General features: G+C 40.0%; 11 protein-coding genes, 2 long non-coding RNA genes and 2 other non-coding genes across 19 annotated transcripts; 9 read left to right on the top strand and 6 right to left on the bottom strand.

Moving 5' to 3' along the window:
* Window positions 1-15,543: 15,543 nt before the first annotated feature.
* On the bottom strand, window positions 15,544-16,265 carry LOC134216698 (uncharacterized). Its single transcript, XR_009980775.1, has 3 exons — window positions 15,962-16,265; window positions 15,808-15,900; window positions 15,544-15,681 (listed from the first exon to the last, which is right to left on the bottom strand). It is a non-coding gene; the product is annotated as an uncharacterized LOC134216698 (long non-coding RNA).
* A 6,897-nt stretch (window positions 16,266-23,162) lies between these two features.
* LOC134212552 (pH-sensitive chloride channel 2) lies at window positions 23,163-73,904 on the bottom strand. The gene is made up of 7 exons (XM_062690530.1): window positions 72,594-73,904; window positions 43,150-43,259; window positions 25,100-25,185; window positions 24,719-25,034; window positions 24,504-24,662; window positions 23,800-24,299; window positions 23,163-23,745 (listed from the first exon to the last, which is right to left on the bottom strand). The coding sequence occupies exons 1-7, from the start codon at window positions 73,004-73,006 to the stop codon at window positions 23,461-23,463; spliced, it is 1,869 nt and encodes a 622-aa protein (XP_062546514.1). The 5' UTR covers window positions 73,007-73,904; the 3' UTR covers window positions 23,163-23,460.
* On the top strand, window positions 33,958-35,782 carry LOC134212553 (RB-associated KRAB zinc finger protein-like). The gene is made up of 3 exons (XM_062690531.1): window positions 33,958-34,071; window positions 34,646-34,772; window positions 34,838-35,782. The coding sequence occupies exons 1-3, from the start codon at window positions 34,055-34,057 to the stop codon at window positions 35,762-35,764; spliced, it is 1,071 nt and encodes a 356-aa protein (XP_062546515.1). The 5' UTR covers window positions 33,958-34,054; the 3' UTR covers window positions 35,765-35,782.
* Window positions 73,905-106,548: 32,644 nt separating the features above from the next.
* Window positions 106,549-109,588, bottom strand: LOC134212551 (transducin beta-like protein 3). Its single transcript, XM_062690529.1, has 2 exons — window positions 109,417-109,588; window positions 106,549-108,963 (listed from the first exon to the last, which is right to left on the bottom strand). Exons 1-2 carry the CDS (start codon window positions 109,443-109,445, stop codon window positions 106,584-106,586), a joined length of 2,409 nt encoding a protein of 802 aa, XP_062546513.1. The 5' UTR covers window positions 109,446-109,588; the 3' UTR covers window positions 106,549-106,583.
* A 48-nt stretch (window positions 109,589-109,636) lies between these two features.
* On the top strand, window positions 109,637-110,904 carry LOC134212557 (transmembrane protein 186). 2 transcript variants are annotated; one of them, XM_062690535.1, is made up of 3 exons: window positions 109,637-110,116; window positions 110,181-110,490; window positions 110,805-110,904. In XM_062690535.1, the coding sequence occupies exons 1-2, from the start codon at window positions 109,771-109,773 to the stop codon at window positions 110,480-110,482; spliced, it is 648 nt and encodes a 215-aa protein (XP_062546519.1). In that variant the 5' UTR covers window positions 109,637-109,770; the 3' UTR covers window positions 110,483-110,490; window positions 110,805-110,904. The 2 variants fall into 2 exon arrangements, with proteins under 2 accessions (XP_062546519.1, XP_062546518.1); XM_062690534.1 differs by lacking the exon at window positions 110,805-110,904 and having other exon boundaries at window positions 110,181-110,741.
* Window positions 110,905-112,935: 2,031 nt separating this feature from the next.
* LOC134212556 (small ribosomal subunit protein uS7m) lies at window positions 112,936-113,855 on the top strand. Its single transcript, XM_062690533.1, has 2 exons — window positions 112,936-113,095; window positions 113,149-113,855. Exons 1-2 carry the CDS (start codon window positions 113,061-113,063, stop codon window positions 113,792-113,794), a joined length of 681 nt encoding a protein of 226 aa, XP_062546517.1. The 5' UTR covers window positions 112,936-113,060; the 3' UTR covers window positions 113,795-113,855.
* On the bottom strand, window positions 113,834-115,163 carry LOC134212554 (glyoxylate reductase/hydroxypyruvate reductase-like). Its single transcript, XM_062690532.1, has 3 exons — window positions 114,914-115,163; window positions 114,072-114,838; window positions 113,834-114,007 (listed from the first exon to the last, which is right to left on the bottom strand). Exons 1-3 carry the CDS (start codon window positions 115,063-115,065, stop codon window positions 113,889-113,891), a joined length of 1,038 nt encoding a protein of 345 aa, XP_062546516.1. The 5' UTR covers window positions 115,066-115,163; the 3' UTR covers window positions 113,834-113,888.
* A 5,685-nt stretch (window positions 115,164-120,848) lies between these two features.
* On the bottom strand, window positions 120,849-134,793 carry LOC134216696 (glyoxylate reductase/hydroxypyruvate reductase-like). 4 transcript variants are annotated; one of them, XM_062695535.1, is made up of 5 exons: window positions 134,666-134,793; window positions 133,346-133,435; window positions 122,024-122,119; window positions 121,183-121,955; window positions 120,849-121,126 (listed from the first exon to the last, which is right to left on the bottom strand). In XM_062695535.1, exons 1-5 carry the CDS (start codon window positions 134,725-134,727, stop codon window positions 121,005-121,007), a joined length of 1,143 nt encoding a protein of 380 aa, XP_062551519.1. In that variant the 5' UTR covers window positions 134,728-134,793; the 3' UTR covers window positions 120,849-121,004. The 4 variants fall into 4 exon arrangements, with proteins under 4 accessions (XP_062551519.1, XP_062551520.1, XP_062551522.1 ...); XM_062695536.1 differs by lacking the exon at window positions 133,346-133,435 and having other exon boundaries at window positions 134,666-134,742; XM_062695538.1 differs by lacking the exons at window positions 133,346-133,435; window positions 134,666-134,793 and adding an exon at window positions 122,240-122,366.
* Window positions 134,794-143,297: 8,504 nt separating this feature from the next.
* Window positions 143,298-236,793, top strand: LOC134212558 (uncharacterized). Its single transcript, XM_062690536.1, has 3 exons — window positions 143,298-143,861; window positions 222,797-223,000; window positions 235,914-236,793. Exons 1-3 carry the CDS (start codon window positions 143,798-143,800, stop codon window positions 236,123-236,125), a joined length of 480 nt encoding a protein of 159 aa, XP_062546520.1. The 5' UTR covers window positions 143,298-143,797; the 3' UTR covers window positions 236,126-236,793.
* On the bottom strand, window positions 228,996-229,840 carry LOC134212559 (uncharacterized). Its single transcript, XR_009979297.1, has 3 exons — window positions 229,730-229,840; window positions 229,469-229,580; window positions 228,996-229,396 (listed from the first exon to the last, which is right to left on the bottom strand). It is a non-coding gene; the product is annotated as an uncharacterized LOC134212559 (long non-coding RNA).
* On the top strand, window positions 235,239-235,362 carry LOC134218664 (U5 spliceosomal RNA). The gene has a single exon (XR_009981429.1). It is a non-coding gene; the product is annotated as a U5 spliceosomal RNA (small nuclear RNA).
* A 152-nt stretch (window positions 236,794-236,945) lies between the features above and the next one.
* On the top strand, window positions 236,946-237,070 carry LOC134218658 (U5 spliceosomal RNA). The gene has a single exon (XR_009981423.1). It is a non-coding gene; the product is annotated as a U5 spliceosomal RNA (small nuclear RNA).
* Window positions 237,071-251,543: 14,473 nt separating this feature from the next.
* On the top strand, window positions 251,544-252,859 carry LOC134212550 (uncharacterized). Its single transcript, XM_062690528.1, has 3 exons — window positions 251,544-251,778; window positions 252,044-252,205; window positions 252,275-252,859. Exons 1-3 carry the CDS (start codon window positions 251,712-251,714, stop codon window positions 252,499-252,501), a joined length of 456 nt encoding a protein of 151 aa, XP_062546512.1. The 5' UTR covers window positions 251,544-251,711; the 3' UTR covers window positions 252,502-252,859.
* Window positions 252,860-252,996: 137 nt separating this feature from the next.
* LOC134212548 (uncharacterized) lies at window positions 252,997-271,072 on the top strand. Its single transcript, XM_062690526.1, has 3 exons — window positions 252,997-253,235; window positions 269,209-269,367; window positions 270,336-271,072. The coding sequence occupies exons 1-3, from the start codon at window positions 253,175-253,177 to the stop codon at window positions 270,572-270,574; spliced, it is 459 nt and encodes a 152-aa protein (XP_062546510.1). The 5' UTR covers window positions 252,997-253,174; the 3' UTR covers window positions 270,575-271,072.
* Window positions 271,073-271,243: 171 nt separating this feature from the next.
* On the top strand, window positions 271,244-283,460 carry LOC134212549 (uncharacterized). The gene is made up of 3 exons (XM_062690527.1): window positions 271,244-271,384; window positions 271,657-271,839; window positions 283,026-283,460. The coding sequence occupies exons 1-3, from the start codon at window positions 271,336-271,338 to the stop codon at window positions 283,247-283,249; spliced, it is 456 nt and encodes a 151-aa protein (XP_062546511.1). The 5' UTR covers window positions 271,244-271,335; the 3' UTR covers window positions 283,250-283,460.
* The last annotated feature ends 275 nt before the right edge of the window (window positions 283,461-283,735 follow it).

The following is a 283,735-nucleotide window of genomic DNA, read 5'->3' as shown; positions in this document are numbered from 1 at the left end:
GTTCGAAGCCAGACGGGCTCGACGCAAACGGTGCAGAATCGCGAGATGTAAGGCGGATCCTCTTGCTCTGGTGAGACTCAGATCGGACTCTGTCTCACTGATCCTCCCTTTGATGTCAAGCTCCTGTCGGACTCAGATTTCTTAGAGGGTCGATTGGCTGCTATTTTTTGACGGTTCGATTGGCGGCACATACCTATCCGCGTTTCTCTTATTCAGGCCTCTAGAACTGGCCTTAACCCCTAGCTGCTGGTCTAGCCACGGCAGCTGTCTGGGCTGGCGCAGAAGACTTCTTTTGTTCCGGGTCTCAGGGTCACTGGTGTGGGGAAGCTTTCGGGAGCGTGAAGGACCTAACCATGGAATTGAATAATCTACATAGAGGTTTTTATTACCAAAAAACACTCATAGGTGCGATGATCGGGTGGTCAAGCGAGGAAGGTGCCAACAAGAAGGAAAATTCAGCCAGAGGAAATCAGGGCAATGACGCGGCCGACGTTATATTGAACGATGATTCGGCTAGCGGGCTGCAAGCCGTAATGGAACGTACACACGGTCAAGCAGTTTGACTAACATTAACTCCACCTCTCGTTTATTCAAACATCCATCCAGTTTTACCAACAGCGACACGAACAATCAATTTATTCGACCAACAATATCACACACGAACGACCGAGGCACCAACTCGAGCACCAACCATCAAAAAATATATGGGGGTTTGTGCAACTTCACTACAAATGCTCATACATGTTCGGCGAACCTTGACTCCACCCCCGACAACTCAAACCAAAATCAAACCGTTTTAATTTTTTCCAACCGAGCCGCCAACTGTCAAATGGTTGTTCGAACAACTTCACACACGTTCAAACAAAGCAGCAACCGAAGCGTTTTCGTGGGGGCGGAGTCAATGTTCGTCGAACTGCTTGACTGGTGTGTACGTAGCATAATGGCTTTCGGTGTCGAAAAACGAGTGGTCGGCCGTTGAAGCAGCCGACGGGTGGTTGTAGAACGATCTCGTGGTTGGCCAGATAGATAACAATGCGGGTGATGGTGGTACAGTAAATGTGCCGGAGGATGGACGATTACACGGCTACGGCCGAAAGAAAAAACGGACGATATGCGGCCGCGCGATTATACAGCCAAAGGGCTCCGAGCGACAAGGTAGTCGGCCGGAGGTGAGCTGATTACGCGGCTTACAAACGGTCGAACGGCCTACGATGCGGCGGTGGTGGGTTTGACGGACAACAGTTGCTTTAACAAGAAGGTGGTCGGGTGACGTCGTAGGTATCGACTATATGTCGGACGATAGTATGAACGGCAAATTTTGAAGCCACTGACGGGTGGCCGAATCCGGATGCGGCGTACAGAATTAACTCAAGGCGGTGGCTGACCAATTATTCGGCGGGAAACGCACTTGGGCGTCCTTATACCGGTGTCTCACCAACTCGTGTCGTGACCGGCAACGAGGCCACGGATTAAAATTTTTACAATTTATTTTTCGCGAAATCGTACTCCTCTATACATCAGAGTAAGAAACCCCATTACTTCTGACCAATTGCTTTGGCTCCATTCGTCCAGCCTTCTGGTTGGACACTAATTGAACCACGGAAAGCATGCGTTCATAATAGTGTTGTCAATGAGCAGCTCGAAGTTGTTCCCATCCCTCTCATGTCCATTTGTTGACGAAAAGAAAGAGCAGTACGGGAACAGCTTCGAGTTGCTCATTGACAGCACTAATATTTCCGTTTCTCTATCCCTTTACTAAATATGCCGACGGAAATACTGTGTGTTGATTGTCCAGGATCCGACGATCCTGTGTAGCGGGACCCGTCTAACACCATGAGACCCTAGGTGCTTCTTTCGTGTCATGATGCTCATACCAGGCATGATGGCCGTGTTATGGCATAGGGTGATCGGGGCAATATGGGCCACCTAAGGAAATCGTTCTGAAAAGCGCTGAAAAGCTCAAAAAAGCATCGTTCAAATGTAGTTGACTTATACTAGAGAATGTTACTTTTCATATTTCGTCGATGAATGACGAAAAATGCGTTTGGAAATTGTTGGAATGCACTTTTGAAAATGTATTGATTTCAATGTGTGTTCCCGACTATACGGGGCAATATGAGCCACCATTTGGGGCAGTATGGGCCACCCTTCCAAAACCTTTATTTAGACGAAAAAAGTATCGTAATATAGAAGAATATGATATTCCTACAACAGTTGTGAGTATTCCATATCAAATAAAATGAAAAAATTGCACAACAGCGGACTGAACTGATTTGCCACTCTTCACCGTTTGAACAGCCACATTTCAATTGGTCAATGGTCATTTTTTCTGTTTCTATCGCAGTAATGCGCTGTTGTAATTTTTTCGTAATGAATCTTACATATATGATAATATTCTTGTATTTGAATACTGAAATTTGAACTTATTCGCATTTTAAGGCCAGATATCTTGTTCTATGCAGGTATGCCCATATTGCCCCATAGAGACTGGTTTTGGGAAAAAAAGTTTTATGATAAATTCAGATTTGTATCAATATAAACATATGTGCACAATATTCAATTATAATATATCTTTTGATTGTGGTGTATTTTTGATCTATATTTTAATCAGTTTTGTGTCAAAACCTTATTTATAAACTTGAAATCTTATAATAATTTTGCCTATGCAGTAAAAATTTACATTTTCAAGTATATTTTCATGTTTGAATTGAATTTTAATGCGGTTTTCACGTTGATGCATATGTGGAGCATCCTCTTAAAGATCATATAACTTTTACATGATAAAACTTGTCAATAAGCTCAAAATGAGGGTGGCTCATATTGCCCCGTATGTTCATATTGCCCCTACTGCCCCTACCGTAGTTTTGTTTATGGACGACTGATACTTCCGTACGAATCCGATTTGTTCGATTCTTTTCACAATTAATTTTACTGCGACAAACTGCGCGTCAACAGCTGTGGCCCGGCCTGTATTTCGAACTGAACTAAGCCGCAATCTGTAAGGTAGAGACTGCCACATTTGAAAGAAACTTTACAAACACTCAATCACGCATCCTGAAGAACAAAATCAATCGTCAAGTTCAGTAACACGAAAATACTGTAATCATTTTCAATTCAGACGTATAAATTACATTTATACTTCATAAGGCGCACAAAGGATAGGAGTACTGATCAAATGTTGAAAGAGGATTTGGGTTGAAAAGTGCCCGAGCGTGGGATGCTAAATAATATTTTTCAGTAATATTATACAATAGTTTCCTTTAGTAATATTACGGCAATTGTAAAATAATTACAGCTAATGCCTCAACAATTGTGGAATAAGATATACTTGGAATAACTACACATCCTGAATAAATGTTCTAACCACGTGCTCCAAGATCAAAAGAAAAAACCCAGATTAATCCACCTAGCGGCGATGATGCCTTTCTCGTGCATCGTAAAATGTACTTAAAAAATCACATGGGAAAGGTCAAAAAAGCACTTTAGGGGGATAGATCGCATATTTTCTATCATTTGGCATGTTTTTGCATTAATTACTATGCATTCCCACCATTCTTGAAAAAAATATTTTTTTCAATTTTGAAAATTTTTTTCCAAGGGGGGACCCTTGGGAAAAAACAATGATTTTTCAATAATTCCGAAATGCAATGTCCGATCAGGCCAATTTTCAATAGCAAACAATGGGACCGCATTCCCCGTCGAATGCAACTTGTTGCGAGTAAATCGGGTAATGCTAAGTTCCAAAAAGTGTGTCTACAAAATTTGTACACATACACACATACACACACACACACATACATACATACACACAAACAGACATCACCTCAATTCGTCGAGCTGAGTCGATTGGTATATAACACTATGGGTCTCCGAGCCTTCTATCAAAAGTTTGGTTTTGGAGTGAAATTATAGCCTTTACGTATACTTAGTATACGAGAAAGGCAAAAATATTATTATAAGTATGAATTGAGAGTGTCATTGATGAGAGTGATTAATTGCTGAGTTCAGGTCTGAACAGAAACCTGGAAACTGCTTTATCGTTCTGGGGGGAAAATGGGAGAGACGAGACCAGAACCAGTTCAATTCTCGCCTAACTTTTCAAAAGGACCTATGTAGCATTTTTTCATGAATTAATTTGAATAGCGCAATCAACAGAGCAACAGAGCTTTTGATTGCAGTACTCAAATTAATTCATGAAAAAATGTTACTTAGGTCCTTTTGAAAAGTTAAGCGAGAATTCAGCAATTATACGTTTCAAATCCGCCGGTGGTATGTAATCCATTATTTATCTGTCAACGTTATTGTAAATGGACTGTCTCAATACAAAGAAAACATCTCTTGCATTGAATTCCATCGGAAATCCAATCTTCGTCAAACCGAGCCGCGAATCCGGCATATCGTCTAGTAAACCCTTCAAGACTGTTATTTGGCGGCACCTTTGATCGTCGCCTAAGAAGTGAAACGAGTAGCAAGTCCAAAGGTCTTCAAACGAGGCGCTATTCGCCGGCAACATCTATCGTCATCAAATGCGGCGCATAAAGCATCGAAATCATGTCACCAACCGGCTAGAAGCGATTCTCCAAAAATGTCCACATTTATCCTACAATTCCTACAAGGAAACCCCCAAAAACCCTCTAGAAAACTCTGAGAATTCCTCTAGAATTGGAATTTCTCCAGAAGGTCCCCTGAAAAGGAAATTTCTCGTGAAGTTTTATTAATACTGGGGTATCCTCTTCATTCCGTAGCTTGACTCTTATCTCCGTTCCTGAAAGGAGCTAGCAAGCATATCCAATCTTGAATATAGTACCGAAATATACCCTAAAAACAAGAATATTATAAAGATTATAAAGTTTTAGAAAACATTTTTTAATCATTGCAATTTGTCATATTACTGAAACATCCCCCGCGAAATAATAAACAATAAACAACTTCGAAAATCCCCATGACGACTTTCAGAATCAAATTCAAATTCAAACCAAAAGGTTGCTCAGTTTTACTGGGTACCGCTGGGTACTGGAAAGCTTAGTACATTGGAACCATAAAATGAGTACTAATTTAAGGCCGGAGCACAATGGATACGTTGCGTTTGCGTTTGAGTTTGCGTTTTGTAATCCGTTTGATACGTTTTGTACTAAAATACAAAACGCACGCAAAACGGATAAGCAACCCACAATGCATACGGTTTTTGACAGTTGAGCAGTTAACATTTTTTTGTCGCTGTTGGGTTCCAAATAAGTTATTACGGAATGGACATATGTATCTCTGGCGCTCGAGATTTTGAGCTTATATTTATTTAGTCAAGTTATTAAAGTATTCAGGAAATTTGGAGGAGAATTAAAACTGCATTTTGCATTGGACATTGGAGGATGGAGGTTAATTAAAAATCGTGATTAATTCATGTGTTTCCTAGGCAAGTTTCCCCACAAGTCATTCCAGGAATTTCTTGAGAAATTCCTCCGCAAGCTCCTCCAGGAATTCCTTCATGAAATCCTCCTAGACTTCCTCCGAAAGTACCTCAAGATATTCGTCTGACGCTTTCTCCAGAAATCCCTTCGGCAGTTTCTCCAGGAGATTCTCCACAAAATCCTCCAGAAATTCCTCCGAGAATTTATCCACAAGTTTCTCCGTTAATTCTTCTAGAAGTTCCTCTAAAAATTACTTTGGAAGTGCCTCCAGGAATTCCTCTAGAAATGCCTACAAAATTTCCTCCGAAAGTTTCTACAGGATATCCTTCAGAAATTTCCACATGAATTATAAAAAGTTTATTTAAAAAATTCTTCGGAATTTTTTTCAAGAATACCTCGGGAAGTTTCTCCAAGAATTTCTTTGGAAGTTTCTTCAGAAATTTTTCCAAAAAATACTCAAAAAAATTCCTTAATAAGTTTCTATAGGGAGTCCTCTAGAAATGTCTACAGGAATTCCTTCGGAAGTTTTTACCAAAAAATCATTCGGAAAATCCTCCAAAAAATGCACTAGGAATTCCTCAGGAATTGTTCCGGAAGTTCCTCTAGGAATTGCTTTAAAAGCTCCTCCAGGAATTCTACCGGAAGTTCCTATAGGAATTGCTCCCGAAGCTCCCCCAGGCATTCCTCCGGAAGTTTCTCCAGCAGTTCCCCCCGAAGTTTCTTCAGTATATCCCCTGCAAGTACCTCCAGGAATTCCCCCAGAAATTCCTCAAACATTAACTTCGAAAGTTTTTATAAAGAATTCTTCAGAAATTTTCGGAAGTTCCTCCGGAAATTCCTCCGAAAATTCCTCCAGAAGTTCCTCCGTAAGTTATTCCAGGAATTCCTCCAGAGATTCATAAAAAATACAAAAAATCATCAGGAAAATCTTCCGAAAATTCCTCTAAAAAATCTTCCGGGAGACCCTCCAGGAATTCCCTTGGAACTGCCTCCAAGAATTCCCCCAGAAATTCTTCAAACATTTCCTTCGGAAGTTTCTCCAGCAGTCACAAACCCCCCCCACCCCCATCTAACCCAACAAAGTTTCTCCAGGAATTCCCCCAGAAATTCCACAAACAATAACTTCGGAAGTTTTTATAAAGAATCCTACAGAAATTTTCGGAAGTTCCTCCAGGAATTCCTCCGTAAATTCCCCCAGAAGTTCTTCCACGCATTTCTCTAGAAATTCCTCATAAATTTATACCGAAATTTCTACAGGGAATCGTCCAAAAAAATTTACAGAAATTCTTTCGGAAATTTCTACAAAAAATCATTCGGCAAATGCTCTGAAAATTCCTCTGATAAATCATCCGGAAGTTCCTCCAGGAATTGCTGGAAGTTCCTTCACGAATTCCTCCGGAAATTCCCTCAGTTCCCTCCGGAAGTTCCTTCAGGAATTCCTCCGGAAGTTCCTTCAGGAATTCCTCCGGAAGTTCCTTCAGGAATTCCTCCGGAAGTTCCTTCGGGAATTCCTCTGAACGTTCCTCCAGAAATTCCTCCGGAAGTTCCTCAAGGAATTCCTCCGGAAGTTCCTCCAGGAATTCCTCCGGAAGTTCCTCCAGGAATTCCTCCGGAAGTTCCTCCAGGAATTCCTCCGGAAGTTCCTCCAGGAATTCCTCCGGAAGTTCCTACAGGAATTCCTCCGGAAGTTCCTACAGGAATTCCTCCTTAAGTTCCTACAGGAATTCCTCCGGAAGTTCCTACAGGAATTCCTCCGGTAGTTCCTACAGGAATTCCTCCGGAAGTTCCTCCAGCAATTCCTCCGGAAGTTCCTCCAGCAATTCCTCCGGAAGTTCCTCCAGCAATTCCTCCGGAAGTTCCTCCAGCAATTCCTCCGCGAATTCCTCCAGAAATTTCTCCGGAAGTTCCTTCATGAATTTCTCCGGAAGTTCCTCCAGGAGTTCCTTCGGATGTTTCTCCAGAAATTCCTCCGCGAATTCCTCAAGAAATTTCTCCGGAAGTTCCTTCATGAATTTCTCCGGAAGTTCCTCCAGGAGTTCCTTCGGATGTTTCTCCAGAAATTCCCCGGGAAGTTCATTCAGGAATTTTTCGGGTAGTTCCTTCAAGAATTCCTCCGAAAGTTTCTTCAGTACATCCTCCGGAAGTTCCTTCAGAAAATCCTGCGCAAGTTCCTTCAGAAATTCCTCCGGAAGTTCTTTCAATAATTCTTCCGGAAGTTGCTTCGGATATTCCTTGAGGAATTTCTGGAGAAACTTGCGGAGAAATTCCTGGAGGAATTTCCAGAGGAAGTTCCCTCGAGGATTCCCTATAGAAACTTCCGGAGATATTCCTGAAAGAACTTCCGGAGGAATTCTCGAAGGGACTTCCGGAGGAATTCCTGTAAAAACTTCGGAAAGAATTCCTGGAGGAACTTCCAAAAGAATTTTTGGGGTAACTTTCCTCAGGAATTCCTGGAGGAATTTCCGAAAGAATTCCTGGAAGAACTTCTGAAGGAATTCCTGGAAGAAATTCTGAAAGAGTTCCTGAAGGAACTTCCGGAGGAATTCCTGGAGGAACTTCCGGAAGAATTCCTGGAGGAACTTCCGGAAGAATTCCTGGAAGAACTTCCGGAGGAAATCCTGGAGGAACTTCCGGAGGAACTTACGGAGGAATTCCTGAAGGATTTTCCAGAGAAATTCCTGAAGGAACTTCCGGAGAAATTCCTGAAGGAACTTCCGGAGGAATTCCTGGAGGAATTGCTGGAGGAACTTCCGGAGGAATTGCTGGAGAAACTTTCGGAGGAATTGCTGGAGGAACTTCCGGAGGAATGGCTGGAGCAGCTTCCGGAGGAATCGCTGGAGGAAATTTCGGAGGAATTGCTGGAGGAACTTTCGGAGGAATTCCTCATGGCACTTCCGGAGGAATCGCTGGAAGAACTTCCGAAGGAATTGCTGGAGGAACTTCCGGAGGAATTCCTGGAGGAACTCCCGGAGGAATTGCTGGAGGAACTTCCGGAGGAATTCCTGGAGGAACTCCCGGAGGAATTGCTGGAGGAACTTCCGAAGGAATTCCAGGAGGAATTGCTGGAGGAACTTCCGGAGGAATTGCTGGAGAACCTCCGGAGGAATTGCTGGAGGTACTTTCGGAGAAATTCCTGGAGGAACTGCAGGAGGAATTTTTGAAAGATTTTACAATGGATTTTTTGTAGAAACTTTCGAAAGAATTCCTGTAGAATTTTTTGGAGGATCCCCTATAAAAACACCCTAAGGAAATTTTTAAGGAATTTTTGGAGGAATTCCTGGAGGAGCTTCCGGGGGAATCCCTGGTGGAATTTCTGGGGAAATTCCTGGACGAACTTCCAAGGAATTACCTGGAGAATCTTCGGGCGGAACTCCTGGAGGAACTCGAGGAGGAATTATTGGAGGAATTTCCAGAATAATTTTGGAGGACCTTCTGGAAGAATGTTCGAAGGAACTTCCGGAGAAATTCTTGGAAGCACTTCCGGAGGAATTCCTGGAGGCACTTTAAATTCCTAACGATTCACCTTTTGAATTTCTTGCTATTTCCAATGGAAATTTAAAAAAATGTCTTGTGAAACTTCCTTGGAATTTCCGTTGAAATATCTTTCAATCTTCAATGAACATTCGTTAAAATTTCCAATTGAAATTTTCTTTCGTTTTTTTATGGAAATTCCCAAGAAAATTCCTCACGATTTCCCATGCCAACCTCTTAATTTTTCCCATGAGAAACGCTAACAGTTTTCATAATAACTCCTTGCCAGTCCTTTTGGTAATTTGTTGCAATTTCCCATTGATGTTCTTAACAATTTTCCATGAAATTTCCTAACAGTTTCTAATTGAATTTTCTTACAATTACGATCACAATTTGCCATGGAAATTTCTTTGAATTGCCCTATGAAACTTTAAACAATTTACTGTTGATATTCCCAACAGTTTCTCATGGATATTCCTTACAAATTCTCATAATAATTCTTTAGATTTCCCCATTGAAATTCGTCACAAATTTACTAGCAGTTTGCCAATTGAAATCCCTCAAGTGTTCTTATAGAAATTCCTCTAGAAATTTCAATCGAAATTTCATACAATTCTCCATGGTTTCTCATGGAAGTTCCTCTCTGTTCATGGTTTTCCATGGACATTTCTTAAATTTTTTCATGAAAAATCCCATAAGAAAACGTTATGGAAATTCCTAACAACTTCACATAAAAATCCCATATAATTTTCCTTAGAAATTCCTTTCTATTTTCAATAGAGATCCCTTGTAATTTGCCATTGGTATTATTTAAATAATTTCTATGGAAATTTCATACAATTTCCTATGGAAATTCCTAACAATTTTCGATGGAAATCCCTATTAGATGCTAATGGAAATTTCTCTCAAATGCCCGAAGAAATTCCTTCCATTTCCTGTTTAAATTCCTCGCAATTTCGTATGGAAGTTCCTTACAATTTCCCCTGAAAAATACTTACAATATTTTCACGAACAATTCATACAATTTCCCAGGAAATTTCCTTAAAGTTTTCCGAGGAAACTCTTTATAATTTCCATAGAAACATACTTACTTTTCCCATAGAAATTCAACATATTTATTTAAGTTTTATCTCCTTGAAATTTTCAATGGAAATTCCTTGCAATTTCCAGTGGAAGTAAAAATGAATCATCATTTTCTCGTGATTTGTTTATTTTTTGACGCAAACCTGTCCGCAAAGTTTGAGATTGTTCAAATGGTGCGGACAGGTTTGCGGTTTACTTTGCGTTTAGTACAATCCGCAAACTCATTCCGGATGCATTGTGCGTTGCTACGTTTGAATGCATGTATTCAAACTAGCTGTCAAATTTCCGGATTGCCTTCCGGATCCATTGTGCGCCGGCCTTTACTCTGACCCCAACATCTTGATAATTATATCTATGGTTTTATATTAAATTCCACTTCAATAAAGAAGAAAAATACTATGTTTGAATATTATGTATGAAGAAATATATTCGTGTTCGTTCGTGTTTCTACAATGGTTATAAAGCGTTGGTGGAAGGAAGAGGCATTTCACTGTTCAGTGACCCAAAGGGCAGAAGACATTGCGGCATGTGTGGAACAAGCAACTTTGCACATAAATAGACGAAAAAAGTGAAGTTTACCAAATTTAAACAAAACTGCTGTCTTAGGTAAACATAAGTTAATGCCTACAAATCTATGTACAAAGAAGTTCTCGAAATCTTTTTATTCTATATACAAGTTTAAAACTGTAAAAAATGTAGATATCTTGTTTTTTTTTCTTTGAATAATTTGTTTTTATTTCATTTGATTCATTCGGAATGCGATTTCTATTATACGGTTGAAAACCAATAACAAGTTGAATATTTTATTATTTTTTTATATACTTATATAAATATTTCAAAATTGAACTTCTTGCTCTGGGAAAACTGGCTGACCTGCTGTGGCTCCTCGTTGGTGTTGAATCTAATCGGAGCATACTAACTTGGTGCATTTTCTTATTTATTGCATGTTCTCTTCCCACTGCTGCGGCATTTGTTTTTCATAAAAACAACGACGGATCCTCAGTTTCGGTCCCTCAGAATATCCTTTACGACGTACGTACTTCATGGCGGCTTCCTATTATTGGTAGGCATCAGCACCGAACCGATTACGTTTTCCGGCAGCAATCCTTTGAATTTCCTGGCGATCTGTGTAGATGATGAGAATCTTATTTATTGGTTGCAGATTTCGGAAGATGAAAGAACTTTCCTGTCCTAGAACAAACTCTTCGGCCTCAGTTCGTTAATGCTGGTTGGTGTGGTTCAGCATTTCTAAAAATAATGAATACAATCACCTACATTTTAATCAAACTTGTTCGAATTTTATTCTATCTGTTCGGAATGCGATTTCCGTCATAGTTTCGAAAACCAACGAGAGACGGTTTTTCTAATAAAGTATAGTTGAAGTTATGAAAACTGTTTTTCGAAATGGATTTCGATCCGCTGACGGAAATCGGATTCCGGACGGATAGGCAATCATCATTATCATTTAAATATGAAAGAAAACACGAAATTCACTTGTTATAACAAACGAAATTCAACACGAATACCTTTCGATATCACATATCAAACAAGTGACTCTGACAAGTCACAGAATTCTATTTGTTTTACACGTTATTACCGTGTGGTTTGTTTATAAACAAATGCAGAGTTTCGAATGAGTGATGCCATATGTTTTACACGTGATATTGATTTGCTTTGACAACATGCGCAAATTCATGTGTAGAACACACGGTCTTCTCGTGTATTTTTTTTATAGTGTACCCATTATGCTTTTGTTTTATTTTGATATGGCAACATACACCACCAGTGGATTGTGAATATTTTAATTTGTTTGTTTTTGAATTAAATTTTGTTCACATTGTTTTGTATAGGGTTTTGTTTTGTTGAATTTAAAATATAGTGCTTGTTTAAATAGGTTTTTAAATAAAGTTAGCGCCAGAGCTCCTCCCGTAGGCCTAAAAGCGGCGCTCATACATAAGCAGCATAACAGCCGAGCACGGTGGCAGGAGCGATGGCGATTATTTGTTTTGGTCTGGTCGATGACGTGAAAAGGAGGAGAGTTACGAACCGCGAAGAAGATCGCACGCGTTTTTACAACCCGCTAGTTTCGACTCGGAGTTTTGGTACCGGATATCCATCCGTGGTGCGCGTTTAGCTGGCAAACAAAGTCCCAGCATCGTCGGGAGTGGAAAAGTGGTTCCCCCGAGAAGTGCCGGTTCGGGAACGAAGAAAAGTGCTGTGTTAGTGCAGTGCATTAGGGTGTAGGATCGCCGCCATACTGGGAAGCTCATCGTAAAGGAGTGTTTCGCTTCCCAGCGGTAAAGTCAAAGATCCCCAAAACACCCGCCGTTCTCACTGTGGGGGCTCAGTCAATAGAGTTCCTCGCCCTCACAGTTAACAGCCAAAGAGAGCGAAGACAGGTGCGTACAAAGGGGCGTACCACCTGTAGTAGTGAACTGCGGTCACTACTTGGACCGTCTACGGCGAGTAGGCAGGTTCGGTGATTTTACACCAGCGTCGCTAGGGGGGATCCGACAAAGGAGCTTGCTCTTCCCCCTAGCTAAAAGTAAAGGACGGCTGCCGTGGCAGTCTGTAAAGCCCGAGAGTGAGAGAGTGAAAGGAGAAGAAGAAGAAGAAGAAGGAGAGGAGAAGAAGAAGTAGAAAGCGGAAAGGAAAGAGAAAAAGAGCGAAGCGAAGACCAGTTTGCCTGCTGCTGCTGTATTGCTGTCGACGAAGGGGCCCCCAACGAGAGCAGTGAGTCAACCAGTGCCGTAGTGAGGGGGAGCAAGAGGTCAGAATAGAATATAAGGTTTTTAAATTTTGAAATATTTCTTCTAAGTGCTCATTTTGTCCATCCGAAATCCGAAGGGAAGTGGGAGTACCCTGCTCTAGGCCACCATGCCGGGGTGAATTGTATGAGGGGAAGCTCAGGTCTTTCAGCGGTTAATGGGTAACGATATCAACTATAGATAGTAGAATCTATATAGATGAGCGAAAGCATGGCTGAGTCGTTTTATTGCCCGTGCACACGCGCATATGACGTCACAGCCCTTAACGTTTCCATTGAAATCGTGACATCATGCTCGTTTGGAGACACGTTTGACAGTTCGTTTGGGGACAGAGGATTTATCTTCGCTCATCTATATATTCCACTATCTATAATATCAACTATTATATCCATGTTATATTTCAATACCAAAATTTCAAAACGACTTAGGGTCTGTTCAAATATTACGTAACCTGATAAAAAAATCCAAAAGAATAAAATATAAATTATTGTAAAAGTACGATGAAATTAATTGTAATTACGGTAAAGCCCCAAACGCAATACAACGGAACGGCAACGGAAACGGAAAATTTGACAGTTGGCCCATATATATTCTGTCAAATTTGCTGTTTCCGTCGCCGTTCCATTGTATTGCGTTTGGGGCTTAAATCCTATTGTGACTCACAATAGAATGATATTAAAAAATATTGTTTTGCATCATAAATCCTATTGTAAATGGCAGTTTTACAATAGAAAATACGGGTTGTTATGTACACACTTAAAATAAATCACCGAATTCGGTAAAATTTTACCGAAATCTCAACAGCAGAACTGTTCGATAAATAATTTTACTGATTTTCGTTGATTTTGACAGTTGAACAAAGAAAAAAAATTTCAAAAAATCTGTAAAATAATTACCGAACAGACCAGCTGTTGAGATTTCGGTAAAATTTACCGAATACTGTGAAATGAGTTAAGTGTGTATCTTTACAATAAAAAAAAATCGACTTTTTCTCGAACAAATTTTTGCCATTACAATAAGGGACCGACTGTTTACTTCGATGACATTTACTTCCAGGGTGCAGCAGCCGTAAAAAGTGTAGACAACAACCTTCCGTGCACCATGTTTACGGTACTCGTCACTGAGTGGCGATACCGGCGTTTCTATCTCTGTTGTTAAGCCTGCTACTCTATGTTCTGAGATTTTCACATTTTCCACCATGAGCTCATGGAAGAATGGTAGTTGGAAATCGATAAAATGTATGGGAAATTCAAGTATTTTGCAAATTTATGGAAAATGGTGGTGTTTTTGAAGAAAGTAGTGATAAGGAATGAAGTATGAGGTGAAAAGATTGTCTCCTGCACTTAGTTTGCACTGATTAGTAGTCTAATAGTGATGAAATTTCGATTTTACTACCATTGAAAAAACGCCATCTCTTGCATTAATCGTTTTGACTGGTACCTTATTGAATTTATTGTATTTCTATTACCAACATTTTATTCGGAGACGAGCCAGCCTCGGGCTGAAAGTCTCTTTAATAAAGATACAAAAAAAAAAAAGAAAAAAACATTTTATTCGCAATAGACGAATCCGTATCATATTTCCGTATCATACATCAATCAGATTTTAATTACATTTTGTCTAGAATTTATTATAAGCATTTTAAAATGATCTCCCTATGCTGAGCTGTAGGATCTGTCAAAGTTAACACCGTCGTGTGTCTTCTTCGTATTTTTACTTGGATTCGTCTATAGAATTTATTGTACGTCTATTGGAACAACAATATGGCACTTTAATTGGTATGATACGAAAACAATAGAATTTAGTGTTCATCAATAGAATTTATCGTATTTTAAAAAAGATATTTTAGTTACTAGATAAAGATTGTCGCTTCGGTTCCCTTTGTTCTGCTGTACGAAACATGTGTACTAAACTGTCAAATCGTATGTATTTTTCCTTCATTGACATTTTGATCCCCTATCCTCGCCAGCAAAAGATGTTCCGGACAGCGACAATCTTTATCTAGTAACTAAAATATCTCTTTACTTTTTTATCCGGGCAACGCAGTAGGGGGTGGGGGGTTGATTGATTTTGTTACACAAAATATAGGGGGTGGGCACAGACAAACAGAGATAACACATTCAACATTCACTCATTAAATTCATCGTTGTACACACACTAACGTCATCTGTTGTTTTCACTAAGTTGGGCAAATCACGAACCAGATGGCGGTAGTGAGCAAACGTCAAACTCGAGCAAATCCGATGCGCGCGCCGCGAGTGATCGATTGGCCAACTAATGATTATTTAAATTGACCAGTAAAACAGTAAACGATGAAAATTTCACAAGTGTTATGTCTGTTTGTCTGTGGGATGGGGGTCTTTTGAAATATTGTTACTCGTAACAAATTAATTGCATGGAGGAAAAATTATTTTTAAATTTTTTTACTATTTTTGAAATTGCGTAAAATACACAATGAATAATAGTTTATCGCATCGTGCATCAAAGTACAGTGATTTTTTTTAATCGTATTTGTTACACGCAGAAAAATTTATTGTAGAAACAACAATATTCTGGATCAAATTCAACAATAAATATTGTTAGCTGAGGGCTAATAATATTTATCGTTTGAATCAATCCATAATATTGTTGTTTTTACAATCATTCAACCAGTCGCGTTATTGTAAAAACAACAATATTATTGTTGAAATAATTGTTATAATATTGTTGATTCAATGTATGAATACGATTGATTCAACGATATGATATTGTTGAAATAATTATGTATATGTTTGTACCTTATTTCTTCATTTCGATAGTAAACAAAAACAAGTTAATGCACATAAAATATTTTATTTTTATCATTTGATTACAATATTCATATTATTTTGTTGGCCAATCTTCTATTGTTGATTATAATGTGAAGCGAAGCTGGGCACGGAAGTAGAGGATACTGATGTCTCTGCAGAAAAGCCCTGAAAATGAAATACTTTTTTACTTTTTGAAGCCGTTTGAAACTCATCTTTTGAAACTATAGGTTTATTTTTATAATGAAATAATTTGATTAACTGCGAAATAATGATTAAAATAAATCTTCATACCTGGCCTTTTCATCATCCGTTCAGCCGGGAGTGAATGAAGACGACTTATCTACGTGTATCTCTTTCCTTTTCTGGTTCCGGATCCTCATTATCCTGAAAATGAGACAAAAACGTGTAACTAAATAATAATAATGTTTGAGTTTAACTTACGTACAATCATGTTTGCACCAAACATTTTTTTTCACTTCTCGTGGAAACAGTTTGTTTCCTACCACGAAGGAATCGTTTAATTTGTTTAAAACCTTTTAAAACAAAGAACAAATATAAAAGGTAAACATACACGGCTATTTTTATGGACGCAACTCGGCTCAACAATAAAAATTGTTGAAATAAAAATAATATTGTTGTTTAAACATAAAATATTGTTGAATCAACAATCAAATCTTTTTGATTCAATAATCAATCGATTGTTAGAATCAACAATATACTTTTTTAGTTTAATCGTACGAAATTTAGCTGCGTGTACGTTATGCGCTATACGGATCTGTTACGAGGAGGTGGAGGCAGTGGAGGGTTCTTGTAACCAACGTTTTTTTTGCGTAACGTAATATTTGAACAGACCCTTATCTGCTTTTGTAAACAAAGGTTCAAACGTCGATTTGATGACTCTGATAGCACTCCCGCATGCAAACCAACACCACAGATAAACATACGTAATATGGGGCACACACTTGTGGTATTCGTACCATGGCACAAGGCGACAAAAAATAATTTCAAGGCTATCTTTAATGAAGACAATAATAGATATGACACTCATTTCAAGATTTTTGTACCATGGTATGAATACCACAAGTGTGTCCCCCATATAACACTAGAGAAAATATTCAAGCATTTGCCCAAAAGTACACGCGGCGCTCCCCAAAGGAAACGATGCACCGCGCTTTTTGTTGAGTATACGATTCTTATGGGGAGATAACATGGCGGCGTTTCCTAGGGTGCGGTTGTTCCTTTCAAATGGGAAACGCCGCGTGGAATCTTGTGCAAATGCGCTTTTGGAAGCATAACAACAGCCGCGCGGTGTATCGCATAGACAGCACCTTACAATATCATCGAGCATGACTTTAACGACCAATTTGAATTTGATTGATTGCGCGTTTCACAACTAGAGGCGCTAGGGTCGTAATCCTTCGAGTTTGACATTTCACTCTGGTGGTGATAACGTCATACGAAACATTGTTTCGTGTAACATGCTCGTAAGATGATGGTAGAAGAATGGTCATAGTACCCACTTACCCCGTATTTTCACTTGCCCCGGAATACCTTACAATGAATAGAACCGTATAACGTGGTATAAAGTCTGATATTGTAATTTGTTTTGGTTGTTATATAGGCAACAATGCGCCTCCACGCGTTGTTATGGATGCACCCAAGGAGTATGGAAGCAACGATGCACCTCCGCATGTCATTGGAAAGGCAACGATTCGCTTCCACGCGTTGCTGTGATTGAGTAGTTCGACCGCCATCCGTTGAAGCGCTTCAGTCGCATTCGCTTGATTTTAGCAAGAGTTGGCTATATTGTTAATATACACACTTAAAATAAATCACCGAATTCGGTAAAATTTCGGTACTGTTCGGTAAATAATTTTACTGATTTTCGGTGATTTTGACAGTTGAACAATGAAAAAAATTACAAAAAAATCTGTAAAATATTTACCGAATACTGTGAAATGAGTTAAGTGTGTATAATATTTTCTAAAAGTCAGCAGAAAAACCACGTGATAATTTTCTTTTACGTTTCTGCAGTGTACTATTCGTAGCTGAAAACAGGCAGTAGGGGCAATATGAACATACGGGGCAATATGAGCCACCCTTAATTTGAGCTTAATTTGAGTTTTATCATGTAAAAGTTATATGATCTTTAAGAGAATGCCGAGGAGAATGCTTCACATATGTCTCAACATGAAAACCGCATTAAAATTTAATTCAAACATACACTTGAAAATGTAAATTTTCGCTGCATAGGCAGAATTATTATAAGATTTGAAGTTTATAAATAAGGTTTTGACTTAAAATTGATTAAAATACAGGTCAAAAATGCATCTCAATCAAAAGATCTATTATAATTGAATATTGTGCACACATGTTTGCACTGATACAAATCTGAATTTATCATAAAACTTGTGTTTTCAAAAACCACTCATTATGGGGCAATATGGGCATACCTGCACAGAGCAAGATATTAAGCCCTAATATGCTAACAAGTTCAAATTTCAGTTGCCAAATACAAGAATATTATCATCTATGTTAGATAATTTACGGATAAATTACAACACCGCATTACTGCGATCGGAACAGAAAAAATGACTATCAACCCATTGGAATGTGTCTGTGCAAACGGTGAAGAGTGGCAAATCGATTCGGTCCGCTGTTGTGCGGTTTATTAATCTCATTTTGTATAGAATACTCTAAATTGTTGAAGGAATATCATATTCATCCATATTAAAACACTTTTCTGTCCCAGAAAAACATTTTGGATGGGTGGCCCATACTGCCCCTAATGGTGACTCATTTTGCCCCGTATAGGGTAAAGTGCCCAATAGTGGACCCTCCAGCCATTTTTGCATTATTACAGCACAATGTTAACATTTTGCTATGAAATTCCATCGGGAGAACCTACCTTACAGTCCTATGATTTGATTACATGCATTGGAAATGCTATGGAAAGTAAAATTAAATGATTTTTTACAATTCCATAAAAAATAAACACGAGAGTGTCCATTATAGGAATATTTTGGGGGGTCCATAATAGGGAAGAAGAACGTCCCGAAACAGAACATAAAAATCAAATGAAGTGTCGGCTATAGGGAAGCAAATTCCTATTATGGACCCCCAGGGGGTCTACTATGGGGCGAATTCAGTCAGACTTTAAAATGTTAATATGTATGTATCGTGAAGAGGAGATGCAGGACTTGGTATTAGATGTTAAGCAGAATTAATATGTTGAAAATTTCTACTCTTTATGACAAAAAGAGCAAAATTTCGCTACTAGGGGGTCCACTATTGGGTATTTTACCCTAGTCGCGAGCACACATTAAAATCAATACATTTTCAAAAGTGCATTCCAACAATTTCCAAACGTATTTTTCACCATTCATCGACGTAATATGAAAGGTAACAGTCTCTAGTATAAGTCAACTACATTAGAATGATGATTTTTTGAGCTTTTCAGCGCTTTTAGGAACGATTTCCTTAGGTGGCCCATATTGCCCCGATCACCCCTATTACACTAAAGCATATGCAACCCACTTGATCGAAAGAAGTTGTGTAAAATTACACAGCTTGAATGTTCTACATACAAAATATTTTTCGCAATGTAGCAAGGACAATTTTTGTTTCTGCGAGCTGTACATTTTGACAGCATATCCAGCTTTCCACGCTAGCCATAATGGCGGATGCTATAAAAAAATTGACATTAACTGCTTCCCGACACTGAACTGGAATTTAGGTCTTAGTAAGCATTGATGTTATTCGTTGCTAATAACAGCCAATATGTTGTTTGTTTTTCTTCAATGAGAAGAACTTGTGCAAATAGGAATTCAAATTGAATGATAAGCCATTTCTTCAATAATTCAAATTTTATTTTATTTCAGATGTCGAGTAATTCTTTTAGATGTCTAAAAGTTTACGATGGATGCTCAAATCTTCGCAATGCCTTAAAACATTTTTCGTACTGGACGCATGATCTGTTAGCGTAGCAGTCCTCAACTGACTATCATAAATGGGCTGACACAGAAAATAAAAGTTCTACATTTAGAAATTATGCTTCATATGTTATATCTAAGGATAGGATAAAGCTCGGGATAAAGAATGTTATAATCGATCGATGAATTGGGGCTTGGTACAGGCGTATGATTCATACGCCAACCAGTTTGTCGTTCGGGTGTTCCGAAATAATGAAGATTGACCGTTGAGTCATGACTGATCCTCGAACTTCAACTAAAATGCTGCATATTTGAATTTTATTCAAATTTAAACCGATTCACAAGGGCGGTCTTCTAATTCAGTATAATGGGATAATCGCCGGGATCCGTATGTAAAGCACTAACTATTTCTTTACATAAACATTATAGCTTTGCTAAGTTACTCACCCACCCTGGGGGCCCTCCTTGGCCGTGCGATTCGTTCGAATCGTTTTCCCATTTTATTATGGTGGTGTAAATGAGAATGTGCATTAACTATTGTGCGGGAGAGTATTCTAGCATGAACAAGAATACGATCGATCATGAAACGTTAGAACTCGTTAGTGTTTAATTCATGGGATCCTATCAATATTCTAACTAAGTGAAATATAAATTCTGTCAGAATACACCTCTGCGCTCACCTGTAGATGAGCCTTAATGATGTTGGTATACCTCTCTTCTTCACCCCTTGTACAGATTCTTTTGTTCTTAAATTTTACCTTTGGTTAAGGTGACCAGACGTCCCGCGTTTCGCGGGACAGTCCCGCATTTTCGCCATTTGTCCCGCGCTGAAAAGAGTCCTGCGAAATGTCCCGCGTTTCACTTATTTCAAGATAATGTCCCGCGAAATAGAGAAATATTTAAAAAAAAATAGCAGTAATTTAGTAAACGTTCTTCAAGAACTTAAAATAAAGTATCCCCCCGCTTATCCGGACCTCACTAATCCGACGACTCGTTAGTCCGGATCTCGCTAATTCGAAATTTTTCGGATTAAAAAGTATCAACACCCATTTAAACACATTATGCTGTCAGTTTTCAAATTTTTGCTGTGATTTTGTGTTTGTCCAATTGTATGGATTTGACAGTCAGATTAAAGAGAGAAACCCCGATAGTCCGGCCATACTTTTGTCGGATCAGCGAGGGTTTACTGTATTTTGAAAATTGATTATATTGATTATTGGTTTTCGATTTTCGTCACATACAAAGTATCGCTTCGGAGGCTTGATGAGTGGTCTTTCACCCAACGCCACGGCCACACTCGCATGTGGTTTAAACCTCTTTTCTGCGTCCAATTTAAATATATTTCTTACATCTTAAATAAAATTATCATCAGTAACAAACAAAGTAAGGAAGAGCTAAACAAATTTGATGATAATTTTATTTAAGATGTAAGAAATATAATTTGGACGCAGAAAAGGGGTTTCTCCAAGGGTTTCTTATAGTGTCATCAACGTCATTTGTATCTTTCCGTCTCCCACAAAATTATAACTGTGGTAGTGCAACGCCGAGCGGCAGCACAAGCACTCACTTAGAACACGTGTTTGTTGATTTCCAATTTTATATCGTCCCAAACTCTAGCGAGTTTGAGGAATTTTGTCAAGCCTGTTTTGGTGTATTCTAGGGATCCTAGTCAAATCCTTATGTACACAAGAACGACGATGTTCAATTGGATACCTACTAAAAGAGCTATTATAAGTGAAATGGAAGGTTTGAACGTTCTATTGAGGAATATTTCACTCAATCTGCAACAATAACAATGCTTTTAAAAGTGAAGAACTGAAATTATTTCAAAATTCATTCCAAATTTTCGAGATTTTTCGGCTATACAGTCTGATTTATTAGAACAAATTTTTAAATTTTGTCCAACGTTTCGGCATCGGGTTCGATGTCTTCTTCATGGAAAAAAATGTTTGCTCTTTGTAACGGAACGCCTATCATACTTAACCAAAAGCGATCAATTTTTTTCTCCTGGAAGAAGACATCGAACCCGATAACGAAAAGCTGGACAACATTTAAAAATATGTTCTAATAAATCACACTGCATAGCCGAAAAATCTCGAAAATCAACACTATAGTAGAAGCTGAGTAGAAGTCAACAACTAGAAATAATAATAAAAAATAACAATGCTCCTTTAACTCAGATTCTGACAGTTCTCAAAGCTCGATTGGCTGAAGATCTCTGAATGTAGGATCCCTAGCTCAACAATTTCAACTCACATCGTGTTCGTATGTTGTAATATTATTTCAGTAAAACCTTCACGTGAAATCTGAGCTAGTTCGACGAATCTTAAGTAGCTCGGATCTTTTTTTGTTTCATTTATGATAAATCGTCTGTCAGTTTGCGGGGAATAATAAAAAAACATGAGTAAGATGTAGGCATTTTAAGCAAATTTGAGCGCTCTGCCTAATTGCATAAAACGAATGATACTATCACTTTGAATGTTAGCTAAATGAATCATGTAACCAATACAAATAAGTTTAACCATCAGGAACTCGCACCGTTGTAAAAAGTTGAACAGATTCATTCACAACAGAGGTGGGTTGTGTGATTGATCCAGGGGCAAGCGAGTCCCAGAGGGGTTTATCAAATTTTAAAGTTTTGACTCAAGCACATTTTTGAATAAAAACAAGGATTTAAAAAATTGTCCCGCGCTGGCACAAAATATATCTGGTCACATTACCTTTGGTCCTGCAGAATACAACTAAAATCCCAGCTAAAATCATTTTTCTTGCAGATTCTCGTACAACAAAGTTGTACCGAAAGGTCATCATTTCACTCCGAAAACGAACTTTTTGTATAAGCCTTGGAGATTCATAGTGTTTTATACCAATCGACTCAACTCGTCGAGCTGAACAAATGTCTTATCATATACTTATCCCTCACCGATTTTCTCGCAACAAGTTTCATTCGACAGCTAGGGGAAACCCTAGTTGATCACTATTGAATTTGATAACGATCGACCGTTGCGTTTAAAAGTTATGAACAAAATTGTACATCGAACCATATTAGCACCATATAAGGTTGGTGTCTTCACTGAATTCGAGAAAGGCAGTATCTCCGCTCGGTGAATTTAATTGGGTTTTATTATATTATCTCGGTAATCCTATACGTGGGAATACAGATACTTTCATGAAAACAAACGTTTGCTTGCAAGCTGCTACTTCTTTACATGAATTCACTTTCAGCGTGGTAGTAAGGTTTTTCGTAGAATGAGTAATTCTCCTCTCTTCTCTATTCCGTTTCAAAGAACAAATTTCGGAAATTAGTTTTAATATGTGTTTGCGTTCTTTCATTCCGATGTTTGTGTAGAGCTCGAGTTTTCAATATTATAAATTCAGTAGAAAATCGAATTATAGCCGCTATTGAAATTGGATTTTTCTCACAATCCATACGTTAAACCTAATTTCGGAAGTAGTGCGCTGTATAGCACATCACCAAATGAAAGCAGCGCACCACTTCCGAAGTTAGGTTTAACGTACGAATTGTGAGAAAAATCCAACTTTGTTAGCGGCTATAATTCGGATTTGCACCGAATTGATAATATCAGTTTGAGAATTAGATAATAAATTTGTAATTACGACAATGCCAAACATGGTGAACATATTAAAATGAGAACAGCCAAGGAGCATGCATGCATATATAATGGAAAACAAAAAGAACAATAAAATTAAAGATTTAACGTTTATATTATAACATTCACATTTACTTCAACTAGCATAAATAGTTAGACTAATACATTTGCACATTAATTCCTTAATTTCTAGTATCGGACACTGTTGTACGGAATTCTAGATTTCTAAAGTCACATTATTTACAATAATAATAAGGATATTTAATCAGTATTCATAGTTATTCACATACAGTTCATTAACGTTCTGAACATATTATTTTGAAGAAAACAATATTTCAACGGACATCACATTATTCTTTTTTATAATTTAGGATTGCAATCTTAAATGATAGACTGATCGACTATAAGTAGTAAACGAAAGACCAATAGAATATATTGAAAATGAAAAAGCACACTGGGAACACAAATCTTGATCTTTTGTCGATCCAGATGGAAATTTCTTGCGGCGTCATTGTTGTCCATCCATTACCATTAACATTGGACTGCTCATTTGTTTTGCTCAAGTCATTCGTAGAGCCGGATGTATCCTCAATTTTGATCGCTATGTTTCCATTGCGAGTATCAGTGGAGTCCGCATTCGAGGTCGTTATTATTGGAAGCAGTGAATTTGATTTCGACGGGAATGACTAAAATGATAGAAAAATTAATATCCTACATGAATATAGTTACTTGATACTTACATGAACGGTAAGGTAATTGTTGTATGAATTGTTTGAAGCAGTTATTGTCGATTGAGCATCCAAGCTTGTACATGAGTGAGATTTCTGTAGATTTCCATTGTTTTTTCTCGACGGTACTGGCGTAAATGTTGATTTTAAAATGTATTTGCTGTTCTTCTTCTTCAGCTCAACGTTTTTCTGTCTACGCCATATCGTGTTAACAAATGCAAATTCTACCAAGCTTCCAAAGATAAAGCCAGTGCAGGCAAGGAACCATATTTCCGAGGCTTTGATGTAGCTAACTTTGGGGAGAGTTTTACCTTGCGCCGAAGCCAATGTGATGAACGTTAACATAGTACTGGTTCCAAGAGTTATCCGAGGAGCAGATTGGTCGGCCTGGAGCCAAAAAGTAACCCACGAAATGGCCACCAACATAATCGAAGGGATAAAGTAGTCCATCAGGTAGAAACCCACTTCTCGCGATAGATGAACGGTGAAGCTTAGAGAACTGTAGTTGCCAGCTGGGTAGGAAAAAAGAATGGATTATTATGGTATATCTGATTTATATTTTCGTTAAAACGGAATTTCACGAAAAATGCTCAAACCTATTATTGTCATTATGCGATTATTTGAGTATACACATTTCTAATCACACACTTCAATCGAAACCGTGAGCTATGAACAAGAATGCCTTATTTTATAATATGTACTTTGAAATAACATACCAAATGCTCCATGACGAAGATCGTTCAAATCAGCATTTATCACCGATTCGTTCGTAAACATTTCAAGAAGCACGTACTCCGTTAGGTGAAGTTCAGGCGCTAAGGTAACTGGGGATTTCTTCTCCCATTGTAAGTTGAGATCAGCCTCGTTGTACATCCCTGTAAAAATGAAACGTCATAAAACTAAATCAAATGCTTTCTTTCGAATAACTTACAGCTCTCAAGAATGGTAGAGCAATGCTGCTCGTCGAAAGGGAACTTTTGCAGGTTCATCCAGCAGTACAGCGTGGCACTTATGCGTGTAGAAATTATCACAGTACCATCTGGCGATACAGATGTAAGAATATCCTTCTCCGCAGTGCCCAGGATATCCGAGCTACGCTCGTTGGCAAGAAATACATGAGGCACCCACAGCACATCTCTCAGGGACTGCTCTCCCATGATGGGCTCCGTTCGGTTTGGTGCAACTTTCTTGAAGACCAATCGCGAATCAACGTATCGAAGCTGCAGTAGAGCGTGAATTTTGAACTGCTGCAAAGATTTAGAATAATCTAGTTTAATATATATGTAACATGTAGATGAAAATCCCTACTAACCAGGTCATGAGCTTCCAAGTTCTGTAGAAAATAAATGTATGCTCGAGCATACACCTGTACCGGAAGTTTAGTTCCATTTTCAGAATCTGTAAATAAATTAATAGAAAAACGTTATAATAACAGGTTCCACTAATAAATATTTTATTGTCGTTGAAAATTTTCATTGGTGGAATAATTTAAGTCGTAAGTTTTCAATGATTCAATACGCGTTTTCTCTGGCTTGCCTGTTATAGATCAGTTAAATTTATACGCAGTCAGTCTTCAAGGTGCAACATGTGTGAGATGCTCACGTAAGTTTTTGCACCCAATCAAACGTTGCTTGTTATGTTCGAACTTGCACATAGCAATCTGAACTCGAGCCTGAACTCCGATACACCCAGGCGCAATGTACAATGTTCAACATCGGGTTTAAACTTGGGATCAAACATGAACGCTTGCACACGAGAATGCAACGCTTGGGTAAATGAACGGGTTGCTAGGGAAACTATTGTTGATTCTTCATGTTTCCCAGCCTTGTTATTCATATCTTGAATAAGAGAATTTAACCAAACTTCAATGAAGGTACTATTGAAAAATTAAAACATTTTGTGCACATTTTTTGCACATGCATAACGAAGCGTTTATAGAGGTGATGTCTTGATTCAGGCCTTTCATTCACGACGTCTTAGGTTCAAATCTGCTCTAAGCGGAGCTTTTTATTCCATTTTCGAGGTTCTGAAAGCATTTCTTCTTAGGATTTCGGGACTCTGCAACCACCAAAAAACTGATTAGTTCATATTTCTAAAAGTTTGGGATAATATTTTTTTTGACACGTTTATAAGGTGATAATTTATTCTACTTACTTCGCGGTGGTACTTGATAAACATTCCGAGAATCTGAAGCGAAGTTCTGGATTGCATAGAGATTTCTGTTTTCCAGGGGGAGGGGGATTCAACCTTTTTGAAGAACCTTATGATCATTTATTATTATTTAATCAGACTAAGGCCGAAGTGGCCTGTGCGGTATATAAGAGTCTTCTCCATTCGGCTCGGTCCAAGTCCTCGGCTACACGTCGCCAACCACGCAGTCTACGGAGGGTCCGCAAGTCATCTTCCACCTGATCGATCCACCTTGCACGCTGCGCACCTCGCCTTCTTGTGCCCGTCGGATCGTTGTCGAGAACCATTTTCACCGGGTTACTGTCCGACATTCGTGCCCGGCCCATCGCAGTCGTCCGATTTTCGCGGTGTGAGCGATGGATGGTTCTCCCAACAGCTGATGCAATTCGTGGTTCATTCGCCTCCTCCACGTACCGTCCGCCATCTGCACCCCACCATAGATGGTACGCAGCACTTTCCTTTCGAAAACTCCAAGTGCGCGTTGGTCCTCCACGAGCATCGTCCAGGTCTCGTGTCCGTAGAGGACTACCGGTCTAAATAGCGTTTTGTAGATTGTCAGTTTGGTACGGCGGCGAACTCTATTCGATCGGAGCGTCTTGCGGAGTCCAAAGTACGTACGATTTCCAGCCACTATGCGTCTCCGAATTTCTCTGCTGGTGTCATTTTCGGCAGTCACCAGTGAGCCCAAGTACACAAATTCTTCTACCACCTCGATTTCGTCACCACCGATGCAAACTCGCGGTGGGTGGCTCACATTGTCTTCTCTTGAACCTCTTCCTATCATGTACTTCGTCTTCGACGTGTTGATGACTAGTCCGATCCGCTTAGCTTCCCTCTTCAGTCTGATGTAGGCTTCCTCCATCTTCTCAAAGTTACGTGCCATAATATCTATGTCATCGGCGAAACCAAATAGCTGGACGGACTTATTGAAAATTGTACCACTCGTGTTAATCCCGTGTTAATCCCCACAACTCTTCGTATTACCCCTTCCAAAGCGATGTTGAATAGCAAACACGAAAGACCATCACCTTGCCGTAACCCTCTGCGGGTTTCGAAGGGACTCGAGAATGCCCCTGAAACTCGAACTACGCACATCACCCGATCCATCGTCGCTTTGATCAACCGTGTCAGTTTATCCGGAAAACCGTGTTCGTGCATTAGCTGCCATAGCTGGTCCCGATCGATTGTATCATATGCGGATTTGAAGTCGATGAATAGATGATGTGTGGGCACGTTGTATTCGCGGCATTTCTGCAGTACTTGGCGAATGGCGAACACCTGGTCCGTGGTGGAGCGTTCGCCCATAAAACCCGCCTGGTACTGCCCCACGAACTCCCTTGCAGTTGGTGCTAGTCGACGGCATAAAATTTGGGAGAGTACCTTGTAGGCGGCGTTCAGCAATGTGATTGCGCGGTAGTTGCTACAATCCAGCTTATCGCCCTTTTGTAGATGGGACACACGACACCTTCCATCCACTCCTGCGGCAAAACTTCCTCCTCCCAAATCTTGGTAATGACCCAGTGCAGCGCTCTAGCCAGTGCCTCACCACCGTGTTTAAATAGCTCTCCTGGTAGTTGGTCAACCCCAGGGGCTTTTTTGTTCTTCAGCCGGCCAATCTCCTCCTGGATTCCCTGGAGATCCGGAGCCGGTAGAATTATGTCCTGCGCGCGTTCTCCCAGGTCCATCACCATACCGCCATCTTCGTCTGCCACATCGCCATTCAGGTGTTCTTCGTAGTGCTGCCGCCACCTTTGGATCACCTCACGCTCGTTCGTAAGAAGGTTCCCGTTTATGTCCTTACACATATCAGGCTGTGGCACGTGGCCCTTACGTGAACGGTTTAACTTCTCATAGAACTTTCGTGTGTTATTAGCACGGTACAGTTGCTCCGTTTCTTCACGGTCTCGATCTTCCTGCTGGCGCCTTTTCCTCCGGAAAATCGAGTTTTGTCTGTTCCGCGCCTGTTTATATCGTGCCTCGTTCGCCCTCATGCGGTGTTGCAGCAATCTCGCCCATGCTGCATTCTTCTCTTCCACTAACTGCTCACATTCGCCGTCATACCAGTCGTTTCTCTGATCCGGGGGCACCGTTCCAAGTGCAGCGGTTGCGGTGCTACCAATGGCGGATCGAATATCTCTCCAGCCACCTTCAAGAGACGCTGCGCCTAGCTGCTCTTCCGTTGGAAGTGCCACTTCCAGCTGCTGCGCGTATTCTTGGGCTAGTCTACCATCTTGTAGCCGCCCAATGTTAGGCCGCGGCGTCCGACTTCGACGCGTGTTGTACACCGTCGAGAGTTTTGAGCGCAGGCATACTGCAACGAGGTAGTGGTCGGATTCAATATTCGCACTGCGGTAAGTGCGGACGTTCGTGATGTCGGAGAAGAATTTACCGTCGATTAGAACGTGGTCGATTTGGTTTTCCGTTTCTTGGTTAGGTGATCTCCATGTGGCCTTGTGGATATTTTTGCGGGGAAAGAAGGTGCTTCGGACTACCATTCCGCGGGAGGCTGCGAAGTTTATGCATCGTTGGCCGTTGTCATTCGATACGGTGTGCAGACTATCCGGTCCGATGACCGGTCTATACATTTCCTCCCTTCCTACCTGTGCGTTCATGTCACCGATGACGATTTTAACGTCCCGCAGTGGGCATCCATCGTATGTCTGCTCCAGCTGTGCGTAGAACGCTTCTTTCTCGTCGTCGGGTCTCCCTTCGTGTGGGCAGTGCACGTTGATGATGCTATAGTTGAAGAAACGGCCTTTAATCCTCAGCTTGCACATCCTTGCGTTGATTGGCTGCCACCCAATCACGCGTTGGCGCATCTTACCCAGCACTATGAAGCCGGTTCCCAGCTCGTTGGTGGTGCCACAGCTTTGGTAGAAGGTAGCCGCTCGATGCCCGCTTTTCCACACTTTCTGTCCTGTCCAGCAAATCTTCTGCAGCGCCACGACGTCGAAGTTGCGGGGATGTAATTCATCGTAGATCATCCTGTCGCAACCTGCGAAACCTAGCGACTTGCAATTCCATGTTCCAAGCTTCCAATCGTGATCCTGTATTCGTCGCCTGGGTCTTTGCCGATTATATCGAGTCGCATTATCTCTTATATTGTTCGTAATGATTGGTTTTCTAGGCGGCTTATTGGGCCAGCGCAAACCTCCTGTCTCGTCGGAGGGCCGTCGTGTCAGGGCTGTTTAGCGTCCCACCTAACACCAGGACTTGGGCTTGTGCGCTTTGAGCGGCACACGGTCGCTTTGGTGGGGCCTACTTGCGGATACATGCAGCTTTTTATAGAGGTTTAACAGGGCCCACTGTCAAACCCCACCACATCCTAGGCAAGCCCCACAACTCGCAGATGGCCTGGGGAGGGATCGTCAAGCCCTTGGACATAGTCCCTGCTGCCCTAGGACATAGTCCCTGCTGCCCTATACCTTATGATCAACGGGGCTTTAATTCCAGTTTCGCATTTTTTTTAGATTGTAATAATTGAAAATTTTACCTTTTATGAAAGCCATGTACACTGACAAAAAACTCCGCATTATATTCATGAGTTCACACATGCATTTTTGCAATGAGGGTAGCGAAATGGATTCCATATTCTCGACACATATATTCCATGCGCCCGCATGCATTACATGAGTGTTCACACATACTAGGGTAACTGTTCTATTTTGGATCCCTAGAGGAAGTGCTTCCCAATATATGCTTATATCTATTGAAATACATGTTCGATACAGGCGGAAATGGTACAATTTCAAAGATGAAGGTTTTATTTATGAAAAATAAATTCGAAATGGGCTTCAGTTATTGATAAACCGGTGAAATTTGCCATTTTCTGAAATGAAAATATTCTTCGTTTTGGACAGTGCAACATATTTTGGACCCCCGAATGTACACATTTTGGACACCCCCAATTGATATTGAGATATTGAGATATCGGTCCAAGCACAAACTGTTGGTAAGCGGTTAAGTATCTTATTTAGCTATTCCACCACCCAAGGGCTGAAAAGTGCTATTTATAAAACTGATACCATTCGTGTGCCATTTCTAAAAAAAATCCAAAGAAAAGGATTCAAACACTAGTGCCTTGAGTGGACGTCAAACGAGTTACCACTAGGCCATCACCTCCACTGAAGAAGAGAAACCATTTGACCAACATGAACAGATGAACAGCATACTATGTATAAACTGATGTTTAAGCTTCCATGTCCAAACCCGTGTGTTTCAACTTGGGCGCACACTCGTGTTCAAACTGGGTGCGATTTTGGTTCGGTTTATGATAAACTCGGTTTGGATCTAGTATGCATGTTTGAGTAAGAACTTGCACACGGGAAAACTGCACTTGTTTAAACGCGGTTCATATTTTCGTGAAGATTGTCCAGCGTACGAATATTGCCTGATTTTCTGAAAATTGCACGCAGCGAACCCTTCATGAAAGGTACCGCCCTGCTTTCAGCACCTCGTCTACTTGATTCTTATGGGTGAATAGCATTGTGGTGTATCGTTTGGCGCGGCCGTACTTTCGACAGTCATTCGCCGCGTGAAGTTTTGTGCAAGTACCCATTTGGGAACATTACAAACGCCGCGCACGTGCCTAGAGATGTCGTAAAATCTCGATTAATTGATTAGTAACTAATCGATTATTGAATAGATTAATCGTTGGGTAGTATTCGATTCAAAATTGAAATAAGCGATAAATTTGCGTTTATCTCTACACATGCCATCAAAACATTCACCGCCAGAATCCACCACGTGGCGGTCATATTTTCAAAAATATCAAAGTAGCTATTTTTCTGCAGGTACGTTTCTCTTAGGCGATTACAGATATACCTCGATTATATATAGACCCTCTATTATATGAACTTCGATTATATGGACATTGTTTTTCGCTCAATTTTTTTTCGTGTCAAGAGGTTTTAAATATAATTGAATATTGTACGTCATATTTTACATTAATTCTATATTTATTAAGTTACATTGGGACTAAAAAAGCCATGAAGGCGTGTTTTAAAAGCACCGCACACTGAATCATATGATCGGCTGACTAGATTGATTTACCAATTTTACGTTGCAAATTCCATTGCATTTGTGTACACCCGATTTTACACACGGATTTTACACGTCCGTGTAAAAAAAATCCCACATAAAATTTTTGCAAAGTTTCTGCATTTTGCATGATTCGTCGAGAAATCATAAAACTTTTTTTACACGGATTTTCTAATTTTGAGCTGGAAACTATTTTTACACGGAACGCATCCTTCGTGTGAAAAAAGAATCGGGTGTATTTTATTAATCAACAACTACCACGGCCACGTCCTTACAAATAGGTGTGGAACGATAACGAGTATTTTAGGTGATCTCTGTTATATGGAAACTTGATGTGAATTGTCAGTCTAAGAAGCGAGTGATGCGATGTCCGTATTAAGGGTTCTTTCACAAATTACGTAACGTCAAATTTGATGATTTAGGACCCCCACCCTCCCCAGATAACACTTTTTGTATGGAAGGTTTAATTTTCAGTATGGATCGTAACGCACGGCCAGACCCCCTCCCTCCTCCTACAGCGTTACGTAATTTGTGAAAGGCCCCTAAGCTGTTAGATCATCGCTAACAAACCATTTTCTGCCCTAAGTGTAGGGAATGGAATTGAACAATGGCGGATTAACAGATGGCGCATTAACATCCAGCAAATTTGACCAAGCATGTATTTTTCGCAGTTTTTCCAGGAAACTTGAAAGGCTTATTTCAATGGCTACTACGTAAAGTATGGAACCTGGCATAATTTTTTCTAGACGAAATGGATTATGAACTGTAAGAAACTGAAAAATCAACAAGAAGTCTTTACATTCAAACATGTTATTAAATATCCCGGTATTTATGTATATTTGTTCGACTCAAGGTTTGCGGATTATACTGATGCTGTACAGCAGGAAGATAATTTGAGTATCTGGAATGTAAGTTAGCAGTTCTCAAATGATTTAAATATTAGAGAGTATATCGTCAATTTCACCTCTTGGGAAAAATGTTGCAAAAGGGCAGTTGAAGCATCCACCGGATATAGTTATGTCTTCGCTATTGGATGATGTAGTTTTGAAACAAAAATACTTCCCCCATCCAGCTGACCACTGCTTTGCTCCTCGGTGGGTGGTTTTATTACTGGGGGTGGTACGAGTACGTGGCTGTCTTTCTCGTCAATGACTGGATGACGGTAATTTGAACCTTATTGAAGTCATTTTTATTCGACTGTGAAGAAAGTTGAAAATATTACCAACAATCACCTCGCATAGAAAAATATCAAACATACATTTTTCCACTAATCGTTTTTCGATTATACATTTTATGATTGGATTGTTTATGGTATCGTAGTAAATTATACAGTATACCCCCGCTGATCCGACAAATGTATGGCCAGACTATCGGGATTTCTCTCGTTAATCTCATTGTCAAATCCATACAAATGAACCAAAACAAAATCACAGCACAAATTTGAAAACTGACAGCATTATGTGTTTAAATGGGTTGATACTTTTTAATCCGGAAAATTAGCGAATTAGCGAGATCCGAACCAACGACTCGTCTAACTAGTGAGTTCCGGATAAGCGGGGGGATACTGTACACCAATTATTGTATCATGAATAATTTTGACGATTGCCTCTAAAATTTTTGGAATTTGGATGATATACTGAACGGGTCGTTAAGTATCGTTACCATTCAAAAATGATCTTTTTTGCAGGCAAAACAAATTGCAGTATCATTGAGGTAACAATCACTTTATGATGCATTTAATGATTCTATGAATAATAATCGTTTGGCGTATGATCGAAATTTAATTATATGAATAGTTTTTCATCCGTATCATAAAGTCATAAAAGCGCTATTAGCAATTAAAAGTGAGTTAATTAATTAATCCGCTAGATTGGCTTTTCTCGGTGATAAACGCGCGGTGATTAGCACAAACAATTAAAAGTGAGGTTAAATTTCAAAAAATTTCAAAACTGGAATCAAAATTTACGCTTTCTTAGCACTTTAATTGTAAGAATCAAAGCAGGGTGTTTAAAATCAAACATTTTCTTCCATTTCAAACACAAGAAACAGTGCATAGAAAGCGTCTATCATTAATTTATCGAACAATGATCCTTCGTTTTTAACCTCACTTTTATTTGCCAATAGACCTGCAGGAGTTCATCAAATTCACTCACCCGATGGATTTTGACATTTGATCGGGTCGTCCTCTCGAACAAAGATTCATTTGGCGTTCATTATGCGACCCGCTCAAACGTCATAATGGATTAATGAAAAAGCAAAATTTGCCGCTATGAAACGAGTAGATAGCGCCACCGTAGACCAGTTCCTTCAAAACCTCTCACATGTTAACCTACATATACAGTAGCGACTTTGTTTTGATGCGGTGAGTGCAAAATGAGTTACCTAAAATAATCCATTTCTTGGGGGAGTTCATTTTGCGTTAGTCTATTACGTGAAGAATTATTGTCCGATTTTCTGGATATGATACACTGCGCGGCGTTTGTAATTTTCCCAAATGGGTACTTGCACAGAACTTCACGCGGCGAATGACTGTCGAAAGTACGGCCGCGCCAAACGATACGCCGCAATGCTATTCGCGCTATTCACTCATAAGAATCAAGTAAACGGGGTGCAGAAAGCGCGGTGGTACCTTTCATAAAGGGTTCGCCACGTGCAATTTTGAGAAAATCAGGCAATATCATTCCATGAATAGAAACTGAATAATATTGTCGGCGTAGTACCAACTTAGAATTCGGAAGTCGGGACTTCCGAACCGAACTTTCTTCCGAAGTTGCCTATATCCGGAGAAAAATCCAACTTCGGTAAATATAAAAAGCGTTATAAATTTATTCCGGATAGACAATATTACCGATTCGATTAATGGTTCATTTCTATTCAGGACCTGGCATATCCGACCCACAGTGTCATTGGTCTAAAACAAATTTGGTCTAAAATTGAATGCATCAACGAACGTCAAGTCCGTCAAGTGTCACTCAGTCACAGTGTTTTTTGTTTTTTATGCATCTGCATCTGCAATTCTGTGCAAAATGACTAAAAAATGCTAAATAAGTTAAAGTATTGCGAGAAAAGAGAAAAATTCTAATTTTGCGGAGCAAAGAAGAAGAAGCAGACTGAGTGTCGGAAACTTCAAAATGGCATGCACTGTACGAAAAGTGTTGATATTTCTTGATATCAAGAATATTCGAGAAATCTAAAATGTTTCTAAATCACATAAATATATGACAAAATGCCTTCAAAGTATCATAAAACTTATTTAAAAAATATGGCGGCATGTAACATTATTTTAAAGTTGCATATTCCCGTTGATTTTAATAATCAACATTCACACCGAAAAAATAAACCAAAATTTTTTACCGTGCAACAAGTGATTTGACGTTTGCGGAATAGCTTTCCGACAGTCGACCGTCGGACCCCGGTTCGAATTTTTCAATCTTCTCGCAATACCTATATTTATTAGTTAGTTAAATACCAGTTACAGGACTTTTACTTAGGTCAAGAAATATGAATCTCTAAGTATCAGAAGTTTGTTTATCAACTTAAGTGAAGCTAGAAAATTTCATTTAATGCTTTATATAAAATAAAACAAAATCTTAAAATTAATTTCTTTCAAAATGTATATCGATGGCAGTGAAAAATCAGAAAACAGATCAGTGGAATTGACTTGCCGATTATGCTTGACAGAGAGGAAACACTCTCAGCCTCTGTTCGTAGAACAACTCCTGGTTGAATGGATTCGTGGCTTAACTTCGCTGAAGGTATGTTTTAAAAATTGAACTAAATTTTGAAAAACGATTTAAAAGTAGTCCTTTCTGATTTGTAGATTGAACACATACAGAATGCACCTGCATCACTGTGCTTGGAATGTAAAACATCTCTTGAAAGTTTTGAGTCTTTCAGAGCAATGTGCTTGTCCAACGACAACATATTTCATGACACGTACGTTCAAACGACTATTCAGAATGAAATGGTTGAAATTTTGCATATTGAAGAAGAGCCAGATGAAGCATCTCAAGATCATGAAGCCTTGAATATGAAAATTGTCGAGGTCCAAGATGAAATTCTTAACAACTCACATGACATGGTCGTTGAAATAGAGGAAAATGAAGCGATAATTGATGAGCCAGATGCGTATGAAGTATTGTATTTAGATACAGCTAGTGGGTCTCCGCTCCGCCGAAGTCACGGCGCATTAGAAGAAAATTTATCATCTCAAGCAGAACAAAAACCGGGAGAAACAAATGGAAAAAAGTTTTGCGAAATATGCAACAAATACGTGAATAGACTAACCCAGCATCAGCTCATTCACAAGGAGGTCCGCCCGTTCCAGTGCACCTACTGCTCCAAGGGTTTCAATCAGCTGTGCAATCTCAAGAAGCACGTCAGAATCCACACGAAGGAGAAGCCCTATCTCTGCAGTGAGTGCGATAAGGGATTTACAAATTCGACCGAGCTGAAAATTCACATGCGAATCCATACGCAGGAGAGACCATTTGAGTGCACTGAGTGTGGCAAGTCATTCGTCACATCGGGCCACCTGGTGCGGCACGCCCGATCTCACAGCGGGTCGAAACCGTACGAGTGTAATGTTTGTAAGGCGAAATTCTCAACATCGAGCCACTTGGTACGACACAAACGGATTCACTCGATGGAAAAACGCTACGAGTGCGTTTCGTGCGCTGAACGGTTTATGAGAAAGGAAAACTTGAGGGCTCATAAGTGTAGAATGGTAGATAATAAGAAAAAATAAATAAATAACACATCGTAATTTCCGTTTTTGCTCAAATTGACAATTTTATCACATACAGAAATAACACATTTCAAATATTCGCTAAATCGGTATTGGAACGTACTCGTACGTATTTAACGGCCCTGTCGTATGAAACATTAGAAATCGGGACGTGGCATAAGAACAACAATTGGAAATTAATGTGAATCGAAAGTTTAATCAGGGGTCTTCCTTAGCCATGCAATAATATGCGTGGCTTCAAAACTAGGTCATGCTGAAGCTGGGTTCAATACCCGGTCCGGTTTAGGACTACGTTGCGATGCGGCAATGTCCCAGCGGGGGAAGTAATGTCAATAAGAAGAAGAACGAAAACGAAATTGATTTGAGGTATGCGTAAATCAATTACAATTATACTTTTTAGCATATTGTTAGAAGAGTATTATTAACATTAAAACATAAGCTAATTAAATTAACATAAACATGCATATAAGTGGTCTATTAGTGTCTCAAAACATGCTCACATTTGCTATCTAGCTTCCACTGAATAGATTTTCGAAATCCCTTTTAATTTTACGTTTTTGCTTTTCTGGGAAATTTTTTAATACATGCTTCTATCTGTTCCTCAATTAAGATCAATTGAAACAAATCAGAATAATAAGCACATTTTCATATCAAATCATTTGTTTTAATTATATTTTCAATACTAAAGTGAATTTGTTTCAAATCTTCTTCTTCTTCATTGCCATTACATCCCCCACTGGGACATTGCCGCCTCGCAGCTTAGTGAAGGAAGGGTCAAACATAACAAAAATAAAGTAAAAAAAAAATAAAGAAAGCCTCGCTTGAAAAACAAATAGACATTGTGTGACATACGTATGTCGTATACAATTAAACGATTAACGGTAACGAGAGATAAACTGATCAAGACATTTAAAATAAGTTAAGGCATGAATATCATGATCGAAATTAATGGGCACGAGTCTGACGCGGACGCGCCAAAACAGAGCACAAGTCTCTCATTGAGTAAACCTGTTTTATCGATGCACGTGATTTTTCTCAGTTTGCATGTCGTCATTATGACTGGTCCAAATCGCGTTACAGTTGCATAGCATAACAGTTCGTGCGTGAGAGAACCGCTCTGAAGAACTCAAGGTCATAAAGTTTGCTTCAATCAAATTACACATCACTGTAGTGTATAGTAAACATCATGAAGACCGTGGATCAAATTATTTTTTGCGTACGGCGTGAGAGAATTACAGACCCCTCTCCCGTAGGGGCCTAGGGCCTTACCAAATAAGTTCGGTGGCCAGGGGGGGAGAGTGGGGGGATTTTCTGGGCAAATCCAGAATTTAAATCTATATGAATAAACATTAGTTTCGATTCCCTTCCTGAACGATTTAACTCACGAAGGGGTTGACCGGGATGACCGATTTGCAAATGTTTCTCCCTAATCGATTCGTCTTGCGATCTGTAAGGTTTATTTGTATGTACAAAAAGTTGGGTAATTTAACGAGGAAAGGTAGAAAATCAGTAGAATACAACTTTGGGTCAGTGGTTGAGGGAAACACAACAATAGCACGAAAATTGATCTAGAGTGCGGTGCTGCAAATAGTTCAGAATATGACATTTGCATAACAAACATCCAGGCAAAGCTGGGTACTTTTCGCTAATAATAGATTAGGGGTAGATATCCAATTGCCGGATACATAAGCCATTAACCGAAAAACTCTCTGTTTATCCGGATTATGTTTACTTGTACACAAAGTATGATCATTGATGATTCATACACATACTATATTTGATCATTTGAACGCGTTTTTCGACGACGTATTTTGATGATGAATTTTGGTGAAAATTTTCACGATTCAGAAAAGTGTAAAGTACCGGAAAATATTGCATCTTGTTCAAATATGACAAAGTTCCTGTTACATGAGTAAAGACATCATTCATAAATAAGGCTGTGGCGATTTCCCCCTGAATCCATCAAATAACTTTAACCCTTTATAAGGCAGACGAATCTAAACAATAAATTAACAAAAACAACAATAGGACACAATGTTAACATGGTATTAAACTCAAATGTATGTTTGTTATACATTAAACAGTTCAGAAACATTGAAAAATTGGTGGCAATATAGTTGTCACTGCCCGGCAAGCAGGAAAACAGGCAACAACAAAAATATAAAAAGATTTTTAAAAATTTGGTTTTACGTGAAACCAGTCAAACCAAGGTACGTTACATTTTTTGGTGAAGAGTCCTAGTCAGAAAACGCATTATAAGTGAAAAAAATTTTGTTCGCTTTTTTTCTGGGAAATGGGAAAAATACACAATTTCGTCAAAAATCTAAAAACCAAATATACAGAAAGGCAAAGCTTTTTTCACGCTAATCACGTAATAATCTAACACAGGAGATTCAAAATAATCGTTACCAACGGGAAAAAATATATCTTTGTCGTTTTTTTTTTAACGAATTATATCTGAAAATCCTTCTTCTACTCAAAACTTACGATCTGTTCATAAAAAAAACTGTTCTCATATTGACATTTCAACTTTTTTATGGCTCAAATTCATCTGGGGTGTTACTAGGAAGCAAATAAAGCCACTACATGTGAAATAGACTGGCCCAGATTACTATGGGAAGAAAAACATGTTGACGAATTCCACGGGGCACCCCCCAGAATTGTGTCTTTGGGTGAGAAAATCAATCTCTGAAAATTTCAGCTCAATCGCTTGTTGCATAAGCTGGCGCATTTGATTTGAAGTTTGTATGGGGATTTCAGCCAAAATGTATAGGAAAATACACCTGCGTCACTCATTCGATCTGGAAATTGGTTCTGATTGCTCGATTGACCTCAGAATTGCAAAAACGGCAGTTGGTATGCTACAAAACAATTTCACAGAACATTGCATGATGATTAAATGAATTTTTATATAATTTTCGGCTGAATTGTTAGGAGCTGATTTGTGTACATTTGGGTTTTTTGATCGAATCGCATCAGCCGAAACCCATATAAAAGTTTATTTAATCATCATACAATGTTCTGTGAAATTGTTTTGTAGCATACCAACTGCCGTTTTTGCAATTCTGAGGTCAATCGAGCAATCAGAACCAATTTCCAAATCGAATGAGTGACGGAGGTGTATTTTCCTATACATTTTGGCTGAAATCCCCATACAAACTTCAAATCAAATGCGCCAGCTTATGCAACAAGCGATTGAGCTGAAATTTTCAGAGATTGATTTTCTCACCAAAAGACACAATTCTGGGGGGTGCCCCGTGGAATAAGACAACTTTTTGTTTCCTGGGCCAGTCTAATGTGAAATAATAAGTAGAGCTCTTGTTAATAAATAGAAAAAACATATAATTTGTTGGTGGCAATATAGTTGCCACTGTCTTATAAAGGGTTAAAAGCAAGTTTATGGGGTCGGGGAAAGTTCTTACGATGGTTTGAGACCCATCCGGTCTCTGAAAAGGAGGGGTTGGTGCTCCTTAACAAATGCAACAGAAATGTCGGCATAACGTAAGAACTACTGAAGCAAATAGATCATTATTTGGCATGTGGAGGTTGTTGATGCAGAGAAATATTTGTATGGAGAAGAAGCCGTCCCATACAAATGAAACATACATTTCTGCATAATGGCACGGCAAATGCTGGGTAAAGCGTACCATTGGTACTTCGCGTACCTGAAGGAATAAAATAGACCCCATCTCGCGGTCCTTAGCCTCTTACCCAGCAACTCCTATCCCTACCTCCCCGCGGTGCTGGCCGGGATACGAGCAACCTTAGGGAAAATCGGGTAACCAACCCCGGTGGGAACTATGGTCGTATGCTGACAGGGAAGGGGGGGTTTGCTCTTCTCCGGAGGTGCAAATCTTATTGAGCGTCTGTTCTCCATGTCAGGATCGGCTCACAACAGCGTCTGTTCTCCATGTTAGGGGCGGCTGATCATCGTCCGAGTGCCAGCGAGGGACTCTAAGTGAAACTGTGCACCATGGTCCACCGGAAATTTAGGGGGTTTGGTGTCAGTCCCTGCAAGCCAGCCTTTAAAAATCATAAGCAACGAACAATCAACAAGAGAGTACGGACCGGAACCATCGGCGAAGACCACTGCGACGAAAAAGGACTAGCGATTGGAAACTCGGTTCGTGGAACTGCAGATCTTTCAACTTCATCGGGAGCACACGCATATTCGCCGATGTGCCCAAGTACCGTGGATTCGACATCGTATCGCTGACGGAGGTTTATTGGAAGGGATCAATGGTGCGAACGATCAGAGGTAATTATACCATCTACCAGAGCTGCGGCAACACACACACGAGCTGGGAACAGCTTTCATAGTGATGGGCGATATGCAAAGGCGCGTGATCGGGTGGTGGCCGAACAAATAAAAGAATGTGCAGGTTGAGGATCAAAGGCCGGTTCTTCAACTTCAGCATAATCAACGTCCATAGCCCACACTCCGGAAGCACTGATGATGATAAGGACGCATTCTACGCGCAGCTGGAACGTGAGTACGACAGCTGCCCAAGCCACGACGTCAAAATCATCATAGGAGATTTGAACGCTCAGGTTGGCCAAGAGGAGGAGTTTAGACCGACTATTGGAAAGTTCAGCGCTCACCGGCTGACGAACGAAAACGGCCTACGACTAATTGATTTCGCCGCCTCCAAGAATATGGCCATTCGCAGCACCTACTTCCAACACAGCCGCCCGTATCGGTACACCTGGAGATCACCACTGCAGACAGAATCACAAATCGACCACGTTCTGATTGATGGACGGCACTTCTCCGACGTCAGGACATATCGACGTCAGGACATATCGTGGCGCTAACATCGACTCTGACCACTATCTGGTGATGGTTAAACTGCGCCAAAAACTATCCGTCATCAACAATGTTCGGTACCGACGACCGCCGCGGTACGACCTAGAGCGACTGAAGCAACCTGATGTCGCCACTGCATACGCGCAGCATCTCGAGACAGCGTTGCCGGAAGAGGGTGAGCTCGATGGGGCCCCTCTTGAGGACTGCTTGAATACAGTCAAAGCAGCCATTAACGACGCAGCGGAGAACAACGTCGGGTATATGGGTCGAAGTCGACGGAACGATTGGTTCGACGAAGAGTGCAGACAGATTCTGGAGGAAAAGGACGCAGCGCGGGCGGTCGCGCTGCAGCAAGGTACCCGGCAGAACGTGGAACGTTATAGACGGAAGCGGAGACAGCAGACCCGCCTTTTCCAGGAGAAGAAACGCCGCCTGGAAGAAGCGGAGTGCGAGGAGATGGAACAGCTGTGCCGTTCTCAAGATACACGCAAATTCTATCAGAAGCTCAACGCATCCCGCAAAGGCTTCGTGCCGCGAGCCGAAATATGCCGGGATAAGGATGGGAGCATCTTGACGGACGAACGTGTGGTGATCGAAAGGTGGAAGCAGCACTACGAGGAACATCTGAATGGCGCTGAGAGTACAGGCAGTGAAAGTCAAGGCAGCGGAGGAGATGACTACGTCAGTTCAGCGGACGATGGAAGCCAACCAGCCCAAACCTTGAGGGAAGTTAAGGATGCCATTCAACAGCTAAAGACCAACAAAGCCGCTGGTAAGGATGGTATCGGAGCTGAGCTCATCAAGATGGGCCCGGAAAAGCTGGCCACTTGCCTGCACAAACTGATAGTCAGAATCTGGGAAACCGAACAGCTACCGGAGGAGTGGAAGAAAGGGGTTATATGCCCCATCTACAAGAAAGGCGACAAACTGGAGTGTGAGAACTTTCGAGCGATCACCATCCTTAATGCCGCCTACAAAGTGATATCCCAGATCATCTTCCGTCGTCTGTCACCATTAGTGAACGAGTTCGTGGGAAGTTATCGAGCCGGCTTCGTTGACGCCCGCTCGACAACGGACCAGATCTTTACTGTACGGCAAATCCTTCAAAAATGCCGTGAATACCAGGTCCCAACGCACCATCTGTTCGTTGATTTCAAGGCGGCATACGACAGTATAGACCGCGTAGAGCTATGGAAAATTATGGACGAGAACAGCTTCCCTGCGAAGCTTACCAGACTGATCAAAGCAACGGTGGATGGTGTGCAAAACTGTGTGAAGATTTCGGGCGAACACTCCAGTTCGTTCGAATCGCGCCGGGGTAAAGACAAGGTGATGGACTTTCGTGCCTGTTGTTCAACATTGCGCTAGAAGGTGTCATGCGGAGAGCCGGGTGTAACAGCCGGGGTACGATTTTCAACAGATCCAGTCAATTTATTTGCTTCGCGGATGACATGGACATTGTCGGCCGAACATTTGCAAAGGTGGCAGAACTGTACACCCGCCTGAAACGTGAAGCAACAAAAGTTGGACTGGTGGTGAATGCGTCAAAGACAAAGTACATGCTTGTGGGCGGAACCGAGCGCGACAGGGCCCGCCTGGGAAGCAGTCTTACGATAGACGGGGATACCTTCGAGGTGGTCGAGGAATTCGTCTACCTCGGATCCTTGCTAACGGCTGACAACAACGTTAGTCGTGAAATACGAAGGCGCATCATCTGTGGAAGTCGGGCCTACTACGGGCTCCAGAAGAAACTGCGGTCGAAAAGATTCGCCACCGCACCAAATGTGTCATGTACAAGACGTTAATAAGACCGGTAGTTCTCTACGGACATGAAACATGGACAATGCTCGAGGAGGACTTGCAAGCACTCGGAGTATTCGAGAGACAGGTGCTTAGGACCATCTTTGGCGGTGTGCAAGAAGACGGTGTGTGGCGGCGAAGAATGAACCATGAGCTCGCCCAACTCTACGGCGAACCCAGTATCCAGAAGGTAGCTAAAGCCGGAAGGGTACGATGGGCAGGACATGTTGCAAGAATGCCGGACAGCAACCCTGCAAAGATGGTGTTCGCTTCCGATCCGGCAGGTACGAGACGGCGTGGAGCGCAGCGAGCGAGATGGGCAGACCAGGTGCAGAACGACTTGGCGAGCGTGGGGCGTATCCGAGGATGGAGAGATGCGGCATCGAACCGTGCATTGTGGCGTCAAATTGTTGATTCAGTGTTATCTGTTTAGATGTTAACTAAATAAATGAAATGAAATGAAACTATCCTATTTAATTCCATCACTTGATTGCAACTTTAATGATACATATTTTGACTTTAACACCAAGGCCGTCTTCAGGTATGAGTAAAATGCAGATTGGACTGACTTGTGATTCAAGTCAGTAAAGCCTATCGAATGTGTACCATTGAACGCACAAACATCTTGAAAAATCCATACAAAAAAGTTACGAAGGTCTAAATGTAGCATTGAAGAATTCATAAATAGACACCTCTATCCCGACCACAGTTTAAAAAGTAATACCTAATAAAGTATTTTCAAATATTGTTTGAACACGAGTACAATAATATAACTTACATGAAGTTGGTCGCTCCAATCGATCGTATCGGCAGCCGTGTGTTAACCGCTGGAGCAGCTGTGTCTGGGAGAGTTTGTTCGCTTCCTCTAGCGAAGGGCAGTCTGATTCTCTGAAAAGAAAAGTGAAAACATTATTTTAAGCAGTATTGATGGATCTACAAGTCAAACGATTTTTAGTATCTTGCTATGAAACGACTTAAGCATTGGTGGAGCCCTCCTAAGACTAGGGCTCATATAAGCAACTACAAAGCATGACTACGCGGAGAATAACTGTGTTTGAACCCCGATTCGGTTCAGGAAATTTTCGAGTTGAAAATTGTCTCGACTTCCCTGGTTCATAGATTAGGTATTATCGTATTCGCCTGGCAGTTCATAACTAGGGTAGATGTACCAGTCGTGGCTATAACACCATTTGTCGCACCAATGCATTATGTGCAGAACTTCAAATCAAACCGCTTCAGAACATGTTCAGCACAGTAGATCACATTTATTTGATACTGTATCACCTTTAATCTCCTCCGAATGATGGCCAATTTCAAAGGAAATCAATGGGATTCGCCATAATAGGAATCTTTTTTTTGTTAAATATCTTGGCTGTGCATATGCACAGCATATGTTTCGAAATGGACGAATTGATATGAAATTTGCGAAAAAGCAACCACGTGTCTTGGAGGGACTCGAACCCTCAACCTCCTACTCTCTAGATAGGCGTGATAACCCCTACACAACAAGACCACTTAAAGGTCACGTTTTGCGGAAAAGCCATCAGAATCCGAGTACCAACCTCCACCGCGGTTAGCTCTCTTTTTTGCAAATTGAATATCTTTCGGATGCTTGATTTGTCCAATCTCCACATGCGCTTTACTATTGTATATCCACAGCCAAGCGAGTGCACATTGTTTATTAAACGAGAGGATCGCACTCCATGCCCCATAGTAACTGTCTGGGCGGGACGGTATAGAATGCGAATTCAATCGCACTCTGCTGTGCCAAAGGCTTGCTTGGCTAAAGCATTTGATGAGTTTGATTGCCTTTAACGTAAGCGCTCGCGTGTACTCAGACGACTAATGACGGTGAAAGACCGACACTTGATTACAATTGATTGCATATTATTCGGCAACTCGGCCGTACGAAAACCATTTTTTTGTTAAATATCTTGGCTGTGCATATGCACAGCATATGTTTCGAAATGGACAAATTGATATGAAATTTGCGAAAAAGCAACCACGTGTCTTGGAGGGACTCGAACCCTCAACCTCCTACTCTCTAGATAGGCGTGATAACCCCTACACAACAAGACCACTTAAAGGTCACGTTTTGCGGAAAAGCCATCAGAATCCGAGTACCAACCTCCACCGCGGTTAGCTCTCTTTTTTGCAAATTGAATATCTTTCGGATGCTTGATTTGTCTAATCTCCACATGCGCTTTACTATTGTATATCCACAGCCAATAGGAACCACAATTTTAGAATAGCGTCATAAGTAATTAGTGCATGTGTTCCTATTGTGGATAAAGCGATTTTGTGTATAAATATGAAATGTAATGCGGTTTTCTTATTTTTTTCAAGTAGCGGGAAGGAAAGCTTTTCTTTTAACATATTAATGCTAAATAAAAAATCAAGCCATATAAATTTCCCACAGATCTAATTCGCAACCAAGTCACGCTTACAAACTAGACTGCTTTATTTGCTGCGCCTTTCACTGACCAGCTGTTATCCCAATCAACTGCGATATTCCAGCGTTGATAGCCAACGACATCGGTGCGATACGATCATGAAACGTAAATTATGCTAATAAAATGATCTATTAATGTGCATCGTGATCCATTTGTAAACGAGCACCCAGTCGAACCGGCGGCGACGAGCGACGGATTGTGTCCGATGGGGGCGCTAAACGGCATTTGCGTACCCACCCAACGACAATCGCATTATAAAAGAATCACAATCAAGAGGTGTGAATTAATAGACAAATAGTCAAGAAGGGTGCCGGGAGGGAATCCGGTGCGGTGTGATCGATTATCATAAACAGCTCGTAAATACTCTTCGCAAGCCGGAACTCGCAGCAGCTTCCCGAATTTGTCCACGCGTACTTTGTGCCGGTGCGTTGCTGTTTTGGCCTTGTGGCCGCTGCAAGGTGCATTAAAGATTCTCCGTTGTGTTTATGGAAACTGAATTTTAAGTAGATTGTGGTGCAGTCAGCTAAAATGATAAAATTGTTGAGCACTGATATAGGAAATTTGTTTATCACGTATTTTTCAGTTGCAAAATTTATGTTTTGAAATAAATTAGTAATATTCAAATTGGATATGCTAAATCGCGTATGACAAACTTAGTTTATTACCTAATTAATCTAATTGTATAACTTTTAAAACATACATTTGCAGTATATGTGAAAGAGTAAAGATGGATTTGTAATCCTCTAACTTGATAACCCCGGTCCAATGATAATTTCAAAATCAAACTAAAGATTCAACAGTATCTGTGCATATATTCAGGAACGCGAGTTGTAGCAACTATCAACAATCAAGGAAGCACCGAAGGACTAACCTTGTGAATGTACGTGGCTCCTCCTGATCACTGGCCCTAAATTTCCAATAGGTACAACTATCACGAAATTCCGATGTGTGGACACGCGCCAGTTTGAAGGATTGTTTAGTTAAACAGTTACTCTACGAAGCACATGGCGCCTCGTGGATTCCGTTCAGTGATGAATTATGCAAATTGAAATTGCTTGTGGAGACACGGGCGCGATCGGATGCGGCCGGTAGCAGAGGTCATTGTTCGGGGGAGTTTTGTTTATCGTTTAACCGAGACCGAGCAAATGATATGCAAACATGGGATGATTACTCTGGATATTACTCAATGCTCGATAAGCAATATACAGATAAAGAATTTGATTTACCTCAGAGTTAGCCTTAAGGCTTTAATTTGAACAGTTGTACAATTAGAAATAATATATCGCTATGCATCATGAACAGCTCACTTTGTAAAACAGGAATGTTCTAACGAGCTTTCTCGGGCGTCTCCCTTGAACTGTGAAACATGCAGGTTGAAAGATAGAGCATCTGGAAGTGACTGTTTCCCCGTCGAATGCAACTTGTTGCTAGGAAATCGGTTTATGACAAGTGCTAAAGATGAGTGAGTGCGCAGACCCGTAACGCTGGGTAGACACCTTTACGTGGTGTGTTACGGTGTGTTACGGGGTAAGATCTACCACGGTTACATTGCCAACTACAGGCAAATCCTGACCCAACGAATACCTATCCAACTCCGTGGTATTTATGAGGGTGTCGCTAAGTCGGTAGCCTCTCGTTAAGTAAGTACCACATCAGCATTTCCTTCCTCTCCCTAGTTACGGTGAAGATGGGCGTGGCCAGGAGTAGTAATCCTCATACTTTTGTTATTTTTGTATTTCTTCCTGTTTTCTGATAGCATTCTAGATAAGGATCTCAAAAGTAAAACATGAGTATCACTAGTGTCCAATCTATGACTTACACCTTAACAATGCTAATGCTAATGCTAAAGATGAGTGAGTGCGCACATGCATATACACACACATACACATACTCGTTACGCTATTAAAATATCAAACTCAGTGTCGAGTATTTGTTAGAATTTTTGCCGCATAGATGGCGCTGTGCTTCAAACTTCTTTTAATTTTACACCATAGAACTTTGGTATATTGGCTCCTATCGTGGCGCTAACATCGACTCTGACCACTATCTGGTGATGATTAAACTGCGACCAAAACTATCCGTCATCAACAATGTTCGGTACCGATGACCTCCGCGGTACGACCTAGAGCGACTGAAGCAAGCTGATGTCGCCACTGCGTACGCGCAGCATCTCGAGGCTGCGTTGCCCGAAGAGGGTGAGCTCGATGGAACCCCTCTTGAGGACTGCTGGAATACAGTCAAAGCAGCGGAGAACAACGTCGGGCATGTTTGACGAAGAGTGCAGACATCTTCTAAAGTTGAAGGACGCAGCGCGGGCGGTCACGCTGCAGCAATGTGCCCGGCAGAACGTGGCACGTTATAGACAGAAGCAGAGACAACAGACACCGCCTGGGAAAAGCGGAGTGCGAGGAGATGGAACAATTGCGCCGTTCTCAAGAACCACGCAAGTTCTATCAGAAGCCCAACGCATCCCGTAAGCTTTGTGCCGAGATGTGAAGGGATAAAGATGGGAGCATCTTGACGGACGAACTTGTGGTGATCGAAAGGTTGAAGCAGCACTTAAAAGGCACTGAGAATACAGGCAGTGAAAACCATGGCCCCATGTACACCCAATTCGGTTCAATAAGCATATACGCTTCATATAAACCCCATTTTTTCTTGAGTGCGAGATGCTTAAGGTACTCCCAAACCTTCTGAATTCAGCCAATGGTATCTACCAGACCAATCAGCTTTTGCCAATTTACCCAATCCGGTGTAATATGCATATGATCCTAATTGGAGAAGCGCCTATTGTAGCTTGTGAAAATAATGAATGAAATCGTATCGGTTCAATTAACCTGCTTAATGTTTAGCGCTAAACGGATACATCGTGAAGGACTTAAGGTTGATTGGGTACATGGAACGTTCTGAGCCCCAGGCCGGGTTGAAGAACCATAAAGTTCTGTAGTAGCTTGTAAAAGTGTTGAGTGAAATCCTATCAGCTTAACGGACCTGCTGGGATGTTTAGCGATGAACGTATACATTTTTCTGGACTTGGTTGATGTAGTAGATCGCATCTTTTGAACTCCCGGGCGTTTTGGAAAACCGAAAAGGTCTGTAGTAGCTAGTAACCATAATGAGTGAAATTCTATCGGCACAATGGTCCTGCTGTGATGTTTAGCAATGCCCGGATACATTGTTCAGGCCTTGGTTGATCTGGTAGATTGAATGTTTTAAACTCCAGGACGTTTTGGAGAAGCAAAAATGCCTGTTGTAGTTTGTAAAAGTTATGAGTGAAATCCTATCAGCTCAATGGACCTGCTGGGATGTTTAGCGCTGCACTAATACTTCGTCCAGGGCTTAGTTGATCGGATTGATCGAATGTTTTGAGAGACATGGATTAATGTCTTACATGGATTAAAATACTCAAATATAACTGCTCACTAGCGCCGCCTTTTGGAAGAAGTAATCATTACATTGAGCACCGCTTTGTAGTGCAGGGCATCCTGAGCAACTTTGCCGAATACAACTTAAGTGTAGGTACGAAGGATCTCAAGCTAGAGCCATATTTCACATATATAAGAATATTGCAAGCACACTAGAGGCACCTATTTTAAAAATCCTAATTAGTTCTCCCACCACAGGGCAGTTCATTCTCACCAAAAGATTTTTGGTATAGACTTCATCTTAACAAATTTCAAATTTGTTCGATAAAAAGATTTACAATTTACAATATTCCATATATCGGAGTATCCGGAAATGCCCAAACAACCAAAAAGTTACAATTTCAATTTGGGGTGAATATGACCCCAGAGCACAGACAACGAAAGTTTTTTTTTTGATAAAATTAGACGTTTATTTTCTAGCAAATTTGCACCTAGCAGAAAGATCTCGTCAAGTTCCACCAAACTACCAAAAATTACGAGAATCGGTTGAAGGCAGCTTTTCAAAGTAGCCTGGGGACATATTGACCTCAGAGCACATACAAAGGGTTAATGCCACCTACAAAGTGATATCCCAGATCATGGGAAGTTAGCAAGCCGGCTTCGTTGACGGCCGCTCGATAACGAACCAGACCTTAACTGTACAGCAAATCCGCCAAAATGCCGTGAATACCAGGTACCAACGCATCCTTAATTTATCGATTTCAAGGCGGCATACAACAGTATTGACCCCGTAGAGCTATGGGAAATTATGGACGAGAACAGCTTCCCTGGGAAGCTCACCAGACTGATCAAAGCAACGGTGGATGGTGTGCAAAACTGCGTGAAGATTTCGGGCGAACACTCCAGTTCGTTCGAATCGCGCCGGGGACTAAGACAAGGTGATGGTCTTTCGTGCCTGTTGTTCAACATTGCGCTTCAAGATGTCATGCGGAGAGCCGGGTTAACAGATCCAATCAATTTATATGTTTCGCAGATGACATGATGACTTCACATTTGCAAAGGAGGCAGAACTGTACACCCGCCTGAAACGTGAAGCAACAAAAGTTTGACTGGTGGTGAATGCATCGAAGACAATGTACATGCAATGAGCGGAACCGAGCGAGACAGGGCCCGCCTGGGAAGCAGTGTTACGATAGACGGGGATACTTTTAAGGTGGTCGATGAATTTGTCTACCCTGGACCGCGTGATAATAATGCTAGTCGTGGAATACGAAGGCGCATCATCTGTGGAAGTTTGGCCTACTACGGGTTCCAGGATAAACTGCGGTAAAAAAAAAAAGATTCTCTAGCGCACCAAATGTGTCATGTACAAAATGTTTATAAGACCAGTGTAGTCCTCTACGGACATGAAACTTACCATGCTCGAGGATGACTTGCAAGCACTCGGAGTATTCTAGAAACGGGTGCTTAGGACCATCTTTGCCGATGTACAAGAAGACGGTGTGTGTCAAATTCAAATCAAATTTGTCAAATTACAATTCAATTTTTTGTTGATGAAAGCAAAAGACTGTACGATTGTTTATTCGCAAAATTTGAAACTAAAAGCAACGAGTTTTGCTTAAAAAAAAGATGTCTACGGGTGAAACCATTCCCAATCATCTTGAGTTTGCAATTCAAACGGAAGTTTTAACAGACTTTCAAGAAAGATTTACACAAAAACGACAAATATCGTGGGCAGAAATCGACAAAATCATGATTTAGTGCCAAAATTTCGTTTAAACTGGAAAGATTGTAATGAATCAGAGAGATGGGAAACCAAGTTTCACCACCTCAAAAGAGGTGAAGAATATTAAGTGCATCAAAAATTATTCTTCCAAGTAATTGTGTAGCATATAAAAGGAAATTCAAATTTTTGTTTCGAATTGAACAATTAGAGGTCGAGCTTTTGCATTTGGGATACATTTTCGGTGTCTGGCAAACTGGCTACTGATATCGTTGAGAACCAAAAGAAAACGTTTTTTTTTATCTATCGTTTATATGGGAGGCTCATTTACCGTGAAGCGTAACAATAATATTGGTTTGGGGGACCGAAAGATCACGGTTTGGTCGAGGTTAGGGAATTTAATACAAGGTGTCTACTACCTGGAAAAACCTGGAATTATCAGGGAATTCCTGACATAATCAGGGAAATTTCAATACCCGGTGATCATGAGTGAAATTCTCTCAAAAGATGAAAAAAATCCTTAAAAATATTTGAATAAATATACCAATCAAATCTATTGAAAATGTAGTGAACGTTAATGGATCGTTGTTCCGCAAAAAACGTTTTGCCATTTTCTAAAGAATTCCTGGAGAATTTCCGAAGCTATTCTTGGTGAAATCTAGGAATTTATTCGGGAAATCAATTAGGGATTGCTTTGTAAATTCTTTTGAGTATTCCCTCGGAAATTCTTTAGGAATATATTAAAAAATACTAAATTAGTTAGGATTTTTCAAAGCAATTCCTGGAGGAACTTCCGAAGGAATTCTGGGATCAGTTTTCCAAGGAATTATTCAAAAAAATCACTAAAAGAGTGTCCATAAGAATAATTAGCAATTTTATAAATTATTTCTGGAGGAATTTCGAAGATAAAAATCGAAAAGAATTCCCGGAGGAATTTCAAAACGAATTTCCGGACGTTTTTCGTATGGATTCTTTAAGAAATTCCCGAAATGGAACCTAAAGAGATTAAAAAAAAGTGTAGAGTGATTTGTGAAGGATTTTTTCTAAAGGAATTCTTGAAAGAATGTCCGAAGGATTCCCGAATGGATTTTTCAAAGGAGTTTCTAAAGGTATTTTCTAAGTATTTCCAAAGAATTCTTAAAAGCAAAATATCCGGAAAAACTCAAGGTGTTCTCTAAAGTTTTCCTTAAGATACTTCTGAACGAGTTCCTAAAAAATCCCAATGAATTTCAAAAAAACAGATTAATCAACCTAGCGTTGGTGGTGCCTTTCTCGCATTTAGTAAAGACACCAACCTTATATGGTTCGGGCTTATATGGTTCGATGTACCATTTTCTTCATAACTTTTAAACGCAATGACCGATCGTTATCATTCAATAGTGATCAACAAGGCTTTGTCCCCTGTCGAATAAAACTTGTTGCGAAAAAATCGATAAAGAATTACTATACAAAAAGTTGTCTAATGTTTTTTTTAGCTTTTGTGCACACACACATACACACATACATACACACGGACAGACAGACATGTGTTTAGTTCATCGAGCTGAGTCGATTGGTATATAACACTGTGGGACTTAGAGGCTTATATAAAAAGTTCGTTTTCGGAGTGAAATGATAGCCTTTCGGTACAACTTCGTTGTACGAGAAAGGCAAAAATATCCAAAGCATTTTTCGAAGGTTTTTACAGTAAAGCAGTAATAGAACGCTAGTGGCGCTGTAACCATTGAAATTATTCTGCCAAAATATGCTTCAATAAGCTTAATAGCCTATTCAGATTACGATCAGATTATTTACCGTAATAAATATCGTGGGCGGGATAAAGGATGTTAGGCATGATGATGATGATGATGATATTACCATCTATTGTAGCAAGGCACCTGCCGATAGCACTGGCCATATCTGACAAACGATTTGATCATGATTATACTATTGTATGTATTTCATCAAACTCCTGTATGAAGGGCCAAAAATGGGTGGGGTGGTTCCATAAGCAAAGACACTTATGCGAATCCACGGGATGTCTCTATTCATCCAGAAGAAAGTTCGTACACACAAAATTATAATCTAGCCCTCGTTTCCCTTCTTCTTCTTCTTCTTCTTCATTGGCATTACATCCCCCACTGGGACATTACCGCCTCGCAGCTTAGTGTTCATTAAGCACTTCCACAGTTATTAACTGCGAGGTTTCTAGGCCAAGTTACCACTTTAGCATTCGTATATCATGAGGCTAACACGATGATACTTTTATGCCCAGGGAAGTCGAGACAATTTCCAAACCGAAAATTGCCTAGACCGGCACCGGGAATCGAACCCAGCCACCCTCAGCATGGTCTTGCTTTATAGCCGCGCGTCTTACCGCACAGCTAAGGAGGGCCCCTAGCCCTCGTTTCCCAGATTGACCCAATAGATGGGGAGAAGAGCCCGCCCTTTATCCACGAGATGTTAACAATAGGAAGTTGGCGATTCCACTCTTCCTATCCAAATCGCTTCAATCGGGTGCCCTGATGGTTATTTTTTATGGTATTTAATCATATAGTTTCAATATAATTTGGTAAATATATGTATATAATGGAATTCTCTCACCAAGTTTCAATTCAAAAGGATGTTAGGCATGAAATGCCCCACAAATAGCCCACGACATAAAGAAGGTATTATGCCTAACGTCCTTATGCCTAAAGTCATGGACCCAGCAATCTCATATTTTTGCATAAACACATTTCCTGAAGGAATTTTCGTAAGAAGTTCTGAAGGATTTCCTGAAGAATTTCCCAAACATATTTCCGAAACATTTCCTTAAGAAGTTTTCTTATGTTTCTTAAAAAAAAAAGCTGAAATGAAATTCAAAGAGATTTCCGATAGAATTCTTAACTTAGTTTCCAAAGAAATTCCTAAAAAAATTTCAGAAGAATATCTGAAGGAATCTGCAAAGTATTTTATGAAGGTATTTCCGAGGGATTTTCACAAGCCTTTTTCAAACAAACACCTAAAGGAATTTAAAAAAAATCGTAAAGGAATCGCCAAGTACATCTCTAAAGGAATTTACGAAACAATTCCTTGATATGTTTTCTAAAGTTTTAGCAAAGAAATTTTCAAATTAAATCCTGGAGGAAGTTCTGAAGCAATTCTTAAAATCCGGAGGATTTTCCGATGGAATCTATGGAGAAATTTTCAAAGGAATACCTGGAGGAATTTCCTATGTGATTCCTGAAGGAATTTTGATTGAATGGCTGAAGCAATTTCTGGGTGAACTTGCGAAGGAATTTCTTAAGTAATTTACAACATTGTTTTGTGAAGCCACCAAAATATTCTTTAAAATAATATTTTTCGCAATATGTATTTACTTTTTTGAATTGATCATTTTGCTGCTAGAATATATATGGGAACTGTTCCGATTTCCATCTCACTGTACATATATTCATCTCATCGCAAAACAGAGGAATACAGCACCAATCTTGTCGCTTCTTTTTGCTAACATGCGTGCTCACTGCTGAAAAAAATCACAAAAATAAATAACAAATCAAATACCTTTTCATTGCTTTGTTTTTGATGGGATGGAAATGGGAGCTATGAGATGAAGTGCCGAGCCGTTCCCCTACATGGCACGTTTGTGTTTGCCTGGAAATTAATGTAAAACGCCTAGAAAAAACCTACAGGGAATTTTGTTTTTTCAGATGAGTAGACACTCGGTAATAATACAGTAGGAAAGGAAGGGAATTCAGAAAAGGAAATTCAGCTTGCTAAATTTCATATTTGTTGAAGAATTCAGAAATTGTAAAATTGTTATAAGATGATCAGAAGTTCAACATCATTGATAGTCACGGAATATCACGTGTCCAGAGACGGATTGGAAAATGGTTATTATTATTCCTTTTCGTTTTTGCCACTGCGACTAGTTATTAGATTTATTGTAGCATTAAGCAACCGTATCCTTAGTGTATAAGTGCAGGTCGAATTAATCCTGAAGCAATGCAGCATCGGTTTAGATAGTTTTTGTTATATTTTTATTTTTATCATAAGCTTCGGTAGGAATACAATATTATGAGCACTGGTGGAGACAGAGCTGGGGCACTACACGATGCAATCACACCATTGTTCTCATAGGCTATTGTTCTTGCACTTAGTGGTGCTCCACCAAATAACAATAGCTGGCGCCGCCAGTGATTATGAGATGGGTTCTCTAGTAGGCTTGCGAGCAAAGGCGTATGATTGCCAATCCGGAGATAGCGAGTTTTGATTATCGGTTCGGTCTAGGATCGTTTCGGGTTGCAAACATTCTCGACACCCTGGGCATTGGGCATAGTGTATCCATTGTGTATCTCGTGCATTGGTGGGACCAAAATTCAGCTTCCGAAATTAGCTACATATATGCAAATAGTGTTGCTCATACTAAATGATTATTTGATGTCCTATTGTATCATCAACATACATCTATATTTTTTCTGCCTTCTAAGACAATATAAGCATCATTCAATATACTTTTAGGTTAAAAGATTTCTTTCCTCAAATCATCAAACGAGTATCGTTAATCGGGCGACTAAGTCTAAAGAACTTATTCAGTCATAATACTCATGAATACAAGATTCTATTTTAAAAACAACAATCAGGCTCATTTCCTCAGAAGCCACACATCGGTGGGTCTCGATGTAAAAGATAATATCATATGCGGATGAATCATTTTTATTCAAACAAAACAATTCGTAGTTCTCCATTTAGTGCTGTTGCCCTCATAAAACATTCAAACAAATTAATTTCAAAACGAAGACGTAACAACCTCGATAAGATACCTTTCTTGGGGGGTTAGAGGCCGTTGCCGCTTAGCCCATTAGCGGAAGCATCCAATGTCGAGAAACGGTCGCCCCTTCGTCGGGCTAATGCACTTTGATTGTACGACCACCTCCGATAGCGATCCGGCTACATCGAATGAAGAATATCAATTAATTTAGGAGCAGCGCAACAACATCCAAAACACACCAATCGGGACACATCTTTCCTTGCCCGTCGTCGTTGTCATCTGGGAAGGAATCGTGACTCTCGAAACCGCCGTGCCGGTAATGAAGTGCGAGAAGTGCTCGTGATTCAGTGGACGGGACGTCATCGTCGCTGCCGGTGCAACAATACAACAGACATTGATTGGGGGAGAAGTGGATTGCGCGACATTCTTGTTTCCAACAACGACGACCAAGCCTGTTAACTATGAACGCATATATCGCGTGATCAAACCATAATGAATTAAGGGTAAACGCAGGCTTAGATTACTTCCGATTCAATACCTCCGTCGTAGAACCGGTTTCACGCCGGCGTCTGATGAATTCTATAGCCGTTCACAACTTAATTTCATTCATAATATTCACACGATACGTTTATAAGTGGCTCAGCACATCGGTCATTCGGCTGCGGAATCGACCTGATACAGTGACCTACGCGATGTTGGAAAGTGAAACTGAAACTGCGAAGGCTTGAGAACAAACCCTTCCACTCACTAGGACTAGGGTAACACGCATTGATTGGTGTCTAGTTAGCAATAAAATCATGAATGTACATATTCTGAGCATTTTTGTAGAACTTATAGTTAACCTGGCTTTTATAGAGACTCCATTATAAATTACTCAAATCTTTTTTATGAATCAATGTTTATTTAGAATGATTCATTTCAGCTCGCTGATCAAATTAACGGTGTTTACGGTTTACTGCCCGGACATTGAGTTCCTTGGGTCACCCTAACTTCCATTCCATTCGATCGACATTGGGCGGACCCTAGCTGATGCTGTAAGCTCGCGGAGATGAATAATTACCGGGTATCTACCCTAGGAGCAAAGCAAATGCAAAGCAGATACCTAATGATGAGGTTTGGGACGTGATTGATATATTTGCCGAAGCGTCACCAAGTTGGAACTGCTGTCAATCGTGCATTTATGCTTGAATTAAGCGACGCGATTCCTCGGAAACGTGCTCGTGTGGAAAAACAACTTCTATAGGACAACGTCCACCACGTGTTTCTTCGAGTTCGGGAGGTAAATTCACCAGTCGGATACAAATCTCTCGAGTCGTTTATGCATAACGAAACTTTCCACTCGGATGGATAATACAAAAGTTGCTGGAGACTAACAGCTCTAAAAACTTCAGATGGAATCCCATTAATCATATGATTCATTACTTCTCCAGGTACTCTGCAGCCTCCTAATTAGAATTATACAGGTGTTTGCGCAGTATAGGAACGGGTTGTTTCTTATCACAACAAAGTTGAAGCCGACGACGCAATGCAAATAAAGTATGCAAGCAGAGTGCCTACCGGATGATAATCTTGTGCAAACCGCGCCGGTTGGATAGCAATCACACTTGCGGTTCGAATCGAATAGGAAGAGAGATAAATTATTTTGAATGGAAAAAAATAATTTGTAGAGTTGTTGGAGTTTAAATCTTTGGGAATTATTTGTTTACAACATTTTATTTATTTCCAACTTGTTCGATAGACTTTGATTCAAATCTTATTAAATTGTTGAATTTTGTCTATTTCAGAATTAAATTCCCAACGTCATCTTATAAATTAATTGTAAACAGTAATTAAGCCTAATACAGAAGTAGACGCAACAGCATGCATGTAATCCTTATTTTATTGAATGACCAAAAGTATGCCATAATTATTTGGCTTTCCGATACACTCAACTCAACCCAACACCGCCGTTATGCGGAGAATTCCAGAACATTCTGCTTTACATGCCATGTTATCGCTCTCTCCATATTTTCGCTTCAATATATGTACACTGTACAACATCTGATAGGTTTTAAATCTTGAGCATTTTTAAACACTTCCGTAAGCAACAACAAGGTCAATAATTCATGCCCGTTAATGATTTCGGGGAACTGGTTTGAGAGTTCTTTATGAAACAAAAAAGAAGGGTAATCCCTTCATGTTGACCAAAATGAAAAAGAAAACAACTTGATTATATTACGTCGAAATGATGAATGATTAGTTTTTAACAATTTCATCCTAGAATGTCCAAAACAATAGCTTTATAAATTTGTATCTGATGTGGGGTACTTGGCAAACTACCCGAATCATATTTTACATCTTCTGCGAACTCACTATTTCCGAATAAAAAATTCAAGCTCTTTCTTGTGAATTCCTGGTAGACCACCGACTGGGAAATGTTGCCATCAAGCATGGGTCCATGAGTGGCTCAGCCGGGTGGGAGAATCTGGTCTCAAGATGTTATAATGTCCTTCATCAAAATCTTGCTGCAAAATAATGCCGTTTTGATTTCTTCGCGTATTTATTCTATTTTTGATACTTTTCATTGAGGTCGTCTCCGCGATAATGTATGTATTGCGTATCGCGTCTACCACTGAGTCACTCCGATGTTGGCTTATTTTGGACAGTAGGCTGTGCTGACGGTGACCAGACCGACGGCAGATTCGATGGGCCTTGGCCACGATTTATTGAAGCTGAAAGCTCGATAACAGACGGAAGTTGATGTTTCGTCATGGGGCAACTGCCACGTTCCCTCCCCCAGAGCTGGTTCAGTCAAGTCTACGGAACGAAAATCTGGAAGGAAGACACTTACTTTTGGATTAAGGACTGTTCATTAAAGTAAGTGGGCACCTTTTTATGAATGGTTTAAGGTTAAAACTTAACGAAAAATTCGTAATTTTCGCTCTGTTTGTAAAGAAATTGTTTACTTTTACAGCACACCTGAAAAATTTGGAAAAACCTTAGAAATTCCGAACGATAGGTCGGATCAGTTTATTAACTCGCAGATTAATTCTGCACAAATGGTGTAGTGCATTTTAATGGACGACGAGATATACGTCAAATTGGACACCTGTACACTTCCAGGGCCACATTGTTTCAACGCTGAACAGAGAACAAATGTGCTGATGACGTGCGATATATCAGAACCGAAAAAAATGGGGAAAATGTTTTGGTATGGCAAGCAATTTGCTCCTGTGACTCCATATTTCACAAACAACAATGAAAATTGTAGAAAATAATGTATCAAAAAACGACTTCTAACCATCTACCGAAAGCATATGGATCCTCTATTGTTTTGGCCGGATCTGGCATCGGCTCACTACGTTTCTGCTACGTTGGAGATGCTGAAGAAGGAAAAAGTCGATTTTGTCGAAAAATGCCTAAACCCACCAAACTGCCCTGAACTGCGTCCTATCGAAAAATACTGGGCAATAATTACGCGGTTTCTTAAGGTAGATGGGAGAGAAGCAAGCTCTGTTGACTGCTTCAAGAAAATTTGGTCTGCGGCACAATGAAAAGTTACGGAAGAAGTTGTGCAGAATCTAATGGGAGCTGTCAAGAGAAAAGTCCGAGCATTCTTCAGAAAAGAGAAGTAAATATTCAAAATCACGTGAATTCGTTCATATGTATGTTGATTGTCATTTATATAAAGCAACCTTATGAATTTGTTTCATAATAAACATCTTTTTCTTCTTCTTATTGGCATTACATCCCCACACTGGGACAGAGCCGCCTCGCAGCTTAGTGTCCACAGTTATTAACTGCGAGGTTTCTAAGCCAAGTTACCATTTTGCATTTGTATATAATGAAATTAACACGATGATACTTCTATGCCCAGGGAAGTCGAGACAATTTCTAATCCGAAAATTGCCTAGACGGCAACGGGAATCGAACCCAACCACCCTCAGCATGGTCTTGCTTTGTAGCCGCGCGTCTTACCGTACGGCTAAGGAGGGCCCCTATTCCTTTAAAAAACAGGTGTCCACTTTCTTCAATGAACAGTCCTTAAGATGCGTCTCCGTGATTATGGCGTTGTCGATGTTGAGGTCGTTGAGAAAAGAAGTTAACTCATATGTAGGTTTCTTCTTGATAGAACAAGCGTTCCTATTCGGGATGCTGATGGAGTCTTCAAGACCCATTTTTAGCAAGAAACCCCATTACCGCTGAAGTACCAAGCCTGAAGTTGTTGTTCCTTGGAACGGCAGGATCGTAGCTATCCGTACAAGTGAGTTAGGTGAGCTCGGTGATCTCTGAGGAGTAGAGGGAACCAGCAGACGGTGGATTGGCGATGGCACTAGATCTAATATTGTCTCACACATGGGGATCTCTCGAGAGGCATTGGAAATCGGAGGTACTGCAACGGCTGCCCAAAGCGTTCTTGGACCGATGGAGCAGGCAGACGTAACGCTTGACGATGTGGCTGAAGTGGTGCCAGGTTTTTTAAACCGGAAGGATAAATAATGTTCGTCTGTCTTCGTTGGTGGTATTCGTCGGTTTGGTACAAGATTGGTTTTCGTTGAAGCCTTCTTTCGGATCTTTTCATGTAAGGTATACTGGGGGAAGTTGAAAAGGAAAAAGCGATAGTGCATGTTTGAATTAGTGTAAAACCAGTTTAAATAATCTAAATGCGTTCTATCAAAATGGGCTATCAAAAACAGTCAATTTTGCACCAACTGTACGGTAATTCATACCATTTTGATCGCTTGAAATTTATGGAAATAGATGTTAAAATTAGGAGTTGTTTTTCCACTTACTCTAGTGGGATGGGGTAAGTGTAAAACCCATGTTACCTTGACCTTTAATTGTGATGAGTAGTTACATATAACTAAAATCAAAACGGTAATTGCTCTGAGTATCTTTTGTTGAATAATTTCAGTGGCTTAACGGAATAGGTCCCCGAGGAATTCTCGTAATAACTAGTGGAGGGCTGGTTTTGCCTTCTCGAACATTAAGTATACGTAAAATCTATGATTCACCCCAAAGATGAACTTTTTATAGGAAAAATGGGGCTTACAGGGTTATAAACTAATCAACTTAGTTTAACGGATTGAGGTGATGTCTGTAGGTGCGTATTTGTATGTATGTGTGTGCGCAAAGCACATACAAAATTACTAGCTATTCTTAAGCTCTTGTCCTTAACCAATTTGTTCGCAAAAAAATTGCATTCAACGGCGAAACTTGTTATGAATAAAAAGTAATGTGAATTATACAATATATTTACCGATCAATGCTATTTTTAACTTTCTTATACATTTTTTTCATGTGTAAAATAAGTCAAAGGCATCAATACCGATAGGTGGATTAATCAGACATTTTCTCATTTATATTAGTCCAATCATTACTGGAATCACAATGATAACAAAGAAGGAACATATTAAGATTCGCAGCTATCAAAATAAACCCTGGAGGGAAGAAAAAAATTGCGTAATTAGAACATTATCCACTTCCCCCGCAGTGTTTGATATCTGGGGTAAGAATTATTTGCTTTCTTGGTACAAACCACTACCAATTGAATGGGATTAGTTTAATTGTATTGTAACGGTCACCTGTGATATAAATTCACTTGAAAAAAGGACAATTGATGCAAATAAGAGTTGATTATATGAATGCAAAAATCAACTTTTCGCGAAACCTAAAATTACAGTTCAAGCGTTAACCGTGTTAGTGTATGTATTATACAAATTTCAACATAGTATTAGTGTGAGCATCAAAGTATATTCTTGCATAATGTTATATAAAGATATAAAGTATGTACAATTTCAATTTTTCGAGTCGCTTCTTACACTTACCCCCTTTTTCCTGGGGGAAGTGTACCTTATCTAATATCCATGTCCCCCTTCCTCTTCCGGTGAGAAAAAAAAACCCACCGCAAGATAAACTGTCATAGTAGGGCAAAATACTTTTGTACCTGCGTTTCACAGTTTAAACAGAGGGTAAATATGTTTATTCCGTTCACGTAAGGGCCACGTGCCACAGCCTAATATGTGTAAGGACATAAACGGGAACCTTCTTACGAACGAGCGTGAGGTGATCCAAAGGTGGCGGCAGCACTACGAAGGGCACCTGAATGGCGATGTGGCAGACGAAGATGGCGGTATGGTGATGGACCTTGGGGAACGCGCGCAGGACATAATTCTACCGGCTCAGGAAATCCAGGAGGAGATTGGCCGGCTGAAGAACGCCGCCTACAAGGTACTCTCCCAAATTTTATGCCGTCGACTAGCACCAACTGCAAGGGAGTTCGTGGGGCAGTACCAGGCGGGTTTTATGGGCGAACGCTCCACCACGGACCAGGTGTTCGCCATTCGCCAAGTACTGCAGAAATGCCGCGAATACAACGTGCCCACACATCATGATGGTGACGAAATCGAGGTGGTAGAAGAATTTGTGTACTTGGGCTCACTGGTGACTGCCGAAAATGACACCAGCAGAGAAATTCGGAGACGCATAGTGGCTGGAAATCGTACGTACTTTGGACTCCGCAAGACGCTCTGATCAAAGACTAATTAAGACGTAACTGTCAGCGAGCTCATCAGAAGGGACCACTTCTAGTACTGCTTTCGGTCACTCCGTACCCACGTTTGACAGTTATGATGCAACCCCACTTCTTAACTACCTTTAGGCGTAGTTTAAAGTAGTAACCTATAGTAACCAAACGAACTTGTGTTCGTATTGTAAATTCTATGTTTGTTTTTGTGCATCATTATTTGTTTCCAGGATTTATTCCTTAATTCTTTCAGTGAATTTGAAATATTATTAACTAATAAAGGAAAGAGTGGCTAAATATTTGTAAGGAGATTGTACACATTGTACAATTTTTGTACTTCAGACCAATTTTGCTCCCTTAACCACTTGCATGATTTTTTCACAAGACTGCATTTTTGAATAAGAACCTTTCCTTTTCACAATGATACACAATGCTTGGTCATCATAAGGATTTTTATTAGTGATTTGTGATAAGAACTATTATTATGTATTCGAACCAGGACCAGAGTGATCTCTGCAATACATAAAGATGTCTCCAGTCCGCTTGGTCCGTAACCGCCACCCACGTACTTTACAGAGTCCTACTCGTTGCGCATCTCGCCTTGTACCATTTGGAGCACTATTGAGGATTACTAGTAAATTAAACATTATTGTCTTCACTGTAATCAGACGAGTTTAGTACAATTCTATTTAATTCCACCACGTCGTATTAGTTTTACATATACTGTATGGCCGTCTTCAGTGTCTCGTACTTGACTCGACTTTAGAAGACGAGTCAAGTATGAGACACTGAAGACGGCCTTACATTTGAGGTCGAAATACGTATATGTAAAACTAATACGACGTGGTGGAATTAAATGGAATTTACTTACCTCGTCTGATGACAGTGAAAACATTCCACTAAAAAGAGCTAACTAATTTTCTTGATTATTGTCTTGTTTGTCATGAGGATCCAAGTTTTAAAATATAGTTCATTAACATACCCTCGCCCTACAACATCGCTCTTGGTCGTTATCTAAGCGGAAAATACAAACATACATCTACAAATTTTCAGTACTTTCGGACCTACTTCACAATTCGCGCTTCACGTTCAATATTGCGAGTGCAACTTGAAGGCATGGATTTTTGTGTGATTTCTAAAGATGTTCAAATGCTCAAGAAATCACTATAATATATATCAAAAAAATAAAATTTGTGAAGAAAATTATGAAATTATGTTTCATATTGAAATGAGCTTGTGCCATCTGAATATTTTCCTTTGTGTGGGACCATACAATTTAAAATGAACGCATCCGATACTGTTTTCAGATAGTAAGTTGAAAACTCATCTGAAATAAAAGAAAGTTTAAATAGATGTAAGGATGCAAATACAACAAAATAAATTACGACGGCAAACATATTTATTTAGCACAATTTAAAGCTTCTTCCGGCCTCCCCATCACCGTTTGAAGGATTTGGCACAACTAGCCCTAGAGTTGCTCGTAGTAATATTGGACAGCGTATCATGTTGCTGTGTTTCATTGATCGCTCTAAGGTTCAAGCCGTCGAAGCTCTGCGTACGACTTTAGTCGTAAAGAGTTCCTGAACCTGCAGGTAGAAGTCGTCTGGTTCCAGTTGGATGCAATGTCCAGTTCAAGATTGTTTACAGGACCGCTGGCCAGCATCAGTGTGCCCGATTCGGCATGAGAGAGGTAGACTCTTTCACAATGCTTGCACGTATGTTCCAAGTTTGATTATAGCGAACATTTTTTTTCCGATGTTTTGATTTACATAACATTTGGGAAGTTGCCCTAGCAACGCATGGATAAGTACCAGTTACTTGGCGCTGTACTTGCATCAAGGTGATATCATAATGCGGTTGTCCAATTTTCTACTCTAGTACTTCGTGAGCACTAAAAAAGTGTGCTCTAGTATGGGACATGAACGTCTTAGTTAGTCTTTGCTCTGATCGAATAGAGTTCGCCGCCGTACCAAACTAACAATCTATAAAACGCTAATTAGACCGGTAGTCCTCTACGGACACGAGACCTGGACGATGCTCGTGGAGGACCAACGCGCACTCGGAGTTTTCGAAAGGATAGTGCTGCGTACCATCTATGGTGGGGTGCAGATGGCGGACGGTACGTGGAGGAGGCGAATGAACCACGAGTTGCATCAGCTGTTGGGAGAACCATCCATCGTTCACACCGCGAAAATCGGACGACTGCGGTGGGCCGGGCACGTAGCCAGAATGTCGGACAATAACCCGGTAAAAATGGTTCTCGACAACGATCCGACGGGCGAGGTGCGCAGCGGGCAAGGTGGATCGATCAGGTGGAAGATGACTTGCGGACCCTCCGGACCCTGGCGACGTGTAGCCATGGACCGAGCCGAATGGAGAAGACTCTTATATACCGCAGAGGCCACTTCGGCCTTAGTCTGAATAAATAATAATAATAATAATAATAATAATAATAATAATAATATTGTGGGGCCCTCCTTAGCCGTGCGGTAAGACGCGCGGCTATAAAGCAAGACCATGCTGAGGGTGGCTGGGTTCGATTCCCGGTGCCGGTCTAGGCAATTTTTGGATTGGAAATTGTCTCGACTTTCCGGGCATAAAAGTATCATCGTGTTAGCCTCATGATATACGAATGCAAAAATGGTAACTTGGCTTAGAAACCTCGCAGGTAATAACTGTGGAAGTGCTTAATGAACACTAAGCTGCGAGGCGGCTCTGTCCCAGTGTGGGGATGTAATGCCAATAAGAAAAAATAATAATATGTTTGTTGTCACCGGTCGGTTGACAAGTAATATATAACGAGCTTTTTTCCATTAGTCATACTTACTTTCTTACACAGAAAGAAAAATAATTAAGGGAAACCGCCAAATGTTGAACGGCTAAAACTCTTGCCTATTGTTGAACGCCCATAAGAAATGCACGTGCGTTCAAAAATAGGCGAAGAAATTAGCCGTTCAACATTTGGCGAATTACCCTAATCCAATTTAAAAAATCGTTGATTAAAATAAAAACTTCGTTGGTTCTTTTTCGTAGAGAGTTGTGCATGTTCAAAAAAAGTACACGAGCTTTCAAAACGCCAACGGTTAAAAACTTTCAAGCTGATCTGAAAATAAAAGTTCATAAGGTTCAGAGGTGAGCCAGCCTAGGGCTGCAAGCCTCTCTAATAAAGAAATAAAAAAAAAAGTTCATGAGGCGCCGTCAGACGTTGCAAGCAAACTATACTCACGGTGCCCCGGTAGACCGTTATTATAAAATAAAAATGTCCATCAAAACCAAGTACAGGGCTCGATTCCTGTGGTAATTCTGCACCTCTGGACCAATTTTTAAAAAAATCCCTAGTAGGAATCTCGAGAAATCTTGATTTGTAGTTTTTAATTAAGAAATTTCAAAAGAATCTATATTTTAATTCAATAATATCCCCAAAATACTTTCAAAGCCGTCAAAAAATTGGTCCAAGTTGTTTTCAACCAGTTTGCATTTGTTGCCTTATTACAATTATGAATTTTAACAATTGATTAAGCTCACCAAACTGACTTAGGTATTTTTTTATATGGCTTGAAGCCGTCTATCTTCAAGTATGCTACCTCTCGTTCAGAACCATTCATGAATTCACGTGCAGGCTGCAGATTCTTTGTTGAATGCCTTTCAGATTAAAGTTTGTATTTTTTTATTGTATTCACAAATGTATTCGAGCATCAGAAGTAAAGATTGTAGTACGGAACAAATTGATGAAAAAAAAACAACAGCTTAAAGATTTGTTTAAAGTAGTGTAGCTGTTAAACATTATATAACAGGTTAGATCTTCGTCAGATGCTGTAACAATTGAATTGACGGAGCTTTGTCATATTCTGAGATTTCCCCGCAAAGGATCATCGGACTGGTAATGACTTCAAAGATGGCGGTAAGGAAAAGCTACGATTTTCAAGAGTGAGCTCGGCATATAGAATGAGATCACGAGAACCAAGGAAAACATCAGGAAAAATACACAAAAGAAAGAAAAAAAAATACAAGCTTTGTGCATATTCTTTTGGGTTTTCGGTTACGACGAAGATAAAATATTCAATTTTTGAACTTTTAAAAACACTTTAATAAAGAAACAAAATAAACCTTTGCTTATCTCCGTCACTACACATCTAGTTCGGAATTGTTAATACGATTTTAAAGTTGCTAAAGAAGCGCCATGTTGAGTAAATTTATGGGTGAACCAAGTACAGATGAGGCATCAAAAAATTGCATAGAGTTCACTAGAATCCCGATCTTTCGGATTACGTCACGGTAAGTTACTCTACTGAAACATTAACAATTTTCTAATTAATATTTCAATCAGCAGGTTCTGAATGATTTCAAAAAAGTGTACGCAAGATACGGCTCTTTTAAACTCGAGCATGGTTTTGAGGCAGCAATTGATGGTTTTGCTAGCAGCTGGAAAAAGCCGCAGCTTCCATTCACGTCAAAGTACCATATCTTGAAAAATCATTTCTCAGAGTTCTGTAGAGGTATCGGAATAGGTTTTGGCGTACATATTGATTAGAACTTTGACGAGATTTGGCATCAAAGATCGGTTAATATGTGCTGTGATCGAGTATAACAGCTTTTAACTGCTATTATTCTACACGAACTCTGGTTTTACTTCTCTCCATTATGAATATAAACACTAAACTCAAATTAATTTTTACCTTTCATTCTATTAAACGTGGAAAGCAACACTTATACTAAACTCGAGCAAGTTAGCCATACAAAAACAGACTTAAGTCAGTTTGGTAAGATAAGTCAATTGTAAATATTTATAGTTCTAATAACGGCAACGCGTGCTTAGAACCATCTTTGGCGTTGTCCAAAAGAATAGTGTGTGGCGGCGAAGGATGAAACAAGAGCTCGTCCATCTCTACGGTGAACCCAGTACCCAGAAAGTAGCTAAAGCCGGAAGGGTACGATGGGCAGGGCATATTTCAAGAATGCCGGACAGCAACCCTGCAAAGCTGGTGGTTACTTCCGACCGGCAGGTACAAGAAGAATTGAAGGACATCTACTAGGTGGATTAATCAGGGTTTTTGGTGATATTATATGGATTCTTTTGAAATTTCTTAACTAAAAACTTCAAATCAAGATTTCTCGGGATTCTTCCTAGGGATTTTTTTAAAAATTGGTCCAGAGGTGCAGAATTACCACAGGAATCAAGCCCTGTACTTGGTTTTGATGGACATTTTTATTTTATAATAACGGTCTACCGGGGCACCGTGATACTCGAAGCGAGCATTTTGTTCGCAGAAAGTGACATACATGTATGTTAAAAATTTGCGTGTGTGAGACACTGAAAGTGATTGCATGCAAACAGATGACAACTCACAAGCAAACGCTCGCATGCATTGTGTGACTGCAAAGCATTCAAAATTTGCAACTCGCCGAAACTAAATTGCACTTGCTAGTGCAGCACTAGCAAATGATTCGCTCGCAAAAGTGAACATGTTTTTAGGTTGCACTGCAAAAATAGCAATGAAATTAGATTTTTTGCCCAGAAAAAGTGTTTTTCATTTTTGTTTATATTTGCATGAGAGTAAATCTGACATTTGCTAAAAGTGAAAAGCTGCTACGTGTGACTAAGGGTGTGAACCATTCCACCGATTCGTTTAACTTTTAGTTGAAGTCTGACACTTCGACGGTTATTTCTCCGTGGTTAAAAATAACCCTGCTCCGGAGCATGGTTAGATTTGACAGTTCGATAGTTAAACTTTGCTCGCGAGAAAATTGGCGCCAAATCCATTTTGCTCCAAATAACTATCAATCTGTCAAAACTCAAATGGGTCGGCTTCGGGGTAAAATTTTAACCACTGGGATATTACTGTATCCCAAAAAAAATCCTCTTCCCTTTACCCTTCATTCTTGTTTTCCCCCTTTAGTTTCAATAATTTCAATAAACAGTTTCAGTTTTTCTATGTCATGTTTAATTAAACCAATTAGTTAGATCTTATTTGTTTGGAAAAGATGTTTAATTTTGATATACATATTGTGTATCCGGAATAAATTTATACCGCTTTTTATACCGAAGTTGGATTTTTCTCCAGATACAGGCAACTTTCCCAACTCGAGAAGTAGTGCGCTGGATTCGCCTAAAGATGCGCTAAACAACGCATCAATTAGTTTGACAAATAAAACTTTGGAAGAAAGTTCGGTTCGGAAGTCCCGACTCCCGAATTCTAACTTGGTGCTACGCCGACAATAGTTAAGTTTGCCATTTTAGGGTGTTTTTATGAGATATTGCGAAAAAAGATTCGGCTGCCGGTGGGACTTGAACCAATTATACAACAGCTGCGCTTGCGAGAATTTGTTCCATAACCAGCTAATAACGATGGGATATCAGTCAATTCCCCTTATCTATCGAATCTGCTTTGGCAACATTTCACACCCTGTTCTCTCTACCCAACTATGTGTATCAGAATTGGGTTGTTTAGCTCAGAAAAATATCGAGTTTTTTGCAGTTTAATATAAAGAGCATGCTTTTCTGATCTCCGACATATTTTTATTTTGTTTGTAAACCTTTTATTTACATTTTTATACAGCAAACAATAAGCCATTTTAATCGATAGAATGACACTAACATTCATAGAATGACATTTGGCCCATGCAGCATAAGAACAAATTTTTAGTCCCATATAAATTTAAAATGGAAATTAAAAATAGTTCCGGGGCTCCAAAAATTCTGAAAAATTGGGGTTAAGCTTAGTTTTTTATGCAGATTCAGAATATGTAAAAACATATATACCCCTAAACAACCCAATTGAACAACAGTCGGTTGCGTTTGAATCACAAACATGTGCTTCTATTTGTCGTATTGAGGCGGGTTTGCTTCTGCAACAACAATAGAGGTTCGCTTGCCACCGAGCGTCCGACCAGCTGCGGTGTGTGATACTGCAGGGTATCATCGTTTCTCTTTTTCTTGATTGTAATAAGACTGCAAGGAGCAACTACACTTGGGGGTTTCTTGGGGAGTATAAAAATACGTGTAGTTCGTTCGAGGTGTAAAACAGAAGAGAGCTCCTGGCTCTGATTAATTTATTAAGTAAATAACAGCAGTGTTGCGCGCTGCGCTTGCTGAACTGCTGAATACACGGAAAGATGTTTGTAATTAAATTTACAGTATACATCAGCTCTTCCCCCTTCAGAAGGAAAAGAGACTCAGACTGAACAAAAATTCAAGAATCCAATGACAACGATATTCACTTTTAAATCTAACTTTTCTAATTCTTATTGAACGCCTAGGTAGACCAGAAAGCTCTACTGGCTCTGACGGAAATTTTCTGCGTTGGTTCGAGGCGCTTCCATTGCTATGACCTGGTAATTGCCAGATATCGCTCTCGTTCAGTACGGGTTTCATCATGCGTTCTGCTGCAGTCCACAACGGTCGACCATTCTCGGGAATCTTTACAGTCGATAGCGGACGACCAGTCTCGACCACTCGCATTATCCGCTTCGACAGACCCGTAACTTCATGTCCATCCTCAAGGACTCTGATCTGATTGGGATGGGACGTTGTTGTCGCCTCGTTTCCAACCATGATCTGTAATACATTTTGAGAAAAACGTTTCAGAAAAGATGCTTTGATCCATTTTCCACGTATATGCGGTTTGTTATGCTTTTTCGTTTTAATCAAACAGATTAACATCTTAGATGTATGGGTATAGTATTTTTCAGGAGGAAAATTTCCAACCATTGTCGTATCATTGAAGCTTAAACGTAAACTAATCTGGTTTTCCAAGTACAACTTACAACTTTTATGTAAGAAACCATTGTCATACATTGTGACGTTGTCCAATAAAAAACTCGCAAAATGCATAACCAATTTAGCTATAACTACCAAATAGTTGGCAATTTTAATCATTCGCTTTACCTCCACCCTTCTAGAGAAATCATTTCCTACCGATGGTTTCTTAGTAGGTACACTGTTTGAAAATTTTGTATTAATATTATGTTTTGGAATGATTGCCATATTGGAACAGACGCCACAAACAGCAACAAAATTCGTGTCAAAACAAAACAAGTGAACCGCTTGTTCTACAGATTTTATCATATCAATGATGCCATCATGAATGACACGTTCAAGTTTAATCATTTCTCCTTGAAATTTCTGCGTAATGTTCACTTTGTCCTGGAATAATAAACACACGTCAAGATCATAGAAATCTGGTTTAGTTCTAAGCATTTTAAAACCATGTTTGTCAGTTTTCTTAGGCCACAAATAGCGTGTAAAATAAATTCTGTTTATTTGAAATATATCATTCATAGTCTCTATGGAAATTACCAAAGAATCATCAGTTATAATATTACTTTTCACAAATTTATCACATTGTATTGGAACTGACACATTCAAAACCAACTGCGAAATAAAACTCGCAAATAAAGATTTTGACGAAAATATATTAGGAGTTTTGAAATTGAATACAAAAAATTTAAAATTATTCTGCCTCATATCATAAGGAAAGTCATTATCTTGTTTTGAAATTGGTGAATTACTTTTTAAAACCACATCTGCTTCACAATTAGCTATAGAATTACATGAATTTCTGACAAATACATCAGCACATTTAATCTTAATATTTGCAGTAAGTGCTTTATGTTGTTTTTGGCGAATATTATTTCCTGGCAAAGAAACGCCAAAAAAAATTCTCCAGTTGGGAAAGGATTCATCCAACCACGTTTTTTCTTGTAATGGAATAAAGTAATAATAGCAATCAAGCACTAGCAGAATCAATATTGCTTTTGTCCTAGTCAATTTAACCGTAACTTCATTTTGACCAGAAATTGTCACCCTGGAACTATTTGTATCAAATAATTTATTAAACCTCTTACTTAATGTTTGATTGAAATTTGGAGCAGCTGTCCTAAATCCACTGTCAATCTCCATTTTTGTCAAATTATTCTCAATAGAGACATTCAACAAATAAAAACTACTGAAATTATCGATGGAAGAAACATCCATACACTCCAATACGGAATCACTTGGCTCATTGTTATCCAATTCACAACTAATTTCTTTTAAATTATCCAGACGCTCGGACAAGTTATCCGGAGCCACAGAAGATTCTTCATCGCTCCTTTTAGGATTTAGTTCACGGCACCTTTTTCGCAAGTGCCCTTGTTGTCCGCAGTAGTTACAGGTACGCTGGTCTACCGTCCATTGGTTGCTATCCATTTTCAATTGTCGATGCGATGAACAAGCAGATGCGTCGTGGTACCTAAATTGTTGAGAAAGAAAGCAACTTTGCGTATTATGTGGATAATCATTATTTGCCGAATCAAAAAATGGATATTTGGTTTTTATTGAAGCCACAAAGTCAACATTGTTTTTATAAAGCCTTTCCTTGAGTTTTTGAACTAATATTTCATAAGACACATCCAACAATTTATCTGCAGGGAAAATCTCACTTGCAATATCGAAACATCTGGTATTTTCTCTCATTATCGTTGACTTTGTTCACTCGGAAATGGCAAGACAATCGCTTAATCCAAGAAGTAAATGATTGTCGCTTACTGTATGGTTCAATATTGGGAGCTATAATGTAGGACATATTAGTCAAAATCTAATTTAAACAAAAATAAATTACTCTTACAATTGATTTCGAAACAGATTCACAACAACAATTGTAAAAGGCTATTGAAATTGGTAAACATTCTCTAACAATAATTAACGAGTGGAAAAACCTATTGTTTCATTGTTTTGTGTCAATAACAATTCCAAAAGCTACCAAAAATATCAGCTTTTGTTCAATAGAAATACAAAACATGCAATAAATCACGTTACTTGCGCAAAATCACTTTTGTATAGTATTTAAAAAAAAATGCGCGGCTTTTCCTGACACACTATAGAGAAAAGTAAAATCACCAATAATCAAAATTAATTCTGGCTTCAGTTTAACCAATTTATCACACTGCGCAAAACCAATTATCACTTTTTATTACTTATGTAAATTGCGCGAACACTCAAAAAAATAAACGTAAAACGCCAATTAAACCAGATTTCGTTACTCACCCGATGAATCCTTTACTCTCACCACGATTCTCAGGTAAAGGAACCAGAAAACCTTCCAGCGGAGCGAAAAGGAAAAGATCAAAATTAAACCACTACCGCCGCACAGACGGTCCACTGTGCAGATGCCCCTATGTCTCAAATAAAAGAAAAATCACTTTTATTATAATGTATAATAGATTTGTCACTCAAAACAATTGAATTGAAATACTAGGTTTTCTTTAAAAACACTTTTTGTTTTGCTTGAAACCGACGCCGTATAAGCAAATGGCGTTTCGGTGGGCAAGTGCACTTTGCCACCTCCGAAATATATGCCACCAAATGTGTGCTATTGTGATTAATTATCACTATCACGGTATCACTTTACCTACCGGCAATCGAAACAACAGCCGCCGTCTCCTGTTGGTTTTCCGTCGGCAAAGGCTGATACGATCCAGTAGCTGCGGTGATCCGTCGGTTCGTTTTTTCCTCGTCGCCACTAATAAGACTGCAGGGAGCAACTACAACTGGGGGTTTCTTGGGGAGTATAAAAATACGTGTTGTTCGTTCGAGGTGTAAAACAGAAGAGAGCTCCTGGCTCTGATTTATTTATTAAGTAAATAACAGCAGTGTTGCGCGCTGCGCTTGCTGAACTGCTGAATACACGGAAAGATGTTTGTAATTAAATTTACAGTATACATCAGATTGATGACTTGTGAGGGATCCACTGCTTAGTGTCAGCATGCAGCATTGTCAGCACTTCCACGGTTATTAACCGCGAGGTTTCTAACCCAAGTTACCATTTTTGCATTCGTATATCATGAGGCTAGTACGATGTTACTTTATGTCAAGGGAAGTCGAAACAATTTCCAAACCGAAAATTAGTCAGACCGACAACGAGAATCGAACCCAGCCACAAATTCAACACTTCATATAAGTAGCCGTATTTTTCCGTTTGTGTAAAACAATACAGTTACTTCGGAGAAAAGTTAGCTAAGGTCTGTAGCTTTCCATTGGTGTTCATATTACTGCGTAATGTTGACTTGAAAAAAAGTTATGAGCGAAACACGCAACTAGGCCCATAACCGGCGACACTCCTTCACATAATTTTACTGGATCAATAAAATATAGTTATTTCTTTACTATGTATTTGGTATATTTATTATTTATTTATAACTATTCATAAATTCAGCATTTTAGGCGCATTAATTTGATGCCTATAAACTTGTTCATTATGAGTGAATGTGAAATTTATAATAAACCATATCAACGCTTACGCATAACGTATTCGCCATCAAGGATAATGACACCTACGCAACGGTGTCGACGATGCAAGGATATTAGCGTGCAAATATGTACGATCAGACGCTAGTACCGCTTCGACAAGCACTCAGCTGCAATCCATACCGGTAGAGCGGTCGGTGCAGCAATTTAAATGACTTACTTGATAATCTTCTCATGCACCTCGTCCGACGCATTCAGGTGCAATATACTGGCCTCGACCTTGGCAGGCGGCAACAGCAGCCGCTGGATCTCCTCCGGGGTCATCGTTTTGTTCTCTGCCGTCGAGCTGGATTCGGTGGTGTTGGCACTGACGGTGCTGGTACTAGTGCTTCCGCCAGGCTGGTCCGTCGTTGTGCTGCTATTCGTAGTATCATTGTATCCCGTCATGGGGTTCGTACTATGATATTCCTTGATGAGCTGTGTCGTGTCTACTAACTCTGTTTCGTCGGCAAGATTTGCTCGGGTGCTTGCATTTGAAGCTTCCGTCGTTATATCATTCGGCGGTTCCGCAAAAACTTCAGTACCAATGAATAACACACTCACGATGGCACTGATATGAATCATGAAACGCATGTTTATAGCAAGCACTTTTACTTTTGAGGTTTGAATTATTGATGAAAAACTTGTAGCACTTCACTTAACTTTAGGTGTATCGAAATTAACAACACCTTGTACTATCACTTGAACTAGAACACTGGTATATGCAATTCCATGTATCACCAGGGGCAGTAAACTAATTTATATCCAAAGCAGCTATTATTTCATATGACAGCTGTAATTGCTTATTTGAAATGCAAAATTCACGTTTGGAAGCACCTCTCTAAGGAGGGCGACTAGTAGAAAAGTACACTCTCGCTTGTCGCAATATTTATCAAACGGCGGATGGAACGAAATGGATGAATGTATCCAATTGATAGGTCACCTGCGTCGTCACTTCGACAATCACTTCAATGTTCGCAATTCAGCTGTGAAATCCACTCGAAACTAACCGGGAAGTAGGAAGGAACTGCACACGGCAAGCTCTTAGAAATCGAGCACACGTTTCGAAACGCAGCAACCGCCACCGACCGACCCGATTAGGTAAAGGAAGGATCAATCCTGCGCACGCGACTAGCACGTCGAAAGCGAATAAACCGCCGTGGTATCTACTACTTATGAACTCGTTAAGGAATGAACCGATCCTATCCGAGGAGCACTGATTTTATTCTATGAGGGCGATCGCCTGTTGGCTCATGCTTATTACAAATGCTGCGCAGGTAAGCTGCACGAGACGCAAACCACCGAGCAGCGACCTGTGTGGTACGACGACCGACCGCGGGAGAGAGTCGAGAACGACTCCTCTACTCTTATCGAACTGCGCGAGTAACCTCCGGATGGACTGTTAGGCTCCTCCGGCTACATACCCATTGAAGAACGATCGTGAGTTGGGCTCGCTGTATGACGTGGGCGGCGGTGGTGGACTGCCCATAGGAAAGGTATGCTGCTGTAGACGTTGCGCTCGATGCAGCTGAACTCGACTATCAACAGCGAGAGCCCACGCTGCGCTGGCTGTGACGATGATGGAGATGTCGATGGAAAGGTATCACTCTGAGAGTAAACTAGCGGTGTTGTGTGATCTTATTGCTGTTTATCGCGATACGGTGAAAATGGGGAACACGGGGCTTCATGGGCACAGTTATTGCATGCGTGTAGATGAATTATGGATACACCCCTTTTTCTAATTTATAATAATATTGTTTCATTACTATCCATTATAAAACCCAAAATCATGCAATTATTACACAAATATACATACTCATACACACACGCACACACGTGCTTTTTCGTTGGGATATTCACTGCATAGTCAATTGATTATAAAACGATGACAATAATCAACATCAAATAATCGTTAGTTTTGCTTAGTAGAGTCTGATGTCTATCAACAAAACATTTCTGAAGTGGCTGACGCCTTTTATATACAGCTACCATACATTAATATCAACGAGACCAGATAACATTTTCATTTACAGAAAATTGAGATAAACAATGAATACGCGTTAATAGACCATTCTTCAGAAGATAATTAAACGTTAGATAGGTTTCAATATAACTTGTTTTATTAATTCTTATATAGGTTTCAATATAACTTTGAATTTATTTTTAATAAATTTTGATCGACAAAACGGGGAGGATTCGTATTAGTAAACATCAAAAAGTTGTTGTTATTAAACATTGATTGTGCATTTATAGGATTGCAAAGAACTTAATCAACAAATTAGATGGACAAGGATGGTATGATTGCGAACCTTCGAAAAGTTTTCTTGTTTTAATAAACAGTTAAGAGCATTAAAATTATGGGATCTTTGAGCAAGTCATTAAAATTTTTGCATGGGAAGATTCAATTAAACATTTCTAGAACAATTAAATAACTCTAGCGAATGACGTCAAACGGACCAACCATAATAAATGTCTGCTTAAACAAGCCACATAATGTCCTGCAAAGCTTCTTAGATTTCAAAACCCGCTAATCTTTATGTTTACTTTGTTCGGATTCATTAACAACTGAACTCTGATGAAACGAGTCCATTGTTTGCTACAAGCAAAAGGATGAAATAATCATGACTACAATAAAAGCTTAGTCAAGTGCCTAGAGCTAGTCACCATCAGCTAGCGAGAGCAATTAAAACTTTTTCTCGTATCTGAAGATAAAAAGGGCTCTTGGTGTCGCTCCTAACGCCTGATAGAAAGCGAAACACGATCGGTAGGATTCACTGATAATTTGATAATCAGCTATCTAACATTCGAAATTGACATATATGACAGATATGACGTATCCGTCCTTTCACTGGGTTTTTAACTTATTCCGCTTATTCACAAGACTCGGTGATAGATATGTATGCACAGTCACGCGGCCATTCATAGTTCAAAGATAAAAATCAATTAAGCACCGAAGACGGACAAAAACGTGTAATTTAAATCACAAAGGGATACTCAGTAACTGCAATACATCACCGTTCCAGATAATGGACGAGAGATAGCATTCTGGAAGATGTGTTTCGTGATTGGCACTTACGCTTATCATTTGGAGATCTAGAATCATCGCCGGAGGAGTAAAAGAGTACACATTACGGGGACGTTCTTACATCTAATCAAATTGGATGGAAAACCGGCACTCTAATAAACATGGGTTTTCCATATGCCTTATGTTTACAAGCTGCAATACAAGATACCGCATCACATACTTTATCAAATAGACCATCTTCTAAACAACGAAATGAATCAACCTGGAAGGGTTTCAAGTTAAAGGCTTGAGTAAGGAACAATAGGGCAAACTTTTAACAAGGTTGATTAAAGTCACGATTTATTAATAAGAATTTAATTTTCGGTGATGAGCAGTTCGGTTTTCGCTATGGGCATTCAACCACTCATCAGAAATTAAGAAGAAGGAAAGGTAAGTCGAGTCAAGTACGAGACACTGAAGACGACCTTACGGTTGAGGTCGAAATACGTATTTGTGAAAGTAATACGATGTGGTGGAAGCAAAAGGAATTGTACTAAACTCGTCTTATGACAGAGAAATTAAGAGTTGCAAAATTTCATTCGACTTTACAAATCGTATATGTTTGTATTCAATTGAGGTTGGCCTTCTTGGTATAAAGACAAAATGGCATGTGACATGACAGTAAAATTTATGAATACACTGCAGTTGTTTTTTACGCGGGGGATACGTTCCACGTAAATCAAAACCGCGTAAAAAACGATTTTTCGCGGTTTTCACTTGTTTTTCGACATTTTGAAAAACCGCGTAAAAAAACTTTTACAATGTTATGGAAATGCTAACATCAGAAACGCGGAAGAATATAAAGAGAAAAAAAATCTAAAGGATATTGTGAAGGATTTCTACTAAAGAAATTTTCGATGGAATATCGAATAGATTTTCCAAGGAATTCCCAGAAGAATTTTCAAAAAAATTCTAAAGGTATTCTCGAACTAATTTTCAAAAAAAAATAAAAAAATTCCTCAGAAGGATTCCTAAATGAATTTTAAGAGCATTTCCGAATGTTCAAAGGAATTTGTAGAAAAGAAACTCTCTAGAAATGACCGAAAAAATTTCCGGAGAAGTTACTCGAGGAATTCTTCAAAACTAATACCGAAAATAATCTCCTCTAGGAATTCTAGAAATAATTTCCAAAGAAATTCTTCATGTTGTATCATGTTGTAGTGTGTATCTATCATGTTGTAGTGTATGATTGGTTGCATCAACAACATCGACACATCTGCCACTTATACTACCGGTTTTTTTGGCTGCTATGTTTGAGCACAATACTGCCCCCACTCGCATAACAGTCCCATTTGACTTTTCGTCACTTTTGAGTTAACCCAATGAATAGGGTTCATTTCTTATGTACTTCCATAAATCATAATAAAAACTGCGATTTTGTATGCCCATGAGTGAAAAAAATACCAAGTCATAGTCCCATATTGAAAGTACCCGCATAACAGACCCACTAAGAATTTACATGAACTAATTGCTCAAAACTAAACAATGTTTCGATCAAACTAAATCGCTCTACGGTAATCCAGCGAATGATGAACAACTTAGCAAAATTTCAGAAAGATACGATGATGTTTCAATTTAATAGATTTTTTTTAAAGTTTCATATGAAAGATGCGATTTGGAACTTCAATAGCTCAATCAAAGATAATTGCCTATTTCCGGAGTTTAAACCACCCGACTTGGACGTTGATTTACAATGTTATGAAAACTCATATATGAATATGTACGTTATGTGGAAGATATTGATTTGGAAAATGTATTGGAGGTAACCACTTTCCCTTCGATGGGACTCGAACCCATGACCCTACAGTACGCTAGACTGGTGCTTTAACCAACTAAGCTACGAAAGACATCCGTCGGCCTTCGCAACCTAGCGGCTACTGAACGAGCTCGAGATTCCCAAATTGGACGCATAGTCAAATCACTCGCAATCCATTTCTCAAGCCAATACTTCCACATGTGTACAGTACACGTCAAACATCAAAATTTTTCCGGAGTTTCTTCGAAAGTTCCTCAACGAGTTCATTGGGAGAGTTATCAAAAAAAAAATCCTCTGGACATTCCTTCAGGAATTCCCTTAGAAATCCTTCCGGAAATTTCTCCGGAAGTTCCACCAGGAATTAGTTGGGAAGTTCCTTCAGGAATTTTTCGGAAAGTTCCTCTAGGAGTTCTTCTATCCTGGATTTCATGTAAAAGTTCCACCAAATTTCTCCAGGAATTCCTAAGAAAGCTTCTTCAAGAATTTCTTCGCAAGTTCCTCCAGGAATTCAATTACAAGGTCCTCCAGGAATTAATCCAGAAGTTCCTTTCAAAATACCTCCAGAAGCTTCTCCAGAAATTCCTCCAAAAATTTCTCAAAGAATTCCTCTTGAAGTTCCTCCAAGACTTCCTCCATGATTTTCTTTAGAAGTTGCTTCATCAGTTCCTCCGGATTCATTCATTTATTTAGTTAACATCGAAACAGATAACACTGAATCAACAATTTGACGCCACAATACACGGTTCGAGGCCGCATCTCTCCATCCTCGGATACGCCCCACGCTCGCCAAGTCGTTCTGCACCTGGTCTGCCCATCTCGCTCGCTGCGCTCCACGCCGTCTCGTACCTGCCGGATCGGAAGCGAACACCATCTTTGCAGGGTTGCTGTCCGGCATTCTTGCAACATGTCCTGCCCATCGTACCCTTCCGGCTTTAGCTACCTTCTGGATACTGGGTTCGCCGTAGAGTTGGGCGAGCTCATGGTTCATTCTTCGCCGCCACACACCGTCTTCTTGCACACCGCCAAAGATGGTCCTAAGCACCCGTCTCTCGAATACTCTGAGTGCTTGCAAGTCCTCCTCGAGCATTGTCCATGTTTCATGTCCGTAGAGGACTACCGGTCTTATTAACGTCTTGTACATGACACATTTGGTGCGGTGGCGAATCTTTTTCGACCGCAGTTACTTCTGGAGCCCGTAGTAGGCCCGACTTCCACAGATGATGCGCCTTCGTATTTCACGACTAACGTTGTTGTCAGCCGTTAGCAAGGATCCGAGGTAGACGAATTCCTCGACCACCTCGAAGGTATCCCCGTCTATCGTAACACTGCTTCCCAGGCGGGCCCTGTCGCGCTCGGTTCTGCCCACAAGCATGTACTTTGTCTTTGACGCATTCACCACCAGTCCAACTTTTGTTGCTTCACGTTTCAGGCGGGTGTACAGTTCTGGCCCTCCTTAGCCGTGCGGTAAGACGCGCGGCTACAAAGCAAGACCATGCTGAGGGTGGCTGGGTTCGATTCCCGGTGCCGGTCTAGGCAATTTTCGGATTGGAAATTATCTCGACTTCCCTGGGCATAAAAGTATCATCGTGTTAGCCTCATGATATACGAATGCAAAAATGGTAACCTGGCTTAGAAACCTCGCAGTTAATAACTGTGGAAGTGCTCAATGAACACTAAGCTGCGAGGCGGCTCTGTCCCAGTGTGGGGATGTAATGCCAATAAGAAGAAGAAGAACAGTTCTGCCACCTTTGCAAATGTTCGGCCGACAATGTCCATGTCATCCGCGAAGCAAATAAATTGACTGGATCTGTTGAAAATCGTACCCCGGCTGTTACACCCGGCTCTCCGCATGACACCTTCTAGCGCAATGTTGAACAACAGGCACGAAAGTCCGTCACCTTGTCTTAGTCCCCGGCGCGATTCGAACGAACTGGAGTGTTCGCCCGAAATCTTCACACAGTTTTGCACACCATCCACCGTTGCTTTGATCAGTCTGGTAAGCTTCCCAGGGAAGCTGTTCTCGTCCATAATTTTCCATAGCTCTACGCGGTCTATACTGTCGTATGCCGCCTTGAAATCAACGAACAGATGGTGCGTTGGGACCTGGTATTCACGGCATTTTTGAAGGATTTGCCGTACAGTAAAGATCTGGTCCGTTGTCGAGCGGCCGTCAACGAAGCCGGCTTGATAACTTCCCACGAACTCGTTCACTAATGGTGACAGACGACGGAAGATGATCTGGGATATCACTTTGTAGGCGGCATTAAGGATGGTGATCGCTCGAAAGTTCTCACACTCCAGTTTGTCGCTTTTCTTGTAGATGGGGCATATAACCCCTTCCTTCCACTCCTCCGGTAGCTGTTCGGTTTCCCAGATTCTGACTATCAGTTTGTGCAGGCAAGTGGCCAGCTTTTCCGGGCCCATCTTGATGAGCTCAGCTCCGATACCATCCTTACCAGCTGCTTTATTGGTCTTTAGCTGTTGAATGGCATCCTTAACTTCCCTCAAGGTGGGGCTGGTTGGCTTCCATCGTCCGCTGAACTGACGTAGTCATCTCCTCCGCTGCCTTGACTTTCACTGCCTGTACTCTCAGCGCCATTCAGATGTTCCTCGTAGTGCTGCTTCCACCTTTCGATCACCACACGTTCGTCCGTCAAGATGCTCCCATCCTTATCCCGGCACATTTCGGCTCGCGGCACGAAGCCTTTGCGGGATGCGTTGAGCTTCTGATAGAACTTGCGTGTATCTTGAGAACGGCACAGCTGTTCCATCTCCTCGCACTCCGCTTCTTCCAGGCGGCGTTTCTTCTCCTGAAAAAGGCGGGTCTGCTGTCTCCGCTTCCGTCTATAACGTTCCACGTTCTGCCGGGTACCTTGCTGCAGCGCGACCGCCCGCGCTGCGTCCTTCTCCTCCGGATGTTTTTTCCAGAAATTCTTCCGAAGGTTTCACCTGAAATTAGTTGGGAAGTTCCTCCAGGAATTCTTTCTAAAAATTTCAACAGAACTCCTTTCAAATCTCAGTCTGAACCAAAACCAACCAGCCCCAGGAATTCTTCCGGCAAAATCTCCAGGAGCTTTACTAGGAATACTAATGGAAATTTAGTTGCGAATTCATCCATAAAATTCTTATAATTAACCCAGAAGTCCCTCCAGGTATTCAATAAAACATTCCTCCCAAAAGCTTCATATAAAATTGTTTTGGAATTCTACAGTAATTCTTAAAACTCCTAGGAAATTATATATATTTGAAATTCCTACAGAAACTTTTACCGAAATTCTCTATTTTTTCCCAGGTACTTCCACCTAAATTTCATTCCTGGAAATTCTTACACTAATGCTTCTGCCTTATCTTGTACGAGTTATTCCCGGAGTTTCTGCGGCAATTAATTTTACTTTTCTTATGGATCCTGTACACCTCCGGTGGTGCAAAGGGCCGACTTGAAAGATCTTCATCCTGAGCTTTGCCCGGCTATCGCTTTAACCTGTTGTCAGGTTAGATTTCGGTCGACTTCTTTTATTTCTTTATTGACTTTATTGACATTCTCCACTGGTTACCCGGCTACTGTGAAACTGAAAGGAGTCACCGTGTTTACATCCAACGATTTGGTTTTGTTGACGTTGATGACTAAACCTGTCGAAGAAGAGCGCTCGGCACGGTCGTTGAGCTTACTCTGCATATCAGAGCGCCGTTACGCGAGGAATGCAACGTCATCAACCAATTCGAAGTCGTTTAGATGCTCCATGGTTATAGGCTGCCATAACAGCCCGTGGTTTGGCTCACGGTCAATCGCATCTACCAGAATCTCGTCGATTACGATGAGGAACAGTAACGGTGATAGAATACATCCTTGCCTCCCACCGGCTACGACAGACCCCAGACAGGACCCCATTGTGCAGCACTCTACACGAAAAGGCCTTCGATGAGGCCGATGATTTTCTCAGGAACCCCCTTGCGTCTCAGGGCGCCACACATATTCTCGTGATTGAGACGGTCGAAAGCTTTTTCGTAGTCAATGAATACCAAGTAAAGGGACTCTTGGAATTTGTTGACCTGCTCCAGAACGATGCGGAGCGTGACAATATGGTCCACACAGGATCTTCCGGCACGGAATCCGGCCTGCTGCCACCTGAGAGTCGCATCGATCTTCTCCTGAATCCGGGCTAAGATAATTTTGCATAGAACTTTGAGAACGGTACACAGCAACATGCCTCGCCAGTTATCGCATACAGTCAGGTCACCCTTTTTGGGCACCTTCACTAAGATACCTTGCATCCAGTCGACCGGGAAAGTTGCGGTGTCCCAGATATTACGAAATAAACGATGCAGTAGTTGAGCGGATGTCATGGGGTCAACTTTGAGCATCTCGGCTGATATGCGATCGACCCCTGGGGCTTTATTCGATTTCATGCTTTGGATGGCTGTTTGGATCTCCACGACAATTGTATCTACAAAACCCTCAATAGATTTCCAAAGAAATTTCTCAGAAAATTGCTTCGTATTTTGAAACTGAAAGATTTCTTAAAGAAGTTCCAGAAGAAATTCTCGAAGGAATTTATGGTTGAAATTCTTATAGAAACTATAGGATGAATTCATGTGGGAATTTTCAATGGTTTGAATGTGTAGCCGCATAAGCTACGAGACCCCCAAGACGGTCTATTTTATATCGTGTAGAATAAATCCACCATCCATTCAATAATTGAAACATTAAACAAATATAATGTGTTTCTATTCAAACGTATTTCTCACTTTCCATACACTAGTATGAAATAAAAACATTACCATTTTGACTTCAAGCATTCAATTTTAGAAAAGTCTAAAACGTATTTTTAAGATTGCGTAAATATAATTCCGCGATTTTTGCGACAACATTTATAGGAACCGCGGTTTATTCAACTGAACGAGCAAATCCTCAGTAGTTGTCGACCATCGTGAATTCCAAAATGACGTCAAATATCGATTTTCGAATTCAATTCATCGATCTCGATTGACAGATTTGCTAATTTTATTGCTAAGATCTCCACAAAATAGCCATTATATTTAATTTTGGTCGGCCATCTTGAATTTCAAAATTGCGTCAAAAGTTGATTTTCGAACTGTATTCATCGATCTCAAATGCTAAACATCCATATTGCATGATTTTATTGTTAACATCCCTACGAAATTGCTAAAAACTTGAATTTTGGTCGGCCATCTCGGATTCTGCAATGGCGTCGAATAATAATTTTCGAAATATATTTGGCGATTTCGAGTAATTGATAGACACCCGTATTTACTTATGGATCCTGTACACCTCCGGTAGTGCAAGGGGCCGACTTGAAAGATCTCCATTCTGAGCGTTGTCCAGCTTTCGCTTTAACCTGTTGCCAGGTTAGATTTCGGTCGACTTCTTTTATTTCTTTATTGAGGCTTCGCCGCCATGAGCCTCTGGGTCTGTCTCTGCTGCGATGTCCCGCTGGGTTCCAGTCTAATGCCTGTATACAGATTTCGGTTCTTCCCCTACGTAGAGTGTGGCCGACCCAGCCCCACTTCTGATCCTGAATTTCTGTTGCTATCGGCCTCTAATTAGGGCCCTCCTTAGCCGTGCGGTAAGACGCGCGGCTACAAAGCAAGACCATGCTGAGGGTGGCTGGGTTCGATTCCCGGTGCCGGTCTAGGCAATTTTCGGATTGGAAATTGTCTCGACTTCCGTGGGCATAAAAGTATCATTGTGCTAGCCTCATGATATACGAATGCAAAAATGGTAACTTGGCTTAGAAACCTCGCAGTTAATAACTGTGGAAGTGCTTAATGAACACTAAGCTGCGAGGCGGCTCTGTCCCAGTGTGGGGATGTAAAGCCAATAAGAAGAAAAATCGGCCTCTAATGACAACGACGATGGAGCTCGTTGTTTGAGATCCAGTTGCAAGGTCACCAGGCTCGAATTATATACCGTAGGCATCTGTTGATGAACACCTGCAGCCGTTGAGACACCCATATTACATGATTATATTTCTGAGATCCCCAAGAAATAGCCATTATCCTTATTTTTTTCTAAAATGGCGTCAAAAATCGAATTCGAATGATATTTATCACTCACATCACACCAAAATTGCATGACTTATCATTTTTGAGATCATTACAAAACTGCCTAAAACTTGAATTTGAATTTGAACTCGATTGATAGACATCCATATTGCCTCGAGATATACAAATGATCTTTGAAACTATTATTTTTTCAAAAAGTAGTGTTTTTCACTGAAAAGACTTGGCAAAACCGCGAATTTGTTTTTTAAATCAACCAAAAAATCATTTTTTCACGATTTTTACGTGTTTTCTGACCTTTTTAAAATACCAAGTAAATAAAAAAAACTTGTTGAAAAATCCGCGTAAATCCCGAAGTCCGCGTAAAAAGCGACCCCAGTCTATTAGTTTTCCTCTGTACCTTAGTTATACTAATTTATAAACTGGTCCAAAATTATTTAACAGATCGCTCCCTGCAGAGGAAGAACTGATTATTTGCATATGGTTTGAACAATCAAACCGTAACGTGGTGGAATTAAATGAAATAGTACTAAACTCGTTTTATTACAGGTACTAAAATTTAATAATTCCTTGAGAAATTCCTTTGAAAATACTTTCAGAAAAATTCCTTCTAAAATTATTTCAAAGAAATTTTTGAAGGAAATTCTAAATATATTTCCGAAGTAATTTAAGTCGTAGGAATTTTGGAATGAAATTTCAAAAAAATCCTGTTAAAGGAATTTTGGAAGTATTTTCTAATATATCCAAAGAAATTCATGAAATAATTTTCCAGGAATTCCTGAAGGAATTTTTCAAAGAAAATTCTAAAAGAACATTTAGATGATTCCAAATGAATTTCTGAGAAAATTCCCGGTAGATTTCATAAATGGATCGCTAGAGAAATTTTCTCAGTATCTTTTAGATGAATTTTCTGGATGAATTTCCGAAAAAGAATACTAGAAGTATTCTAAAAAGAATTTCTGGAGACATGCTTAAAACTTTTCCGGGGGAATTTTTTGAGACTTTTTAAATCAGATTTTCAAAAGAATTTCTAAAGGATTACCGGAATAATTTGAATACAACATTTTCACTTAGTCTCTTGCTGATTTTTCTGATTGAGGTAGTGGACACTCTGCTGATTCACGTTCTGTTGCCATCACACCACTATAGTGGATGTTGTATTTGATTTTGAATGTTGTTTTTCAGTTGTTATTCTTTATTCGTGGCCCGGTCAGAGTTTATCAGGTAAAGTAGTAAAACACTTATAACTTTACCTGATAAACTCTAATGCTCTCGAGGAGTTCAGTTCTGTATTTAAATGCCATGAATATCATAGTTCTTCATTGTAAATCGCGGGCCTCGTGGCGACGTCAATCGTCTAGACGCATGTGCTACGAAGTGTGGGTTCGATTCCCGCCCCGGTAAGGAGGAAACTTTTCGTAATCGAAAAAATCTCCACTGGTCCACTGGGTGTTACGTGTCCTGTCCATTGTCTCATGCTAGGTGTTAAGTGTTCAGTCTGTATGACCTCTGATCGAAGACGGTGTTCCTGTCTTTTGAAAAATGTAGCAATCTAGCTTCAAATTACTGTTTTTCGATGTTTCTCCATACATTTGTTTATAAACTTCCAATGAGTTGAGCACCGCCCAAACGTTAACCGATGGGCTGACATGTTGTCCAGAGCTTCACGGCCGCCAAATAGAAGGAATTAAAAAGGTGACCTATCAAACATTTTGAGAGAGTGTTTTTTGAGCCACCTTACTACACACATTCATAAATATTACCTTGGAATCATATTATAGGATCAAAATAAAACAAACGCAGTCGAACAAGATTTGAATTAAATTATTAAATTATTATCAATGTCATCATAGAACATTACAGCAAAACAATCTACCCGTAGAAACATTAACAATTGCCAATAAAATTTCAAAAAATTAGGCGCATGAATGAACATAAACAATAATAAAAAGTCATTCTTATATTTAGTTTTTATGCGATTTTTCTGATTTGATTTTATTATGTAACACTAGCAGACCCGACGAACTTCGTTTCGCCTAGAATTGATTTATTCTCTGATTAGATCTTAAGTTATGAAGAAATTGGTGTTTCATTTGTATGGGAGCCCCCCTTTCCAAAGCGGGGAGGGGTCTCACACCATCTTAAGAACCTTCCCCGGCCCCAAAAACCTCTTCATATAAATTTTCACGCCGATCAGTTCAGTAGTTTCCGAGTCTATAAGGTTCAGACAGACAGAAATTCATTTTTATGTATATAGAAGAGAAGATATAAGATATATTAAGCATTATTCATTGAAACTAAAAATTGGTATTTTCTAATCGGATTATGACAATCCTTAATCCAGTCTATAGTACGTTTGAAATTTAGCAAGGATTCACAATTTCCCATTTTCATGTTAAATTTATTCGGAAAGTTTTGATTTCCCAGGCGCACATTTATTTCAACCATACGATAACGTAGGAGACGATTCCGCATATTTGCTCATAATGTGCGCAAATGTGGGAGCTTAATTAGGAACATTTGAAACCAAGTTGTTGCCATTGAGATATCGGTTGCATATTTGTCCGTTGTAAATATTTAATTCAGTTAATTAATGCTTCATTCGTGATCAGACGACGCCAGTGTAACAGTGCAACTTTTTTCACCTTACCTTGCACTGGAGATTAGATACGCTCAGCTGTTTGTAATCTGCTAAACAAACAATTGCAATGTTTGAATAATAATAGTCGGAGTTTATTTGGTTCTGCAAACTGACTCACATATTTAAAATGATAGTTTCCGATATATTGTTCCGTTAGTCGATTAGGAAAGCATAGATGAAATTTTTAATCTTACTTTTAATTATGAGCCTTCAAACTCTAGCAATAATGTGTCCCAGCAATAATGACAGGTTTCCAAGGATTTTCTATTTATCTCTTCATCTATTCATCATCTCGATATATCTACGAGTCAATGTTGGAGGGACCCAATATCAACTCATGAAAGTTTGACCACATTAGAGCCTGACTTGTTATCCTGATTGCATTTGGAGGAATTGATTATCAGAAAATTTTCTTTTTGTATTGTTTTCTAAACTTTTTTCATGAACTTTTTTTTTAAATAGTCGTAATTGTATGTGACCCTGAAATTAGGCGGGATTTACGGGAGTTCAGCACGGAAAATTAACCCGAGGTGTGAGACTACATTTATTTACATGTGAATTGACTTGACACTTTTCCCAACTGGATGAATAAAAAATTATTTTGCATGTTTTCATTAAATACCATAGACAAAAAGGACTACACTACTCATCAATAAAATATTCCACCGGAAAAACGTCTTCCCAAAATACAGCACTAACAAATTAACCAACCATTAAACCCAGGTTGCTAGTCCCGAAGGCTACAATCAATAAACCAAGCTGATGTCTGCGTTCGCATACCAATGAATGCGGCAACGCATATTATAATTCATAAACTTAGCAAAGTTAACACCACTGCCCAAAGCTTCAACTTCGGTTTGGGATCGCGATTTATGGCTTTATTTTGCAGATAGAAATAAAACAAGCAGTTCTTCATACGTGCTGGGTTAGCAAAGCGATTAAGGGTTACTTCCGTAACCTCCAAAATTGAAGTAATATTTTTCCTTATTTCTCTATTTGCGCTTGTCGAGATTCGTGCAAATTCTGCAATTTTGCACAGCTTGGATAATTTACATATGTCTCATGCAATGTGAATTATAAGCTAATTTTGATTTGCATTCATTTCATACATAGCTTAAGGCTCTATAAATCGTAATCAATCCGATAATGATGATGATTTTATTCGAATCTGCACTAATATTAATGCAGTTTTTAATTTATTTTAATATTTTGGGAATATTTACCGACCTAACTCAATCATTGCATATTCATGGCTTTTTATATTAATTTTTCATCCATCTAAACTACAAATACTGAGGAATAGCTGGAAAAACGCTGAAAGCTGTTTTTTTTCCTAGGCCGACATTAGTATGTTCATCGGAGTCATACTAACTCCGAACGTTCGGATAAAACGCTTACACAGCTACTTGATTTTTTCTCACTATTCACTAACTGAGTTCCACATTTGCTTCACCAACATTCACTTCACGCCCAAAAGCTATCGAAAACTGCTTTCAAACTGCATTTGCGACCGTTTTGTGAATGTAATAAAAATCGGAAGACCCCAATTCACTAGCGCCATAAGCGAACTGGTGAGTTCAAAATCTACGCGATGCAACTTCATTCAATTCTATTAGTACAACGTATGCGACATGGCCAGCCAACACGCAGCTAAGCTGTGCACACACAAGAAAATTCTATCTTAGCGTAATTAAACAATCAAAGTCATTCCTGAAAGTTTGGCATTACTGTTATTGGCGCGCTCTGACCTCTGAAAAATTCGACGAAAACAAATGGACAGCCAGACATCTTGCACGCGTACGAAAAAGGATGAGATTATGAGCAAAGATTGCTACGCGCACATAAATTTTAGCGTACGCGAGTCTCACGAAGCTTGTGTACTTCACATTACCATTGGTGATGGTGAGTCTCATTGGAGACATCTCAATGCGATCAACTCATGCGCTGTTTGCCATGGCACACGTTTGCAGACATCAGCGAAGATCCGTAAAACAGCATGGCCGGGAAATTTTCATTCAATAATATCGTCGCCTAAGTAACGCCAACTATGAAATTCTTGCGCATGAGATGAGTCTCATGAGACGTACATTGAGACACGCTCAATCAGTTATTTTTTGCGCGCTAGCTTCTCTCGTCGCACCGAATCGATGCTACGTGAGCTTGTGTAGCTCATGGCACTTTCTCATCCATATATACACGAGAATTAGGAGACTCTGCGGACAACTTTTACCTGACATCTTGTGCGGATGTACCAATCGTCACCACAGTTAAGAAAAACATTTTTTTTAAATATAAATAAAAGGCATATGGGTGAAGTTGATATGTCAAGTGGAAGGTTGGTTAATTTTGGTTCTTATCATGGCAAAGGACGACAAAAATTAAGCAAAATCATTGTTTACAATTATGGTCCGTCCTTCGTAGCTTAGTTGGTTGAAGCACCAGTCTAGCGTACTGAGGGTCGTGGGTTCGAGTCCCATCAAATCAATATCTTCAACATAATAAGTTTTCAGAACATTGTAAATTAATGTCCATGTCGGGTGGTTTAATTCCCGGAATATAGGTATAGAATATAGGAATGATTGAACTAGTATGAGTTGATTTATACGTGTACTCTCTCGGCTATGCTCAAAATGCTTAAAACCCCTATCGATGCAATGGATACTTTTTGACAATCGTTTCGACTCTATCCGCAGCATCCCAGATCCAGATATTGCGATTAGACATGTGCGCCGCTTGAAACTTTACCGGTGGCGGCGTGATAGATCATTTTCAGCCAGCGGCTGCGTCACATCGTTGGTGATCTGCGGCGGCAGCGTGGATCGGTGTAAACTAGTTTTTAGCGTCAACATTTCTCCTTTAAGTTCCATAACGAATTCATCAGGAAGTTCTTCCTTAAATTCGTTGGGAAGTTATTCAAGAAGGTCCTCTGGATATTCCTCCGGAAATGCCTCTCGGTTCAGTTCATCCGGAAGTCTCTCTGGGAAGTTCCACCGGCAGTACCTCTGGGAAGTTCCTCCGGAAGTTTCTCCGGGAATTCCTACAGAAGTTCTTCCAGGAATTGCTCCGGAAGTTTATCCAGAAATTCCTCCAGGATTTTCTCCAAAAGTTTTTTAAGGAAATCCTCCAGAAGTTTCTCAAGGAATTCATCCGCAAGTCCAGAAATTCCTCCGGAAGTTCCTCTATGAATTAGTTTGGAAGTTCCTCTAGGAATTCTTCGTGTATGTTCCCCAAGCATTCCTTGGAAAGTTTCCCCATGAATTCTTCCCGGACTTCCCAACAAATTCCATCCAAATTCCTTCGGCAATTCCTCAGGATAATATTCCATATTTTTCTTTCCGCGATTCCTCCAGGAATTCCTCCGGAAAATCCTCCATGATTTCCTTTAGAATTTCTTGCAAAAATTACTTCGGAAGTTGTTCCAGTAATGCTTCCGAAGGTTCCACCAGAGATTTGATGGTTTTCATACATTTCCATCATGTTTGCGGACCGGAATCTCGATTCGTGGCGACTTGGCCCTTATTTTACAAGGTACTTGCCTTATTTTACAAGGTACTTGTTTTTAACTCGAGCTTTCGATCTTTGAGTAAATATACACTTCAAGTAATCTAAACGTTGTTTCCACCTGAATTTTCAGATACATTTTACGTGCACAGAGCATGAAATAATCACCTTCACGAAGCAACTTCGGACCGAATATTGACAAACGCCGCATGACTATTCAAAACATAGAATGACTTACTCAGTTTTCTTCTTCACATATTCATTCATTTGATTGGTACTGAAAATGGTCACTGCGTTTAAAGGCCTTGATTATGTTGACTTTTGGCACTAAAATTGTCCCTCAGCTTAACATCGGGGTCAGATTTATGTGATTAATTGTTGAAATCATCATTTGAGTGTTTAGTTCTACAGAAATTAATTAATTTAAGAAATCTAAATAAATACTCACTGACTGATATTTGATCGGAAATTGTCAATGTTCAGTCGAATATGAATATGTACGAAGTGAGGGTGACAAAGAAGGCCGATGGGCTTCACCAAAAATATTCGATTATTTAAAGCTCTGTACATATCTATTGATTTTGTCCTCCGAATCCTTTTGATATGGGGCTCCATTAGGGTGGCTCAAATTAGTATGGGAAAAACTTTTTTCAATTTTTTTGATGGGCCGCCCTCTTATTCGGTTCTATTTGATGCCCTGATGCTCTGGACAAAATTTCAGCCAAATCGGTCAACGTTTGGGCGGTGCTAAACTCGTTGGAAGTTTATATGGAAAAATGTATGCAGAAACATCCAAAAACAGTAATTTGCTGCTGGACTACACAACTTACGATGAAGAACTATGATACTCATCCAGATCTTGGAGAATTTAATACAGAATGTTATGCAGAAAACCGCGAGAAGATTCGAGTTTGCCCGGCTGAGTTATTAGCATTTCTCTGCAGTGGGGTTTGAGCAAATTTCGTTTCTTTTACCTTTGAAAAGAAATAAATTCACCCCTACAACACTCCAGTCAAATGCTAATATCTTTGTGTAATAAACTCTAATAAACTCGCGGTTTTCAGCATAACATTCTGTACTTTATTTTACAATAACTGAATGAGTATCATGGTTCTTGATCGTAAATTGTGCCGTCCAACTGCAAATCACTATTTTTGGATGTTTCTGCATACATTTTTCCATATAAACTTCCAACGAGTTTAGCACTACCCAAACGTTGACCGATTTGGCTGAAATTTTGTCCAGAGCATCAGGGCGTCAAATAGAACCGAATAAGAGGGCGGCCCATCAAAAAATTTGAAAAAGTGTTTTTTGAGCCACCCTAGGCTCCATACAACAGACCTGCATTTTTAATTATTTCCAACAGAAGCGCGTATAAGCAGAAAATACATAAGAAAATTATTTTGAGCTTTTTAGTGGAATGTTTTCACCTGTCATAAGACGAGTTTATACAATCCCATTGAATTCCACCACTTAATTGTATCTTGACAGATACGTATTTCGACCTCAACAGTAAGGCCGTCTTCAGTGTCTCGTACTTGAAGTCGAGTCAAGTACGAGACACTGAAGACGGCCTTACTGTTGAGGTCGAAATACGTATCTGTCAAGATACAATTAAGTGGTGGAATTCAATGGGATTGTATAAACTCGTCTTATGACAGGCAGAAAATACAGTTAAACCTCCATGAGACGATGGAGATTTGACTATATGCATAAATATAACATTCATTGAATAAAACGTCTCTGTAGGCCTGTTGGCAATAAATTCGCCCAATTGAATCATTAACAATCAAGATATCGACATGCCAACACAGCTATTTTGTATATAAACCTAGCTTGTATGCTTATTTTCACCAGTGTACTAAAAAATATCCTCCAAGAACTGTCGAATTATTGTTTATTATTCAAAGGAGTTCTTGAAGGATTTCTCGAAACAAGTCCTGAAGGATTTCTTTAAGGTGACTCGGGGAAGCACTACACACCGTGTTATTTTTCCTATCTTTTGTCCCTTTCTGGCATTATCACCTCGTAACTTTGAAGCGGCGTATTTCAGTTTACAGTTGTTTAATGTAACTGTAAATGTATATCAGCATGTAGATTGCGAGTAAGCACGCGCCGGTGATACTTTTTTATAATCATATTTGTTGTAGAAAAAAATTAAGCATTCAATGATGAAATTGATGACGATTTGATGATTGTTCGTGCTTCCCGTGTCACCTTAAAAATTTCTTGAAGAAATTCGGAGAAAAAAATCTGTTCATCTTCTATCTTCTTCTTCTTCTTCTATATACATAAAAATGAATTTCTGTCTGTCTGTGCCTTATAGACTCGGAAACTACTGAACCGATCGACGTGAAAATTTGTATGTAGAGGTTTTTGGGGCCGGGGAAGGTTTTTAAGATGGTTCGAGACCCCTCCCCGCTTTGGAAAGACTTCCAGAAGAAACACTTGAAAGTGTTTTTGAAGGCATTTCAGTTGAAATTTAAAAAGGAATTTGTTTTTCCCCATAACGCTGGGTAGACACGTTTGCGTGGTGTGTTACGGTGTAAGATCTGCCATGGTCACATTGTCAGCTACAGGCAAATCCTGACCCAACGAATAACTTCCTCAATATCCAACTCGGTGGTATTTATGAGGGTGTCACTGAGTCGGGGGCCTCTCATTAAGTAAGTACTACATCAACACTTCCTCCCCCTTCCGAGTTACGGTGAAGATGGGCGCTTTTGTTTGAAACATTGTATAGAAATTTTTAGATGAATTCTTGTAATAATTTATATAGTAATGGATTTCCCGATGGGCTTCCAGAAGACATACGCAACGGAATTACTAAAATAGTCGCATGAAGTCGGATGAACAAATAAAATAAATCTTTTATGCGATCTACCTGATCGAAACAAAATGTTGAATAATATGTTAAAGATATGCTTCTAAACTAAAATCTAGGGTCTAAAGGTTCGGAAGCCTCCGTTTGTAAGGCATGACAGATTTTTTTTTTCGAATTGCTTGGTTGCCATGTTGTAAGGAAGCACCCTAGGTTTCTTGAAAGTCTTCTTTAAGTAGCTCGGAAGCATTGACAGATAAGAATATGTTGAGGTTTTAAATGTATTTTCATGCACATATTTGGAGCATACAAATAAGCGTAACAATGAACTGATCTTACTGTTCTTTTATATCGAAATAAATTTAAGCTGTTCTTGCTTGTAAAATTCTGCTGCAATTTTACAAGTCGTAGAATTTTCAAAACTAATTGCTGTGTTCTTCCAAGCAGCTCGGAAGCCTCCTTTCAAGAGGCCCGGAAGCCTCCTTTCAAGAGGCCCGGAAGCCTCCTTTCAAGAGGCCCGGAAGCCTCCTTTCAAGAGGCCCGGAAGCCTCCTTTCAAGAGGCCCGGAGGCCTCCTTTCAAGAGGCCCGGAGGCCTCCTTTCAAGAGGCCCGGAGGCCTCCTTTCAAGAGGCCCGGAGGCCTCCTTTCAAGAGGCCCGGAGGCCTCCTTTCAAGAGGCCCGGAGGCCTCCTTTCAAGAGGCCCGGAGGCCTCCTTTCAAGAGGCCCGGAGGCCTCCTTTCAAGAGGCCCGGAGGCCTCCTTTCAAGAGGCCCGGAGGCCTCCTTTCAAGAGGCCCGGAGGCCTCCTTTCAAGAGGCCCGAAGGCCTCCTTTCAAGAGGCCCGGAAGCCTCCTTTCAAGAGGCCCGGAAGCCTCCTTTCAAGAGGCCCGGAAGCCTCCTTTCAAGAGGCCCGGAAGCCTCCTTTCAAGAGGCCCGGAAGCCTCCTTTCAAGAGGCCCGGAAGCCTCCTTTCAAGAGGCCCGGAAGCCTCCTTTCAAGAGGCCCGAAGCCTCCTTTCAAGAGGCCCGGAGGCCTCCTTTCAAGAGGCCCGGAAGCCTCCTTTCAAGAGGCCCGGAAGCCTCCTTTCAAGAGGCCCGGAAGCCTTCTTTCAAGAGGCCCGGAAGCCTCCTTTCAAGAGGCCCGGAAGCCTCCTTTCAAGAGGCCCGGAAGCCTCCTTTCAAGAGGCCCGGAAGCCTCCTTTCAAGTGGCCCGGAAGCCTCCTTTCAAGAGGCCTTAAAGAACCTCGGAATTCTTCTTTCAAGAGGCTTGGAATCGTACTTTCAAGAGGCTCAGAAGCCTAGTAATCCTCCTTTTAAAAAGCTCAAAAGCCGCCATTGAAGTGGCTCAAAAGCAGCCATTAAAGAGGCTAGGAAGTCTAACTTCAAGAAGCTCGGAGGACTCTTACCAAGAGGCGCGGAAGCCAACTTTCATGAGATTCAGAAGCTTTGAAAGGAGGCTCGGAAACCTCCCTTCAAAGGGCTCGGAATTATTCTTTCAAGAGGCTTATAAGAGGCAACTTTCTTCAAGTAGCTACAAAGCCGCTGATAAAAAGGGGCTCGGAATCCTCCTTTTAAGATGCTCAGAAACCTCCAATAGTCATAAAAGTCTTTAGGTATAAGCTTAATTTGATTTGGAAAGTTTCACGGAATAATGAAAATTTCATCCAACTTTATGGAGAGCCATACTGCCGTGAATCGCATATCTGTCTCATCTTTGCTGGGTTTCCTATTCATATTGGACAAATATGCGATTCAAGGTAGCATATATCCCGTTAGTTTTCTGGTCCATTCTTCATAGATCTTATGAATTACGCTTATTTGCATTTACACCAAAAAATCAGGGGTACCTCAATTAATGCAAAAGTTCGAAGGGGTACCTCTCAAGAAAAAGGTTGAGAACCGCTGGCCTAAGGCAAAACGAAAACATTTAAATTCAACTTTTCAACGTGGATCTATGAAAAATAGCTCATAATCTGTAAGCCAGGATTATGAAATAACAAAAACTCCACTTTTATAATCCACATTCTTCTTCTTCTTCTTATTGGCATTACATCCCCACACTGGGACAGAGCCGCCTCGCACCTTAGTGTTCATTAAGCACTTCCACAGTTATTAACTGCGAGGTTTCTAAGCCAGGTTACCATTTTTGCATTCGTACATCGTGAGGCTAACACGATGATACTTTTATGCCCAGGGAAGTCGAAGCAATTTCCAATCCGAAAATTGCCTAGACCGGCACCGGGAATCGAACCCAGACACCCTCAGCATGGTCTTGCTTTGTAGTCGTGCGTCTTATCGCACGGCTAAGGAGGGCCCCTGATCCACATTCATTTCATTTAATTCATTAAGGTTGAAGTCTATTTTTCTGTCAATCAAAAAATGACGGAGTAAGATGGGTAAAACAGCCTTTAAATTCTGCAATTAATATTGTTTTTATTCTCAATATTGAATTATACAGAGATAGATAGTCAATACTTGCCAATAATGTTATTGAATAGAAAAGGATTTTTAAGCTTTGGATGAAAAAATGGCTTTATATTTAAAAATGTCTGCAAATTCTTATGAAAACAAGCCGTCTGTGTATTGCTTTCTTAAAGACAAAAAATACACATTTTTAATAAACAAATTGACAATATATTATGTTTGGAATACGAAATATGCCCTTCAGTATGTGCTTATCCATATTTCCCCATTTGCAAGTTAATGTTAGAATGTCTCATTTTCAATCAAATTTATTTATTTCAACGCAGTTAGTACATCACCTACATTACTTACGATACTTTTACTATATCACTAAAAATGTTTAAATCTTACATTGCTCAACGATATTACAAGTTTTATAGAAAGTGTGTTTCGCATAAGAAACAATGCTGACAAATATTTTACCTTGCAATACTCCACCAAAATTGGGGCCCTCCTCAGCCGTGCGGTAAGACGCACGGCTACCAAGCAAGACCATGCTGAGGTCTAGGCAATTTTCGGATTGGAAATTGTCTCGACTTTCCTGGGCATAAAAGTATCATCATGTTAGCCTCATGATATACGAATGCAAAAATGGTAACCTGGCTTAGAAACCTCGCAGTTAATAACTGTGGAAGTGCTTAATGAACACTAAGCAGCGAGGCGGCTCTGTCCCAGTGTGGGGATGTAATGCCAATTAGAAGAAGAAGAAGAACTGTATCATCAAATCGAGTGACAATAAACTAAATAGAACCAAATTATTTCTCCTACAAAGTCATAATCTGCACACTAAAATGTATACGATGATCAAAAACGGCCCAGACCCATCTTACCCAGTGACGCATCTTGTCCTGCCTTACCCTACAAGTGCGAAAGGATAGGCAGCCTCCACAGAGAAGTGATGATTCTCGCTTTGTTCTCGCCTATTTTGTGTTGGGGACCGCACAGCTGTGTAGAACAAGTTGTAATGTATCATCAGAACCAGTGATCCCCGCCCCGCGTTTGGAGCTTTTAAAAAGAAATTTATCATTAGGTATATAGCCTCGAATCAGTTCTTTATAATGACTGCTTGCGAAAAAAGTCTCTCAGGCATGCTATATCATCAGGGGCGTCTCGTGGACTTTTGCTACACTTGTTCTACCATCCTGCTTAAAGAAATATTGATGTATATTGAGTGGTTTCGAATGAGAGTTAATCTAACAGTACAACCTTTTCTTGTACAACTTAACCAAATATTAGAAAGAAAAAAAAATAATTTAGATAGAAATTATTTACAAAACAATAAACAGCCTATTAATCTCTTTTGCTTCAAACATGTTTTAAATTAAGATACACATTTTAAACTCCCGTAAATCGTCCGAAATCTAACTTGGTAACATTTGTGTGATAACTGGATATTTTTTAGAATAGAAATCTTTCAAATCGACTCTTTCCACCACTGGAGCGCACAGGACCCATCGCCTCTAACATTTAAACTCTCACATATTTTTTTGTTATGAAAGAAATGTTGTTAACCATTATTAAATAGAATCATCATATCATTCATGGACGTTAAAAGAGGCGAACCGGAGAGCTTTCGGGGTTTTCGAGCGAAAAGTGCTACGTACAATACTCGGAGTAAGGTGGCTCAAAAAACACTTTTTCAAATTTTTTATGGGCGGTTTTCAGCATAACATTCTGTATTAAATTCTTCAAAACCGGAGCGAGTATCACAGTTCTTCATCGTAAATTGTGTCTTCTAACTTCAAATCACTGTTTTTGGATGTTTCTGCATACATTTTTGCTTCTAATTTTCTAACGAGTTTAGCACCGCCCAAACGTTGACCGATTTGGCTGAAATTTTATCCAGAGCATCAGGACATCAAATAGATCCGAATAAGAGGGCGGCCCATCAAAAAAAATTGACAAAAGTTTTTTCCATACTAATTTGAGCCACCCTAACTCGGAGGGAAACTAGAAAATGGTGTGTGGCGCAGACGCATGAATCATGAGTTGTATCAAGCATACACAGGGCTGGTAGCGATAAATGCCGTTGTTCAAAATAGTGACTTAGTGACCAACGATGACGAAAAAGTGACCAAATAGTGACTTTCAGATGCAGAAAAAGTGACCAAATAGTGACTATTGTATGAAGTATTGAACAGGTAGTGAGCTGAGTTGCATTAGCATTATCACTGTGTAACTCGTAGTAGATTGGAAACTAATGTTTAGTTTCCAATCTACTACGAGTTACACAGTGACAATGCAAATGTAAAATGCAACTCAGCTCACTAGTGATATGTATCATATTTTTTTCAAATCCGTATCTAGAATGATATCAGAAATCAAGGAAAGACAAGAATTAGAAAAGCATGAGGACTACTACTGCTGGCCGTGCCCATCTTCACCGTAACTAGGGAGATTGATTTTTAATAATTATAATAATAACATTTTTAATAATAACAAATTTAAATCCCTAGAAGTTTGATCAGCAATGAGTGACAGTAATCTTCTTAGCAATGTCACTCCCAACGTCACCTTTTCATTTCGGTTGGTACGGATGTACCCGTTTCTTCCTTTCGTGAATTCAAAACTTTTTGTTGATCATTATTGATCATCATGTTATTCATTACTGAATAATCTGATTGCCGGGGAGTTATGAATTATCTCCCAATTTCAAGCGTTCATGGTGGGCCTGGCCGTTTTAATATTTGTGTCATATTTATGATAGGGTAAATGATATATTTTGGACATGTACATATTTTGGACAAGCCTGAGCTTCTTCGATCAATTTCGAAAGTATGATCATTGCATACTTTTACCTCAACTCTAGCGGCTCCTGATGAGAATTCACAAATCAACTATTATTTATCGTTAGAATTATCTAAAAACTAAAGCTTTCTACCAAAGTGCCTGCTGGACGCCAGTATGCAGGAGAACATGCATTATAGGACTCTTCGTAACATGCACATGAAACACGTTTAAATTGGTTCAAACGGCAATCTTGAGGTCCTGCGGCCAAAGTTTGATTGTAATTGAGATACTAACATATTCTAATCGCTTAGCATGAACTTGAGACGGATGAAAAAGGAGTGACCAAAATGAAGTTATGTTTTTATGCATCAGACATTTATTGGTCACCCCATGTACAGTACATGGATGAACCATTAATTGCCAACTTTCAGGCTGTTTTCAATGATATCGATAATATTGCGAAACAATGTTAATTTCTGGTTTAATCTATGTCAGTTAAGCAAATAAATGCATCTAAATGAATGTGGATACGTGTAGGTAAGTCATACCATTGAGATCTGTATTTGGCCATTTTTAAATAAGGAGAAAATGACTCTGTCCAAAATATATTCATTTTCCATGTCGAAAGTATATATTTAATGTCCAAAAAGAAAATATTTCAGTTCACAGTATATCACAGTTTACACCTAGTAAACGTAATTTACTCAAAAATTGGGCAATGGAGACACAAGACTAATCATAGGTTATGTATTTGGATGAACTTAGTGGTTTTCAATTGGTTTATACTATTCAATCTTGATATATTTTCTAATAAATGTCCTGCGCTTGTCCAAGATACATCATTTACCCTACGCTGCAAACATTAATGCTGATAAAAAAGTGCTCGGAAACAAAACCGACATTTCCAGGATGCTTTTCAATACTGACTGTGCATATGCTAAGACAAGACAAGACAAGATAACAAATTTAAATACATACAGTGCCCATTTACCATTCGAGCCCCTGATTTCGGTTACCCGTGAACCGATGGTACTAAAAAAATTACCAGGACTCAGATATAACATGAATTTTACCATACCTAAGTTTCGACCGGTGCCAAATCTGCGCCAACTGAAATCCAATTCGCGCCAACTACGCGAAAAATATCAATTTTTGTTATCACATATAACTGAACTTTTTCTCTACCAGTGCGCTTCATATAATAAAACTGATTTTTTACATTTTTTTTAAATCTTTATTAACGAGACTTTCAATACTAGGCTGGCTTGTCTCCAATTTTTTATATGATTTTACCACATTGAAAAAGAGCAAAGAAAATATCAATAAGTATCACATCCCTTCTAGATGGTCTTGAAGCAGTCAAAATTATGTCTATAATCAACATTTCTCGCTTAACTTTTCAAAAGGACCTAAGTAACATTTTTTTCATGAATTAATTTGAATAGCGCAATCAACAGAACAACATAAAACCTTTTGATTGCAGTACTCAAAATAATTCATGAAAAAAATGTTACTTAGCTCCTTTTGAAAAGTTAAGCGAGATTTTATAGAGAAAATTATGGTTGCAGCTTTGTTGTAATTGTTGATAATTAGCCAAACTTACGTAAAAATTAGGTAATAAAATAATCTAAATTCGTTTTTCGAAAAAAAAGTTCTGTATACAAATTATTTGAATTCATATAAAAATATGATAATTATTTGGATTTATATCCAGAGAGAAATGATTCAGAACCTAACAAAGTTGCCCAAGTTTCGTAAAATGTGATCCAAAATCTTGAATATGATGCAGAAATAGCTTTGGAAAACTCTGAAGATTTTTTTCAGAAATTTCAACAGAAGTTAATTTTTTGTGGAAAGCCTTGTGGAAATCTCAAGGATTTTTTTTCCAGAAATTGTGCGGAAACATTTCAATTCTTATGAAATCATTCTCCAGCAGTTCAAACGGAAATTTTAACAGAAATCCGATGGCGAATGTCAGAACAAAAGCTTCCGGAAATTCTTTCTTGTCATAAATTCAAGGCGGAATATTTTACAAAAATTCCTGTTGTCTTTCAGAAATTTCCGCGGGAATTGCAACGTTAATTCTTTCAAATTTAATGAAAACCAGGGTAAATCAATACTTAGGCCTACGGACCCGATTCCCGGCTCACTGCACAGAAAACAAAGGATTTATACTGTTTGGAAGCCGTAGGTTTATGATCGATAATTTAAAAAAAGTCTCCCATGTATTTCACACAATACTCAATATTATAGAAAATAAAAATGTAGATTCCGAACATTCGCTCTCCGTCGGTACACCGCTGAGCCGGAGTGAATCTTTCTACTTTACAAAACGGTATTATCATATTAACACCTACCTGCAAATCGTCACAATTCTCGATACAATCATTGCTTGTAACTGTTAATCACCACACAATAATTTCAAACTCACGCACTTCAATCCTTTTCCTTTATTTATTCGTTTCACTAGAACTTATATAAAAATATGTGAATACATTAAAAAATGCATCCTTAAACTGAACAAAAATTCACCCCGGCATAAGAACTTCTAGCCACACCGTGCTGCTAAAAGGCCAGGAGTCTTTTTTTAATATGAAAATAATCCTTTATCGTCAATAGGAAACGAAATGGTGAGTTGAAATCCGGGAAGGAGCACCTAACATAGCTCTGGTCCTCACAAGTTCCAATACTCACGCTTCCACGGGTCTTCCCATGACAATTGACCGCCAGCTAAGGGTTGCGTACTTAGCTAGTAGTGTAGCCTGGGCACTGTTGTCCTTCTGACATCACCCAACTAACATTTAATGTCAATGTAAATGTTATTTCAACTCGTCTATACGGCTTCAAGCTGAATATGTGTGCTATACATATGATCAAGAACTTCTATTCAATGCTTTTACCAGCAAATCTGGCGAATCTATTCAGCTGTTTTTGACGTGCCTGCACAACTACTTTACAGCATGTTACACAATTTTTTCTCAATCTTTACTAAACCATTCGCTTCAATGGCGTTTATTCAGATTTTTTTGAATCTGTTAAATAAGTTTTATACAGCCACTGAATTCAATTTGATTAAATATTATTTGAGAGGATAGTAAATTTCGGAGTTTATTTAATGTTTTTTTTTGTGAAAACTCAAATATCAATTTTGTTGCTACCTAGATTCGAACTCCTGATCTCCTGATTCAATGGCCGTTGCTCTGTCATCACCGTCACTGTAAATATGTAAATAACAAAGAAAATTATGGATGTGCTTCTTCGCATACCGTATAGGTTGTTTTACTAACGCTATTTTCAGATTCATGCTGTATAAACGTTAGAAAGAGACCTATGTACACGCTGCTTTCAGCACATAAGCTTAAAAATTATGCTTTTAGCATTATTTCAACCATTATTCAAACATCTATCAGCATGTTCTTTTGGCTAACTTTTATGCATCATTAATCGCTGAAATTGTTTTTAGGCAACATTTTCTCGATCTGTATATATGCTACTCTGCTGCTAATCGTTTAACAGTAGCCGTCAACAGAAATATCGCTTCTAAATGGCTTGTTTTCTTACACTATCTGCTAGCATTAATGACAGCGCTTTGTCAGTTGCTATAAGAGCAGGCGAATACCTTTGTAGCTGCATTACAGAAATCAATAGCTCATACACAGCTCCGGCAACAAAAATCAAATGTAAACAATGTGGTTTTGACGTCCCATACTGATAAGCTAGTAAAAGAAGCAGTATAAGGTTTACTTAAACCACAAACGTTGTGTAACTGGGTGCTGCGGATAGAGCCGCTTTTCTGCTCTCAAGCGAGTAGCGGGATATTTTGAAATCAATCCCATAAGCAAAATTATTTTGCAGTTACTCGGTTGTCAAACATTTCCCGCCCTTCGAATTTCTCTTTCCATGCTGCATGAAGGCGCACAAATGCGCGAGACTCTACAAGACTTTACGATGGTATACATATATCCCTGCTCAAATCAGCTGCTGAATCTCGAGAAATTTCGTAACGAGTGCTTTTTAGTTGCATTCCTACTAATTATCCACTCGAAATATAATGTGAATACATTTATTACAAAAAATGCAAAACTCAAACTAAGTTTATTTTTATTTTTTCCCCAAATAATAACAATACTTCTCGATATAAGATCTAAAACGAACATAATCACAATCTTCAATGTTTGGCTCCGGCACAATAGAAAATTTTGGCTTCAGTTTGACAACCAAATCGATTCTATCCGCACCACCCAGTTGTGTAATCTTCAAAGATACAGAAGTTGCCTAAAAGCTTCGTTAGTTCATTTATAGCGCCATTACGCTATATTGTTAGTGCTATAACAACAGCGAAAACGTTTTCATTGTGAATGCAAGCAACAAGCAACTCAGTCACATACATGAGCTCTTAACCGATAAGCTTTGTTGCTAATTCAGACAGAGCTGTTTTATGACTATATGAAAGCTACATAAACGATAAAAGATTAAATTTATTCGTCACAAACTGACTATCTGATAGATATTTGGGTAATAGTCGAGTTGAAGTTCAAGGGATTATTTGCGGAGGCTTTTCTTTTATTCAGCATTGGCTGCTTTTATTCAAATAGTATACAGCCAAAGGCTAGAAGTTGAAGCTTTTAGCACCAAAATTGTTAGTTGGGCAGATAAAGTGAGAGGGTACGTCCTGTGGTACGCCTAGGACAGTGGTTCTCAACCTGGGGTACATGTACCCCTGGGGGTACCTTCGCTGGCCCTAGGGGGTACCTCGAACATAAATTCGTAATGGCGGACGAATTGCAATTCCAATCAAAATTTATTGATAAAGTTTTGATAATTGTGTATTTTGTTTTATTTCAAAACTTTGTTTTGTACATGCCCTCCACAACCAGAACAGATTTCTTCCAAGCAGCTCGATGGCTTCCTTACAAAAGGCTCGAACGGAGGACTCCTTTCAAGTTGTTCAGAAGCCTTTTTTCAAAAGGTTCGGAAGCTTGGAAGCATTCTTTCAAGAGGCCAGGAAGCCTCCTTTCAAGAGGCCTGAAAGCCTCCTTTCAAGAGGCCTGAAAGCCTCCTTTCAAGAGGCCTGGAAGCCTCCTTTCAAGAGGCCTGGAAGCCTCCTTTCAAGAGGCCTGGAAGCCTCCTTTCAAGAGGCCTGGAAGCCTCCTTTCAAGAGGCCTGGAAGCCTCCTTTCAAGAGGCCTGGAAGCCTCCTTTCAAGAGGCCTGGAAGCCTCCTTTCAAGAGGCCTGGAAGCCTCATTTCAAGAGGCCTGGAAGCCTCCTTTCAAGAGGCCTGGAAGCCTCCTTTCAAGAGGCCTGGAAGCCTCCTTTCAAGAGGCCTGGAAGCCTACTTTTAAGAGGCTCGGAAGCCTCCTTTTGAAAGGTCTCTTTTCAAGCGTCTCGAAATGTTCCTTTCAAAAGGCTCGGTCAGCTCTTTTCAAGAGGATCGGAATTCTACCTTCAAGAGGCTCGGAAGCGTACTTTCAAGAGGCTTTGAAGTGTCCTTTCAATATGCAAAGCCTCTCAACAAGATACGTGGAAGCATACTTTCAAGAGGGGGTACCTCAATTAATGCAAAAGTTCGAAGGGGTACCTCTGAAGAAAAAGGTTGAGAACCGCTGGCCTAGGATGTGGTGGGGTTCGACAGTGGGCTCTGTTGAACTTCTATAAAAAGCTGCATGTGTCCCCAAGCAGGCCCTATCAAAGCGACCGTGTGCCGCTCAAAGCGCACTAGCCTAGTTCTGGTGTTGGGTGGGACTTTAAACAAATTTGACCCGACTGATCGAGCTTCTGTTCATCAAGGAGCTGCGGCTCCAACAGCGTCTGTTCTGGCATCCAGCGGCTGAGTATGAAATGTTATTCTCCGGAAGCTATACCTAAGATGGCAGCCCTATCCCGGTGGATAGGGAACCTTGGGCCAACAACCTACTGTTCCCGAAAATTTTACGGCGACGACTCTTAGCGCGAAACAACGGACACGAATAGGAACATGGAACGTTTAAACCCAGCAGGGTAAATTGGCACAACTTGCCAATGAGGCACGCCGCATGAAGCTTGAGATCCTGGGACTGAGTGAAGTCCGTTGGCCAAACTTAGGAGAACACAGAACGCCATCGGGACAAGTTCTGCTATACTCTGGTTTACGATGTGAACACGCTCCCCGGCATCGCGGAGTTGGCTTCATACTAAGCGCTCAGGCACACTCTGCGCTTATGAAGTGGGAACCTATAAGTGAAAGGATAATCGTTGCCAGATTCAGAACACGGGTCCGAAACATTACTATAATCCAATGTTATGCGCCAACCGATGCTGCCGATCTGCAAGACAAAGAGAACTTCTACAGTCAACTCAATGCCGTCGTAGATAGAATTCCGAAGGGTGATATCAAGATCTGTTTAGGTGACTTCAATGCGAAGATCGGATCCGACAACTCGAACCATGAGCGCATTATGGGACGCCATGGTCTCGGAGAAATGAGCGAAAACGGAAAGCTGTTCGCAGAATTTCGTGGTAATAACGACATGGTGATCGGGGGATCGCTCTTCCCTCATCGACCGGTTCACAAGGTCACGTGGGTCTCCCGTGACGGCTTTACAGAAAATCAAATCGATCACATCCGCATCAGCCGAAAATGGAAACGGAGCCTTCATGATGTACGGAATAAACGTAGTGCCGATATCGCGTCTGATCATCACCTCATCATCGGCGAAATACGTCTACGCATCGCGCGGATTCGTCGGCAGGAGGAAAGAGTTGGACGACGATTCAACACACGCCGACTGGAAGATGCCACGGTGAAACGGTCCTTCGTTGAAGAACTGGAGACGCGTGCTGCAGATATTCCTGAAGGTGGCAGCGTGGAAGACCAATGGACCGCCATCAAGAATGCCTTCATCGCCACCAGCGAGAACAATCTGGGCGAACTGCGCACCCAGAGAAAACAATGGATCACCGATGAGACCTGGAAGAAGATAGAGGAGCGAAGAGAAGCCGCGATAGAGCGATCAAAAACCAGAGGAGCCAAAGTCTTAACCCGTCAATAATACACGGCTCTTGAGAAGGAAGTAAAACGCTCATGTCGACGGGACAAGCGAGCGAGGGCAGACTCTCTGGCCGACGAAGGAGAGAGAACCGTCGCAACCGAGGACATTCGCCTCCTCTACAAAATCTCACGACGCTTAAGCGGCGTGAAGATGAATGCAACGATGCCTGTGAAAGACGCGAATGATCAGTTATTGACCGACCCAACTGACCAGCTGAAACGTTGGTTCGAGCACTTCGAACAACTTTTTCAAGTGCCAGCCAGGCCATCACCACCTCGGCATGATCTGCCTAGGATCCGACGTATAACACGCGTCAATATCGAAGCTCCATCATTGCTAGAGATTATAACAGGGGTCGATCGCATATCAGCCGAGATGCTCAAAGCTGACCCCATGACATCCGCTCAACTACTGCATGCTACGCAACATTTTGTTTCGTTAGATGTTACACCTTCATTGGAAATATTACGTGAAACTTTGTTTAAACAATTTCACTGAGTAATTATTTGCCCTAATAATTAATCGCTAAGAAATTATTTGTGAGTACATTAAGTTTCCTACTTCTGAACTAAAAATGATTACCTGTTCCATGAACCGGTAGAACGTATAGACGAGGCGCCTCTGCATATCATATGTTTACACTATAATACATATATGATAAGTTGGGATCCGTACAAAAGGCCGAATCACAAAAGGCCGAACCATAGAAGGCCGAATCACAAAAGGCCGAAAATGTTCTAGCATACCACAAAAGGCCGAAAACCCATAAGGCCGAACCACGAAAGGCCGAATCTCAAAAGGCCGAATCATTACAAAAGTTTCAATCTTCCAACCAAGAGAACTTGGAATACTCAAAAATCAACGTTTACTTTTATTATGCTGCCCCATAAAGAAAAACTTGTCCACGTGTTTTGCAACTACTAGCGGCGATTTAATCAATCTTATTCAGTTGAGGTATTAACGTCAGTTGAACGTCGAAGTTCAATCTTTCAATTGAAAGAAGTTGTGTGACGGTGTTTACAGAGTCAATTTTAATCCTTATATATTGCATAATAAATCAATCTTCATTGCAGAAAATGAAAGGATTAACATAACTGAACACTGTATACATATAAATATTAGCACTTTAAAGTGCTGATGCAGTAAACTAATCATTATCAGTAGTATTGAGAAAAGTCAAATTCCCAAATCTAATGCAAGGGCCCGAGTTAAAATCTAACGGATCATAGCTTACAGAATCGAATCTCCGATTCGCATAAATGAAGGAGTTGTGCGCTTCATGACGCATGGTTGTGCCAATAATGCGCACTACTCACGATCTAATTGCGACATCAGAAGCTAAACAAAATCAACTTTTCCAATTATTACGTTTTTAACTAAAAGCTGTATAACTCACTGTAACGCGGTGTTCTCAATTGTATTTAATTTTCTCCTAATTTAAGAGAAACTGACTTTTGGTAAGAAATCAGAAAATAATCCGAATAATCTAAATTATATTAAGTATTTGAATAAAAAAAAGTCCGAATGAACTCGGCAGACCAACAAAGTGGACCGGAGCGAGCGCGCGCTTGCTCCGGTCCACTTTGTTGGTCTGCCGAGTTCATTCGGCCTTATGTGGTTTCGGCCTTTTGTGATTCGGCCTTTTGTGCTTTCGGCCTTTTGTGGTTTCGGCCTTTTGTGCATTCGGCCTTTTTTGCTTTCGGCCTTTTGTAATTCGGCCATTCGTGATTCGGCCTTTTGTGATTCGGCCTTTCGTAGTAGACCCGATAAGTTAGATACTTTTTAATTCTCTTTTGGATTGAATTCCAGTTAGTAGGAATTTAAAGTTAATTATTATCGCATAATCGAAAAACAACAAACAACCTTTGTTGTACCGCCCATAGAGCACACATCCAAGGCCTCGTTATAAATAACTTCCAATTTTGAGATAAGCTTCTGTACATCCCTTGCAGCATTTCATTATGCCAGCCTGAGAATGCCAACGGGGAAGAACAGAACGGTGAATACGTAAACTTGACTTCAAAGTAACTACTAATCCCTGATCACACACAGCATCCGTGAAAGGAATTTGATTCAGCGGCCTTCGGATTAAATAACGAGAATAAACAATGATACTTACGGAAGGGTGCTATTGGTCCGGGGAAACCACATTAGACATTGTCCGTTTTATTGGCTTCTCGTACCGCGGCGTGCGGTTGCATACAGTGCAGCGTATACTCGATAAACTTGAGGTCCTTGGCATACTCGGTCATCCGTTTGAAGTGCCGTTCGGTGTAGGGCAGGGCTGCCTCAAGGTGTTTGTTCAGCTCGGAAACCTGGAATTCTCCGGAAAGCATCTGCTGGAGCAGGATGTTCAGTACCAGCTGGGCGGGACGACAGTTTCTGCTGTTTGTGTTCCACTCGATGGCGTGCTTCAATAGTGTTTCCTTGTGGTCATTTCGGAGCTTGTAGACGGTGTCTGGGAGGCCTTGTTCTTGACTTTTAACTACCGACGTGATGATTTTCAATGTCATTAGAGGCCGATCAAGATTTAGCGCCAGTCGAAGCGCCTTGAGAAGTTTTTTGTCCTGCAGAAGGTTGTTCAGTTCTTGTTCTTGAAGAAGCACTTCTTTGCGTTCATTTGTTTCTCGTTCGCGTTTCTCTTCGGTAACATCCTTCCATTTAATCAACTGTGAATCGGAACCACCGCTGTAGAAAACGGATTCATCTTGAGTAACGCACAACGCCCAGATTCGGCTCTCGTGTTTGTCCAATGTTTGAAGGCATTCGGAGGTTTTGATAGACCATAGTTTCAAAAGTCCATCTGCTCCGGCGGAAAGCAGTTGCATTCCATGGGATAAAAACTCAACTCTTAGTACGGAACTTTCATGGCCTTCCAATGATTTCAGACACGTCATATCGGTGAGGGACCAAAGTTTTATGGAACAATCAGCAGCGTTAGTCAGCAAGATTTGATCTACTGGGGAGAATCGAACGGCCCAAATCCCTCTGCGGTGACCTCGAAAGACTCCAACTAAACTAAGATTACTTACGTCCCACAGTTTGGCGGTCTTATCTTGTGATCCGGTCGCAATCAATCGATCATTCGGCGATATGCTTACGCAGTTAATGTCCTTCTCGTGTGCTAATTCCGTCAGAGTGCAGTTCAATCTGGTAAGTTCTTTTTCAACAGTCGTTTCATTAAACTCTTTGGGAATCTTCCAAATCTTCAAACATTTGTCTTGGCTGACACTGGCACAGAATTTTCCAGATATTTTACTTAAGGCGATGCTTCCCACGGCGTTTGTATGTTTGAGGCCGATGGCAATGCACTGGACAGTGAATTCAACCGCGTCGTAGCGCCACAATCGAATGGAGTTGTCCTTGGAAGACGACAGGATGTAGTTTTGGTTTGCTGACAGTGACAAAACAATGTCGGTATGTCCTTTGACCAGTTGGCACTTCATGTTCGTGGTGTCATATATTTTGAAATCGCTACTATTCGTGGCCATACCTAGGAATTGATCTTTCTTGCCGAATAAAATAAGATCCAAAATCTCATCACTGAAGCCAGACAACTGCTTCGAGCATTCGAAGGTTTCAAGATCGTGAATGATGATGTTATGATCTGCGCTGATAATCGCTAATTTTGATGTTTGTTTGTTGAACAGTAAATTCGTGATGGCCAAGCCTCCCTCTTCAGAGGATTTTGTGACTAAACTATTCTTCTGCTTGAAAACTATCTTTGTCTCGGTCATCTCCCATACCTTGATCAGCCCTTCTTCTCCAGCACAAGCAGCATAAACTTTGCCTGTTTTAATCTTCAAACCTGGCAGCTGAACGCCTTTGGGAAGAACAATTACACTTTCTAAACTCTCATAAACTGGAACGGTTTTCACTGCTTGTTGAGTTTCGTAGTCCCACAGAATCAAAATCTTGTCACGACCAGATGAAACCAAAAATTTGTAGTCGCTTGTAAAAGAAATATCCGTAACCTTTGAAAAGTGACCAGCGAATGTTTTCACAAGCTCTCGTGTTTCATAGTCCCAAGCATTGATTTTCACATCATCTCCGGCAGCAAGCAGTATTTTACTTTCCACATCCGGGTGGAAGACCAACAGATTTATTACTCCCAGACATCCCCTCAGCGTCCCGCGGCAGACTTGCTGAATGGGATCCCACACTCGAACCGTCGTATCAGTACCTCCACTCGCGATCAACGCGTCATTTTCGCTAAACACCAGCTTTGTGATGGGTCCCTGGTGGAGCCCGCGCCAAATCTTGCTCACCTGCCGAGAAGATTTGTCCCACAATTTTAGCAAACCAGATCGGTGCGCAGAAACCACATGCTGGCTGTCGTTACTCAGCGCAAACGTGTACACCACATCCGATTCATCTGCGTCGCCGAAAATCACCGGTTCCACTGCATCGTCCGTTACCGATACTAAGTTGATTGCTCCGGCGTTTTGGCACAGCATTTCGTTTCCGTCCGACGACCATTGCACGGTACCGCCCGTGTAGAATGCTTTGTACTGGTTTTGGACCTCATAGCTGGAATTAAGTTAAATTAGGTAATTATTTTCTGCCGTTAAGTCCTAATGATGGATTATGAAAAATAAAAAAAAAAATGTAAGCAAAGACTTTACCAACTTTTTGTTTTTCAAACTACACTATCGCAATCGAAAATCAAATCCCGTACTAAATATAAACTTCTTTAGATCCATTAATATTATTTTTTTTAACTTTCAGCGGGAGCTAAATCCGCACGAAGTTTCAAAATAGTCATGTAAATTCGCGGAATTTGTAAAATCTACATGGCAGTGAAAACCCTACATTTAAGAGGTTATCTAAAATCGAGATAGCACTGTACCAAAACAAACTAATGCCTTTCCTCCGCTTCCTCCACTAACTACCTCTTCTTCCATGGTCGATTGTAATCGAATGGCTAATTAAAAAAATGTACTGTCGTTATAAGCTTTCTGTTTTTAAGTCATGAATACTTACACTTCTTTAATCTTTATTTTCACACTCATGTTGAGATATTTTAAATAATTTCACGAATAATCACAAGGTTTTTCAATACTTTGCTTTATTTGGCTCAACCACAAACGCACGTGTATCATTCGACTGTCAGACAAATGCGCCGCGCTCACCGCTCCGATCGATCCGCCTTCCATCACCACCATCACGCACGCCGTCGGGCATTTGACAGCGATTTGTTGTGTATTCTAGTACGTTTTTTGTTGACTTGCTCGTTGCATCACGTTTTGTGAATTCGGTTATTTTATAAATTGTTATTCAGTTAATAACCATAATTTGTTACATATTGTGTTATCATTGCATTGAAAAATACTCATAATGCTGAGATTCGTTCGCGTTTGCCCGAAATCGGCACTATCTATCACATGTAGATCATATCTTTTCCATCGGATTCCAAACATAAGCACAATTGGGTCGGTGCACTATTGTTCCACAAAATCGTCATCGGAACGAGCAGCTCAGCCCGCAGTTCAGCCTCTGGCAGGAACATCCAATGGCAACTGGAATCCCATCTATCACTTTCCGGGAATTGTACTCACAGCTTCAATAAAAAGGCTTAAACTGTATCCTGCTGGATTGACTGGTGTCACTGTTCCGATAAGTTTGGGTTTGGCTTACGCAGATATTCTCAGCCTCTCGGCTGCTCAGATTTGTGGATCAATCGGTTAGTTTTGCGTTTCATCAGAATTCTGAAACCATCAAATTTTATATTTGCTTCATTTTTGCAGGATTTTCCACCACCCTTACGCTGCTTTTGTTCAGTTATCTGACCAACAATTTGGTCGGTTACGTCTACACTGATGACGACTTCAAAAGGGTAAAGATTTCCTACGTTGATTTCAACGGGAAGCGGCAGAATAGTATTTATTCGATTGATGACATCATACCAAGATCAGAATTAGGGCGAACTTTGTTGCGGTTCTATTTCCCTATCAAAAACCACGACAATGGACACGTATATAGACTAGTACACAAGTATGGCGAAGTGTACAATGAGAAAGCTTTCCAAAAGGTGTTCGGACGGGATTAGCAGTAATTGTAAGTAATTTTTATTGATACTCCAATTTTCCGGGTAATCATTTCATCCGAAAATCCAAGTCTGGGAAGAACATTTTTCTTTTGGATCGGTGAATCGCATATCTGTCCCATTTTTGCTGGGTTTCCTATTCATATCGAACAAATATGCGATTTACGGCAGACTATAGTTGTCCATTGAATAACTGAAATTGTCATTCATCGTATTCGGGTGGTTATGTACATCAAGAACCATCTATTTTACAGTACTTTATCTCAATTTCTGTCTTTATGAATAAAACTAAATAAATACTCTTTTCTCAAATCTTTGTGAATAGAGATTTGCACCAGTACGCAGGGAGATATGAGTGTCGTATTTCAACGTGGCTGTACCAGCCGAATAAGGTAGCAGTCGAAACGTTTAATGCAAGAGATGGCGTTTATTCAGTGGTAGTAAAACCGAAAGCTCATCACTATAAAACTACTAATCAGTGCAAACTAAGAGCAGGAGATAATCTTTACACCTCATACTTCATTTCTTATCACTTCTTCTTCTATGGCTCTACATTCCAACTGGAACTTGGTCTGCTTTTAAACTTAGTGTTCTATTTGCATTTCGACAGTTATTAATTAAAAGCTTTCTATGCCCGCCATTGCATGAGTATGTATCTCGTGTGGCAAGTACAATGGATACACTATGCTCAGGGAGTCAAGAATGTTTCCCACCCGAAAACATCCTGGACCGGACCGAGAATCGCACTCGCCATCTCCGGATTGGCAATCCTACGCCTTTGGCCGTAGAGACCCTTATCACTACTTTCTTCTAAAACACCCCCATTTTCCATAAATTCGCGAAATACCTACCTGATTTCCGATAAATTTTATCGATTTCCAACTAGGTACCATTCTTCCACAGATAAACAGACGTAACTCTTGATGAAAATTGGTTAAGAAATTTTCGTCTTCGTAAAATATTTAAATAATAGCGCCATCTGTTGCACAATCTACTCGAATCGATGGCAGCCATGATGAATTTCTTCTAGAAGCAACGCAATTCGCTTCTAGAAGCAACGCTTCGATCAACTACTTCTACGTGAAAACCCTGCGCTGCTATGGAGATACTTTGTTGATGTTTGTTGAAAAAGGTTTGTGATAGCCATCAAAAGATTGCTATCAACGAAAATTCTGGGAGTATAAAATAATCTCAGTGATATACTCAAATACTCAAATAAAATTATGATGCCATAATATTATTCATAAATAAGCTAAAATCCGACAGTACTAGCGTCTACGTATTTCAAAGTGTTCAGTATATCACTGCTAAAACGTTTTAAAAACATTTTAAAATATACTTCCTATCTCCACCATGTCGATAAAAACAGTGATTACACGCACACGTCCATCTCCACTAGATTGACAGCAGCGCAGCTCTGTCAAGGCGAATTGCTTTCGTCAAAACCGGTCCTACTTGAATTAACCCTTAAATGCGCAATGTTGTTTTAAAACAACAAACCGAAAATACGTTTAATGTTAATGATTTCAATAGTTTTACGTTAAAAATATTTCCGACGATTTCTAAAAAAATTGCCTTGCGCCTTTAAAGGTTAAATTCATTTATTTTTTATTTTTGTTTGTTACATTATTTTTGACATTACAAAAGTGTTTGTCCACTTGGCCCTTTATCTTTTATTCGGTTGAATTGCAATGGTTAGGATTTAAAAACAATTTATAAAGTTTATCTAATGTATCAGAATAGCCTTAAAGGAGGCATTGATTAATGCAACAAAATCAAAACCGGTCCGAAAATCGTTCTGCATCATATATTTATCGTCTTTGATGGTTTTTGCCTGGGTGGTGCGGATAGAATCGATTTGGTTGTCAAACTGAAGCCAAAATTTTCTATTGTGCCGGAGCCAAACATTGAAGATTGTGGTTATGTTCGTTTCTGATCTAATATTGAGAAGTATTGTTATTTTTTTTTGGGAAAAAATAAAAATAAACTTTGTTTGAGTTTTGTATTCTTTGTAACAAATATTCTCACTTCATATTTCGAGTGGAAAATTAGTGGGATTGCCACTAAAAAGCACTCGTTACGAAATTTCACGAGATTTAGCAGCAGATTGGAGCATGAATGTATGTAAACAATCGTAAAGTCATGTAGAGTCTAGCGCATTTGGGCGCTCTCATGCAGCGTGGAAAAAGAAATTCGAAGAGCGGGAAATGTTTGACAGCCAAGTAACTGCAAAATAATTTTGTTTATGGGAGTGATTTCAAAATATCCCTCTGCTCGCTTGAGCGCAGAAAAGCGGCTCTATCCGCAGTACCCAGGTTTTTGCCTGTTTTTGCTAATTACAATTTCCATAATCCTTCACATTAAATCTCCTCCCTCAAAGGCGTTTGGGGCGTTTGAAATCTGAAGCCTCTACTGTATCGCTTCTGGTACCAACTTCAATCTAGTACTGCAGTTAAAACTTCTGTCGAAAAGGCGATCGCCTCGAGTTTTTTTTGTGTGATGCAGCGCAGCGAATCAAAATATGTTGATTGTAAAAATTAATTTAATTTAAGTGCTTTATCTTGCAGTAATTATTCCAAATATGCTTCGTAACGTAGTCAGCTGTGTGTTGCTGCGGTAAGCAAATTCATTTGTCTCCAAAACAGTTAAATCATCGTTTAAATTTACAGCCCCAGGGCGACATGCCACCTTACTGCGGCCTCCATGTCTCAGTACGGGCCGCAATTCGTGGAACCGGTGTTCAAGAAACACAAGCTAGCAGCCTTGGAAGAAAGCGGAGAGATTTCCAAAATTGCCCATGTTCCCATCAAGGCAGCAAGGAACAACGATTCCTGCTCGGTGTTGCACGACGACTTGGTCAGCAAGTTTACGAATTATGTAATGAAGAAGGGCGAGAAGGTGCTCGCGCGGGAACTGGTTGAGAAAGGTTTCGAAAACATCAAGCGTCTGCAGTTGGAGCGGTATCACCTGGCAGAAACCGAGGAGGAGAAAGCCAAGATAGAGCTCAATCCTCGGGTGCTGCTGCGGAAGGCAGTGGAAAACTCCAGGCCGCTGTTGCATTTGACTCCGATCAAGCGTGGTGGGGTGCGGTATCAGGTGCCCGTTCCAATAACCGAAAAACGTTCCTACTTTATGGCTATGAAGTGGCTTCTGGAAGCGATTAGGGAGAAGGAACGAACTATTCATTTCCCGGAAAAAATGGCATGGGAGGTGCTGGATGCTGCTGCTAACCAGGGTAAGGTAATCAAACGGAAGCAAGAACTGCATCGCCAGTGTGAAGCGAATAGGGCTTATGCTCATTACAGATGGAGCTAAGAACAATAAATGTCGGAGAAATGTTCGAAAAGAAATAAATACAGTGCTTGAAGACTTATAATGTTTTATGCGTTATCATTTTGAAAAGAAATGATTAGATATAGGGATTAGCAGGGTGACCCCCTGCAAGAACGGAAAGTACATTTCTTGACGCAATGCAGAACATATCTTCCAGACTTCTTCGTGTTGCAGTTCCTAGGTGTGGTACGGCAACTGAAAATTGAAACAATTGGTTATCATTCAAAAACTTAACTTAATACCCAATGTGTGTACTAACTGCAATTGGGAAGATGCATGATTGGGTCAGTTGGTGGAATTGGTTCTGGTGTCATGACATCCAATCCTGCAGCGAATATCGTGCCAGATTCCAAAGCCTCTACCAATGCTGGTTGGTCGATAATTCCTCCACGTGCGACGTTTATCAGAACGCTGGTTGGTTTCATCTTTTTGAAAGCGGCAGCATTGAACAAATTGCGCGTTTGATTATTCAGAGGACATACGATGAATATGAAATCACTTTCTTCCAACAGGCAATCAAAAGTGACATACTCGGCCGAAAAACGATCAGCTTCGGGCTTTTTATTTCGACCTGTGTACAGCAAACTTCCGATGTCGAATCCTTGCAATCGTTTGGCTATTGTTTGACCAATGCCACCGAAACCAACGATTCCTACGGTAGATCCTACCACGTCTTGTCCCAGCATCCACTGTGGCGTTGCTTCCCAATGGGAGTTCAGAATTTTTATCCGCCCTTCGTGAAACCGTCTCGCAGCAGCAATCATCAATCCGATGGCTATATCTGCTACAGGATTATTAACTACATTCGGCGTATGACCCAACGGAATTTGATGCCTTCTAAATGCCTCGGAATCGACGTAATCCATGCCGGACGTTAACGTAGACACAACTTTCAGTTGTGGTCCTGACTTGCTGAGGACTTCTTCGTCGAGCCTATCGGCAGTCAGCCAAAGAATACCTTCGGCACCCGGAGTGGCTTCCAGTATTTCATCCCGACTGGTTCCGGCGCAAACTGTCACATCGCATCTGGAACGGCACGAATGGTTCAATCAATCATCTGTTGATTATGCTTAAAAGGTCAACAAACCAAGGTCAACTAACTTGCGACGAAGTGTTTCGATGTAGCTTACCGGGACGTCTGAGCAGGTCACTAGAAGTTTGGGTCGATAATTAGCGGGAAACTGGATTTCCTGGACAAGGGATTCAAGCATTTTGGGTAACTGATGGAGGAATCGGATCGAGCTGAAGCGCATATCGCTATGTCACGATGCGTTGAAGTAACAATTGATAAGTTGAGTATATTCCTATTTATGTAGGTAGGTATGTTTTTTGGTTCCACAGTTATTGCTGTGCCGGCGATTGTTGCTTTCATAGTAGTGGTGGAAGCAAGCAGGGAATTAACAAGATTAAATGTTAATGATCATGTAACATAATTTCATGTCGAAACATGATTTGCTCATCAGAGAAGGTTTTGAAGGTTTTCAGTAGCCTATACGCGAAACTAAAAGTTGGATTAATTGTACGGATTTGAATTGGATTTGGAATGGATTTGAATTAGATTTAAATTGGATCTGGATTGAATTTGGATTAGATTTGGATTGGGGATTGGATTTGGATTGAATTTGGATTAGATTTGGATTGGATTTGGATTGAATTTGGGATCTGAGATTTTGGGACAGTACATAGGGGAACGGTTCGCCACTTCATCTCATAGCTCCTATTTCCATCCCATCAAAAACAAAGCAATGGAAAGGAATTTGGTTTGATTATTATTTTTGTGATTTTTTTCAGCAGTGAGCACGCATGTTGACAAAAAGAAGCGACGAATTTGGTGCCGTATTTCTTTGTTTAGCGATGAGATGGATATAATATATCTAGACTAACATTTGAAAAGGGCGTAACAGCCAAAAATTATTCATTCTGATTCTTCGTCTACATATATAGCTATATATGTAGGCGAGGAATTAGAAGAAATAAATTTTGGCTGTTACGCCCTTTTCAAATCTTGGTCTAGATATAATATATATTATGTACAGTGAGATAGAGATCGGAACATTTCCCCTATACTACCTATGATCGCATATTTGTAACACTCGCATTTTTTGATCATTTTGTAGTTAAAGCCTATGAATCGTTCAGAAAGCTCAATTTACTGCATCTAATCCCACCACAGTAAAATAGGCTTTACCATCTTGCTTATCTGTGGTAAGTTGGAAATTATTGAGTTTGTGGGGAAGATTGACCAGATTGACAAACGATTTACAAAATAATCCAAAATGCAAATGTTACAAATATGCGATCATGGGCAGTACCAGAGGCGCATCCACGTACCGAGTCGTGGGTAGGACAAATGGAAAATACTGATTTGGGCTACAGTCTGGTATTAGCGGTAGCGTATAAATTCGCAGGTGTTACAAACCTACTCCAGTAGCATTTTGATTTTATGCTTGTTTTTGTGAAGGTCATGGAAAGTAAATTATGGTTTTGGAGTTCGTTATTAAATTAAAAATGTTACTTGGGTACCGTCCGCCATCTGCACCCCACCATAGATGGTACGCAGCACTTTCCTTTCGAAAACTCCAAGTGCGCGTTGGTCCTCCACGAGCATCGTCCAGGTCTCTTGTCCGTAGAGGACTACCGGTCTAATGAGCGTTTTGTAGATTGTCAGTTTGGTACGGCGGCGAACTCTATTCGATCGGAGCGTCTTGCGGAGTCCAAAGTACGTACGATTTCCAGCCACTATGCGTCTCTGAATTTCTCTGCTGGTGTCATTTTCGACAGTCACCAGTGAGCCCAAGTACACAAATTCTTCTACCACCTCGATTTCGCCACCACCGATGCAAACTCGCGGTGGGTGGCTCATATTGTCGTCTCTTGAACCTTTTCCTATCATGTACTTTGTCTTTGACGTGTTGATGACTAGTCCGATCCGCTTAGCTTCCCTCTTCAGTCTGATGTAGGCTTCCTCCATCTTCTCAAAGTTACGTGCCATAATATCTATGTCGTCGGCGAAGCCAAATAGCTGGACGGACTTATTGAAAATTGTACCACTCGTGTTAATCCCTGCTCTCCGTATTACCCCTTCCAAAGCGATGTTGAATAGCATACACGAAAGTCCATCACCTTGCCGTAACTCTCTGCGGGTTTCGAAGGAACTCAAGAATGCCCCTGAAACTCGAACTACGCACATAACCCGATCCATCGTCGCTTTGATCAACCGTGTCAGTTTATCCGGAAAACCGTGTTCGTGCATTAGCTGCCATAGCTGGTCCCGATCGATTGTATCATATGCGGCTTTGAAGTCGATGAACAGATGAAGTGTGGGCACGTTGTATTCGCGGCATTTCTGCAGTACTTGGCGAATGGCGAACACCTGGTCCGTTGTAGAGCGTTCGCCCATAAAACCCGCCTGGCGTTCAGCAATGTGATTGCGCGGTAGTTGCTACAATCTAGCTTATCGCCCTTTTTGTAGATAGGACACACGACACCTTCCATCCACTCCTGCGGCAAAACTTCCTCCTCCCAAATCTTGGTAATGACCCAGTGCAGCGCTCTAGCCAGTGCCTCACCACCGTGTTTAACAAGCTCTCCTGGTAGTTGGTCAACCCCAGGGGCTTTGTTGTTTTTCAGCCGGCCAATCTCCTCCTGGATTTCCTGGAGATCCGGAGCCGGTAAAATTATGTCCTGCGCGCGTTCTCCCAGGTCCATCACCATACCGCCATCTTCGTCTGCTACATCGCCATTCAGGTGTTCTTCGTAGTGCTGCCGCCACCTTTGGATCACCTCACGCTCGTTCGTAAGAAGGTTCCCGTTTTTGTCCTTGTACATATCAGGCTGTGGCACATGGCTCTTACGTGAACGGTTTAACTTCTCATAGACCTTTGGTGTGTTATTAGCGCGGTACAGTTGCTCCGTCTCTTCACGGTCTCGATCTTCCTGCTGGCGGTTTTTCCTCCGAAAAATCGAGTTTTGTCTGTTCCGCGCCTGTTTATATCGTGCCTCGTTCGCCCTCGTGCGGTGTTGCAGCAATTTCGCCCATGCTGCATTCTTCTCTTCCACTAACTGCTCAATTCGCCGTCATACCAGTCGTTTCTCTGATCCGGGGGCACCGTGCCAAGTGCAGCGGTTGCGGTGCTACCAATGGCGGATCGAATATCTCACCAGCCATCTTCAAGAGACGCTGCGCCTAGCTGCTCTTCCGTTGGAAGTGCCACTTCCAGCTGCTGCGCGTATTCTTGGGCTAGTCTACCGTCTTGTAGGCGCCCAATGTTAAGCCGCGGCGTCCGACTTCGACGCGTGTTGTACACCGTCGAGAGTTTTGAGCGTAGGCATACTGCAACGAGGTAGTGGTCGGATTCAATATTCGCACTGCGGTAAGTGCGGACGTTCGTGATGTCGGAGAAGAATTTACCGTCGATTAGAACGTGGTCGATTTGGTTTTCCATTTCTTGGTTAGGTGATCTCCATGTGGCCTTGTGGATATTTTTGCGGAGAAAGAAGGTGCTTCGGACTACCATTCCGCGGGAAGCTGCAAAGTTTAAGCATCGTTGGCCGTTCTCGTTCGATACGGTATGCAGACTATCCGGTCCGATGACCGGTCTATACATTTCCTCCCTTCCTACCTGTGCGATCATGTCACCGATGACGATTTTGACGTCCCGCAGTGGGCATCCATCGTACGTCTGCTCCAGCTGTGCATAGAACGCTTCTTTCTCGTCGTCGGGTCTCCCTTCGTGTGGGCAGTGCACGTTGATGATGCTATAGTTGAAGAAACGGCCTTTAATCCTCAGCTTGCACATCGAATATCTCCTTACAACACCCAAAAAACAAATCTGACAATTATTGTTTAAAATCTGGGCATATACAATTCTGTAAGCTTTTTATACAAATATTGTATTAAAATAATACAAATCTGTATTATTTCAATACAATAATTGTATTTAAATCTTCCGAAATTGTATATGCCCAATTATTATACAGTTTCTGTAAGGTTCTTATGCAGAACTGTATAAAAATCTGCTATTCGCTGGTTGGATGAAGCTTCAAAAAGAAGTCAGGGGTCACAGAAATTTGAAAAAATACTCAATGGTCCTCAATGGTTCTATAACAGGAAATGCTAGCAGTAAGTAATAATGTATTGCTTACTGCTAGCATTTCCTTTTATAGAAAATCTGGATGGATCTAGCGATACAAATCAAACCACCAAAAATCGCATGATTGCCAAAGAATCTGTTTTGGGAGCTCAGAATCCCTTACGGATCAGATTTAGAGCGGACTTCGGTATGTTTCTGGCTTCTCAAATTTCAATAGATCTATTAACGTTTGAAGAAAAGTTTTTCCGTGGGCTTCTAATAATCGTGCTTTATTATAACTTCTAAATAAATATTTATATATTCTAAGAAGTAAAGTTTAGACATCTTTGAGCGCTTTATGGATTATAAAGTGCCTGAAGTCCTAAAGAACAGTCTTTTTCTTTCATAGGACATGTCCTTCTTATCCCACCCACTCCCGGGGCCACTGGGCAGTATACTAGGTATACAAAAAACGTGTTAGAGACGTGTTGGGGTCTAGAAATCTCAAAAAGTAGTGGCCATCATATTTGAAACGCCCCTTACCTAATTCTCCAAACGAACCATATTTCAGCATTTGAAGATGTTTTTTGCCATTTTTGCCTTTCACGCATATACTAAGTATACGTAAAGGTTATAGGATCACTTCAAAACCGAACTTTTGATAGAAGGCTCGGATACCCATATTGTTGAGAGGCGTCTTGTAATTTTGCGAACCACAAATCATTTTCCTACGGTCTTCGAGACGCGCTTTGTAATTTGGAAAACTAAAATATATCACTCTTCACTGTTCAACCACTTGAATTCAACTCGCCTCACGAAATCAGTGACAGGATCCAAAAAGTAGACTGGCATGGTCGCCAAAATGTGTGGCCCTAAATGGCCGGAACGAAATTATGACAGCGACTCTCCGTGGATGCGTGTGCACGCTGCGGAGATCTGATCAGAAAAAGGCAGAGTCATGGCTTGCTGCTTGCCGATTGACACGTTGAGGTGTGAATCTATAAACACACGAGAGAGAATCAAAATTTCATAAACTTTTTTGGCAAAGTTATAAAATTCCTAGAAGAATATTCAATAAAATATCGTATTCTTTAAGTTGAATTATAATTGGTCTTGATTATGTTGACTTTTGACACTAAAATTTTCCCTCAGCCTAACGTCGGGGTCAGATTTATGTGAGTAAGTGTTGAAATCATCATTTAGGTTTTTAGTTTTACAGTAATTTATTAGTTTACGGAATCCAAAGAAATACTCACTGACTGATATTTGATCGGAAATTGTCAATGTTCAGTCGAATATGAATATGTACGAAGTGAGGGTGACAAAGAAGGCCGATGGGCTTTACCAAAAATATTCGATTACTTAAAGCTCTGATTGAGGGTAACGAACACTATACCCAAGTAACCATGAAGCTATGATATATGCTTGCGATTATTATTTTTTATGGGCATTACATCCCCCACTAGGACATTGCCGCTTCACTGCTAAGTGTTCATTTAGCACATCCACAGTTATTAACTGCGAGGTTTCTAAGCCATGTTACTATTTTTGCATTCGTATATCATGAGGCTAACGATCATACTTGTATGCCCAGGGAAGTCGAGACAATATCCAAACCGAACATTGTCTAGACCGGCACCGAGAATCGAACCCAGCCACCCAGCATGGTTTTGCTTTATAGCTGCGCATCTTACCGCTAGGCTAAGGAGGTTAGGTATTATGAACCATAATTATAATTAAAAAACAAAAATAGCATAAATACAATAGTTAGCTGTTAGCAGGGCAGGATTTATGGGGGGCCCGGGCTAGCCGTGGCCCCGGACCCCCACAAATCTTATGTACCAAAACCAACCTGTTTTGTACATTTTGGGGCCCCCACAAGCTTTCGGTCCCGGGGCCCCCTTTTGGCTAAATCAGAATAAACAAGTTTACTAGTAACAAATGAACAAACGATAAAAATGTATTTAATAATTATCATAACTTGGTTTTTTCTTTTTTTTACTACCGATGTACATATATTTGACAATTAAGTAAATATTGTAAATGTGCCAAAAAATTTGAAATCCATTAAGAAAGGCATCAGGTTGCGGTTTAAAAAAACGTGTAGTCAGGTATGAACATCAATACGGATATGGTGATAACATCGGAGTGCCAGCAATTCCAGCCAGAACGTTATGTGCTGCAATAACAGACATGTCCTCTCGGGTGCGTTGCGTAGCAGATCCCAAATGAGGGACGACAACTGAAAAGAATAATTCAATAATAAAAAAAATACTATTCACTATCTAAATACCATACCGGCATTGGGGAGCTTCAACAGTTCGCTATCAGCGGGTAGTGGCTCAGGAGTTGTTACGTCAAGTCCAGCGGCAAAAATGGTGCCATTTTTTAACGCTGCTACAAGGGCGTCTTGATCGATAATCTCGCCACGAGCAATATTAACCAACACCGCCGTAGGCTTCATAAGTTTCAATGTGGTTCCATTAATCATATGGCGGGTTCCGTTGTTCAAAGGCACACAAACAAACACATAGTCACTCTCCTTCAGCAGCTCTGTTTGGGAGACAAATTTGGCACCGATCGAATCTGCTTCTGGCTTAGGCTTCCTTCCGCTGTAGATTATATCACCCACTTCGAAACCCTTCAATCGCTTTGCAATGGTGAGACCAATTTCGCCGAGCCCAAGGATACCGACGGTGCTTCCCTTGATGTCACGTCCCAGCATCCACTGTGGTCCACCTTGCCATTGAGAGTTGTCGATTTTCAAACGTCCTTCGTGGAAACGTCTCCCGGCAGCGATCATCAATCCGATTGCTTCATCCGCGACGGCATCATTCAATACCGTGGGAGTATATCCCAGCGGAAAATTGCGTCGTTTGAATTCTTCCAAGTCCACGTAATCCATGCCAGCTGACATTGTCGATATGGCTTTTAACGTTGGAGCGCCGATATCTAGGACCTCGCCATTCAGAGCATAGTGGCCGACCCACATGATACCGTCCACTCCGGGGATCAGCTTCAGAATTTCATCCCTAGTCGCTGGTACATTCTCTGGAAAAATCACGTCGCATCTAGCAAACAAAGAACACATAAATCACTTTTGTCGTTTAGTCAGAGATATGAAGATGTTTTCACCCACTTGTATCGCAGGATGGTCAGGCCCTTTTCTGGAGTCTCCTTGTTAGTCACCAAAACCTTAGGGCGCCAGGTTTGTTGCGTGGCCGACATGGTGTAGCTGCAATTGGTTTTGATGTGATAGGAATTACGATCTTCAAGTTTGCAACCTAAGTAAATCTAGTTGACATAAAACAAACTTCTAATTTGATATGTAACGAAAAATAATAAATTTCTATACGTTGCGTTAGCCGCCCTGTAGCTGTGTTATCACATTTGAGCGATAAAACCTGCAGGTATGCTATGCACTTCTAGACAATATTGCGGTAAGCTTGTTTGCTTATCATTTCAATAGGCACTGATACTATGCATATTGTGACGGTCTATAGGCAGGTTCATAATTGATGCGTAAAAAAATGATAATCATATGTTCTGTTCGCTGTGATTAAATTACTGTTTGAATTATAGAAGAAGCACTAAATCATGGTTATATTAGGTATTATATAACGCCACCACATGAACTGATTGAAAGCAAGGAGAAAAACTGTTGTATTGATCCTTCTACTTATCGTGGCGTATCTTCAGATTCAATCAGTTTGGAGAGGCAAAGTAAGCATCATTCGATTTTCGCGAAACATGGGAAGAAGGATAACAATTTTTGGCCCATATCTTGTGCCGGAGTTTATCACACTGAAATTTATTTATCCGGATAAAATATAGAGAGAAAAATAAAGAGATCTGTTGTCGCATGAGTGAGATATCCGAACCTTGTTTATATCTGCGACGGCATGCTATATACATAGTTTTTGCTAAGTAAGGAAAGGGTCTGTTCACAAATTACGTAACGCTTTTGGGGGGGAGGGGGAGGTCCAACTTGTGTTATACTTTGTTACACTAAAAGGTGGGGGAGGGGGTGGGTACTACCAAATGTTACGCATAACGCGAATAAAAATTTATTTGAATGTTTTTTTAAATCACTGATTGGAGACAGTCAGTTTTGTTCAAAAAATGGTTGCTAAATTTCGAGGCTGTTTTGTCTCACGTATGATTAGATCTGACAAACCAAGCTAAAGTTAATAGAGGCAAGAGGGTTTTCATTATAAGCAATTGCATTTTAGCTCAGCCAGTTTAATTTAAAAATTGTATCGTTATTGTATATTAGTCATTATCGAAATCAAGCACATAGCGGGACTGGTATGCGTTAAAATACCAAGCGAATATTATATTTCACTACAAAACAGTTACGCTAAACTATTTTAATGGCCATGGTCGTAAATTCTATTTTCGTTTCTACTAGCTGCTTTCTTTATATCTTTGGGTTTCCATCATGTGCCGTCCCATATTCTAACAGTGTTAAAAAAAATACCATAACCCACATGTTTCAAATGCTCCAGAGAAGAAAAAAATCTGCCTTCAAAATTTTCACAGTTACGCGTTACATGGGGGAGGAAGGGGGTACTAAAAATGTTACTTTTTGTTACGAGAGGGAGGGAGGGGGTCAATAACTCGGATTTTTGTGTTACGTAATTTGTGAACAGACCCAAACACGTGGGCATCTAACGGATAGAAATCAAGCATGTTCGTATGTTTTTGCATATTTCCAAATCCAGGTAGGGTAAACTGGGGTAATATGCACCCCCGGGGCAAAACGACCTTTTGGTATTTTTAGCGGTGTTCCAGAGATATTTCTAAAAATGTTTACTACTAGACTGGTAGGTCGAGATCCGAACTACATGCGCTGTAGTAAATACTCTCGAAAAACTGCCGAAAATGTACTCAAAAATGCCAAAGGGTCGTTTTGCCCCGGGGGTGCATATTACCCCAGTTTCCCATAACCTTAGCTTGCCCCACTTCCTCTCTATGCACAGTACAGAATGTCCGCAAATTATCCGTACAGAGTTTGACAGTTTGCTTCTACAGAGCAAAAACAGACAATAATGGACTGAATCAGTAGCTCTATGGGCATAACAACTCAGTAGGCTGTAACAGATGTTATTTATTTTCTCAGGATAAGGCCGTGTTGTTTATTTTCTAAGATAAGTAGCCTGTGCAGTACACAAGAGTCTGATGCAACTCGTGGTTCATTCGCCTTCACCACGTACCGTCCACCATCTACACCCCACCATATAAATGGTACTTTCCTTCCGAAAACTGCAAGAGCGCGTTGGTCCTCCACGAGCATCGTCCAGGTGTCGTGTCCGTAGAGGACTACCGGTCTAATGAGCGTTTTGTAGATAGTCAGTTTGGTACGGCGGCGAACTCTATTCGGACTCCGAATTTCGGAGTGTGGTCCCTCTTTAGCCGGCTACAAAGCATGACCATGCTAAGGGTGGCTGGGTTCGATTCCCGGTGCCGGTCTAGGCAATTTTCGGTTTGGAAATTGTCTCGACTTCCCTGGGCATAAAGTATCATCGTGTTGGCCTCATGATATACGAATGCAAAAATGGTAACTTGGCTTAGAAACCTCGCAGTGAATAACTGTGGAAGTGCTTAATGAACATCAAGCTGCGAGGCGGCAATGTCCCAGTGGGGGATGTAATGCCAATGAAGAGAAGAGAGTTTCCAGCCAAGATGCGTCCCCGAATTTCTCTGCTTATATATTTTCGGCAGTCACCAGTGAGCCCAAGTACACGAATTCATCGACCACCTGGATTTCGTCACCATCGACACAAACTCGTAGTGGGTATGGCTCACGTTGTTTTCTCTTGAACCTCTTCCTATCATGTACTTCGTCTTCGACGTGTTGATGACTAGTCCAAACCGGTTAGCTTCGCTTTTCAGTCTTATGTAGGCTTCCTCCATCTTCTCAAAGTTACGTGCCATAATATCCATGTCGTCGGCAAAACCATTTTGATGGACTTAGTGAATATCGTACCACTATTGTCGATCCCTGACCTTCGTATTACCTCCTCCAAAGCGATGTTAAATAGCTGACACGAAAGACCATCACCTTGCAGTAACCCTCTGTGCGTTTCAAAGATACTCAAGAATGCCCCTGAAACTCGAACTACGCACAACACCCGATCCATCGTCGTGCATTAGTTGCCATACTTGTCCCGATCGATTGTATCATATGCGGCATTGAAGTCGATGAATAGATGATGTGTGTGCAAGTTATATTCACGGCATTTCTGCAATGCGTGCACACACGTATGGCAAAAACCTGGTCCGTTATAGAGCGTTCGCCCATAAATCCCGCCTGGTACTGCCCCACGAACTCTTTTGCCATTGATGTTAGTTCTACAGCATACAATTTGGAGGAGTACCTTGTAGGCGACGTTTAGCAGTGTGATTGCGCGGTAGTTGATGTAACCCAGCTTATCATCTTCTTGTAGATGGGGCACACGACACCTTCCATCCACTGATGCGGCAGAATCTTATCCTCTAAAACCTTTGTAATTACCCAATGCAGCGCTTTAGCCAGTGCCTCACCATCGTGTTTAAACAGCTCTCCTGGTAGTTAATCAACTCCAGGGGCTTTGTTGTTTCTCAGCCAGCCGATCTACTGGATTTCCTGGAGATTTGGAGCCGGAAGTCGTATGTTCTGCGCGCGTTCGCCATTCAGGTGATCTTCATAGTGCTGCCGCCACCTTTGGAACACCTCACGCTCGTTCGTAAGACGGTTCCCGTTTATGTCCTTACATATATCGGGCTATAGCACGTGCCCCTTACGTGAACAGTTATCTTTTCATCAAACTTTCGTGCGTTATTAGCATGGTACAGTTGCTCCGTCTCTTCACGGTCTCGATCTTCCAGCTGGCGCTTTTTCCTCCGAAAAAATCGAATTTTGTCGGTTCCGCGCCCGTTTGTATCGCGCCTCGTTAGCCCTCGTGCGGTGTTGCAGCAATCTTGCCTATGCTGCATTCTTTTTCTCTACTAACTGCTCATATTCGCCGTCATACCAGTCGTTTCTCTGATCCGGAGGCACCGTGCCTATTGCAGCGGTTGCGGTGCTTCCAATGGCGGATCGAATATCTCTCCAGCAGGGAATCAATATTCGAGCAACGCCCAACAATATACCCTTTGTCATCAACAGACTTTGTTACTGACAAACGCACTTCGCAACAAGCCTTTATCAGAACCCGAACACAATATGACAAAAATTATTTCCATTGCATGCTCTTATTTCTCCGAAAATACGATGCTATTTTCGTAATCAGAGCAAGATTCTCGAATATTTGCATAAAAGCAGAAACTACAATAGCATAAAACTGAAATTTGCTGTAGAGATAATGCAAAATAACGGGATGAAAAGTTAGCAACAAAATTGTCTTCTTTTTTGTTCTGACAAACATTTTCGGGTCTTTGTCATTATTATCTCCTACAAAAACAAAGCTTTGTCGTTGATTCTCTTTTGTCGCTTGTTTCGCAAGTGCATCCAAGAAAAATTGATTCCCTGCTCTCCAGCCATCTTCAAGAGACGCTGCGCCTAGCTGCTCTTCCGTTGGGAATGCCACTTTCAGTTGATGCGCGTAGTCTTGGGCTAGTCTAACGTCTTGTAGCCGGCCCAATGTTTAGCCGCGGAGAACGACTCCGACGCGTGTTGTACTGCCCACAATCGCATAAATGTCCCATATGAATATGAAATCCAGCAAAGATGGGACTGATATGCGATTATAGGCAGTGTACACCGTCAAAAGTTTTGTGCGCAGACATACTTCAACGAGCCGGAGAAGAATTTACTGCCGATTAGAACGTGGTCGATTTGGTTTTCCGTTTCTTGTAAGGTGATTTCCATGTGACCTTGTGGATGTTCTTGCGGGGGAAGAAAGTGCTTCGGACTACCATTCCGTGGGAGGCTACAAAGTTTATGCATCGTTGGCCGTTGTCGTTTGATACTGTATGCAGACTATCCGGTCCGATGACCGGTCTATTCATTTCCTCCCTTCCGACCAGAGCGTTCATGTTGCCGAGCTGTGCATAGAACGCTTCTTTCTCGTCGTCGGGTCTCCCTTTGTATGGGCAGTGCACGTTGATGATGCTATAGTTGAATAAACGGCCTTTTATCATCAGCTTGCATATCCTTGTGTTGATTGGCTGCCACCCAATCACGCGTTGGCGCATCTTGCCCAACACTATGAAGCCGGTTCCCAACTCGTTGGTGGTGCCAGCCGCTAGAAGCCCGCTTTTCCACACTATCTGTCCTGTCAAGCAGATTTCCTGCAGCGTTATGACGTCGAAGTTGCGAGGATGTATTTCATCGTAGATTATCTTGTCGCAACCTGCGAAGCCCAGTGACTTGCAATTCCATGTTCCAAGATTCCAATCGTGATCATTTATTCGTCGCCTAGGTCGTTGCCGAATATATCGAGTTTTCAAAGGCAGCTAATTGGCCCTACGAAAACCTCCTGTCTCGTCGGAGGGCCGCAGTGTCAGGTCTGTTTTGCGTCCCACCTAACACCAGGACTTGGGCTTGTGCGCTACTTTATGGTCGCTTTGGCGGAGCTTACTTACGGATACATGCAGCTTTTTATTTGAGTTTAACAGCTTTAGGATAGCCTGGGCACACGTACGTTACGCGGGGTAAAAATATAACTGAAGCTACGTGCGCAACGTGCTTCATATTTATATAGTAATGAGTCTGCTCTAAAAGCAGATGAAACCACGCAACACTGACTGTGTTGAATTGATCCTGTTGCTGACATTATCCAATATCGCTCGAACGATGCAACAAGCTGTTGTGTCCTTCATTGCAAGTTATACAGTCTCTAGAATTACATTTTCCAATTTCATGCTTAGCAGAGAAGCTGAAACACAACTTCAGCTTCCTTACCATCATAACGGATGATAATGTCTGCTTCCACATACTTTGCAATTCACTGAAACCGTTGACATAAAAGACATGTGTGGTTTAGAATGCCTAAGCATATGATGTTCAGCTTTAGTTGTCATCAGTACTTCCAAAGTGTGGCACCTTTGGGTGATGCATTTAACGATCTCCTGGTATGTTGGGTCTGGTTTTTCCCAACCCGTATTGATGGTCCGTTAAGCTTGCTGAAGATCGGGTATACCAAAATTGTACTCCATTTATCAGTGGCCTTGCCAAGCCGCTTCAGGACATTATCGTTCCGCTGGCACTCAGTATGCAGTATGTAGTATGCTTCCTAATCAAGCGCAGGTTACAAGAAAACCTACATAGCTAAAAGGAATACTCAAGAGCGTTCACTCAGCGAAAACCGCATCCTAAATAATCGTTCCAATAATTAGTAATCGAATTTAATCTATACCGTGGTCTGCAAGAAAAATTTGGAACCCTGGAAAATCCAAAGCGCCTCCAATGATTTTTTTTTTTTTTTATTGTCTTTATTAACGAGGTTTTCGGCCCAATTTCGCCTCCAATGAGTATTTTTCAGGCTAGTGATCAAAGCAGCCAATGCTAGATTTGCGATGTTTTGTTTATATTTATAATTATGACATTCCTAGAAAATATGCTCTGCAGAACAGAAAACACATAATTCAATGAAATGTTGAAAAGCTTTTAGGGGCCGTCCAGAAACCACGTGGTCATATATGGGGGGAGGGGGGGTTTGGAAAATGACCACGATAAGCCACATGGGGGGAGGGGGGTGTTGCTCTCGAACCACGTGGTTTTTTTTTACACGAAAAACTTTTGGTGAATAACAATAGCGGTGTAAAAAATACAAATCATCAAAATTTAATGATTTAATTATTAAACGCAAAGCGCATCTTAGGGCCGATGCCCACGTAGCGTCTTTTCAACTCAGTGTTAAAAAGAATTTAGCAAACCCAGTAACGCAGCGTCGGTCGCAACGCCGATGCATATCTGAGTTATTTGACCAACTTAGCCTTAGATCCTATTTCTATAAAAAAAATAAACGAAAATCAGGTTGCGTTTCAGTCTCAATTTCCACAAAAAAAATTTGGGAAAGAAAAATGAAAAAAATATTTTTTTAAAATTCCGCCGCAGATGGTTTTTGGCATCACGCCGCCGACACTTTTGCATCAGCGGAACAATTTTGAACAATTCTCTCTGGAAAAATTTTGCTTGTAAATTTTGCTACAAATTGGTCATGAAAAAAAAAACAAAACATCTCCAGTGTAAATGCCGAAAAAAAATCCATGTGAATTCTGTCTGAAAATTCAAAACAGTCTCGTGGGAAATACATATAATTTTCGGTGAAATTTTTTTTTCATATTTTCATATTTTTTTTGATAAGAAAATTATTTTGAGCTTTTTAGTGGAATGTCTTCACTTGTCATAAGACGAGTTTATACAATCCCATTGAATTCCACCACTTAATTAATTCAATGGGATTGTATAAACTCGTCGTATGACAAGTGATATTTTTTTTACATTCTCTTACATTTTACATTTTTCTTACATTGGGGAGTGCACTTCAAAATGTTCAGTCTCCAGTTAGCCTTACGAGCTAAGGCATAGGATTGCCAATCCGGAGATGAAGAGTTCGATTCTCGTTCCTGCCCAGGATGTTTTCGGGTGTCAAACATTGTCGACACCCTAGGTATAATGTATCCATCGTACTTGCTACACAAGATATATAATCGCACAATGGCTGGCATTTAAAACTTTCAATTTATAACTGAGGAAATGCTAATAGAATAAACTAAGTTGAAAAGCAGACCAACTTCCAGTTGGAATATGGAGCCATAGAAGAAGAAGAAGACTTCTAAATTTTTCAAGAAAAAATCTTCTGAATTTTCATGAGAAATTAAATAGCCAATGCCACATGAAACACTTGGATTTGTTTTTGGATTTTTGTTTTCAAATTTGGAATTTCGAAATGAAAATTTTTACGCTCTTTGTGAATTCTATCACATTTTTTAAATTTTCCAATTATTTTTTTTTTCGAGGCATTATTTAGAATTTCCACGGAAGAGTCTATGGATTATCTTCAAAAAATACTTTGGATTTTCAAAGAATAAATCTTTAGAATTCTCAAGGTTCGTGTTTTTTTTTAATTTGCACCATAAATTCTTCCAAAATTTCATGGGAAATTCATTCTTCTTCGGAAAGTCATTTTGATTTCTTTGTAGGTTCAGCTAAACATCGCTTTAAATCTTTACCATGCAAAGAAGCACAAGAAATGATTTAAAAATTTTAAGGAATTTGCACATCAGAAAATCTGTAAAATTTTGATTTAATTTTCTAAGGAATTTCTTATTGGAATTGCTTCTAAAGTACAACCTTCGCAAGTACTACAAAAGTACAATTTTTTCGTTATTTCCACTTGTAAAAACATCGGAATTATTGGTGTTTTAGATGAACTTTTTTCGATTTTCTACTGGAAAATCTTAGGAATTTCCATCGGAAATATTTTGGCATATTCCGAATAATTTCTTTTGGAAATTAAAAAAACTGCTGAAAATTTCTAAGATTTTTTTGAAAAACGAAAAAAATTTCTATTGGAAATTTAGAAGAATTTCCTTTGAAGATTCATTAAAGTTGCCCAGGATTTAGAAAAATTTTTTTAGAGATTCTGTAAAAAAAGTAAGCTGGATTTTTTTTTTCTAATTTATACTGGAAATCCATCGGTATAAAATGGAAACGCCATGCAAATGATTGGATTGCATGACAGTTGATTTGTTTTAATAATTTGAGCTCAATTCAAAGCACACTATGCTTGATTTATTCTATGCGGGGATTGCCCTCTGCGCGTTATTTCCGCGGAGGAATCCATTTTTCTTCGTAATAACTCCTCAACAGGCAACATTGCTGCTCATGGCGCCAAAGATAGCAAACACAAATTCAGGCTACTATGTTGCACTGCACATTTCAGTGATGCCCTCAAAGAAGTTTAAAGATCATGACTAAAGATTCGCAACCTGTATTAAAATCGATTACTAATTATTGGAGCGATTAATTAACATGCAGTTTTTGCTATGTGAAAGCTGATGAGTTTAACTTCTAGCTATGTAGGGTTTCCTTCAACCTGCGCCTAATGGCGAAGCACCATCAACAGTATAGTGAAAACAATAATTTCCCCGTACTAATTTGCATGCAAACTTGAAACGGCTTCAATTTCAGTTTGCATGCAAATTAGTTGGAAAATCAGGGGTGGCATTGTGCATCTCGATTCGAACGTAATTCTATCGAGTCGAACATGTTTGGCATTACGGCTTTCGATTCGATCTCGAAAACGACTCATCGTTCGAGTATGCTAGAGGAGGTACAAGAATAACGAGATGTTTTGGCATTATGGAGACTCGATAGCACACTGAAAAACGACTCAAGTCGAATGAAAATCACTCGTCACCTTTATAGCTTTCGAATGTTGTTCGAGAGTCATTTCTTGCTGAAAGTTTTTCATTATATTTGTTATTATTTCTCTACGGGAAGAGTATAAATGTTTCATTATTGTATCTTGAAGGAAAGAATGTCATTAGTATACCTACTTTTATAGTTTCCACACAATATGCAATCTCTAATTATCCCGAAATCCTCGTAAAAACGACTTCAACTCAAATCGTTTTTTGCCTTTCTCGTACAACTAAGTTGTACCGAAAGGCTATCATTTCACTCCAAATTCGAACTTTTGATAGAAGTCTCGGAGACCCATAGTATTATATACCATTCGACTCAGCTCGATGAGCTGAACAAATGTCTGTCTGTCCGTGTGTATGTGTGTGTGTGTGTGCACAAAATGCCATAAAAAACATTAGCCAAATTTTCACATAGAAACTCTTAACCGATTTTCTTGCAACAAGTTGCATCCGACAGAGACTAAAACGCTGTTGATCACTATTGAATTTCATAATAATTGCGAATTGCAAAAAATAGATAATATTAAAATAGTGATGAGACATAATCACATAGAACAATAATGTGTTATGAAAAATGCCTTGCATCTATGAATATTTTTGAAGTTTATCCGTGGCTTGCTCCCATTACGAGTTTCATCGTGCTATAAAGATGCTCGTGTTGCGCGCATTTAGGCGTAAGTATGCTCTTCGTTCAGTTTCATAGTACTATGAAATTGTCCGAAAGTCAAAATTCGAACATAGGGAATTCGAGAAACTTTTGGCAGCGCCATCTGTCGTCTACTAGTGTAAATTTTCTATCATAACATTAGACGGTGTAACTGTTTTGCCTTTCTTGTACATCATCGAGGTGTAATCGTAAAGGCTACATTTATTACCTTTTAGCGCGAGAAAGGCACCATCGCCGCTAGGTGGATTAATCTGGGTTTTTTTTTGCAGTTTTCACGTATTTCTTGACAATTTCGATAAACCGCGTGAAAAATCTATGGGGAAAATCTGCGTAAAAACATATATATTCCAAAATCTACGTAAAATAGTTAAGAGTTAAATAAAAAAAAACACGCAAGAGATGATCCAAGTGCATCTAACTAAAACACGTGGAAACATCAAAGTAATTTATTATCGAATCCGTTTTTAGCTTTAAATTATTTAGCTCTAAATTGGATATGTGGCATAAACTCGAATAAATATTATAAATGCTAAAGCATTTAATGAGTTTGATTGCTCTACGCATGCGGTCGCGTGTACTCAGACGACTAATGACGGTGGAAGACCGACATTTGATTTCAATTAGAGCAATCAAACTAAACAAATGTTTTAGAAAAGCCATGCACAGCCAAGACATTTAACAAAAACAAAATGGTTTTCGTACGGCTGAGTTGTTTATAATTTATTATAAATTATATTTTGTGTCGTAACTATATCTCAATTTATAAAACATGTTGTATCGGCATAATGTTTTAATTTCAACTGCTCAATAAATAATATTGCTTTTATAGTCATTGAGCACGATTTGCTTGTTTATAAATTAACTGCCAATTCATGCCATGAAGGATGCCTTTCCAACAGGCAACATGCTACACGCAGATGAAATTACTCTTATTCTCTTTGTTTACTCACATTCGCAATGCGCTGAAGGTTGTCTCTCCAGCCGCATGATAAACACGGAGACAGCTATCTCTAATGGGCCAAACACAATTGATACGTTTGCGTGCGTTTTGACGCACGCAAACGTATCAATTGTGTTTGGCCCATTATTCTCTCTGTTTACATTTCGTTTGACAGAACATACTCGATTGAGCTAGTACAGCACCATTCGAAATCTTGTACTGCGACTGAATGAAGTCGAATACATAATGCCGCATTTTTTTCGAAACGAATGCAAAAACGTACGAATCGAGTGATTCGATTCGAGATGCGCAATGTCACCCCAGTTTAAATCCAAATGAGCTCTAATTTTCAGAGGACACTAAGAACATAATAAAGAATCAGATGAGCGCTGTGGAGCAAAATCGATTTTTTGAACCACCCTACTATCTATTCTAATATTTACAGGTGTATCTCAAGTTAAAATGTGTTTTAAATTATAAACATACTTAAGGCTTACCTGTATTGTATTGTTAGTAAAATTGGAATCAACTTCCTGATTGGCCTGTTGCTAAACATATTGTTTTTCAATTTCGCTAGAACTATAGACCTGTAAAGTTATACAAAAAAGAAATACCATAAAAAATGATAGATGTATCATTTAGAGATAGATATAAGCATAAATGTATATTTGATGAGGGTCAATACTGCAGAGTAATTATGAATTCAGCGGACGATGTAAATCGACCCCACATCCAGGGATGTTGAGGATGCCATTCAACAGCTCATGCAGTTGGTAGGGATGTTATCAAAGATTGGCTCGAAAAATCTGGCTAATTTGTTTGCACAGACTGACAGTCAGAATCTGGAAAACTGAAACGCAACTGAAAGACTCGAAGAAAGGTCAGGGTATCATATGCCCTTTATATATAAGAAAGTTAGAGTGGAGAGCATTCGAAATATAATTCATTCTTAATTCCACATACAAAGTGATATTCCAGATGATCTTCTGTAACACATAGTGAACGAGTTCGTGAGAAGTACTCGATCCGACTTAGTCAACGACCGCTCGACAATCAAATGGACCAGATACGGTATTTCTTCAAAAATGCCAAACATATCAGGTCCCGAAGCACCGTATGTTCATCGATTTCAAGACGATGGTCGATGGTCCTATCCTTAAGTCCTATCCGAGATAATAGATGGTCAAATGCTCCAAGTGCTTCCAAGTCCTCTTCGAGCATGGTCCAAGTTTCATGTCCATATAGGACTACCGATAATATGAGCGTTTTGTACCGAATACTATTGTAGGGGAACCCTGGAACTCTACTTCCACAGATGATGCGCCTTCGTATTTCACGACTAACATTATTATCAGCCGTTAGCGAGGATCCAAGGCTCACCCTATATGTGGGGTCAATTTCTTCATCTCAGGTTAGAGTTTGAATCAGATTTAACAACTTCTTGTCATTTGAACTTGGGACAAGTAAAACATTTACACTTCGTTGGAATATCCCTACTCGAGATAGGAACTGGAAAACAAAACAAGTAAAAACAGAAGCACCGTCTAAAAAAAATGAGCTCGGGTATGCCACTTGTTTGCTCTCAAGCATACACTATTCATGAGTTTGAGTTACCACCAACAATGGTTACATTGAAAGCACTGCCTAAGTGCCTTAACAATGTGTCATAAACCTGGTGAAGTGTAACAGCGTTTATTTACGGCTTCGCCATAAACACCCTCACTATCAATCTCCTTCAACTTTCAAATTAAGGCGATTGTTGATGTACCTATTAGTAGAATCCCTTAATTATTAAATAAGCAGTAATTGATCCTAACCACTTTTGGTTCCTATTGATAGTCAACTGGTTTGAAGTCACATTCACTTTTAGATTGAGCATTTAAGGGTAAAAAATGTTGGAAATGCTAAGCATTCTTGATTTGCTGTTGCTCACTGAAACTTCATTGGGAAACTAAACATGTAATGGAAAAGACGACCAGATAATTTCCCAGGTAGCTGAACATTAAACTGGATTATCAACTTTCAAAGGCTTATTTCTGTCTGGATTCCTACTGGGTTGCTGCGTTTTTTTATATTTTGCTTATATTAATGTCGCCATTCTTTAGTGATTACATGTGCCAGGGTGCTTGAAACGAAGAATAAGGAAAAATTAAGTGCAATGTATAAGTAGATGTAAATTTTCTGGGTGTGTAGAATGATAAACGTATAAATGATACTTCAGTATAAAATTTGATATTTTAATGGACTATATATGGGTATTTATTATAAAAGATTCTTCTACAGATCTGGAATTGAAATACGGTAACTACATGCCTGTATATGCCCACGAGGAGGTTGTTTGAAATTGTAAACATGAAAATATTCGATCGATCAAGTCTGTTGACCCACAAAAATCTAAGCTTCCTCAATCATTTGGATCATAATAATTTATTTTCTTACGCATTCAAAGCTGGCACGTCAATGGTGTAGTTACGCTTAGTTTGGTTCCTTCAAGCCTCACTGGCGTAGCATAGGTAATCATGTTGGTTTGGTAGGTGCCTCTGCCGAAGGTAAAGAAGGTTTAAAGCATATTCGATAGAATCATGCGTCAGACGGTCAGAATGGTGAACCTGCTGTTATGCGGAAACATCGCCGATTATCCGCTAGACGCATAACGTGGCACGTTCAGTTCGTTCTTTTTAAAGTTCATAATAGGTAAGAAAAGGGTAAAAAAAGTGTATCAAGTTCACCTCAACGGCATAGCAACGATCGCGTTCGTTTATCCTAGTGTACCACAACACAATTATTACGCTATCATTTGGTGATAACAGAATAGATTTCTTAGTAATTCTATAGTTTGAAATAATAGTAGTTTGTGCAACTAGTTGCAAAAAGATGATTTTTTCTGCACGAGTTGTACGTTTATCCAACGAGGTTTGCCGAGTTGGATAAATACTACGAGTGCTGAAAAAATCGAGTTTTGCAACGAGTTGCACACGCTATTTTTTGCAATGACGAAAAATTACCTTCAGTATGGTAAAAATGTACCAAATTCTACAGTCTAATTTATTCCACATGATCATTCTTGCGAATAAATCATGTTTCTGCAGAGAACTATCAGATTCTATGTTATCGTACCACATTGCATAGCTCTTCAAACCATGAAGCGATAGATGAACTTGCATTTGGAAAATTATGATGTCATGTCCATCAAAATGTTTAATTTATGACGCGACGCAGAGAATACACTATTTGAACACTTACCCAAGCAAATTCAGCAAAATGTAGTCATGTAACTACTGTACTCATGTTGGTTTTTCATTATAGCACCCAAATGAGTGCTATAATGGATGTTATGCAACCCATTTGAGTTGCATAATGGTCATTAAAGCACCCATTTGGTTGGTATGGAAAAGTAGACCATTTTAGCATTCAAAGACGAACTGAAAACAAGGTATTAGGATCAGGAATTGCAAAATAGTGGTTTGTGCAACAAGTTGCAAAAAGATGATTTTTTCAGCACGAGTTGTACGTTTATCCAACGAGGCTTGCCGAGTTGGATAAATACAACGAGTGCTGAAAAAATCGAGTTTTGCAACGAGTTGCACACGCTATTTTTTGCAATGACGAAAAATGGACTTTAATTTGATAAATTTGTTCCAAAATTGTAGTCTAATTTTCTCCACATGATCATTCTTGCCAATAAATTATGTTGCTGCGGAGAAGAATCAGTTCCATATTACCGTGCCACATTGCAAAGTTCAATGAGCCGTGAAGCGATAGATGTACTTGCCTTTGGAAATTTTGGATTTCATGACCGCCAAACTATTTAATTTATTACGGGGCGCATAGAATACACTATTTGAGCACTTACCCAAGCTAATTTACAAAAATTTAGTCACGTAACGACTGTTCTGGTGTTGGTTTTTCATTATAGCACCCAAATGAGTGTTATAATGAATATTATGCAACCCATTTGAGTTGCATAATGTTCATTAAAGCATTCATTTCGTTGGTATGGAAAAGTAGGCCGTTTTATCACTCAAAGACGAACTGTAAACCAGATATTATGATCAGGAATTGCAAAAAAGATATTTTAGTTACTAGATAAAGATTGTCGCTTCGGTTCCCTTTGTTCTGCTGTCCGGAACATGTTGGGTACCCAGCTGTCAAATCGTATGGATTTTCCTTCTTTGACATTTAGCTCTCCTATCCTCGCCAGCAAAAGATGTTCCGGACAGCGACGACAGCGACAATCTTTATCTAGTAACGAAAATATCTTTTTTTTTGAAATTATTAACCAGGCAAACTCTATGAAAATAGAAACCGATTTTAGGAACACAACCAATGCCAGGCAATTGAAACGCTTTACCACTCCAAATGTTTCCATGACTCGCAACATTTTATCTAAAAGGAACCTAAGGCTCATTATAGGTCATTGTCCGAGTCGATATCATTTTAAGCTCATAGAAAAACTTCAAAATGACCTATGTCGCTTAGCATGTTCGGCAATTTTTCGAACAATACGAAAGTTTTTCACCAAGGAGCTTATAGAACCACTTGAGGTTGGTAAAACAAATCCCAATTCGGTGGTGCATTTCATTCGAAAAGCCGTGTTTGGGAGAAGTTGTTAGTCAAACAATGGCCCTCACTTCCAATAGCGATACGCCATAATGACATAGCTAGAATAAAGGGAATATATTACAATCCAGGTATGTTCCGTTTTTATCAACACGGTCCGTGAGTTTCAGTTGATAAAATCGGAACACTGACAAAATCGGAATAATTTTCTCAGACGATTTTTTAAGCTAAAATTTTAGTTAAAATGATTTATTGCTGGTAAAATGTGAGATTTTCAGGTTCTAACATTTTTAAATGCTAAAGGACTGTCCATAAACCACATGAACATGCTAGCGGGTGGCAAGGGTTAGTGAAAAGACATAGGAAATGTATATATTTATCATCAATGGTGACTGGTTGAGGTTCCTGACAAGTAAGGAGTGCATCAAGGGAACGTCCATAAATGATGTTACGAAATATTAACCATTGTCAATTCCTCCTCCATTCATTGTCCCACTTTTTGCATGAAATTTCATATAAATTGATATGAGTAGTCACACTTTTAGAAACCCTCTCCCTCCCTCTCCTCCGCGTGACGTAATTTATGAACGTTCCCTAAGATAAGGTGGCACAGTTGGTAATATAATAATAAATTTGAAAATATTTGACCTCCTTAACCCTTTCGGGACGGATGGGTCATATATGTCCAGCGTTTGAGATTGGCTGTGGAAAACTACCGAAGAGAGCTAGATCCCCAGTTTCTTCAGCAAAAATGTTCATCAGGATGTCGGCTACCCAGGAAAAATATTGAAGGTCAAGTTTGACTATACCCTGAAGACCTAGATATCCAAAACCTTGGGGAGATTTTGCTTCTGACAGCTTGCAGATGAATCTGAAATATTTGGATTCTATACCAGATTGTTTAATAAATCTGAACACTCAATCAAGTTTAGTCACCTTGATCGTTGAGACAGTGATCAGTTTTCTGGAATACGAGATGCTCAAGGTTCTCTAAAACGTTTTAGAATTCAGCCCACGGTATCTACCAAATCAACCAAAGCTTATGCAAAGTCATCATCATCGTCATATACCCAATCCATGCGCATCATTTAAATCCAGTTTTCTCAATGATGGTAGCGATCCCTTTGTACTTGGCTCACAAGATACATACTAGAGTGGGGCGCAGTTGTATGGAAAAACGCAAACTTCGTCCGATTAAGTGAGATCAAGGTTTTTCTGAATCGTTATTTGCTATTAGCGGCTTCAATTTATCATTAATCACGTGACTCAATACGTTAGCATATAGTTTGGAAGATGCTGAAAGACTTAGTCGAAGAAGGTACGTAGCTGGAAGGTCTACAAAAAATGTTATTACGTTTCGAAAATTGATTGTTCAAACCATATGCAGGAAATCAATGTTTCTGCCAGCACTACCGGACGACCTAGGGTTATCGAAGGGCAAAACCCATCTTCCTTCTTGTCGGATTTTTTTCTGTGTGAAATGATTCCGAATAGCTCCCATTAGCTCCAAAGTCCTATAAGATCAATTATTTTGAAATAACACTCAGTTTGGATTAAAAATATTTTTTGTACAAACAAAAAAATATATTGTAAATTCAACAATTTTTATTTTGAGTGCTGTTTTGGAACATTGTAGAAACAACAATATTTTTCGTCTAATCAAATCTGATTTTTTGTTGAATTCAACAAATAAAATTATAAGCCGGGGAACAATAATAATTTTTGTTGTTTTTATACATAATATTATTGAGTTTAAAAAACATTTCTCTGCGTGTAAATTATTGGTCTACGTAGTTTGGCAGTGCTGGCAGAATAAAAGATTTTTTGCATATGGTTGGAACACTCAATCTTCGAAGCGTTATAACTTTTTTCGTGGACGTTCCAGCAACGTGTCTTCTTCAGCAAAGTTTTTCGGCATCTTTTGGGTTATACTTTGTGCCACTTGGTTTACGATGAACTGAATCCTCTAGTAGTAGAAATGCAAAAATATACGTTCTCCCATACTAATTTCCATACAAACTTCAAACGCGATGCGGAAAGCGAGGAAGCAACCAATCGGCCCTACATTCTGTACAGTTGTTCAGTTGATTTGAAAAAAAGACCATGACGCCATACTCTAATATGCATACATATATCAAATTGAACAATTGGGGGAAGGGTCATTTGGCCGAATGCCACTAGGCCGAACAGACTATTAAGCCGAAACCCATCTGGCCGAAAGGGTTGTTTGTCCGAAAGGGTCATTTGGCCGAAAGGGTCATTTGGCCGAAAGGGTCATTAGGCCGAAAGGTCATTTGGTCTAAAGGGTCATTTGGCCGAAAGGGTCGTTTGGCCGAAAGGGTTGTTTAGCCGAAAGGTTCGTTTGGCCGAAAGGGTCGTTTGGCCGAAAGGGTCCTTTGGTCGAAAGGGTCGTTTGGCCGAAAGAGTCAATTGGCGGTCATTCAGCCAAATACAGTTTTGGCCCGATTTTGTCACTCCTCGATTTTGTCTTCCCCTTGATTTTGTCTACCCCCGATTTTATCACGTTTTCGACCCGATTTTGTCACCCCAAAAAATTTTCGAAATTTTATTCACTCTTTTTATTTGCGTAAATAATACCTCAAACAACATTGATTTTCATGTAATAACTTTCACCGCCTGTAGTTTATTATAAATAACTTTAGAGTACCTGCGAAGGATTCTGTAAGCATTTTAGACAAGAAATAACGTGTGCCTTTCCAAGGCATAAAATGATTCATATTTGTGAAATGAATAAAAAAATTGGAAATATTTTTTTCCAATTTTGTCACATACCCTGTTTTATCACCCCAAAATTACCCAGGGGGTGATAAAATCGGGAAAATACTGTAGTTTATTTGAAAGTGGGAAATTGGGAATGAGAAAAGAGACGTCTCACTTCTCACTCTTCATTTTTCTCTTCTCACTACTCACTTCGCGCTCCTCTTTTTTACAGTGAGAAGTGAAAAATGAGGATTGAGAAGTGAAACGTTTCATTTCTCACTCCTCATTTTTCACTTCTCACTGTGAAAATTTAAAAGTGCGAAATGAGTAGTGAAGCGTCTCACTACCCACTTCGCACCAGTCACTTTTCACAGTGAGAAGTGAGAAATGAGGAGTGGGAAGTGAGACGTCGTGAGACGGTGAAAAATTCCTAATTTCTCACTTTTCAAATGACCTATTCGGCCAAATGATCCTTTCGGCCGAACGGGAAAGGGTCATTTGGCCGAAACCCATTCGGTGGAAAGCCATTTGGCCGAAACCCATCTGTCGTTTGGCCGAAAGGGTTGTTTGTCCGAAAGGGTCATTTGGCCGAAAGGGTCGTTTGACCGAATGGATCATTTGGCCGAAAGGGTCATTTGGCCGAAAGGGTCATTTGGCTGAAAGGGTCGTTCGGCCGAAAGGGTCGTTTGGCCGGAAGGGTCGAATGGTTATTAGTTAGGTTATTGAAACGACTCAGTTTTTACTCTTATGAATAATGAATAATATTCCCGGCAGGATTCCATTCTCGCTATAGGCTCGAAAACCAGCGATAGAGACATTGTTTTGTCAAACTCCTCCATAATAGAGAATTCACTATGCAGCTAATTGAAATTGAACCTAAATATGCAATTGCGACTTTAGAGGGGGTGTGTCGAAGCGCAATATCCTTCCTAAAATACCTGCCGGTACCATATGTACGTACAATCTTTCCCAAATCTCTGATTAAAATCGATTTGATCACCTCGTGACTTTATTGAAATTTATTATTTGGGTTTTTTCGGTGAAAATTATACTACTTAATGCGTTGTTATTCTGCCCCACGTCACTATCCAAGCCATTCCTGGGTGGACGTTAGGCAGAATAACAACGATTTCAACAATGTTTGTTCTTACAATTGGCCCTCTGTTAAATTTAAGGTCACTCCTGACGGAATCCAAGTTTAAAAGTGCTCGCGTTTTCAGGGGCACACCACTCGATACGGAAACAACGCACAACTGTCATTTTTATTATTTCACGCATGCTGCGACGCAGCAAAGCTAAATCAACAAAAATGACAGTTGTGCGCCGCCTCTGAATCGAGTGGTGTGCCCCCGAAAACGCGAGCACTTTGGAACTTGGATTCCGTCAGGAGTGACCTTAAGTTTCTATTCATTTCACACTTGCCGCTTGCTTGAGGTATCAATCGTATCTGTATCTTTCTTACTTTCATTGGGTCTGCTTTGAGTAGTATAATATCTACCGAAAAAAAACCAATAAATTAATTTCGATTTTCCAAAGTTCGTCTACGAGGTACACGGATAGATGTAGGTCTCACATGGTAAAGTGTATATCATGCGTCTCCACAATTATGTACTCATTTGACACAGATGTAGTACATCAATATTGTGTATTTTTTCAGCATGCAGCCTTACATCTTATGAAAATACAAATTAGTTCATGAATATATTAAGTTTATACATTGATTTTTAAACAAAAGTTGAGTATTTTCTGGGTGTCGAATATACATACAAGAAATACTAGTAATGTAAAGCCAATCCATTAAAATACAAAATACAGAAGAAATAATTATTCTTTCCTTTGATGGTGATACCCCATTGATTCGCTTGTCCAATCCTTCCATTCGGACGAATTCTTCAGCAGAAAAGTATCGAGTGATCACATTCCACATCGGCAGCGGATACCACCACCACAGTATCAGTTAAACCAGCACACAACTATTGCCCGCAGCTGCTGGATTGGATGCACAATGCTGACCGACCGCTGACCAGGGGACAATTATATCGACACAGTACGCCTCAACGCGCTTGGCAATCGTCTTTGGGTGCTTGATGCGTAGTTACGGGAATTAATTACGGTGGATGGCTTCGAATGTATTGAGTTTATAGGAATAATAGTATACAGTGCCAACCCGTGTTTTGGCATGAAACTGCAAATTTTAATGACGTATACTTTATTTTGTCAACTATTGCTAAATTAACATTGAAAAAAAAGGAACCCTCCAAGACATCGTTATAGTTGACTCTGCATCCCATTTACACTTTTATTGAATGGTCGCATTGATATAGATTCATTTCCGTAACTTTGGGTATACTCCACAATTTTAATTAGGGTAAAGATGTGCGTTGCGATCCCCATACAGTTGTTATTTTTGTCTAAAGAAGGTCTCTTTGATTTCTCATAGCATTATTGAATCCAGAACTATTTGAGCATATCCGACCTTTATTGCCAAAATTGGGATGACACTGTTAAACACTTTTTATTTATGAGATAAGTTCATGGTATCATGATGGTTGTTGTTGGATCGAGAAATTATTCGGTTTGATTAGAAAAAATCATTGCTTGGCTGCGAGATGTAGTTATGTACATGAAAATATCTGAGTCATGTTATGTTATTACCTCATTTGAATCAACAGTCATGTTTTTGCCTTTCTCGCAAAACAATGTTTTTAGCCATAGAATTAAGATAAATGGAAGACTGAACTATTTTCAATTCGGTTTCCTCTTCTGCCAATTCTTGCAACTTTTAATTTCATTATTACCATTCATTACGGGTTAAGAGAAGTAATGACTAATTGATCTGTTTTCAAATCATTTTCCGAAAAACCTATTTTTCAATCACTAATATTAAGTCGAGTTGCTTGAGATATTCACTCGATGAACTGCAACCCATACATAGAAAAACAACTTTGCCCCAATGACTTACATATTACTACCGTTCACCTCATTCAAATTTGTTTACAGTTTTCCATTCACGCGCGCGTGGCCATTGCAGGTTCATCGGATGCGTATGGAGCGTATGAACTTGTTCAACAACGTGTGGATGTTGGCGGACCAGCCAGCAGCGTGTAGTCGTTGATCGTTGGCTGGTTGTTCTCTGCTTAGTGCTTGGTACGCGAACCCACCAAACTGGTCGTTTCAGTCGCGTTTCAGACGTCAGCTAGGTTGAACGTAGTTTTCTTTGTTCGTACTCCCACACCCACCCAGGTTGCAAATCGCGCGCAATTTTCCGTTTGTTCTCTGTTCGTGGGAAAATTCATCAAACGTTACGAGAGTGCAGATTTGAATATCTTGTTTGGTAGTGATTTTAAGTGCGTGTTATACACAGCGTGTGAAAAATCACCTTGTGATTTGCTCGTGAAACTTTGGATACAGTCACAGAAATTGTCACACTTACGTTACGCTACTGTGGTGTGAATGTTTTGATTTGCAGTTCAAAAATATACAAAAATAACCAGTTACCGTCTGCGAGTGCAATCGTTGCTGATCGTTTGATTTCTGTCTGCTTGCTCGACCAGCCTCAGTTGGAGACAGAAGAGAAGTACAAGGATACGGATTCCAGTGACACCGTTCGAAGATTTTGTGAGATACAGCTTCCCGTTGGTGAGACGCAAATTAAGCAAGCGATTATTATGGCCAAGTACGGAGCGCTGCTTTTCTTGTCTGCATTCCTGATGGTTGCGGCGTTTCAGCAAGGTAGGAATTCAAAACAAATTTAATAAATGACACCAGCACTAGGCGGACTGAATGTATGGAGCGAATTGATCATTTGTCAGTAACAATTTTGGAGGCCATGGTCGTTTAATTCAACTTTGGATATGGATATGAGGCGTGGTAACGACTATGTTTGGTTTTAACAGATTTGAAGTGAATAACGATTAAGATGAATGCGACAATGTTAGTATTAATTTTTGTTATATTGTTCAATCGAACATGGCGGACTTGTTGATTCACTTTTCAGGACGATAACACTTGTTATAGAATTGACAAGTCTTTATAATTACAAGACATAACCCTTTTTACAAATATTAGCTGGAGATTATTTTTACCTTCGTGTTTTGCATTCCGACAATAATGCATCATTTGTTGTACATTGTACAACACATGTACAACAATAGGTGAGGACTCAACCATAGATAACTTCAGTTCTGACTGGTCATTTTGGAGGGAGTGTTAAATTATTTTTCTGACATTTCAATCCTCGAATGCGCAACGGTACGTTCAAAACAATATACCGAAATTATGTCTAATGTAAACTGTAACCGTCAATAATTTCTGGAAAAATCGTCTTACACTTGGGTGATTATTGTTCCATTACACGCAAAAAAATGCGTTCCCGAATTCGTGAACCAGCAAAAATACACCGTGATTTAATTCAATTCATAAACGTTCCAGAAAACGTGACTGTGTTCCCGAATCCGTGGCTGTTGTTCACGAAAAAATACACCGAGTTCACGAATTCATGAACGCTTTTTTTGCGTATAGGCGTCTGTTCTCCATGTTAGAAGCGATTCACATTAACAACAACGTTTTTCCGTAACACGGTAGATCACTTTGGCGTAGTGTGTTACGGTGTAAGATGTACCAAAAAGAGCCCTAGCTGAATCCATTTTTCTAGCTAGGGCAATAAGTTGTGGTAAATAAGGATTCACCGTATTTTGTCCTCGATACCAACAGCAGTCTCAGAAATAAAACATAATTAATGTAACCCTGTAGATAGTTGAAAGACTTGAATTTCTACGTTTGAGGCTGAACTGTATGCAGCGGAAGCAATTAAGTTAAAAAAAACCTCGGTGTCCATTGCCCTAGGCTGATCTAATTGCTGGAATATCGAGTTAGGAGTTTAAATACATACTAACTCTTCAACTGGTGAACAATGGTAGTGAGAGGAACACACGGAAATTCTTATTATAGAACAAATTATGTAGCTTGAAATAGTCTTGTAGGAAGAGCTAAATCCCGGGTTTCCAGCGTTTTACTGGTGATATTCTAGAAGCGAGACAAGGATGTGGCTAGGGCTCCGATGCATAGCCGAATAACTGTATTACCGTTCTGTTTTCTAAGGGATTGTTCCTTCAATGGGATTGCTCTCTGTGAAGTGTCTAAATAGCGGGACCTTGTCATGGTGCTCTTGAGAAAGCAAAACAACAACTGTATCGAAACTGATACTGCATTGCCTCTCAATGATAAAGGAGCAATTCGCCACGCACTTACACACTAAGGATACGAGTAACGCTACAATAGATCTAATAACTGGTCGCAGTGGCTCACCCGAACAGGAAAAAAACAACAGCGTCTGTTTTCCATGTTAGGAGCGGCTGATCACCAACAAAACCTGAGTACCAACAAAATTGTGCACCATGGTCCACCGGAAATTTTTGGGATTGATGTTAGGCCCTGCATTCCAGCTTTAAAAAAAACAAGCAACGAATAATTAACAAGAGATGTACAGGCAGTAAAAGGCAAGGCTACCATGGAGATGACTACGTCAGTCCAGCGGACGACCTTCCCCAACCTTGAGCTGCTATCCAACAGCTAAAGACCAATAAAGCAGCTGGTAAGGATGGTATCGAAGCTAAGCGCATCAAGATGGACCCGGAAAAGCTGGCCACTTGTCTGCCGCCTACAGAGTGATATCCTATACAGTACGGAGATTTTCATTTTCATTGAGAGAAGTCACGCGATATTAAACGATATTTAGTTTTGAACAAAAAGTGCAACTTTGGCCCAAATTTTAGCTTGCTTTCCAATAAGAAAGTGTTCGGTCAAAAATCTCAAGTTTAAGATCTACTCATATACTTTCGAATGAGCCGTGAAAAAATATGTGTAAAAATGTTGCCACGTTTTTTTATAGGGTGAAACCTTGGGTGAAACCAAACTTATGGCCGAAACGGCGTAGGGAAAGAGGGGGCAAAGAAAGCTTTAGTCTTTTTATTGTAACTCGTGTCATTGGTATTTCTTCCTCATACAACAGCATACAAACAGCTTAACTAACAGATGCCAATATCAATCATATTGATAATTGGAGATCTTAGAATATCTGCTTTCAACGCCTAACGATTTTTTCGTTAAACTAATTTGAACTGCATATAATACGCAAGGGCACGCGTTCATTTTGCCAGGGCTCTTGGGAATACCAGGTTTGATACCAGGGATGGTTGACCTGATAGACCAATTGATCTGAACTCCAGAACAATTTGGAGAGCTTAGATCATCTGCATCAAACTAATTTGAACTGCATATTAGAGTGGCCCAGCCTTGTATGGTTGTCGAATTCTACGGGCCACCCCCAGGATTGTGCCTTTGGGTAAGAAAATAAATCTCTGAAAATTTCAGATCAATCGTTTGCTGCATAAGCTGGCGCATTTGATATATGGTGGTTTTAGCCAAAATGCATAGGAAAACACACCTCGTCACTCTTTCGTCCAGGAAATTGGTTCGGTATGCCCGATTGAGCTCAGAATTGCAACAAAGGTAGTTCATATGTTAAAGATCAATTCCACAGAACATTATGCGATGATTAGATGACTTTTTATGAAGTTTCGGATGATGTATTAGGAGTTGGGCTGTGCACTTTGGATATCATTGATTGTCATGAAAAACGTGCGCATGTTATCAAAGGTTGCTTAGATATGTGGTGTGGCGCGCGTTCCTGTGTATATGTTTGAGCGCAAGCGAAACCACACATCGCAGGCATCTTTGATGGCATGCATATGTTTTTCATGGCAAGCAATGAATTCCAAATTGCACAATGCACAACCTAACACCTAATCCAGGTTGTTAACGTTAATTAATGATTAACGCCGTTTCGTTAATCCGTTAATGTTAATTTCAACGTCTAACGAGTTTTTCGTTAATCTTCATAAAACGTTAATCAACGGTACACTGAAATAATTGATGTAGTATTTTTTACTATGGAACCATTTTTAAAATAACTATTTTACAATGTTTTTATATTGAATCCAATTGCGTTCAAATTGACCACTTCTTTGTGTTAAAAATACTATGCCGTCAATGGTCCATGGTATTATTAACAAACAATAATGGTACTGCTGTCAGAAGAAAAATTAGTAAAAGACGCTATTCTCGTATACTTCACTGGTGCTGGTTTTGTGAAGAAAAACATTTATTTAACATAGAATAAAAATATAAAATAAGATCATACCAATTTTAAATCCATAGTAATTTTTACAACATATTTCGTTCAAATTCAATGCACTATGTAGTCTGCACAAATCAAGTGGCGTTGTGCATTTAATTTAAACCATCAATATGGTAATTTTGACTGCACCGCTGTTTTCAGTGTAACGTTAATGCTCTCCGTTAATTCAACGATAACGGCTGCGTTATTTTTCACGTTAATGAATTATCGAAATCCATGTCTTTAACCTGCATCTTTTGTGTTGTTCTTTTATTGGCAAGAGCTTTTGTTTGTCAATATATGTAAAATTTTGACGTTAAGCGCTTTGATATGCAAAAGAATTTCACAAATAGATTTAAGATCATAAAAATAAAATTTGATTTCCAATAATATAACAATTTGCCACTGCCATCATTACTCAGCTATTTTCATTAGTCAGATGACGGTAATATGACACAAGATAACAATGTTTTTCTTAAGGGACTTCATCAAATTAGATTAAAAACATAATATTAATAACTCATAAAACCGGATTTTGTATTTAATGAAAGATGTAGCCGCTGTTTTTGAAGAGCACATATTAAATGGCCATCTGAAGACGTACAAGTCGTCATCTCATTATCTCCAATCGCAAATTGTTTCTTCATGACAAAACTTGATCTGGCCTGAATGGAAATATTAATATGACTGTCATTGTTTTTTTTGGTGCACTCAGAATAATCTGCACGTAAAATATATGTGTACACTAATAGATTGTGATCAGCTAACTTTGCACTTGTGAAACTAACCATGCACTAAAAAACAGGTAACTCGGTTATAATGCGATCGAATAATGAATGTTGTGGACGGGAATAGGGGGTACTGCCCAAATGGTCCTCTACCCTATGTTGTTTATCACAATAAAAACAAACTACCGCATTAATAGGACGCAGTTGCCTATCGTTGCGATATTTTTTGAAGGTCAGTCCTATTGTTGCGGTATTGCATGTAATTCTTATGGAGACTTAGCACTACTGCAATAATAGGCTCAAAGGATTCAAATTTTTAACAAAAAATGTTGATTTTTCATCGTTTTGAACGGAATTTTGTAAAACAAAAGCTGTTCTAGTCGTTAATCCGAAGAGTTTTAGCGCACAATTGTTTGCAATGGTATTATATCCAGAATGGACTTCTTTAACACTACCGCAACATTAGGGCATACCACAACGATAGGACGTTTTACCCTAGGTATAGTCATTTTCTCTGTCGTTTTCCATGCCCATGAAGTGCTTCTTAAGGTCACTCCTGACATAATCCAAGTTTCAAAGTGCTCGCGTTTTCGGGGGCACACCACTCGTTACGGAGGCGGCGGACAACTGTCATTTTTGTTGATTCAGCTTTGCTGCGTCGCAGCATGCGTGAACAAATAAAATTGACAGTTATGCGTTGCTTCCGTATCGAGTGGTGTGCCCTCGAAAACGCGAGCACTTTGAAACTTGGATTCTGTCAGGAGTGACCTTAAAATACTACAGATTAGAAATCGGTCTTTCGAATGACAGGCTGTGGAAAAAACGGACAATGTACCTTTTCCGTCAAAAATTTGTATTTGCTCAACCCATTCTTTATTTTATTTGAGGCCCACTTTCCCAAAGAACCCATATTTGTTGATACCTCTTAGTATTTTTTAAATTTAAAACAAAATATCGAAAAAGCGCTGTTTGTCAAGATTGGCCCAAAATCGACCACGTTCTAATCGACGGTAAATTCTTTTCCGACATCCGTACTTACCGCCGTGCGAATATTGAATCCTCGATTTCCGGAGCAAAAAGTACCAGCAAGAAGATCGAGACCGTGAAGAAGAGACTCTTCTTCTTCTTCTTCTTCAATGGCTCTACATTCTAATTGGAACTTGGCCTGCTTTTCAACATAGTATTCTATTAGCATTTCCTCAGTTATTAATTGAAAGCTTTTCTATGCCCGCCATTGCATGAGTATGTATCTTGTGTGGCAAGTACAATGGATACACTGTGCCCAGGGAGTCAAGAATGATTCCAACCTGAAAACATCCTAGACCGGACCGAGAACCGAACTCGCCATCTCCGGATTGGCAATCCTACGCCTTTGCTCGCAAGGCTACTGGAGAGCCGGAGAGACGGAGCTGTAAATCTTGGATTCGTTTTTCAAGCAGACTTGGAATGGGATACTTTGATCGGCCAGCAATGTGGAAAAATCTAAGCCACTTTGCGTACACTTTACACTGCGACTTCTACAGCCCCCGTAAATGTTTAAATGTTCAAAGCTCTAGTTTTGGCGCATTTCGTGTTCGGCGAGTTTCTGCATGTGAATCCTAGCGCGTACTCCATGGACCGATTAAGAGTTGCACTGAAAAGTTGCGTATGAAGTGAAGCCGTCGTCCTCTGGTTCTACCTTAACTCTAATTTTATTATCTACTTACATACTATATATATACATGATCAGGTAACTATCGAGAGGTAAATATTTATAATTATTTACCTATCGATGAGCTGGCTGGTTTTCATTGTCCTGATCTACCTTGACGGGTAGATGCTTTGAGACAATGTAGTGGTAGATCACCACACGTACGTTTTGGGCACGGGCTTGACCATTATGCCAGATTGAGTCATCTTCAATCAAACCTGATAGGATGTCCAGGTCCACTACACAATTTATATGCCTACCGTTCATGTGTCTTTTTGTGGAAGCTAGCAAAGACGAAATTTCCGCTAGCGCTTTTTCATAAGTTAATTCCATTTCAATACCGTCGTTCACGTAACTTCATCATTCCTCTAAACTACATGGCCGGATACAGTGCTATGTTCGTCAGAGGTGTGGTGTACTGGAATTTATTACCGCCATCGAGGGTGACAATGGGTCTGGGGGGTGAGAATGGGTCTTCGCTCTCACCGGAAGCCTGGAGGTCGTAGAGCAAAGCCGTTCAAGAAGGTCTCTTATATTTTGTCTTCTTGCCCTCAGATACATTCAATCCATTCCACAAGCATTCTAAGTAAATAGTACTAAGTAAATACAGTGACCCATTCTCACCCCCATTTGACCCATTGTCGCCCCGACGACGGTACCTTCCGAGATCAATCGCTCGTCGTCAGAAGCAAGTTTTAAGATGGGCCACCTCGAGTTTTGGAAATGTAACCACAAGTTCATCTGTCAATCTAAGTGTATTTTACAGTGTACAAATCCCTTATTTTAGTTCAATTATTATGTTATTGTAGTAGTATCTTTTACTCAAGCTTTGAGTTGTTCCATTTTTAATGAAAGTGGGTCCAATTTAACTCAATTTTGAGTAGTTCATGTTATGCGTGCATTTGATCTAACTTAACTAGTATGCAATGTAGCCAAGGTCATGAGCAATAAGAATAAATTACAGTTAAATTTAACAATTCACGTTAAAAAACGTTTTGCTGCTATCTCCTACAGTGCAAAACCAATTATCTCGTAGTTAAAACACATAGTGGGTTAAAGCAAAGAACTACACGACAAAGGAAGGTAGCTGGATAAATTAAAATTGTTAGTTCTGAGGTTGAGTTAAACTGTCAATACAGACAGACTTATTCACCGACAGCACCATTTGTAAAAAAAAAGGATCGGTTTTTGACCACTGGACGGTTTGGGAAACATCTCCCCTTCAGAAAAAATAAATCCAGTAATTGCCCATGTGAAATTACTATAGTAATAGATTTCAATAAGCGTAAAAATAGTTGTATATCTATTCCTACTTCACCAAACGGCAACTTCCGTTGATAAATTTATCGCAATACCTATTTGTAGAAAACCGTCATCATTTGCAAATGTCGCAGTAGTTGTTCTGTACTATATTAGTTAGCACTACATAGTTAATTGGCCCATCCATATGCTCAATTGTAGGCGCTATAAACTTATAATCATCATTTTTGTGACCTGCTGAGACTGGTACGTGTTTTGTTATTGTTGAAAGTGAACTTGCATGTACTGCACTCCCGCATTATTCCGCCCTGCTCTATTACATGGGAAATAGCCTGGATCGAATGATTATAGTTCAGTCAGTGCACTTCGCTGGTCCTATATGTGGCACAAGAGGCGCATAATTTATTGATTGTAACAAATTAGCACTCTATTCATAGGGGTCTTCCATGAGTAACGTGTCAATTTCAGGGGTGAATAGTATAAAAAACTCGACGAAACGTAATATTTTTTTATCCAAAGTTTCCCTACTACATAATTGAGGGAAGTTTCATTTTTTTTCCGTGCCGTAATCAATTTTCATTCCGTTATTTTGCAATTTGTTTTATATATTCCCTAATGCCAGTTGCGGTGTGGAAGCCAAAGAGACACATTTGTTGAAATAAATGATCTGATCTAAATTCAACATATTTTGCAATGTGATTTACATAATACATAGATACTTTTTCTATGGAGTGAACGACATCGAAATATTAGGAGCAAAAGCATTTAATGCATTTTATATGGAATAGAGAAATACTTGTGCCTAAAAAGTATTCAATAATTTTCCTATTATAATGAAAAATTTGATAAACTTGTGTGTGAATGCTTGGTCTGACTATATTCATTCATGCATATGAAAGGTTTGCATAAGCTTTCGAGACCCAGACCAGGCAAGGTTAATGGGTCAATCGTAACTCCACTCCGCCACCTATATCTACACACCATTACAATGCTCGTTCACCTAATTGTCTTTCAGCGCGCTATTAATATTCATGTCAATGATTCACGGTGCATTCAGCTTTTCTATACCTTACTCATCTCGCGGAGTAGTGAGTACACGCGCTGATGTTGCGGTGTTGTGGTGTATGGGAGATACGAAGGTAGCTGAATCGTTTAACCAACCTTCGACGGTGCTACAGAGCTAGAGCAGCATTATTGCCGATGCTTGACACCGTGACAGACGGACAGACTGACTTATGGTATGAAAACTGTATGCTTCAACAACGGTCGTCCCATTCATATCATCATCCACTTAATGACCGTATGCATTGTTAGACCAGCCAACACATGCCTCCTGTCTGCCGCCGACAACTAGCCATTCGGTGGAGTTGATCTTTTGATCTTGAATTCTAAGCTAATTCAATTCAGTAGTCATCAACTTCATCAATAAACATGGCAAACGTGTGGAATTATTTCTAAGTTAATCGTTTTTGCCGCGTGAGCAACCAAAGTTTCATTTCTATATTGGATCTATAAATCCCGAGTTTTACTAATCCATTTATGTATATCATTCTCTTCCAACGGATCTCCGTTTAATGGAGAACGCAACTTCATGAGGGAACTGATTCAATTCATCATTAATTGATGTCGCGCGTTCTCTTGACACAGATGACAACGAACCGGTTATGCTACATGCGAGAAGTAAGCATCATTTATGAGATTCTCCGCCCTTTCACTGGAATTAATTGACATTTAAGTGCTCAAGTATGTGCGCGATATAGAATGTACTCCCTGCTATGTTTCGTCGATTGGGGACTCTGTTGCTATTTGTCAACAAGTACCCATCTTTGGATATAATGTGACAAATTGTTGGATATATGCTTTTCAGGTTCATGGAGTGGATGGGTGACCTAATCCGCGTACGGCTACACCAGAGACGAAATCGGATACTATGTTATGACATAATCCTTCACAATTCGTGTTGCTGCTTTGCTTACGCACAGTCGATAAATTGTATACAAAGTTTTCGTTAAATATTTGGATGCTGAATTTCTAAGCACTGATCTGATTCATCAAATATTTGTTGTAGTTCAACACAAAAATTGGTAATTTTAAATGGCAGCCCTTACTTTGTACCGTTAAATAGCATAGCATAGCATATGGGATTGTACAAATCGTGGGTGGCTATACAATGCTCAATTCAAGCTCCATCTGGAATAAGGGCGAATGTCGCAAGAGAGGACCCTCCCCGTCGACCCCCCCTCCTTTAAACAAAAGTGACAAGAAGCAGATCTCTCTGTGGTTTATCACCTCAGAACGAAAGAAAACAATGCGAACTTGCATTCTGAGGTGATAAACCGCAAAGAAATTCCCTGCCCGTCACCTCCATTCAAACGAGGGGAAGTCGACGAAGAGAACCCTCTCTCGCGACACCCGCCCGCCCCACCAGACAGAGCTTGAATTGAGCAATCTACTGTATATTGTCGCAAATTGGTACTTGGGATTAGTACCTTTTCCTATACAGCAGCAGTTGTATACCTGGCCACGTCCTTACAATCACGGAAGGAAGGGAAGGAATGTTAGTTCAACATCTACTAGTGAAGATGCAGGGAACCCATACTACCTTCATAGATGTCTCGGGAAGGAAAATTTGTGTTAGTGGGAAAGGTGAATAATAGGGAGCTCTATTCGACAATATAGAGCGTTTGTCAATAACAGTATATGCTGTAAAAATAATAAAATATATTCATCAATTTACTTACGAACCGTCCTAAGGAAAAAACAAAACAAATCACAAAATTTCGGCAAATCGCGCGATCGTTCTGCCGTCCGAAACAAGAGCCAAAACGCACTGAACTAATTAATTTTATTACCGGCCGCGCAATGCAAAACACAAAATTTCGGCAAATCGCGCGATCGTTCTGCCGTCCGAAACAAGAGCCAACACGCACTGAACTAATTAACTTTATTACCGGCCGCGCAATGCAAAACACAAAATTTCGGCAAATCGCGCGATCGTTCTGCCGTCCGAAACAAGAGCCAACACGCACTGAACTAATTAACTTTATTACCGGCCGCGCAATGCAAAACACAAAATTTCGGCAAATCGCGCGATCGTTCTGCCGTCCGAAACAAGAGCCAACACGCACTGAACTAGCCCTTACTTTGTACCGTTAAATGTGCAAAAACGATCTATAAAAGAATAAGAAATGATCTGTAAATAACATCTGATTGTTCCATCAAACGCTGCCATGAATCTATAGCATAATTCAGGAGTATCCATAAACAATAATTTTAAAATCCATAACTATGTTAAAATTTAGCAATTATTAGGAAAATATGTTCCTTTAGACATGATCAAGAAAAACAATTGTCCAAATAGGCATTAAACTAGCGTAGCGATAATTTTACAGATATTGTTTTTTGCCTATAACGCTTTCAAAAACTTTCCTTCTGAACCCGTTGAATTAGAACATTTTCAGCTTTTTCAACTACGCAGCCATAAGAAACCCAGAAGTACGATTTTTGCGAGGAGTACAGAGCAGTTTAAATAACCGCAAATCGTTGAATTCTTGCTCAACTGAACTAACGCTCACTATCACCTACAGACGCCAATCTGCATCCACAGACTCATCCTCTGCTATGTTTCCTGCATTCGGCCAATGCTCTGGTTCTAATTCTAGCCTTTCTGGCCCATTCCACCATTTTCTGGGGTGTTATACCTTTGGAAGTGAGATCAGTCGGGTTTTGAGTTCCAGGGACATGTTTCCATCAAAAGTTTTCAGTGATGGTTTGAATTTTCGAAACCCGATTCGCGACAAATACAAATACATTCGATGTCGTGGGTATTGCTCCAACCCAGCAGAGTACGCACGTGGAATTCGTTCACAAATATTTAAAGTATATGGTCCAATGCACCGAATGAACACAATGACGTTTGAGACGGGCGCTGTTTACTAAAAATGAACACTTGCATGAACTCGATGAATGAAAAAGTATTCATTCTAAGTAAACAGCGCCCGTCTCAAACGTCAATGATGAACTCGGTGCATTGGACCATTTTTGAATAGATGCAATTTTTGACAGTTTCTGCTTAGTGATTGTTTGCACTGTATTCATCTGAGGGATATTGAACTTCAGCATGAATTCATCCGTCGCGTCGTAGGCAGCCAAGTTAACCCGGAAGCTGTCACTTACGAGTTTCGATTTAGGTTGAATCCATCAACGTTTGGAATGGCAGAACATTCCTAACTCGAAATCCACAACTAGAACTTATGCTACCGAGCTCGGTTCGCATTGTAATCGCTTAGTCTAAGTTGTCTCTACTCGTAATCACATCGCTCATGTAGACATCTTCGCAAACAACTTTTGCTGCGAGTGGAAACCTTTCCCTCTCATCAATTGCAAGTTTAACGTCCGTGTAGCTAGAAATGGAGCTGGTTTCGATCCTTCTGTTACAGTATTCAGCTCGAACGTTAACATTTCTGCTGTTCTAGTTGGACGCCAAAAGATACATTATAGAGCTCTGTCATACGTGCAGACTGCAGATATCTATCTGGCGGAACATGTTTTCAACGTTCGCCATCAACATTATCTGCTTCACCCAGCGTCGAGATATCAGCGACCGCAAACCCTGCTGTATCACTGGTCCACACTGTAGAACGTCGTTCAGCTTGTTGAAGTTTTGCAGCTCGCGTCAAATACCACGGGTGCGTTGATATGGTTTTGCTCTCTCTTTGATCACTGAGTGATGGGGTAGATACTGCCGTAATCTGAAAAAGTGGCGTATGCGCCAGATTACAACCTACATGTTATCCATTTTTCTGTTAAAAAGCTCGATGAATACTACTCGTTAACACAATTTTTGGAAAATGACGTATACATCACTTTGCCAGATTACGACAGGATAGCACCGTTTGACGGAACATAGATCATTTATCTTACGCATGTGTCCCAATTGTTCATATTCCCCCATGGAATCTGTATATTGTGATCGAAGATGAGTATCCCTTGCCAATCTACGTTCAGTGCCAAGAGGACGCCCAACAAACATTCACTAGTTGAACTAACATCAGTGTGATGATTTAATTCAGCGCTGTGTTGAATTATGTCTGTACTATTTCTTATCACAACTTCTGTTCAATCTTTGTTCACACAATTTTGGCGAAGTTATACAACTACAACATCTCATTTTGAAAAACAACTTTATTAACTGATTCGTTAAACCTTTAATATGCATTTTACTAAGCCTCAATTCAGCTACATGTGAATTATTCGAAAATAATAACGCATAGAAGGTAACATCATCAAGATCTCCAATGAACGTATTTTGAAGCAATTGCTATTTTCATATAATCATTTTATAATTTTCCTAAATCGGGTCTCGAACTGCTGTCATTTGATCATCCGCCGGTAACGTTGTCATCCGCGCCATCCTTGATTAGTTAGATATGGCTCACTCAATGCATAACATAAATAATATTATTGCTGGATATGAATCATAATTGGACTCTTATTCAACAAGTCGATCTGTCAAACCATAATTTGTTAATAACTGAACAAGATTTTTATTTCAACCATTGTTCAGCCAGTCATAACCATCGCATACTAGGAAAAATACGTAAAATTAATGTCGATAAACGATAAAATAAATGCTATTTATAAATTTGTGAAAATAAAATCAATGTATATTCGGCCTTCCTCAGAATCTCTTGATAAACGGTTGCGATATGATTGTCAAATGCTAAGATTACTCCAATTTCTCCGCAATAAAGATCATCATCCATGCGATAATAGTGGGATTCCACACATCAAAGATTCAATAATTTTCCGACGTTATTCAACGGGGTTATGTCCGGCTTTTAGTAAATTTATTTCCGCATGAATGCATGATTTTTTCTATTGCTCCAGCAGTTTTGTTCGTTATAATCTCCGACAGCTTAATAAATCACGAATATAAAAAGCATGTCTTGAAAATAAATCATTATTTTATTGTCTTTTTATTGTCTCTATTGATTTATTTTTGTCTATTTGTATTATTCAGCATCCATTTTTCCTATAAATCAAATTTTCCAGATCTAGAATCCAGATTTTCTCTCAAACTGAAAAAGCATAATGTTTTTTTCCACTGTGCGATAGATCAGATAAACGTGAAATCCAATGGTTAAGAAGGACAAAGGTTAAGAAGGATGTCTAAATGCTTGCTTATTAACTTACTATTCAAACTCAATTCGACCACCCTTTCAGAGCATCATATCATAGTCGAACAGAGAACTTTAAAATTCATTAGTTCAGCACATTGTTAAACTTCCCCAATGTGCTGAAATGTGATAAAATGAAAACGTTAGTTCGACTTCAAATAAAGGTAGTAAACAAATAAATAGGTCATGTCGAATATTAGTTAGAATAAATGCTGAAATGAAATCTGTCTAGCGAATTATTCAGCATCCTTTTTATTCAGCTACGAAGATCACAAATAAACAATAATTCAACCTAGATGCTTATTTGTAGCTTGTCGTTGTTTGTTGGGCGTCTAACTGCGATGTCCGGTGACTCAGTGATAGTGCGTCGTCTTTCTTTGGCAGAATATCGTCCTCCGGCATGCTACCAGAGCATCCAAACCTTCTACCGCCAACACGTTGCAATTTATCCCTGGAGATTCCTTCAAATCTGTGCATCCCCCGTAAACCACCCGGCTGAAAACATATTTGTTCAGGGCCGGGAGGTGATAACCCAACGAAAACTGTTGTCCACTTTCGAAGAAATGTTCAATGCCAAGCACTAAAGCCATGGGCATAGCCAACGTCAGATCAGCTAGAATTGAACCATTTGGAATGGTCCAGCCAGTAGAGTTTATCGTCGACGTTGGTAGGTTGACCGTAACCGTAGGGAGTACCAAAAAACGCAGCTTGAGACCCGCAAACAAACCTGCTGCTTCACTCATGATGCTGCTTGATCGAATCCAGTCAACGAAATATCCACTTTAACTTCTCGTTACCCGTAATCGCTGACTCAACAATTTTGAAATGAAATTGCTCTCTGAACCTGAGTCTAAAAGTGCTCGGCTGGGAACCGATTCCCATTGTTGTCCTCTACAACGCCGATAGCAGTTGCCAACAGTACCTGAGTTGAGAATTACTGAGCCGCACTAGCGACCACAGACGCAACCTTCGCGCGATTCTTCCCTGACTTGAAGCGTAATAGTGTATGATGTCTTTTATTGCGATGCTTAAAAGGGAACTTCGATTGACAGTCTTTTGTCACGTGTCCAGGTTTCAGACAATTGCGACATAACGACTTTGTACGCAGCAAAGACTCTCTGTCCGATACAGTCATCCCTTGAAATACTGGTGAGTTCCAGAACAGGCTGTTGCGTCAACTGTTCTGTAACTGGTCTTCAGCACCGTGAGCCTTGGTTTCTGCTGCTGCCGCTTGGTCTCATAGTATCAAGTATCAATCGAACGTGATGGTATAGACTCAAGTTCGTGAGTGCGTCGCTGAAGCAACTCTAGCATGTCTTTCAGGGTATCCTGCTCTTTGCCGATCGAAAACTCTTCCCAGCCTTGGCGGGCTACTGGATTGAGTTGCACAGACGAAATGTTCACCAGAAGTAAATCCTTGTAGTCGGCTGGTTGAATTATTTGGTTCCAGGTCTGCAAGATTCTCTCGAAGCCCTCAAAGAAGCTCGACATCAGATTCCCTCGTTAAACTTTTCAGACATCGATAGGACCTGGCGTTTTTTTCAACTGCTTATTATTATTGTTCCTTCGTAGAAGTAAGTGCCAAGAAACTTGATAGTTCCCTTTCGTAATTTGCAGAGGGTCGTTGAGGCTTTTGGGTTCGCCTTGTAAACAGCTAATAGTGTAGTTTTTTCACTTCCGGGAGGACCTTTCGTCAGTTTATAATTGACGTGAACAAATTACGAAAATTCAACTACTCGTCCACATCCCCTGCAATTGCCTGCTGTTTAATCTGTGGCAATCGCACATGATCGACGAGCTTGCCTTGCAACGTCAAGTTCTCCGGACGTACAGATTGATTCAGTAAGTTCTGGTGTTCCTTAAGCTGCTCCATTATAAACGATTTAGCGGCGTAGTAACGATCGCCAAACTCTACTCGCTCTGTTTCGTATGTACCATTTTCCTCAGTTAATTCATCGTAGAATTTGATTACGATGATAATTTCACTAAAAGTCTAATACAAACCATCGAGCATATTCAAACTAACAACAGTTCCATCATCAATAACAACTTGAGCCTATACGCCGATACGTATAGGGATACGTGGCAGAATGAGTCAATTCGAAGAGGATGAAATTAATTTAATGTGTATATTTTTGAAAAGCCTGGGAAGATATATACTGCCTTATGTCATTCACCTGAAGGAAAATGAAGTCATACGGCTCCTTCATCGATTTTGCCTCCATGCAATATTGGCTGTTTGACAAACTCGTTGATAGCAGCAAGTTGAATATTCTAAATTTGGTGCGTTGACTAAACTTATTGGATCTCCATATATTTCGTAAACTCACAAAAGCAGCCCTAGCCTTCTTGATCCTATATCGATCTTGGTTCCACCGTCTAACGCTAACTGGCTGCCAAGATATTGGAAGTTTTAGGCCTTCTCCACTGCTTGCCCGGCTACGGTAAAGTTAGAGGGGTTGTTTGTGTTTACATATTACAACGATTTGGTATTGTTTACGTCGATGGTGAGACCTGCCGTCGAGGATCGGTCGGCCAGATCCTTCAGCTTACTCTGCATATCAGAGCGTCGCTGAACTAGTAGAGCAATATCATCAGCTAAATCGAAGTCGTTTAGATGCTCCATAGTAATAGGCTGCCAGGACAGCCCACGGTTTGCTACACGGTCAATCGCACCCACCATTATTATTTATTCAGACTAATGCCAAAGTGGCCTGTGCGGTATATAAGAGTCTTCTCCATTCGGCTCGGTTCATGGCTACACGTCGCCAACCACGCAGTCTACGGAGGGTCCGCAAGTCATCTTCCACCTGATCGACCCACCTTGCCCGCTGCGCACCTCGCCTTCTTGTGCCCGTCGGATCGTTGTCGAGAACCATTTTCACCGGGTTACTGTCCGACATTCTGGCTACGTGCCCGGCCCACCGCAGTCGTCTGATTTTCGCGGTGTGAACGATGGATGGTTCTCCCAGCAGCTGATGCAACTCGTGGTTCATTCGCCTCCTCCACGTACCGTCCGTCATCTGCACCCCACCATAGATGGTACGCAGCACTTTCTTTTCGAAAACTCCGAGTGCGCGTTGGTCTTCCACGAGCATCGTCCAGGTCTCGTGTCCGTAGAGGACTAGCGGTCTAATGAGCGTTTTGTAGATTTTCAGTTTGGTACGGCGGTGAACTCTATTCGATCGGAGCGTCTTGCGGAGTCCAAAGTATGTACGATTTCCAGCCACTTTACGTCTCCGATTTTCTCTGCTGGTATCATTTTCGGCAGTCACCAGTGAGCCCATGTACACAAATTCTTCTACCACCTCGATTTCGTCACCACCGATGCCAACTCGCGGTGGGTGACTCACATTGTCTTCTCTTGAACCTCTTCCTATCATGTACTTCGTCTTCGACGTGTTGATGTCTAGTCCGATCCGCTTGGCTTCCCTCTTCAGTCTGATGTAGGCTTCCTCGATCTTCTCAAAGTTACGTGCCATAATATCTATGTCGTCGGCGAAGCCAAATAGCTGGACGGACTTATTGAAAATTGTACCACTCGTGTTAATCCTTGCTCTTCGTACCCCTTCCAAAGCGATGTTGAATAGCAGACACGAAAGACCATCACCTTGCCGTAGCCCTCTGCGGGTTTCAAAGGGACTCGAGAATACCCCTGAAACTCGAACTACGCACATCACCCGATGCATCGTCGCTGTCGCTGTCAACCGTGTCAGTTTATCCGGAAATCCGTTTTCGTGCATTAGCTGCCATAGCTGGTCCCGATCGATTGTATCATATGCGGCTTTGAAGTCGATGAATAGATGATGTGTGGGCACGTTGTATTCGCGGCACTTCTGCAGTACTTGGCGAACACCTGGTCCGTGGTGGAGCGTTCGCCCATAAAACCCGCCTGGTACTGCCCCACGAACTCCCTTGCAATTGGTGCTAGTCGACGACATAAAATTTGGGAGAGTACCTTGTAGGCGGCGTTCAGCAATGTGATTGCGCGGTAGTTGCTACAATCCAGCTTATCGTCCTTTTTGTAGATGGGACACACGACACCTTCCATCCACTCCTGCGGCAAACCACCATGGTCTCATCGATTACGATGAGGAACAGTAGCAGGGATTGAATGCATCCTTGCCTTACTCCAACGACTACCCGGATGGGGTCAGACAAAGCTTCGTTATGCAAGATTCTGCACGTAAAAGCTTCGTACTGCGCTTCGATGAGGCCGACGATTTTATCCGGAACTCCCATGCGTCTAAGGGCGCCCACAGATTATCGTGGTTCATACGATCGAATGCTTTTTCGTTGTCAATGAATACCAGGTAGAGGGACTCTTGGAATTCGTTGACTTGACTCGGAGCGTGACAATATGGTCCACACATGATCTTCCTGGGCGGGATCCTACCTTCTGCCGTCGGAGAGTCGAATCTATTTTCTCCTGTATCCGATTTAGGATAAATTTGCACAGAACTTTGAGAACTATGCACAGTAACATGATGCCTCGCTACCTTCACTAAGGCGCACAGTCAGCCGGAAAAGTTGCGGTTTCCCAGAAATTGCTGAATAATTGATGCAACATTTGCGCAGATAGAACGGGGACAGCTATGAGCATCTCTGCTGAAATGCGGATGACTGCTTCAATCTCCTGCAATGATGGATATTCGGAGGTGACGTGGGTAATGCGTCGTACCCTAGGCGGCTCATGCTGAGATGCTGATGGTTGGTCGGGCGTCGAAACTTGAAGAAGTTGTTCGAAGTGCTTCAATGTTTAAGTTGATTAGTTGGGTCGGTGAATAACTGACCTGTCGAGTCTTTCACCGGCATCCTCGGATTCCTCCTTGCTACACTCAGGCGTCGTGAGATATCGTAGAGGATGCGAATATCGTCCGAGTCTCCTCCCGTCGCTGAATCCGAACAATACGCAATCAGATCTCTCCAATTAGAAGGTGATGGTCAAATGCGATATCAGCACTGCGTTTATTTGGGACATCAAGAAGGCTCCGTCTCCATTTTCGGCTGAGATGTGGTCGATTTGATTTTTAGTTTGTCCACCCACGTGAGTTTGTGCACCGGTCGATGGGGAAATAGCGATCCTCCAATCACCATGTCGTTATTGCCACAGAATTCTGTCAACAACTCACCGTTTTCACTCATATATCCAGTACCATGACGTCCCATGACACGCTCATAGTCCGTGTTTTCGGAGCCGGACTTCGCATTGAAGTCGCCCATGTAGATCTTGATGTCACCTTTCGAAACTCTATCCATGACGGCATTCAGTTCACTGTAGAAATTCTCCTTGTCCTGTAACTCGGCAACATCGGTCGGAGTATAACATTGGATTATCGTGAGTTCCTTACCCGTGTTCTGAATCTGGCAATGATTATTCTCTCATTAATTGATAAGAGCCACATGGGCGCTAAGCAGAACACCAACTCCTCGGTTCTGGGGAGCGTTGTTCCCTCGAATACCGGAATATAACAATACCTGTCCCGATGGTAGTTTGTGTTCTCCAAAGTTTGGCCAACGGACTACACTCAGTCCAAGATTCTTAGCTGCATGCACCGTACCTCTCTGACGAGTTGTGCCAGCCTACCTTGCTGAGCTAACGTTAAAACATTTCATTTTCCAATTCGTATCCTTTGTTTCATGCTAAAAGTCGTCGCCGTTATATCAGCTCTCGATCTTTCGTCGTTGGTTTTTCGAACGGTTTGTTAAGTTGTCCACCAAATCCGTGTGATTGAATCGCATTTGTCGTCATCGTCGTCGAAATAACCAGAGAAATGATCGAAATGGCAGTCTTAGTGGGTTGAAATAAATACTCCGGCAAGACATATACTGCACTGTTGAATATTATCTGATAAAAGGTTTCTTCTGATAGAAGAATCCTCTGATTTCAATCTAGTCCAATATGCCTATGAATTTGATGCACAACAATGGTCAATTTATGTTATTGTTTCACGGGAGTAATGGCGCAAATCCGTTTCTTTGTGGATTTTGTTTCAAATGGGTAAATGGCAGATAATGACGCCAGATTTTACAGTTCTTCGTCCTTCGTTGTGCGCCAAAATCCTTGTTCCACAAATTTGGTTCTTACTTACTTGTGGGCTCCTGTACACCTCCGGCGGTGCAAAGGGCCGACTTGAAAGATCTCCATCCTGAGCGATATCCAGCTATCGCTATAACCTGTTGCCAGGTTAGATTTCGGTCGACTTCTTTTATTTCTTTGTTTGCTCGTTGTTTGAGATCCAGTTGTGAGGCCCCCAAGCCCGAATTTTATACAGCAGGCATCTGTTGATATATGTGCATGAAAATGCATTTAAAATCACAACATATTTTGTTTTTTCTCTCTGTCTTTGTTAGCATTAGCATTAGCATTAGCATTGAGTATTTCGCACAAATTCGTAGGTGGTACAAGCCAAGACTATTGTTTGAGAGTAGCATCACTTTCATCCGTTACCACAGATATTGATTTGGGACTAATCAATATCTGTTAGATGGAAGCAATGCACTCTCCAATAGTCGAGATCTGTCCTGGTCACGTCCTTGCGAATGCTGAGGAAGGGGAAGGATGATTTGTTGGATTCCTACTTAAGAAAGTTGCAGAGAACTCTACGACCTCTCATAGGTGCCACGGGAGATTTTGGGATTGTGTGGAAGGTTATAACAATAGGAATCGTTTTGGTAGAACGTGAAACTCGGAAAGAACTAAGATAGAAATACAAACTATGAAAGGGACGAGGCTGGAATTGAACCCACGACCTCCTGCTTACGAGGCAGAAGCGGTAGCCACTAGACCACCGAGCTCGTCCTGTTTTTTCTCTCTGTCTTTGTTGGTAATATTATTGATTTTTTTTAGAATAAGTGGTACTAACTTCAATGGGCAAGCGTCCGACATTATTCATATGATTATTTGCAGTTTTATGCGGACGGATGATGTTTTGTTTAAGAATATGTGACCAGATGATGTTATTGTATTGACCTACACGGGGGTTAATATTCTATTTGGACCCCCATCTATCGTCTTTGGTACAAGTTTCCCAATATTTTTGCATTAATATTCCATCACCCATTCGTCATATTATTCAAATTAGACATGCTTCGAGAAAAAAAAGATCGTTCGCATCAGGAAAATACTGCTATCCCTTCCTCACCCGTAGTCGTTAGTCATCTTGAATTAAGTACATCATTTACTCAGTCGCGCATATGGTGGAGACCTGATTACTTAAGTTTTGAACAGCCGAATGACGTCAGTTTGACTATTCCGCGCTGCAAACAACAATTTTCTGACAAGACGCGACCAGCCAACCAGCTCGTCAGACAGTCGAGCTCAATTTGCACAGACGTGTTTTAGGTTGGTCCTAATTTTTCCTGAGTGGCTTACCCGTCACTTTACTAAATAGTATCGGCGAGAATCTTCCGAAGAGGCGACTGGCAAACGCCCTCACTCATATCCCACACGCATGATGCTTAACTTGGTCGCAAGTCACTTTGAGCGATTTGTTTCCGTTTTTAGGGAAATTATTATACGACCTGCGACGAACACAATGGGTCAACAATTCGCCGACTGTGCCGGTGGCTGGGCGGGCTCAATTTGGAATAATGATGTTAATCGTATTCATTTGATGTGCCACTGGGTATGTGCTTATGTGACACAGACGGGTGATGATTATCGGGGAAGTCGGAGACATTGCAAATAATCATTGTCACTATAGTGGTCGCAGTGCGGGAGATTATAATAGATATACAAATTCTATTGTTCGCTTTAATGACAATTGTCACATGTGAGCGTCTTTGAATTGAAGTAGCGTCTCGAAGGTTATGGGAAGAATTGATTCGGGGATAATTTTCGTTTTCACCTTCCGGATCCGGAGGCGTTTAGCTTTTAGGTGTTTTTTTAGCTTTTGCCATAAGGTTTTACTTTCATGGCAGTGGCGTTGGTGTAAGCTTTGGTTTAGCTTTGACATACATTGATTAGGGATTTAAAATTTCAAAATAAGACCTTATCTCTCAGACTACGACTCCCAAGTATTCAAAGGTTTGTCTTCATCTAAGTTTTTCCGTCTCTAGTTTCTAGAAGTGCACGTGTACCTACGATAGTACTTCGTGGTAATGAACATTCTTCGGTATTACTCTTCAATACTAAAATACAACAAGCACTCAAGATATAAGTTGGACTTTGATAAGATTCTCTAAGCTGTATAGTCTGATGGAAAACCTATATTATTTTTTTCTTGACAACCAGATCCCACTAGCAAGTCTAGCAGACGTTTTTGAACTCATTGAAATACTTGCGATTGAAGTCTTCTGTTTCTTTTACCTTTTAATTTATTGTTGTCTTCACAGTTATTAGTTCAAACCAAAAGTTTACCAAGCGCTATGATTTCTCATTTGGTATACTTCACAGCTTTGGATCAGTTCAGATATACTTCCAGGATTAAAAGTGATATCTTCAATCGATTCATGATTTGATATTCTGTTCCCTCTCATGTGAATAGTATTACATTGACTTATCATGATTTTCGGTATACGCACAATAAGTACCTACAATCTGTTTCAGAGATAGTCGTTACTTTTTTATGATTCATTGTGTGGTTGGGTGATGTGGACTTCTTACGTCATAGTTCCTTCACTGGTGTGTATTAATCCGATGCGCAAATTAATTTCGTTTGAAGTCTCCTTCCAATACACTATAGATGGTTATAATTGCTACTGAACCGTGAATATCGACGAAGATCGCCGCGCTGTCTGCGCGAGTGAGGCGTTTGTGGGCGTAGTTGCACTGAGTCAGTTCAACCAATGATATTGAGCGCAATTATTGATCACCTGATAGGCCTAGAACTTTGTACATGTCATACAGCTCTAACGTAAATAAAATATGCAATCCTTCTGAGTATGTCATATAAGGCTTGTACGCGACAAAATCTGGACACCTTTAAACACGTATAACTTTTGAAATAGAACATCACCGAGTGAAATATTTCGTAGATTGATGAATGTATGTGTGTACTTTCTGAAAATATATTTCTTATAAGTGTTACAAGTTCGTAGTGAATAATGGCGTCGAAGAAATTGTAGGTTCGGAAAGAATTGTGTGCAGTCGCCATTGAAATTCGGGTCTCTCGATCCAGAAACTGTCTAAAAACATTTTGTTTTCATGTGAACACTGCTCAAAGCGTTTTAAAATATGTCGATGCTTGTTTGACAATATCTAAAGCATCAGAGAGTTGATCAAAGACGGATTTTATGAGCCACCAGAAGGATACGAGCTCGAAACAGATTCTACTGAGGATGTCAAATCATTCGGCACGTATTATTTCTTAGAAAATTCAAATGTCACCAAGTTTCGTGCATACATCGAAGCATCGATAAGGAATGAAGCCATTTGAAGTGAAAAACGTACCGAAATAAACCAACAGCAGTTTATTTTTATTCTTAAAGTTATGTGTCCAGATTTTGTCGCGAACAAGCCTTAGTAGCTTTTTCTAAGGTGTTGATTTCTCTGTAAACAATCTATTGCTGAACATTTTTTCTTTATTATTTACAGGTAACTCAATGATATTATGGCGCAATTAGATGACTCGATAAGAAGGCTTCCAGTGAGGTAAGATTCCATGGAGTGATTTGTTTCAAATCTGAACGATGAGGAGCTGTTGGAATGAACATGAGAAAATGTAATACAAAGCACACAATTGAATAAATGAGAGAATTTCAAGATACTGAGTAAGGCATGGCAATAGGCAGCAATTAACGAAAATGATGAATGAACAAAATTGATCTTCTCATCCCATTTCCAACCCAGGCTTTTTACGAACAGTTAATAACTACCATATTGAATATTCTTATTTAAAAAAATGCTTGCGTCACGATTTATGATCAATTTCATAATAATGTCAACATTTTTTTCTACAAAATATGTACAAAATGAGAGTTTCCCTGTGATTTATAGGGCTTAAAAGGTACACACTGGAAGTAAAAAAACTCTTCAACGCATGCTCAAAGTGAAGCCATTAATCAAGCCGTATTCATTTATCGGGATCACTCCATTAACTAAAATTGATTTAATTTAGACCACGGAACGTGCCTGTTCCTATGTTCTACTTACATAATTGCAATGAATAATTAAGCAGAACGGCTTGTCTAGTTATGTTCTGCGATTTCCTAATTCAATTTGATGTAAATGATACCGTTGCAGTGTATGTGCGTTTAATGTCCAACCGTAGAGGGGAAAGTGCTTGCATACGATAGGAACAGAATTAATGTTTTGGTTTTTCGTTGGCAAACGATCACGAATCATATCGGTTGCCCTAGTTATAGTGGTGGGATCGAATTTTATGACCCATGTTTCGTGTGATTTCTTTGCTCGACTGTTCAATAAGAGATTGGATTTGTAATGCCCAAGCGATTGATTTTAATTGATTGCTCTTCCTAATAAATCTCATGTCGCTTTTCAACTTATTTAAAAGTTCTTGTTGACATTGGAACAGTTATTTGTTACTTGCACTTCGTATAATTAAGTTGCAAATAATTTACAATCTTCTGAAAACTCATATGTAAATATGTACATTATGTGGAAGATAACGATTTGAAAAATGTATTGGAGGTAACCACTTTCCCTTCGATGGGACTTGAACACAGCAGCCTTAGTCCATCGGATCATTACTCAGATAAGAAGTTTGTTTCGTTTGTTTTCAGTCAGACCACCCCATTGTCACATACTGAAGAAATAACTTTGCAAACGTTGACGCACAGTACGAAAATATTAGTAGAAATAGTCCAAAAAATCGAAAATTCTGTTTTTCTATTTTTTGGTATTCCATTTCACTTCAATACAGAACTTTGCTCTTCGATTTTGTATTTTCCAAACGATTATATAATTCAAATTCATATAGTGCAATTAATAAAGAGATATTTGGATTTCCAAAATGTCATGTTAATCTGTCAAGAGGCGAGACAGTAAATGATAAATACGAGTGTGATCCATAGTCAAAAAGCAATCAATGAGGGCTATACGCAGATACGCCATGCATTCATCAAATCCACGAAAATTAATGTGAGCACTGATGCACTATTCCAGTGCTTTAGTCTGCTCCTTTGTGTCAAGCGAAGCTTGTTCGTGCTAGACCAGTAATGATAATATTGACGACCAATAAGTTGCCATTAACATTTTCACGTTTATATGACAATTGTCCGGTCTCACAAATGATGCACACAGTATCGGCTTTCGTGAGTAAACTGTATCGTTTGGATGATTCAGACTGTATTTTTTAGTTTTAGATTCGGTTTAGTTTAGAATCAGCAAAATGCTTGGATATGAAAACTCAAGTGTATTAGGCATCTAAAATTTGGATCTGGTACCTTGATAAAGAAAGAAAAAAACATTGCATCACATGCTAACTTATAAGTATATATTAAGTACTTACTTAAGTGAGTGGAAAAGATCTTATAATGTGTAGGTATCGACATTTCCGAGTCATATGTCTGTATATATTTGTAACACCTCTGTTAAGGCTGGGTCTTCCTCTGTTGCTAAGTTTCTTTAACAACATTGTTTCAACCGTTGAGTGCCATTTAGCTGACCAAATTTTATTTAAAGCAATTTTAATCATTCGCCTGGCTTCCCCTGATTGTGCTGGCATTTATAATTAGATTTGCTGTTGAGGAGAGTTCCGCACCTCTAAGGATATCAACATTCTAATATGTACCGTTGATCAAAGAATCGCTAAGCCTTCCGCCAATTGAAAGATAAAAATAATGAATGTTTACCCTAAAAGACAAATATTGCTCATCCGGTATACATTTGTACGCTCTTACTTGATGATTGGTGTTCACTAAGTATAACAGCTATTACCACAAACATAGTAATCTTTATACATAAAAATAAAATGGTCTGTGTTCGTATCCACGTAACTCGAAAACGACTGGATTATTGTTCTTCTATCCCTCTGTAGATATGTTTGATATAGTTTCCAGCGGGTTTATATGATATTTCCTCATGCTAAAATCACGAGTAAAGTTGAGTAAATCGTGAAAAATTAAAATTTAGATTTATATGAGAATTTTGCATGGGCAGATCACAATTCACATTCTCGACTACTGTGCATGACAACGTCGACAACGACACAGGCCCACCTTTATTTTATCAGCAATGCTATTTATCTATTACCTATCTGGATACCTGGTTGACTACAGCGTCGATACAGCTATGCCTGGCGTATTGTAGAGCTCCATAATCTTCGGTCTTGGACGATGTTCCTACAGTTTCCCCAAACGTTTAAGGTCCGTTTCCACCGCATGCAACCAGCGTGTTCGTGGCCTTCTCTGTTGAATATTGTTTTCGCTATTCTATCTTCTGACATTCGCACTAAGTGGCCAGCCCACTGAAGTCTGCCGTATTTTATACGATTCACAATATTTTCTTCTTTGTATACTTGATACAGCTCATGATTCATGCGTCTGCGCCACACACAATTTTCTAGTTTCCCTCCGAGTATTGTACGCAGCACTTTTCGCTCGAAAACTTCGAAAGCTCTCCGGTCCACCTCTGTTAATGTCCATGCTTCATGTCCATAAAGAGCCACTGGTAGAATCAGAGTTTTGTATAGAGCAAATTTCGTTCCCGTCTGCATGTTGCGGAACCTAAGCTGGTTACGTAATCCGTAAAAGGCCCTATTCGCAGCAGCAATACGTCTTTTCACTTCACGGGAAACGTCATTGTCACCAACTTCAAACTCATCCCTATCAAGCACTACCCGAGTAGACGAAAATAGCTCATTAATATCAAATGTTGATAAAATAGCAAAATGAGATATGGATTTGATTGATATAAGAGATAAAAGATCAGACGACAATATCAATATTTTGCACTAAAATATCATGAGGAGATCAAGTTGTGCTATTTGTAATAAGTGATCAATATCATGTGCCATTAGTTTGTTCTTATGCATAGCAAATCTAGATATTTAAATGATATTTCGGAGCAAATTTTTGATATTGTTGCCTGTTCTTTTATCTCTTATATCAATCAAGTCCATATCATGTTTTGTTATTCTGCTCATGGCTTCTGCCCGGGTACCTCTGCACCAACACCACTAGGTCTTCCCCTATCTCTAGCTGCCACCATGTACTTTGTCTTGGTAGAGTTAATGGTTAAGTCTATCCTCGCTGTCTCCCTCTTCAGTGGGACAAAAGCCTGCACTACTGCATAAGGTCGATGTCATCCGCAAAACCCAGGAGCATATGGGACCGTGTGATGATAGTGCCGTTCCTCTGCACGCCAGATTTCCTAATAGCGCCTTCGAGTGCAATGTTGAACATAAAATTCGAAAGTGTATCACCCTGCTTCAATCCGTTTAAGGTCACAAACGAGGTTGACACTTCGTCTGCAATCCGAATACTTGATTTCGAGCCAACTAGCGTTGCACGTATCAGTCTAATCAGTTTCGTTGGAAAACCATGTTCGGACATTATCTACCACAGCTCATTTCTCTTCACTGGATCGTACGCTGCTTTCAAATCAATAAACAGATGGTGAGTCTGCAAGTTGAACTGCCAGAATGTATCGGCCCTCACGAAAACCTGCCTGGTATTCGCCGATGAAGGACTCCCCAAGCGGTCTCAGTCTGTTAAACAGGATACGCGACGGGATTTTGTACGCCGAGTTCAGAAGGGTGATCCGGGATCCCTCTGTAATTGGCACAACTGGCCCTTTCTTATAGATTGGACATATGAGACCATCCAACCAGCCGGCAGGCAGTTCTTCATCCTCCCATATTTTCTGGATAATGTGGTGGATTGATTGTGTAACTACCGGTGACATCCACACGTCTAGGCAGTGGACGTCCACACGTCCCCAAACTAGCTCATTAAGGGTCTTAATTCTCAGGGCCGGCTAAAGGCCTGCTTGAGGGACACAACGACTAGGAAGAAGTTACGCGGTGATCAAAGCTTTCCTAATTATGAAATAGAACTTGTCGTCCGGAGCTGGGCAGTTACCGGCGAACACAGCCGGGATGGGTCTTCGGATGAAACGGGGTTTACGGATATCTGAGGGATTCGTTTTTGGGGTGCCGGACTCGGGTGAGGTTCTGAGTTGCACTCCATGTCGGCCGGTGGGCGGCCATAGTCGGCGTCGTTAAGGAAAACATGCCCTGTTGGTCCATCAGCCACGAGTTGACCGGCAGTTTGATGTTTGAATGGCTTGGTTGAACCCGTCGTTAGAATACAACTCGTCGCCGAATGTAAGCACGGGTAGAAAGTCGGATCACTTGGTGGCATTGTGCCTCTCGAAAGCTAATAACAGGGCCAGATGCGCTTCACTAGATGCCACAACCGGAGAAATTGCTGAAGGTGGCTGCCACGCGGAGATCGAAATACTCGCGGACGCAATCCCGTGGAGTCTTGAATGCGAAAATCCCTCTCTTTCTGGTGTCAGCCTTCGTTTCCGCACGTGGATAGTGTAGCTGTGAAGTCCGAGCTTAGAGCGGTTTTACGGTTGCTTCGAATTTCAGCTCCAGCGGCAATTCCGATGTAGCGAGCAAAGCCCTTTTTGTTCGCTCGACCAGGATCACTTTTTTCAAAATCTTTTTCTCCGCACTCCAGAACGGCCTAGCAAGAACTCCCTCTTCTCGGCCTTCCCATTCTACTCCCTGTTTTGTCGTCCTCCTCCCATCTCTCTTTTGCTTTCGCCCCGGATCTCCGGATGATATCTATGATACTCGCTCCTCCGCTCGCAGGGGTGTGGTTAACGCGTCGCGTTAGTATATACACTGCTAAGACGGAATACACACATAGAGTGTAACTTACCTGTGTATTCCGCCTTATGGGTACTTCATGCGGAGTCTCACAACATTAGGTTAATTATAGGCAACTGTGTCGATGATTATTGTTATCCTATTCGGTAACAATTGATGCAGCTGCTCACGTTCGTGTTTTAGAAGCTCGACGGGGAACTCGTCCTTCCCAGCAGCTTTACTGTTTTTCAGCTCGTTTAGAGCCTTCTTAACCTCGTCCAGCGTTGGTGGTTCCACAGCTTGACCGTCTACGACTATGTCCATCCTGCTCCTTAAAACACCTTCATTTTCACCGTTCAACAAATCTTCGAAGTGCTCCTTCCACCTGGCTGCCACCATACTGCCGCTAACCGCAAATCGAGCACATCTGTATATACAGTGACCGGCATAATGAAAAGCCCACTAGCCGTTTTTCATACAAAATTGTCAACTTTGGAGATCTAGATCTCGATTGCGTGTGAACCAATTTTGCTGAAAATTTGACCAGAGCTCAGATATAACTTGAATTTTACCACTCCTGAGTTTCGACCATATTGATACATAGGGAAAAAAATTATTGCGGTAATACCAAAATGATTTTTTTGGCAAAAAATTATTTTTTAAATATCTTGAATTCTATAGGTTGTAAACTGATGACTTATTCAGCAAAAACGCGTATTTTGGCAATACAAAAAAGTTTTCGGAATATACTTGTACGATAAGAGTTGTAGTTTTCAAGATATTATAAAATCAATTTTATGCCAAAAAAATTGTTTTGGTATTACCGCGATAATTTTTTACCCTATGAATCACTATGGTCTAAATTCAGGTGTGGTAAAATTCAAGTTATATCTGAGCTCTGGTCAAATTTTTAGCAAAATTGGTTCACACGCAATCGAGATCTAGATCTCCAAAGTTGACCATTTTGTATGAAAAACGGCAAGTGGGCTTTTTATTATGCAGGTCACTGTAGAGGCCCATATACTGATGTGCTCGACTTGCGGTTAGCGGCAGCATAGTCTTGTCTGTCAGCAAATTCACCTCTCGGTCATTGCACATGGTGGGCACTGGCGCAGTCTTATGCCGCGCGCCATTGACAGTTGCGTAAAACCTCCGAACATCATCTCTATTCATGTTCTCCTGCGCTATCAGCTATCACACTCTCTTCGTGTTGCCTTTTTTCAGCGGTGTATTCGTTTCTCTTCTGCCCTTGCTACACTGTATCGCTCTCTGTTGGAACGGGTACCAGCCACTAGCATTCGACTCCTAGCAACATTTTTCTCGTCCGTCACTCGCTGGCACTCCTCATCAAACCAACCATTTCGTTGGCGTCGCTGTGCAGTGCCCAACACTTCCTGCGCTGTTGTAGTCACAGCTTCGTGGATATTTTCCCACAATTTCTTAACGTCGCCAGATCCGGTGGCATCTCCTATCCGCTCGTCCAGCTTCTGGTGGTACTGTTCAGCAACTCCTTCAACTGACAAGCGTTGGATATTGAAACGCATCGTTCTGTTGTTTCGTGAATTCGTGACGCTGGAGAGTCGCGCCCGAAGCTAGTTCTAATGAAATCTTGGACATGAAAACTATAGAATGCTGCAAAGTTGTTTGAAGGGCAAAATATATTAGGGGCCCAGTCAACATTTTGGTAGCTATAACTCTTGATATAGGTTATTATATAAGAACCAACTTAATCGTATATAATGCACAGATTGGCTATATACGTACCAAAGTGGAGGCGATATAGGTACATACGAGTTTTATTTTACGATTTTTACCGACACCAAAATAACATTATTACGATTAAACATTAAAATATAGAAAATAAAAAAAATCTTATCAGCACCAAGTCTCGAACATGCGATCTTTAGATTTGCAGGCGGATACTCTACCACTGCACCATACTGCACATCTTGAAGTGAGATGGATTTTTGTTCAACATAAACTACACAATTTATATCTTTACAACTGCTTGAAACATCTACAAGCCATTTGGACTGAAGTGGTTTCGATTGTATTACGATTCACGTAGACATTCATTCGCACTGATATAGGATATTGCAAGGAATATAAGTCATTACGAGTTTTTATTTACACAATTACGATTGATTTTCACTACGGTAAAAATTATCGTATACGATGCATTCAATACAACATTGTTCGACAATAATCTGACAAAGTTTGATATGGAATGCGATTTAGATTTTTGATGGACGCAAATGCGACTTTATTTGCTGTTTGTTATACGATATGTGGTTTACTGGGGGTATTCACTTGATGGCGTAAGTTGCTGCGTATCTGTTTATAGAAATGTTTCATTAGCGATTTGAAATATGTCCCATGTGATTGTGAATGAAACACTTCAATAACCAGATGCGCAGATGCTAAAGCTGTTTAGTGAATACCCCTATTATCTTGAAGCTTATTTTGGAATTCACTGACTTAGTAGCCATAGTGGAATTATCCGTTGGATCAGATACCCGAAATTCACGAAGTTAAGAAATGTGAAATTCTAGATAAATATCATTTTCTAGGCTGTTGTTCGGAAGTGTTTAAAATCGATATATTGATGGTGAAACAATTAGCTAGGCAGCTAACGGAGCCTGTAATGGGTACCCGGTGGTGAAAATTAAAAACCCTTCGGGAGGGATTTTAAAGATCCCCCGCATCAAAATCATCCGGTACATATTATATATGATGGTAACACTCAATACTCACCATTATTACGGATAAGGCGGCCAATGATCCGTCGCTGGCCCACTACCAGAATCCGCAGTAAAATAGACACTTTATGCACCATGCCACTTTTTTCGTTTTTTTACAAATCATAAACATACTGTACACGCTCAAATAAATTCACTCTTTCTCCGAGTAAAATGAAAGCAAAAGTTTTAGTTATTTTTTTATTTGAAAATATACGAATTGTTCATAACATGAACATTTAAAGACCCACGATAAAAAAATATTTGGTGAAAATGGAATAACTTTTTGTTGCATTTAATAATGAAAACTATTGTTATTTTATTGTTGTTCATTGTTTTTTCATTAATATAATGAATCAATGAAATATTTTTAAATTATGTTATGTTTTCCTTTATGAATGATTTTTTGATCTCCCAGATAGAATACGTTTATAATTTGTTTAGTTTTTGGATACCCAATACAAAACAAAAGCGAACAATAGAAATATAATAGGATGTATCGATAACATTTAAATTTATTGTGCTTGTAAAGTAAGTACAATAAAGATTTTTTCAACCGTGTGAAATCTACAATAAACGTACAATAGATTGTATTATTTATTATATAATCTATTGTATTTCAATAGATTATGCCATAAGGCTCTCTGACGTTTATCTTCTTTCTCTTGCACGCGCACAGACGGGATAGGGTTTGTTTTCATACGGAAACGCTTCCGAAGCGTTTCCGTATGAAAACAAACCCTATCCCGTATGTGCGCATGCAAGAGAAAGAAGATAAACGTCAGATAGCCTTATACAAGGTACTGTAAATTTTTATCCGGGTAGACACATTTTTGTGGTGCATTACGGAGTAAGATCTACCACACTGTGCTCTAGCTCTTACTATTCTTGTTAATACTTATGAGCGATGGTTGGAAGAGTATGGAACGACTATAATTTGCTTTTAGATGATCTATCTTTTGCACCTTTTGGATGGAGTCAATGGAGTAAATTATTCAAAAAAAACGTTACTCAATCTTAAGCCGACGACATGAGCTCCAAGCTCCAGAGCTCTGATTAATTAGGAAAGAAGCGGATACGAATTTGGTGGATCTACTGAACCCTTTGACTGATTAGAGCTCTGTGTAGAGGTGAGATTCCGAAATGCCAAACGCAATGAAATCAGATCTCTGTACAAAAACGAATTCGGAATTCATAAGAAGAAGCAAGAATATGATTGAACTTCAGTACCGATGCATGGTCCAAATCAGTATTATCCCACTTATTGTTGAAGCCGAAACTGCTTGTGGGGCGCGCCTTTGAGAGTTGCTATAAGCCATTTCTCGAAGGATATAAATAGTGGTACCTCAATCTAAAGAGGCCTCACATTAAATTTGAGAAATATCTGAATAAAAAACGACTACTTCATTTCTTCTCAATAGAAATGAAGCAGAAATACATGCACTAAACAAATGACACGGGTATACTACAAAAGTTCAATGAAATGGACACAGTGGTTCATCCCGAACAAAAAAAAACTTTACTTACTTATGGATCCTGTGCATCTCCGGTGGTGCAAAGGGTCGACTTGAAAGATCTCCATCCTGAGCGATGTCCAGCTATCGCTTCAACCTGTTGCCAGGTTAGTTTCTTTTTTGAGGGCTTCGCCGTCATGAGTCTCTGGGTCTGCCTCTGCTGCATTTTCCCGCTGGTTTCCAGTCTAATACTTGTATACAGATTTCGTTTCCGCCACGTAGGGTGTGGCCGGCCCAACCCCACTTCCGATACCGAATTTCTGTTGCTATCGGCCTCTAGTGACAACGACGATGGAGTTCGATGATTAAAAACCAGTTGTGAGGCCACCAGGCCCGAATTATATACCGCAGGCATCTGTTAATGAACACCTGCAGCCATTGAGTGTTCTCCACTGATACACACCATGTTTCGCTAGCGTATAATAGCACAGATTTCACTTTAGAGTTGAAAATTCGTATTTTAGTGCGTTTTTTTGTGCCTGTTTTTTCCATATATTTCTTAAACTCGCAAAGGCAGCCCTTGCTTTCTTGATCCGTGCGCCTATGTCGATCTTGATATCAACGTTTGATGCCATTTGGCTACCAAGATATTGGAAGCTTTCAACACTCTCCACTGATTGCTGACTTCTGGGAAACTGAAAGGAGTCACCGTGTTTACGTACAACGATTTGGTTTTGTTGACGTTGATGACTAAACCTGCCGAAGAGGAGTGCTCGGCAAGGTCGTTGAGTTTACTCTGCATATCAGAGCGCCGTTGAACGAGAAGTGCAACATCATCAGCCAATTCGAAGTCGTTTAGGTGTTCCATAATTATAGGCCGCGGTTTGGTTCACGGTATATTGCAACTACCAGAATCTCGTCGATTATAATAAAGAACAGTAACGGTGATAAAATACATCCTTGCCTCATACCAGCTACGACCCGGATAGGGTCGGACAAGATCCCATTGTGCAGCACTCTACACGAGAAGGCCTCGTACTGTGCCTCGATGAGGCCGATGATTTTCACAGCAACCCCCTTGCCTCTCAGGATGCCCCACATATTCTCGTGATTGAGACGGTCGAAAGCTTTTTCGTAGTCAATGAATTCCAAGTAAAGGGACTCTTGGAAATCGTTGACCTGCTTCAGAATGAATATTGACAAGAAAGATTATTGAGCGTCATCTAACACAATTATTTTTCAGGATGCTTTCTTTGTACGGGCTGCGTTTGTGTTCGATTAGATTAGATTACAAAATGTCATGACAATATAGTTCTAAGTGGTGCAATTTGATTCCGTACGCCCTTTTCTTGCAAATGGAGGTATGCAAGCGGTTATTTTCAAACATTTTTACATTTTAAACTACTCATTGTCATAGCCAACAGTTGTCCAAATAGATTTCCGCAATTTAATAATGTTGGCTTTCTCATACACTTAGCGTACGGTCCCATTGTTTCCTGCTGAAAATTGACCTTAGAAAAAATTCCAAAATGGAAAAAAAAATCTGGAAATTGATGGAAATAATAGGATTTATCCATTTATAGCGCTATTTCGATCTTTTTATGTGCTTTTCTTAATACATTTTATAATGCACGAGGAAGTAATTTTGACCAATTTATTAACTTGGTTGTACGACGGTGCGTGTTGCTACGTACATCGTTTTTTCCGTTCCTCCTCGTAAAATGCTCTCTCGGAAGCAGAGATTAACACGTCGCGCGTATTGTGACATTGACTTTGCATCCTTGCCTTGGTGAAGCAATACACGTAGCAACGTCACGCCGTATGCCTGGCCATCTGTAAAAATGTATTTTTAAACGTAAAATAATATGGCGCATATTTTTGGCATCAGCTGCGTTCGCGCAAACGTGATTCTGCCGGAGCTGCAGATGTTTGTACCCTTCTGTTTTATTCCGCGTAACAAACGCTGCTGGCGGGAAAATGTTGCTATTCAATAATTCCAATCAGTTTACTGGAACACGAACATTACTGTCGCCGGTCGCGAGTTAACATCTGAAACAACTTAGCTAAACGTCCCAATTTCTAACGACAGTGGAATTCAAGCATCGAACAAGCGTTGCATTGGTTGATAGTTAATCATTCCGAGCGGTGATCATGAGTAATTCGGTTTTAATCACTTTGCCATTAATTATTCCTGCCACTGACAGCTGATGTAACTGTCCGACTCCACCAAGGCTGGTTGGTAGCGCCATCATTTCAATACGTCAAGCAGATAATGTCGGTGCCGTCACGTCACGTTCAAAAGTGCGGCTGGGTGTAGTTCTGGATCGACTACTGACTGACCAATAGAGCGACGCCATGTACTTAGATATTTGCAACGTTCGGTGTCCAGTAAGCTGCCACGCCTGTTGGTTACATTTTGCGACGTGTCTGTAGGAGAGCATGATAAAATCTAATGATCTTGAAGCAATTAAACTTTAAATAACTGCACATTTATTCCAAGCAGGTACATGCCAGTTGCGACACAACTCAACTATCTACTGTCGTTGATTTCTTATAGTATTGTTCGACTAGTTTTAGGTTGTTCTGTCGTACGAGTGCTCAGTTTGTCATGTAAAGTGTGCATATACAAATCACTCGTATTTTTATGTTCTCTTACAATAAAGTCGTATCGAAAGGCTATCTTTTAGCTATCTCCATAAGCGAACTTTGCATGGGAGGCTCGAATACCCATAATGTGATATACCAGTCGACTCAGCTCACCGAATTGAGCAAATGTATGTGTGTTCGTGCGTGTAAAAGTGCACAAAAGCCAAGAAAAACATCTGCCAACTTTTTATATGACAATCCTTAACCGATTTTATGAGAAAAAAAAGCAGCACAGTTAGACAACAAGGAATGGGGCTGCCCATATACCATGTGGATAGTTTAGAGGGCAGGGGGGAATGGCAAATGTCCACGATTCATACAAATTTTTGAAAATGTGTATGAGCAATAAAAAACTGATACTAAAACTGATCAAAACCTGTCCACGTCCAACCCCAAAAAAGTCCATTCTGTTGATCACTATCGAATTCTAGCATGATCGACTTTAGGCGTTCAAAAGTTATGAAAAATGTGGTTTGAACCAAAACGAACTAGAAGAATTGTTCCGTTTTCCATCCCACTGAACATGAACAACTTGTCGCAAAACAAAGAAATACAGCACCGATCTCGTCGCTTCTTTTTGCTAACATGCGTGCTCACAGCTGAAAAAAAAAACACAAAAATATGAAACAAATCAAATTTCTTTTCATTACTTTGTTTTTGATAGGATGAACATGCGTGCTATGAGATGAAGTGTTGTACAGTTCCCCTAAATGTTCGTGCTTCAAAACTTGTTTGTTGATATAGCACAATGTCTTAATATTATGAGTCGCGTCTCTCCATCGTCTTAAATAAACGTGAATATATAGCTGCTGTTTACTATATCGCCTGTCTTTAAAAACGGACAAGTTAGCCACTAACATCGTACCTATTCAATTTGTATTACATGAATATTGGACTGTACTTGTCACGATCGCCCGAGTGTTCCAGTACTAATAACTACCCTCTCTCGTGCATCCCTATTGATTTATGACCGCTCGAATGCGAGAAATGTGGATTTCCATCAGCGGCATACGCGTGCGAATTAGACCTGTGCGCCGCCGCGCCGCGCCGCCGCCGCCGGTGGTTTTACTCACGCCGCCGCCGCCGGCGATTTTGGGTCGGCGCGCCGCCGATCATAATTTTGCCACGCCGATGACTAATCGCAATAAAAAAATCAATTAACTTGAGTCGAGTCGAGTAAAATAAGAGACACTGAAGATGGCTTTACAGAGACGAAATACGTATTTGTAAGACAATACAACGTGGTGGAATTGATTGGAATAGTACTAAACTCGTGTTATGATTGTTGTTGTTAGTTAGTTGTTAGAATGTTGTTGAGGTAGAACTCGTCAGAATTCAATTTCAAATCTACCTCAAGTGATGGTGCCTCTAAGACAGTGTGGTGACAAACATTGGATAATGAATTGGTTGGTTGATTAGTTGTGAATTTGAATTAGGCTGTATCTAGTAGATTTTTTCTACTAATGGCCAATTTCTTCACCTCCGCCTGACTCTTAAGCGGTGCTTACCCATACGCTTAAACATGGTTTAAGGCCTAAGCGGAGGTGAAGAAATCGACCCTAAGTAGAATAATACAAAAAATGTTGAAATGGTCTTTGGAATTCGTCTATGCCAAAGCCTCATTCAGTCGGGCACCTAAATCTGTAGGCAGTGTTGTCCTATACTCTGTGCAAAAAATTCTGCTCTTTGATTTTACTCCATCCAAACGATTTTACAATCTTAACTAAGTAAGTGCAACCAGTGACGTAGCCAAAAAATTTGTCCTGGGGGGGAGGGTTTCTGAACATTTTGTTTAAAAAAAAACTTTCTTCTAAAAATGTTGTCTCTGGGGGGGGGGTATGTCCAAAACCACCCCCGTGGCTACGCCACTGAGTGCAACTAATAGAAGGCTATTTGAATTTTCTAAATGTCCATCGTTTGTATGGAGTAAAATCAAAGAGCAGAATTTCTTGCTCAGAGTGTAAGACAACACTGCCTGTAGGTGACTCGCAAATTATGTTTGTTGTGGCACATAAGATTTTGTGAAGGTTTGAATACATTCCCAAATCGCCTAAACCACTTGGTATATTTCCTAGTACATTCCTCCGAAAAGTTTCAATAAAAAACCTTAGAAAATTACTTTATGTATTCTTCCGGAAATGTCTTACAAAATTTCTTCGAAAATTCTTTCAGAAATTCCATTACGAATTTCTTCAGAAAATCCTTCACGAATTTCTTCAGGAAATTCCTTATGGAATGCATACAAAAAATTGTTTCAGTAATTTCTACGAAAATGTTTTTAAGAATTCCTTAGGAGAATCGTTAAGGAATTTCTTCGGAAGTTTCTTTAGCGATTCCTCCGGATATTTCTTAATAAATTTCTCAAGAAATTCCATTTGAAGTTTCTTCAAAAACTGTTTAGCAATTCTTCATTTTTTTAAAGGAATACCTCCTCATGAATTTCTTCGGCAATTATTCTATGAATTCCTCGAATAAATTTTTCCAGAGATTGCATAAGGGATTTCTTCCTAATTTTCCTAAGGAATTTCTTCAGAACTTCTTCCAGCAATTCCTTCAAAATATTCTCCGAGAATTCTTCCAAAACTTCCTGCAGGAATTGCATCGAAAATGCCTTCATGGGTTCTTTACGAAATTCTTTCAGTAATACCTTCGGATTTTTTCAGTGTTAGTTGTTTAATCTATTTGTTTTATTTTTTTCAAAAATGAAACATCCGTAGATCGTTTGCTTACTCATGCTAAACAATCGACTTTAATTTCAACATTGTACGAAAATTATTACGCTAGGTTTGAACTATTGATAATAGGAGTAGAAAGCCGTGTGGTGAGTTTGAAATTCACCACTGGCTTGATTGTATAATCACCTTAAGAGATTTTGAAAGTATTTCTAAACAACTTCCCACAAACCACGTAGGCTGAATTTTCACATTTTCAAACCTACCACCCCTTCCCCCCTAGTAGACTTTTCCAAAACCCCTCCCCCACCCCCTTGAAGTCTACGTAGACTTTTTCACATTTTTACAAAATGTGATTGGAAAAAAATTGGAAATCAACCACGTTTTCAGCAATTCAGATATACAAATCCATTTTCAAATCCATTGTAAACACTACAGTAAACTTTAAATTTTTAAACCTAACAAAATGAAACTGAACAAACTCAATATAAATTAACAATTCAAAACGAAATCAAATTCAATCCTCTGTCCATAGCTCCTGAAACCAAATCTCGAACTTACTTATGGATCCTGTACACCTCCGGTGGTGCAAAGGGCCGACTTGAAAGATCTCCATCCTGAGCGTTGTCCGGCTATCACTTTAACCTGTTGCCCGGTTAGATTTCGGTCGACTTCTTTTTTTCTTTATTGAGGCTTCGCCGCCATGAGCTTCTGGGTCTCGAAGTCAATTAATTTAATTTCTGATGGATTTGATTCCTCCTAGAGGTGTGCGCCACCGCCACCGGCACTTGTATAGGCGCGCCACTGCTTAAAATCTGTCACGCATCTGGATTATAATTCTTCATGCCGGTTCAAATTTGAAGAAAACCCAAGAATTTTCAGAATTTCGAAAAATTTCGAGTTGAAATTCCGAGAACGTCAAGTCTACATTCCAAAAAGTTTGTCGTAGAAATAAAAAATACGCCAAAGAACTCTCCGTGATAATTCCGATATTTTTCTTGAAAATTCCATTCCGTTGAAATGTCAAGAATTTTTTCTAAATTCCAAAAGTTTTCCCGTTAAAATGTCGAGTAATTTTCCGTGAAAATTTTGAATTTTTTTTAAATTAATTTCAAAGAGTTTTTAATGGAAAATTCCAAAGAATTTTCATTAGAACTGCCGAAGAAATTGCCGTTAAATTTCGAAGAATTTCGCTCATATGTATGTCCAAAGAATTCCTCGCGAAAACTCCAAGAATTTCAGAAATTAAGACAAATTTCCCGGGGACTTCCTAGAAAATCTTCAGTGGAAATTCTGAAGATTTTCTCACGGAAATTTCGGAGAATTCACCTTACAAGTTCCAAAGAATGTCTTTTGGGAATTCTAAAGACTTCTTCTTGGATATTCCAAAATGCTTCCTTTGTAAATTCTTAATATTTTTTGTCGAAGTGCGACATAATTCCCAGTGTAAATTCTAAAGAATCATTTGTAGTTTCTAAAGAAGCTCCTGCCGAAAATCAAATGATATTTTAGTAGAATCTACAATGTAATCAATGTAATCCAAGTGGAAATTTTGAAATTTTTTCGAAATTTTTAATGGAATACTTTGGAGAATTTTCCTGCTCAACACAGAAGAATTTGCTGTTGAAATCATGATATTTTTAGCCGTAGTTCAGACTATTACTTCAGTGAAATCCATAAGAGATTCGAGAGATTATTTCGGCAAAATCATGCAAAAAACGGAAAAATCGAAAAAAAAAAATCAAACAAGTGAACTTCGCACAAAGCTGCTGTATGAAATGTTTTACGAAAAAAAGAAAATAAAAAAAAGTCTACGTAGACTTTTCGTATACCCCCGCCCCCCTTCGTAGACTGACGTAGACTTTTGTGAACCCCCTCCCCCTCAAGAGTCTACGTGGTTTATGGACAACCCCTAAAGGAATTTCTGAAGGAATATTTGAAGGAATTTCCGGAGGAATTCTCAAAGGAATTTATGAAGAAATTTCTAATAGAATTTCAGAGGAAATGCCTACTGGTATTTCTGAAGTAATTCCTAGATTTCTCCAGGATTTTTTTTGTAATTATTCAAAAAATCCTATGGAGATTCAAACAAAAACTCATCCGAAAACGAATTCCAGAAAGTCTTTCGAAAATTCTCTCAGCTATATTCTGAAATTTCTCTCAGGAAAAAGTTCCTTCAGAAATTTGTTCAAGAAAACCTTGGGAAAATCGTTAAGGTGTTTTCCCGAAAATTCCTCAAGAAATTCTTCTAAGAACTCTTTTGGAATTCCTTGAAAAGTTCTAGGACGAAATTTCCTTAAGAATTCCTGAACAAGTTCCTGAAAGAATATTCGTAGAAGTCCCTGAAGGTTTTTTTTTTCAAAGTAACTCCTGAAGAAACTTCTGACAGTCTCAGATATCTCCGAAAATTCCTTTGGACATTCCATTAAGATTTCGTTCAGAAATTCGGATAAACCTTCTGAAAATCCTTCTTTTTGAAATATCTACAAAGAATGTTTTAGGAGTTCCTTAGGAAATTGTTTCAAAATTCCAAAAAAATCTCTAAAAACTCCTTCAGAAATTTATTAACGGATTACTTCGGAAATTTCTGTCAGCTTCGGAATTTTGCTTTGGAATTTCTTTGAAAATCAATTTGATATTCCTTCGGAGTTCCTTAGCAAGTTCCTTGACAATAATTATTCCTGAAATTCCCATAGGAATTCTTCCAAAACTACTTTAAGCAATTTAATATAGAATTTCTTAGGGTTATCCTTTAAAAATTCCTCCAGAAAAATCTTTTGTAACTTCATGAAGCTACAGACACTGACAAAACTAGCTCTGTACACATCGTTGATTCGTCCAGTCGTACGGCCATGAATCATGGACGTTAAAAGATGCAGATTATCAAATTCTCAAAGTGTTTGAGTTGAAAATACTGTGCTCAATACTTGGCAGCGTGGTGGAAAATGGTAAATGGAGCAGACGAATGAATGAACCACGAGTTAAACCAAGTATACAAAAATGCAGACATAGGCAGGTTGATAAAATAAGGCAGATTACAGTGGGTTGGACATGTAATGCGTATGCAGGAAGAGAGACCAGCAAAAGAACTTGCAGAGAACCTGGAACATGACGTTGGCTCTGGGGTGTGCAATCGAGGAAGATGCGGAAGCAGCCGCTGATGCATTTTGGAAATACTGTTAGGACTTACTTACTTACTTACTTATCCTGTACACCTCCGGTGGTGCAAAGGGCCGACTTGAAAGATCTCCATCCTGAGCGTTGCCCGGCTATCGCTTTAACCTGTTGCCAGGTGAGATTTCGGTCGACTTCTTTTATTTCATTATTGAGGCTTCGCCGCCATGAGCCTGTTATGAATACTGTTAGGAATTCCTTCGAAATGTCTGTGGGGATTTGCTCAAAATTTTCTTACGAGGTTCCTACTACACTTTCCAACACTACTTCAGGAATTTTCTCGGAAAGTCCTTTAGAAAATTCTCTTAGGAATTCCATCAGAAAATAGTTCATTCTTTAATAAATTTCCGAATGAATATATTTTATGTTTTACTAAAGGAATTTCCCAAAGAGAACATGAATGGATTATAATGGATATATTCAAGATGAATACACCACTAGGTGTTCCAATCTGCCAAATTCACGATTCAGCCATCTTGGATTTTAGTATGGCAGAGCCAGCCGGTTTGTTGTCGTTTTGCACTGAAAATGAATTTTTCACCCCCGCCTTCTTCTCTCCCACAAACTTAGCAGGTTGGAGCACCTAGTAGTGTATTCATCTTGGATATATTCTTTCTAAAATAGAAAAATTCTGCAGACATTGTCATAGGATTTTACAAATGAATTCCTAATGAAATTTACTAAGAAACGCCTGTAGGAATTAAAAAAAAATCATAGTTTCCTCCAGAAATTCTTTCAGAAACTCCACCAAGCGCTTTGTTGGCATATTTAGGCAAATTTCAGGAAAATATTAGATTTTTTCGGAAACTTTGTTGTTTTGAGATCAAAACGACTGAAGTGCATCTAAATCCTAAATTTGAAATAACTTTTGAAAAAAGTTATTACCAATTTGCTCTATGACACCGAAATCTAATTCTTCACTTAGGGGTCACGAAAAAGTAAAGCAGGATTTATTGTTAAAATTTGATTAATCAAAATCAAAGAGTAACAAAATAGTGGTAATTCAAATAACATTTTGAAATCAGGTATTGATTAGTATCGCCGGCAATTGACTATTTTGAATGTGCTGTTTGATGATCGGCAAACGCAGAATATTGCAATTTTAATCCACTGAAGTCGGTTTTTATACGGGCGATTCCTACCGTGTGAATCAAACCCCGTTATCCAAAAATCCACGGTAAAAATTTTCACGGATTTTTTCAGCCATTGATTTTTTCATCCACGCCGGTTCACGCCGCCGCCGCCGCCGCCGATAAAAGTCAACGGCGCGCCGCCGTGACGCCGCCGCCGCCGGGGCAAAAGTGACCACCACGCCGCCGCCGCCGATGATATGACCGGCGCACAGGTCTAGGCGAATCCGATCGAGTGGCAGCTGCCACCCATCGAACGGTGTGCGGTGGCGGTTAGTTCGGTTTCGGCGTGAGAAAACAGAGAACTCTATTATTCGTTATTAATAGTGCGGGGAATGACTTAACGTGATGCACTTGTTGCATTCAATACAGTGCCGAACTTCGGTCCGGCCCTATAAATCTGCGCCGAATCGAAGCCACCCGCCTCTAGACAGGGGCCCTAGCGATTCTCACGTGAATCATTCCGTCACACGCTGGCTATTGGGATCGAAAAGCACTTGAGCTGTGTACGACACGCGGGGGATAATCGGAGGCATTTCGCGCTTGAAAACCACATCTTGAACGCGCAAATTGCGGCGACCGCGGACTGTTGTGTGGATATAACTAGATATAACTTGCTGGAACTTTCCGCTTTTGCGGTGCATAACAGGTATTCTCACGTAGAGCTGAGATGATTTACTAGCCGTCTGGAATATCTAATGCTGATTCTATATGAAATCTATATGGAAAATGATTACAATTGAACTTTGTGTTGTTATGTAACACTTTGATACCTCACACCCTGGGAATAGCGTAGAATGCTTCAGGGTTCTTGAATCGATGTAATGTGGTTTTCTTGTTACTATAAATTCCGTTGCAACTCATGGATAGGTTTGAAGTTATAAACTTATGTTTGTCTATTAAGTGAAACTGGCATTATAACTGGGTTTATAATAGGGCAGAAGTACAAAAGGTAATCAATGCAAAATCGAACAGTATTGGTGGAACTTCCAGTTCGGACTTATAATACGCCACACTTTTTGGGCAGGTCAAGTTGACTCAGCTTCAGAGCTTGAATTTTATTTACATGATTGTTTTAACTAAATTTTTCTTCAAAAAAATAATTTTATATTGATATTCATTAGGGGAAGGTAGGGAGACTTGATCCCCGGGGAGACTTGATCACCCCCTGTTTTATCGAAAACTAAAGTAGTTTTGTTCAAGCGTATTTTTTAGTATAGACTCTCTATACAAATGACCTTTATGTGGTGTGTTAGTTTTTGGATTGACAACCTTATTTATTCTGCAGAGCGGTTTGTTTGTTTTGACCTTCCTAAAGATTTTTTTATTGGCCACGCAAATTTTGAACAACTTTTCATAACAATGACCAAATGCTTTAGTTTTTTCACAGCACAAAGCCATAAATATGAAATTGATCCCCTATTAGTCACCCATACAAAAATTTAGCGAAAAAATTCAAAAAATATAAATCTGTTCTCAGGTTTCCATTTTGTTTGTAGATTTGACAGATTTGATGAAGGGTTGGCAGGAAAAATTATTTATTGCGTAGATATCATAGAAAGGGGATCAAGTCTCCTCAAATTTGAAAATTGCATGTGTTGTCGAATTCAATAACAAAAATCGTTCATGTATACGCACAGCAATTCGAACATTCCGCGTATTTTGAAGGAAAAATATTTTAAAAATCTGAGGGCACCTTTCTAATTTGATCAAAGTCAGTTCTTGGAGAGGGATCAATTTCCCCGGAATATTTCACAAGTCGATTTTTGACAGCACTCCAATACTATATTTCTTAGAGAGTCTGTGTGGAAAATTGCGTATGTTTATTTATTTTTGGCTGTGATACATCGGAAATCAGAAAAGGGTATCAAGTCTCCCCAGTCGCACCTACTAGCTGCTAATATAAACGGTTTCCATCGGCTAATTGAAGAACAATTAAAGCACGAATTAGTGTAATAAAACATATTTTGGGAGGGAGCTAAGTTTTTAAAGTTTAATGATTAACTTCTGCTTTGTATACTATTCACTCTTCAATTCAATTCAGGCTGTCAAATTGCTGTTAGCGTTTGATGGACGATTCAATGGTTATTTCAACATTCCACCTTCCTTGCAGGCGCGCCAGGCTCCTTTTCGGGTGGTTCATCGACGCAAGAAATTTGCCTCATACATCTATCAACACCAACTTGGATACCGGTTGACTGATCAGTCCACCACTTTAGTAGTGCATCATTTCCTGCTCGTCCCGTAATACCGGGGAGACACCTTAACGTGGTGTGTTACGTAGTAAGATTTACCATGTGACCATAGCATATCCAAAGCATTCTAGATATGGATTTCAAAAGAAACACATGAGTATCACTAGTAACCTATCTACGAATTATTGTCGCTGTCGTCGCTGCCCGGAACATCTTTTGTTGGCGAGGATAGGGGATCTAAATGTCATTGAAGAAAAAATACATACGATTTGACAGTTAAGTACCACACATGTTTCGGACAGCAGAACAAAGGGAATCGAAGCGATAATCTTTAACTTGTAACTAAAATATCTTTTGCCAGAACACATCGATAAGATATTTGGCAAGTTTGCAGTAATATCTCAATTATGACTCTTGTTATTGCACTTACACCAGGGTTGGTAACTTTAGGCATTGAGTTCCACACAGCACAAAGTGATTAGGAGAGAGCCTCGTAGTTCTCAAGATTTATTGGAAAGAAATGAGTGGTCGGGAGTTTACCACCGACTATGCTTCCAACACAATCATTTCTAGAACTTCATCGCTGAGGTGGCGAGAATGATTCGTAATTGCTATCATTGCCATCTTCACTTATTCAATCATACGATTTCTGGATCCTCTCATATGAGGAGCGAGAGGGGGGCTAATTCGCCATTTCGTATCGGAGTTTGTGAATGTTGATGCACTGTTCTCGTTGATTGTTTTGAGTCTCGCGTTTAGTATGTTACTTGTACCCACGAAGTTGGTTCTTTTATCGGAACAAGACTTACAGGCCGTACACATATTACGTAAGCATTTGAGGGCGGAGGAGTGTCTGCCGTTTTTTATCGGATCAAATAATTTAGAAAAAGAATCATCTACATTATATTATGTGGGACAAATAAGTTTACGGTTCCTCAGCAGGGGAACGCCGTCGTGTCACAAATCTGAAAAGCTTCCGGGTAAAAATCCCAGACGGACAGGCATGTAAAGTTGTCGCGATACAGCATTTCGTTTTCCGGCCATTTGATACCAACCAGGTGCTGTTCAAGCCGCATCTCAGACTTTCGAGACGTATCTTCTCACTCTAGTTGATGCCAGAAGGATAACAGTTATTAAGTGCCTAAGGAATTTATAAATCACTATACAGAGATTGCATACGTAGCATGGAAGCGGTGATACACTAGATCATAATTCTGCAGATAGACATACTAACCGGTATCTTAATCTTCATAATTCATATTTTTATTATTATTATTGATACATTTTTGGCGCATATCAAATGAACTGATTTTAAAACTAGCTACTTGAATTTATGTTTGCGTGTGTGTGTGTGAATGTAAAATTTAACTTATTTATTTATTTATTTATTTTATTACGTGTACTGATTTTGGATCCTGTTCGTTTTTTTCTTATTTCTAAAGTATTTTTTTATTATAATTATTAAATTTTTAACTTGTAATAATGAGTGAAAGCCAGGCCTTGTGCATTGAATGCAAAAAGGTAGAAAAAGATGCTGAAAAAATGTTGACATGCATGTATTGTTTCTCTGCGGCTCATTTTAAATGTCGAAATCTTAATGTTAATGCAGCCAGACGACTAAAAGAAAATATGTATTTTTGTTCGCAAAATTGTTGTAAAATTTATCAACGAATCATTGATATGCAAAACCTCAAGTCTTCTATAGTCAATGGGCTGGTTGCCCAGCTAAACGAAACAATAGTAAATGTTGTTGCCCAACAAATGATGGTATTTAGAAGCGAGGTAAAGCAGATTACGTCTGCAATAGAAAAATCACAGGAATTCCTCTCTAATAAGTTTGATTCCATAGTGAAGGATTTTCATGAGCTAAGAAAAGAAAACGATATTCTTAAACGAGAGGTTACTAGTCTTAAACAAAAACAGAATTCTATTTTGAAAACAGTCAACATACTAGAGCATAACGTTGACAAAACCAATCGTCATGCAAATCGTAACAGTGCTGTAGTTCTTGGTGTTCCATTTTTACCTGGGGAGCATACACTTGAAATTGTTCAAAAAATTGTTAATTGTTATGGCTTGAACATTGAGCACAGTGCAATTATATCAGCCTTCAGATTAGCTGGGAAAAACAATTCGAGACACTCTTTGGTTCCTATCCGTGTTATTTTCAAGGATAGTTATACAAAAGAAATAATATTTGCGAAGAAAAAGGAGTTTGACAAACTTCCTTCTACTTCAGTTGATTCGAAGCTTGTCATTAATGGAAACTGCACCACAATTACAATGCGTAATGAATTGACTCCAATGTCTTTGGAATTGTTGAATGAAATGCGTTTAAATCAGCAGAAACTTGGAATAAAGTATGTGTGGGCTAGCAAAGAAGGGAATATTTTAGTTAAAAAATCTGAGCAATCGAAGCCACAATTAATAAAAACTAGAAGTGATTTGCATGAAGTTTTGAACCGCTACAATAACCTACTCTCAGATAAATGCGCAACAAGTCCAACAAATGTTAGTGCAAACAGAAATATTAATGTTAAATAAGGTATTAATTGCCGTCTCACATATTTGTTGTTCCTTTTAAATATATTTTCACAAATGGCTAATTCATTAAATTTTAATCATGATTGTATTGATGATTTCAATCTTAATTACACAGACAATATCGCCAATCATTTTCGAATTGCTCAATGGAATATAAGAGGAATGAACGATTTGCAGAAATTTGATTCGATTTCCCTGTTTTTAGACAACATAAAGGTCCCTATTGAAGTGTTGGTAATTGGTGAAACGTGGCTAAGACTAAATAATTGTGCATTGTATGAAATACCAGGTTTTAATTCAGTTTTCTCTTGTCGTGAAACGTCTTTTGGTGGTCTTGTTGTGTATGTAAAAGATGGATTAAATTTTAATGTGTTGAAAAATGTAACATTTGATGGGTTCCATCTAATTCATATTGAAATTGAAAGGAATGGATTATTTTATGAAATTGTTGGTTTATACAGACCGCCTTCTTTTGACTTTAACAATTTTATCAATGAATTAGAAAATATATTAATGATCCATTCTACACGCCCACGATTTTTTGTAGGTGATATGAACATTCCGATAAATTTGTGTAATAATAATATTGTCAAACATTATATGTATTTCTTAGAGTCCTATAATTATTTTTGTTCAAATACGTGTGTTACTCGTCCACTTAGCAGTAATATTTTAGATCATTTTGTTTGTTCTAATGACGATTTTGATCGCGTCAGAAATGACACTATTTTTTCGGACATAAGTGATCACTTAATAATTCTTTCTTCATTAAAAATAAATAATCCCAAAGAATCCATAATACTAAACAAAAAACTTATTGACAAAAACAAACTAAATGAACTATTCACAAACTATTTGGATGATTTCGAGTGCAATGGAAATATCAATGATTCTATCAACAATATCACTAATGCTTATAATAGAATAGCAATACAGTGTACTAAAATAAAAAGTGAAAAAATTAATATGAAGTCTAAGCACTGTCCCTGGATCAATTACTATGTATGGCAATGGATAAAATTAAAGCATAAATACCTGAAAAAAGTGAAAAATGATCCCCACAATGTTGACTTGAGAAACATGTTCAAACATATATCTGTAAAAACAGATGAGGCCAAAAGAAGATGTAAATCCGATTATTATAAACAATTATTAGATAACACTTGCCATGCAAAAATGTGGAAAAATTTAAATGAGATTATGGGACGTTCTAAACCTAAAACTAGATTAGAGCTTAAAACTGATGGAGGTAAAACTTCTAATAACACAGCTGTTTGCGAAATTTTCATCGATTACTTTTCTCAAATTGGAATTAAACTTGCTGAAAAAATACCAAAAATTAATTTGAATCCTTTGAATAATATTTCTCGAATAGACTGTTCAATTTTTCTTAGACCAGCTAGTGAAAATGAGGTGGGTGCAATTATTAAAGAATTAAATATAAATAAAAGCAGCGGTCCAGATGGGTTTCCAAGTGTGGTAATTAAGTCCAATGTTGGAAAATTTTCGAATATCCTTACTTGTCTTTTCAATAGAATGTTGGAGCAAGGATCTTATCCGGATTGCCTAAAAATAGGGAGGATAACACCTGTGTTTAAAGGTGGTGATACATCCGATGCCTGTAATTATCGACCTATTTCAACTATCTCTGTTTTTAGCAAAATTTTTGAAAAATTATTGGTTAACAGATTGATAAAATTTATGAGTAAACATAATATCCTATACAAATTTCAATACGGCTTCAGAAAAGGGTGTAGCACAACTACAGCGATAGTAGAACTTGTCGATTTCCTAATAAGTGAAATCGACAACAAAAATGTCATAGGGGGTCTATTTTTAGACTTAAAAAAAGCATTTGACACACTGGACCATAATATACTTTTGAAAAAACTGGAATACTATGGGGTACGTGGTTTAGCAAACGACATAATCCGTAGTTATTTGAAAGACAGGCAACAGTTCGTATCTATTGAGAACTCACGAAGTCGAATGCGAACATTCAACATTGGCAGTAATATCGGGCCTCTCTTATTTCTCATTTATATAAATGATCTTGGAAATTTGCCACTCCATGGAATACCAAGATTGTTTGCTGATGATACGGCTATTTTCTATCCTCATGGAAATACTTCTGCTGTAATTTGTAGCATGAATATGGATCTACGGCTTCTGATGGATTACTTTAATTCTAATTTATTGTCTTTGAATTTATCCAAGACAAAGTACATGTTGTTTCATTCCCCTCGGAGGAAAATTGATCCACATGCGAATCTTTCAGTTGGGTCGACTGTTATAGACAAAGTTTTTAATTTCAAATATTTAGGACTAAATTTAGATCCTGTCCTTTCATGGATAAATCATCTAGATAGCGTGCAAAGAAAAATTTCGTCCCTGTGTGGCTTAATATATCGTGTGAGACAATTTGGTCCTAGAACTGCACTACTGAAATTTTATTTTGGGTGCATTCATTCCCACCTTCAATACCTCATTATTGCTTGGGGGCATGCTTGTAAATCTAAATTAAGGAAACTTCAAGTTCTACAAAACCGATGCATAAAAACCATATTTTCTTTACCACCTTTGTTCCCTACACTTCAACTATATACGCAGCTTCCACACAACATACTGCCGATTAAAGGGCTGTGCGACCTACAAGTTTGTTCGTTTATATTCGATGTTATGAAAAAACCTAACATGCATTGCAACTTGGTTTTACCTTCAAGGAGTCACGAGCACAATACAAGACATGCCAGTAATTTGTTGAGATGTAGAGCTTTAAGTAGCTTCGGCCAAATGCGAATATCATTCTACGGGCCTTCTGTATACAATATAATTCCAGAGCGATTTAAATTAATTAATAATAAATTATTGTTCAAAACCAATTTGAAACGTTATTACAGATCCAAAATCAGTTCATTTTTAATCTAAATTTTATATTGCCAGAATAATCTCCGAATAACTACCTTACCTTACCTAATCATATTAATGTAAAGTTTTGAATATGATTTTTTTTTGTAATTTTAAATATTGGGATCCCTTTAAAGGAACACAGTTCCACTGGGAATCCCTCGATTAGCTTATTTTTGTTCAGGTTCACCACTTCCGCACACACACTAATATTTCATGTTTTTATGTAATTTGTAATTGTTTTGTTCTGTCCTAGAAGAGTCCACTGCCAGGGGGCTCAAAAAAAAACGAAGAGCTTTTTGGTGTGGGGGTAGCGGTGGGCCATTAAAAAAAAAAAAGAAAAAAAAAAAAAAAACAGTGCTGTGTTACCAGCTAAATACGCAACCCTTATTTGAGGCCTTTCGTCATCCGTCGCTTCGTGGAAGTTAAAGATATTTAGAAACTTGTTAGATTTTAACTCACCTTTTTGCCTTTCTCGTATACTAAGATACGTAAACAGTGACGGGAAATGTCATATCGATGTCATGGGACTAACTTGCTAATAACTTTTCTCACAAGTCATTTACAATTATGTTTTCCATATAAACATGTAGCCCTCAAATGACCCGAAAACTTTTTCTAATAGGTAATTTCTCTAAATATGATATTGGCGGCGTGAGAGCCGAATTAGTGTCAGATGACATTAATGTCATGACATTCCGTGACATTTTTTTAATCTCGCTCTCATGGCTCACACTTTGTATTTAGAACAATGATCTGTTCGACAAAGTTTTAGGACCCTTTAAGTACTACATGTTAATAAAAAAATCCGAACTGTAAATGACTTTTGGAAAAAGTTATTAAGAAATTAGTAATAGCAATGCCATGACATTTTTTTGACATTTCCCATCACTGTACGTAAAGGCTATATGTTTGCTCCAGACCCAAAGTTTTTATAGAAGACCCGGTGTGTGTGGATGTGTGTGCGTTAAAAATCTCGCCCATTTTGAAGACACTTACTCTTAACCGATTTGCTCGCATTCGACGCAGAGTCCTGATCCATTGAATTTTGAAAAGTAGCCGGATCGGACTATGGGATCGAGAGTTATGGCCAAAATGCATTTTTTACGCCAAAAACGTGTAAAAAAGTCTAGACCATTTTTTAAGCACTTGCCCTCAACCGAATTGCTCACAGTTGCATTCGACGCAGAATCCTGTCGTATTGTTTCCTATTGAAAATTATATGAATCGGACTATGGGATCAAAAGTTATGACCAAAATACAATTTTTACGTAAAAAACGCGTAAAAATACCCTTAACAAATTGCATTCGACACAAAAACCTTTAACATTAATTCATTTTGACAATGCGAAAAATGCCAAAAACGCGTTCAAAAAGTCTCGCCCATTTTTCAGGCACTCACCTTTAACCGATTTGCTCGTAACAAGTTATATTCGACGCAGAATCTTGTTGCATTGTTTTCTATTTAAAATTAGCCGGATCGAACCATGGGCAGTTATGGCCAAAATACAATTTTTCATACGCAAAATGCATTTCAAAAACTCATTCATTGTTCCGGCACTTATCCTCAACCGAATTAATGGCAACAAATTTCCTTTAATGGGGAGTTTATTATTGGAATGGGTCAGATCGAACTATGGGATCAGAACATAAGGCCAAAATATTTCTATTTTCCTTAACCAGTTTATTGCAGCAAGTTGCATTCGATGGTGCTGTTCCTTTGTTTTGTATGAACAATGATCTAATCGGACCACAATCTTTAAACCTATGGCCAAAATATTATTTTTCTAACTTTAACTGCGTTAGCTGCGACACTGACTCATTTTTTGAGCATGGTCAAACAGAGATCTAAGTAGGCAGCTAATCTAAATTGATTATTAAGTGTCAGCGACAAATATCTACAGATTTAACATTTCCTCAAGTCACGCTTCCTTAGCAGATGAATGTTCCATAATGGAGCAAATTCAATGTTCATGGAAAATTAGTGAGCTTTTTCCAATTGCATTTATTTATCTTATCATTTTGGAAGATTATTGTGTGGATATATTTATAACATTGAAATATTATGCCAACAGTGACTTGATTGATATTTATATTAATAGTGTAGGCCCGTAGGCCCCTGTATTTTCAATTTATTCATCTCTCCAATTATAACCAGCCCCCCCAAATTTACTAAAAGCCAAATTCCGGTAGCTCGAATGATGGAATTTGTAAACCGTTTTTAGGACTAATTGTACATAAATCAGTGTTAGCGATTCTTAGTCGTCTTTTTTGAAACAAATTAGAATGTGAGCTAGAGGATGACGAGTTCTGCTTTAACCAGAGCAGTCACCTAGTCACCAGGTTAGTTTTGGACTTAACCCACTTCTATCTATCACAAGCTCCTCATATGCAACCATGAATACAAGACAAAATTGTCAAAACGACTTTTCTGCTTTTGTAAACAAAGATTCAAACGTCGATTTGACGAATCTGATAGCACTCTAACGCAAACCAACGCCATCAACAGGTATCAGATTCGTCAAATCGACGTTTGAATCTTTGCTTTCAGAAGCAGATAGGTCGTTTTAAAAATTTTGTCTTGAATAGGCTTTTGAGATAATTTGTCCGTAGTTCGAATTTTTATCAAACGAATTAATAAATAATTAGCATCTGTAGTTTTAAGGGCAAGACCCAAATGCAAATTTGAATAGGATAAAGTGGAAAAACTATCAAATAATAACTGAGGAAATGCCAATAGAATACTAAGATGAAAACTAAAAGCAAAATTCTTGGAATGTAGAGTCATACAAGAAGAAAAAGAAGAAGGAGAAGAATAAGAGAAGATGTTATTTAACATTTTCATTATTTTTGGCTTCTAATCTATCAAAATTAAACGCATTTAGGGTCGATTTCTTCACCTCCGCTTAGTGCTTAAACCAGGTTTAAACGTATGGGTAAGCACCGCTTAACCTTCTTCGGATATTAGAAAAAACTTACGAATAAGATGTTGGGGTCATATTGACCCAGAAATGTAAATGCTTATAAAACAGTCAAATTATAACCGAATTGCAAAGTTTATATACCGTTCGAAAGATAAACTCATCAATTTTGTGGCTAGGTGGTGATATGCTGGTTCTGGAGACAATGGCCACCGGAAAACGACTTCCACGGGGACCTTGTCGGTCATATAAGGGGAACATAAAAATCGCTCCATATATGCCATTCGATCGCTAATTCTTAATAGATTCTCTTAAAACGGTAATGTATGGTCCATGAGAGGGCTTCCGATGAAAGTGGCCACTCCTGGTACATGCAAGGTGCCCCCGGGGAACCCGCAGGAGGGGACATTTCCGTTTTAGCACCAAAATATGCCGAACGGCGGCTCTTTCGTCATGATTTTCCACCAAACAGATGGTTATGCGCTTGAAATCGATAAGTGACCACATTGGCCACTCCTGGTACATGCAAGGTTCCCCCGGGGAACCCGCAAGAAGGGACATTTCCGTTTTAGCACCAAAATATACCGTGCGGCGGCTCTGTCGTCATGATTTTCCACAAAATATATGATAATGCGCTTGAAATCGCTAAGTGACCACATTGGCCACTCTTGGAGTTTATGAGGTGCCCCCGTGGAACCCGTAAAAGGGGACATTTCCGTTTTAACACCAAAATATGTCGTGCGATAGCTCTTTCGTCATGATTTTCCACAAAATAGATGATTATGTGCTCGAAATCGATAATTGACCACATTGGCCACTCTTGGAATCTATGAGGTGCCCTTGGGGAACCCGTAGAAAGGAATATTTCCGTTTAAACTCCAAAATATGCCATGCGGTGGCTCATTCGTCATGATTTTCCACAAAATAGATGATAATGCGCTTGAAATCGCTAAGTGACCACATTGGCCACTATTGGAGTTTATGAGGTGCCCCCGTGGAACCCGTAAAAGGGGACATTTCCGTTTTAGCACCAAAATATATCGTGTGGCGGCTCTTTTATCATGATTTTCCACCAAACAGATGGTCAGGCGCTTGAAATCGATAAATGATCACATTGGCCACTCCTTGTATATGCAAGGTGCCCCCGGGGAACCCGTAGGAGAGAACATTTCCGTTCTGGCACCAAAATGTGCGGTGCTGCGGCTCTTTCATCATGATTTTCCACAAAATAGATGATTATGCGCTCGAAATCGATAAGTGACCACATTGGCCACTCTTGGAGCCTATGAGGTGCCCTCGGGGAATCCGTAGAAGAGGACATTTCCGTTTTCACCAAAATATGCCGTGCGGCAGCTCTTTCGTCATGATTTTCCACAAAATAGATGATTATGCGCTTGAAATCGATAATTGACCACATTGGCCGCTCTTGGAGTCTACCAGGGGCCCCCAGGGAACCCGAAATATGCCGAGCGGCGACTCTTTCGGTGTGTTTTCCCACCAAAGAGATGGTTATTCGCTCGAAATCAATAAGTGATCACATTGGCCACTCTTGAACCACATTGGCCACTTTTGAACCTATGAGGTGACCTTGGGGAACCCGTAGAAAAGGACATTTCCGTTTCACACCGAAATATGTCGTGCGGCGGCTCTTTCGTCATGATTTTCCACAAAATAGATGATAATGGGCTTGAAATCGATAAGTGACCACATTGGTCACTCTTGGAACCAATGAGAAGCCCACGGGGAACCCGTAGATGGTGATATCTCCGTTTTTTACCGAAATGAATAAGTGACCACATTATCCATTTTGGAACCTATGAAGTACCGCCGTGGAGCTCATAGGAGAGGACATTTCCGTGCTTACTCTTACTCTTACTTAGGGCCGATGCCCACGTAGCGTGTTTTCAAGCTGCGTGCACGCCGCATCCACGCAAGGTACCTGGCATCAAATGTAGTCGTGCACACGTTTACGTGTGCATTACTCCATTTGATGCTGGGTACCTTGCGTGAACGCGGCGTGCAAGCAGCGTGAAAAAACTTTACGTGGACATCGGCCCTTAAAGACATGCCGTGCAGCGGCTCTTTCACTATAATTTTCCATCAAATAGTTGGTAATGCTCTTGAAATCTAATATCAACCCGGGGGAACCCCAGGCCCAATTTCGGTAATTGTGGAATGCCTTGAAGAATTAATTAAAAGTGTCTGTGCACACAAAATCTAACTCACTTTTGAGGAACTTTTCCTCAACCGAATTGCTCGCAGTAAATAGCATTCGACGAAAATCCTGCCCTATTGTTTCCTATTGAAAATTGGCCAGATCGGTCTATGGGCTCCGAAGTTATGGCCAAAATACTAATTTCAGCAGCTACATGGGAAAATCACTTTTCTGGCACTTATGCTCATCCGATTGGCTTGCAATAAGTTGCGTTCAGCAGAAAGTTTTAGAATGCAAATAAACAAATATGAAAAATAAGAGCTATCTACCTATTAGTGTTATATCAGACTTTTCTTATATATTTCTCAACCCTTTTGAACGAACGATAAAGGCACCATCACCACTAGGTAGATTAATTTTGTTTTTTTTTTCTATCAAATAGGTCATTCATTCTGAACTTTATATCTACAACCTACAACCTACAAGGTACCCGCAGGATTCTCACAGAAAGAGAGATTTTTTTTGATCAAAATGTTGCGTTTTCTTATCATTGTCCACGGCGATCGGTGAAAACCTCAAACTTCTATGAGTCGATATTGATGGGACCGAGATGCGGAATAGAAAATCCTTGGAGAGCTGTTCGAAGGAATCATCACAGTAGCCCAGAAACTATTTTTTAATTTGACTCAGAATACTCAATTTCAAATGAAGAACAATTTCAAGCGCATAAGCAAATTTTTGAAGACTTGTGGCCAGGGTAGACAATGATAGAGCTGCCGCAAGTGGCACAGTACATTTGATAAAACCATGAAAATGTCCTCTCCTACGGGTTCGCAGGGCATCTCAAAGGTTCCAAGAGCAGACAATATCACTAATCAACTCCAAGCACATGACCATCTGTTTGGTAGAAAATAACAAAGAAAGAGCCACCGCACGGCATATTTTGGTGTTAAAATGAAAATGTACTCTTCTACGGGCTCCCGGGGGCACCTCATAGGTTCTAAGGGTGAACAATATGTCAATAATCGATTTCGAGGAAAATCACGACGAAAGAGCCGCCGCATGACATATGTTGGTGTAAAAATGGAAATGCCATCTTCTACGTGTTCTCCGAGGGAGCCTCATAGGTTTCAAAAGTAGCCAATGTGGTCACTTATCGATTTCGAGCGCAAGTCCATCTGTTCGATGGGAAAACACCAAAAGAGCCGCCGCACGGCTTATATTGGTGTAAAAATGGAAATGTCCCTTCTACGGGAACCCTCATAGGTTCCAGGCGTTGCAAATGTGGTCACTTATCGATTTCAAGCGCATAATCATCTATTTTGTGGAAAATCATGACGAAAAAGACGCCGCACGGCATATTTTGGTGCTAAAACGGAAATGTCCTCTCATACGGAATACCCGGGGGCACCTTGCTTGCCAATGTGGTCATTTATCGATTTCAAGCGCATAACCATCTGTTTGGTGGAAAATCATGACAAAAGAGCCGCCGCACGGCATATTTTGGTGCTAAAACGGAAATGTACCCTCCTGCGGGCTCCCCCGGGGCGCCTTGCATGTACCAGGAGTGGCCAATGTGGTCTTTTATCGATTTCAAGCGCATTATCATCTATTTTGTGGAAAATCATGACGACAGAGCTGTCGCACGGTATATTTTGGTGCTAAAACGGGAATGTCCCCTCCTGCGGGTTCCCCGGGGGCACCTTGCAAGTACCAGGAGTGGCCAATGTGGTCATTTATCAATTTCAAGCGCATAACCATTTGTTTGGTGGAAAATCATGACAAAAGAGCCGCCGCACGGCATATTTTGGTGCTAAAACGGAAATGTCCCCTCCTGCGGGTTCCCCGGGGGCACCTTGCATGTACCAGGAGTGGCCACTTTCGTCGGAAGCCCTCTCATGGACCATACATTACCGTTTTAAGAGAATATATGAAGAATTAGCGATCGAATGGCATATATGGAGCGATTTTTATGCTCCCCTTATATGACCGACAAGGTCCCCGTGGAAGTCGTTTCCCGGTGGCCATTGTCTCCAGAACCAGCATATCACCACATAGCCACAAAATTGATGAGTTTATCTTTCGAACGGTATATAAACTTTGCAATTCGGTTATAATTTGACTGTTTTATAAGCATTTACATTTCTGGGTCAATATGACCCCAACATCTTATTCGTAACTTTTTTTGTGGGGTCGTTCCTGTTGCACCTTAAAATACTTTTTTCATGTCAGATGCTTCATTTCCACAAAATATTAAAAGTCAAGAAATTTCAGAACGATCGGATTATCAGGTAAAAAGTTATTCTACTTTGAAGTTTCGTTTTGGGTCATATTGACCCCAACATCTTACTAAGGTTAAGAGTTAAGCGGAGGTGAAGAAATCAGCCCTTAGACTTCTGACTGAATCCAATTAAACTTTTATGAAATGTTATTTTCAAATATATTGCAATATACCGACGTCTGGACTTTGAAAGTACTATATAAGGAAGAAGAATCATCCCAATTTTTTTTTTGAAGTCTGTATTATAATCACAAACTTGTGCACGGTACAATCTACCTTATATACATTTTTCAGCGCTAAGCCATTAATTGACCTCCCTAATAAACATTTCTCGATACATTTTATAATGATCGAGAAAGGCATCATCACCGCTAGGTGGATTAATCTGGGTTTTATGACAGGTAACAGAAATCTACATCCACGGGAGAAGGGTCGTTTGACTGAAACTCATTTGGCCGAATGCCATTTTGCTGAATGCCCCTAGGCCAAACAAACCATTAGGCCGAAACCCATCTGGCCTAAAGTCATTTGGCCGCACGGGTGATTTGGCCGAATAGGTCATTTGGAAGAATAGGACAATTAGCCGAATAGGACTACTCAGACGTGAGACGTCTCCCTCCTAATTTCTCACTTTTCACTGTGAAAAGTGAGTAGTAAGACATCCCACTACTCACTTCGCGCTTCTCGCTTTTTACAGCGAGAAGTGATTTTATTCAGCCAAATGTTCGATTCGGCCAAATGTCTTCGGTCAAATGTCCTATTTGGTCAAATGTCCTATTCGGCCAAATGACCTATTCGGCCAAATAACACATTCGGTCAAATAACATATTTGGTCAAATGTCCTATTCGGACAAATGTTCTATTCGCACAAATGTCCTATGCGGCCCAATGACCCAACGTAAAACAACACCCCAGTTCGTAGGAATGACTTCAACAATGGTTTAATTCAAAAAATGTTGATTTATTACCAAAACGTAGGAGGCATCAACACGCGTATCTCCGAGTATCGTCTCGCCTGCTCTGATTCTATTTACGATGCATACGCGTTCACAGAAACATGGCTGAATGAAAATATCATTTCTAACCAGATTTTTAATGGTGATTACAACGTATTTCGCCTGGACCGCAACACCAACAGTAGCAAAAAAAGATCGGGTGGAGGGATGTTGCTTGCACTTTGGTCCAAATTCAAAGCTTGGCAAATATTCCCCGATGCAGACGCTGTTGAGAAAATTTGGGTGGCAATTACAAATCGACAAACTGTTCTTTTGCGTTCTTCACATTCCTCCTGATCGCACACATGACACGGATATTATCAATCAACGCATTAACTCACTATATTGGATCATTGCTCATATGAGTATTAGGGACAGTTTATTGATAATTGGCGACTTCAACCTACCTAATATTAAATGGAAATTTAGTTCTTCGCAGTATCTTTACCTCAACACTTCTCACTCCTCGGTCAGTGCAACAGTTGCAAAGCTTCTTCTTCTATGGCTCCATGCTCCAACTGGAACTTGGCCTGCTTTTCAACTTAGTATTCTATTAGCATTTCTTCAGTTATTAATTGAAAGCCATTGCATGAGTATGTATCTTGAGTGGCAAGTACAATGGATACACTATGTCCAGGGAGTTAAGAATGTTTCCCACCCGAAAAAAATCCAAGACTGGAACGAGAACCGAACTCGCCATTTCCGGATTAGCAATCCTATAGGACGCCTTTACTTGCAAGGCTAACTGGAGATCCGTTGTTGTTGCAAAGCTAATCGATAGTTATGGTTTGGCACGCGCTTCTCAACTGAACTTTGTTCAAAACAATAATGGTCGGATGTTTGATTTATGTTTCGGTAGCATCGAGGGAGAAGTTAAATTTATATTAACAGAAGCTCCGTCTCAGCTTGTAAGATCGTCGATTCATCACCCTCCGCTAATGATAGATGTAAGTGGTGCCATCCCTTGTGTGTTTACTGATTCTCTAGAAGCATTAAACTACGACTACAAAAACGGTGATTATACCAACATAAATACCCTTCTCTTGGACATAGATCTCAATTCTTCAGTTATTTCATTCAGCAATGTTGTGTTGTATGCCATTGACTAATTCATTCCAAAACGTGCCAAATCCGCCTTGGAGCAACAAACGTCTCAAACTTTAAAAAAATTGAAACGATCTGCTCTGCGAAAATATACGATTTTTTGTAAAAAAAAACTACCACTTTGCAAACTCCCGTTACAAACGTTTAAACAAAAGGTTGTTTTCTTCTTATCATCGAAAAGTTCAACTCATAATTCTGCTTCTGGAAATACGTAAACGATCATCGCAAAAAAAAATCGGGCTTACCTGCTGTTACGTCCAAAGGTAGTGTTGACTGCTCATCTACCAAAGGGATCTGTGATCTATTCAAAATTCATAATGAAAGTATGTTTACTCGAGAATCTCTGGATGTGCAACAAGTTCGCAAAGCCGCCGCTGACGTTCCCGTTCGTCCTCCGGCTGGAAATCACCGTCAATGCGGAAGTGATTGGAAATATTTGCTCCTCAATTAAGGCCTCAACAAGTCCTGGACCAGATGGTATTCCTGCATTCGTTTTGAAGAATTGTTCAGAAAGTTTGTCTAAACCTCTCTCTAAGCCATTTAACCTATCACTTCAGAATGGAATATTCCCTGACCACTGGAAAAAATCTTATGTCTTCCCTGTCTTCAAAAAACTCAACAAACGCGAGGTTAGCAACTATCGTGTTATAACCGCATTGTGTGCTGTCTCAAAGTTATTTGAAAAAGTAGTTTCTAACTTTTTGTTTCATAACTGTTGCGATTTCATCTCGGAAAATCAACATGGATTCATGCCGAAGCGCTCAACAAATACCAACCTTACCGTCTATGCATCGTTCATCGCTCAGGCTCTACATCAGGCCTCCCCAACCTATTCAAGCCACGGGCCAATTTTAAGAATTCACACTTGCTAGCGAACCAGAAAATATTTAGTACATAACTTTTTGAATTTTTTCAAAATAATTATTGTTTTTTTTTGCATTTTAGAATCTAGAAAAACCAAACACGATTTAATTGCGTTCAAACAATCTTTTTTTGCTTATTTCGATTTCGTCGTTCCATTAGAGATTTGAAGTGGTTTTCCTTTATCGTGTAGAAATAGTGCCATTTTCTATTCGAAAAGAATAAAATCTCTTAAGCATTAAATTCGCAATAATACAGCAAGTCATTTCCGTTAACATCATTTATAATTGGTGGGGGTTGAGTTCCCTAATGTTGATAAAGTCGATTGTCTCAATAAAAAAAATCCACCACGTGGCGCATTCAGGCGGTGAATGCTTGGATAGCACGTGCTATTTGTACTGCGGAGAAAATTTTCACATCTATGAGAGCCTTGCAAAATTATCACGAAAGTTGTAATTTCGTGGCACAAAAAGGCACAATATTATGAGCGATTGGTATAAAAGAATGAAACTTTTGTGTGCCAGTTATAGTTTTGGCTTTTTTAAAAGTTCATCGTTGTTGCCATTGTTGAGTATTGCTCATTCGAGATCGAGATATAACAGAAATGTAATTAAGTGATATTTTTGTCTGATTGTGTAACTGCCCATTCATACAATTTCCGAGGAGTTTTAATTCCATAATCTTTGGCAATACTTGCTCGTTTTGCCATTCGTTTGAGAGTGCCACCAATAACTTCACAAGGGCCTTTTCCGTGCAATGATCCAAAAATTGCCATTCTGCTTCTAAGCCATGTTTTGAATTGAAATTACACAGACTTGCACAGTTCTTTTTATTTTTATAATGTGCTGCAGCTCCAACAGACACAAAAGTAATTTTTGTAAAATCGATCGACTGTTTAAAAAAGTCAATTACTTTTGAAATGAATAAGTGAACAGCTTTTGTGTCATGGGTCATTACTTCTGATTAATAAAGCTAACGTTTTCTAATTTACCGTTTCTTTTAAAGTAAACTTCGAATGTATGTATTGTTGCCTGGGAATTATTCCAACCCTGAGCAGTATTTTCGATAATGAATGAATAATTTTCAGAGAAATACAACAGTACAAGTATTTCACTTAGACCTAAAGTACTCTTTTTGTTTTAAAAAAAAGTGTACTGCTGTTTGCAAATAATGTCATGCGTAATAAGTTTATCAATTTTTTCAATAAAATACGAAAAACTTTTTTTCCTTAAATATGTCACAGGAACATTATTCCCAGAAAAGTTAGATAATTGAAATACCTATCTGCAGAAATTTTTTTATCGATTTCTGAGATGAGGTTTTTTTTGTAATATCAATTTTAATTTTTAAAACTAATTTTTTTCAGTGTGGAAATCAGTTTTTTATTTTTTGGATATTTTTCTAAAAAACTTCAGCGAATTTCACGACAGTCCGCTATACAACACTTTTTTGTGTAGGTCTTGTCATTTTAGGGTCACATCGATTTAAAAAAAAAAATCAATGAAAAAAAAATAGGCCCTTATCATATGTTACTCTTGACAATTTTTGACGCTTTTCCACCATCAATCAACCGGGTTTTGTATCTTGGGGTCGCATATGCAATAATTCCAAATTATGTAAAATATTATTTTTCGTTTCAAATTAAAATAATGGTTTTACAGCGTGAAATTTGATTTAAATGTACATATTGAATGATGAATAATAAAAAAAACTTCTGGAGCCAGATAGAAAGCTGGCGGACCGATTATAGGCCGATTATTTTTCTTACATGCCATGGACCTCAAAAAATGGAGCCGAAGGCCGCATCCGGCCCGCGGGCCGTACGTTGGGCAGCCTTGCTCAACAAGTTAATTCACTTGTCATAAGACGAGTTTGTAAAATCCCCTTTAATTCAACCACTTAATTGTATCTTGACAGATACGTATTTCGACCTCAACAGTAAGGTCGTCTTCAGTGTCTCGTACTTGACTCAACTTAGTCGACTAAGAGGAACCTCTATCGACTTCTGCTACAAAATAGGCCAAACAAATCTTATAAAAGAATGTGTTGTTAAAGATCTAGGTGTTCAATTTGATGCAAAACTGTCTTTCAACTGAGTTATATTGTCGAATCAAACTGCCTTATACATTATAGCAATCCTATTGTTTTGTACCTGGAAGAAAAGTAAACGTTTGTGAACCAAAATGATCATCGCTATAATCACCTCAGGGAGAATTATAGTTCAAAACTTGATGATGTAAAAAGAACTATGTTTATATTTGGAGAGAAAATGTGTCCTTTCTCATGACCATATCCGCATAAAATGAACGTATCCCACTCTTTCGTGTTCCATCGGACGTAAATGGAATACCAAAGGACACACCTTTACGTTGTGTATATAGGGAAATCTTATCATTCAGTACCGGTGTGGCGTTGGGAAAACAAAAATCAAGCCCACGTGAATACCCTCTGTGGAGTACCTATCGTAATAGGACGGGTGTGGCAGCGTGATTCGAGGGAAATTCACAGGAAATTGTTCTTCTATTTCTGTTGTATTTCGTTTCTTACCCAAGGGGATTTTTGTTTTTGATCGGAAAATTGGGTCAACGGATGTTTCGATTCTGATAGAAATGGTGAGACTCACTAAACGATTAGAGTATATAGATAAACTAATGACAATAAAATAAATTTAAAGATAAACTATATAAAATATGTATATTGTATCCCAATGCATATTATACGTCGAACATCAGACATACGATCGAAGAAAAGCATTTTAGGGTTTGTTACAGTTGGCGCATTGTGACAATTTTGGACACAGCCGTTGTGCTGCTTTGAAATAAGTTTAAAATGTTAAAAAAAATTTGGTTTGCTTTTCGTTTAATGCATCTATTTTAAATATTTCACCTCGTGTAAGGTTTTTCATTTAGTTTTGAGCAATAACTACAGAAAAACTCATTGATTCATGTGAAACCATACACATAGTCACAGCGTGCCAAGGACAAATGCCAACAGTAATAAATTTTACCACAGTTGTGCTGCTTCAACATTCCACATCAAGCACGGAGGCGCGTACTCCTCGTGATGACGCTACCGTTGTAGTCCGCTCAGATACTTCTTGAATCGCGCTCATATTCATATGTTTACATTCCATTTCGAGCGAACTTGAAGAAGTGCGGGCATGATATACGCACCGCACACCCACCGAACCCCGGAATGGATACCAACAAGCACGACACTGTCATACTGGATCCGATTGGTTGGGGTTACATCATTGTTGACGACGACGCACATAGGGGTATTTTCGCAATCTAGCCGGAATAAATTATTTTATCGCTCAAACTGCTATATTTCACCTTATTTTATGATACTGTGATGATAATTTAGCTGAAATATCAGTTTTCTTAATTTTCACTTTTTGACCTATGTGCTATACCCTTTAAAGCCCTGAAAAACATTGATAATTTCAATTAATTCGTTCTCGTCATCGCTTCTACCGAAATCAGTTCAACTATATGTGTTGGCAAGGGGAAACATAGAGCTAAAAGATGGTGTCATGGAAATTGCTCTATGACTCTTCCTCTTTTCATAAAGATGTTGAATGTATGATATAGGTCATAAATGCCTAAAATACAGTACTAAACTAAAAACATCCGCTTTCAAAATGGCGCAAATTTGCGCAAGATTTTTCTTCGGGATCCTAAAATATAGACATAAATGCGTCCTCTCTATAATGAAATATTACCGAATATCATCGAATAAGTGTTTTATGCTTGTTGAAAATATGAGGAACATTAACTAGTTTTTGCTCGAAAATGGACCTCGAATTACTCTTTTGTATTTCTGTTCAGAATCATTTATTTTTGTCAAAAACACGTTTACATGATACTATTTAGTCTACTTTATCATGGTATGTACTGATCTGTGGATTACTGTGACAAATATTTGACCACAATAAAACATACCAAACGTAATCAAATTCAACAGAGAAAACCGGTAATTTCCTCAATGAAAACCTCTAACTTTCTAGAAGAGTAGTGGTAAAACTTTAAATCTAAATAGAAAACCTAGTACTAGGAGTGGCTCGTCTACTATTCAGAGAAGTTTAAGACATATTCAGACTGCTCTAGGACAATTTTGAAAATTTAACTTTATTCCGACTAGAATGGCAAAATACCCCTATGTGCGACGGTGCGCATTGGATGTATGAAAACAGAGGGGAACTCATGTTCGGGTTGAAACAAACGCGTTAAAATATGACGGATGGTTTGGGTGGGTGCGGACTGGGGGTTAAGCAGAGAAACAGATATTTACACGATCATCATCATCGTCGGCATCAAAAGCATCGTAAACTCGTGGAGGTCCAAGTAGGAAATACATGGCATGAGCATAATCTCATGGTTCGACTGCTGCCTCCATTCGTTGCCACTCGCGAAGGTTACCCAGGTTAGAATGATTATGGCGTTGAAAGTCCGAGACGGGAGTTGCTAATTCAATTGTTCCAACTTATTTCACGCCCCGTGATAATGAATGACAAGGGTGATCGAAATAAGGCTGCGCATTTCAAAACTATCCGGGAACGATATGCCCATACGTAGAGTACAAACAAAAACAAGTATAACAAATAATCGCAGTCAGGTAAGAATCAAGTTTTGACTTGTTGGCTTTATAAGTTCGATTTATTGCAAAGCACAACGCGTGGCAAACCTTTCTATCAAAACCGGTTTGACCAGTAGAGATCATAATGAAAACAGATTGGCTGCAGTTGGTCCACGTTTTGAACTAGTCCGTTGGCTTTGTGTACAATGTGTTAGTCGTACCAACGAAAATAAAGCAAATTAAAACACCTAGCGGCGCATCTCCCATGATCTACATAGGACTACATAAAGTATACAAGAAGGGTGAACATATCAATATTATCGGAACAACTAAATTTGCTTGTCATAAGACGAAATATCCCATTTTTTCCATCACTTGATTGTAACTTTACAGATACGTATTTGCGACCTCAACAGTAAGGCTCTCTTAGTGTCTCGTAATTGACTCGACTTCTTTGTTGACATTTCATCCCTCTACTTGGACATTGCCGTCTCGCAGTTTAGTGTTTATTTACCTTTTGTCTGTGCATATTGTGCATATTGACCCCAGACGCTTTGAAAGGCTGCCATTTTTCACAGTTTTCAACCGATTCTCCTATTATTTTGTAGTTTGATAAAACTAGCCAAAATCTGTCCCCTATGTGTAAATTTGCAAATCTTAAAAATAAGCGCTACAGTGTACTTTTATCAAAAAACTTTGTGGTTGTCTGTGCTCTAGAGTCATATTGACCCCAAATTGAAATTGTTATTACTTTTTTATTGTTTGGCTAATTTCGGATTTTTTATGCTGCTTCGAAAGATAATTTAATCATCCGAATACAATTTGGGTGTTGGTACGAAGGATCTCAAGCTAGAGCAAAATTTCATACTTGCAAGAATATTGCAAGCACACTAGCGCCGCCTATTTGTAAAATTCCTAATTATGTTTTCCGTTACAAAACAGTCCATTCCCACCAGACGAACTTTGCTAAAGACATCATCTTTACAAATCTTTGCAATGTAGAAAATTCCATAAATCGGAATGTCTTAAGTTAGTCTAAAATAACGATTTCGATTTAGTTCTTAACTAATTAATGTCTCATGTCAAAGCACACGGCTTCCTGCATAACATTTTTGAAAAGGTGCAGTTAAAAATGGGTAGGATTTTCAGATATTGTATGTATGTATGTAGTTAGCCACCATCCTGGCTTGAGTCTTGCTCTGCATGCGGTTCCACTTAACAGTAAGGTTAAATTTCAATATCATTCTGAATTCAACAGACTGCTGTATGAAGGGCCAAAAATGGGGGTGGTGGACCTGTAAGCAGAGACACTTACACGAAACCCACGGGAAAATGAGAATCTCCTTCCAGCAGAATGATCCAACAAAAAGAATAATGAAATTTGCAATACTTGTCAAGCTTTCCACGGGATGGTTTGTTCGAAGAAGGGCGCGTCAACTGGTTAACAACTGTTGGAGATAAAAGTAATAGACGTGAACGACTACTACTTTCCTTCCTTGACTCCGATTGGCTACCACTTCATTGTCCAGTTGTAACTTCATTGATGCCCTGATGCACCCTCCCAACCCCATCTCATATATTTACAGTAAAATCAGTAATATTGTAAGGGATATTAAGGCAATAGGTAATGTTATATGAAAAATTATGGGAAATTTAGGCAATGTTTGTGGAAATGCTACTGTGCTGCAATAATTTATAATCTGAAACATCAATCTCATCGTTATTTTGGCTATAAATAACTACTTCTTGTTAGCATAACATAATACATTGGTGTTTTGGCTGAAGAGTACCGCTATCACTGGACTTCGGGCCTGAACTGGAAAAAATATCCCTGAGGTCATAAACATTCGTAAATCAATTGAAAAAATAATTATACATATGTTTACAGAATATAATATAGCATATGTTTTATAATTAAAATTAAATAAATGCATGAAAATAAGCATTGTATGTATGTAGTTATCCACCATCATGGCTTGAGTCTTGCTTGCTGCATACCTCGTAATATTGCTGAAGAAATAATAATTTTGGTCAAAGGAAATAATCTGAAAACTTGATGATTCTATAGGAATAAAGTAAATTTTATTTTAGCAAATGTTCTATTCTGAAGCTAAATACAGAGCTACATTCACATAAATGGGTAGATAGATCCATTTTATATACAAATTGTTCACTAAAATAATATCATGCCGGGTATCGCTAGTTTGTAACAAGTATAAGAAATATGTTCTATACTCCACTCCGTCCTGAGTCTGAGAAAATAATAATAATGTTCTGTAAATATGTTAGTGAAAAATAATAAGCTTATTTTGAATTATTACTTTTTGAAAATTATAATTTTTAATTACCGGTAGAAAAATATTAGCGTGCTTTTTACTAGATATTTGGAATATGTGTTCTTCTGGTATGAAATTGTTAGTTTAAGATGAAATATCCCTTGAAAAGCACTTAATTAAAATAAAACAAAGTAAAATTGTACTCACCTGTCCTCAATCCATGAAGGTACTTACCTCTCACTAAGATTGACTTACCATTCAGGTCAATACAATCAAAACTCTCGACAATTTCTTGAAGGGTGCGCGAAGTCAAAACCCAAGTTACATCCGAACGTCGGATTGCTGAAGGAGGGTATTTCTGCGAGACAGCATTCTGTACGGAGGTAAGGTAGCCGCGTTTATGATCTTCGCCTTTATGATTGCGGTCACCAGCGCCGCTTGTCGTCTGCGTCGTTATTATTCCCACTGTAGTCGTCATGTTGCCACCAGTATTGGTTCTGCTGATTGGTCAGTAGGAAAGCTGCATCCATCAAAATTCCACCATTTCGTCACCGAAACCGTTAGTATCTTCTTGCAGCACGTACTTAAAGTCGAGTTCCGATAATTTTTGAAACGGAATTCGAATTCTCTTGAATTTTCTTTAAAAAAACAGTAAAAACTGACGCATGATGAAATTTCGCTTCCGATTTCTTTCGCGTCCTACTTCGATCTGTGAAAAAATGGGTAGGATTTTCAGATATAAGCAAAATAAGCATGAAAAACTACTGTTTTTGTATCTTTTTTTTCACGAAAACCCCTCCCCGCGAGGTAACATTTTGAATGATGATTAAATTATCTTTCGAAGCTGTCAAAAAAATTCAAAATTGGCAATAAAAAAATTATGGCAATTTCAATTTGGGGTCAATATATCTATTGGGTCAATTTGAGAAACCAGGCTAGATTATAATATTGTATGTACGAACTTTCTTCTGGAAGGAGATTCTCTATCCATCCCGTGGATTCGCAGTGTCTCTGCTTATGGAACTACCCTACCCATTTTCGGCCCTTCATACAGGAGTCTTATGAAATACAAACTGTAGTATGCTATCGGCAGGTGCCTTGCTACAATAGATGGTAGTATCATCATCATCAATATGACCCCAGAGCACAGACAACGTAAGTTTTTTTGAACACAGGCAGAAGGTTAAGCATTTTGCATTCGTATATCATATTCGTATATCATTATTATTCAGTATTATTCAGACTAAGGCCAAAGTGGCCTGTGCGGTATATAAGAGTCTTCTCCATTCGGCTCGGTCCATGGTTACACATCGCCAACCACGCAGTCTACGGATTGTCCGCAAGTCATCTTCCACCTGATCGATCCACCTTGCCCGCTGCACACCTCGCCTTCTTGTGCCCGTCGGATCGTTGTCGAGAACCATTTTCACCGGGTTACTGTCCGACATTCTGGCTACGTGCCCGGCCCACCGCAGTCGTCCGATTTTCGCGGTGTGAACGATGGATGGTTCTCCCAGCAGCTGATGCAACTCGTGATTCATTCGCCTCCTCCACGTACCATCCGCCATCTGCACCCCACCATAGATGGTACGCAGCACTTTCCTTTCAAAAACTCCAAGTGCGCGTTGGTCCTCCACGAGCATCGTCCAGGTCTCGTGTCCGTAGAGGACTACTGGTCTAATGAGCGTTTTGTAGATTGTCAGTTTGGTACGGCGGCGAACTCTATTCGATCGGAGCGTCTTGCGGAGTCCAAAGTATGTACGATTTCCAGCCACTATGCGTCTCCGAATTTCTCTGCTGGTATCATTTTTGGCGGTCACCAGTGAGCCCAAGTTCACAAATTCTTCTACCACCTCGATTTCGTCTCCACCAATGCAAACTCGCGGTGGGTGGCTCACATTGTCTTCTCTTGAACCTTTTCCAATCATGTACTTCGTCTTCGACGTGTTGATGACTAGTCCGATCCGCTTGGCTTCCCTCTTCAGTCTGATGTAGGCTTCCTCCATCTTCTCGAAGTTACGTGCCATGTCGAGTCTATGTCGTCGGCGAAGCCAAATAGCTGGACGGACTTATTGAAAATTGTACCACTCGTGTTAATCCTAGCTCTTCGTATTATCCCTTCCAAAGCGATGTTGAATAGCAGACATGAAAGACCATCACCTTGCCGTAACCCCCTGCGGGTTTCGAAGGGACTCGAGAATGCCCCTGAAACTCGAACTACGCACATCACCCGATCCATCGTCGCTTTGATCAACCGTGTCACTTTATCTGGAAAATCGTGTTCGTGCATTAGCTGCCATAGCTGGCCCCGATCGATTGTATCATATGCGGCTTTGAAGTCGATGAATAGATGATGTGTGGGCTCGTTGTATTCGCGGCATTTCTGCAGTACTTGGCGAATGGCGAACACCTGGTCCGTGGTGGAGCCTTCGCCCATAAAATCCGCCTGGTACTGCCCCGCGAACTCTCTTGCAATCGGTGCTAGTCGACGGCATAAAATTTGGGAGAGTACTTTGTAGGCGGCGTTTAGCAATGTGATTGCGCGGTAGTTGCTACAATCCAGCTTATCGCCCTTTTTGTAGATGGGACACACGACACCTTCCATCCACTCCTGCGGCAAAACTTCCTCCTCCCAAACCTTGGTAATGACCCAGTGCAGCGCTCTAGCCAGTGCCTCACCACCGTGTTTAAATAGCTCTTCTGGTAGTTGGTCAACCCCAGGGGCTTTGTTGTTCTACTTCCTCCTGGATTTCCTGGAGATCCAGAGCCGGTAGAATTATGTCCTGCGCGCGTTCCCCCAGGTCCATCACCATACCGCCATCTTCGTCTGCCATATCGCCATTCAGGTGCTCTTCGTAGTGCTGCCGCCACCTTTGGATCACCTCACGCTCGTTTGTAAGAAGGTTCCCGTTTACGTCCTTACACATATCAGGCTGTGGGACGTGGCCCTTACGTGAACGGTTCAACTTCTCATAGAAATTTCGTGCGTTATTAGCGCGGTACAGTTCCTCCGTCTCTTCACGGTCTCTCTTCCTGCTGGCGCTTTTTCCTCCGGAAAATCGAGTTTTGTCTATTCCGCGCCCGTTAGTATCGTGCATCGTTCGCCCTCGTGCGGTGTTGCAGCAATCTCGCCCATGCTGCATTCTTCTCCTCAACTAACTGCTCACATTCGCCGTCATACCAGTCGTTTCTCTGATCCGGAGCCACCGTGCCTAGTGCAGCGGTTGCGGTGCTTCCAATGGCGGATCGAATATCTATCCAGCCATCTTCAAGAGATGCTGCGCCTAGCTGATCTTCCCTTGGGAGTGCCACTTCCAGCTGCTGCGTGTAGTCTCGGGCTTGTCTACCGTCTTGTAGCCGCCCAATGTTTAGCCGCGGCGGACGACTCTGACGCGTGTTGATCACCGTCGAGAGTTTTGAGCGCAGACATACTGCAACGAGGTAGTGGTTTGATTCAATATTCGCACTGCGGTAAGTGCGGTCGTTCGTGATGTCGGAGAAGAATTTACCGTCGATTAGAACGTGGTCGATTTGGTTTTCCGTTACTTGGTTAGGTGATCTCCATGTGGCCTTGTAAATATTTTTGCGGCGAAAGAAGGTGCTTCGGACTACCATTCCGCGGGAGGCTGCAAAGTTTATGCATCGTTGGCCGTTGTCATTCGATACGGTGTGTAGACTATCCGGTCCGATGACCGGTCTATACATTTCCTCCCTTCCTACCAGTGCGTTCATGTCACCGATGACGATTTTGACGTCCCGCAGTGGGCATCCATCGTATGTCTGCTCCAGCTGTGCGTAGAACGCTTCTTTCTCGTCGTCGGGTCTCCCTTCGTATGGGCAATGCACGTTGATGATGCTATAGTTGAAGAAACGGCCTTTAATCCTCAGCTTGCACATCCTTGCGTTGATTGGCTGCCACCCAATCACGCGTTGGCGCATCTCACCCAGCACTATGAAGCCGGTTCCTAGCTCGTTGGTGGTGCCACAGCTTTGGTGGTGGTTTCACACTTTCTGTCCTGTCCAGCAAATCTCCTGCAGCTCCACGACGTCGAAGTTGACCATTTGATCCATGTTGTGAACAAATTGATTAGTGCCACATCCTACAGGTGTTTGTCAGATTTTCTAACAATAAGAAATGATTAGGTATTACTATTTGTATGAGAACCTAGAAATTTCACATATACCCAGTTCTTATACAGAATTGTATGTATGTATGGATCAAATTATCTCACATTTTTACTTATATACAAAAACAGACTAATTTGCTTTTTACGTTGAATTATGTGCCACTGCCTTGCTTTTCAATATATCCTTATTAAAACACCACACCCGGATGTTATGTTAATTGAGGATGGGAGTAATCTTTGCCGCGAACGGTTGACATTCGTTTTTTCGCCACGAGTTATTTTTCTTTAAATGTTCTAAAATGTTTTCTGTATCACGATCGCTATTCGGAAAAGTGACCATCGGAATTCTGGTTAACGGATAGTGCCGATGTGATTTACGTTTTGGTCGTGTTTCAGCTTCCGTGTTACTTTAACATTCGACGCCGGAATAAGAAGATTTAAAAAAGTGAAATTAATCAATTTGGTGTTTTGGTGAAATTTTTGAAAAAAATTAATACTTAAAATTCTATTCCTACCGCGATGTTTTCGAATAGTGTTCCATTTTCATATACTATGGGAGCATCCAGCTACTCCGCCACATCCAAAGATGCAGTTTCTATTTTTGCGAAAACCACGCCATAACCACCTACGGGGTGGAGGCCTCATGTGTCAACTATAACCAAGACCAGTCGTCGAGAAGCCGGTCCTGAAAGTGTTCTTTTCACAAAAGTGGATTAATTTGGTGAGATTGTTTCATTATATTTTTACTATGACTTCAATAAAAATAAATTAAATACGCGCTGAATTTCAAATTCAGAAGTTTGTTTATGGATCTATTATCCAATTGATAATGGTGGCATAAACAAGTGGGACTTATTGTTAGTGAAAGTGGCCTCGGACTGGTCATGAAATACCAGGCAGTCTGAAATGGGTCACTGGATCTGCAGTAGAGCTATCTAAGCCAGTGGGGGTTAGATTGGACACACACACACCTGGATGTTATGTTAATTAGTCCATGGGGTAATTATTGACTAAATTATAATGAAGAGTTTTTTAAATTGCTTTACTCATCCGCAAAAAGCAGAAACAAATATTTTTAAAATCGTGCGATTCTTCTGCGTCCTAAACGAAACACGATTAAACGAGCACTCCATGGACGTTAGTTGCAGTCAAAAGCCGATTTGAGAGCTTACCCGGTATAAAGCATGAATTCGCATCCTTCTTATGTGACTGGAAATTTCAAACAATGTTAATTTAGAAAAAATAAATATTGTGATGGGAGAATGAGACGCAGAATAGTCGCAAAATCCGGATTTGTGCTTTGTGCGCTCGGTAAGTAAATATATTAGTGCGCGATTGGACGTATTCGTATTAGAACGCACAACAGTCGCGAAATATATGATGTATAGATGTATAGATGTATAGAAGTATGTGTTTAATATTGAGGTTTAAAAAATAAGTAATAATAAATATAAGAATAAATAAAACTCCTTGGCACAAAAAAAATTATGCTATGGAACTGAAAGTTTTTACTAAGCAAGTTTAGGTTATCGACTTTCGTCTTACTTTTACTGTCGAAAACGATAGACCAAAAAACATGTGTTTTGAGGAGGAGAATTTTTATTACATATGCAAAATTAGCCACTGTCTACCGATGGGTATCGAACCCACACCTCCCAGTACACTAGAAGGGTGTTCTACCACTATGCTACACAGTTAAATATTATGTAAATTATTCACGACGGAATTCATAATTGAATGTAATATTTGGTAACATAATGTGCACCAGATTATAATTTTCTGTGATGTAAATGATAAAATCATTGAAATTTGAAATCAATATATCAAAATTTTATGTGATTCTATTGGAAACATTAATGAGCAAGCACGTGGCTGTCAAAACAAACCAAAACAAACTTCATTGCATTTCATGCTGGCACCTATTTTATTCATATAAACACCAATTAGAATAAATATCCTAGCTTGTGAAAACAAAGCAGCTTTTATGACGCTGCATTTCATTGCTGACATTACCGTGGACCCCCGATAATTAGAACGGTACTTCATTCAAATTAACGTGGTTTATAAATTAAAAATAGTTTGAAATTCTGGTTACTCTATTTCCTTCAGAAAAACTGGTTTCTGGGTGCTTTCTTTGCTGGTTTGTTTTGATTCTGCGTTCCGTTTCACGATGTTCCATTTTTCTTTTCTCGATTCCACGTGCTAAATGATGTTTGAACCATTTTTAATTTGAACGATGTTTAAACGAACGGGGTTCAAACTAAAAAGTGTTCAGATTAAAAACGATAATACTACCGGGGATTCACGGTATAAGTTTTTTTTGCTCATTCCGACGAGAAATTGGGATGCTTTCAGCCACCTCAATTTCCAAGAATTCCGTCTCGAAAGAGATTCCGTGTCTGTAAATTTAAGCTATCTGATGATGGATGATACAATCACCTGAACGCTAAACCTTTTATGCCTGAATCGACTCGCTTTCGAGAAGTGAAAATAATCGTGTGGGTAACGAGATAGGCTCTCACTCTGCAGACCGAAGTTTGATTCCCCGCGTTGGTCCTATTTTTTATTTTCCTTCAAAAATATGAAACATAAGTTACAGCACGTGTAAATTTAAATTAACCTATAACTTTATGTTGTTAACACGGAGGTAAAAAAAAATCTCTCGAATTTTTCGTAAGTCAGCAGTAATGTAGATAAACAAATGAATTATTTGGTTGAGAAACTGCATATATCAATTTTTCACAATTCCGAAAAAACAACAAAAAACTATTTTTGAGCAAATTGGCCTGAATCTTTTGGTTTCTTCGATACAGATCAATAGTTTTTGGCAAAACTCAACATCCTGAGACACTTCCAGTTTGAAAACTGCAAGCAGTACTTCATAAATGCTCTTTAGTGCGTGTACATATGTAGTTTCTCAAACAAACGAAAAATTCTTCATACATTTCCGAACAAAATTTTTTTTCGTATTTTTTGCCAGAATACGTATTTTTGGACGAGGATTTAGAATATATGAAAAGCTCATTTTGGCCAGAAATGTCACATATGCAGTTTCTCAAACAAACGGTTCAAATATCCTACAAGATTCCAATTAAAATAATGTTACACTTGCCAAGCGGGGTGGCCCGTCTTTTCCAAGCGGTGAGGCCCGGATAATACATCTTTGTAGTATTCAGAGTTGCGGCAAATTATTTTAGTTTGTATAAGTGATTCTAGACTATGAATTGATTCTGCTATTGCGGATAGCACATCAAACATAATCAATCAAATATACCAATTTCATGAAATCACATATTTCGCGTGTCCCAATTTACCGTACAATGTGGCAAGTTTCACATTAGACTTGATTCGAACTCTCAATGTTGCATATGCACAAATACTGATCCCTATCGTGAAAAAAAATGTAAACATTGCCCTCATGAAACTTCACTCTCCATTTGAATACGGGTAAATAAAAATTATCGTATGACGTCATGATGCAACGGTTCATTGCTGCGCCGCAGTGTGAGATGGTGTTGGTAACGCCATCGGGTTGAATAGCAACGACGAAGATTGCACCGGCAGTTTGTTGTCGAATTTACAAACGAACAGTCGCACCGCTCTTCAATGGCGGATTCCATTCAGCCGTTTTCGGCTGGAATACGACAATCTTTAGTAGGCTTGATTTGTTTAAGGTGAATCCCGTTGAAATCCAATTTCAAAATAACTTAGCGCTTTTAGGGGCACATAATTCCAAAAGCAAACGACAAACTAAAGCGAAAAGCCGTTTTCCACCTTTGCTCACTTGCAGCATACACGAAAAAATGGTTTTCAGATGTGCTAATCGCCTATAAATTTACATTTGTGCGAGCAAAAACGCGAGGTGCGGGTTGGCACGCCCATTGTGGCAGCCATTTTTGGACTCAGTCGTAAGTCACCTTAAGGTCACTCCTGACTAGGGTGACCATATGAAATTTTTCCGAAGGAGGACAATTCACCCGAATTTAGCGAAAAAGGAGGACATTTGGTTGAAAAAGGAGGACGCCAAAAACATCCATCGATTTTTATTTTTTAATATGATTAAGAATCTTATATTTGTTAGATTTTTAAAAAAGACAGGAACATCGTTTTCGACCAGAGGTCGTACAGACTGAACATTTAACACCTAGTATGAGACAACGGATAGGATACATAACACCCAGTAGACCAGTGGAGAATTTTTCGATCACGAAAAATTTTCACCTTACCGGGGCGGGAATCGAACCCACACTCCGCATTACATGCGTTTAGACGATTGACGTCGCTAACCGTACGGCCACGAAGCCCACAACACACTGCACGCTAAACTCTACTGGAAGAAGCAAATACAACATCTTCTTCTAAACATAACAGATTAACTACGTAGTGGAATTAAATGGAAAGTACTAAATTCGTCTTAGACAGTTGAAGACATTTTACTAAAAGAGATTAAATATTTTTTCTGATAACAGATTACTTTATTAACTCCAGATTGACCTTTCAGACTCTCATTATAGTCTACATAAAGCGCTTTCTAATTATAAACTACCAGCAACATTTTTTTAATGGGAAGATTTTAACTTCAACTAATTTTAAAATCAGTACTCAGTAGTGAACAAATGTTGAATATTATTATGCTGGCATTTTCAGCGATATTCCATAGAATTCTAACAAGAATCATTGTTTACAATTGTGAATACTTTATTGCAAAAATAAATAACTGACCAAACATTAGGTTCTATAAGGACCGAATACAAGATGCTTAATTGTCCAGCGATTTTTTTTTCTTGAACGCCATTGAGAATCACAATTGAAACCATTAGAACCACAAAGTTCTCAATTGAACAAATTCTAAACTTTTTAGATTTATACTAAAGAAACTGAAAACTGTTCAGATCAGTTTTAGCTATTCCTACTCCATTCTAGGCATGGTAAGGCAGATGCTCTTTGCCTCACATATTCAAGAAGCATACCGTGCGAAGCGTTTAAAAGCCAATTTGATGGGTGTTTACTCGAAGAAAATTTTGAGTTCACTTTGGAATTTTTTTTCCTAATCCATTTCTCACAATTCCGATGCTTCTGATATTTTTGACACCTGTATAACAGTAACTCACGGATTTCGCTTTCTTTACATTAATTTTATTCTAAAACTCAAAGGAAAATATTTCAGAATTAAAACCAGAAACGCAAACGTATCCAATGTTTTGTTACAGAAAGAACTTCTGTTGTATTATTGTATGTTAAACTAGAATTTCTTCATGCAACTGTTTTTCTAAAATTTCCAAAAAGGAGGACATTTTAGCACAAAAGGAGGACATCTGATTTTTAATGAAAAAGGAGGACATGTCCTCCTTTAGGATACCATATGGTCACCCTACTCCTGACGGAATCCAAGTTTAAAAGTGCTCGCGTTTTCGGGGGCACACCACTCGATTCGGAAGCAACGCACAACTGTCATTTTTATTATTTCACGCATGCTGCGACGCAGCAAAGCTAAATCAACAAAAATGACAGTTGTGCGCCGCCTCTGAATCGAGTGGTGTGCCCCCGAAAACGTGAGCACTTTGGAACTTGGATTCCGTCAGGAGTGACCTTAAGGATGACAGGTTTCTCCACCCTGAGAGCAACTCCATACGGCAATTAGCAGATCATACTCATCCACACTATCTGGGGGCCTTCCTTAGCTTAGCGGTAAGACGCGCGGCTACAAAGCAAGACCATGCTGAGGGTGGCTGGGTTCGATTCCCGGTGCCGGTCTAGGCAATTTTCGGTTCGGAAATTGCTTCGACTTCTCCGGGCATAAAAGTATCATCGTGTTAGCCTCATGATATACGAATGCAAAAATGGTATCTTGGCTTAGAAACCTCGCAGTTAATAACTGTGAAAGTGCTAAATGAACATTAAGCTGCGAGGCGGCAATGTCCCAATGTAATGCTTTTTAATTTTTCCATACTCTCTCTTCTCAAACACGTGCTTTCTGTTTTGGCCCAAAGTATCGATTTTTTAATACAAAAGAATTTATTTTTTGTCTTTATTATAGAGATTTGCAGACTTCGGCTGGCTCATCTCTGAAAAGAAATTTAAAATTTTCTTCTGAAGCTGCAGTGAGAATGCAGCGGGAGACGAAACACAAATCAATAAATTCATAAAAATTCACAAATCATACGGGGGTTCTGCTATGAATAATTTAAATACCCAAAAATAGATTCGAATTTATAGACTAATTTACATTCCGACCAATGAAGTAATGAACTAGACTAGGGGCTCATTCCGTAGTGATGAAATATTTACATTACTTTCTGAACAACGAAGAGCTGGGCCTACTCTACCCAGCGTAGTTTACAATAGCTCTTTTCCGTCATCGGAAGTGGTGGAATTTGAAGAACGCTCAATATTATTAGTTTTCGGTCGTTGATTATCTCACTGGTCAGAGTAAAAATAAACATCCTCAGACAAAGACCTGCCGACTCGCGAGAAATCAAAGCACATTGAGTCGGTTTCAATGGCCACAATCGCCATGAAGGCTTATGTTTCGCAAATTTTGATTTGTTCAGGCAGGTTTTGATTTAAAATTTTCTCGGAAACAATCGGTCATTTATTACACCCACACATCAAGATTGGATTCGAAGCTCTTCCCATATTTTCCACACTCGGAATTTTCTTGCGTTGGTCGAAAATTATGATGCAATATAAACAAAGAAGGTTACATGTTTACTGCGTATATCACGTAGATGTAGGCTGCCACTACATGGTCGTCCGTCATTTCACTTTCCGTCTATCCAAAAGACTTTTCCTCCACACCCCCACCTTGGATGCAAACGAGAGCAATGTAGTCGGTAGTTGCTCAACAACACAACAGCTGTTGATTGATATTTATAACCCGTGGTTCAGCCGTGTGCGGTTAGGTGTGTGGCCCTTTCCGTTCGGCTGTTTGGGAGGAAGTGAAACGATAACTGAAGCGGTGGGAAAATTTAACACCTTCTTCCGTAACGGTGACGGTGTTCTAGGTGTTGCCTAGAGGTTGTTTGTTACGTGGGTGGTTGGATATTTCTTTATTGCCTTCCAAGTTCAATTAAGATGCCGGCGTGGTTGGCGATGCGAACGTTGGCAGAAGGATTTTTGCGGTTAATTTTAAAGATTGTCGAAATGTAAATATTTCAAGCATTAATACCTACTCGTCAGCATATTAAGTTGATTTTTATAAATATATCGTTTAAGAATTTGATAAAACGTATGTTTGGCATATGGTATCACAGCTGTGTCATTGCGCTTACTTATAAGAATAACTTGTGATTCTGCTACACAGTAGCATGCAACAAATATTACAAATAAAATCAAACTGCTGTATGGCTCCATGTAGGAAACCTTGAACTTCAATCCCTATTTGAAAAATGAAATTAAGTAGCTGATAAAAATAGAATAGGGTAGAACGACAAATTTTGGAGTAGTTATATGTGTCAGTTTAAAACAGATTATGAGAATTCTTAAAAAAAGCAAATTACTTTTAAACTTAGTGAAAAGTATTCTTCTACCAGAAGACGTCCATTTGATTCCACCACTTTGAAACTCTACAGATTGATCCGATTGACCTCAACGGTAAGGTGTCAAGCTGTCAAGTCAAACTAGCAATTAAACTGCACGAATGAAATCATAGCAACATGAAAAATATGTCGAATATCGTTCAATATGAATAGAACATTTTCAGTGATTAATTTTTACAATCATTTTGGGTAGTATTTGCTCAAAAAAAATACCTCTACGATAAGATGTTTCCCCCTAGATGCAACGTCGTGTCTCGTCGTCTGCTCCGGTCCCTCACCTTCCCTAAATAGCTGCTGACATCCACAACAGATTGTCAGCCAAAGTGGCAAATTTGAATCTTCCTTTGTCATGTTTGCTCCCATCCAATGCGGCTCGGAAACGATGTCGTCTGATGGTGCTTTGTCTTCCCCTTTAGATTGCTTCCCTTTTTTTCCTTGTCAAGTCGTGTGCTACTGCATGACATGGAGCAACAGATCACCCACCGTCACAAAATACCGTTCGTTAGCCCGACCAAATTAAATTCAATCTAATTTTAAGAATTTTTCACTTGCCCCCTCGTTCCAATCAGTGGAATTAATTTCGCTTTCGTTTCTTCATTGTTATCTCATTGCAGTCGATGCGCTAAGATGCTGGCGATGTTCGTCCGATGCGTCGACGGCTGCCTTCTGCGATGACCCATTCACGCAGGACATCATCACCGAGCAGCAGCGGCGCTGGAGTTTCGTGGACTGCAGCTACCCGCCCGGAGCGGGATCGTATCCGTTCAACCAGCAGCAGTCCCAGACGCGGGCCGTCTGCAAGAAGATGAAGCAAATTAGTAAGTATAATTGTCAATTGTATTCACAACCGTACCATCTAGACCAATATTTTAATGTTTATTAGGGGGAAAACTCCAATCACTGAATTTAATCAAGTCATAAAATATTCCACACACGTCAGTCTCCTATTCAGTGTGTTTGCCATTTCAGCGTAGGTAACGAAAACCAATTAACTAATGATGACATTATCACATTCACGAGCTGTCTTTTAATGGGAACATTCCGTGGAAGGACACTTGATAGCGTGAAAATGGGATTGAACATGCAGCTGTTGTGCTTATTACATTATAGCCTTTTGGTGGAGTCCATCGGGACGGAGGACGAGATTGTCATGGTACCAGATTTTTCTTTTTTTTGCGGAAAAAAGTTCATTATCGCTGATTGTGAAAACAAATATAGGTACTAATTGAAATGCTTTCGATCTTGGCATGAGGAATTAGGAAAAATAACCACTTTTTTGTTTTATTTCTTTTTGGCTACAGTATCATTTTTATAATCATTATATAATGTTGTAAAAATATATTACGCCTCAACAATGAGTTATATACAAAAAATGCCATGACCTTTATTATACACTAAATATAGAAGAAATGTTGGGCATCAGCACAATGTTTACACAATGCCTACACTGACAGGGGCGTTTTGACCAGTGAAACAAATTTTCGAAAAACGTTACATTTTTGATGATGGAACAAATTTTATATCATATTATTCATCGAGAAAAGTTATTTTGTTACCCAACAAGGTGCTCCAGTGCAAGTTTAGCGGACTGTCATAGTCATGTTGCCTTCATAATGTTGAACAACCAAACATGAAAATTTATATCAAATTTTCAACTTTTTCAATTTTGCTATTATTTCCATTATGTAGTACAAAAATTTATATTGCTTTTTTTTAATGTAAACTTCATGCCCCCCCACTTAGACTTGACGGATCTGGCTGACATTTTTGAATCTTGAGTGTATGTAACGCTCCAACTTTTATTCATTAGTGAGATGCGAAAATTCAATAATGATGCTAGTTACAATGATCTGTTTCTCAAAAAAGCATTCAAAATTATTTTTTTGTTAATTATCTTGCATATGCACAGCACATGTTTCGAAATGGACAAATAGATATGAAATATGCGAAAAAAAAGGTGTCTTGGAGGGATTCGAACCCTCAACCTCCTACTCTCTAGATAGGCGTGATAACCCCTATACAACAAGACCCAGGGTGACCACCCAATTTGCGCTTTCAAATTCCCGGCTTTGAAATTTTCTTGACTGCGATGAATCGATATAGAAAATGATCCTCGAATGGTGTATTTTATGATTTATTCAACAAATCCATCACTGTGGAAAAACCTAATAGAAACAAAGCTGCCATGAAAGAACTGTCTCAATATTTACATGAAGGCGCTTATAAAACAGTCTAATAATGCCCTGTGAATGAGATAGCTCTTCGTTCTAGATGTAATTCTAGAGGTCTAAAAAATTGGAAGGATCAGGATATGACAAGAAATATTGAACACAAAATAATTTCCTCGTTTCACGAAATCCGCGTAAAAACAAGCCACAGCGTGTATACGTTCCTCCACTTGAGCTTACATTTCTTTTATCGCATTATCAAACCCTGTTCTAAATGATATCCTTGAATTTAGCAGCCTGCTAGTTTAAAGTAATAAAATGATTTTGGTTAAATACTGCAAAAACTGTGTTCTATAAAAAATATGGTTTGGGACTTAACAGCTATTAGTGTAGTGCAAGTCTTGTACAATAGCAGTTTTCAAAGTCCCTGATGTCCACTTTTTTTAATTTGTTTGATATGATTTTTATTTTATTTTTTTTATTATATTTGAATACAGTTGTGGAACGTTGATTGATGTTTCATGGATTTCTATCGGTGAGAAGAACTACCTGAGCTCAAAATGGAAGGGAGCATTTTTTACAATGAACGATGAAGTACAGAATTAAAAGTTATCGCAACTTAGAGAGTAGGAGGTTGAGGGTTCGAGTCCTTCCAAGATATATATCAGATATGAATCAGATGAGTATAACTTTGTCAAAGAGGCAAAGCCGTGGCGTGGACTCGTAGGGCCCTTGTGAAGTCTTTTTTGAACGCCTCTTTCTTCTTTTTTTGTTAAATATCTTGGCTGTGCATATGCACAGCACATGTTTCGAAATAGACAAATTGATATGAAATTTGCGAAAAAGAATCCACGTGTCTTGGAGGGACTCGAACTCACAACCTCCTACTCTCTTCAACCTCTCGCAAATTTCATATTAATTTGTCCATTTCGAAACATGTGCTGCAGGGTTTGGTTTTCTCACTCACTCACGCGACAACTGATCACTCCACCATGCATTTTATCCGGATAAATTACAGTGCGATAAACTCCGGCACAAGCGATGGTGCGAAAAATTGTTATCCTTCTTCCCATGTTTCGCGAAAATCAAATGCTGCTTACTTTGCCTCTCCAAGCTGATTGAATCTGACGATGCGCCACGATAAGCAGAAGGTTCAATACAGCAGTTTTTCCCTTCGCTTTCAATCAAATTATGTGGTGGTGTGGTTATAGTGGGCGCTCTAAATATTTTAAAATTGTTTTGGGTTCGAATCCCGTTGCGGTCCTAAATTTTTGTAAATATGCTTGTAAAATTTATCTGGTGAGGCGACAAGAAGGAAAATTTGTGGATTAAAATTAAATTATCCGGCGAGCCGGCGCTCACGAATTTATCACCCGCCATTCTATCCGGATAAAAATGTTGTGTGAGAATACTCCCTCACAGGGGACCATGAAAAATCACACTCCGCTTAATGGATTAATCGCAGGTTTTTATTCATATGAGTGAGAATTCCGAAGCCTGATGTGCTGTGTATATTCACAGCCAAGATATTTAACAAAAAATGATTTTCGTACGGCCTAGTTGCCGAATTATATGCAATTATTTGCCTTTTTCTTGTCAAAGGCCGATTTCTTAACCTTCGCTTAGGCCTCAAACCAGGTTTAAGAGCATGGGAAAGCACCGCTTAAGCGTTAAGAAGGCCCTAAGGCAAATAAAATGCAACATTTTACGTTCAACCAACAATTTGAATCTTAGCTAAAAGTAAGAATAAACGTCGGGTATGGGACGAAGTCGACGGAACGATTGGTTCGACGAAGAGTGCAGACAGATTCTAGAGGAGAAGGACGCAGCGCGGGCGGTCGCGCTGCAGCAAGGTACCCGGCAGAACGTGGAACGTTATAGATGGAAGCGGAGACAGCAGACCCGCCTTTTTCAGGAGAAGAAACGCCGCCTGGAAGAAGCGGAGCGCGAGGAGATGGAACAGCTGTGCCGTTCTCAAGAAACACGCAAGTTCTATTAGAAGCTCAACGCATCCCGCAAAGGCTTCGTGCCGCGAGCCGAAATGTGCCGGGATAAAGATGGGAGCATCTTGACGGACGAACGTGTGGTGATCGAAAGGTGGAAGCAGCACTACGAGGAACATTTGAATGGCGCTGAGAGTACAGGCAGTGAAAGTCAAGGCAGTGGAGGAGATGACTACGTCACTTCAGTGGACGATGGAAGCCAACCAGCCCCCACCTTGAGGGAAGCTAAGGATGCCATCCTTGCTAACGGCTGATAACATTGTTAGTCGTGAAATACGAAGGCGCATCATCTGTGGAAGTCGGGCCTACTACGGGCTCCAGAAGAAACTGCGGTCAAAAAAGATTCGCTACCGCACCAAAATGACACATTTGGTACAAAACGCTAATAAGACCGGTTGTCCTCTACGGACATGAAACATGGACAATGCTCGAGGAGAACTTGCAAGCACTCGGAGTATTCGAGAGACGGGTGGTTATGATAATCTTTGGCGGAGTGCAAGAAGACGGTGTGTGGCGGCGAAGAATGAACCACGAGCTCGCCCAACTCTACGGCGAACCCAGTATCCAGAAGGAACCAAAACCGGAAGAATACAATGGGCAGGACATGTTGCAAGAATGCCGGACAGAAACCCTGCAAAGATGGTGTTCGTTTCCGATCCGGCAGGTACGTGACGGCGCGGAGCGCAGCGAGCGAGATAGGCAGACCAGGTGCAAAACGACTTGGCGAGCGTGGGGCGTATTCGAGGATGAAGAGATGCGTATTGTGGCGTCAAATTGTTGATTCAGTGTTATCTGTTTAGATGTAGACTAAATAAATGAATGAAATAAATGAAGAATAAAAAGTTCAGAGGATTGAAGACTCACACCAGTCAATATTCGGCGAATCATAGAAATGTACATACAGTTCCCAAGATTTAAATTAACACTGATATTATTGATATTATTTGACTATTTGCACAATATGAGTGCGATATCTATCATGTTGCTGCTGGTCACGGGACGGCAGAGAGTTCGGGAGAACGCGAACTTCGTTCACAATAAATATTTAGTCGCTTACCAAAGTTGCTCCACATAAATTAGCTTTTCAACTAACTAACGATTCCTTTCCCGTGGCGCTCACGGAGATGCACAACATTCATCGATCTTTTATAACAATGAGTGTCAAACTAATTTACCTCTCCTAATGCTAAATTGACTGTAAAGACGTGACCGGCATCGTTATTGGTCATGAATTGGAGACTCCGATTCAATTCAATGTACAATGAGAATAATTTTTATTTATCCCAAGAAGATTATTGAATTGGCAAGCTGTGCACATTTGCTGTTTCTCGATCAATCATGATGAGCCACTACGATGTGTATAGTTAATCAAGCTAAGCTATTCTTTGACTACTTGCATAATATGTAAGGAACATTGCAGAGTCGTGGGCATTTCTAGATCTTTATGCATGGTATTTGAAAAAAAAAATCCAGGACAGGTTGAAGCATCATCAAAATTGCTGATTAAAATTGCTTCTTTACTCATTGCTTTTAGCTCATACTGACCTTAACAGCTATTTCATGCACTTAATTGAAGTCAGTTGATGATGAAAATTTGGCATCAATTTATGCATGTCTGATATGCACAAACACATACCTTCTGGTGCAACTTTTTGAATGAGGAAGGGAAAATTAGGTCTTTGTGCATTTTAGAAAGGTACACATGATCTTGCACAGTATACTATTATCTATTCTCTATCTCCTAATCTAATCTAATAACAAGATTATGTCGATTGTACATATCACAAAAAAACGTGGCTTCGTAAAGCGTTATACACGCCTGAGCCTACCAAATAAACGAACTTGAAAAAAAATAACTCTATTGACGGCAAGATAGTTAGTTGACTTCGAAAAAGTGAAATCATAATTGTATACATAATGTTAAACCAGTGTAATAAAAATTCCGCGAAATTCCTTTTCGTTTCGCAAAATTTGGAATTGAATGCACCTTGATTTTGTATTGCTTCGAAGTCTCGGAAGTAAATCTATATTTTGTTCCGTCCCGTTTCGAATCAACATAGACATTTTAGATTTCGTTTCGTTTCGTTTGGAAAAAAGTTTATTATCGCATACCCTTAAGTTGGTCCATTTTGCCCTATGAGTGTGTTTTGAACCTTTCTCCCCAACATTTGAGATATTTTTCTTCTCTTCTTTTGCATTATATCCCCCACTGGGACATTGACGACTTGCAGGTCGGATATTTACGGTCGTATGATCGCTCGGATAAATGACATTTACGGCAAAGTTACCTGCTTGGTTGAACGACAGATTCGGGCGTATGACTTGTTCGGCTAAATTACATTTTCGACCAAATGATCCTTTCTGAAAAATGACCATTGCGGTTTATTTATTCATTTCAAGACTAAGGCCAGCGTGGCCTCCCGGATAAAAAATATCATTAAAATATCATATATTTTACTGTTACATCACCATTTAAAACATAGTAACTACAATTGAATATAATGGTATTCAAACAATTAAATCACATAAGAAATAATGGTTTTCCACGATTAAATGAATGGTAAATGGGACTTTTACATTAAAAAATGGGGAATGTTATGTATCTTTACAATAAAAAAAATCGAAAATTTTTCATACAAAATTCAGAGCAAAACAATTGATTTTACGGTTCTTCAATGGGATGATTTCGAAGGACAAAACCATAGAAAACAGTGTGTTTCAAATGTTTTCTCTTACTTTTTTTATTGTTTTACAGTAGAAATACAATACGATTTGGAATACATCTCACACCAATACTACAATAGAAATACAATACAATTAAAGGTTTTACAATTCATTTTGTTACTTTGCTTTGAAATTTAGTTTTAACTTGAAATTTAGTTTTAACAGGATAAAATCTGTTACTGAGCGCTCTTCAAAGCTACTCGCTGAGCATGCCGTAAGTGTTGCTGCTGGTAAAGAGTACTGGTGTTCGTAGTCTAATTGTAATAATTGCGGTGCTTGATGCGGCCGCTATATTCCGGCATCCTCTTTGGGACTGATCCTGTGGATGATGAACATTATAAAAAATGTCAATGGTCTTCGAGCGGACATAGAAAATATGAAGAAAAGTTACCTGTATCAGCTCTTATATTCGGTGGATATGACAAACGAATAGCAGCAGCTGTTTTGTATGGAAAACGTTGACGATTGATGGCAAACTACGGTTTCCAGTGAGCTTCATAGTTCTGAAAGAAACAAGTCAACATGTTAACTAAAACGAAGGAACTACTTTGGTGATAACAATCAAGAACTTCCCGGGAAGTCCTTTACAGATTTTTCCGCATGGTCAGTTAATCAAAACCTTCACAACACTTACAAGCACTTAGGCACTTACCATCATGACAAGGCACAGTAGACAATGATTCACTATTCAACCACTAGCAGAATAAAAAAAGCGGAAAGCAAAGAAGCGTCTTGCACTTTGACCATTCGATTTTTTCTTTTTCCCCCTAATCGCAAACAAAACATTACACGCTTAAATGGAATTAGTTTTCCACGGAGTAAAAAAAAAATAAATATAAAAACTTTTTTTTAATTATTTTAATTGTTGCAGAGATGCGATTTTTTTAAGATCTGAAATATAATTTATATATAAAAAATAAAAAAAAAATTTGTTTCTCAACAGTGGAAACTATTGTTATTTTATAGTTTTCGTTGTTGCATCATTATTACAAATACTTCAAACATTCACTTATTTTTTTCAGATTTTCGTCTTTAAAAATGGATTTTTGATCAACGAAATGGACTTATTTAAAAATTTGGTCAAAAGTTTAATTAACATAAGCGAACCATAACAATATTATGGAATGATTGGTGACATTTGGGTTTATTGTTCTTTTGATGTAAATACAATATAGATGTTTTTCAACCGTAAGTTATCTACATTAAATGAACAGTTGATTGTATTGTTCACCATACAATCTATAATATTCCAATGGATTAAACCATACAAGGTACTGTAAATTTTTATCCGGGCTGTGCTTTGCATAAACGTCTTGTCCATTCAGCTCGGTCCATGGCTGCACGTCGCAAACCACGCAGTCTGCGGAGGGTCCGCAAATCGTCTTCCACTTGATCGATCTACCTTGCTCGCTGTGCAGCTCGCCTATTTGTTCCCGTCGAATCGTTGTCGAGAATCATTTTCGCCGGATTTCTATTCAACATTCTGACTACGTGCCCGGCCCACCGCAGTCTTTCGATTTTCGCGGTGTAAACGATGGATGGTTCTCCCAACAGCAGATGCACCTCGTGGTTCATTCGCCTCCTCCACGTACCGTTCGCCATCTGCACCCCACCATAGATGGTACGCAGCACTTTCCTTTCGAAAACTCCTAGAGCGCATTGGTCTTCCACGAGCATCGTCCAGGTCTCGTGTCCGTAAAGAACTATCGGTCTAATAAGCGTTTTGTAGATAGTCAGTTTGGTCCGGCGGCAAACTCCATTCGATCGGAGCGTTTTGCGAAGTTCAAAGTACGTACGATTTCCTGCCATGATACGTCTCTGAATTGCTCTGCTGGTATCGTTATCGGAGGGCACCAGTGAGCCTAAGTACACGAACAAACTCGTGGTGGCTGGCTTACGTTGTCCTCTCTTAAGCCTCTTCCTATCATGTACTTTGTTTTTGACGTGTTGATGACTAGTCCAATCCGTTTAGCTTCGCTTGTCAGTCTTATGTAGGCTTCCTCCATATTCTCAAAGTTACGTGTCATAAGATCTGTGTCGTTAGTGAAGCCAAATAACTGGACGGACTTCGTGAAAATCGTACGATGTTTAATAGCAGACACGAAAGACCATCACCTTGCCGTAACCCTCTGCGCGTTTCGAAGAGACTCGAGAATGCCCCTGAAACTCGAACTACGCACATCACCCGATCCATCGGCGCCTTTATCAACCGTATCAGTTTATCCGGTCTAGATCTTCCAGTCTGGATCTTCCTGCTGGCGCTTTTTCCTCCGAAAAATCGGGTTTTGTCTGTTCCGCACCCGTTTGTATAGTGCCTCGTTCACCGTCGTACCAGTCATTTCTCTGATCCGGTTCCTGATTCCAATGACGGATCGAATATCTCTCCAGCAATCTTCAAGAGAAACTGTGCCTAAATAGCTGTCCTTCCGTTGGGAGTGCCACTTCCAGCTGCTGCCCGTAATCTTGGGCTAGTCTACCGTCTTGTAGCCGTCCAATATTTAGCCGCGGCGGACGACTCCGACGCGTGTTGTACACCGTCTAGAGTTATGAGCGCAGGCATACTGCTACGAGGAAGTGGTCGGATTCAATATTCGCACTGCGGTAAGTGCGGATGTTCGTGATGTAGGAGAAGAATTTACCGTCGATTAGAACGTGGTCGATTTGGTTTTCTGTTTCTTGATTAAGTGATTCCCATGTGGCCTTGTGGATATTCTTACGGGGGAAGAAAGTGCTTCGGACTACCATTCCGCGGGAGGCTGCAAAGTTTATGCATCATTGGCCGTTGCCTTTTGATACGGTATGCAGACTATACTGTCTGATGACCGGTCAATACATTTCCTCCCTGGCTACCTGAGCGTTCATGTCGCCAATGACGATGTAGACGTTCCGCCGTGGGCATCCATCGTATGTCTGCTCCAGCAGTGCATAGAACGCTTCTTTCTCGTCGTTGGGTCTCCCTTCGTGTGGGTAGTGTACGCTGGTGATGCTATAGTTGAAGAAACAGGCTTTCATCCTCAGCTTGCGCATCCTTGCGTTGATTGGCTGCCACCCAATCACGCGTTGGCGCATCTTGCCCAACACTATGAAGCGGGTTTCCAGCTCGTTGGTTAGTGGTGCCACAGTATTGGTAGAAGGTAGCCGCTCGATGCCCGCTTTTCCACACTTCCTGTCCTGTCCAGCGGATTTCCTGCAACGCTACTAATTCGAAGGTAATTCATCGTAGATTGTCCTGTCGCAACCTGCGAAACCTAGGGACTTGCAGTTCCGTCGTGTTAGGTCTGTTTAGCGTCCCACCTAACACCAGGACTTGAGTTTGTGCGCTTTGAGCGGCACACGGTCGGTTTGGCGGAGCCTGCTTGCGGATACATGCAGCTTTTTATAGAAGTTTAACAGAGCTCACTGTCAAACCCCACCACATCCTAGGCAGACACCACTACTCGCAGATGGCTTGGGGAGGGATCGTCAAGCCCTTGGACATAGTCTCCGCTGCCCCTATATCAATTCATTCGTCCGTTTATTGTAGGATATCCTCAATTATGGGATTGAGTGATATCTGGTGACGATTCGTGATCAATCAAATCTGCTAAACCAAAACTTGGGAGAAAAAATGGGTAATTTTTGGTAGGCGCTTGATTCGATTTGGCAGTGCCGCGGTCATTTGTAGATTATTACTATGATCCCATAATTTTATCGTGCCATTTAATATTTTCAACTTTGGATTGACACTTCCATTCATACAATCATGGCTTGCGGTTCCGTGTCAATCAACGTCATTCGTTTTTATATAGACCGCCCCAAGTCTTGACCAACGACAGGCGCATACTGGACACTTGTAGGAACGTAGAAAAATCACACATCCAATGTTCCACAAAATGCACCAATAGACGCAACTTCCGCAAATTACCACTCTCTCGTGCTACCCCTGGCTGGTTCAGGTTGCCAATTATGCCATACATACAGGGCCGCATTAAGCTATTGACCGCCTCCGGATTATTTGATAAGTCTCAGCTTGATTTACTTCTGGATATACCTACCAGTACCAGTTGCTCATATTTCTGTGGCATTCTCTTTATTCCGATTTGACTTGGTATTACTATCAAGCGAGAACCTTCCAAAAATTGTATATATACGTTAATAGGAATCTGATGATGTTTCTAGTTTCTCTTACCCCCACCGTTGGTTTCGACTCTGTGCACACATGTTATGAATACGGGACGTGGGCACATTCCCGACCCATCAGCTTCAGTTTTCCATGCAAAATGACACTTCCGTAGAATGCACCATTCTCTCCCGTTACGCGCGTGCCGCAGTTTACAATGTGTGTCTGGGTTTATGTGGGTAATCTCAATTGCACTTAGGGCATGCAAATTTAATTTCAGCAATTAGCTGCATTTTACAAGCGTATTAACTCGAGTATATTTTTTTATTGATTTGATTATGGTAAATGCATATATATGTGTGTTCTTAGCAAGATTTTTAGGTATATAATGATGTGTTTCCTTTAAAGTTAATTTATCTTAGTAAAATGTAGAGACGAAATGGTCTCTTCAAATATGACTCATTGTAACAGTTCACATATCTCACCTTTTATCTAAATTACGATATGACAACGATTTGTCTTGCGTTAACTTACAATCCTAGGCATCACGTGTTAGAATTATTAAGCGACTAGTTGTCATCTAAGGTCCCTCAGAGCTGTTGGAGCTTCAAGAAATACGTTTAAAAACATTGGTAATCAAAACGATATAAACAATGTCACACCCATAAATCACTATTTACAGCCTGCCTGCCTGCCTGTTGCGCGCCGGTGGGTACTCGCCACCACTTGTATTGCTTAAATTGCATTGCAAACAAAGAACCCGCACCGCCATCCATATAGTTGGTCCTGGCTCGAGTCGTTACACCCGTTGATTAATAGCTCTGATAGGTAGTGGTCGATTTTAGTTGCACTTATTTGCATCGTTTTATTCCGCTTGGTCACAAGCGTGGACAAATGCCTGTTCACGTGAATAAATTCCGCAGCTTAAATTTACGAGGACTGGCTCAAGTTTGAGACCAACAACCGATCGTGACATGGGAAATATTAAAGTGTTTTTTTTTAATTAATTAGTATTATTATTTATCTGTACAGATGAGGAAAATAAATGTACAGTATAGCTGATCAAATTCCAAAAATGTTCAAAATACCAGCTTTGATGTTCATATTAGATTTTTTTTGGCAATGCCAATGGACACTATGTTGAAAAGCAGTTTTATTTCCCAGCGACCTCTAGCATTACGTCGATATTTGCCAGTCCGAGAATCGATCCCTGTAGAAAACGAGCAGACACTTCGATTGATTGGGTCTCCAGTAGCCTTGCGAGCAAAGGCGTAGGCAGGGATTGAATCTTAAAGAGAGTGAACAAGTCTCTCACTTATCATCTCTGTATACATAACCATCTTATGTATTTCAATAAGCTCAAATGTTGCTCGAATAGTGATTCGCAGGGAATCGTTTGATTGCAAGAATAAGCTGTTATCCTTTCTGAACGTAATTTATTATTCACAGATACGAGGCTAATTTCGTCAAGCACAATATGGCAGTTTCTTATGAGATTTTACTGCTAAGGAGCTAAAATAAGGAGGGAATGGCGAATGTGTTACGAATATTCTGACAGACAGCAATGACTTTCCGATATAAGAGTGAGGAGAGACATCGACTTGTATATGCTTCTCAATCTTGGAGTCAGCATGAAAATAAAAGCAGAAGATGGAATTACAAATTAAAAAAAAATATACTAGAAAGTAACTGTCCGGTGATAAACTTTTTCGTTTTTCCGTTGAATTTATTTATTGTATGTGATGATTACCTTAATTTTTCCTAACCTATCATAAATCTTTTTTTTTGTTTGTGTTGTCAAATTGACGGCTGGGACCAATGTGATCCATCTCGCCCATTAATATTTTATAGATTTTTGTTTTTTTTTTATGTTGTTGGACATCTGGTAGGTAAACCAATAATATACATATTCTAATTACACTAAACATTGAAATTCATATTGAGCTTTTTGAAAGGTTTCCTGTTAGAATTTGCATTTCATTCACCCCGCGTGATTTGCTTCACGCATCAATGATGGAGTTCGTCTAGTTTGGAAGTCCTTTATGAGAATGACATGCACTCTTCACTCTGATTTCTCTTCAATTGTCGTATAAATCTTTCGCCTTTTACTAAAGATTTCCGTGGAGAGGAATACTCTAATGAGTCTGTAGAATTTTTTATCGTAACCCGATCCTTAGTTGGATCGGGCATAAACTTCAATGAACGTTTGGATCTTCATGATGATGCTCTTGACATTGTCTGAATGCATTCCTCGATCGCATCACTAACCTAGAGGTTAATCAGTGCAAATCATTTAATTGCGGTGCATCGTTTTGTTCGATCGCCACGTGGTTCTGCACAAGCCAACTATTGAGATACCGATGAGCAAGTTTAGTAATTCATGCGTATCATCATCATTATCATCATTGGAGTGATTCGTATGCAAAAAGTGCATCCACCGCAACCCAACAAGCCCAACGATGCGATGGTCGCATACTGATTTTATATGCACTCTATTACTATTGAACTTACTTGTTCGGCCTTCTCACCTATCGCGTTCTATGCGGCATTGGATCCACATTGTTCTAATGCTATGCTCCCTTAGTCTAGTCGATTAGTCGAGGCTGGGCCTACTCAAGTTCACTGCTGAAGCCATTGTACACGGCTCATTGAATGTCGATGACAGATTGTTCTAATCCGCTCGTACAATCTTACCAACCATGCCATCAACTAATTCGCCACTTTTGTGTCATTACAGTTAACGATCGCGTGGTGGTTTCCCGTTCGTGCGCCTGGGAAGATGTCAATGCTGCACCGAACAGCTGTATCAACGCTCAGACACCGTCCTACATCCGAACGGAATTCTGCGAAACCTGCACTACCGATGGATGCAACGGAGCGTCCCAATATGGCCCCGCCGCAGTGATGGTGCTGCTAATGGCTTTGATCGCGAAACTGCTTGCCTGGTAAGCAGGCAAACCCGCCACTGATGACCATCCCTCCCATTTTAATCAGTTTTGAACATAAGCTTTAAATCTAGATCCGATCGGAAAACACACTTTTTAGAGCAAATCGATCCGACACCAACGTTGCCTTAAATGTATTTCGAACGACTTTTATGAATAGTAGCTATTTATTGCATTCTTAGTCACTTTACTTGACAGTAGATGTACCATATCGAACAGCTATCAAACTAATCGAAATAAATATGTAGCTTTCACAGTGTTCCCTGTTATAAATCAACGGTTAAAGGCTTTGAATATGCTTGCTTGCAAGCATACACACATACCAAATACGAATACAAATGTACAAAATGTAAAACATTACATCACACTCGATTTCATGAGCGATAAAATTATTTGCACCTGTCTGCAGTAAATGACAAGATCGGAAGAAAATCTGTTATTTGTTATTATTATATATTTGCTAGAAGTACCAGCAACTGAATGTCGTTCAACTTAATTCTAACAGTAAGTAGCACCATTTTGGGATATATGAAACTAAAATCAAAACTTTTCACAACAAAGGTCTTACTTTACCAACCGGTGGTTATCTAGAATAAGAACTTTCCATGTACATAATAATTATAATTGATAACGATAAATTAAAATAAAATAAACTTGTTTCTAAAAGACCAACTGGAATAGGTGTTCTTATTGGAAAAGAAAATCCATTCTCAAGGCACGTTTACTTTTTTTTAGCACCCTCTTCAGGTAAAGGACGTTCAAGTACACATCGCTACAATTACAGACCCTACAGTAAGGACCCCTCCGGTTTGGAAGTTCGTTCGTCACTCTGATCTCTCTTCAGTTGTCGAATAAATCTTTCGCCTTTTACTAAAGATTTCCGTGGAGAGGGATACTCTAATGAGTCTAAAATAAATTTTTGATTAGACTCGATTCTTAGTTGAATCGAGCATTAGCCGAAAATCAAGCACGTCCGTTACGTGGGGAATTCTCTGTCACTTGTTTAGAGTTATTAACGGTCATCTACATAGGCGTAACTAGAGTACCGGTCTAGCTGAGGCCATGGCCCCAGCTCGTGAGGAAAATTTTTATGGCGATGTAGAGCATTGCACGTATGTGCTGTCAAGGGTTCTTTATTCCTTTGCTGCTCATTTGTCTTATCACTTAATATGCGGAAAATTAAACTAATTCCTAGTAATGGTGTGATTGAACCAATACGTGTCTAATTTTCATATTTGTTGTACAAATTATAGAGAATTACGTGGATTCTTAATAGCGATGTCCTTTAATCGTATCTGGTTTGAGTGCATTTCATTGTATTTTTATCAAGATTTTTTAATCAACTTTGCAGTTTTTAAATCTTTTTATTTATGTTTGTATGATGTGCGGAAAGCTTCGAAAACGTTTAAATAAAAAGACCGTGCTTGCTTCCCAATTTCATGATGATTGTGACATTCCAATTTTTAGAGTACTTTAAAGGTTTTTTATTTTTTTTATTCTTTATTATCGAGACATTCAGCCCAAGGTCGGAACGTCTAAAAATCACTTTAAAGGTTGCGAGGGCCACACACTAACTACGTAAGGACTAACGGAGAAAGGAGGAGGTCTGTTATTTTCTCAGGCTCCATATAAATTAAAAGCATAATATGAATGAAAAAATCTTACATGTTGAGACAAGGAGTTGCAAAACCCAGAAAAATCCCACACTTAATGGACGTAGAAACGAAGATGACTTGTTGATATTGTGGAGTACATAATAAAAAAAATCTCTATTACTGAGAGAGTTCGATGGGTATTGTAATTCTGATATTTTCATGCTTAAAAATTTGCGACTCCGCAAAGTGTCCTGCACGACTGAGCATACCAAACGAATGTTAAAAAATACTCATATTTGCACTAACTTTTGAGATTCTGTGAGATTGTTTTGGTTTTACAATAGTGTTATTGAAGTATTAAATGAAGGACAGGGTTTTTAATATGATTTTGTGAATAAACTTCATATTGTGGAAAACCGAAGAAACCGAACATTCAGATAGAAGAGAAAATACGATCGAGCTTACTTCGGTTCCAATATTCTGTAAAAAATTCTTGTAAGTTTTCGCCAGAGTTTTAAATTTCTGTAATTACGCATACTAACTATGGGAATTCAAAAAGATTTTAAAATGAACAAATCTTGAAATCACTCGACTATTTTTTTAATTAGAGTGATCTTTTAATATTTTATAAGCTCATCATTAAATATTCAACTGAACAGATATGTTCAGATCTACGTTTTTAGATATGAATAGTAAGACTGGAACAGGCATATCTGTTAAGTTACAAGAGGCCTAGTTTTGTTGATTGGCGAAAACGACTTGAGCACATTCTACTTGTAACTTCATAATAATTTGATCATCTGTTTTGCGGCATGCCTAAATAATATTTAATTGTCTTTTTATAATCTCTATTTGGAAAGATTTACAAAAGAATTTTCGTTTAAAATCTCATTGGCCGGATTTAGGAGCCTACAAGAATGGGGTCCAACTATGCTTACATAAAAAAAGCAAATCTGACAATTATTGTATAAAATTATGGCATGTACATTTCTCCAAGGGTTTGTTTTCTTATTTTTTTTTCATTTTCACTATGAATGTAAGTTTTTGTACAGACACTGTATAAAAGTAATACAAACTTGTAAGATTTCAATACGATGGTTGTAATAAAATCTTCCGAAATTGTATATGCCAAAACTGTAGTTTCGGTAAGATTCTTTTGCAAAACTGTTTTAAAATTCTGTTTAAAAAAAATATTTCAGCTTTGTTTAAATCTAACTATAGTATAGGAAGTCAGAAAAGGAATCATCATCATATTGTTTTTGATCAAACCAGAATGTTATCACGCTTTGCAAACATAATTAATGGCAATAAAATTGATTGGCATTAAAAATCTGAAAAATCTATATTACTTGGACTTGACAACAACATATTCGATACTTTGCCGAAAATTGATGAAGAAATGAGGAAATATTTTTGTGATATATAAAAAAAAAATACTATTTTGGAATTAGCTTTTCAAATTTTGGGGGGTGGAGGCCATGCCCCCCTGACCTTCCCTTAGTTACGCCATTGGTCATCTACGATGAAAGCTATTTAACAGTGAGAAAAAGTTCCTACGAATGAATTCAATATATCGATTCGGTATGGTATTCAATACCAAACCATTATTTATATCCATGTCATTATTGCCTCCTTACTCCTGTCAATAACAATTGAAACCACGCACTTGATAGCAATGAATAACGGCTCAAATTTTGCCGAAATCGTCTCTTTTACGAATGTGATTAGCGTTTTCTCGCAAATGCACTCTAACCTCCATCTACTCAGTGACTGAGTACAATTGTTCTGCCGTATCTTCCAGTAACATTGGGAACTCCTGTCTCCGGATGCCGTGTTCCTCGGATGAAAAATTTTCCAATAATTTCCCCTCAAATTACGAGTAATGTAAATGGCGCTATAGAAGTTTTCAACTAAAAAAAAGTTTATCTACCATTTTCGATTATTTTTAGAAAATTTATTGGACCTCCACTTTGATTATTATTTTTATTTATTCAGACTAAGGCCGAAGTGGCCTGTGCGGTATATAAGAGTCTTCTCCATTCGGCTCGGTCCATGGCTACACGTCGCCAACCACGCAGTCTACGGAGGGTCCGCAAGTCATCTTCCACCTGATCGATCCACCTTGCCCGCTGCGCACCTCACCTTCTTGTGCCCGTCGGATCGTTGTCGAGAACCATTTTCACCGGGTTACTGTCCGACATTCTGGCTACGTGCCCGGCCCATCGCAGTCGTCCAATTTTCGCGGTGTGAACGATGGATGGTTCTCCCAACAGCTGATGCAATTCGTGGTTCATTCGCCTCCTCCACGTACCGTCCGCCATCTGCACCCCACCATAGATGGTACGCAGCACTTTCCTTTCGAAAACTCCAAGTGCGCGTTGGTCCTCCACGAGCATCGTCCAGGTCTCGTGTCCGTAGAGGACTACCGGTCTAATTAGCGTTTTGTAGATTGTCAGTTTGGTACGACGGCGAACTCTATTCGATCGGAGCGTCTTGCGGAGTCCAAAGTACGTACGATTTCCAGCCACTATGCGTCTCCGAATTTCTCTGCTGGTGTCATTTTCGGCAGTCACCAGTGAGCCCAAGTACACAAATTCTTCTACCACCTCGATTTCGTCACCACCGATGCAAACTCGCGGTGGGTGGCTCACATTGTCTTCTCTTGAACCTCTGCCTATCATGTACTTCGTCTTCGACGTGTTGATGACTAGTCCGATCCGCTTAGCTTCCCTCTTCAGTCTGATGTAGGCTTCCTCCATCTTCTCAAAGTTACGTGCCATAATATCTATGTCGTCGGCGAAACCAAATAGCTGGACGGACTTATTGAAAATTTTACCACTCGTGTTAATCCCTGCTCTCCGTATTACCTTTTCCAAAGCGATGTTGAATAGCAAACACGAAAGACCATCACCTTGCCGTAACCCTCTGCGGGTTTCGAAGGGACTCGAGAATGCCCCTGAAACTCGAACTACGCACATCACCCGATCCATCGTCGCTTTGATCAATCGTGTCAGTTTATCCGGAAAACCGTGTTCGTGCATTTGCTGCCATAGCTGGTCCCGATCGATTGTATCATATGCGGCTTTGAAGTCGATGAATAGATGATGTGTGGGCACGTTGTATTCGCGGCATTTCTGCAGTACTTGGCGAATGGCGAACACCTGGTCCGTGGTGGAGCGTTCGCCCATAAAACCCGCCTGGTACTGCCCCACGAACTCCCTTGCAGTTGGTGCTAGTCGACGGCATAAAATTTGGGAGAGTACCTTGTAGGCGGCGTTCAGCAATGTGATTGCGCGGTAGTTGCTACAATCCAGCTTATCGCCCTTTTTGTAGATGGGACACACGACACCTTCCATCCACTCCTGCGGCAAAACTTCCTCCTCCCAAATCTTGGTAATGACCCAGTACAGCGCTCTAGCCAGTGCCTCATCACCGTGTTTAAATAGCTCTCCTGGTAGTTGGTCAACCCCAGGGGCTTTGTTGTTCTTCAGCCGGCCAATCTCCTCCTGGATTTCCTGGAGATCCAGAGCCGGTAGAATTATGTCCTGCGCGCGTTCTCCCAGGTCCATCACCATACCGCCATCTTCGTCTGCCACATCGCCATTCAGGTGTTCTTCGTAGTGCTGCCGCCACCTTTGGATCACCTCACGCTCGTTCGTAAGAAGGTTCCCGTTTATGTCCTTACACATATCAGGCTGTGGCACGTGGCCCTTACGTGAACGGTTCAACTTCTCATAGAACTTTCGTGTGTTATTAGCGCGGTACAGTTGCTCCGTTTCTTCATGGTCTCGATCTTCCTGCTGGCGCTTTTTCCTCCGGAAAATCGAGTTTTGTCTGTTCCGCGCCTGTTTATATCGTGCCTCGTTCGCCCTCGTGCGGTGTTGCAGCAATCTCGCCCATGCTGCATTCTTCTCTTCCACTAACTGCTCACATTCGCCGTCATACCAGTCGTTTCTCTGATCCGGGGGCACCGTGCCTAGTGCAGCGGTTGCGGTGCTACCAATGGCGGATCGAATATCTCTCCAGCCATCTTCAAGAGACGCTGCGCCTAGCTGCTCTTCCGTTGGAAGTGCCACTTCCAGCTGCTGCGCGTATTCTTGGGCTAGTCTACCGTCTTGTAGCCGCCCAATGTTAAGCCGCGGCGTCCGACTTCGACGCGTGTTGTACACCGTCGAGAGTTTTGAGCGCAGGCATACTGCAACGAAGTAGTGGTTGGATTCAATATTCGCACTGCGGTAAGTGCGGACATTCGTGATGTCGGAGAAGAATTTACCGTCGATTAGAACGTGATCGATTTGGTTTTCCTTTTCTTGGTTAGGTGATCTCCATGTGGCCTTGTGGATATTTTTGCGGGGAAAGAAGGTGCTTCGGACTACCATTCCGCGGGAGGCTGCGAAGTTTATGCATCGTTGGCCGTTGTCATTCGATACGGTGTGCAGACTATCCGGTCCGATGACCGGTCTATACATTTCCTCCCTTCCTACCTGTGCGTTCATGTCACCGATGACGATTTTAACGTCCCGCAGTGGGCATCCATCGTAAGTCTGCTCCAGCTGTGCATAGAACGCTTCTTTCTCGTCGTCGGGTCTCCCTTCGTGTGGGCAGTGCACGTTGATGATGCTATAGTTGAAGAAACGGCCTTTAATCCTCAGCTTGCACATCCTTGCGTTGATTGGCTGCCACCCAATCACGCGTTGGCGTATCTTACCCAGCACTATGAAGCCGGTTCCCAGCTCGTTGGTGGTGCCACAGCTTTGGTAGAAGGTAGCCGCTCGATGCCCGCTTTTCCACACTTTCTGTCCTGTCCAGCAAATCTCCTGCAGCGCCACGACTTCGAAGTTGCGGGGATGTAATTCATCGTAGATCATCCTGTCGCAACCTGCGAAACCTAGCGACTTGCAATTCCATGTTCCAACCTTCCAATCGTGATCCTGTATTCGTCGCCTAGGTCTTTGCCGATTATATCGAGTCGCATTATCTCTTATATTGTTCGTAATGATTGGTTTTCTAGGCGGCTTATTGGGTCTGCGCAAACCTCCTGTCTCGTCGGAGGGCCGTCGTGTCAGGGCTGTTTAGCGTCCCACCTAACACCAGGACTTGGGCTTGTGCGCTTTGAGCGGCACACGGTCGCTTTGGTGGGGCCTACTTGCGGATACATGCAGCTTTTTATAGAGGTTTAACAGGGCCCACTGTCAAACCCCACCACATCCTAGGCAAGCCCCACAACTCGCAGATGGCCTGGGGAGGGATCGTCAAGCCCTTGGACATAGTCCCTGCTGCCCGCAGATACATATCGCAAATTTAAACATTTCATTTCTCCCATATCTAATTTTGTTGATTGTTATAAATATGCGATCATAGACAGTATAAGCATAAGGTGGTGTGGCTAGGGTGAGCGCATCCCTACTCTATTTTTGTTTATTTTATAGGTTTAAATCCCGTTGGGGTCATACAATTTTCGTGAGATCGATAAATGATGAACTGAAAAAAAAAATCTCATTCCAGGTTCGTTCTAGAAAAAAGAGCGATGAGTGAAAGATGTTTGTTTTACCACAAACTACAATAACAGATTCTCATTCGACTCGAAATTCGATTGATTTCGTCTCATTTAAACGAAAAGGGGACTTCCTTAGCCATGCCGTAAGATGCCCGGCTACAAAGCAAGACCCTGCTGAAGATAGGTGGGTGGGTTCGATTCTCGGTCCTGTCTAGACAATTTTTAGGTTAGAAATTCTCTCGACTTCCACGGGTCTTCCCATGACAATTGACCGCCAGCTAAGGGTTGTGTACTTAGCTGGTAGTGTAGCCTGGGCACTGTTGTTCTTCTGACATCAGCTAGAGTGAGAGGGTGCGTCCTGTGGGGTCTTCCTGGGATGTGTTGGGGTTCGACAGTGGGCTCTGTTGAACTTCTATAAAAAGCTGCATGTGCCCTATCAAAGCGACCGTGTGCCGCTCAAAGCGCACAAGCCTAGTCCTGGTTTTGGGTGGGACTTTAAACAAATTTGACCCGACTGATCGAGCGTCTGTTCACCAAGGAGGTGCGGCTCCAACAGCGTCTGTTCTGGCATTCAGCGGCTGAGTATGAAATGCTATTCCTCGGAAGCTATACCTAAGATGGCAACCCCATCCCGGTGGATAGGGAACCTTGGGCCAACAACCTACTGTTCCCGAAACAGCAATTTGTTCGAGAATCCGATAATGAAAGAATACGGACTGATTTTACGGCGACGACTCTTAGCACAAAACAACGGACACGAATAGGAACATGGAACGTTTTAACCCTAGCCCAGCAGGGTAAATTGGCACAACTTGCCAATGAGGCACGCCGCATGAAGCTTGAGATCCTGGGACTGAGTGAAATCCTTTGGCCTAACTTTGGAGAACACAGAACGATGCCGCCCGGCATCGTGGAGTTGGCTTCCTACTAAGCGCTAAGTCACACTGCGCTTATGTAGTGGGAACCTATAAATGAAAGGATAATCGTTGCCAGACCTCGAACACGGGTCCGAAACCTTACTATAATCCAATGTTATGCGCCAACCGATGCTGCCGATCTGCAAGACAAAGAGAACTTCTACAGTCAACGCAATGCCGTCGTAGATAGAATTCCGAAGGGTGTTATCAAGATCTGTTTGGGCGACTTCAATGCGAAGATCGGATCCGACAACTCGAGCCATGAGCGCATTATGGGACACCATGGTCTCGGAGAAATGAGCAAAAACGGAGAGCTGTTAACGGAGTCAGCGTAGGCAGACTCTCTGGCCGACGAAGGAGAGAGAGCCACCGCAACCGGGGACATTCGCCTCCTTTGCGATGTCTCACGACGCTTAGACGGGGCGAAGATGAGAGCAACGATGCCTGTGAAAGACGCGAATGGTCAGTTATTGACCGACCCAACTGACCAGCTGAAACACTGGTTTGAGCACTTCGAGCAACTTTTTCAAGTGCCAGCCAGGCCATCACCACCTCGGCATATTCTGCCTAGGATCCGACGTATAACACGCGTCAATACCGAAGCTCCATCACTGCTAGAGATTCAAACTGCCATCCAAAGCATGAAATCGAATAAAGAGCTCCAGGGGTCGATCGCATATCAGCCGAGATGCTCAAAGCTGACCCCATGACATCCGCTCAACTACTGCATCGTTTATTTCGTAATATCTGGGACACCGCAACTTTCCCGGTCGACTGGATGCAAGGTATCTTAGTGAAGGTGCCCAAAAAGGGTGACCTGACTGTATGCGATAACTGGCGAGGCATTATGTTGCTGTGTAACGTGCTCAAAGTTCTATGCAAAATTATCCTAGCCCGGATTCAGGAGAAGATTGATGCGAATCTCCGGCGGCAGCAGGCCGAATTCCGTGCCGGAAGATCCTGTGGATATTGTCACGCTCCGCATCATTCTGGAGCAGGTCAACGAATTCCAAGAGTCCCTTTACTTGGTATTCATTGACTACAAAATAGCTTTCGACCGTCTTAATCACGAGAATATGTAGGGCGCCCTGAGGCGCAAGGGTTCCTGAGAAAATCATCGGCCTCATCGAAGCACAGTACGAGGTCTTTTTGTGTAGAGTGGTGCACAATGGAGTCCTGTCCGACCCTATCCGGATCGTAGCTGGTGTGAGGCAAGGATGTATTCTATCACCGTTACTGTTCCTCATCGTAATAAATGAGATTCTGGTAGATGCGATTGACCGTGAACCAAACCGCGGGCTGTTATGGCAGCCTATAACCATGGAGCACCTAAATGACTTCGAATTGGCTGATGACGTTGCACTTCTCGCGCAACGGCGCTCTAATATGCAGAGTAATTACTATGTCTGAAACTTGATTATGCATATGTACAACATGTGATAGATTTAGTTCGGAAAAGGTATTGGAGGGTAACCGCCCCTTCGGTGGGGTTTGATCCCACGACCCCAGTTCGCATGACAGGTGCTTTCCCTACTAAGCTACGAAGGACCTCCGTCGTCCACCGCAGCTTAGCCGACGGAGGTCCACCGCAGCTTAGCCGACGGAGGTCCTTCGTAGCTTAGTAGGGAAAGCACCTGTCATGCGAACTGGGGTCGTGGGATCAAACCCCACCGAAGGGGCGGTTACCCTCCAATACCTTTTCCGAACTAAATCTATCACATGTTGTACATATGCATAATCAAGTTTCAGACATAGTAATTAATTTCCACTCCGGGTGGCTTAATACCCGGCATATAGGCAATTAACTTTGAATGTACTGATCTCGAGTGGCGATCTCTCTTCGCTTGTGTGGTCGTGTTGGGATCTGACGACCAAACTGGCACAACCTCACACAACCCTACTTCATTGAGCGCCGTTGCTGATGAAGCAAGTGTGTAGGAGCCGGACAATACTAAATACTCATCCTACTTGGTTGACATGATGTGTACAAAAATACATTTGAGAGAGTTAGTTCTGAAAATGTATTGCGAGAGATCGGCTGATACCTGGTGCTGGGAATTTGGTTTCATCAGTACCCGCTAAGCTGCGGTGGACGACGGAGGTCCTTCGTAGCTTAGTAGGGAAAGCACCTGTCATGCGAACTGGGGTCGTGGGATCAAACCCCACCGAAGGGCGGTTACCCTCAATACCTTTTCCGAACTAAATCTATCACATGTTGTACATATGCATAATCAAGTTTCAGACATAGTAATTAATTTCCACTCCGGGTGGCTTAATACCCGGCATATAGGCAATTAACTTTGAATGTACTGATCTCGAGTGGCGATCTCTCTTCGCTTGTGTGGTCGTGTTGGGATCTGACGACCAAACTGGCACAACCTCACACAACCCTACTTCATTGAGCGCCGTTGCTGATGAAGCAAGTGTGTAGGAGCCGGACAATACTAAATACTCATCCTACTTGGTTGACATGATGTGTACAAAAATACATTTGAGAGAGTTAGTTCTGAAAATGTATTGCGAGAGATCGGCTGATACCTGGTGCTGGGAATTTGGTTTCATCAGTACCCGCTAAGCTGCGGTGGACGACGGAGGTCCTTCGTAGCTTAGTAGGGAAAGCACCTGTCATGCGAACTGGGGTCGTGGGATCAAACCCCACCGAAGGGGCGGTTACCCTCCAATACCTTTTCCGAACTAAATCTATCACATGTTGTACATATGCATAATCAAGTTTCAGACATAGTAATTAATTTCCACTCCGGGTGGCTTAATACCCGGCATATAGGCAATTAACTTTGAATGTACTGATCTCGAGTGGCGATCTCTCTTCGCTTGTGTGGTCGTGTTGGGATCTGACGACCAAACTGGCACAACCTCACACAACCCTACTTCATTGAGCGCCGTTGCTGATGAAGCAAGTGTGTAGGAGCCGGACAATACTAAATACTCATCCTACTTGGTTGACATGATGTGTACAAAAATACATTTGAGAGAGTTAGTTCTGAAAATGTATTGCGAGAGATCGGCTGATACCTGGTGCTGGGAATTTGGTTTCATCAGTACCCGCTAAGCTGCGGTGGACGACGGAGGTCCTTCGTAGCTTAGTAGGGAAAGCACCTGTCATGCGAACTGGGGTCGTGGGATCAAACCCCACCGAAGGGGCGGTTACCCTCCAATACCTTTTCCGAACTAAATCTATCACATGTTGTACATATGCATAATCAAGTTTCAGACATAGTAATTAATTTCCACTCCGGGTGGCTTAATACCCGGCATATAGGCAATTAACTTTGAATGTACTGATGCAGAGTAAGCTCAACGACCTTGCCGAGCGCTCCTCTTCGGCAGGTTTAGTCATCAACGTCAACAAAACCAAATCATTGGATGTAAACACGGTGATTCTTCCCAGTTTCACAGTAGCCGGGCAACCAGTGGAGAATGTTGAAAGCTTCTAATATCTTGGTAGCCAAATGGCGTCAGACGGCGGTAGCCAGATCGACATAGGCACACGGATCAAGAAAGCAAGCAAGGCTGCCTTTGCGAGTTTAAGAAACAACAAGAAACAACACAACGATAGCAACAGAAATTCGGGATCGGAAGTTGGGCTGGGTCGGCCACACTCTACGTAGGGGCGGAAACGAAATCTGTAAACAAGCATTATACTGGAACCCGGTGGGACATCGCAGCAGAGGCAGACCCAGAGGCTCATGGCGGCGAAGCCTCAATAAAGAAATAAAAGAAGTCGACCGAAATCTAATCTGGCAACAGGTTAAAGCGATAGCCGGGCAACGCTCAGGATGGCGATCTTTCAAGTGGGCCTTTTGCACCACCGGAGGTGTACAGGATCCATAAGGTAAGGAAAATTCATATACTCATACCTGAACACGATACGCAACCATATGATCGATTGTGTTAAACCATCATTCCGATAATCAGTAGTCAGTGCGAAGTGTACGAAGCAGCAGAAGACAGCAGTGCAAGTTTGATCGGCTTGGGGTACGGACGCGTCGCTTTCTGCAAGGCATTGTTTAGACAAGTGAATACCGAAATCAAGAACGAATTCCGAAACCATTTACAATGGAAGTGATACCACAAGTGAGTAAGCTGGAAAAACCTCTACCATTTTCAACGTCATTTTCAACTAGTGTGATTATTGGACGCAGAAGTTTATCTACGGAGAACTAGCTCAAAATCAGATTTGATGCACATTGCTGACCGGTGCGGCGTGATTTCGTAGATGGCATTCGTTTGTTTCAGCCGAACACTATGGCCAGACTCATCAAGATGAAGTTTTTGCGTTTTTGGTCGCAAAATCCATCAATATTTATCGTGATTTGATGGTTGCAGAAAAAGTGGAGGATTCAGATGCCGAAAATCTTTTTGAAGGAGACTGAAAACCCGTCGTTTCCAGTGCATCAGTGCAAAATACAATTTTCTTTGCAAAGAGCCCACCGACAGAGAAAGGAGTGAAGTGCTCAATTTGTCCTGCATTTCACAGCCTCTTCTTCTTCTTTTTCTTATTGGCGTTACATCCCCACACTGGGACAGAGCCGCCTCGCAGCTTAGTGTTCTTCCACAGTTATTGCCGAAAATTGACTAGACCGGCACCGGGAATCGAACCCAGCTACCCTCTGCATGGTCTTGCTTTGTAGCCGCGCGTCCTACCGCACGGCTAAGGATGGCCCCTTTCACAGCCTCACAGAGTGCATTACGTTTGAGCGAATGGAATCATGGAAGGAGCGCCATTTCACGCGGTATCATGCCCTTTGTTTTTTGTGGCTGCAGTTCGGACACAGCAAATCCGAATGCAGAAGTGAACAAGTGTGTGTGTACTGTGGCAACCGGCACGCTTTCATTATTCACGACGTTATGAAGGTGGGGGTAGCCTTGCGAGGCGAAGGGGTTTCCAGAAGCCTTGCGAGCAAGGCGTAGGATTGCCAATCCGGAGATGGCGAATTCTATTCTCGGTTCGGTCTAGGATGTTTTCGAGTTGGAAACATTCTCGACACGCTGCACATAGTGCATCCACTGTACTTGCCACACAAGATACATATTCATGCAATAACGGGCATAGAAAAGCTTTCAATTAATAACTGAGGAAATGCCAATGGAATACTAAGTTGAAAAGCAGGCTAAGTTCCAGTTGGAATGTAAAGCCATTGAAGAAGAAGAAGAAGAATACAGGTGATTGGATTGGCAGCTGAAACATCTCGACATTTGTCGAGTAATTTGTGGAAGCGGAAATCTATTGTTCCAGTGCGACCGATTTGGTGAACTGAAACCGGTTGATCGGAAGAACCTAGTGGATGAGAACCATTTATGCGTGAACTGCCTGCACTCGGGACACACAACCAGCGAGTGTCAGCATCCCGAGAACTGTCATCATTGTGGAGAACGACACCATTCGTTGCTGCACCTAGTATTTGGATCTTTCTTCATTCTGCCAAATTGAATTGTGGCAATTATTTGTTATTATTTTCTGTGGAAATAAATTTGGAGTTTTCCTATAGCGCGACACGAGCATTCATTGATGTACTACCAGTAATATCCCTGCTTACTTGCCACAACACTATCTACTTCCTAGCTTACTATCCATATATTGAAAGGTCCGATCATCACGTCATCAAGTTAGAAGCTACAAGTGCAATATTTATACCGGAATCACCACAAAGTTCATCCATTTTGAATCATCATGTCTTCTATCGACTGCTCCAAACGCCTGGAGCTCCATTCGACATCTTTCTACCAAAGTCGGGTATAAAGAGATGGTTATGTGTGCACCAGTGAAAGCATGCAATATTCTTTCCGGGCACTCACGGGAAGAATTAGAGAAGGTTTATCTGACGACAATAGGCAAATCATCAACGGTCAAGTGGCTCCCATTCCAAACCAGTTGTTGGATGGGTTGTATGTTTCCTTCCTACTAGGAAAGACATGATTGATGCCAACATCACCAGAAGCAAAACTTTGAAAAAACGCAAGTTAAGAGGCAGTTAGCTTCCATCGAGTATTCCACATTCCAAAATGTGAAGCAGGGCAGACACATCGAAGAATCAATGAAAAGCCAGTAAACACTACCGATTTTGAGATAAAAATTTGAAAAACAAAATTCACTGAAATCTTGTGAATAAATAGAAATTGAACTAGAAATCATCGTGTCCTAAAATAGTGGATAATACATAATTTTCTTCAAGCACTCGGAGTATTCGAGAGACGGGTGCTTAGGACGGGTGCAATAGACGGTGTGTGGCGGTGAAGAATGAACCACGAGCTCGCCCAACTCTACGGTGAACCCAGGATCCAGAAGGTAGCTAAAGCCGGAAGGGTACGATGGGCAGGACATGTTGCAAGAATGCCGGACAGCAACCCTGCAAAGATGGTGTTCGCTTCCGATCCGGCAGGTACGAGACGGCGTGGAGCGCAGTGAGCGAGATGGGCAGACCAGGTGCAAAACGACTTGGCGTGCGTGGGGCGCATTCGAGGATGGAGAGATGCAGCCTCGAATCGTGTATTGTGGCGTCAAATGGTTGATTCAGTGTTATCTGTTTAGATGTTGCACAACTCGTGCTGAAATAATCACCACGTTACAAAAATTGTAATCCTGTTAGCGAATTTTTTTCGTAATGACTTTGTTATTTTCTCGGTTTAGCCATAAAAATATTTTCTCAGCTTTAGTCACTTCCGTTAGTTTCTTTAAGAAAATTAGTCGAATATTTTATTTACACACTAAAGTGATCAATCAAAACTGATACACACGTTTTAGCAGATTTTCAACATAATTATAAAACATAATTCATAATAAGTAGCTGGTAAAAATTACAAATGCTTTAATTTTAATAAAAAACTAGGGCAATAATTTTTAGTTGTTGATTAGTAATGTGGAATGAGAATACAAATTAAACTAATAAAAGTGGAAGACAAACAGTGAAGTTGAAAGTAAACTGATTTTTTTTGCGAATTACGATATTTTACCTTAACACTAGTCACATGTCTGCACTATACTGCCGGTGGACGCATAAGTGTCCCATGTATATAGGGAATTCCAGCAAACATATGGGACAATTATGCGTCCACCGGCAGTATAAGTACACGTTCATAAGAAAAAGTCTAAAAAGAGTCTGAGTCTTTTTGTAAAACAATTTATAACAAATGATTAGCTCAGCCCATTGTAGCTATATACCTTATACCAATCCGAAAGGCCTTTCGCGGCTTTCCTGCACTACGGACAAGAACCTCCATCGCATCGAAGCTAGAGGGGCTACACAACGACCAATCCAACTGGAAGTACCTGTTACTGCGATTATGGCAGAGAGGGTGCGGCTTCTTATAGTAAATTGTCCACAATACAAACAAACTAAACGTGTTTGACGTTTCGTGTTTTGGCATCCGACTTATGATTTAGATGGATGTGATCATTAACACATATACAAGGACAAGAAATAGTAGCTTAAGTGGCGTTCATTGCTGCTGATCGATTTTAAAAGCATATAATTTAACTGTTTCACTATTTTTATTGAAAAATACTTATATTAAAGACAAGTTGATGAAAGTTCACGTAACGAACTAAATAAATAATCCAAAATGGCAGTGAATTCAACTTATATGATCACTTTCGGAATAGTGTTTATCGTCGTCGCTGTACAAATGGGTGTGTATGCTTCATCGATCATCAATTAATCACGTATATTTTGGAGGCGGTTCATTCAATATTTGTGCTAGATCGAATGATTTAAATCGATTTTTAACTGATTATCTGTGATACTTTAAAACGTCCTAATAGTTTTTCTTGAAATTCGAATTTCGATGTTATTTCATCGAAAAAAATTAAAATGATCAAGCACTCGGCCACATTGAAACATTGCTCATAAACTGTGGGCTGTTAACCGATCGTTTCGTTTGCTTACCACTTTTAGCCTACAGCATCAAATGTTGGGAATGTCGATCGGACTCGGATCCGAAATGCGCGGACCCTTTTGACAACAGCACCCTCTCGATCACGGACTGTAGACAGGTTGAGTCTAAGGAACATCTACCGGGAGTACGGGCGACCATGTGTCGCAAGATCCGTCAGAAGGGTAAGTCAAGTGTGCACCACTGTCAGGTTGATATCATCGATTAACACCAAATTGTGTTTATTTTTTTAGTTCACGGAGAATGGCGCTATTTTCGTAGCTGTGCTTTTATGGGTGAACCGGGCATCGAAGGGGATGAACGATTCTGCTTGATGCGTAGTGGGACGTACAACATCTTCATGGAGTACTGCACCTGCAACAGCAAAGACGGATGCAACAGTGCACCCCAGTTTGCTCCAAAGCAGTGGAGTGTATTGATTTTCATGGTGCTGAGTATCATGCTGTATCGTTTGTTTTAGCTTGTATGTCTCCTCTTAGGTCTGATTATTTTAGCACACATTCCAGCAACAGTATAATTCTTTTACTAAATTCCTCTCGAATTTCGATAAGATTTTATTGATCACTTCAAGATCATGCGCCATGCGTTTCGCTACATAATTGTTATTGTAGACTTTTAATGCATTATAATTAAGACAATCTCTTAAGTAACAAATCCGTCCAAAACAAAACTTAAGAATGTTCTACATTTTTACAATCTAGATCTTATAAGAATATAGCGAATATTAAAATGTTAGGCCTAGCAGCAAGTGTATATATTAAACGTATTGTGCATTTACGGTTCAAAGTGCCTAATAAAACGAGATTTTTCCAATTTTATTAATTGATAAATTCAATAAAAATGATCAATTGTTGCATAAATGAATTATTCTCAAACGAGGGAAGAAACACACCAATCGATCCGTTATGTTATGTTTCGGAGAATTGACTTTAAATTAAACCATGAAAAATGACAAGAGGAGCACACCTGTTGCATTGTAAAAGTGGAATGGGAATTATAGGAAATGTGTTACTTTGGCAACGCCTTGGTTGAGAACAAATATGACATTCGGTTTGCGGCATAGTGTCGACGGTGACTTGAGCCCTTCGTGGTAGAAATATTTTACGATACGGACAACAGCATCAGTCGATTAAATGCATTTTGCTTTAGAGTTTACTGTTGGAATCGTATTGATTGGCGTTTTAATTCATACAAGTAAGTGATTAATCATAAGTGGCAATCTAACGCCAACAAAAAATCACCCAATGTTTATGCCAAAGTTTTCATGTAGTTCCAATTGGTCACAATTCGAATCGGATGTTGTCAGCAGCTGAGGATATCCTACAATAAATGTACGCATGTATATGCTTCTTCTGGAAAAAAAGTAACAGCCGTCGGTTGGTGAGGCTCCGCAGAATTCTTTTAATTCCAAAGTTTTATATATTCAGCGGTTTCTTTAGATTTTAATTCTCCAGGGTCTCCAGTAGCCTTGCGAGCAAAGGCGTAGGATTGTCAATTCGGAGATGGGGATGTTTTCGGGTTGGAAACTTTCTCGACATCCTGGGCTTAGTGTATCTATTGTACTTGCCAATACATACTCATGTAATGACGGGCATAGACAAGCTTTTAATTAATAACTGATGAGATGCTAATAGAATACCTAAGTTGAAAGCATGCCCAGTTCCAGTTGGAATGTGGAACAATCCAAAAAGAAGAAGTAGGAGAAGATTAGATTACAATTACCAAATGAGATTACAATTCCAACAACGTCTGCAAGTACGAGGCATTGAAGACGACCACCAGTTGTGGTCGAAATACGTATCTGCGAAGATAACATTAATTAGTGGAATTAAATGGAGATTACTAAACTCATCTTAGACGGTTGAATACATTCCACTAAAAAGAGCTTAAAATATTTTTTCTGAAGTTTGATTCTCGCCTTCCATATATTTTTATTACGTAAATGTATCTGGGGCCCTCCTTAGCCATGTGGTAAGACGCGCGGCTACAAAGCCATGTTGACCATGTTGAGGGTGGCTGGGTTCGATTCCCGGTGCCGGTCTAGGCAGTTTTCTGTTTGGAAATTGTCTCGACTTTCCTTGACATAAAAGTATCATCGTTCAATTTTCCGTAAGGTAAAATGTACGTGTATTAACAAGACATTATTTTTACTATGACAATTTAACCTCCAACTTATGAAATTTTCATTATTCTGTCAAACATTTTCTAAATCAAAATGACACTAAACAAAACTTTTCACATTTAATAACAAATGTATTTAAATGATTATGTATTGCCTTTGACAGACTGTTTCGGAGCATTATTTTTCTTCATTCGTTGGGAAGCTATCAATTCATTGGTCATTGAAAACTACGAGAAGCTGCTCGAGCAAATTCCTAAAACTCGTATCATGAGTTTTCAACACTGGAGTTTTCATCAACGCTGGAGGTAACCCCATTTTCGATTGATACCAATGACTGACTTCTTAGACCTCTATATTGTTCCTATGTAACTTTTAATTTGATGGTTCACGGAATAGCAGAATTCTTTCGTGCGGAGGATGGGCAAATATGGGCATGAGAGCGAGGAGAGAAGCTTATTCACTGATCAAAATGGCTCCACTGGTTTCGGTTTTTTCAACGTCTTTCATAGTGTCCATTTGAAGTTTAAATGGCCAAGTTTCGTGTATACTCTTGAGATATAAAATATTCACTTAAGCAAATCGCAACCCCATCATCACCACTTTATGTTTACGGATAGTCTAAGTTTCGTGATAACTGTTACGGGTTAACAGCGTATATTCTGAACGAGATACGGATAGCTTTGAGTGTTTTTTAAACGGTTATATGTACGTAATCACTTGGGTTACTTTGCATCGTTCGATCCTGGGGAATCAAAAAGCGGACTGTATGGATAAGATGGGTGGCATTTACGATCGAAAAATTGCCTTATTTGTATATTTACATTAGTTAGTCATACAATCTTGATCAAAAACAGAAATGAACAAATGGAGAGATAGTTAGATGGCTGTTATCAATTTGCTCGCAGTTTTTAAAATTGATTATTGGACCACACGCTGAAGGGTGAGTCGTTAATTATTGTGCCACTTTACATTGATTGGCAAATCGGCAACAGTTATCAAAATAAAACCAAACTTTTACAGTAGGTCAGGATATGGATTTATTACAACTTATACGTATCGGTTCAATTTTAGGATGCATTTGAGCCAAATTCACGATATTTTGGATAAATGCCCTCCATTAGAACTTGTGCAGTCGTTTCCGTTACGCTTTTCTCAGTTTTTCTGCCAGTTCTTCATAATTTCAGTTTCTTTCTTCGCCTTTCCTTTGGTCATATTTTTCATTATTTCTGACTCTTCCTTCGCCTTATCTTTGGTCTTCCGAAGTTCGCGCTTCATATTGACCCAATAGATTTCGATTGGACGGAGTTCAAGACAGTTTGGAGGGTTCATGTCATTCGGCACTTCTTCTCCAATGGCTCTACATTCCAACTGGAACTTGGCCTGCTTTTTCAACTCAGTATTCTATTAGCATTTCCTCAGTTATTTATTTAAGGCTTGTCTGTGCCTGCCATTGCATGAGTATGTACTTTGTATAGCAAGTACAACAGATGCTCAGAGAGTCGAGAATGTTTCCCACCCAAAAATATTCTAGACCGGGAATCGAACTCGCCATTACCGGATTGGCAATCCTATGCCTTTGCTTTCAATGCTAACTGGAGACCCATCACTTTTATCAACTTACGCAAAAACATTCGTGCAGAAAATCGTTGTAACTTCCAAATGATCAAATCTCAGTGGTTTTTCAACTGATATTCTCAGGTTTTTTTTAACCAACCTTTTAGCCACCTATTTTAATTTTTGTACATTACAAAATATTGTGTCTATAGATCTTAATTTGGCGGATTTAAAAATATGCAATTTTTGTGATATTTTCATATTTCATTACCGAAAATTATATCTATGCATCTAATGATTATGGAAATATTGAAATAACATATGAAATATATTACTTGGTACATAAGAACAAGTTTTGAGCATCCCTACTATGGCTACGGTGATAATTTTGTGCCCCGTAGAACCATTTTATACTACTGTTACAGAAAGTATTTGAAAGCATGATGTCTTCTGAGAACTCGTTGAATTAAATGTAAACTGTGCAGGAAACATGTGTGATAATGAATTACGATGTTCTAGAATCTCTGAAATGTCCTGGAGTTTGAATCAAATGGTCTACCGAATCAACCAAGATGTTCATGGTGCCCCAAGCCGCGGTATAAGCCCAATTATATCCTCCGAGGCCTTCCTTAGCCGTGCGATAAGATGCGCGGCTACAAAGCAAGATCATGCCAAAGGTGGCTGAGTTCGATTCCCGTTTCGGCTCAGGAAATTTTCGGTTTAAAAATTATCTCGACTTCCCTGGGCATAAAAGTATCATCGTGTTAGCCTCATGATACACTAATGCAAAAATGGTTACTTGGCTTAAAAACCTTGCAATTTGTGAGGTGCCTACTAGCCTTACGATTCATGAGAATCCTTTCCCTCGTCTGACAATGGTATTGGTAGCACTGTCTTGCATTATTGGTACCACTGCGAGGAAATGTTGGTACCACTGGCTCGCACTGCAAAACAACGCTAAAGCGGATGTGGTTTGAATCCTTATGATTCGTCGCCATTTGCAGTACAGACTTCTGTGAGGTAAGTCGTGTTTCGTGTGTGATCGTTCTCTCTCATGTCGAGTGATTCTACAACAGTAGTTATTAGAAACTTACGACTTCAAAATCCGGATCCTACTGGTTATTTACATTGGCGACCGTGCTAGGACAATATTAACAAATAAAATCGCATGTAGAATCACTCGGCAAGGATTCTTTTTTCTTGTTCTTAGTGATGCAAAAGTGAGTTGATTGTTGAAAGTGAGGAGTTGGTAAGGAACACCACAAAGACGCGTGCCTGGATTATTATCCTGCCTTTGAAATACGTGTAAGGAAAACTGCTCCAGGGAACACATCACGAAAATATCAGCTTTTGTTGAGAAACTGATAGCTGTGTTTTATGTCAGACGAGTAAAGAACACCGTCAGTGTCAGTCAAAAAAGGCGTGCGTAATGGAAACCACGAAATAAGAGAACAATCCTTCAAGAGTAATGGAAACTCTTATATAGAAAAGGCGAGTGCAAAAGAAATGGCCGCCTGTATGGGTGCGTAAGGTAAACCACCAAATTAAAATTTAATATCAAAAAGGTATTGAATACCTTCAATGATGATAGGTGATTCGAGATAAATATCAGTAAAAAGTGTGTAAAGAAAACCACCTAGAAACGTATATAATTATACATATAAAATTAATAATTGTCCAGAAGGGTAATGAAAACCTTTAATGAAAAAGACAGGAAAGATAATTGCCAGTAGTAAAAATAAATATGTAACGAAAACTATTCAAAAAGCGAAATTATGCAACTAATTTGCATAATCAGAAAGTAAACATAGTATAAAGAAAATAGTATTTGAACATTGAAACCTGATTGAAACATTTTTAGTTAATGTAGTAGTGGAATAAGCTAAGTCCAAAAGCTGTGTTCTCGAAAGAAAAAACTGAACTATGTAGGGTATAAGTAAATTTCTGATCAAAGAACACATTGAACAGAGGATTCTAAAGTGGAATCACGTTCTTTTTATTTCAAAATTTCCAGAATACAGTTAATAGTTGAAGTGGGCGTTGGGCGTGGGCTTCGTGGCCGTGCGGTTAGCGACGTCAATCGTCTAGACGCATGTGCTGTGGAGTGTGGGTTCGATTCCCGCCCCGGTAAGGAGAAAACTTTTCGTAAAGCGGAAAAGCTCTCCACTGGTCCACTGGGTGTTGTGTAAATGTCCTGTCCGTTGTCTCATGCTAGATGTTAAGTGTTCAGTCTGTGCGACCTCTGGTCGAAGACGGTGATTCTGTCTATTTAAAAACAAGCGAGAGAATGGAAGGTGAAGGAAAATACGTACGCGTATATCAGTTCAACGAAGGAGAGTACGATGGCTCCGATCACGAGTGGGACACAATAAGGCACTCGGACGTTGGACGGTTTGTTCGGGCTCCGGCCATTTATGATGACGAGGTAGAGCAAAGCGACGAAAATGCTCACCAGCTGGTCCGAATCTGATCCGAATCGGGAGAACGAAATATTGAAACAGACGATCGCTGATCTACAGAAAACCATCGCTGAGATGTCAAGCTCTGGAGGTCAACGCAAACAAAATGCTGGGCCTACCGATGCTGAGGAGAGCTGGAACAACTATCGAACAATGTCATTGTCACAGTCGGAAGGACCAAGCGTAAGATGGGACCAGATGAAGCCTTTTCCTAAAAATATACCAGCGAACAAAATGTGGGAGGAATGGTCGAAATACATCGAGAATTTCGAAATTGCTGCCTCACTGTCCAACGCCATCGATCCCGTACGACGATCCCAATTACTTTTTCTGTCTATGGGCGATCAACTACAGGGCATAGTAAGAGCAGCCAAGCTTCGTCCGAACCTAAATGATAAAGAGTGCTATACTGTCTTCATTAGGAACATTGAAGACCACTTGCGCTCCATGACCGATACCGCTGCAGAGCATGAAGCTTTCTCATGCATGCAGCAAGGTATTGGAGAATCGGTAATGAGCTTCCACGCAAGGTTGATGGAGAAAGTTCGCTTGTGTAGATACAGTGCTGTCGACCAGGAGCGTTTCGTTCGTGCTCAACTCATGAAGGGCATGACAAACAGGGAGCTAGCCAAGACTGCCAGGACTTTTGGTCACGAAACCAACGTTATCGTGCAGGCTGCAACTCGAGACGAAGCGTACCAAGGGGAAACTACCAGAACAGCATCGATGAACCACCATGAAGTAATCAATCAAGTCCGCAGTCGTGTGTCAAGGTTTACAGTGAAGCGAGAAAACAGAAGCGCATCCAACGAACTGCAAAGTAAGCAGTACCGTCGCGAATGACTTCGATCCAACATCCGTCCGGAATTGTGCACCCGATGTAACAAATGGATGCATCGGAATCGCCCTTGTCCAGCTCTGAAGCTCAAATGCAACGCGTATGGTAAATTTGGCCACTTTGCTGTAGTATGCAGATCAGCCCGTATCAATGCAACGCAAACTTACGATCTACCCAAGGGCATGCCGGAAGAAGTGAAAGTGGTCACGAAAGATGAGGAGGTAAAGTAAACTTAAATTAAACTGTATTAATCAATTAATTGAAATACAATACATACCAGTTACGAGTTGAAAAACAATGTTTTATTTTAACAGCTTAACGCACTTTCGCTTGAGGACGTTCTGATCGACTGTCGTGTGGGATCCTCTAATCCCTTAAAGTTCTTAATCGATTTAGGGGCGGATGTCAACGTAGTTAGAGGCCATGACTGGCAATATCTGAAAAATGAGTTTGAATCGGGATCAGTAGAGCTGAAACCTATCGCAATTAACTCGAATATAGGACTACGAGCTTATGCTGCCAGTGTTCCGATGAAGATAGATTTTGCTTTCAGAGCAACTATAGCAGCGACGGGATCATCAAACTCGGTGGATGCAGATTTTCTGGTGGTGAAGGATGGAAAACGGTCTTTACTGGGCAGATCGACAGCCAGCGACTTAGGCTTATTATTCGTTGGGGCGCAAATACGTAAATGCGAAGTAGTTGACAACGGAATATTCCCGAAGATGCCTGGCGTCAAAGTGAGATTCAGCATCGACAAGAGTGTGCCTCCTACGCGTAACGCATACTTCAACATACCTGCAGCTTATCGAGAAGGTGCCCGACGACGGCTTATGGAGATGGAATCATGTGGCATAATTGAGAGAGTGGTAGCAGCACCACAATGGATAAGTGGCATGTCTGCAGTGTCAAAAGGAAAGGATGATTTTCGGTTGGTCGTAAACATGAGGGCCCCTAATAGAGCTATAAAGAGAGAATACTTCCGGTTGCCAGTGCTCGACGGGATGAAAATTAAATTGCAAGGAGCTCGATACTTCACGAAGCTAGACCTAAAAAGTGCCTACTATCATTTGGAACTAAACGAAGAATCAAGGGACTTATCAACGTTTCTGGCCGAAAACGGTATGTTTCGCTTCACTCGTTTAATGTTCGGGGTGAACTGTGCGCCGGAGATTTTTCAACGCGAGATGACTCGAATACTGGAGGGCATTGAACCCAAAATAATCTACAGTTTAGAAAAACTACGTGAAACAGTTGCCCAGGTGCTCCAGATCTTCAAAGACAACAACTTGACGCTTAATACAGAAAAGTGTGAGTATGACAAAACGGAAGTAATTTTTCTCGGGCATAAGTTAGATGCAGATGGGTTCCATATTGAAGAGGCAAAAATCGGAGCCATAGCAAAATTTCGACGTCCTACAACGATCTCGGAACTGCGTAGTTTTCTTGGTTTGGCATCGTTTGTTAGCCCTTACATAAGGGGTTTTGCTGAAATCTCAAGTCCTTTATGGTGGGTTGTGGGATCTAAAGCTTGGTATTGGAATGAACAGCAAGAAAGAGCGTTCAATAATTTGAAGCAACAAATAATCCGTTCCACTGTTTCATTGGGTTATTTTTCGGAAAATGATGAAACCATATTTTACACCGATGCTTCACCGAATGCCATTGGTGCAGTGCTAGTGCAAGAAAGCGCATAATCAGTTTTGCATCGAAAACTGACACGACGGCCCTCCGACGAGACAGGAGGTTTGCGCAGGCCCAATAAGCCGCCTAGAAAACCAATCATTACGAACAATATAAGAGATAATGCGACTCGATATAATCGGCAACGACCTAGGCGACGAATAAAGGATCACGATTGGAAGCTTGGAACATGGAACTGCAAGTCGCTAGGCTTCGCAGGTTGCGACAGGATAATCTACGATGAATTACATCCCCGCAACTTCGATGTCGTAGCGCTGCAGGAAATCTGCTGGACAGGACAGAAAGTGTGGAAAAGCGGGCATCGAGCGGCTACCTTCTACCAAAGCTGTGGCACCACAAACGAGCTGGGAACCGGCTTCATAGTGCTGGGAAAGATGCGCCAACGCGTGATTGGGTGGCAGCCAATCAACGCAAGGATGTGCAAGCTGAGGATAAAAGGCCGTTTCTTCAACTATAGCATCATCAACGTGCACTGCCCACACGAAAGGAGATCCGACGACGAGAAAGAAGCGTTCTATGCGCAGCTGGAGCAGACATACGATGGATGCCCACTGCGGGACGTCAAAATCGTCATCGGTGACATGAACGAAAAGGGAGGAAGGGAGACAATGTATAGACCGGTCATCGGACCGGATAGTCTGCATACCATATCGAACGACAACGGCCAACGATGCATAAACTTTGCAGCCTCCCGTGGAATGGTAGTCCGAAGCACTTTCTTCCCCCGCAAGAATATCCACAAGGCCACATGGAAATCACCTAATCAAGTAACGGAAAACCAAATCGACCACGTTCTAATCGACGGTAACTTCTTCTCCGACATCACGAACGTACGCACTTACCGCAGTGCGAATATTGAATCCGACCACTACCTCGTCGCAGTATGTCTGCGCTCAAAACTCTCGACGGTGATCAACACGCGTCGGAGTCGTCCGCCGCGGCTTAACATTGGGCGGCTACAAGACGGTAGACTAGCCCAAGACTACGCGCAGCAGCTGGAAGTGGCACTCCCAACGGAAGAGCAGCTAGGCGCAGCATCTCTTGAAGATGGCTGGAGAGATATTCGATCCGCCATTGGAAGCACCGCAACCGCTGCACTAGGCACGGTGGCTCCGGATCAGAGAAACGACTGGTATGACGGCGAATGTGAGCAGTTAGTTGAGGAGAAGAATGCAGCATGGGCGAGATTGCTGCAACACCGCACGAGGGCGAACGAGGCACGATACAAACGGGCGCGGAACAGACAAAACACGATTTTCCGGAGGAAAAAGCGCCAGCAGGAAGATCGAGACCGTGAAGAGACGGAGGAACTGTACCGCGCTAATAACGCACGAAAGTTCTATGAGAAGTTGAACCGTTCACGTAAGGGCCACGTGCCACAGCCCGATATGTGTAAAGACATAAACGGGAACCTTCTTACGAACGAGCGTGAGGTGATCCAAAGGTGGCGGCAGCACTACGAAGAGCACCTGAATGGCGATATGGCAGACAACGGTGGCGGTATGGTAATGAACCTAGGAGCACGCGCGCAGGACATGCGACTTCCGGCTCCGAATCTCCAGGAAATCCAGGAGGAGATCGGCCGGCTGAAAAACAACAAAGCCTCTGGAGTTGACCAACTATCAGGAGAGCTGTTTAAACACGGTGGTGAAGCACTGGCTAGAGCGCTGCATTGGGTGATTACCAAGGTTTGGGAGGATGAGGTTCTGCCGCAGGAGTGGATGGAAGGTGTCGTGTGTCCCATCTACAAAAAGGGCGATAAGCTGGATTGTAACAACTACCGCGCAATCACATTGCTGAACGCCGCCTACAAGGTACTCTCCCAAATTTTATGCCGTCGACTAACACCAATTGCAAGAGAGTTCGTGGGGCAGTACCAGGCGGGATTTATGGGTGAACGCTCTACCACAGACCAGGTGTTCGCCATACGTCAGGTATTGCAGAAATGCCGCGAATACAACGTGCCCACACATCATCTATTCATCGACTTCAAAGCCGCATATGATACAATCGATCGGGACCAGCTATGGCAGCTAATGCACAAAAACGGATTTCCGGATAAACTGACACGATTGATCAAAGCGACGATGGATCGGGTGATGTGCGTAGTTCGAGTTTCAGGGGCATTCTCGAGTCCCTTCGAAACCCGCAGAGGGTTACGGCAAGGTGATGGTCTTTCGTGTCTGCTATTCAACATCGCTTTGGAAAGGGTAATACGAAGAGCAGGGATTAACACGAGTGGTACAATTTTCAATAAGTCCGTCCAGCTATTTGGCTTCGCCGACGACATAGATATTATGGCACGTAACTTTGAGAAGATGGAGGAAGCCTACATCAGACTGAAGAAGGAAGCCAAGCGGATCGGACTAGTCATCAACACGTCGAAGACGAAGTACATGATAGGAAAAGGTTCAAGAGAAGACAATGTGAGCCACCCACCGCGAGTTGGCATCGGTGGTGACGAAATCGAGTTGGTAGAAGAATTTATGTACTTGGGCTCACTGGTGACTGCCGAAAATGATACCAGCAGAGAAATTCGGAGACGCATAGTGGCTGTAAATCGTACATACTTTGGACTCCGCAAGACGCTCCGATCGAATAGAGTTCGCCGCACCAAACTGACAATCTACAAAACGCTCATTAGACCGGTAGTCCTCTACGGACACGAGACCTGGACGATGCTTGTGGAGGACCAACGCGCACTCGGAGTTTTCTGAAGGAAAGTACTGCGTACCATCTATGGTGGGGTGCAGATGGCGGACGGTACGTGGAGGAGGCGAATGAACCACGAGTTGCATCAGCTGTTGGGAGAACCACTGTTCACTGTTCCATCGTTCACACCGCGAAAATCGGACGACTGCGGTGGGCCGGGCACGTCGTCAGAATGTCGGACAATAACCCGGTGAAAATGGTTCTCGACAACGATCCGACGGACACAAGAAGGTGAGGTGCGCTGCGGGCAAGGTGGATCGATTAGGTGGAAGATGACTTGCGGACCCTCTGTAGACTGCGTGGTTGGCGATGTATAACCATGGACCGAGCCGAATGGAGAAGACTCTTATGTACCGCACAGGCCACTTTGGGCTTGGTTTGAATAAAAAATATAATTCATTATTTCCGTCATCAATAGATCGATACATATCATTTTCGATAATGAAATATGAAGACATCACAAAAATTGCATTTTTCTAAATCCTTTGCCTTAACTCTCAACACCTCTAGCGAAAAATTGTGCACCCCTAGACACAATATTTCTAATGTACAGAAACTATGAAGGATGGCTAAGTGATTTGTAATGCACTGAGAAAATCGATATGGTCAATTGAAAATTTAGTTACAACGATTTTCTGGTCGAAAAAGATTCGCCACCGCACCAAATGTGCCATGTACAAGACGTTAATAAGACCGGTAGTCCTCTACGGACATGAAACATGGACAATGCTCGAGGAGGACTTGCAAGCACTCGGAGTATTCGAGAGACGGGTGCTTAGGACCATCTTTGGCGGTGTGCAAGAAGACGGTGTGTGGCGGCGAAGAATGAACCACGAGCTCGCCCAGCTCTACGGCGAACCCAGTATCCAGAAGGTAGCTAAAGCCGGAAGGGTACGATGGGTAGGGCATGTTGCAAGAATGCCGGACAGCAACCCTGCAAAGATGGTGTTCGCTTCCGATCCGGCAGGTACGAGACGACGTGGAGCGCAGCGAGCGAGATGGGCAGACCAGGTGCAGAACGACTTGGCGAGCGTGGGGCGTATCCGAGGATGGAGAGATGCGGCCTCGAACCGTGTATTGTGGCGTCAAATTGTTGATTCAGTGTTATCTGTTTAGATGTAGACTAAATAAATGAAATGAAATGAAAATGATTTTCTGGACGAATAAATTCTAGTTTTTATCAAGTTGAGTCAGCCTGTACGCTCCAATATTGATCAATTTCCTTGTTTATGAAATTTCCGAGTTCTTACCAAAGTAGACCAGATCAACTGGAATTTATGAAATGGTCTCAGCATTACTATACGTCCAATCAGTTACAAACGCACTACGAGAACCGATTTCCATGATTAAGAGATGTTCTAAACTGTCCGAAACGATTTTTAAGTTCAGGCCTAAGTGTCTACCTAATCGATCAGGCCTTTGACAATGTCCTCAGCATCGGTATATAAGCGAGAACGGTCCAAAATGCACCCCCCAGCTTTTCGATGTTTTCACCAATACAAACAAGAATACCGAAACATTTCAACGTGTAGATGCAAAATTTACAAAACCAGCTACATTTAACAATGATCTCCTATTCAAAACAATAAGGTTTTCATGACTATCTAACGCATTTAAAAAAATATTTGAAAAATAGACGTGTGGCAAAACGCCCGAATGGTGATGTAAAATGACTCAATTGCATGTAATGGTGAACGCATGGTAGTTTGTTTTTTTCTTAATGTATTGAACTGCAATCTTACGGATGAGATGGAAAAATCGCAAATCGTAAAATTTGAGTGAATGTGAAGGGAATTTCCTCACTTTTTCTAATGGAGCTAAATAATGGATAACTAATTATCGGCGAGTATATTAAGGATCCGAGTTAAATTCTTCAGAAAGATGAACCTCTAGTTAGTTATACTCGGCAGCCATGTTGAATTTGGCCGCCATCTTGGATTTCTTTTGAAAACTATTTTTCCGCCTGGCAACCACCGATGTTGAATATTAATACATCGATGGAAAGCTTAACTTATATTGTGCATTGTGTCTAAAAATCTCAGGTGTATGTTTTTCTATCAAAAGTTATGTATGATTTACCAAATTATTTTTGAAGGCCCATCTGACCAACGAACATTATTTTTATGTCAGTTCTTTGATTTCATACGCTACTCTTAGCCAAATATGTTTCAAAAATGAAAAGCATATCTACAACAGTATTTTATTTGAAGGGCTAAAAAGATTTGAGCATGACGGAGCCGTATTCAAGTTATTGTAATAAATAATTCAAGAATTTTGGTATTGGTAAATCGTACATAAATTTTGATAGAAAAACATACACCTGAAATTTTTGGACACAATGCACTATATAAGCTAAGCTTTCCATAGATGTATTAATATTTAAAATCTGTGATTGCGAACCTGGCGGAAAAATAGTTTTCAAAAATAAATCTAAGATGGCGGCCAAATCAAACATGGCTGCTTAGATTTTTAATATTGCAAATTTAGGATACACTCTTCCTCTTTCCAACGATATGCTGATCTCTACGATCGGTTGCGAAATGTTGGAGTTGTGATAGTTTTGGTGAGTCAAGAATTGACAAAAATCGAGGGGTCCATAAACGTGATTTCGTGTATAACTAACGAGGGGTTCATTTCTCTGAAGAATTTAACTCGGATCCTTAATTAACTCGCCAAAAGCTTTCGAATGAACATAAATTTAGGAATTTTTAAAAACCTCGTGCAAATAGTGGCCCGGTCTCAGCGAGAATTACTCCTCTATGAATATGCATAAGATGTTCAAACTTGTCTGAAACGATACAGACCAAAGTTTTCACCACATCAACACGTTGTTTATAATCCTTTTTATCTTTTTTCTTGGAGTCTTAATTTTTTCTTTTTTTTTATTGTATTAATTTTATTGTTACCTCCATCTGACTTGTTACTCCATCTGACTTTGAGTTAACCTAATGCAGAGCTTCCCAAACTTTTGGATATGCGACCCACCTAGCAAAATTCTATATGTCTCGCGACCCACTTATGAAAAAATGCATTTAACCAAGTAGTATTAAACATTAATTGAATCAGAATGTTATCTGTTTCGGCTTCTTCCTTCTAAAAAAATTTAACGTTAGCTTACATGCACAAATGCAAAAAATGACGAACATGATATTGTTTGTCTAAATGTTAGCGTATTTATTTTACTTCATTAAGGGGACGTCTATTAGGCATAAATGTTTTCTAAAATAGCGTGGTTATGACTATTTAAAAAAAAATGAGAAGTTAAGTTCCTGAAAAAAAAATGATCAAAAGGTTCGGCATCCGAGCTGCAATTATTTGTTCTACGCGACCCACCAACAATCCGCTCGCGACCCACCTGGGGGTCGGGACCCACAGTTTGGGAAACCATGACCTAATGAATAGGGTCCATTTCTTGTTGTATGTCCCATGAGTGAAAAAGAACCAAGTCATGTGCGTCCCATATTGAAAGTACCCGCATAACAGTTCCACTAAGAATTTACCTAACCTGTTTACCCAAAACTAAACAATGTTTCGATCAAACTAAATCGCTTCACGGTAATCTATCAAATGATGAACAACTCAGCAAAATTTCAGCAAGCTACGACGATGTTCCAATTTATTAGATTTTTTTGAAGTTTCATATGGAAGATGCGATTTGGAACTTCAATGGCTATCTATCTCAGTATGCGAAAAAACAGTATGGGACTGATATGCGAGTGGGGGCAGTATAGTCCTGATGAAGTTTACTAATATATAGCTATTGACACATGTCTACAAAAAAGTCAAAGAGATGTACAAAACAGTAAATTACTGTAACTGCTAACAATGGGACAGGAACTTGTTGCGAGTAATTCGGCCAATGCTAAGTTTCAAAAAGTGTGTCTACAAACAGACATTACCTCAATTCGTCGAGCTGAGTCGATTGGTATATAACACTATGGGTCTCCGAGCCTTCTATCAAAAGTTTGGGTTTGGAGTGATCATATAGCCTTTACGTATACTTAGTATACGAGAAAGGCAAAGAGGTTCGGATTCTGTCGAACCAAATTTCACTTTCATAGACCTTCCTGAAAGGTATGATCTTAGCCAATTGACGATTGCTAGTGAAACACCTAACGTTTAAAGCCTGTGTAATAGGACGTGATGATTTACCTGATCGAAAACAGCTTTGAAATCGGTATAAACAGCATCGACTTGCAAACCCACATTTATAGAGCGTATGCACACAGAAGAAAACTCAACAAGGTAAGTATTGACCGACCTTCTCGGATAGAACCCGTGCTGGGCACAGGAAATACGACTATAACAATCTCAAATAGTTTAGAGAGGTTTAGAGCAGGCGCACAATGATGCTATCCTCTGTAAGGCCGTTACAAATATTTAATTAACATTTTGTCCTACTGGTATCCGAAAGGTCAAGGTGGTGGGGATAATAAAAAATAAATATTAAAATGAAAAAAAAATAAAATAAAAAAAAAACTCCTCGGATTTGTTAAAGAATGTTTTGAAAATCCTCAAAATTATTCGAATTTTATTTTGTTGCCCCCTCAAAATATTATTTTTTGGCAAAAAAAATAGATTTTAAATATTTGTTACGGCCTAATTAGCAACGTTATTTTTATCGCCTTTCTTGTGGAAAAAGAATTAGTGGAGTACCAAATTTTCGAAGCTAATAACTAAATCCATACCAAATGGTGGCGGATGAATCAATGAAACTTCGTTCAGAAACAAAATGAACAGCAAAGGTCCTATATTGCTGCCTTGTGGGAACCGGAAGTGTAAGTGAAGCGATTCCGCTGTATCAATTCGTACGCAAAGCTCTCGATTCACAAGGTAAGATTTGATAACACCACAGTTAACAGATATTTAGGCTGGAACAAATTTTATTGAAAATCCTGTGTATACTTTTGAATTGGCCCACTACTGCCATCTACTCAACTGATTGCGGCAGTACATACGGACGCAGCTGATTAACAACCGTCGAACGCAGCCAATGGATTTGACAGCCGCATTCGGGCTGCGTTTTCAATAACAATGATCCAATCGATTGCCAAACGCGGTCCCCATTTAAAAATATATTTGAATTGACGGTTGCCGATGTTTACACACGTATAGAATGCCAGCCTCAATATCTGTTATCTGTGATAACACCGTAGATACGCCGAGTATGTTAATTTTCAAAATTGGGATTTGGCAGTCCATGCGGTCGAAAACGGGAAGCATAAAATTAATTAAGCGACGAACCTAGAAAGAACCTTTATTTGAATATTTGAATGCTTTTTCTAATTGATTGGCTGACTACCGATGTCAAATGCGTATTATGCATACCTTTTTGTATCTACGGAACAAACAACAATATTTAGAATAATCATAATATCATTAATTTCCTTATTGCTTGGTTTAAATCGGAGTAATCGTTATTTATACCGGACAATAACCCGGTGAAAATGGTTCTCGACAACGATCCGACGGGTACAAGAAGGCGAGGTGCACAGCGGGCAAGGTGGATCGATCAGGTGGAAGATGACTTGCGGACCCTCCGTAGACTGCGTGGTTGGCGACGTGTAGCCATGGACCGAGCCGAATGGAGAAGACTCTTATATACCACACAGGCCACTTCGGCCTTAGCCTGAAAAAATAATAATCGTTATTTATACCACTTTATACCTACATGTTTACAACAAAACTTGTAAACTTTTAAACTTTCTATCAACAGTTGTCGAAACAAAGTTTAAGTTAAAGTCATTTATGCTTTAAATTTATTTTGATTACCCGTAGCTTCCGGAATCAAATGCTGGGAATGTCGTTCGGACTTGGATCCAAAATGCAGCGATCCGTTTGACAATACTTCGGTTCCCCTTTCGGATTGCAGCAGAAAATCGTTGGCCCACTTGTCGGAAGTGAGGGCCACCCTATGTCGGAAGGTTCGACAGAAAGGTGAGTATTAGAGTGGGGCGTCATGGTCATTTTTTCAAATCAATGGTTTTTCGAAACCATTCTGGGTCCTGAACAACTGTGCAAAATTTGGGACCGATTGGTTGCTCCCTCGCTTTCCGCATCGCGTTTGAAGTTTGTATGGAAATTAGTATGGGAGAACGTATATTTTTGCATTTCTACTACTAGAGGTTTCAGTTCATCGTAAACCAAGTGGCACATTGCGTTAAAGTATAACCCAAAGGATGCCGAAAAACTTTGCTGAAGAAGGCACGTTGCTGGAACGTCCACGAAAAAAGTTACAACGTTTCGAACATTGAGTGTTCAAACCATATGCAAAAAATCGTTTATTCTGCTTGCACTGCCGTAGTACGTAGACGAATAATTTAACTGAGTGTTATTTCAAAATAAATAAAATAATTGGGCTTTAGAGCTAATGGGAGCTATCCGGAATAATTTCACAAAGAAAAAAATCCGATAAGAAGGAAGATGGGTTTTGCCTTTCGATAACCATAAGTTGTCCGGTAGTGCTGGCAGAAACATTGATTTCTTGCATATGGTTTGAGCAATCAATTTTCAAAACGTAATAACATTTTTTGTAGACCTTCCAGCTACGTACCTTCTTCGGCAAAGTGTTTCGGCATCTTCCAAACTATATGCTAACATATTGAGTCACGTGATTGATGATAAATTGAAGCCGCTAAGTGCAAAAATGTAAAAAAGTACGTTTTCCCATACTAATCTCCATGTAAATTTAAAACGCGATGCGGCATGCGAGGTTGCAACCAATCGAGTCCATATTTTGCACAGTTGATTGGGGTCCCAAAACGATTCAGAAAAACCTTGATCTCACTTGATCGGACGAAGTTTGCGTTTTTCCATACAACTGCGCCCCACTCTAGTGAGTATATGCACGATAATTGACAAATATTCAGGTGATTTAAAATGAGATCCTAAAACAACTTTTCCAGTGAACGGAGAATGGCGTTACATCCGCAGCTGTGCTTTCATCGGAGAGCCCGGCATAGGGGGCGATGAGCGCTATTGCTTGATGCGCAGTGGAACCTTCAATATTTTTGTTGAATATTGCACGTGCAACAGTAAGGATGGTTGCAATAGTGCCTTAGATAAAGTGCCTTTGAGTCATTTATTGGTTAGCTCATTCATTCTATGTTGCTTTATAACATACATGATTGGAGATTTTGGTTAGTAGGATCTGCGTAGCAAATGTTTTTTTTCTCATTCTTATTTTTTTAATAACAATTCTACAATCAATAAAATATAATCAGTGCCTTATGTTCTGTATGTAGGCACAAAACTAGTTCCGTAATTGAAAAGCGCAAAAGTTGGACAATTCTATGATAATTATTATAATCTATTTTTCAAGAATCATTCCAATATATTCATAACAGACTTTGTATACATATCACACTAATAAATGCCTTATCACATGACTGTGGATAAAATCTTAAAGGTACATATGTGTATTCAATAACGGAAAACACCGAGAGAAGTTTCTAGTAAAGAACTGTAAATTAGGATTTTTAAGTACTCCTCTTGTAATTACGTCTGTTTGACAGATGATAATATCTGGTGATGAACTCTCAAATGTTTTTGAAAAACATTTCAATAAAGTCTTTAAAAAAAGATGATAACATTAAAATTTACTGCAAGGAAATCGAGAAAATCGTACATACAAAGATGGCAAAAGATGTTACAAACACGTTACATTGCGAATGAGTTATTATGCTTGCTATAATAACTATGGGCCGCATCGGCTGGAATTCGTGACAAATAGACTTTCGTGCAAGAAAACATTATAGCTATCGATGACGTGATCTCACCGTTGACAGGTTGCCTCAGAACGACTCCAAACATTCATGGCGACGAACTGCTGTTTGTTTTGATCCCGCAGGATTTAGTTGAATTTCTTAAGAATCTCTCCGTTTTTGTCGAATCTCCGTTACGAAAATGAATCCTACACTAATAGCCGTTATCATCTCTACTTTGTTTAGCTCAGGTAAGTGTCTCAAAATAGATATTGATCATCAGTGCTCAACCTTACTGACTGCGAAAAAACAGGTAGCATAGCATTAAACATTGTGAGCACCAATATTCGCAGCGTAGGTGCCACTCCCATTAGGTTGGAGCGCTGCATGTAAATAGCCAAACTCAACTAAACAAAGTTGTTGGCGGTTCCAGTTTCAGTTAACTTGTTTCACAGGCGTAGTTCATTAAAATTCATTTCGCTCAATTGAACTTGACTTAAATTTCTTCCGGGTGCAATTGCAGCTCTCGCCATACGTTGCTATCAGTGTTCCTCACCGACGGATCCCAAGGGGGTGGACAACTGTGGCGCATACAAGAAATTCAATCGAACGCAGAATATTGCCATCGAGTGCAACAGCGATGAGTCAAACATGCCGGGTTCGTTCTGCATGAAGGTGGTACATCAGAGCCCTCGAGGATTTATTTGTAAGTATGATCGTTCGATTAAGGGTGTACACATTTCGAAGCAGATTCCTATTGGTATCATGTCCTTATTGGAATAGTGTCATTATTAAGGGTATGTGATAACACACTTTTTCCTAACGAAATGAAACGAAACGAAATTTAAAATGTCTATGTTGATTCGAAACGAAACGAAATATAGATTTATCTTGAGGCTTCGAAACGATACGAAATCAAGGTTAATTCGAAATTTTACGAAACAAAACGAAATTTTTTTTTTCGCGGATTTTTTTTTAAATTCATTTTACATGTACGCAGTTCTGATTTCATTTTTTCGTAGTCAAATAACTGCGACCCGTCTATATACCATTGGCGATAAGGTAATACCCTAGCATTTGTACCGCTTTCAAAAGAATTCATCGTGGAGTATGTGCTCCCGAATCTGATCAATTTGATATCAGTTCAGTTTTATATCAGTAAGTATTTAAAAATATAGAAATTATGGGATTTTTTGTGTTCAGTTTCGAATTCTGTTTTTTTTTTGTATTTGACCTTATTTCGATAAGAATTATGTGATTATGCTGAAGAATACTTAATGTTGTCTTATCAGCGTGGTTTTATGCTATTGAGCTAACTCAAAACCAGAAAATAAATGCACAGATTTTATTTTTTATCTAGTGGGATACTCATTTATATATCCACATCTGCCAGGCGTATACGCAGATAGAGAATTGTTGATAGCATAAATTTGATCGCTAGAAGAATCCTCTGCACCTTTCTAACATGCACAAAGATATGTTTTTCAGATTGTATTTCAGAAATGTGATCGCAAAGTTTTTACGGCAGCAATTTTCCAAGTTTGAAAATTTTGTTTTCCTCATATAAAAAGTTGTACCAAAAGGCTACCATTTTCTTCCAAATTCAACCTTTTTATAGGAAGCTCGGAGACCCATAGTTTTGTATACAATCAGCTCGACGAACTGAGCTATTGTCTGTTTGTCCTTGTATATGTGTTTGTGCATATGAGGCATTCCTTGTTGTAAAATTTTCATTCTCAAGCTCAACCGACTTCAATTGAGTGCAAGAAACAGCTGCTATGGACAATATGAGCCGGTCACTTCCTTTCAGTCAATTTGGGATTTGGAGAGGAAAATTAGTTTGACACTCATTGTTATATTAAGAGACCGAGGAATGCTCTGTATCTCCGTGAGCGCCACGGGAAAGAAATCGTTGATTAATTGAAAAGATAATTTCATGGGAAGCCACCTCGGTAAGCGACTAAACATTTATTGTAAACGAAGTCATTTTGAAAACTCGAAGAGGAAAACCGTGTTTCAAATCAATCCAACGCAAAAACAATGTGCTTCGTTAAATAAGCTTCTGCAACACGAACGTTTCAGACATTAATTTTTTCACTTCGTGTTCTTCCGCATCAACTGCATCACTCCAGCATCACACGATCGATCGCACTGGTTAAATAAATTTCTTCAATTTGTGGTTTCCGCGGAATTTCGTTTTGAACCACCTGAAACGTTTTTTTTTTCGAAATACCGCATTTGCTTAGTCATTATGATTTTACGGTTCTAATGCATTTAATTGCAGTTGAAATATTTCTTATAAGATTGAACTTTCTTCTTGGATAGAATGAGAAGAGAGGCGAAACAGTTTAAAGATTACATAAACAGATAAGCACACTTATTTTTTTTACCGGGATCTCAGCAAAATGTTGAAATTTTACCGAGATTCGCACAGCCGTGCCCCAGCAAACATGTTTTTTGCCGAGATTTCTGTCAAAATAACTGAAAATCAGCAAATGTTTTGCCGAAAATCAGCTAACAAACGTCATTTTTGCTGAAATATCAGTTTTTTTATTTTGCTGGTGCACGGCTGTGCGGATTTTTGCCGAGCTGCAGAAATGAAAACTAAGTGTGTGTATCTTGAATCGTTTCCCATACATATGTACGTTTTTCATAGGAATAAAACCAAGATTTTTCCAATTAAAGACGATGGTGAGTTTCTGATATATCCCGAAGACAATTGAGTGGAGCAAGGATGAATCCGAAGATCTCAGTAAATGACACGATAACGTTACTCACCGTAGCTCACCGTTACCCATCGAACCAACTGATCAGTTGAATCGTTGGCGCAATCCTCACTTCGGCACACATGAGACTTCTCTCCTCATAACCTCAGGGTCGGCATAAGCGATTCATTCTTTCGCGACCAAGAAATCTTACCTTCTCTCCTACTTCCATAGCCAACTTCATCCTATCGTCTCCACTTCCTCGTTGTGCTGCTTCTGTTTGCGGGACACCTTCGCCGTTCCGCTTCCACACATCCTTTCTCCGCGCTTCTCCGCCTTCCTCTTTACCGGCAGGTGCTTCCATGTATGTTCACGGTTGAGCTGCAATGCCACTGTCGCGGAAAGGTTTGACCAAGATTTTTTTATGTACAGGTTATCCGACTTGTCAATATCCCCAACTCAGCCATCTTGGATTTTTGTATGGAATTTATGCTCGTTTGTTTACGTTTTGCACTGAAAATTTATGTTCCCCCCCGCGCTGGTTATTCCCATCTACTGACGAAGTCGGATAATCTGTACATAAAAAAATCTTGGGTTTGACGGCGTCACGACCCTTTCGGCAAAACGACGGCTTTTGCGGTCCTTCTCAAACCGAAGTGGTAGATCGAATCTTACTACCGCACTTGTGACCGGAACTGTAGTTCGCCACTGGACATTCAACGAGCACACATGGTCCGGAAAAAAGTGGTCTTGCATTGCAAGCTCATTAGGGAAAGTGCGTAGCGTTTAGTTTTCAGTAGGGTTCTGGTCGAGGGTGTTATCTAAATGTTCTCTTTTCAAACACAACGTTCACTGTCTCACAAGGTTTTTTCAAAACTTTGGCTTAAAACTGGATTTTACTTTAACTAGACGTCTGAATTACTTGATAATTTATTGCCGACCTGGGTTTTCCGCGAAACTACGAATAGTGGTGAATGGCTGGTGTGTGGTGTGGCTGCATCCTTTCCGGTGGGTAATGAGTTGCGATGATGCTCTTCCCTACCTCGTTTGTGGTTGTAAACGATAGTACATCGGTCAAGAATACATGAACCGATGTTTAATAAATTCTGTTAATAGTCTAAGTAAGTAATAATGATATTTTTGTGTTTGAGACATTTTAAGACATGTTTTAGGCTGAGCAATTTCTGTTACTCAAAACATTCCAGAACAAATTAACCATCAGCCTAAAACGTCAGGCCCACATATTAACTGTCAAAGATTGAGTAACTATAGTGCCCTGCGTTGTTTGGATGGTGCGTTAAAACCATATTATACCACTTTATTCTGTACGTCAAACAAGACCGAGTATGTCCAGGAAGAATTTTTTTTATCTATTTTTAAATTTCAAACTAAACAATGTTCCCGTCGACTTCTGAGTCGGAACGAAATCTGACGCGTTAATAATAGAAGAGTAAATAATAAAAGTAACAGACTAACAGAACAAATACAATGGCTGAGATTTTGGTTGAATAAAGAATATTCATATAAAATAATAAACTACCCGTAATATTTAGACAACATGAAAAAGACAATTGTTTAACTTGAGCAGGAGAATCTTGTGTACTGCTTAGGTTACCGAAGAATTTCTAACAAATCTTGATTTTTATTTATCAGCAAATCATTAATTCTTCAAGATTTTTATGTTTGCATTGCGTTGCGAGTATTTTTTTAAGTGTGCATATGACCTCTAGCTTTCCAACAAAACCCTTAAAAATGCATGGCATTTCTGAAAGGATTGTCATGAGAAACCTTTCGAGAATGTGATAGCCAAGTACAACGTATGATATGCCTGTAATAGCAGACATTTCTTTCTGCAGATTTCTTTGGTAAAGTATTCAAACGATGTTGCTGCTATTTCCCGAAAACTTTGGGTTTCCAATAATCATACTAGAATTCTTGAAATCCAAAAAAGCTCGGTAAACCCTGAAATTTCAAGGAGAGGTAACTAAAATGTAAATGAGAAATAACTTGAAATGATTTCTAATCTATACACATAAAAATGAATTTCTGTCTGTCTGAACCTTATAGACTCGGAAACTACTGATCCGATCGACGTGTATATAGAGGTTTTTAGGGCCGGGGAAGGTTCTTAAGTTGGCTCGAGACCTCTCCCCTCTTTGCTTCCATACAAATAAAACACCAATTTCATCATAGCTCAAGAATTAATCAAGCTAATGGAACCAAATTTAGCATGTGGAGGTTTTCGAAGGGAAGATATGTTTATGTTGTGGTTTGAAACCTATCCTCTTCTGGAATAGGGGGCTTCCAGACAAATGAACCAGAAAATTTTGCATAACTCAAGAACTAATCAGAGGATTTTTTTAGGCGAAACGAAGTTTGTCGGGTCTGCTAATGGATATATAAAACTCGAAAGTGTTATGTATCTGAAGCTCTTATGTTTTTAACGTACACTGAGCTTAATTTCCATCTAAATTTTACATGCAATGCACATAGGTTTTTGCAATCAAGCTTTGCAAATGGTTTTTATTAACAATGCATATAAAATTTGAAAATTTGGTAGCCATTAAATTTAATGTGTAACGTACATATAAAATGAATGCACGTCTAATTTAATGTGGTTTTCCAATATACTCCAAATGCAGCTGCAAATAATATTCATGCGACCTGGTTTATAGGCCAAATGAATTGTTTAGTTTTTATTATTATAAAATAAAACCTACAAAAAAGGGGATAAACACAATGTATTTAAATAATGGTTAATTTTTATTGTCTGATATAAATATGGTATTCATTATTTAAGTGCGGATGTGGGTAATATTGCCAGAGCGGAGAAGGAATCGGTATCCTCCACCGTGAGAGGAATTTATGTTTTGGTATCGCATTTGATTCTATTTCAAAAGATGGATGGTGGAGGAATCGATGTTGGCGATGTTTCATTGGTAACGATGATTTGCTCTGAGGAAACTATGGCACTTTCCAAAGGTGACTCGGCGTAGAATTGCTGGTACAGCTACTGCACCTGATAACAAATATCTCCTCCACAATTTGCAGTGCCACGTACTACGCGGATATATTTCACTGCTCTAGATGGACTGCTTTCCGGTTCAATCAGCATACGTGAATTTTCTTAATTTCCTAGCCAGATAGTTGAACGTCACGACGATAATTTTTGATTCCCCCTGCAGCGAAACGTTTGTCATTTAGTTTCACGCTATCGGAACCATCTTCTGTAGCTTCGCACTATATCGGCGCTTCTTCGGAGTCCACTCCACCTTAACGGCTGGAAACAGGTCACAACGGGTGGTTCCATACCGGAGGAAGGTCTTCAAGGAATGAACCATGAAAAAAAGATGGAAATAGAAAACGTTTGTGTCCACCGTGTTGTGATTCAAGCTCATCGTTGTCCATGATGAAACGGGCATCTTCTTTTCGGCGCTCGATCTTGAAGTAGATTCGGAGACGCAGGCGTATTCCGGAAGTTCTTTGGCGTGTTGTCTCTTCCATCGGGAAGAAATAAAAACGGAACGCGATAAGCGGTACTGACGCGAGTAAAATGTAAATTTATGTTTCACATATGTCCAAAAAGCACAAATATAAGTGAATCTGGAAAATTCAAACTGATTAGATCATATTCCTAACTGAATTTGCTCACATTTTTTCACCAGAGAAAATTTTCTACCAACTTCAACCACAAACATTCCTTGAGAAAACAAGTCTGTTATAGTTCGATAATGAGTTTTATGTGCAAGTAATTATAAGTTGGTAATTATCGATCATTGCACATAAAATTTATTGTCAGATGTAGTGGCATCATGCCACATCATGCCACTGGCATGTAAATATATTACCTTTAAGTTGTAGGGTAAGACGGTATAATATGCCCCCCCTAAGGCAACTTCTTAATAACTTTTTACTTTTCAACGCAATTTATGCAAACTTTGTGTTATTTGGTAGTCCAGGAAGTCGCAAATGCATTGCCCGTGAGTAGTCATATAAAAATATTACAGATTACACGTAATAAAGCTTTTTTGAAAAGTCGTGAAAAAATGAATTTTAAATGGTGCCTGGGCAATACGCCCCACCTCAACCAAAGACGTTTCATAGCCCTTCATTAATATTTCATCAATCCCATAATAAAAAGGCTACAAATCCTTATGCGCTTGACTTTAAAAAACCAACATAAGTACATTAAGGCAGGTGTGAATTACATTTCAATATTTTCCATACAATTTGGAAGCAACTGCTGCAGGCTCGCTGCGCTTGTGTCCAGTTGATAAGGGCATATCGTCCTGCCTACACTGGGGCGTTTTGGCCAGTGAAACATGTTTTCGAAAATCGTTACATTTTTGAAGATAAAAGGAATTTTATATCTTATTAACCACTGAGAAAAGTTATTTTGTTGCCCAACTGAGTGTTTCAGTGCAAGTTTTGCGGATAGTATGCCAGAGTCGCTCCAGAATGTTGAGCAAACAAACATGAAAAGTTACATCAAAACTGTAACTTTTTGTATTTTGCTATTATTTTCATTTCGTAATACAAAAATACTTCCACATTCACATAGTATGGTGGGTTTACAAATACTTATAGGTAATAACTGATTTTGACCCTTAATTAGTTATAGTTTTCTAGAAATCAAAGGGGGGCGTTTTGGCCAGGTGGGGCGCATTATACCGTCTTACCCTATATAGTCAGCTGTTAAATATCGTTGTTGATAAATGAATTTCAAGGTCAACTTGCGGACGGTTGAACATATACAACAATTTTTTTTGTGTTTGACTGTAGGAATCAAAAAAAGTTAGCCCCCCTTAGAATTTTTCCTTAGTTACGCCAATAGCAAAGAGCTGGGAGCAAAGAGTGAAGCCATATCTACCTAATTGAACTGATTGAACTGAACTATCGAGCAAAGCAAACAAATACATGTTGGTAAGGCGGTGATATTGTTATCGCCTAATGATTATTATGGCGAATTAAAACGCAAGAATTTAAATGTATTGGATTTGTTCTAGAAACAGCTTCAAAACACTTCAATACACCCCGCAATAAAGTAGCAAAAAGAAACTCACGTTTTTGCACTCTGGGGATGACTTAGTTATCGAAATAAAAAGCTTCAGATCTGAACACTCCCGTGAAGTCACTTGAAGGGTTAGCATAGCATAGCATATGTGATTGTATTGTATTGTATTGTATACAAATCGTGGGTGGCTATAGGGCACTGCACGGACTGCTTTGTCTCTTTCTCGCTGCATAGAAATTAGAAAACAACAAGGCCAGTAAACGTCAAAATTTATGAAGAACGAAAGAGAAAGAGATGTTCCCGTGCAGTGCCCTATACAATGCTCAATTGAGCAATCTACTGTATATTGTCGCAAATTGGTACTTGGGATTAGTACCTTTTCCTGTACAGTAGCAGTTGTATACCTGGCCACGTCCTTACAATCACGGATGGAAGGGAAGGAATGTTAGTTCAACATCTACTAGTGAAGATGCAGGGAACCCATACTACCTTCATAGATGTCTCGGGAAGGAAAATTTGTGTTAGTGGGATAGGTGAATAATAGGGAGCTCTATTCGACAATATAGATCGTTTGGTTTTGGGTATGTTTGAACCGAGATTCGCCAAAAACCCTATCGAATATTAACATCTATCCAGCCTTCCACGCTAGCCATAATCGCGGCTGCTATAATAAAATTTCACAGTAACTGATTCCGACACTGAACTAATTTCGATGCTGCGATGACGAAGGCGCCCTGAAAGTGCGTCTGATTGTATGATTTGCTCATCGGTTTCGGCTTGTGATGTCGAAAATGCTCTCGAAGAGTGCCGGATTCAATTATTTATTTTCTCATCGTTTTCCACTTGTGATGTCGAAAGCGCTCTGAAAGAGCGACGGATTGAATGATTTGCTCATCGGTTTCAGCTTGTGATGTTCAGAGCTGGCATTTCCTCACACACTGTGCACAATGAGGAGATTTTAATACACACCACAGAGAGTGGGGCTGATACTCATCGTGTAACAAAGCCAACACGGTGAGTGAGGACGAAGACGAAGAGTGAAAGAATTATGCCAGTGAGAGTTGGGCCAACACAAAGTTGTGCCACTTAGTGCAACATTCTTGGAAACGATATCGTTTTCTACGAAGCTCGCTGAAATTTTTTGGAACACACATATTTCGCCTTGAAAAATTGGTTAATTACGTTTCAGTTAGAAACGGCGGGGTTTTAATAAAGTTTAATGCTCCATGCTAAAAAGTATAGCATTGGCAAATAAGGATTGAATAAAAAAATAAGAAGAAGCCAAAAAATGATGTTTGAAAGGAATGGCACGGGAAAGCAAGGTGAAATTTTTAAAACGCTTCTCGAAATTTCTAGAAGCAATTTAGATAAAACGGTTAGCAGTACGGGGATGAACTTTCCTTGTATTGTATAATAAACACATAATTTCAATTTTGATTTTTATTTTGTGATATTGCACTTGTGAGAAGAGTTTTAAAAATTTCACCGAGTGCTTTACCGTGCCATATTTTTTTTCAAATATCTTTCCGCTTCTTCTTCTTCTTGGCGTAAATCATAAATCTTTTCTAAAACTATTTAACACAGAATTGTGCATGATAGACAGTGTTTTGCAATGAAATTTCATACACTTTCATACGGTCGTGAACATTATTTTGAAGGTTGTAGACAATGAAATAACTTCATCTAATAATAACGGTGGATCAGTATTTCGACGACAAACACACAAAAACCCATTGTCAGAGCAGGAGTATATTAATTGAACATGATGCTAACATCAAGAAAAAATTAGCACTGAAATGAAATAATGGAACTTTATATAAGTTCAATGTTTTCTGTTTTTGTTCCGAATTTAGAACCTTTATATTTACCAAGATTACCTGACGGAAATTGTATTTAGAAATCATCTCGTCATTATTTTAAAGCAGGTGGGGCGGAATAATGTTGGTAGTACAAGGCTTCTAAATAGCTTTGCCCACAGACATCCCAAAAGCCAGCAAAAACAAAAATAACTTATTACGCATAAATAGTATCAACATCAACAGCTACGTTTAACTTTATTTAGCAATGTTAATTTCCATTCTATTTGATTCACCATTTTGTCAAAACTCATTGAGGAACACGGTGTGTTTATTTTTATCATTTATCCTCAACTCTTTGTGTCTGGCAAATGCATTCGCTGCAGAGTAGAAACACAAAGAGGACTCACTGCGTTGTAGAAGAGAAAGAATGAGCGATAAGCGAAACACACTCTCTGCTGTCTTTTTGAGGAGTGCAAAAGACACGCACATTTCGACTACTCTGAGGAGTATGCCAGCCCTGTGATGTTAAAGCCACCCTGTAAGAGCACCGGATTGAAAAGTTTTATGTTTCTCATCGGATTCCACTTGAAGTGTCGAAGGCGCTCTAAGAGCGCTAGAATCAGGAGGGTGAAACGCCTGTCATCTGCGGTACAATGGCACTCTACACAACATCGTTTTTGGTACTTCGGTTTTTGGTTCCCGAAATCTGGGTGGTATTCCCCAATTCAGCTGCTCATTTTGGGTTATAGGCTCGTACGAAGTTAGTACTAATTACCGGCAATTACCTTTTCCTAACGAAAACTTGCGATTTGTTGAGATTTATTGAGCCTTTTGTGTTTGTATAGTTATTTTATGTCGTAAAATAGTACGTCGATGCCTCCGAAGCTTTGTTATCACGAATTTAAAGAAATAAAAACATTGTGCGCATATTGATTGAATGATGGGTAGGCGAATCAGCCACCTTTTCAGTTCCCTGGCTAGAACAGTTCATTTACTTTCTCATCGGTTTCGACTTGCGATTGTAAAGGCGCTCTGGAAGCGTCGGATTGAATGATTTGTTCACATTTGTTCATCGGTCTCGGATTGTGATGTCAAAGACGCTCTGGAAGAGCGTCGGATTGAAACTTTTGTTCATCGGCGATCTGTAAGAGCACCGGATTGAAAAATCTGTTGCTTCTCATTGGTTTAGACTTGAAACGTGAGCGCCTTCGATGGAAGAGCGCCAGAATAAATTATTTGTTTTCTCATCGATTTCGACTTGTAATGTCGAAGGTGCCGGATTATTTGACTTGTTGTTCTCATTAGTTTTGACTGAACGCAATTTATTTTCTCGTCGGGTTTCTACTTGTGTTGTCGAAGGTACAATAGATAAGAGTACAGGATTATTGCGGCTTTTGAGAAGCTTCTGCAGAAGAGGGGTGAATTGCTTTTATCAAATAAACGTTAATGCAGTAGACCAGCTGAATGCAATGATTCAAATTTGAATCTCGAAGATGTTGTGGAATAAAGCTGGATTGATTGTCCTAAGCTTGAAGAGCCAATAGAGAGTATGTATGGAGAGCAACCGACATTATTTCGGCTTTTCCGTTCGAAGGCCAGCAAATTGAATTGGCTATGGTCTGTCGGATCGAATTATATTGGTTTGGATTGCAATGATGGACGCATTTGAAACAAAAATAAAGGAATGCATCTGGAGAATTTGAAATAGTTGAAATTTCTGAAGCCGAAGGCGTCCAGAAAAAAGGCTGGTTTGATTTGTTTTGTAAATATGGTATGTGTGCATCAGATATTGTATGTGGATTTTGAATTGTAAAATTTAATTTGGATTTTTTTTGATGTAGGTTTTGAATTAAACATTTGATTTTGAAAATGGGTAAGATAACATGATTATAGTTGGTTTTAAATATTGAGTTAAATATTCAATATTGAAAAAAACTTAAATTAAATATTTTATTTGAATGTTTGATATTTGTATTTTATTATGAAAGCGTTCCAACGATAGATTAGGTGATTTTTTAAAGAAAAAGTGTAATAGTTGTAAATAGTTGTTCAAGAAAAGTCCCACGTCAAAGTTTTTTTTCCTCTTTTTAGTTAGGCAATAAGGGGAATGTGAGGGTGAGATATATTAGAAATTGAGCAATTTACTTCCAGTGTGCATTGATGCAAGATAGGTATGCAAATATCATTGAAGCTACCAAACCAACGGAGAGCCAGTTCGGCGGGATGATGCCACACAGGAAACATTCTCAACTTCCTGGACAAAGTGTATCCATTTTACTCGCCACACAAGTTTCTGTAGCTTTCCGTATCTTCATAGCCTCCATTATCAACATATTTGAAACAGCTTTCTAATAATCTTTTTCCTTGTTTCCAGGGGACGGCCGATGGCGTCAGGTGATCCGACGGTGCGCCTCGGTATCGGAAACCGGTGTCACCGGCGTGTGCAACTGGGGCGTCTACGAGAACGGGGTCTACTGGGAGGAATGCTATTGTGCCCAGGATGGCTGCAACCATGCGGCGAAATCTGTCACCATTTCGGCAGTGAGCCTTGTGTGCCTTATAGTTTTAAGTTTCATGTTCAGACAAATGTTCGCCTAACGGAATTTCTGTTAAGTACAAACATACAAACTGAAAGCTAACAAAATCCATTCCATTTTATCAGATAGAACGACAACTCAAGGAAATTTTACCCGTTGTTTATACACACCTGACTCCGTCCAGAGTATTTTGTTTTAAGAGGTTAAAAATCGATTTTACTGTTTATTACGTACACGTAGTAAGAATAAATAATAGGTAATTTTAATGAAAAGTGTTTGGAGTGTTTCGGATGAAAGAAAACCCATTCGTGAGGATTTTTGTTCTTATTGTACAAATATACCTTCGCACATTATATTCCATGAATTAAACACTTGTACATATATTCTACCATCGCTAATTGATAGCTCAACAGGGCTTTAGAGTTTTTGTTCTTTTTATATTATTGATTCTCTAGCTGTTTTCATTTCTTTCTCGAGTTTAATACTTTTATGACTAGAGTACCTTTATTTGGGTTCTTGGCAATTGCCAGTTAAATATGATGCGATT

Source organism: Armigeres subalbatus, chromosome 2 (genome assembly GCF_024139115.2).
Source record: "Armigeres subalbatus isolate Guangzhou_Male chromosome 2, GZ_Asu_2, whole genome shotgun sequence".
Classification (NCBI taxonomy): domain Eukaryota; kingdom Metazoa; phylum Arthropoda; class Insecta; order Diptera; family Culicidae; genus Armigeres; species Armigeres subalbatus.
This window is presented reverse-complemented; position numbering and strand designations above follow the sequence as displayed.

Coding starts and splice junctions, on each gene's coding strand:
- LOC134212553 (XM_062690531.1), top strand. Junction 34,773..34,837: donor GTGGCTTAACTTCGCTGAAG/GTATGTTTTAAA, acceptor TCTGATTTGTAG/ATTGAACACATACAGAATGC.
- LOC134212552 (XM_062690530.1), bottom strand. CDS start 73,006: ATGCGTTTCATGATTCATATCAGTGCCATCGTGAGTGTGTTATTCATT. Junction 43,260..72,593: donor GTGCATGAGAAGATTATCAA/GTAAGTCATTTA, acceptor TTTTCTTTTCAG/AGAATCAGACTGCCCTTCGC. Junction 24,663..24,718: donor CTCTACCATTCTTGAGAGCT/GTAAGTTATTCG, acceptor TCATTTTTACAG/GGATGTACAACGAGGCTGAT.
- LOC134212551 (XM_062690529.1), bottom strand. CDS start 109,445: ATGAGTGTGAAAATAAAGATTAAAGAAGT. Junction 108,964..109,416: donor AAAATAAAGATTAAAGAAGT/GTAAGTATTCAT, acceptor ACTTAATTCCAG/CTATGAGGTCCAAAACCAGT.
- LOC134212557 (XM_062690535.1), top strand. CDS start 109,771: ATGCTGAGATTCGTTCGCGTTTGCCCGAAATCGGCACTATCTATCACA. Junction 110,117..110,180: donor TCAGATTTGTGGATCAATCG/GTTAGTTTTGCG, acceptor TCATTTTTGCAG/GATTTTCCACCACCCTTACG.
- LOC134212556 (XM_062690533.1), top strand. CDS start 113,061: ATGCTTCGTAACGTAGTCAGCTGTGTGTTGCTGCG. Junction 113,096..113,148: donor GTCAGCTGTGTGTTGCTGCG/GTAAGCAAATTC, acceptor TTAAATTTACAG/CCCCAGGGCGACATGCCACC.
- LOC134212554 (XM_062690532.1), bottom strand. CDS start 115,065: ATGCGCTTCAGCTCGATCCGATTCCTCCATCAGTTACCCAAAATGCTT. Junction 114,839..114,913: donor ATCGAAACACTTCGTCGCAA/GTTAGTTGACCT, acceptor GTGCCGTTCCAG/ATGCGATGTGACAGTTTGCG. Junction 114,008..114,071: donor CATGCATCTTCCCAATTGCA/GTTAGTACACAC, acceptor TTCAATTTTCAG/TTGCCGTACCACACCTAGGA.
- LOC134216696 (XM_062695535.1), bottom strand. CDS start 134,727: ATGCTCAATCTAAAAGTGAATGTGACTTCAAACCAGTTGACTATCAAT. Junction 133,436..134,665: donor ATCAATAGGAACCAAAAGTG/GTTAGGATCAAT, acceptor ATAACTTTACAG/GTCTATAGTTCTAGCGAAAT. Junction 122,120..133,345: donor TTACTAACAATACAATACAG/GTAAGCCTTAAG, acceptor AACCAATTGCAG/CTACACCATGTCGGCCACGC.
- LOC134212558 (XM_062690536.1), top strand. CDS start 143,798: ATGGCCAAGTACGGAGCGCTGCTTTTCTTGTCTGCATTCCTGATGGTT. Junction 143,862..222,796: donor GGTTGCGGCGTTTCAGCAAG/GTAGGAATTCAA, acceptor ATCTCATTGCAG/TCGATGCGCTAAGATGCTGG. Junction 223,001..235,913: donor CAAGAAGATGAAGCAAATTA/GTAAGTATAATT, acceptor GTGTCATTACAG/TTAACGATCGCGTGGTGGTT.
- LOC134212550 (XM_062690528.1), top strand. CDS start 251,712: ATGGCAGTGAATTCAACTTATATGATCACTTTCGGAATAGTGTTTATC. Junction 251,779..252,043: donor CGTCGTCGCTGTACAAATGG/GTGTGTATGCTT, acceptor TACCACTTTTAG/CCTACAGCATCAAATGTTGG. Junction 252,206..252,274: donor TCGCAAGATCCGTCAGAAGG/GTAAGTCAAGTG, acceptor TTATTTTTTTAG/TTCACGGAGAATGGCGCTAT.
- LOC134212548 (XM_062690526.1), top strand. CDS start 253,175: ATGCATTTTGCTTTAGAGTTTACTGTTGGAATCGTATTGATTGGCGTT. Junction 253,236..269,208: donor TGGCGTTTTAATTCATACAA/GTAAGTGATTAA, acceptor GATTACCCGTAG/CTTCCGGAATCAAATGCTGG. Junction 269,368..270,335: donor TCGGAAGGTTCGACAGAAAG/GTGAGTATTAGA, acceptor CAACTTTTCCAG/TGAACGGAGAATGGCGTTAC.
- LOC134212549 (XM_062690527.1), top strand. CDS start 271,336: ATGAATCCTACACTAATAGCCGTTATCATCTCTACTTTGTTTAGCTCA. Junction 271,385..271,656: donor CTCTACTTTGTTTAGCTCAG/GTAAGTGTCTCA, acceptor GTGCAATTGCAG/CTCTCGCCATACGTTGCTAT. Junction 271,840..283,025: donor GAGCCCTCGAGGATTTATTT/GTAAGTATGATC, acceptor CCTTGTTTCCAG/GGGACGGCCGATGGCGTCAG.